The 288,358-nt window shown below is 38.8% G+C and overlaps 6 protein-coding genes across 10 annotated transcripts; 3 read left to right on the top strand and 3 right to left on the bottom strand.

Annotated features, from left to right (window-relative positions):
• The first annotated feature begins 54,636 nt into the window (after nt 1-54,636).
• On the top strand, nt 54,637-61,429 carry skor2 (SKI family transcriptional corepressor 2). The gene is made up of 7 exons (XM_053645497.1): nt 54,637-56,496; nt 57,048-57,111; nt 57,679-57,756; nt 59,537-59,602; nt 60,565-60,663; nt 60,844-60,911; nt 61,370-61,429. Exons 1-7 carry the CDS (start codon nt 54,685-54,687, stop codon nt 61,427-61,429), a joined length of 2,247 nt encoding a protein of 748 aa, XP_053501472.1. The 5' UTR covers nt 54,637-54,684.
• A 4,998-nt stretch (nt 61,430-66,427) lies between these two features.
• Nucleotides 66,428-69,858, top strand: ier3ip1 (immediate early response 3 interacting protein 1). The gene is made up of 3 exons (XM_053645990.1): nt 66,428-66,875; nt 68,973-69,074; nt 69,177-69,858. The coding sequence occupies exons 1-3, from the start codon at nt 66,785-66,787 to the stop codon at nt 69,230-69,232; spliced, it is 249 nt and encodes an 82-aa protein (XP_053501965.1). The 5' UTR covers nt 66,428-66,784; the 3' UTR covers nt 69,233-69,858.
• Nucleotides 69,859-70,170: 312 nt separating this feature from the next.
• Nucleotides 70,171-78,504, bottom strand: hdhd2 (haloacid dehalogenase-like hydrolase domain containing 2). Its single transcript, XM_053645988.1, has 7 exons — nt 77,558-78,504; nt 75,197-75,300; nt 72,581-72,789; nt 72,367-72,451; nt 71,851-72,067; nt 71,700-71,763; nt 70,171-71,593 (listed from the first exon to the last, which is right to left on the bottom strand). The coding sequence occupies exons 2-7, from the start codon at nt 75,295-75,297 to the stop codon at nt 71,481-71,483; spliced, it is 789 nt and encodes a 262-aa protein (XP_053501963.1). The 5' UTR covers nt 75,298-75,300; nt 77,558-78,504; the 3' UTR covers nt 70,171-71,480.
• galt (galactose-1-phosphate uridylyltransferase) lies at nt 75,962-208,901 on the top strand. Of its 2 annotated transcripts, none has more exons than XM_053645987.1 (11): nt 75,962-76,086; nt 99,541-99,710; nt 102,090-102,165; nt 104,070-104,118; nt 109,219-109,348; nt 111,914-111,970; nt 134,924-135,046; nt 171,856-171,988; nt 176,164-176,247; nt 201,360-201,514; nt 204,817-208,901. In XM_053645987.1, exons 2-11 carry the CDS (start codon nt 99,603-99,605, stop codon nt 204,883-204,885), a joined length of 984 nt encoding a protein of 327 aa, XP_053501962.1. In that variant the 5' UTR covers nt 75,962-76,086; nt 99,541-99,602; the 3' UTR covers nt 204,886-208,901. The 2 variants fall into 2 exon arrangements, with proteins under 2 accessions (XP_053501962.1, XP_053501961.1); XM_053645986.1 differs by lacking the exon at nt 75,962-76,086 and adding an exon at nt 96,602-96,895 and having other exon boundaries at nt 204,817-208,900.
• katnal2 (katanin p60 subunit A-like 2) lies at nt 78,964-91,154 on the bottom strand. 4 transcript variants are annotated; one of them, XM_053645984.1, is made up of 17 exons: nt 91,027-91,153; nt 90,518-90,588; nt 90,357-90,406; nt 90,240-90,282; nt 88,021-88,057; nt 87,803-87,917; nt 87,577-87,675; nt 86,540-86,638; nt 86,321-86,398; nt 84,867-84,965; nt 84,090-84,153; nt 83,895-84,013; nt 83,621-83,712; nt 82,091-82,201; nt 81,835-81,997; nt 79,838-79,940; nt 78,964-79,239 (listed from the first exon to the last, which is right to left on the bottom strand). In XM_053645984.1, the coding sequence occupies exons 3-17, from the start codon at nt 90,402-90,404 to the stop codon at nt 79,100-79,102; spliced, it is 1,410 nt and encodes a 469-aa protein (XP_053501959.1). In that variant the 5' UTR covers nt 90,405-90,406; nt 90,518-90,588; nt 91,027-91,153; the 3' UTR covers nt 78,964-79,099. The 4 variants fall into 4 exon arrangements, with proteins under 4 accessions (XP_053501959.1, XP_053501958.1, XP_053501957.1 ...); XM_053645983.1 differs by lacking the exon at nt 90,240-90,282 and having other exon boundaries at nt 91,027-91,154; XM_053645982.1 differs by having other exon boundaries at nt 90,240-90,406.
• Nucleotides 92,710-96,446, bottom strand: sigmar1 (sigma non-opioid intracellular receptor 1). Its single transcript, XM_053645989.1, has 4 exons — nt 96,032-96,446; nt 94,556-94,756; nt 93,740-93,832; nt 92,710-93,362 (listed from the first exon to the last, which is right to left on the bottom strand). Exons 1-4 carry the CDS (start codon nt 96,174-96,176, stop codon nt 93,133-93,135), a joined length of 669 nt encoding a protein of 222 aa, XP_053501964.1. The 5' UTR covers nt 96,177-96,446; the 3' UTR covers nt 92,710-93,132.
• Nucleotides 208,902-288,358: the final 79,457 nt, after the last annotated feature.

The raw sequence follows: 288,358 nt of genomic DNA, 5'->3' as shown, positions 1-288,358 counted from the left end.
CTGTTTCTTTTTAGTAACAATTACCTTTCCAGCATTTTGTTGCCCCGTCCCAACTTTTTTGAGTTGTGTTGCGGCCATCAAATTGAAAATTACCTGATTTTTTTTTCTTAAAATTGTACATTTACTCAGTTTAAACATTTGATACTTTGAAACTGTGTCTGTGTTCTATTGTGAATAACATATGGGTTTATGAGATTTGCAAATCACTGTATTCTGTGTTTATTTTACCTTTTACATTGCATCCCAACGTTTTTGGAATTGGGGTTGTATATTTCCCTGTATTTCCTATTACTTACAAAATTAAAATACAAGCACTTAACTTTTAATGATTTATTTTGTTATAATGATTAAGTTTTGTTTCAATGATTAATTTTGATTTAATATTACATTTTCTAAACATTTCTATTCACTTAAAATCAGCAGATATAATTCTGATGTCATTGATGCATCCATGTGGTAGAACTCAGAGCAGAAAACATCCGCTTAGATGTGATTTATCAGCTATGTGTCAAATGCATTAAAAACAAAAAGCACCCACGACTTCCTGTCTACACCAAGCCCGTGAGTGACATTAACAAAGGAGGCCATGTTGTGAACTTGGGCCTCAATTAGAAGACTGCAAGTTCCCCTAATGAGCCAAACAGCTTGGCAGATGGCCTACGACTTTACTCTCAGTGGGTAATCATCTTACCAAAATATATATCAACTGATTTTTTTTCCCTGGCTGGTGTCATGATGTCTCCTCTTAAACTTTTAAGCCAAAGTGGAAACACTCTGAAAAACTCAGGTTTTAACCCAGAAAATGAAGCTGAGCAAAAGCAAGTAGTTTATTTGCATAAGATGAATAACAAGACTTGTGCTATTATTTATGAATTAGACATCATGACTTGATCTGAGGGCGCATGGTGCCTTAGTGGTTAGCACGTTCGCCTCATACCTCCATGGGTGGGGGTTCAATTCCTGCTGCTGCCCTATGGGTCAAGTTTGCATGTTCTTCCCCATGCTGCGGGGGTTTCCTCCAGGTACTCTGGTTTCCTCCCCCAGTCCAAAGACATGCATGGTAGGCTGATTGGCATGTCCAAAGTGTGAATGGGTGTGAATTGTATGTGAGTGTGCCTTGCAATAGACTGACACTCTGTCCAGATGTGTACCCTGCCTTCTCTCTGATACTGCCTGGGATAGCCTCAGGTTCCCTGGATAAGTGGCACAGAAAATGGATGGATGGATGGACTTGATCTGACTTTTCCTGCCAAAAAAAGTTTTCATTTAAATAACTTTCATTAGTTAGATAGTTTTCATGCTCTTTTTAAACTTATAGAAGTGTGTCTTTTGTATTAGTATTTAAATTCACCACATAGACACATTTTCTGTCCCAGTCTGGCTTAAAGGACTATAGGAAAGCACTCTGTACTGAAATGGGCTTAAAAAGAATAATGGTTGTTTCTCCTTTCTTATTTTACTGACACGGTCATTAAGCTTAAAAAATATCCCAAGTCATTATTATAATTTCAGAACGCCTCATATTACACGAGGAATATTTGTTAAACATTTCCCTTTTTTCTGTAATTGGCTTCCTGTTTAGTCTGTCGAGCCAGAGTGAGAGTGGGGGAGAGGGTGGATATCGAGTCGTTTATATATTTCTGAAAATGTCAGTCTTTGACCTGCTTTTCCATCTGTCCACTTGTCTTATAACAGTATGTTAATAATAACCCTCTTCCTTGAGATCTACCTTCCTGCAGGGTTCATTTCCAACCAAAAACTAACAAGCCAAAGATCACTTTAGTGTTGTAAATGTGACAGGAGGCACCTACATATGATGAAAAAATGTGAAAGGATGCAATAAAGTATCTTTACACATGCAAAAGTTGTTAATATTTCTGTCTCTTTGGTGTAGATACAATGGTGCTTAAAAGTTTGTGAAGAGAATTTTCTGTATATTTGAATTAGAATTTTCTATATATTTGCATAAATATGACCTAAAACATCATCTGATTTTCCCACAAGTCCTAATATTAGATAAAGAGAACCCAATTAAAGAAATGAGACAAAAATATTAATACTTGGTCATTTATGTATTAATGAAAAAAGTATGTGAACCTCAAGGATTAGCAGTTAATTTGAAGGTGAAATTAGAATCAGGTGTTTTTCAATCAATGGGGTGACAATCAGGTGTAAATGTTTTACTTAAAGAACAGGGATCTACCAAACACATGCTTGTGGAAGTGTATCATGGCACGAACAAAGAGATTTCTGAGGATCTTAGAAAAAGAGTTGTTGATGCTCATCAGGCTGGAAAAGGTTACAAAACCATCTGTAAAGAGTTTGGACTCCACCAATCCACAGTCAGACAGATTGAGGAAATTCAAGACCATTGTTATCCTCCACAGGACTGGTGGACCAACAAAGATCACTCCAAGAGCAAGACGTGTAACAGTCCACAAGGTCACAAAGGAACCTAGAGTAACTTCTAAGCAACTAAAGGCCTCTCTCACATTGGCTAACGTTAATGATCATGAGTCCACCATCAGGAGAACACTGAACAATAATGGTGTGAATGGCAGGGTTGCAAGGAGAAAACCACTGCTCTCCAAAAAGAGCAATGCTGCATGTCTGCAGTTTGCTAAAGATCATGTGGATAAGCCAGGCTAAGGCTATTGGAAAAATGTTTTGTGGACTGATAGAACCAAAACAGAATTTTTGGTTTAAATGAGAACCCTTATGTTTGGAGAAAGGAAAACACTGCATTCCAGCATAAGAACCTTACCCCATCTGTGTCACACGGTGGTGGTAGTATCATGATTTGGGTCTGTTTTGCTGCATCTGGGCCAGGACTTGCCATCACTAATGGAACAATGAATTCTGAATTATACCAACAAATTCTAAAGGAAAATGACAGGACATCTGTCTGTGAACTGAATCTCAAGTGAAAGTGGGTCATGCAGCAAGACAACGACCCTAAGCACACAAGTCTTTCTACCAAAGAATGGTTAAAGAAGAATAAAGTTAATGTTTTGGAATGGCCAAGTCAAAGTCCTGACCTTAATCCAATAGAAATGTTGTGGAAGGACCTGAAGCAAGCAGTTCATGTGAGGAAACCCACCAACATCCCAGAGTTGAAGCTGTTCTGTACTGAGGAACGGGCTAAAATTCCTCCAAGCCGATGTGCAGGACTGATCAACACTTACCGGAAATGTTTAGTTGCAGTTATTGCTGCACAAGGGGATCACACCAGATACTGAAAGCAAAGATTCACATACTTTTGCCACTCACAGATATGTAATATTGGATCATTTTCATCAATAAATAAATGACCAAGTATAATATTTTTGTCTCATTTGTTTTAATGGGTTCTCCATATCTACTTTTAGAACTTGTGTGAAAATCTGATGATGTTTTAGGGCATATTTATGCAGAAATATAGAAAATTCTATAAGGTTCCCAAGTTTTCAAGCACCACTGTAATTGGTAGTGGTCAGTATGTACTGGGGTTTCTATGGGACAGTATGTATACTTTACCTGAGACAGAGTATTTTAGTATATTACAGAAAATCACAACATATTAATATATGTCAATATAGTATATACAGTTTATGTGGGATAGTAACTGTGAGTGACCTGTCTCTCTCTGTGTCTCTCTCAGTTTCCTCCTCGGGACTGTGACCTCTGCAAGAGCTTTATTAAGGCAAGCCTGTAGTATTATGCACCTCTGTTTGTCACTTTTGAATTACAACACCGGTGTTTGATCTTAAAAGGGTCTATTCGTTTATGCCATGGCGAGTGACAGCGCGGGCGATGGGCGCTGTGCAGGGACTGCAGGGAGCAGTGGAGGATGAGAGGGGTGTTTGAATGGATGATCGGTGAAAACAGTCGCCCCTGTACCCAGAGGGATCAACGCCAATGATAGGCTTTTTGCAGCTGCTTAGAAGATAATGCATGTGCTATTGGGGCAAAGTGGTAATATGCTTTTTTTTCCACCATGCCTTTGTCTGCAGGAGTGAAACCAATAAAAGAAGAGAAAACAAGATTTTCGACCCATTGCCTTTGATTAAGTGATTTAACATGCAGAGTTCCCAGGCCTGGTCTTGTCTCTAATGGGCTGGAAAGAGAACAGGTGGAGTGTATTAGGGTTGTGTGTGTGTGTGTGTGTGTGTGTGTGTGTGTGTGTTGGAGGGGGGGGGGGCACTTTGGTCAGCCGCATACAAAAACATTATCCATGACTGTATGTATGAGAAAGTGATTATAAACTTTAAAACAGGAATTTTTAGCTTTCTTCAAGGCAAGTTTAGTTTCTCTCAAGCCAGCTTTGGGTTCACACAAGTCTTTTAACACATGAAGAAGAGGAAACTAGGATATAATGTACATTTAAAAAAAAAAGAAGAAAAAAGACATGTATGTACGTATGTATTTATTTATAGAAATGAAATAATATAAATGTATTAATTTCTTTATTTATAATAATAATAATAATAATAATAATAATAATAATAATAAAAATATCTAGTGTGATTAGTACTGACGAACAATGCACAATATATAACAGAGAGCAGGGTTGTTTAGTGGTGAGCATGTTCTCCTCACAGTTCTGGGGTTGGGGGTTTGATTCCAGCCTCCACTGCTGTGTGTGCACGGAGTTTGCATGTTCTCCTCGTACCTCAGGGGTTTTCTCCAGGTACTCCGGTTTCCTCCGTCACTCTAAGGACATGCATTGTAGGCTGATTGGCATTTCCAAATTGTCTGTAGTGGGTGAATGTGTGTGAGATTGTGCCCTGTGATGGGTTGGCACCCCTTCAAGCCGGGGGCTTTGTGCCCCGAGCCTCGTGGGATATGAACAAGGCTCCCCCATGACCCTGTGTAGGATAAGCAGTATGAAAAATGAATGGTTGTCTGTAACAATAAAAGAAAAAACAACAAGGAAACATCTACTGACCTTAATCTCTCTTGACTTGACATAAAACTCACCTATTAAACGTGTCAAAGTTTAAATCTTAAAATTCTGCATATATTTACACATGTATTTATATAGAGAATACATTTTATCTTTGATCCAACAAGACTTACAAGTGTGCTATGATCCAATCCAAGAGTATAGTTGTTAAAGGAGCCCACTGTGATGTAAGGGCCAGAATAATTCATCCACCAACTGGAGTTACTTCAACCAAATCTGAACCATCAAATGTGATAATAACTATAAGGTTGAGACTTACGTTACACTTCTCAAAGTGGGGTTCAAAACTCATGGGTCTGTAAGGTATAACCTGGAGGTCTGCATTTTTAAAAAAGCGGAACCCGTCACCAGTCACTGTTATCAAAGCTCTTATATTTATTATTGAGGCAGTCCATGGAATTAATTTTGCGGTTAAAGTGGTCCCTGGCTACAAAAAGTTTGAACCCCTGACATAAAGCACAAAATGAAATTCCGTTTATCCCAGAAAAACATAGAACCTTCCCTAAATAACCTTTCTCTCTATCATTTTCTGCTGTTGCTACCACAAACTGAATAATCATCCATCCATCCAGCCATCTTCTATACCTTCCTTCAGGGTCACGGGGAAACCTAACCCAGGGAGCATCGGGCACAAGGCGGGGTACACCCTGGACAGGGTGCCAATCCATCGCAGGGCACACTCACATACACATTCACACACTACGGACACTTTGGACATGCCAATCAGCCTACCATGCATGTCTTTGGATTTGGGGAGGAAACCCCCGCAGCACGGGGAGAACATGCAAACTCCGCACACACAGGGCCACGGTGGAAATCGAACCCCCAACCTTGTGAGGCGAATGTGCTAACCACTAAGCCAATCATTTCCCACCATAACTATCCTTCCACATCATGGTAACCTTTATGGTGGGATTTTTAGTCCTCTGTAAACAATAAACACCTCGTACCTGTTGTACTACAGCTGAAACCGAGGCTTAAATGAAGCTGAAAAATCTCAAATCGAGATTTTCAATAGGTTAAGTGCAAAATTCCAGGCACAACATCCCCCCCCCTCCCCACCCCCCCAAAAAAAAACAACCGCTCTCTACAGGCAATTATCACGAGTGTGTCTTGAAAAGAACATTACCGGTAATTATGGCAGGCAATAACTATAATGACCAGAGTGGGAGTATTATAAACCCGAGCAGCAATTAGAAGTTAATCAACTAAAAGGTGGTGAATAATTATAATAGCAATCGACAGGGGCCTCCTGGACAATCTGCGCCTCACTGTTTCCAAAACGGAGCACCGGTGTTGTACCTGCTTGAGCCAAACTGCTCCTGCAACCCATTTGGAGCTCAGTTTTAATTTTGAAGCTGTTTTACGTACTGCTTCTCGGCATAATATAATATAATCTTAGAGCACCGAGCATTCAGGGACTCGCATTTAGAGTTTGTATTTAAAGCAAAATGGAGTTGCGTGGGGTGCCGTATTTTATCTGTAGTAGAACTAAATGTGTGCCTGCTGGCAGTGCGCACACACACACACACACACACACACGCACGCACACACACACAGCTAATGGTCTGGCTGACAGAGGTAATAACTTGTTGTGTTTAATTGCACATTGTGTATGAGGTAAAGAATTGACTAATTAAGACGGAGCAATCACTGCAGCAGCATCAAGAAAAACTCATCTATAATTAAAGCAGGATGTTTGTCAGTGTTTGGTAAAATTAATACATCTACCGCTGTGCATGTGCCTATGCATGTGTGTGTGTGTGTGTGTGTGTGTGTGTGTGTGTGTATGACAGATATAAAGAAATTGTGGGGATGTAAACAAAAGATAAGAAACTAATGAGGCCAGCATCCAGCAGTGATAACTGTGTGTGTGTGTGTGTGTGTGTGTGTGTGTGTGCGCACAAATGCTTTTATATGTTGGTGGGGACCAAATTTTTTGTGTGTGTGTTGGGGTTTTGGGGCGGGAGGGTGGGGGTGGGGGGGTTGGGGGTGTTTCTGAAACTGTACACTACTCCAGTAGGACGTCCTAATATCTAGCTGTCCTGTCAACCTGAAAAAAACTCAAGTGACAATTAGCATTGATCAGTCACTGGAAAACACACACGCAGTGACACGGGATCACACTCTTTCCTAGCCACTGATCAATGCTAATTGTCACTTGAGCTTTTTTCCCCCCTTTTCCTAGCCGTCGTCCCCGACATCATCCAGCTCCAATTTGTACCGTCCTGTTAGAAATAGTTTATGGGGCCGTTTGGCTGGTGGAGCTGCAGGGCAGCAGCTTAATGAATCTGTCACGGCTCTATTGACTGACATGGCAGGGTAAGTGATACATGCGAGAGGGATTGAGTCCCTAATTACTACAGCCGTGATGTCTGGAAGGACATGAGGGCCAGAGGTTAATAGTGCTGGACGGTTCTCTCTCTCTCCCTGTCCTTATGTCTCTCTCTCTCTCTCTCTCTCTCTCTCTCTCTCTCTCAGTATAAAGCTGATTGATCAGTTGTCTCACATCCTCCTGTGTTTGGCTTTACATTTACGTACACATCAAGCTCGTCAGCATTTCAATGTTTGTCAGCTTTGTCCACGGAGCCCATTTATTTTGTCTTCTTAAACCATAAATCGTCCTTAAATGTGCAAATGACCTTGAATGGGTTTCTGTTTCAACTCTTCCAGATGGAATTTCCCGTTGGGATCATACATTAAAGTTTACCCTAAGGTTAAATCACACACAGGTACAGTAGGCAATATATTTTAGGCAAAGTGAAGTTTGGGGTTATAGTACGTAAAGCGTACTAGCTTATTAAATGTCAACTTAAAAACAATGCTCATTTATTCCTTATTTATTCGCTATAATTCACTTTTATGTGGTTGATGGTGATTTATTGAGTAGGTAATAAAGAATTCTATCAACCTGATCATGATCAAGGTTGTACGGTAGATGCTCATTTCTGTGCTTAGTTACTCTTATTGGAGTCTAATTTTGTCCAGTTTGGTGTGCAGTTACTTTTCATACCACAGCATGGTTTAAATTTTGAAACGTGTGGATTAATTTTCTATAACATCAGCTCTGACAGCTGCAAAAGCAAATCACAGGTTTATATTAATGCACTTGTTCGTGCTGTTTAATATGCAGTAGTATGACCGTTGATATTGTGAAAGTTCCTGTGAGCAGGCATTAACATGTATTTAACATTTCAGGAAGGTGTCTCCAGTGCCAGCACTGGAGCTAAGTAACAGCAGCTAGGTTTTCCGGACAGAGTAGTTTGTGCATTCCGGTTTCTCTGTAACATGAGTTTTTTTTTGTCTAATTAACTTCAAGAGAAAGAAAAAAGAGACGCTGTTGAGAGAATGAGCGTTTATAGCTCCTATAACGCACATGATAACAGGAAGTAACTTCTTTCAACAACATTAAATGTAACTAAAAACTGATGAAAAAGTATATAGAAAATCGTTTTATAGCAAAATGCAGTTGTCTAAGGGGAATAAAGACTTTTTCACACACTGTTATTGAAAAACGATCAGTTTCAGGTTGGTAAAATTAATTCTGCTTTTTGTGGCAACATCACACCATGCCATCATCAATTATTTTCCTGTAACATATTTTATTCCATACTTCCATATTTACTGAATTATCAGTCTAATGATGCAACGCTGTACATAAGTAGAATATGCTGAAGAGCATGAATTTCGAACTACACATTGGTGACAACCTCCAGGGTCGGGGGTTCGAGTCCCGTCGGGGCCATGTGTGTGCGGAGTTTGCATGTTCTCCCCGTGCTGCGGGGGTTTCCTCCAGGTACTCCGGTTTCCTCCCCCAGTCCAAATAGTAGGCTGATTGGCATGTCTAAAGTGTCCATAGTGTATGAATGGGTGTGTGAGTGTGTGTGATTGTGTGCCCTGCGAAGGACTGGCACCCTGTCCAGGGTGTACCCCGCCTTGTGCCCGATGCTCCCTGGGATAGGCTCCAGGTTCCCCGTGACCCTGAAAAGGAGTAAGCGGTAGAAGATGGATGGATGGACATTGGTGACAAATTAAAGGAAAAACCTGAATAAATAAGAGGACAAACATAACGAGTGTAAAAGCTTCCAGACAGGTGCACTGCATGATACAATGAAGCAATTACAATCCTACCTTGCTCTGTGGTGTGTATAAAAATGCTGAGCAGGATGAGTTGACAGTGATTTTGGATCAAGATTGGATCAAGATTTGGTTCAAAAACTTTATGCACACAAACTGCTCAACTCAATCTGTGTTTCAGTATGGAACAAGTGACACCATTTAGATTTATGGGAACGATGGTAAATAGGGTTGGACTTAAACTTGTGGTTGAAAACGTACTTTCAGTGACCATTATAGGCCCTGATGGATCTTTTGCGACTCTGATGTAGGCCATATCAACAAGCAGGAAGCCTGGGAGTTGAGGGAAGTCACTTGTGAATACTAGAAAGGAAGACAAATAATTAAGCAATTTTGTCAACGAACATTACAGTTTTCAATAGCCTGGGGCAGAGAAATGCGATTAGCAAAAAGCGGGTTAGGACCCTAAAAGATCAGAAGAATGCCAACATTATAATTGAACAAACATGGATGGCCCAGATAGTAAAAATATGAGCTAGGCATAGTCATCAGGGAGAGTTAATGGAGGAAACAAGACACAAATCTGCCACTAAACACTCACACTAGATATGAAAGAGATCTCAGAAGTCTATAATGATATAGACTCAGTTGAGCAGCCTGTCAATTCACTTTGTTAAATTATTCTGTGAGAACTTCAGTCATCCCATGCAGTATGTACTAGATAACGTGCCACACTCTATACATTTCAGCCGTCAGTGATCATCATAAAACTGATTTATAACTTTAATTAATGCTGTATGTTTGCAAGACCCTATGATCACTAGGTAATAATTGGACTTAAATAATGTGTGTACTGTATCTCAGACATGATTGAAAAGATTTTACAGTCACTATTTGAAAACTTACTGAGTGTTTCTATTCTAGCCATTGAGAAAAACCCAAGAACTGAAGAAGATGAGTGCAAAGTTTTAATTACTTCCTCATAGTATGTGCTGTAATAATGGCATGAATCATTAGTAGCATTAGTGAGTATATAGACTCAGCGTTTTCCCTGTGTTGCCTGATACTTGGATTCTGACTAAGAGAGAGAGAGAGAGAGAGAGAGAGAGAGAGTTCCTGCTTATTTGAGCTACTGATTTATTAGATATTGCAGGTTGCCAGATCCATGACCCCTGATCAGGATGGTGTTCGTGGTCCCCTGGCTTCCCCTCCCTACTTCTAACTCCCAGCCTCCCATCACTTGCAGGGACATGAGTTGGTGTGCGAGTGGGGGCCCTTGTCCTTGGGTTTATAGGCTGGGAGTTGTCAAAAGGCCCCGGCTATACTGAGCGTCCAAAATCAATTTCAATCAGCATGGAGCGCAATATTATCAAATGTCAAGCACGACTGGGTCTGTGCTTTGAAAATTATCCTTGACAGCCTCTTGGTGACTTAATTAACTACGAAAAAAAGAGAAAGGAAGGGTTGGTGGTGGTGGGGGGGGGGAGTGTTGGAGGGGAGAAAAAAAAATCAAAATATCTCAATCGCCTGGTCTTTTTTTTGTGTGTGCTCGACTGCTTGTATTGACATCTTGTAGAATGATTGCCTCTGTAGGGAATGGACAGAAACGGAGAGAAGAAAGGGAAGGATGAGGGGAAAAAGAGGTGGGTAGTTTATTGATGGGGTCTCTAGCGGCCGCGACTTTTCTCTGATATTGAAATGATTCCCGAGCAAATAAATCACATTTCGATTTGTTTGTAATTGCAGCGAATCAATAGCAGTCTTAGGATAGTCACTTGAGGAACCTCGCTTCTCAGATACATGGAATTAAAAACAGAAACTGAATTTTTTTCAATAATTATGCTCAGACATTCAGACATCACTGATAAAGACCAGCAAAGAGTTTCCCAAATCCTTAAAGATAATCATTATCTGGTAAAGAAGGTGATCACTTCAAACACTGTATGATTGTTCTGTCGATCACAATACAGCAGTGGGTTTGGGAAAACTGGGCGTGGTTTATGAAGAGAGACAGGAAGGAGAGCGGAGTTGGTGAGGCAGTCAGGTCACCTGAGTTAGAAACACATAAGCATGACTGCACCAATGACAGGCCCCTGGTGCCATGAAGAACTGCCACATGTGGTAATTGACTCGTTGGCTGTCATGAAGCATCATTTGTATAAACTTGAATGTCAAGAATTTCAGATTCAGATGGTGGTCGAAAGGTTAAATGAGTGACAGCGAGGTTGTGTTGGGAAACAAATGCCACATGGATGATTGACCAGAAGATAAAATGAAGGCATTTTTTCCCTCAAATGAGTTTCACTGTCCTTTAAAAGCACCTCCTATAGTACAGTAGAGTCTTCATTATTATTATTATTATTATTATTATTATTATATATTTTGTAAGATCATGTTAATTATAATACAAATACAATCTTCAGAATAGTTACATTTAGAACTGTTAATTGTTCTTTACATTGACTCTTAAAAGGTTTATGCAGAAACAGGAGGTTTATCATGAATAGGCGGTTCTTTAGAACCCCTGCCATCCAAAGAACCTTCAAAGAAAATCCTTTTTTTTTCTCCAGAATTCAACTAAGATTTACTTTAAAATGAATTTCAGCAGTTAGCGTTTGATGCTTAAAGTCCCGTTGAAGTGACTTGAAACGTGCAGCGTTATTTGATGTGTTGATGTAATTTCCACTGAAACAGGAAGTCAGGGCGGGACATATCAAGTAGCGCTTCCTCCTTTTAAAGCCAATAGCGGTTAGTTTACCTAAGCCGTACTTGACAGCTAGTACCATGGATTTATATCATGTAGGGGGCGGGACACTTCTGATTCCAGAGAGCATTTGATTGGACGGAAAATCTGATGAGAAGCTGAAGTGCAGAATGATGTCATCAAAATTGTTGTTCCGTATTGGTGGTAGAGAAAGACTGTATGAATATAATGATTCAAATAAATGAATAATTTTGGACTGTTTTGGAGCACACTAGCTTATCCTGAAGATAACCTTTAGGCTAACATATTCCTAATAAAATCCACAAACCTCCATTTTGGTTTCATGGGGACTTTAAGTATTATTGATTACATTATGGCCATGAATAAGTCAATTCAAAGTTGTTATATTTTACTTCATCATGGGCTTGCCATTTCACATGATCACATTTGACTAGAGCCAGATGCAAAAGACTCGGAACAGATGCAATGTCTATTTTGAATTTGGCACTGGGGATACTTCTTTGTCCATTCATTTTTAAACTTTCTGTTTTCATTGTTGATGGGGGAAAAAAAGCCATGACAGTTCACTAATCAGACCAGAGAGTGTAAATAAAATGGAAAATCTTTTAAAGTCTGTGAAAATTCTCCCCTTTCTGATGTAATGTCTCTAGCACTGTAGCTAGCTTCTGTTCTGATGAGCTTCCTTCAGCTAAAATTTTTTATAAATACTTGGTTAAATGTCAACACAGGATCTTCTACACAAGCTGCCATGGTTAAAATCATTAAAGTTGTTAAACTATCGCCAGGTTTTTTTTTGTTGTTCTTGTTTTTTTTTGCTTGTTTTTTTTTTTTTTAGATTTATCTTCTCTGATACAATATTTTTTTAAGTGCTCAGTCTAGTGAAGTTCACATCTGGACTGCTGTTCTCCAGTTGAGGACCCCTGGTGCATTGCAGGTACTGCAGAGTTTATTTAATACAGGCCTCCATGGGAAGCTGCTCAGGTAAAGCTGTCAATACCAACTGACCGATATTGGCGTGAAGAAGGAGAGTTTATATGGATTATCCAGTATGCTGAGGAATTGACCGTTCTCATTTTACTACAGAAGCTGGTGCTTATGAATATGATCATAGATTTCTGGGCAGTAAAATAACTATAAACTGTAATATATTCACATTTCATAGTGGAGCCATGTGACAGGTTTGGGATCCTTTTTCATTTTCAGGCTTAAATGAAAAGCTAATTATAGAGTGCATACAAGCAAGGCCCTGATGTTACACTATTATTAGTGTGCTATGTATATTGTTAAATCGTGAGTGGTAAATTTCAAAGAATCTAATTATGATGAGAAAATGGTGTCAGTGATTCATACTTGTTCGTGAACTATATTTCACTCTCGGGTGTAGATGTAACATGGAACTGGAATTCATCAGGCAAATTTTGTCCAATGGCATCTGTCTGCTTTTGTGGACCAAAAAAAAAAAAAAAGTGTGGTGCCTGTACAGTGTATTTATTGTGCGAAATGAAAGTTGTGAGACATGAAACAGGGCTTTCACTGTTGCTTGGTTCTGCAGACTTTTATTTTTGGCCGCAGAAAGAATTGTCAATGAAGATTTCAGCATGTAGTCTTGCTTTTAATGGTCATAACTCATATCTCCAAGCTTAGGGTGAAACAGTGATAGTATTACGTATGTATATGTGCAAATCTCTCTCTCTCTCTCTCTCTCTCTCTCTCTCTGTATGTATGTGTGTCAGTGAGAATATCTAGCATCATATGTGTACGGCCTTTGTGAAATAGTTGTGTCTGCAGGTACCTACACATTTTGTATTCTTGAGAGAAGTGTGTGTGTGTGTGTGTGTGTGTGTGTGTGTGAGTGTTACTCCTCACCCAGAGGTGCTCTGTGTAAATAAGCATGCTCCTTTTCCCAGAGGCGAGCCAAAACATATATCTATCACCCACTGCTTTAGGTCATCTCCAGAGACAGAGTTTACAGTTGCCCCCGTTTGCCCACAGCCATCATTTACTGAGTCGTGTTCCATGTGTGTTTCGGATGTGTAGCACTTGCCAGGGCTATTGTAGACACACACACACACACACACACACACACACACGCACACATATACACACAAACTGTGTAAAGATAAACTCATAGCCAGGAGTGCGATGTGTGCAGATAGCTGTGGACAGTCATATTTCTCACACATAGTTGTATTGCATTTAGGTGAGAGAATGCATCGGTGTCAGCAGGTGTGGAGCTGCTCGTCCAAGCTGCTGTAGTGTGTTGATGTTGCCCATTACTCTTTCTCGCCAAGCCTCATCAGGGAGTTTTGCTCTTATAGTCTTCTGCTCACATCGACTGAGGAGAACACTGTAGAGGGAGATTACATGTGTGTGCTTAAAACTGGATAATAAGAGATATTTTTAGTTTCAGTTTCATTTGTGTCCATTTGGATATTAGCTCTGTAGGTATAAATTTAGCACTGTGAGGATTTTTGTGTGTACTCGAGCCTCGTTCTATGTTCATTCATTCATTCATCTTCAGTAACCTCTTTGTCCTAGTCAGGGTCATGGTGGATCCAGAGCCTGTCCCAAGAACATGAGAGGACAAGAGGTGGGAATACACACTGGAAGGGATGGCAATCGATTGTGGAGCACCATGCAGATTTACACCTAGGGGCAATTCAGCATAATCACCAACTGGCATATTTTTTGGAGGTTTAAGAAAACTGGGATAGCTGTAGGCAAGACTCATCAAGTTCAACCGAGATCAAATGTTAGGGCAGTCGAGGTCAAGTCAGGAGTCCAAATAAAAACAAGATTAAAAACTATTAAATCCTTTTTGAAGATTTATTTTTTTAAATTTTATTATTTATTTAACGAAATTTTCCAGCTGAGACCAATGCCCAAGACCAAGAAATGTCCAAGCCAATATAGAAAATGACTTGAGATCTGACTCAAGTTCTAGAGCTTTAGAAACAAGAGAACCTGGAGAAACCCACACAAACATGTGGAGAACATGTGAAATTCCACATGGACGGTTACCCGAGCTCAGGATCCATTGTTCTAGATTTGTATGATTTCAGTATGGGGGCTTAGTAGTTAGTACATTTGTATCGCACCCCTGGGGTTGGGGATGGGAGTTTGAATCCCACCTTTACCCTTTGAGCGCAGAGTTTGCATGGTCTCCCCATGTTCTCCGGTTTCCTCCCCCAGTCCAACGACATAGTGTGTGTGAATGGGTGTGGGATTGTGCCCTGTGATGGGTTAGCACCCCATCCATGGCGTCCTTCGCCTTGTGCCCCGAGTTCCCAGGAATAGGCTCCAGGCTCCCTGTGACCCTGTGACCCTGCATAGGATAAGCGGTACAGAAAATGGATCGATGGATAGATTTCAATACGGCTGCCTTGTCATGGAATAAGAACCACATCACTAATTATGAAGAGTAATAACATGCTGTTGAGGCTAAAAGGTTTTACTGCATATTAGCCTACTGAGAGACTATATAATGGATATAGACACCTTAGGCATTGGGGCTAAAATGTTTTCTAGCTAGTTCTTAAGATGTTACAACATAATGTACAACATTTCTGAGAATCAATAGCAGGAAGTAGCAACTCACGTTTTAAAATAAAATAACTTAGTGGTATGCCTGCATTTTTATGTTCTTTTTAAAGTAACCATGCTATATATTTCTGTGCATGTGTATCATATTTAGTTTGCTGTCATACAGTATTATACCACAATGCTGTTCAATTCTCCAGTCTGATTGGTCAGAAGAGGTTCATTCATTTTCAGTAGATCTATCAGTAATTCAAACGATGCAAAGTTAATCTTAATGCACGTGTTCTAATATGTTATAGTTTCTATACTGACGACATATACAGGGACTCGTATGGCAGAACATCCACATAAACAGGTTTTTAAATATCGGGGGAACTTCGGATATGATGAAATTGTCTGCAAAGAGACATTTTCTGTTCAAAAGCCATTCTCTCAGCATTTTGTTCAAATGCCATCTCTTGTTATATATATATAAAAAAAATTGTAACATGCAAAAATAAATCTTTCATTTGTATCAATATGGATATAAACTCTATGCCACACATTTAATCATAATAATAAGAATGAGTGTAATGCTTATCTCAGATCAGCATGGAAGGGCAGTTTCTCTCAGCAACTACAACATATTGATGTGCATAAAAAGATCAAATGCATCCTCTACTGTATGATCCGAGACCCACCCTGCTCGCCTGAACAGCTTTTTAAATCTGCTTACTGTCCAAACTGCTAAATTCCACTTTCAATGTGGGACTGTTTATTCCATTTCCCATCTGTATTTAAAGGGATTAAAGAGCAGGGCTAGGGACGCAAGTGTTGTGATATTATCATTATCATCATCTTTAGCAATTGTAAAAGTGTGTGAAAAGCAAGCGTTGGTCATATCTCAGTCCAGCAGATTAATTATACCGAGGTTGATATTTCCTGTTTGTTCCACTTAAGAGAGAGGCTTTCACTTCATTTTGAGAGGGTGCCTTTATTTCTAGCCTACCTTTCAGTAGCTCATGTATCTGCTTCCAACACACACACACACACACACACACACACACACACACACACACACTTAGCTCTAATGGATTAGTACTGCATTATCCCTCTCGTCTGTGCTTAAAAATTCATCAGGCCATTAGTCAGGTCACGGTGCTGCCCGCAGTTGTCCAAAGGGTTAATTACCCGTCGTATCTGCTATGTTCAAAGATTTAGTCTCTGAAAGACTTAAGTACTCGTTTTGATGAAAAACATGTTATGTTGGAAATGAATTGTCAAATTGTGGCGTATAGTACTTTATGAATCCTGTAGTGACCCCATTAAAACCTACAGCTTACAAAAATAAGTGATGGATTAAAAGCAGGATGTAGTGTAGTCAGGCTTACTTCCACGGACACCCTCACAGCCATTACTGAGAATTAAAAAATGTTATTTCTTCAGTACGCTATTTTAGATGAAGACGTGCTAGGATCTGACTTGGCCTTAGTTACGTTAATTCAACTTTTGACCTCTAAAAAGACAAACTCTAATGTCAGAGTTCATCATTATTCAGGTCGGGTTAGCGTCTTATATGTGTTATTATAACGTATCGCTTTATTTCTTGCCTAATATCTTACACCATGTCTTACTTATATCCAAAAATCTTAACTGTGCTGTCAATATTACATTCACATCAGTGGAAGCCAGGCTACATGTTCGTAAGGTCACCTCAGTCCTCAGTCCTGGTGCATCTCTTGAAGAGCCTCTTAGGTGCAATTTTACCTCTGTGCTGATGGAAGACAAAGCATGCGGGCATCTGTTAGGGTGGAGAGGTTAAAATAGAGCTCGCTTTAGTGCACTGTTTGAAGGAACAAAAGGTTCAAACTGAGTGACATGTGACCCGCATGGACGAAGTGGAGACATATAACTGACCACCAAATAAAAGACAGAAGAAAACTACTTAATGTACAGAAATGAGTGAGCATCTATGATTTCAGATCTGCATACCGTATATATTTTGAGAGAATAATCACAAATGAAATGAATGAAAAATATAAATATACCCTATATGATTAAATATTCTCAGGAGAAATTATGCTATTTGAGTATATCTATTACAATTGTTAGGTTCATTTCATGTTTGAGTTCTACATTTTTTTGTTTGTTTGTTTAATGCATAACGAAAAACTGAACTAAACCAGTAAGTTTAGATTTATTTATTTATTTTTAAATGATTCATTAATAAAAAAAAATAACAACCATTAGAAATTTGAGTCTAATTACAGAGTGAATGATCTGTGTAAATTGTTATTATTTTGTTGAAAGATTTTTTATTTACTTTTAGTACTGTCCTTCAGACGCTAAATAAGATGGTTACATGTCTCCCAGAAGACAAAATACTAACAATTTACACCGATCATCCTGTTCAAAAGTTTACCCCCCCCTGGCTCTTAATGTATCGTGTTGCCTTCTTGAACATTAGTGAATGTTTGAACCTTTTGTAATAGTCGTGTACGAGTCCCGTAGTTGTCCTCAGTGTGAAAAGATAGATCTCAACATCATATAGTGACTGTTAGAAAGGGGTCAAATATGCAGAATATGATGGAAAAGCAAAGAATTTGCCGAACCTGGAGGATTCTTCTGAAGAACAGTGGGTAGTTTAACTGCTCAGGACAAACAAGGGACTCATGAACAACTATCACAAAACATAAAAACAGTCATGGATCATCCAGGTAACGACACATAGTATTAATTAATCAAGGGTATGTAAACTTTTGAATGGGGTAATTCTTATAAATTCAGCTATTATCATGGCTTGTGGACTATATGTAAACATCAGTTATGTGAAATAGCTTATTCAGGACAGTACTCAATAAAAAACAACATGGGATTTTTTTATGGTCCCTCTTATTTTGTTAACAGTATTAAGATTTAGCAGATTCTGCAAGGGGTATGCAAACTTTTTTAAGCACAACTCTTCATATTCTCTTCATTCATTCTTAGTAACCACTTTATCGTTATTACCCTGTATTTATAAATAGTTATCATATATGTGGGCAGTTTCAGTTTCAAAAAAACTACTTCAGCCCAATGTTGCACAGCATTATATCCCACAATTTAAAGCACATATCTGCACTTTATCTATGTAAATTCTATTTCATGTCATAGACACTGGTTAGAAGCATTTCACTAAACATCATATTGTGTATGGTTGTGTGTGTGACAAATAAAATTAGAATTTGGATTTTAATTACAGGAGTGGATGACTCAGCTGGATGTGTTGTGGTCAGTGGGCAGTCAGGTGTATTTGTTTGCTTATTTATTTATTTATTTATTTATATTTTAAACCAATGAGAAAGAGTTTCAATCTAGAGGTGCGCAATGGGACCCAGTTATGGGAGAAAGCAATTTTTACTTTCATAAGGATGGAATCAGGTGATCAGATATGAAGCTCACAGGACAAAGTAACGCCATGTTCAATAATATGGAGCGTATTTCGTGCTTGTGTGGCGCTGAACTACACTTTTTTTTTTTTTACTCATTTTCAGTTACTGCTCTGTACTTCTCTGGGTCACAGTGGTTTATATTGATAATGTGTTTATAATTTGGGAAATATAATAAACTAAATTCGACAGAAAATATTGCGTGGAGGCACAGGATTGGTCAGAACTCTTTAAGGAGCAGGCTGAATTCCTTCGTGAGTAGGTGGGATTGATCAGAATTCCTTCGGGAGTAAGTAATATTGTTCCGAAGTTCTTCAGGGGTACGGTAGATTTGTCAGAAATCTTTCAGGAGCTTGAAGGATCGACCAGAGTTCTTTTGGGAGAGGGCAGGATTGACCCGAATTCCTTCAGGAGCAGACGGGATTGGGCAGAATTCCACTGGGAGCAGGCAATGGATTTTGATTTAGTCAAAATCTTTTCAGAAGAGGGTGAGATTGGTCAGAATTCCTTCAGGAGTGTGCTCTTCCATTTCAATCTTTGTTTTTTTTTTTTTTTTAGTTCATTTTGACTCTTTTGGATTTAAACACCATAACTTGTTTATTGAACGGTGAGATTTTTGCTGTCTACTGTTCATGTTATGAAGGGGAAAATGCTTAAAAATAGTTTCATGTATAAAATGAAAATGTCAAACACAGAATATGCTGCCATTTTGTCATAATTGCTTCGGTCTTAAATAAAGAAAAACATTTCAACAAAAACATCATTAACAGGTATATTCACTTCCATCCTTCCATCCATTTGCTGTACCACTTATCCTACACGGGGTCGATGGGGAGCCTGGAGCTTATCCCAGGGCACTCAGGGCACAAGGCAAGGGACACCCTGGATGGGGTGCCAACCCATCACAGGGCTAAATCACACACACACACACACACACACACACACACACACACACACACACACACACTCACACTATGGACAATTTTGGAAATGCCAGTCAGCCTACAACACATGTCTTTGGACTGGGGGAGGCAACCGGAGTAATCATGGAGGTACAAGGCAAACGTTCTAACCACTAAGCCACCGTGCCAGTATATTCACTTATAAAATGTAAATAACAAATCTTACTATAGGTACTATTTAAATCATTAATTAATCAATTGAAACATCTCTAAAGTAAACAAAATCCTCAGTATCTGATTTGCTTCCTTACACTGAAATAGTCACCAGGCCCTCTTTTTTTTTAAGCGTGATCTTTGTTTCGGCTTTTAATTGCAGGAGTCGATAACTCAGCTGGATGTGTTGCGGTCAGTGAGCAGTCAGGTTTATTTACACCACTTAGAGCCTGAGGCTTTCAGGAAGACAGTGTGCATTGCCTCTCTTTTTTTTCCCATTCTCTCCTTTAATGCCATAAACACTCTGATTGTTTTTATCGTGTTTAAAATCCATCATGAATGTCCAGGGGATGCTCTCCCCGTTGAGTTGTGGTCAGCTTGGCCACACGAGTCTATCTGCCTTTTATGTTCTTAAATATTCATAAGTAGCTTTGCAACATTAATATCTTAGAAGGCTTACAAGAACACTTAAATAATATCCAGTACTCCTTCCCCCCCTGGGGTGTTTTTTTCCCTCTCTCTTTCTCTTTCTGGTTTTTTTTTTCTTTTCTTTTTTTTTTTCTTTTTCATTTGCGTAATGCACTGGGTTGTTTTAGAAATGGTTGTCCTCTTAAGGGAAAGGCTTCCTGAGTTTCGTCATAGAAAGAGAAATAATTATAAAAGGTACAGAGTCTTCTCAAGACCATGTGTCACAGTCAGTAAAGGATAAAAAGGGGCTGAAGGTTAAGACAAATGCCAGACTGGGAACTTACCATGTCCTGTTTTAGGGTCATGGTCTTAATGGTCTGCTCATACAGTAAATGCCTCTCTCTGTGTACTCAATGTACAATATGAACTCATATGCAATATTGTGGGCTGTAAATAAATAACCGCATGCCTTCCACTCTGATTCAAATACGACATTTCAACTGGCTAATAAATGTCTAATAAATGAATGCTGACAATATTTCTGTTTTGTTTAAATATTTAGGACACATGTTTCAAATATTTTTTAAAAAATCCAGTCACCCTAAAAGTGCAACCTTTTTAAACAAGATCTTTGGGATTCTCTCATTAAACCATTTTGACCCCTGATCAGTCAGTGTTTCTAAAGCGATCCAGATTTCTTCTGTTCATTAATAATAATTAATCACAGACGTTCAGGTCTCAGGTCAGTGTTTAGTGTCAGTTCTGCCTGTATGTGCCAAGCCGCCTCTCGTGGGTCCAATGCTAAACGGTCAAGCCGTGAGCTCTGAATGCTTCCAGGTCACCTGCTGTGCACTGATCTGTGGGAAATTTACAAGCTAATTAAGTAACAAGCTCAGTTTATATTCACTGCTGTGATGTTGGTCTGTGTGTTGATTGGCAGCAGGGTTTTTATGGATTCCTCCACTTGGATGAGTAAAGAAAATAAAGCTGGACTGCTTACAAATGTTAACATTTGTAAATACTTACAAATGAGTGCTGGCATTGTCACTGACAATATGGCTGTTTGTTTTGAAGGAGGGTAAATGAATAATTGGATGGATAAGGAACAATTAGTAATAAATAAGGAATAAAACATTTGAGGATGTGCTGTTATTGGAAAATAATCAGTGATGCAGTGGTGTGATGTGGCCAAACTTGATGTGGAGTTACCATTACCATTTAAAATATTTAAATCCAATGCACATTTCAAATTCCATTGACAATACATTTTAAGAACACCTTTGGTAAGACATTTGTTTGCATGTCTGTGTCATCATATATTGTCAGTGTTGTAGTGTTATACACTCATTTGTGCTTTTAAATGCAAAAATGTCTTACCAAACTTGTTCTTATGGAGTATATCCAGTTTTCCCCTGCAGTAAAATGTCATTGTGGTTGATTTTGCAGACACACAAATTACTCCCTCTGAAAAAGTAGTCCCATCTCTGAAAGGATCAATTGTAGAAAGCATTCTACAAAAACATGTAAACATTCATTAATAAAATTCAAGAACTGCTTAGTAGTTAGCACGTTTATGTTTGAATCCCAATCTCCTGTGTGTGTGGAGTTTGCACGTTCTCCCCGTGCTTTTGGGGTTTCTTCCAGGTACTCCGGTTTCCTCCCCCACTCCAAAGACATGCATTGTAGGCTGACTGGCATCTCTAAACAGTCCATAGTGTGTGAATGGGTGTGCGATTGTGCCCTGTGATGGGTTGGTACCCTGTCCAAGGTGTCCTCCGAGTTCCCTGGGATAGGCTTCAGGCTCCATCGCGACCCTGTATAGGATAAACAGTACGGAAAATGGATGGATGGAAAACTGCCTCTAGATTATTTTAAAAGTGAGTTGCATGTTAACATATTTTTTGTTCTTTTCTCGAAACATGGAAACATGTCATTCTTGCCTATCAGCACAGAGGTAAAAATTGCACCTAAGAGGCTCTTCAAGAGATGCACCAGGACTGAGGACTGAGGTGGCCTTTCAAACATGTAGCCTGGCTTCCACTTGTGTTAATCGCACATGCTGTATACTACAGATGCAGTAGACAGAGATTAGATTAGACAAACATTGGTGTATCCTGTTCGGGTGTTAAGTAGAACCTTTAAATAGTGTATTCAGTCCTGAAACAGCAGCAGCAGCACTGCTAATCCACTCTTCTCCATTTACTTTGCTTGTGACCTCTCGTGACATATTCCTTGCCAAACTCTTTGCTGACAAAGCACTTGTTTGACGTGGACCATAATGGAATGATCTGAAGCCTTTCACTGCCTCAACTGGCATAAGAGCTACAGGCTTCGCAGGGTCAGTGGCTGTTTAGACGGACTCACATTGAAGAAGACTCTTACTGATCCTAAGCTTATCCCTGCTGGAAATCGGTCCAACTTAATCATTTCGTCACAGCCCCACTGAGCTACAAAGGCCAGCCTAATCCAATCCACACGACCAGACAATTCCCTAAGACTGATCTGCACGCTCAGACTGAGCTCTAACACATTTACATTATTTACATTGATTTTGTTCTGGTTAAATATTCTGTGTAATCAGATGCTCAGTAAGGCGTCCAGCAGCAGGCGTTATGTGCTGCTGAGCCGGAGGATGCGCTGTGTGATCATGCAGCAGCTCTGGCAGAGTGAGGGTTGAGCGAGTGAACTCTGAGGAGCCCCAGTCTGTCTGTTCATTAGCCGTTGTTGTCAGCAGGAAGCAGAGCGCAGCTTCACTTCAATAAGACAAATTTGCAGCGCGTTGTCCACGCGGCAGCCAGGGAAGCCAGACGGAAAAGAATGATAGGGCCGAGAGTGGCGAGGTTCATCAAAGTCACCCGGCTCTCCTCCACTCATTTTTCAGCTGCTGAGGGGGCACATACCTGCAGCCCACCTGTGAGCTATATCGGACAAATTGAACGACAACATGTCTCTTTCATATTTCACACACCAGCAGTTTTATTTGGAAGGGGGGGGGGGGGGGGGCGGGGGGGGGGGGGGGCAGAAAAGAAGGGTATTGTATGGGGTAGTTGTATAAAGGGTCCACACATTTCAAGCCATTGTATATACTTTTAAAATGGTTTGCCCTTAGCAATAACCACCTTACTGGCCAAACCGCCCCCAGTGCTGACCCCAAAACGAATCTCTATAAATATTGTATTAAGTTCTCCGGGGTAGACAAAGTTGTCAATAAAGGTTTTCTTTCTCTTGATTGATACAAACATTGTAATTGTCATGGGCTTTGACTTGAGCAACTGTAGCACCTTGTAAAAAATTCATATAGTTCTCTAAAACTGTAGGTTACAAATGTTTCAAGTATAATAGCTGGAGATCACCTTAACAACACCATACATAAATACATCATTATCTAGCCAAGCTTAAAAATTTGTGCAGATGTCTACATTCCAATAATATTCTTTCTGATGGTTCTTAGATTAAGTCTAAGTTCATGTCTGGTTTTTTTGTTTTATTTATTTATTTATTTATTTATTTATTTATTTATTTATTTATTTCTGAGCAGTCAATACTTCCTCTACACATTTGGTACTCACAAACAACAAAACTGGCAAACACAAAAAAAGTTATCCAACATCTGTACATCAATCAAAGTCATAGTATTTAACCCATGTGGACAGGCCTGATTCAATCTCCCTCAGCATTGGGAAAGTTTGGGTCCAAATATCTGCTATTACTTCTGAGGCAGAGTGCAGGATCTCCTGAAGGTAGCCAGGTTATCATCAAGCTGTGATGATTCTCAGCAGTGTCAGAGGACTTTTGATTGTACTCTCTACCTCTGAGCTGCCCCGGGCCTTTCCAGCCATCAGAGGGGGAGAACGATGCTGAGACGATGAAACACACACACACACACACACGCACACACACACAGACACACACACACAAACGCGCAAACACAAACACACAGTCAAACGGCAGCCATCACTCGCAGGCTGTCAGCACGCCACATGCCGGATATGCTCCGTGACACAAAGATATCAGTTACACGTTTCCCCCAGCTTGGGTTTAAATCCACACAGGCCGTGTGGTGAGGCTAAGCTCAGATGTGCATTACACTGGGAATGTCACTAATCCATCAAAAGGCGAGGGCTCACATCTACTCCCCACGTTCTCTTAGGATGTTTGTGTAGTGTTCGAAGTTGTGCATCAGCGGCATGATCTATATAAAGGGAAAGTTTCTTTGAACTATTTCACTGGGCCGAGAAAAGTACTTTTAGTTCTTGAGATTCACACATCAATTTAGTCTTAAGGTTTAATTGGGGGGGGGGGGGGGGCGGGGGGGGGTAGGGTGTTAGGTTTTTCAAATTTGACATCACCTCACACACATTACTTTGATTTTACTGACATTACTTTGTGATTTTTAAAAAACTAAGAAGCTTCAAGCATAAACGTAACTATATAAATTTCCTAAAGCGTTTACTGTAAGCAATGAATAAGTAATACATGAGTAATGAATTGGATTCTGATAAAAGGTCTAGAGTTTGATAAAAGTTCAAGTGTGGCATTTGCATTTGGAATCTGGCGCATTTGGAATATGGTGCATTTGGAATCTGGTTCTCAATATGACGTCCGAAGAGCTGTCACTGCCAGTAAAGGGAGCCATCATTACGCTGAAAATCACAACAAAACTATCAGAGAGATAGCAAAAACAAAACATTAGGTATCTATTTGGTGCATTATTAAAATGTAAAAGGAAAGAGCACAATGTTGAGCTCAGGAACACCAAATGGTCTGGAAGAACCGATTGGAGTTTGTCATCTAAACAGCTCATACAGGTCTGGAACAACCTCCTATTGACAGATGAGACAAAGATCAACTTGTACCAGAATGATGGGAAGAGAAGAGTATGGAGAACTGCTCATGATCGGAAACATTCCACCTCATCTTATGGCATGGTCATGAATGGCTGCTAAGGGAACTGGTTCCTTTGTATTTATTGATGATGTGATGGCTGACAAAATGGTGCTGGTGCTTCAGAATACAGCTAGACAATAACCTGAAGCATACTCTGAAAGCAAAAGGCAAAGAAGTAGAATGTTCTGCAATGGCCAAGTCAATCACCTGACCTGAATCCAATTGAACATGCATTTCACTTGCTGAAAGCAAGCAGGTTGCTGAACCAGCAGGACCTGAAACCAGCTGTAGTAAAGACCTAGGGCATCATCAGCGAAGAAACCTAGCTTCTGGTGATGTTTATGGGTTCCAGACTTCAGACGGTCATTAACTGCAAAGGATTTGCAACCAAGTATTAAAACTGACTTTTTAATTTATGATTGTTAGCTTGTCCAATTACTTTGAGTCCTTTAAAAAAAGGTGTGATGGGGTGGAGGGACATAAAAAGTACTGTCATTCATACACTATTTTACCCAAATTGGGTTTAAATACCTTTAAATTAAAACTGAACGTCTGTACTTTGAAATCATGCTCGTTATTTCATTTCAACTCCAATACGCTGTTGTAGACAGCTAAAAGACAAATAGCTTCGTCAATGTCCAAATATTTATGGGCCTGACTGTACATGTACATTTTTATTGACTGCCCCCAACACCTGCCCTTAGAAATATGTTGTAAGTGATTATTTTCCTTTCAGTATGAGGAAACATTTCAAAATGGTTTGTCCATGGTAATCACATATATGCTACAGATGCCGTAAATGAATATTAGGGTGAAAAGAACTGTATTCATTTAAATGGCACGTTTAAACCAGATTTGCCTATAATGCTGTAATGTGACCTTGACTAAATCGGGAAATTCTTCTAAAGGAGTATACGTGAATGGATAGAGCTGTATGCCTATAATCTGTATAATCTATAAATTGCATATTTGCATTTGTAGTGCTGTCTAGCTCTACAAACACACATTATCAACCCCCCCCCCCCCACACACACACACACCCCTCGCTTTTCCCTGTTCCCACCATCATCGACTGATTCTCCCCAGTGCTTGAAGGAGACAAAGCCCAGCGATCCATTTATCGCCAGAGTGAGAGTCATGTTTATGCCTCCGTTTAACCATCAGCCTCTATTGGACTCCCATTAGCAGATCGATATCTCAGCAATTGAGGAGGAGGTGCTGACATTTGAGGTTAATGACTCTATGGCCCAAAATCAATTAGGATCATCTCGTTAGCACTCCAGCAATGTACCTGTTTCAATTGATAGCAGTGGCAGCGTGAATGAGGAGTTATGATTACCTCATGCCAAATGGATGGCTTTTTTTTTTTTTGTCAATACGAGTATGGATCTGTCCTGGAGTGTTAGAATTTTAATAATGCAATTACTTTTGCTATATGCCACCCTGTACGTCTGGGTTTTTTTTTTTTTTTTTGATGTAATAAATGGCTGAATGTTGCCCTTTTTACTTCTTCATAATCAAGAAAAACAGCTTGGGATGTTCACACACACACATACACACCCACCCACCCACACACACACACACACACACACACACACACACACACACAAACCATAGATGATAACTGCAGAAAAACAAAATCCATTATTGTCTGCCAATGCCACCTCAAGCCATATGTGACATGTACAAACTGTTGCTGGAGGGTGATGACGGTCGCTTTGATTTTTTTCCCCCTGTTGTTGTTGTTGTTTTTTTCCTCAGCATGAAGGTTGACTTGAGTCATTTTGCACCCAATTACACCGCAGTAAATTTGTCGGATGGTTCTTGTCGTGCTGTATTGATCCGCCGTGTCACCTTGAACTTGTTTATTGACACATCGAAAGCGCCCCTCTCAATTTACTGCAGCTCAATTATGGTATTCATATGATGTCAGAGCCACGGCGGTCTGTCACTGTAGATTACGCCCGTTTACTCCCTCCCCCTGTCTCTCCTCAACCCCCTTCTCGCTCTCCATCACCTGCCATGCGCCTGCCATCGTCCCCTGACCTTTCCTTTAGACAGATGGCACTATGGAAAGCATGCTATTAGCACACATGTCATATTACTCCTGACCAGATCCCCGCTCTTTTTTTTTCTCTCTTTTTCTTTTTTTTTTCGTACATGAGAGGTACTTGTTCAACAAATGGATTTTCAATTTGCTTGCTGTGGACACTTTTTTTCCCCCCTTTTCATTGGCAGTGAGAAAAATCACCCTGAGTAAAGAGGGGACAGAGAGGCTGCTGAGTTTTTCTTCTCTTGTGTCCTTTATCTTCTCTCCAGAATCAAAATTTCTATCCAAGGACTCAGTTTAGAAGATTTTGGAAGGCCACGTCTTTCTCAGGCAAAAGTGGTTATCACACTATGTCACAAATGTGCGCAAAGAAATATACAAAAAAAAAAAAGTTCATTCGAGAAAAAGATCATCATAACAATTTTCCCGAATTGTCAACCTATATAGAAAAGTCACACAGACTTTATACGAATCATCACGTGTTTCACAAATGGTTTTTAAACACTTTTTTTAATAAAATGTTTTGTTTCACATGTTCTTCCACGTTAGAGTTATTTTCACATACGATTTTTTGCATATAGTGCATATGTTTTTATTTTTCAGCATGCAATAACATGTACATTTTTCACATGTAGGGTGTACAGTTTTATTTATTTATTTATTTGTATTTACATGTGATTCACACAGGATTCCTTTGTTTTCCTATGTTACTTTTTCATATTTGGGGTATGTGTTTTTATTTGTATGTGATTTTCTTGTTATTTTACTTTTTCATGTGTGGTTTATTTATTTATTTTACATGTAGGGCATCTGGTTTTATTTTTCAATGGTTTTATAAAATATTATTCACATAAGGTCACATGTTTACTTCAGTAAACAAGGCCTGTTTTTGACATGTGAGATGTGAGGCGCGTTTCGCCATGTTACGCATGTGATTTTTCCATAAGGAAAGTGGGAATGCAGAGATAAAAGATCCTGTTGGATTTTCACCCATAATCAACATCTCTAACAGTATGCCAAAACCAAAGTTGTGATCTGAATTGATTTAAACCCCGACCTCCCCCACATTTCTCAAAAAAAAAAAAAAAACATTAAAAAAACACCCCCTGAGATGGGCTGAACCTTGTTTCATAATGAGGCCTTTGGCAGGACCCTGGCTAAGTGTTTCCATAAGCCCAGCACTCAGGAGTGGCCACAAAGGGCACGCTCTGGGCCCGTTTACTGCCACTGCACAGATGCTGGGGTCCATTTTCTATGGCTGGGGTCAGAGATCACCTGTGAATCTTTGATTTCACTCCATCCATCAGCTTTATGGACACGGTGCATCAGGACGCAGGCACATGCAGGGGATCACGGGGGGACATGGTTCATCTGACTGTCTGACTGGCCCTCTTCACTCTCCTGCTGATCGGGGGGTCAGAGGATCACTCTGCTTTTACATCACTTTAAGACTAATTACCAAGAGGACAGAGATGTGGTGAATGATGAGGGGAAAAGTGACTGGATGAGTGAATGACGAGATGAGCAGTGAGAAATATGATTTCGAGACTGAAGCTAGGACAAAAACAGAAATGTCTGTGTGTATATGTGGCAAATTTCAGAGTCCAAACTTGCATCAGCAGATTAATGAGGCTTATGTGATATTTGCATATTGAACCTGTAAAATAACTTCATGACTTTCTTTATATACCAATCAGAAATAGTGAAGAGTGAAAGAAAAAATGTGCACAAACCGTCTTTTGGGTCATTTTGGGTATCGTCCTGGTGTATGATGTCCCACTCCTGGTGAAAAAAGAAAGAAAAGTCAAATGAACACATACCAAACTTCTATTTCCTGTTTACACTCACATTCTCATTTGTCCTGGGATCAGGCTGGAGGTTGGAGCTGCTGTGTTATTCCACTTGTCACGACTAGGCTTGGTAGAAATGTGGAAGACGAATGCTCCAACACATCATTAATACATGGATTAAAGATTACACCGGTAATTGTTTAGCTACACTGTAAAGCCGGATAATTCATTTAACTCAAAAAATTTGAGGAAACTAATTACCTCAAAATTTTTAAGTTGATGAATCAATTTCTTTAAGCCAAATACACTTAAATGTAAGAAAAAAATTTCTCAAAACGTGCGAATTAGTTAAATGAACTTATCAGGTTTTACAGTGTATTATAATGTGTTTTACTAGAAACCTGAGACATACTGTACAGTACATCTATTTACTATGGTGCAAGGTGGAAGGAAATACTTCTTGTCATGTGACCATTTACATGTACAATCCACATTAAATTGTTTATATAAGCACTGTAAAACCAGATAAGTTCATTTAACTAAAAAAAAATCTAAGGAAACTTTGGCACCCTGTCCAGGGCTGTCCACCCTGTCCTCCACCTTGTGCCCGATGGTAGCTGGGATAGGCTCCAGGTTCCCAGTGAACCTAAAAAGGAGAAAGCGGTATAGAAGATGGATGGATGGATGGAATCTGAGGAAACTAATTACCTCAAAATTTTGAAGTTGATAAATCAATTCCTTTAAGCCAAATACACTTAAATATAACTAAAATTTAAGTCAACTAACTCTATTTAAGTGAATTTTGCTTAAAGGAATTGATTTATCAACTTCAAAATTTTGAGGTAATTAGTTTCCTCAAATATTTTGAGTTAAATGAACTTATCTGGTTTTACAATGAGGAAAAAAACACCTGGAGTGTGTGCTGTTATAGGCAAATAATCAGTGGTGGGGTGGGGTGATGTGGCCTGATATGAAAGTTGATTATTTTCCTATAACAGATGTTTTTATTCCTCTTCCACCACAGCAATTTGAAAATGATTAATTTTTTTTTTTTTACTTTTAATGTTGTTGAACATCCACAAAACAAGTTACACCATCGTCGCTTACCATTTTCTCTTTTACTCTCTCTTATGGAGTTTTTAAAAAAACAGCTTGTAATGTGACAGAGAAACCGGATCACACAAAGTCCTCTGTCCTGAACACCTTCCCATTGTGGAAAACTTACTGACTGTTACAAAGCACTGACCCTGGATACGCCTTTGATAAATATTAGAAAATGCCTGCTTACAGAAAGCTTCACCATATCGATGATTACAATTTGTCTTGGTTTAAATAATTACATATTTTATCTTGTTTATTATTATTACCATAGATTCTATGTGAATTATTATTTTTTAAAGATAATGTCGTTTTTAGCACGTTTGCTTCGCACTTCTGGGGTTGGGGTTTCGATTCACGCCTCCACGCCCTGTGCGTCCGGGGTTTCCTCTGGGTACTCCGGTTTCCTCCCCCAGTCCAACGACATGCATTGTAGGCTGATTGGTATTTCCAAATTGTCCATAGTGTGTGAATGTGTGTGCGATTATGCCCTGTGATGTGTTTTGTCCCAAGCCATGGGCCCCGAGTTCCCTGGGATAGGCTCCAGGCTCCCCCGGACTCTGTGTAGGATAAGCGGTATGGAAAATAGATGGATGGATGAAAATGATAATGTATTAGAAGTGCATTATTATAAACCTGCTGTCAGACATAGGAGATTAATCAACACCATCTGACAAATCAGAGGGGAGAATTCAGCAGAACACTGGTATAAATTACATTCAATTACGACAACATATCATTTAATCAATCATTTTTGGAGCATTACAAATCCAAAACAAAATATTAGATTTGTGACCATTAGATGAAATACATTAGATTGCGCATCATTTTGAAGATAATTCATATACATACCGAATGTGTTTATTTAGTGAAATTCAATAAGTGTGTTATTACACTGATTACTTCACACTGCGCAGGGGTTTTACTCTGAGCCTTTACCCATGTTGGCTCTCCATGTATTCCTTGCTGTAACTACAGGAGGCCCCAAGGGACAAAAGCCACTTCTGCCTCCTGTCACTTTCTTTTCCTGTCACCCACTTAAATAATGACAATTTAATTTCCTGTCTAATTGGACCTGTAAGTTATTTAAATAAAGCACTCTGTGTGTGTAAAGGAGGAGGGAGAGGGGAGAGTAATGACAGCTCATCGTACACTCATCGTGCACTCATTTCCTACTGAGAGGGGTGAAAGTGATGAGGCATGACTCAAGAACCTATCGCGATACTTATTTTGTTTAAGCGAAAGACAGAGGGTATGATCGAGGTGCACCTTAATCTTCCACTGCCCCTCCTGTAAATAACATTTACTCATTTGATCCTTTTTTCATGTACGCGATGGCTCTGCGCTGCAGTTTATTTAAAACCCTTCACTCACACTGCACTTATTCACAAACTCGCTCTGATTAAACACTCATTCTGATTTTCAACGAAATTCACTAAGAGCGTCAAGTCTGTTGTAATAATGAGTGATGGTAAGTAAAACAACCCTAAAATCCTGAGATTAAATATAGCTTTTCGAAAGAACCTATCTGGATTGGATGCTGTTTTATAGTGCACTGAGCTTTAGGGAACAGAAGACATTACTCTAAATGATGATCCAAGTACATTTTGGATATTAAACATAGACGTTGGCCTGAGAAAACCTAGAGGTTGGGGTTTAAGGAATCAAATTTTCATGATGAAACAGCAATTCGGAAAAGAGAAGGTGCTGAGATATATAAACGGGATGTCCATTTTCCATGAATTTATGCATTTATTGAATTAATTTCTGTTTAAATGAGAAATATATTGATCTTGAAGTAGATCTGTCTGAGTGAGGATGGAAAACACAGATTCCCAGTTAACAATTTTAGGTTAATTGAAAATTATGATTGTTGTTGTTGTTGTTGGTTCACCCAATTTCTCCCAGTTTGGTCCCACCCACCAGCCAGCTCTCCCCTATTTATGACAGCTATCAACTGGGGAGTTCCTCCAAGACACGTGAAGCCAGCCAACCACATCTGTTCAAACTGCTGCTCTTGCTCCATCACAGGGCAGCGTAACACCCTCAGAGGAAAGTGCTGTCCTCCCTCTTCCACATACGGTACGTGAGTTCAAAGATGCACACGATTGGCTAGGTTGCTGTGATTGACAGGGTATAACATCCCGCCCACCCAGACAGAATGGTCAATTTTGCTCCCTTGACTCCTGGCCACAGATGGCTGTGGCATCATCAGGATTCGAACTCGAGGATCTTCTGTAGAGTGTAGAGGGCGAACACATTTCTGCTGTGACACTACAACTCAACTATTGCTTCCAACACCAATCAATCGGTCAGGCTTTCGGGAGGTTCTGAGAAAATGTTTTAGCCTTGTCATTACATTCCCATTGGAGGAACGTTAACACTTACCTTTCCATAGTGTTCGCTTGTGCCTGGGAATGTTGTATGAGCAACGTTCTGATAGCATTGTCCAATAATAAAATAATAAAGTAGAAATAGTGTTTTTATGCACATAACATCCTAATCTTCTTAGAAATGATCAACTCCTTTAGTGAACTTTCTGATAACATTGATTCAAGCTGGTTTTGCACTTTATTACTTGACTCCAGAGCTGGAGTAAACGTTGGTCCAGCAGTCCAGTCCAGAGAGTGGAGATTTGACCCAGTCTGACCTGAAACAACACAGTTGTACTTCAGCATCATGACCGGAGGCATGAGGACAGAGGACAGTACAGGGGGAGACAGGGAGGACAAATTAATTTGGATTCCTTTTTCAATCTCAGTCTTGCTCAAATCTGGTCAAGCCAGGGATTAAAATTATATAATATATAATATATTTATAATTTTTAAAATATTATATATATATATATATATATATAAAATGTATTAATATTTTATGCATATATACATATATACTATTTTTATTTATACTGTACAATAATATGTAATACAATAGAATATATTATAATAAATGTAATGTGTTTTTTTGGCGGGGGGGGGGGGGGGGTCTTAATGATCTCCTTTGTACAATTATGGGTTTCTATTGCAGTAATTTAGTTTTAGGTGAATACAGCCACTGGAGTAAACCTGTAATCAGACAGTTTCCAGTTTAATGATATGAAATAATAGATTTTTAATTATAACAAACTATTTTTGAATGCAAACACCTCATTATCTCACAGGTAATGAAAATCATATTACCATCTTGCCGAGCGATGGCCAATAAAATCATTCCTACGTGCAGTGTGTGGACTTCTGGAGCCGGTCCACTGTGACGGACAGGTAGATAGATACGAGCACACACACACACACACACACACACACACACACACGCACACACACGCACACACACACACACACACACACACACACACACTGTCTGATGTGATGTTAGTCTGAACAGCTTGACCCATGTTTGCTGATTTACAAAAGAACAGCTCTGTAATTGAGCTGGGGAATTCGGTTTTACTTATGTCCAATTACGCTCTAAATCTGCTGTCTCCTAAATGCGATTATTGCAGTACAGTAAGTCTCTCCCATTGGGTTCCATTAACTTTGATTACTGCAAATTATTTACTTACAGCTTTGCTTCATGTTATTGCACCAGCACGCGCTGGAGAAGTCATTCATTTTGCAGCAAGAGTGCACCCTGGTGCTTCAGGTGCACAAACAATACACAAACACACACACACACACACACACACGCACGAACATCTGCAGCTGTATGTGTAGACTAGACGTGTGTATGCATAGTTAATGGAAACTGGACATACATTTCATTTGTGGTCATAAATGTTTCATATGTGAGTAACATTTCATCATATTGCATGTGAAAAGCACGTGATGATGCATTTCACTATGTTATTGCACATGTGAACAAAAAAAACATCAAATAAATGAATCGTGTGAGAGGTCACGTGACAAACCAAAAACACATGCACTATGTGTGAAAAAGGTACAAAACATAATGCGAATTTTTCCTTGTCTCCTCCCGTGTGTTGCCCTGAGCACATCACTATCACGCTGTGAGCTGTGTATCAGGCTGGAGCTCTCACACACTCTAGTACGCTCACAGAAACAAGTCTTCATGCTTGTTTCCCTTCATTTTTCTCCCCTGTTTGGTCACCTGTTAACTCCCACTCACCTACAAGCTCTCCCCTATCATACTACAGCTACCAACCAGGGAGGGTGAAGACTAACACATGTTTCCTCCGAGACACGTGAAGCCAACCTTCCCCATCTTTTCAAACTGCTGCACGTGCAGCGTCACAAGGCAGCATATCACACTCAGAGGTAAGCGTTTACAATCAATAACACTTTACAATAACACTACATGAATAATCATGCACTAATACCTGAATTAATACTTACATAAATGTAAGCTAATGATGAGTTAAGGCATGTACTAATCAGGAGATAATCAAGATCTAACCTTAACTACGATGTGAATCTTATGAATTCATGTGTGAATAACGACCAGCTTAAGTACACGTTAGTAAATGTTTGTTAGTTAATGTATTAATTAACATCAAACACTGTCTATAAGAAAGAATATGAATTAAACATGTGTAATTTCAAATTGTTTATATAATTTGCCATATTCAGATGTGTACACAAACATCATTGGATGGCGCTGGATTACTTTCCTCCTGGATTTACATCGATCCTCCTTATCGAACGTAGAAATACGCACTAATAATAAACACCAATCATTTCAACTCAGCACCATCCAGTGATGTTTGTGAACCCAGGGCAAATTATATAAACAATTTGAAATGATGTACATTTAATTCATATTCTTTCTTATAGAGCGTGTTTGATTTAGTTTACCCCCTACGTGTTAATTAATACTATAACTAACAAACATTTCCTATCATGTACTTAAGCTGGTCGTTATTCACGCATGAATTCATAAGACTCACGTCATGGTTAAGGTTAGATCTTCATTAGCTTGTGATTAGTACATGCCTTAACTCATCATTAGCTTATATTTAAAGTGCACCTATTATGTTTTTTTCAAATATTCCCTTTCATGTAGTGTGTTATACACGTAGCTGTTTGTGAATGTAAAAATGTTTGCAAAGTTTAAAAAATCAAAGTGCACGACAAACGTTGTTATTGACTCCCAAAAGAAGGAACCGATTCTGAACAGCTGAAATGAGTCGTTAGTGATTCCAGACTTACTTCCTGTACTAACCTACGTAGGTTTGTAACAAAACGCCCCGCCTCTGGTCTTCATCGGCTGCTCGCGAACAGACAGAGCTGATACTCGTTATGGTAGTGGGCGTTTACTTTTAGAAACACGCCACAGCGGTAGACCAATCACAACAGACTGGGACATCTGACCAATCAGAGCAGAGTATGCTCTCTGAAAGGAGGAGTTTAGAATGAATCCTTTAGAACGGATCATTTAACGAGTCGTTTGTGACTCTGGGGGGGAAAAGGCAATGCTGCAATTTAAATTATGAGCACGTTAAAGTGTTTTTTGACCTTGGATGCATGTAAATCTATTGTATGAGACCTCTAAAACAAAATTAGACACGTTTCAAAACCATAATAGGTGTGCTTTAAGTACATATTAATTCAGGTATTAGTGCATGATTATTCATGTAGTGTTATTGTAGTTTCATGTAGTGTTATTGAAGTCAGTTTCCGGAAATGTCTGAAGAGCACATGCTGATCATTACAAGCTGCAAAACCCATCACGCATGCTTTTGTGTAGCGTTTCTATTGGGGTTAAACTCATGGCCTGCATTCGAAGAGAAATAGTGATAGTAAGTCTAGCTGATAGTGAATCCAGATGGTGTAAGCAAACTGCGAACTTTGATGGCTCATGCGTATAGGAGGTGAGGGAAAAGCTCTAAGGCGTCATTTCACCAACATTGTCCCTCACCTAATTGTGAAATTCCATCTGTCTTTTTTTGTGTGAAGGGAGGGCTTTCTGGCTTTCCGTCTCTGCCAGCGTCCTGATGCTCGCAGCTAAAAGAGCGAGTCTAATTTCATTTCGGTTTGTCTTAGGACAACCCTTTAGATGTTTAATTCAATCCCATTTTCGTGTAATCAGGCAAAAGGCTTCCCTTGAGGTACAGCAAAGCTATGAGGACCTGCAGCTCACAATTTGCAAATGTAATTGGTCCACCTTTCTCTCTCTCTCTCTCTCTCTCTCTCTCTCTCTCTCTCTCTCTCTCTCCCTCTCTCTCCTCCCCTTGTGTTCCACCACAGGCATTATTAACTAATATCATATTTTAATGTTTTTTTCATTCTTTTTTCTCTCTTCCACCACCCCCCCTTCTCAAATGACACCTCTGTTCACATATCCAAACTCATCTCCCAGCCTAACAGAGGAAAAGAGAAAGAGAGAGAGAGAGAGGACAAGAAACATCATCCCACGTTTTCCTCAAGGCAAGCCTGTTGTTATTGTAAAATTCATATTTCTCTGGATTTACAGCCGCTGGATATTGAGTACAAAATCCATTATCATTTGTATATTTTAATTATGCAAATGAGGCTGCTCAGCTGGCTGGTCGATCCTGCAGGGAAGCCTAACTTCATTTCGGGTGATTACAATTTATCCAGTCGAGTCACTTTAATTGTAACAAGCTAATTACCTTGTTTCATTTAGTTTTAACAATGCCAAAAGAAAAGCATGCGGTGATAGCATGCTCACTCACCGAGGGCCCTGGAAAGCCAAGCACAATAACAAGTAGGAGAGAGATCAGAAGAGCGAGAGAGAAAGAGAGAGAGAGAGAGAGAGAGAGAGAGAGAGAGAGAGATGTTCTTGATGGGGTCTCTGTGTACATATATGGCAAAGATTCAGAAATCTCTGTTTTTCGTGAAGAAATCAAAACACCATTATCGGGTCATCATCTTTCCTCATGCACATGATTGACAGGTGAGATGTGTCTGCACGTGTGTGTGTTGTGTGTGTGTGTGTGTGTGTGTGTGTGTGCGTGTGTGTGTGTGTGTGTGTGTGTTATTATTGAGTGTTATAGCTGTACAGGGCCCACTGTGGCAGATTTCCAGTGGAGATCAAATGAGATGAAGGATTTGGGGGGCATCCCGGCTCCCTCTGCTTCTCCTGCAGTCATCAGACAATTAACAAGGACGAATGCAGTGTGTGTTGATGGTGTGTGTGTATCTGTGCATAATTGTACTCTAGAGAGTAAGGCTAAAGACAAAAGCTAAGTAAACAACTTGGCTCATATTCCGATAGTGGCTAACTAAAAAAGAAAATGAAGCATATTTGCTGGATCTACACAGGGTTTAAGAGTAAACTTTCTGAGTCTGTTGATTGCTATAGATGAAAGTTCCATCCATCCATTTTCCATACCGCTTATCTTACACAGGGTCATGCTGGAGAACTCGGGGCACAAGACAGGGGACACCATGGACAGGGTGTCAACCCATAGCAGGGAACAATCACACACGCATTCACACACTACGGACAATTTGGACATGCCAATCAGCCTACAACGCATGTCTTTGGACTGGGGAAGGAAACCGGAGTACCCGAAGCACAGGGAGAACATGCAATCTCTGCTCAAACAGGGCGGAGATGGGATTCAAACCCCCAACCCTGGAGGTGCGAGGTCAATGTGCCAACCACTAAGCCAAACACTGAGTCATCTAACCACTGTGTGTGTATATAGTAAGTAGTGAGTACAGCAGATATCAGTGACGACTTGTACTAGTGATATACCACAGTGCTGCTGAATTCTCAAATCTGATTGGCCGGAAGGTGGAGATTCATTTTCCATGACAACAGATGAGAGAGTAGTGCCAGGTGCAAGGTAAAGCACTGGTTTATTATTATATTAATGTGCTTGTTCTAATACATTATTGTTTCTATTGTAACAGTTTACTTGAATGGTGGCTGCTCCATCTAAGCTTCGTCTAATAATAAATACATTTAAATATGTGCTTTTATTGACATGGTGATGTTTTCTGTATGGAGATTTATGTTTATTTAGAGATTTATGTAAAGTTTATTTAACATTTATGGAAGGAGTCTCCAGTGTTAGCACTTTATAACAGTCAGTAGGGTTTCCGCTATGGGCAAGAGGACTTTGCTGTTGTTTTCTAGTTTCTGTCTAATGATAAGCTTCGATTTTGTTTTTGTTTTTTTGTACTTGAAAAATAAATGAATAAATGAATAAACAAACAAACAAACAAACAAATAATAATAATAATAATAATAATAATAATAATAATAATAATAATAATAATAATAATAATAATAATAATAATAATAATAATAATAATAATAATAATAATAATAGGGCGCACGGTGGCTTAGTGGTTAACACATTCGCTCCACACCTCCAGGGTCGGGGGTTCGATTCCCGCCGTGGCCCTGTGTGTGGAGTTTGCATGTTCTCCTTGTGCTGCGGGGGTTTCCTCCTGGTATTCCGGTTTCCTCCCCCAGTCCAAAGACATGCATGGTAGGCTGATTGGCATGTCCATAGTATGTGAATGTGTATGTGATTGTGCCCTGGGCTGGATTGGCATCCTGTCCAGGGTGTACCCCGCCTTGTGCCCCATGCTCCCTGAGATGGGCTCCAAGTTCCCCGTAACCCTGTAGGATAAGCGGTATAGAGGATGGATGGATGGAAAAAATAATAAACAGTGGGACTGCTATAACATAAGTGATAACAAGATCTAAGTGCGTTGCCCCTAATTTGCCCCTAAGTGCAAATTAGTGTTTGAATGGACTAGCGTCTCATCCAGGATATATTCAGGATATATCTTTCGTCAAGTCCAGTGTTCCCGGGATAAGCTCTGTTTCCATCACAACCCTGACCAGGATAAAGTGTACAGTTTGCTGTGTAAGACATTTGGAAGTGCACTTATGATTATATTTTGGGAATTTAATGCCAGAAGACACACAACTGCAGGAAATGAAAACCTGTTTGTGTGTCGATGGTGATGAAAGTTGTTGCAGCTCCATTTCAATGATTTCTCTTTAGAAATAATATCTGATATTTAGTCATTCATCTGACATTTAACAATTTGAAGCATGATTCTAACTTATATCTTTATTTTCATTTTTTTGTCAATATTTCAACATTCAACTCATTCATTCTCATTCATTATCTTATACTCAAGGAATTGTTTATATATTAAGACCAGACATTTAAAATATTTTCATAAGTAATATGCATGTATTTAAAAAGAGTTTATGTTTAAATTGCAAAGAGTCTCTAATCATCTGCATTTTATCCTGACCTCCTTTTCACCTCCGAGCAAAGAGGGAAAAAGAGCTTCCCAGCCAATCAGGGAGCCTCACTTTAAATTATCATGACAACATCTGGAGCCCTACTAATATACTGGATAGGTTTACTTCTGAAATCATGTAAATATGTTTTACATGTTTTCCTTTTAGCAAGGAAGATTAAACATGTTTTTAGAAAAGATTTGTATATAATCCGCAATCCACTTGCTGCTACAGATTTGATTATTAAAAAACACATCCACAGTCATTTATGGAATGAAGAACAAACCATCTGTCCATTCACTAAAGTTTTCTTATTAAGTGAGTATCCTGAGCTCGATTAGGTTTTTTTTTGCACCTAAATGATTGTTGTTCCTGATAAATCGTTTGGACACCTGCTCATAGAAGGTCTTTTTTTGTACTATTTTCTGCTATAAATAGGTATTTTCTGCAATTTTCTCCGGTGTCCTCCCCCAGTCCAAAGACATGCGTTGTAGGCTGATTGACATTTCCAAAATATCCAAAGCGTGTGAACGTGTGTGCGATTGTGCTCTGAGACCAGTTGGCACCCTGTCCAAGGCGTCCCCCACCTGTGTAGGATAAGCGGTATGGAAAATGGATGCATAATAATAATAATAATAAGAAGAAGAAGAAGAAGAAGAAGAAGAAGAAGAAGAAGAAGAAGAAGAAGAGGAGGAAGAAGAAGAAGAGGAGGAAGAAGAAGAAGAAGAGGAAGAAGAAGAAGAAGAAGAAGAAGAGGAAGAAGAAGAACAAGAAGAAGAAGAAGAAGAAGAAGAAACACATTAACAAAATGAAGTAAAGCAACTTTCTTCTTTCTCCTCACTGCTTCCAAGTTTTACATGAAAATTGCTTGGTACTTAAAATTAATTCTAAGTACCAAATTTAAAAATGACCAAAAATACCTAAAAATACATTTAATTCAGAAATAAATTTCATTTGAATTAAATTAATTAATTAAAAAAAACGTAGTAGGTACTTAATTAAAATGCATGTACATTTAACACAGAAAGAAAATGCATTTAATTTAATTTAAATCTAATTTAAAATAGAATAAAAACTAAAATAAAAAATTACATTAATACATGAGCAATAAATTTACTATTTATTTACTATGTTTTTCTTATATATATATATATATATATATATATATATATATATATATATATATATATATATATATATATATATACATTGATCTTTTGTTCAAAACATTCACAAAAATATTCTGCTCTCATGGGTATCAATCAATTGCAAACAAAACATAGGTTTATCTAAATATCTTTGTTAAATATAGGTGTGTATAGGTGTGTGAACAATTTTATAAGGCATTTTGCTGTGTTCATTTCCCTTACGTATGAAAACTTTTGGGACGCCCTATAAAGTCACCTTAAAACATGTCCTCATGGCCTGCTTGCTTGTTTGTCGGAAAGAAAGAAAAAAACAGATAAATAAAACCACCTTTATTGACAGGATCTCATCCTGGTGGGTCTCTGGCATCACCACTGTGTCTTATATCATCCTTAACTTCCACGATAAAGAGACTTTTTAAAAATTAAATCCTTAAGAAATCATTACAGCACTGAAAATGTTATACAGACAGCTAACACACAACAACACATGGCTGCTTCTGTTGTTTCCTATATATTCCTTGTTCTTGCATCATTCTCCAATAGTCTCCGATAATAATACACTATAATACACTACTTAATCTTCTCAGTGAACAAAAATAAACATGATCTGTCATGTAGTCATGTGATTAGAGGTTGTTTTTTTTTTTGGTTTGTTTTTTTTTTTCTGAATATTAATAACATCCACCATTAAAATGCTTAAAATTGCTCTTGTGTCAGTGAGACGTTTAATCCCAGTGCATTAATAACGGCTTGTTTTCTGTAGCAAACCATCTCGGATACTGTGATACGTGTGCGTTGTGAGTTAATCCTCGTTCAGTCCAGTATGTGGTGCATATGTGCGATTCTGTTTTCCCTGGTCATGTGATCACTGAGCTGTTGAAATATGTTTTTCATCGTCAGTGCTGTTTATGTGAGAGAGCTAATGAGAATTGTTATTTAAAAACAGGAAGAGATTTGTACGCTGTTGCCTCAAAAATAATTATGTGTGTTAATTGGCTTTGCTTGTGTGCGTTTGCCCACTGGTGCCTCCCAGGTAGAACATTTGACTGAAGTATGTGTGTGTGTGTGTGTGTGTGTGTGTGTGTGTGTGTGTGTATTTAATGATGTCAGTTTGGTGAAAATGTCTCACAAAAGGCTCACATACAGCATGTGTTACTCAGCCGTCATTATAGCAGCGTCTGAGTTTTATTGCTTCAGCAGTGTTTTGTTTTAGCCATGAAACTATACATGGCATCATTTACATTCAAGATACATTAGCGTGTGTACGAAAAATGTTCGATATTCTTTACACTACTTTGCACTTATACATACACTCACTGGCCACTTTATTAGGAAAATAATTACATTTATGTAATTATACAATCGGCCGATCATGTAGCAACTGTGCAATGCTTAAAATCATGCAGATACATATATGGTGGGGGGGTCTGGGGGGAATAGTTGATATCAGTGACTTTGACTGTGACATGGTTGTTGGTGCCATATGGGCTGGTTGGATTATTTCAGAAACTGCTGATCTCCTGGGATTTTCATGCACAACAGTCTGTAGAATTTACATAGAAAGGTGCGAAAAACAAATAACATCCAGTAAGGGGAATTTCTACAGGCCCAAAATAATCACCCTACAACCTTGGTGAACAGAAAAGCATCTCACAAGGCACTGAACCTTGAGGTGCATGCACTACAAAAGCAAAAGACCACTTCATGTTCCAAGAACAGGAATCTGAGGCTCACTGAAACAGAACAGTTGAAGATTGGGGGAAAAAAAAAACATCAGCTGGTCTTTTTTTTTTCTCAATCTTCAGCTGTCCAGTGTGTGTAAGAAGTCTTCTCTGTTTTGGCGATGACATGATAGTGCAGGAGCATCGCAGACAAAAAACAGCCTGATTACAATTATGTCCATTTCATTATTATGTAACTATCAATCACTTGATCAAATCTGGAGAAAATCACACTATAGATAGCAAGGTTTTAGACGTCTGTAGGCAGAGCGAATGTATTTACTGCTGCAACAAGGATAGAAAGTAGACTAAATAAAAATGTTTCCATGACCAAATATATTTTGGTCGAAACCCGTTTGTCATTTTTGGCTGTTCTCCACAATACAGCTGTGGCAGCTTCCGATTTGATTTTCTGGACTGCCTCGCGTACTGTATACACACATTGCAAATACTGTACGTATTTACTGTATTTCCCTCTCACAATCATACAGGAGATCATCATCAAGCGACTGTCTTTTTCTTTTTTTAAATCTCACAGAGATCCGATTGTAAAAACAGAATATTGATGTCGTAAAATCCAGCTAATCAGCTTGACAAGCAAAACAAACATGACGCCAAAAACATTCATTATTTGTTTGTGGATACCAAGAACAGTAAACACTTTAATCTTTATTCTGCCATATTTTCCACTGCTTCCGGGGATTATAGCACAGATTAGAAGATTGCCCATTTAATACTGGCAGGGACACCATATGTAACACTTAGGTCATGTGAGACTTAAGTTTACACAGATAGATTATGAACTGAAAGGCTTAGATTGTGACACTTTGTTTTGTTAGACTCGTTAATACTGTTCGACATTATTAACACTGACATGACTGAATCATTCTAATCATTCTAATATACTGTCTATTGCAATGCAGAAAGATGCTATATTCATGAACTCTGGAAACCCATTTATCAAATTGCCCTGGAATGTTTTCTTCGTTTAGAGCACTGTGTAAATGAATGAAATAGTAAAATTATAGGGATCATAAATGGTTAATGGACTTCCTGTCTCCAGAAGAGGAGCACCGCTGGCCCACTCCACACAAACAATGGTGATTAAGCAGTGGATTAAACCTCCTCATGAATAATGAAGAGCTATGTTTTCCCTGCTTCCTGTCCTTTTCCTCTAATAGCCACATTAAAAGCTGTTTACAAGTCGGTGGTGAGAGGAACTGAGCCCTTAATGAGCCAGAGAGAGAGAGAGAGAGAGAGAGAGAGAGAGGGAGAGAGAGAGAGGTGATCTTGTCTAAATGAGTTCTCTATGTATCCAAACATGGCAAAGAGTCAGATTCCTGTCACCTTCCTGCTACTTATTGATATTGAACCTGAGATCCAAGACGTATGGCAGGAATGAGCGATGCCAGCAGATCAGTGGACCTGTACCTGTGAGAAAGGGTCTAATTATAAATCCTACAATACACAAACCTGGCTCTGGACCTGTGTAGTCATTAAGAAAGTGTAAAGTTAGAAGAGTTTGTTTAACTGTGATCCCCGTTGACCTGGAGCAACGTGACTGACCCAGGCATTCTTTATACAGAAAGCTTCTCATGTTACAGAAAACCTTCACTACATTTAGATCAATATTTTTCCTAATACACTTGTCTGTGAATGCATTTGTAAATGGAGCAGTGATCTGACGGAATTACTCAGTAAACATTAAAAACACTAACGAAGTGAATTCCCTGCTCACACAGCGTTCCGTTTCCAACTTCACATGTTAACAGGCCCACTTCAATGAATGTGCCTGGAAAAAAAAATGTCAATTTTGATCCACACTGATGCCTTACAGGCAATTCCCTGTCCTGTTTAAATGGTCCAAAGTGGCTTGTTTCAAATAAAAATCAAATCTGGACTAAATCATTCACTAACTCACTAAACTTGCAAAAACCGAATGACTCCGTGAATTCCCACACCAATTAACATCAAAACTATTTAACAAGTTGTTGTTTTTAATTGACAATGTCCTTGATCTATTGGAACATTTAAGGGGTTTTATCACATACATTTAAAAAGTTTTGGTCTTAAAAAATTTGATTAATAGTATTCAATTAGTTTATTGATTCATCCTTAGTAACCACTTTATCCTGGTCAGTCTGAAGGTGAATCCTTTCTAAACTGGAGTCACCAGGAGTGAGACAGGAATGCACCATTCATGGTGCATGCTGCATCACAGGGCAGAGTAACACACTCGGAGGAACGTGCTATCGACCCCCTTCCACATACTTGAGCTCACAGGCTAGTGTTGCTGTGATTGGCAGGGAAGAGAAAGTATGTCATCCTTCAAACACAGAGATCATGGTTTATTTTGCGCCTTTAGCTGCCAGTCATGGATGGCAGTTGTATCGTTGGGATTCTTTTTCGGTTGTGCCACTTGGAGCCCCCGTGTCACGTAATCGAGACGAAAGTGGACGAAAGTGCAGATTTATTGAAAAACGTGCAAAGCAAACAACAGAACGGTGAAAACAATGATATGAACATAAACAACGGATTCTAGGCAAAGACACAAAGACTAAGAACTAAGAACTAGGTTGTGGTACACTTAACATGACAATACACAAGATATTAACAAAAGCTTAACTCTGAGGTGTAGAAATGCTACTACATATATAGGTGTGATAATGAGACTGACAAGAGACACGGGGGGGGGGGGCGGGGAGGGAATTGTGGCTTAGCGGTTAAGTCTCTGGGTTGCTGATCGGAAGGTCTGGAGTTCAAGCCCCAGTTACTAAAGACGAAAATGTCAAACATTTCAGGTTGTCATAGTTATTGGCGCTGGACAATAATGGACGATATTGAGTCTTTATTGGTCACAGCACAGTAAAATTCTTTTCTTTGAATATCCCAGCATGCCAGGAAGTTGGGGTCAGAGTGCAGGCATCAGTCATGATACGGCACCCCTTGAGCAGAGAGGGTTAAGGGCCTTGCTCAAGGGCCCAACAGTGGCAGCTTGGCAGTGCTGTGGCTTGACCCCCCGACCTCCCGATCAGTAACCCAGAGCCTTAACCGTCAAGCCACCACTGCCCACAGTTATTATTGCATATAATAATATGTTGTAACTATATCTATAGTAACATACACAGGCTGTACATAATCTATGACTGGTAATAAACATTTTCTAAAAAAAAAAAAAAAAGGGCAAATATATCACTGTTGATCTAGTGAAGTTTTCTTTGAGGAGATGTTTATTTAACATTAATGGTAGGAGACTCCAGTGTCAGCACTTTGTTGCCACCAGGGTCTTCAGCTGAGTGAATTTGGTGTTTTCTGGTTTCTCCATATCATGCCAAGCTGCATATTTTATCTTATTACCTTCAAGTGAGAGGAAAAAAAGACAGGTTGCTGATGGGACAATTTGAGGGTTTATTTGATGCTTGGACTGCATGCATTCATATTATTTCAAGTTTATGGAAACAAACAACGGACCATTTATAGATTGTAATTCCCATATATATGTGATGCAGTCCATTTATTGTTCATGAAGTGAAACATGACACTATGTGTGTGAAGAGATACGCTTAGAGCAGAGATGCAGAAAGGTTGCTGAACTAAAACCCTGATATCTTAGAGCATTGAACTTGGAGTCTGAGAAGGGAAATACAGTAGTGACCTTCTGTGATAGAGAGATCAGCTTCCGGTACAGTCATGCGATGCAGACGTGTGCTATCAGCTGTGTTTATGATCACTGTAAAAGACATTCTAATGTATGGAGTTTCCTACATAACTAATCCTCCTCGTGAATCATTTGTAAAGGATGTACATTTCAACCTCACTACAGAGATCAATGAGCAGCTCAGAACAGATATTTCATATTTCATGCATTGTCATGCAACTTTCTCACTTTTAATGATAATGTCGAATGACATCTGTCTTGTTTACATGTTTTTACCTTTTCAGTTGTTTTTAATGCCAAAATAGTTTATTCATGTATATGAGTGGCATTTTTTTTTAAAACAAGTGACAGCATTTTTCTTCTTTTTTTTTTAAACACAGTTTCACCATTTTTCCAAATAAATGTCATTAGACACAGGTTTGTAATCATCTCTGACTCTGATAATATTCTGGTTATATTTCAGCCCAAGTCTTCACAATCATCCCTGCAGACAGATTTGGCATCCTTACTGATTTATTTGTGAATGAATTCTTGACAGTTTACCAAAACATACAGTATGTGGTGCTTTAAATTGTGATTTCTAAAGTTTAATATTTGAATGTATATGAGAATCGCTTTATTGTAGGTAATGCAAGCAACAACCGATAGAAGAAACTTAACAGTTGGTCAAACTGTAGGGAAAGGGTTCGAAAATTGTCCATGATTTGCGTCTCATTCTGAATTTAGCTGATTAGTCAAGATATTTGCTGTCTGAAATGTACTTCTCTAGTGTTGTGGCTAATGCGATCAAGAAAGTGCAGGAAATCTGCCTCAACCAAAATGTTTTCCATAAATACAAGTCCAAATGGCACTGTAAAGGTACACAGTCCCTTTTTTTTTGGTTTTTATTCACAAATATATATATTTCACCCAATTAACATTCAGTTTTTCAATACAATCGGACACTTGCCTCCAAACCTTTAAAGGCAGGGACTGGTGGGCAGAATGATACAAAACTGCACTCAATAAAAATAAATAAATAAATAAATAAACTTGATGAATCACTTACTGAATCAATGAATAACTAGATACACTTTCAGACAGATATTTACAGATAAGATTTTGGGTGAGGTACATCAGACTTCAAGCATGTCTGGGCTCATCAAATACTTTTCTACTTTACTTTTCAGTAAACTATTCCAATGTTTTAAATCCTTTAAGGATATTGATGAGTGACAAATTAAAGGAAAAGGTGTCTGTTTGTCTGTCTGTCTGTCTTCCTATCTATTTGTCTCTCTATCTGTCTGTCTGTCTTTCTCTCTATCTCTCTCTCTTACCGTGTGGGACATTTATTTATTTTAATGCCATGTTTTAGTTCCACTTGTCCCCTTAGAGAGAAGCATCACTGTAAATCAATACAAACTTCTCCTGACTTCATCCTATGATCACTCATTTCTATCCGGGTGGCAGTGGTCCCTTCCAGGATGACTCCACCCCCATCCACATGGCACGAAAGGTTTGATGGGGATGAAAATTGTACTCATATGCTATGGCCTTCATCAGTGGAGCAGTGTATTTGCTAGAGCTCTCCAACATGATCGTCATCAAAACACCAACTTGTAGAATCTACACGGAGGCACACTGAAGCTGTTCTGGTTGCTTGTGGTCGCCCAACACCTTACACCTTAAAGCATGTTATGTTGGATTTTCCTTTAAGGTGTCACCTGTCTGTACAATATATGATATAATAATCCTGAAGCTTAAAGTTTTTAGATTTTGTTCCAAACTTGGGACATATAAAAAAAGGGGGTTTTACCTCTATGTGTAATATTTTGAAATACAAAAGCATCATCATTCTGTCCAAATCATTCTGCATCCAATCCATACACAAAAGCCTGTAGAACATTTTCCATACCTCATTCATTTGGCTTAAGTTCCAAAACTGTGACATAGTCTATTATTTTCATGTATTATTTAGGATGGTAGCATACCATTTTTATTTTCTTTTTTTTTTTAATGTAGGGATCTGCAGTGACTCAAGAAAACCTAAATGCACCAGTTCCAAACCTTTGTCCTGGAGAACCCATGCCTATTTTGTTTTTCCAGCGAAAACACTCTTGATACACATGATCCATGAAATAATTAGGTCAACATGAGTGTGTTAAAGGAGGAAAAATATTAAGTGTTCAAAGAAGGAGTACTTGAAAAGCTGGGCTGAAAGCTGCTATAGGCAGTGGTGCCAGTTTTGCAAGATTGAACTGGTCCCATTCACTCTCAGACACTTCTCCGTGTCACCTTTTACTTGGAAATGTGAACCTAGTGTACATAATTGTATCGTAAGGACCACTGGTGCAAAAAGTACTCCAAATGCACCTTCCCAGGTAAAAGATAGCAACATACTAAAGGTAAAACAGATGGTACCTTTATTTCCCAACGTGTATGTTAATAACATGGGAAATGCTGGAATAAATAGTATGGTCATTTTTATGCCCTGCAAACTTTTGTATGCTTTAATATTTATTTTCATATCTACATATACACTAAGGAAATTTTTATAAGGTCTTATTTATTGCATTTTACACGGTACCATTCTAAATTGAATTGGATGAGTCTATTGCATTTGGCAACCCATCAGTCACTCAATATGGAAAAAAAAAAGGCTCAGAAATATAAAACAGTGGTGCCAGATTGGGCGGTTTACCCTGGAGTGGGGTATTTTTAATCACACTGGGCTGGGAGATGTGAGTTGGCAAAGTTACAGTATGGGGATGGTTTAGCATGCACTGGGCGTGTTTTAAAACTGCGAATGTGTAGAAAGCAGTGCATGCAATCTGGCAACCCGGTTTGTAGCGCCAGTGTGTAAAAGAGAAGCGCAGAACAGCCAGGGAGACTGAGAGGAAGCGCAAAGGCGCGCGCATGCTGAAAGCAGGTAAGTGATGTTCTTTATCTAAAAAGGGGGGGAGGGAGGGTTTAAAAAGTTTGCACAAAAAAACCCTCCATGATGCATTAACACCTACAGTATATATCAGTCCAGCTGGACTCAAATGAACACTGAGAGAGTGTTAGGTGTTAATTCAGCTCGGTGTGTGTGTGTGCGCGCGCGCGTGTGAGTGTGTGCGCGTGTAACACACTGTGGGTATATAATTAGTTTACATGAGTGAGTAGAGGTGTTTCGTCTTGGTATGTTTTGTTCATAATTAGCGAAATGCATGTTTCTCTGTAATGTTTATGAAGCGAGTATAGGTGATATGAACGTGTTTCAAACAACTACAGGGTTGAAGTCATTCTTACAGTGTGCGTTTATTTCCAGTTTAATTCCATCTACAACACCGTAGATCTCAGTTTAGCAATAGAGGAATTTGGAGTGCACGAGGATTGTAAACATGTGCACGTGCGAAAGCTGTTTCTTAATTGTTTTTATGTTGTTTTTTTTTTTACATTAAAAGTTTATATGAAAGATAATTAAGTGCCTTCCTGGTACAACAGTTTACTGGAATTTATTATTTAGACTATATTGTTGTTGTTGTCGTTGTTTGTTTGTTTGTTTGTTTGTTTGTTTTTTTAAATAATAGAAAAAACTACTTCTTACTATTGTCAAGTTATCCAGCTTTTTACAAAATTCTTATTATATAGGAAATGTTGGGAGGGGGGCGGGGGGGGCATTTTATTTCCTATTTCCTACGCGTCATGAAAAGAAAAAAACAACTAAATAATCTTTTTCGCATTTATAACTCCTGATGTGAGATCATCTGTCGTGGTTTTTAACCATCCCTGACTCCTCAGTTTCTGCTAAAATCAGAAAATGTGCTTCCTAAATCTATAATTCTTCGTTGTAACTGACATCTTAAGCAAAAACGCACTTTTAAAACAGCACTAAACATATTGTTTGTCAGCATGACAATCACATTCCATATTCACTGAATCTGTTTAATACGATTGTTTTAGTTTTGTAATTCGACTGATACACATCTATAAATGTAAAATGTTGGTGTGTGTGTGTGTGTGTGTGTGTGTGGTGTCAGACTCCAGCTCATGCTGCACAGTGAGGTGGACTGCAGCACATCTTATAAAGCACTTGTGAATCTCTAAGCAGGTATGTAAATATATATATATATATATATATATATATATATATATATATATATATATATATATATGTGTGTGTGTCTTCACACGATTTTGAGGGGGGAAAAGGCTATTTGTTTTTAATGTTTTACAGATCAAAATGATTAACCAGCTTTTATTCAGGCTACATCATAACCTGAAATTGATATTGTATTCATCTTTCTCACACTTTCTGTGCACTGTGGTAGTTTTGTCATTTGTACCAGTTAACATAAAAAAATAATCCACTTGCTTTATTTCACACGACTTCCAGCTGTTTATTGTCTATTATATCAGAAACTCCATTAAAATCATTCAGTTAAGAACGATTACAAGTACTAATTTCATTCGTAAAAACATTTAATTATGATGAAGAAGAAGAAGAAGATGAAGAAGCTTTAGAGTTTGGAGGAGGAATTACCCTGTAAAGCATATCATGGCCTAGTTTTCTGGATGTGAACATAGATATAGAGAATGGCTGTCAAATCAGTGTAACACTTCTAAAACATTTAAAGGTTAAACGAAAAAGGGTGTTTTATGATTTATTTAGCTGAACTAATATAAAATGTGGTGTATATAAATCATGAACAAATTAGAATTTTTAATTAAAAAAAACCCCACAAAGATTAGCCTACTAAACTTGATATAATAACAAAAGAATTTAAATCTAGTTTAATATTTGTGCATGATTGAATACCTCATAAATTGTAAGGACTATTTGAGGTGTAAGGCTACAAGGTGAGACCAGTGACGTCAGAGAGAAAGATGCATTCAGTTTGCCAATGAGAATAAAGTCAAGACTCATGCTTAACAGGAAATAACCTTGCATATTATTATTTTTTTTAATAATTGAAGAAGATTATGAAATTGCTATGGAGAGTGTGTAAATTATATTTCTTGTCACGTGATGCATCATAAATTAGGGTTATAATTAGGGACAATGTATTTCGACACACTAAGCGATGACGCACGTTTCCGTTTCCATCTCCTCGTTTTTAGGTCACAAATAAAATAAAGATGTGGGTTTTTTTTCTTTTCTTGTGAAATTCATGCAGAGACATTAGTCTAAATGAAAGAAATGGCCTTGTGTGGAAATATGATATGTTTCATCTGTTTAAAAATGGAACTAATTTGCTTCGGGCGTGTTTGATTTGTTGACTGATTTGCTGTGTGATGTCTTAGTCTTGTAGCTATTAATTTCTTTAGTATCTTTCCCGGTGCATTGACCCCTATAGGTCACCGGAGCAATTCTTCTTTAAGCGCGTGATTAATTTCGCAGTAGGAGCTCCGCGCGCGTAGATGAAACTCATCATTTATTGATGCCGAAAATTTTTGAGGCGCTTCAGTGTTGGCCGTCATCAACACTAGTGTGTGTGTGTGTGTGTGTGTGTGTGTGTGTGTGTGTGTGTGTGTGTGTGTGTGTGTGTGTGTGTGTGTGTGTGTGTGTGTGTGTGTGTGTGAGAGACTACGAGTTCGGTAAGATTTGAGAGCTACTGAATCAATGGAACAACGCAAAGAAAAGGTGATTTATGGAGAGGGTTTGAGAGAAAGATTTATTTATTTATTTATGTATTTATGTATTTATTTATTTATTTACATCATGTTCACCTTAACCATCCTCTCCAGAATGCATATTATTATTATTATTATTATTATTATTATTATTATTATTATTATTATTATTATTGTCACCGGCAGTGCCGGTCCGGTACTTGGCGGCGCGCGCTCCTCCGTCATGCGCGCGGTGTGTGAGGAGACAAAAGGCAGCAGGAGGAGATGGGAATGAGCTTCAGAGCCCAGCAGATGGGACCTCGTCCCACGGGCCAATTACAGTCAATACAGCACACAATTTAACGTGCAAAACTGTATTAATCACAGCGAAATAGCTGTATAAATGAATGAATGAATGAATAAATAAATAAATAAATAAATAGTACCCCGGTTATTCGAGTTCTTCAAAGTTGCACAGCACGTACATGTTTTTGGCATTTTAAGAAATGCATTCACATCTCGGCTACACAGAGCCCTTCTTTATACCAACTTCGATGGCATTTTGGACCCGAGATCATTGTGAATAATTTGAATCGATACTTCAGAGTGGATTGTTGTGTCTTGATGCTATTGATAAGGGGAGAAATGTCATCTGTTACTTATCATCACTCAGACCCCCCCCCCCACACACACACACACCTCCCCCCATCCCCACCCCTTTTTGAAATTAATTATTTATTTTAATTTTGATTTTTTTTTTTTTGCTTTGGATTATAGTCGATTGTGCTTGACTTGTCCTGATAATGATGAAAACAAACGACAAGTCGACATTTTCCATTCCGGTGTCTTCCTCTTTGGTGCATTCACTCATTCATTAATACATATTTACAGGCCTCCATGACCTTTACATGCGCAGACTGGACAGAGTCCAACAGGCCACAGGTGGACCATTTAATAAGAGCGGATAAAAACAACTGACTATTTAAGGTTGCTGTTATTATTAATAAAGGAAAGTAATTAGGCTTCGACTAAAGTCCACTTATAGTTCCATAAATCGGGAGGTTAATTGTAATTAATGCAGGAGAATATCAGGAGAATTATTATATTTTTTTTTTCCAGAATGAGATGCAGAGAAAATGCATGTTCCTGATAAATATCTCACCTGCTGATAAATTTAGATTATAATGATCTCAACCAAAATAAGTTAGATTTCGGCAGTCTATTTATTTTATCACTATAAAGTATATTAACGCAAGGAGAAGCTTTGTAGTGTCTGATGTCTAAATGGCTTCCAGCATGGATTTACAGTCAGATAAATGAACACAGGCGTTTTCGAGGCTGCAGCACTGCTAGTTTTTGCTCCTAAGTTGTTTACAGTGCTGATAGACCAGTAAAACTCTGCATGAGCTCACGTCAACTCTGTTATTCAGAGTATTTGTTTTAATTGAGGTGTGTGTGTGTGTGTGTGTGTGTGTGTGTGTGTGCGTGTGTGTGTGAAATAGTTTATACATATTTTTAAAAAATCAACCGTTTTGTTGTATTTTGTTAAACAAACTGAACACATATGGCCGGAGTCAATTAGTGTTTCTCTCATTCAGATTTCCGGTGAGCGCGTGGTAGCCCCAGGGCGCGGCTCTCTCTCTCTCTCTCTCTCTCTCTCTCTCTCTCTCTCCCTCTCTTTAGCGCTGAGTGGCAGTTAGTGAAACGTCATTGGCTCCTCGGGCCGCGCTCGCTGAGGCTCGAGGACAGGAGCGCTGCGCCAATCAACGCGCGTCCGCCAAGGTCTGTTATAATGGAAACAAGCCCGCGTGCGCTGCGCAGTTATTGTTGTTCGCACGCGCGTAAGTGTTAACGCAGTCCGGTGGGGGGGGAAAAAGAGGCTCCGCATCACGTTGGACTTTTGTTTGCGTTTTATTGCGTTCCGCCTCGTGAAAAGACGCAGCCGGTGTTTGTGAAAGGAGCGCGCGGACATGCTCGGGTAGACAGAGTATCTGCGACAGGTAAAACTTTATCTCTGCTAAAGAGAACAGCTCTCTCTCTCTCTCTCTCTCTCTCTCTCTCTCTCTCTGTGTGTGTGTGTGTGTGTGTGTGTGTGTGTGTGTGTGCTCCATTAATGCACTGTGATGACATATTTCTGTGAACTATTTTTGTAAAAGTTGTAGTGGTAGTAGTAGTAGTAGTAGTAGTAGTAATAATAATAATAATAATAATAATAATAATAATAACAATAACAATAATAACATCAACAACAATAATAATCACTCTAGGTTATGTTGTGTCGTTTTTATGATACTTATATGGCAAATTATTACTATTATTATTATTATTATTATTATTAGTAGTAGTAGTAGTAGTAGTAGTAGTATTGTTGTTGTTGTTGTCGTTGTTATTATTATTATATTTTTGTTGTTGCTGCCGCTTGATAGTATAATACTGTCTTTTAAAAATATTCCTATTTTTGTGTCCTTTTTTTATGAATCGTGGTTACATGAATGTTGTTCGAACACGCTGAAAGTAAAATGTGTGTTAAAATCCGATCACACTCTCTGTGTTAAACTTGACACCGGTTTGTATTTTGTTTTATTCTGCTTTTTTTGTTGTTGTTGTTTTTTTGAAGCGACACAAAACGTGTGGTTGTTATTTTTTTTAACGCATCTGTTTTAAGAGTGTATTACATTTGGGAATGTTGTAAATAAGTGTTACATTCGGGTTACGTTTAATATGTGTGACTATTACACTGAAAATATGGGTTTCTTCAAAGGTAATTTTTAGAAATAGGCTCCGTATATTCCGCTCTTTTTTAATGCGTTTTAACAGCTCGGTTTTACCACGTTGCATGTACATGCTGTAAAAAAGAAAACAACAACAACAAAAAAAACCGTGTATGTTTTTCAGGCCGATTTTCTCATGTAGTTTGTAGCTGATGTAGTTTTATATATAGTGTTGGCTTTGCAACTCCTGTTAGAGAAAATAGTCCACTCTGTCAGGACATGAATAAAAAGAAATAATTGACCCTGTTTTATTTGTAGTAATAACTTTTTTAAGTGCTTTTTGCGTTTAAAAGCCTCCACATATTTTTTCTTTCTTTTACTATTTAAAAAAGCTTTGATTATGCGTATTTTAATCTCTTTAATCTTTGCTTTATCCAATTAGACTCAAAATAATTACATTGAATTATTCACTATTAAAATAATTTTTAAAAAGAATACAAATCAGAAAATAATATTCAACAAAATAACAGCAGCATTCCTTGCTTTTAATTTTTTCCTTCTTTAAATGAAATTCTTTTACTCTTTTTTTTTTTTTCTGTCACAGATACAACCAGTTTCCTATTTAAGGTTCCCATAGGATGGAAAAGAGTCTTCTGCCTGGACCCACTGATATAGTCATGGCAAGCCCTCCCAGTTCATTCCAGCAAGAAGCTCTCACTCCACCCAGATCCAACCACTCGTCTTCCCTTAAACCCAACCAGGTGGGTCAGGTCATCCTGTATGGAGTGCCCATTGTCTCGCTGGTCATCGACAACCAGGAGCGCCTCTGTCTGGCCCAAATCTCCAACACTTTGTTGAAGAACTACAGCTACAATGAGATCCACAACCGGCGAGTAGCCCTGGGCATCACATGTGTGCAGTGCACTCCTGTGCAGCTGGAGATCCTGAGGCGAGCCGGCGCTATGCCCATCTCATCACGTCGCTGTGGCATGATCACTAAACGCGAGGCTGAGCGACTCTGCAAGTCATTTCTGGGTGAGAACTCGCCTCCAAAGCTGCCTGATAACTTTGCGTTTGATGTGACACATGAGTGCGCATGGGGCTGCCGTGGCAACTTCATCCCTGCTCGTTACAACAGCTCAAGGGCCAAGTGCATCAAGTGCTCCTACTGCAACATGTACTTCTCCCCCAACAAATTCATCTTTCACTCACACCGCATGCCCGAGGCCAAGTACACCCAGCCCGACGCTGCCAACTTCAACTCCTGGCGTCGGCACCTCAAGCTGTCAGACAAGTCACCTCCAGATGATCTGGTGTTCGCCTGGGAGGATGTGAAAGCCATGTTCAATGGGGGCAGCCGCAAGCGAGCACTGCCATCCCATTGCACCCCCATGGACTCTGTGAAGGCTGTCAGCTCAGTGCTGCCCCACATGATATCTTCTGATCTGGGCCAGAAGAGGGGCAGGTACGATGAGGAGGAGGACCTGGATGCCAGCAGCCTCTCTCCTCACAAGAACCCACGTAGTTACCCAGTCATTCCTGTGCCCAGCAAAGGCTTTGGTATGTTGCAGAAATTTCCACCCACTTCGCTTTTCCCCAGCCCCTACACCTTCCCAGCATTCGGTTTGTGTCAGCAGAAGAAGGATGACAGTGAGGCTGTGAACGGGCAGAAAAATGGTGCTATCTCGGGTCTGCTTTGGCCAGGCCGCAAGGACACTTTTTATCCTCCTTTTTGCATGTTCTGGCCCCCAAGAGCCGCAGGGGGCATCCCAGTACCCACATACCTCCAGCCCCAGCCCAATGCTCTTTCCACTCTCGCAGAAACGCCCTCCCTTCGCCAGGCCTTCCTAGACCTGAGCGAGCAAGGTGACACCACCACAGGAGCTGGGACTGCTGCTGCCATAGGCACCAATCCCAGAGCAGGCCTGTTTGAAAGTGACTGCCCCCCAACCATGACCCCTGAACTGAGACCTGCCCCAGAAGGCTGGCTCAAACTTATAGATGCTCCATCTCTTCAAGCCCGCAAGGCCAGCTATCACTCCGCCTTCCGACCAGTGGTAAAGGACACTGAAAGCATTGCCAAGCTACACGGCAACCTGGAGGATTTCGGTGCAGAGAGGCATCTCTCACCTGGGACCAGCTGCAGCTACCAGAGTGAGAGCGCAGAGAGCGATGAAGAACAAGAAGTGGATGTGGAGACCAAGCTGGACGAAGAGCAGGAAGACTTCAGCAGCCATGCAGCTTCACAACAGCAGCCGTGCAGTCTTCATGTTTCACGACTCACTGAAGGCACCACAGGCGACCGAGATAAAGACGCACCTTCCTTCTCCACCATCTCCTCTGAAAGCTCTACAGAGGACAAACCAAGCTTGGCTGTCAGTCCACCCACCTCTCTCAAAGTCCCGAGCCCCATTCATGCCTCAGTGGAGGACACCGCTGCCTACAAAAATGTAAATATTCCCTGCAGGCACTTAAACTAATTATTATTTAAATGCAGGCCATAGGCTGGCGGGATCCGTATGCATAACAAGATTGATAGCTGGGCGCTCCCTGCAGAAATGAAATATTCAGAGTGCTTTGATCCTTCCTAATAAGCCCAGTCATGTTTTGTTTAATGGCGACATTACGTTCAGCTCTGCTTTTGTCACGCCTGCTTATTAGCCCTTTTAGTCTTTAACCTGCCGACACTACATTAACACAGGGAGCTGAAGGAGTGACTCTCAGCCACAGAGGGGGAAGAGAGGGGGCTGTTAGCGATGCTGTAGCGATTAGTTTGAGCACACACACACACACACACACACAGTCAGTTACACAAGCCTGCTAACACCTTAGACTGTTAATCAGGCTGACAAAGGCATTTAAACAAAATGCAGACGACAGCATTGTCATCCTCAAGGCCAGTTGATTCTGTGCTTTTGGCTGGCTGATATATGTGTTCAGTGGCCAGTCTTTGGCCTGCAGACATGAATCAGGTCTAATCGGTGGTGTTTTCTGTTTTCAGTCGCACAAGGGCAGAGATGATGGGCTTCCAGCGTATGCAGCAAAAGACAAAACAACACGAGCAGGTGGGGACCATTTATAAAATCAGGGCATACCATTAAAAAACTGAAAAAGAAAGAAAAGTTGTACTTTTAAAATAAGTTGCACACGACACATCTCAATGATGCAGAATTCTTCCAGAAGATGCATTTTGGTTGTGTGGGAAATCTTTCTGTTTTTGGTCCTACAACCATTTTATGTTTTTGCCACACACAAAAAAAAAAACCTGAACAAATATATCCCTTCTTAAATATTTATGTTACATGGTGGGAAATGATTGTACAGTAAGGTAGCTAAAAATGGCTAAAAACATAATTCCCTGAAAGGTTACAGAAATAATTCTATTCTATGGCTTTGATATAATAATGCATCTGGCGCATGTTTTTTTTTCATTGAATATTTTGAGTCATTATTATGAAGTATTTAATAGAAGTACACTATCATCAGGTATTAATCATAATACTGGTAAAGTATTATGATTTCAGAGCTTGATATAAACAAGCAAGAGAAAAAACAGAACAAAGGGTGCATATTTTTTTATAGAGTCATACTTCTAAGCTGAATGTCATTAACATCTCTCCATCCTCTTGCAGAAGAAAACAAAGAACAGAGTAATTTCTTTATCCCGGAGACAGAAACAGCTGCACCAGATTACTGGAGAGAGAGCACAGGTAATACCTTTATCGGTGTCATCACATTAAAGAAGAAAAAAAAGATTCAACAGTTACAGCTAGAGAGCTATAAAATCATTAGTGTAATACAGCTAGGCCATGCAATGACTGTGGGATTAGACTGAATATAAAAGATAAAGTGGAACATATACTGAACTGCAGCCACACTGTTAAAATGGAGCAGATTTCTTCACAATGTCATTGGGAAAATGTGATCTGTGGGGAGCCCTAACAGTTTAAGAAGACAATCAGCTCGACACGGGGAAGGTGACAATCACCATTTGAACAATATCAAATGGATATAATTGCCTTTTGCTTGGCAAAATCTTCCATTACAAAGATCATAGCGCATTGCCTTTTATCTGTCAGGGAGACATTAAAAAGTGTTTTATGACATCTGTGCCAACATTTATATTATAGAGCTGATAATGATCTGCTCACATAATGTATAATATGTTTGAAAAAAATTACATGAAACAAATTAAATGAAACCACCTTTGCCTGATTGCTAAATGTCTCCAAGGGGCTAGCGGGGGACGTGATTAGAAGTTCTGATTTCCGGGTCTAAAGGCAGTGTCTTAAAGAGAGCTATGTTTCTTGGGAGAGAGAGAGAGAGAGAGAGAGGGAGAGACAGAGAGAGACAGAGAGAGAGAGAGAGAGAGAGAGAGAGAGAGAGAGAGGAAAAAAAATAATCTAATTTTCCATTTATGTAATGCAAACTGCCTTGGCTTTGACTATTCACGGTTAATTGACTGTCAAACGAGGTTGTTATCCTCAGGCAGTGTCTGCAAATTTGCTTGTCAAATGAGACAGAGAGTGGAGGAGAAGGAGAACAAGGCTGCTTTCCAAATGAGGAAAGCGTTGCGAGGCTTAAGGAGGCAAGACGCGAAACAGAGAGAGAAACAGGGAGACTGAGAGAGAGAGAGAGAGTGGAAAGATGAGGGGGGGATTATATACACAAATGTGTTGGATTGCTTCATTTAAGGCATTTGATTTGCAACATATCACCCAGAAAGCAGACGTCCTCGCATTTCCAATATACACCCTAGGTGCAATATCCTTAATATGGCAACTCCCGAGGACATACAGGTTAGAATAATTCGATATTTCAGAGCAATAACAATAACAAAATCAATAACGTAAACCATCTTATTTTCAGAATAACATCGCCCCTTAAATTAAATGGCTTTTTTTATATTGTAGATAGGCAGACAAATACTAATGCATTTTATATAAACTGACGAGTATGAGTATTTGATATCAGTTATATGATAATATATTAACTGGGATTTTGAACAATCAAAGCAAAGTATGTTTTTTTTCTCAATAATCTGAAAAGGCAATCTGTGATCATGATGACAGTAACATGTTCAAATATAAAAATATTGATTCTAACGATAAAAAAATCATGTAAAGTAGGTTAATATCGTTAGAAAATGAATTAATAGCAATGTTCAGTAATTATACTTACAGTACAGCGTTTGTGGTTGTTACTTAGATCTACATTTGATATGCAGTGGTCTGATTACAATTCATTCAAAACAGTTAATTTACGGTTAGACTGACACCTACTGGACATTTGTTGAACTACATTTGTCATTTGAACGTACAATTCTTCTTCTGTTATACTTACTTACTGCTTACTCACTACTTCTGTTGGAATTGTTTTTAAAATCAAATTCCAAGATTACTTCACGCTGTAACATTACCATTTATTAGCTTTATAATAACACTGATCATTTTGAATGATTTTTTTTTTGTTTCTCCTTTTGAATTGCAGCAGAACCAAGTCAAGAATCGCACACGCCTGCAGCACTGAAGAAGGACGTCGAAAACATGGAGAAAGGTGAGCTTTAGAAACACAAATGAAGCTATAAAAATCATACAATATTATTTTAGAGCAGTTATATCAGATATACAGGGAGGTTCAATAATCTGAGACCACTGGTACGTTCTTTTCTAATTTAACAATGATTTAATTAATTTAGAAATGATATTATATTTGTCAGTAACTTGAGTGGAAACTGAAATATTAGAAATATTTGCATGAATTTCAGAATTTCTTATTCTTTGGCACGTCCACCTTTTACTTTAATGACAGTGTGGACTTTAGCCTGATGATCCATGTTAGGTCAGATCCATCTGAGAATATTCTGAACATGTACTTCACTGGAAGGGATGAGTCAACAAAAATCTGACATTTTCACCAAAGGAGTTAACATGGTGTGAAAATTACAGATGTGCGTAAATAATGCAGATATTGAACATTTCCTTTCTTTGTTTAGAATTTTTCAAAATTCTAGTTTATTTCCAATTTTAAATGAAATACCATTCCCAGGGCGCAGGCTTAGTAGTTAGCGCATTTGCCTCACGTCTCCGGGGTTGGGGGTTTGAATCCCGTCTCCGCCCTGTCTGTGTGGAGTTTGCATGTTCTTCCCGTGCTCCCCAAAGACATGCGTTGTAGGCTGGTTGCATTTCCAAATTGTCCGTAGTGTGTGACTGGGTGTGTGAATGTGTGTGTGATTGTGCCCTGTGATGGATTGGTACCCCATCCAGGGTGTTCCCCGCCTTGTACGCCGAGTTCCGTGGGATATGCCGCAGGCCCCCTGCGACCCTGTGTAGGATTAGCGCTATGGAAAATGGATGGATGGGTAGATACAATTCCCAGATTCCCAGATGATTTCGGATTTTTGGACCCTGCCGTACACTGTCATTTGTTTTAAACCAGAAGTGTTCAATCACAGCAGTATGCAGATCTAATTATAGCTTGTTAGATTTGGGTTTTAATTAGTGTTGCTCTTCTTCCAGAGGAGCTCCAAAAAGTTCTGCTCGAGCAGATCGACTTACGGAGAAGACTCGAGCAGGAGTTCCACGCCCTCAAAGGCAGCTCGCCATTTCCTGTTTTCCGTAAGTTTACGTTACACAACTTCTCATCATACAAAACTCAGAGTACATCTCTGCAAAATGATCCGTACTGAATAAATGAGAGCACTAACAACCTGCACAATGAGGATGTATTATCAGGAAGAGTGAGATTTTGATTTTATGGATAATGCCTCATTCTCACATCATCCTGTTCTCCTTCAGACAACTTCCAAGACCAAATGAAAAGGGAACTGGCGTACAGAGAGGAGATGGTACAGCAGCTACAGATGGTGAGGAATCTTTTCTTAATGACACCACTTACAATAACAGAACATAACATCTCACAGCTAAGCCGTTACCGCTCGTAAAAACGTATTCACTCAATTCAGTGGTGCCTTAATATAAGAAAATAAGCCATCATTAAATTCAGATACATCTTCATAATTTATACCTCTCAGCTATTGCAATAAAAAAAGCTCAGTTTCGAAAAAGACAAGCTAATATTTGTAGAGCATCTTTGTTTGCTCAGTCATCTGTAGCTCTTCACTCAAGTGGCTATCGTAACTGGATTTAATGGAGCGTTTATGGAATGTGAAACATCTCAAACAAAGTTTGAGGAACATAGTAAAATGAATTGCTCTTATTTCTATGTCTGCTAGTGTGGATTTCAACACCAACGCTATGATTGCACCTGTTATGATTTCTGATGATAAAATACATCTATATTTATATGTATATATCTTTTCAGATTCCCTATGCAAACATTATCAGAAAAGACAAAGTCGGCACACACCTGAACAAAAGCTAAAATGGTAAGTAACCTATTAGGAATCAGTTTTATACCACAAAAAATGTGATGATGTGGGCGTTTATACATGGATGTTTCTGTTATTGAGCATTATGTTTTCTTTCATAGTAATGGCATTGGGGTATTTAAATGCAGTGCACAATGCATGTGCAAACAGAAACGTCTGTCTATATCTAATTATGCATGATTAATCATATGTTGGGTTATATATAAGAATAGGGATGGGATGATCCCGTTTTATGATGATATAGCTTGATAAATAAAGCTGAAAGTAAAAAGCATTATTTCCAGGTGGTGCTTTGCTTATAAAATATTATTGGAGGTTCTGAGGGGTGTAGGCAGGTGGCTTAGTGGTTAGTACGTTTGCATCACATCTCTGGGGTTGGGGGTTGGAATTCTGCCTCCCCCCTGTGTGTGTGGAGTTTGCATGCTCTCCCGGTGCTTCGGAGGTTTCCTCCGGGTACTCCGGTTTCCTCCCTCAGTCCGAAGACATGCGTTGTAGGTTGATTGGCATTTCCAAATTGTCCGTAGGGTGTGAATGGGTGTGTGAACGTGTGTGCGATTGTGCCCCATCCAGGGTGTCCCTGCCTTGTGCCACGAGTTCCCTGGGATAGGCTCCAGGCTCCTCCGCAACCCTGTGTAGGATAAGCAATATCGAAAATGGATGGATTTTATAGATGGTATTATATACGTTGTATAGAACAAACATCCATCCATAGATTTTCTATACCGCTTAACCTACTGGGGAATCTGGAGCCTATCCCAGGGATCATCGGGCACTAGGTGGGGTACACCATGGACAGGGTGCCAATCTAACGCAAAGCACAATCACATACACATTCATACCCATTCATACACATGTCAATCAGCCTACCATGCATTGACTGGGGGAGGAAACCGGAGTACAGGAGGAAACCCCCAGATGGAACATGCAAACTCAGCACACACAGGGTCACAGCGTGAATCATATTCCCAACCCTGGTGGTGTGATTTGCCATTTTAACCACAGCGCTATTGAATTCTTGAATTTGACTGGTCAGAAGGTCCGATCGGTCAGCTCTGACAATAGTGCCGACTCCAAGGCGAATCACAGGGACTGGTTTGGTAGACGTGCCACATAAATAAATGTAATAATACACACATATAAGCAAAATGTTACTTAACAAAACAAAATGTATAATCGTAATGAGTTTTCTGTTTTTCTCTATTGAACTTTTATGGAAGGAGTCTCTAGTGTCAAACGAATTGTTAGATACAATATAAAGCTGTAAATTTACATTTTCCAACCCAGCAAAGTCTTTGGGTGAGAAGCCATCGTGCTTTCTGATTTCTCTGTAAATTTAAGCAAATAGAAAAAGAACGGCTGGTGAGGGAACGACTGTTTATACATAAAGTATAAACTGTTATACTTGTAAATAAAAATGTTATTTATGCTGTTATACATAAAGTAGTAAATAAAACGAGAAGGAGAACTAGTAGACATGCAGTCATTGGGAAATTGGTGTGGTATAAGAGGAATAAAACCTGGTATTTTTGGAAAATAATCATCTTCAGGGTGGTAACAGCATACTTTATCACGTGTTATTACTTGCTAAAGCTGTAAGCAGATAATGAATGCTATAATTTTGGGTTGTATGTTTAATATTGTGAATTTTTAATATTATTCCATGTATACCATTTTTGCCTATATCCTATGGGTATACAGTAACTGATAGATTGTCCTCTCTTTTCTTTCAGGTTTGGCCACTGCTATATTACATATGGACATTACAGGCTGCTCTCAAAACCCTTTGAAACACATTGTCTGGATTTTTCCTGACAAATCTGATAGTGCAAAAGCGAATCCTTGTTAAGGACAACTGCACTCATCATCTGCTCACAAACATTTCCTTGAACAAACCAATGACTAACTGAACAAAATTTACAACGCAAGTATCTCAGACTTCAGCACTAGTGCTACAGTACATCATTCCTCAGTCACTTTCTGTACAGTGATCTCATTTTGTGCATTCTTGTATTTATTTATTTATTTATTTATGTATTTATTCATTAATTTATTTGTAAAAACTGAACTGTGTATAAATATACTGGCTATAGAAAAACCATATGTCCAGAAGAATAACGCCTGGGGGTTAAACGCACAGCTTATTTGCTCTATAATGAAGAGTATATCCCAGAGCAATTGTGCAAGCAGGCAAACTTCTTTACATGTTTAAATACAACACTGTCAAACCTAAAAATGAAGAATGTTATTATTGCTAATGCAAATGTATTTAAATATGTTCTTGTAGTTTCTCTACTATTTATGTGGATAATAAAAGTATATAACATAAAATGTATATTTTAATACTTCTTTATTTTCAAAAACAAAAAAACAAAACAAACAAAAAAATTATCATGAACAGTTTTGCCCAAATTGGCCCATATGGGAAATATTCAAGTCTAAATAAATAGAATAACAACAACAGGTGATCTGTATAATATATTACATACCGCAACATTATTTAAATGATAGAAGTTGAATCAAAATGAAACCAACATGTCAGAATATCATGTTTACCTCCGATTGCTTATATTTTAAAAAAAAGAAATGAATGTGCATTCTCAAAATTTACACTCCTAACACACAGTATTGTTCTATAAGGACCTGATATTGACTCAGGTGATATTTCTAACCCAAGGATGTCCAGGAGCCCATTTTTGAAACCTGTGAAATATTATGAAAAAATAAATAAATCCTGGCCTTCTATTCAGGAGGTAAAAATATTTGACCTATTGGCGTGCTATCACTGTATTAAAATAAATGGCGTGTGTCCATTTCTGGTGTTTTTTTGAGAAATGCAGTCCCTTGTTTCTAGGTATGATTCTACAGCTGCATGTTGTGTTAAACAGTTGAGAAGTTCGTGAGATTCAAGTGATGCACTTCTGTAATAATATTAGTGAATCATGAATACAGAATACTGATTAAAAATGATATATTACAGCTTTTATAGGGTATATGCAATTCAGCTCCCAACCTTGACCTAAAAGAACCGACTCAAAGAACTGACTCGTTGGTGAACGACACATCACTAAAACATCACTGATACTTTTATTAATGGCATTATGTGTTTGTTTCATTTGCCAGGTATTCATTGCTGTAATGAAAAAATATAGCCAGTAAGTAAAATCTATAAAAAAAAAAAAATAAAAAAAACAACAACAACAACAAAAAAACATTTCTACAGTGATATTCAAGCATAAAGAGAAAATTCGCTTGCAGAAAAAAAGGCAATCATGGAGGCAATATAGCACTATTGTTTAATTCTTTATTGTTTACAGCAACACTCCATATTTATGTCCTTTTCAAGACTGTGTTGGAGTTATGATAAAAATTGGAAACATAATTGGAAGATAATTTAATATGGAATTACATCAAGTGTTGTCCTAACCTAAATATTCTTAATGTAAGACACTACAGGTGAAAATGACAATTATGGTAACATTTATAATAATAATAATAATAATAATAATAATAATAATAATAATCACACAACTTGCAGAATACTTTTATGGCAAGTTGTTGTTATTATTATTATTATTATTATTATTATCTATCCATCCATTTTCCATACTACTTATCCTACACAGGGTCATGCGGGAGCCTGGAGCCTATCCCAGGGAACTCTGGGCACAAGGCAGGGAACACTCTGGATGGGGTGCCAATCCATTGCAGGGCACAGTCACATTCACACACTAAGGACAATTTGGTAATGCCAATCAGCCTACATGTCTTTGGACTGGTGGAGGAAGCCCCCAAAGCACAGGGAGAACATGCAAAGGGTGGAGACAGGATTCAAACCTCCAACCCTGGAGGTGCGAGTCAAAAGTGCTAACCACTAAGCCACTGTCAACTTGCCTTGAGATCACAATCCCAAATGGAGTTGATCTATCTTTATGTGCACTGAAAATTATTGTCTTTTTTGCAAGGATGGTAGTTGTTTGTTGTTGTTTATTTTCATTTTTATTCTTTTATTTTTTTTTTCACTTTTAAATCAATTCCATCTATAACACATTCTCTTAAACTGCAGTTAGTCTGATAAAAGTTTCAAAACCCAACAGAAAAGTGTTTATTTCATAGTTGTTTGTTCACTCGCAACCATCACAATAACTAGCAACTTCGATGCCCCGCCCACTTATCACAATGACGCCATGTCTCAAAAAAACTGTTTCCTTATATGGTCATGTAAGTGTCATGATGTCCTGTACATGCCAATGTCCTTTATGAACTTTTCAAACCCCACTAACCAGAGTGGAATCACGTTAAACCACATTGTATTTTCTAAAACTATTTGTCTCAAAACATATTTCCCAAAATGTTTATTATTGCTAGAATTACGCTATTTTAGACTAAAATAACATGAAAATATTTATTACAGCGCACCCGTGATATTTTGATATTATTATGCACATTTAAATAGACGAAGTCTTATGAATAAATGTTTTTTTAAATAATAATAATACAAAATAAAATTGTAAGAATATCAATAAAGATCGATTTGTGATATGTTTTTTTAAAGGTCCTAGCCGAAAACTGAGGCGGCGTTTCAGTGCCACGTAAAAAAAAAAAAAAAAAAAAAAAATATTAAGATTACAAGAATAAAGTCGGAATATTTTGAGAATTAAGTCAAAATGACGAGAATAAACTCATATAACACGATAATAAAGTATTATGAGAATATTATGAGAATAAAGTCGTAATTTTGACATGAATGTATTTGAAGTGATGTAGTGTACAAGCAGGTAGGTCTGTGAACTTAGATTAGTTTAACAAATTATTGACAATGTATAACGAAAAACATTAATAATCCTGTTAAAAAAAAACACAGTGGCTGCACAGTATGCCACATGATTTCCTCTTGTATAAAGTATATAGTGCACTAGCTCAGTGGTTTTCAAAGTGGGGGCCGCCAGGGGGCGCCAGGGGGCCTCAACAATTTGGTGTGCCCATCCCTCCCACTAGTATGTTTTCTCTTTCTCACTCTCAAACCACACACACACACACACACACACAATCAATTCCTAATGTAATGTAATGTAAAGATGTAAGATGTAATTATTAATAAAAAAGGGGGGATATATTCAGAAGTCTGTATGTTTAATGTGTTTTAAAGACATATTGCAAAAGGGGGGCCTCAGTCAAATGTTAATGCCATTTGGGGGGCCTTGCCCTGGAAAAGTTTGGGAACCTCTGCACTAGCTGGCCTGTAGACTCCATTTACGGTGATTTGGTATTCACGCAGATTTCTTACGTGCCTACGTCACGGCGCGTACCGTGTGCGTGCAACGTCATTACGCCAGAAGAGAAGTGCCAACATGGCGTTTACCTTGTACTCCCTGATTCAAGCGGCGATTTTATTTACGAATGCCATTGCTGTGTTGCACGAAGAAAGGTTTCTTAGTAAAAGTAAGTCGGTATTTGTGTGCGTGCTATTTAATTTGGTGTTTATGTTCTTTCTTAGCGTTTATTTCTTGTTAAAATAGCTGCTGAGCAGTGATCAGCTGGTTAGTGAGTAATGATCTGATCATCTGCATTTGATCTCAGCTGTAAGACTGGGTTTTAAATACGTTTATATTTCTATCTATCATCTGGTCAGTTTGTGCCTAATGCTGTTGCTTAATGATTTAATGTAGGAGTTTTATGTATCTGTTTTAATAAGAGTAATGTGTGTGTGTGTGTATATGTGTATACAGATGGTCTCTATAATTAAACTTTAGTTCATTTAAGTGGCAGTACTTGATGATGATGATGATGATGATGATTCCCAGAGGTGTTTTCATATTCAGGAAATGACTGTCTTAATCACAGCCATCATTTTCTGCTGGAAATATTTTATATTTTGTGTTTTAATTTAGTGTTTTTTTTGGCCAACCATATTACTACTGCACATAAGCTGTTTAGGACAGCTTAACACTGAGAACATCAAGGTAATATAAAAATACTGAAATGGCTGGACTTAGGTGAAAAATAAAATCTTTGACCAACATTTAGTTACCTCCATCTTTCATTTTAACTGTTATCTTCACACATCTACCACCAGGAGGATGCCCTAGCAAGGAAAGGCTTTTAGTGTGTCTATTTCCATCAATGTTTTTATACTGGGATTGCAGTGGAATTAAGATATGGTGGGATTTTATTTATTTATTTATTTTCATTTACATTTCCCACTTATATATAGATACAAAGAGCTATATATTTTAAGACAAGGGGTCTTTTAAGCGTAACCAAGGAATCCTCATTTGTTTTTATGTTAACTACAGGAGTGGAACTCGTAACCCATCGTTATCAATGTTTTTATATTATTATTATTATTATTATTATTATTATTGACTGGTCCGTAGAGTCTAATGTATTTTAGTCGAACATTACTGATCTTTAAAAAGAAAGAAAAAAGGTCAACTTGGACCTATTGAGTTCTGCCGGTGAAATAGACCACTCTATGGCTCCAATAAATAGACACAATTTGACTGCACACATTTAAAATGTGTTTAAAGGGGTCCTTGGATATCGGTTCACAGTGTTACAGTTTGGAACAAGGTGGCTGGTGGAAAAACCACGTCTACAGGTGGTGATATTTTGGGATGGTTTAAAAAAAAATTGGTCATGACTGCAAATAATCAGAATTAAATATAAAGAAATTCCACAAACATATACAGTACTGTACAAAAGTCTTGGGCACCCATTTAAAAAAAACAAACAAACAAAAAAAAAAAACCAACAACCAAACAAACTTTCTTTGTTTTATGACTTCTACATTATCGAGTCAGTACAAAAACATTTTAGATTTCCAAACATTAGTTTTCCAGCACAAAATGATATATTACAGAAAAATGTTTGTATGCCAGTAACGAAAGCAGTATATTATGTAAGTGCCCACTTTTCACACCAAATATTGACTTTGTTTCATTTATTACTGTTTACTGATCTTTATAGTGTTTTGTTTTTTTGTTTTTTTTTAATGTAGAAACTTTTTCTTTCTTTTTTTTGTTTTTTTTTATAGGCATCTTTGCTCTGCAGTGTTTCTTTTCATGTACCTAAGACTTTTGTACAATACTGTATCCCTTTGGCAAAGAAATGGAATGTGCAAGTGCAGACAATGTATCTATGATTTACAGAACTGTTTTTGTTGTAAGATGTACTGTAGAGATTGGGAGTGTGAAAGGAGGGATTATGTGGTGGATAATGTCAAAATGAAAAATTCTTATGCACCACAGTGAACTTGTTCCAACATGTCTTCCTTTTCTGATGCCCAAATTTCCAGGGCTAGTATCAGATGGTTTTGCATGATTTTTTTTTTTTGAGATGCCATTGAAATTTAGCTGAGACCTGGCAACCCTGCCTGGAAACAACATTTTTGAGAACCCGTTTTCTAGTGTAGGCAAAATGTTAAGCCACGTCTTTAGACACTCTGCTGCCGATTGCTCACGGTTTGCACATCCTGTGGTTTTATTTATTTATTTATTTTTGAAGAATCTTACTGATGAGTGTATCTTTTATTTGCAGTCGGTTGGGGGGCGGATCAAGGCATCGGCGGCTTCGGAGACGAACCAGGAATAAAAGCTCAACTTCTAAACCTTATCCGATCTGTCCGGACAGTCATGAGAGGTAAGCGTTCTAACATTTTATGCCAAAAAAAAACCACTTAGATGAGACTGAATTGTTCTGTTGATGTTGAGTTTTAATACCTGTCTCTATTTCTGTCCACAGTGCCTTTGATAATAGTAAATGCAGTGTGCATTGTGTTGTTATTGCTGTTTGGATGAACACTGACTCGGTATGGATCGTGGACTAACCGGCGAAAGAAAATGGACTCTTTTTTTTTTTTTTTTTTTTTGTACATGCAATGTAATTGTCTCACTGTTGTATCCTGATCATACAGGATTCAAGCGGCTATTCCAAAGTTTTATATGTCTGGATCTCGATAAATCCCTCTGTTTTGTTTGTCTGTATAATGTTGCTCAGTAGAGCTTTCAAGAGAGAGCTCATGTCACTCTTAGTCCTGTTTACACGATTCGTTCTTAATATCGAAGCTCTCTTTAACTGGTGATGTCCCCGTCACTCCTGCAGCCATATCGTTAACGACAAACCTTTAGGGGCCCATCTGTGTAGAGCTTATTTATGTCATGTCAACATTTCAGACTTTTTAAAATCAGACACTCTTGACATTGAGAGTGAAAGAAACGGTTAAGGGAGCAAGTCGTGTTGCGTGTTCTGTAATTATAGTCTGATCTTGTCGAGGGAAAAAAAAAAAAAAAGGCTTCTGTGGTAACCTGCTCTCGGTCAGTTTCATACAAAATTCTGTGGACTGTTGTGGTTTGTTGCACCAGTAATCACCAACCTCTGTGAGCCAGTCAATGTTTTTAATAAAAGAGCGTCTTTTCATGTTTGATTTCTGTGTGATAAACCTGCATTGTGTTACAGTTCATCAGCAACAAAGATGCTTTAATTACCCAGCTGCATAAAAACTTACCATAGGCATTAGATATGTGTTTTATAATAAAACTGAGACATGGCATGACGAATAAAGGTGTGTTCACATATACAGCAGTTTTTATTTTTATTATCGCTGCAAATCGCCAGGCTCTGTACTATGAAGTCGCCAGTAGGTGTTCCTACTACTAATTGCCATAGTAGCGTTTATCAGTGCATGGTGCAATTAACATTCCACTTTCAACAACAAATCAGTTTTCTTGCTGCCATAATTAAACATCCTGGAGGGAGAGTGTTTGTATATAAAATTCACCAGCATATATATATATATATGCATCATATCCTACAAGATGAAGGAGAAGCAGTGTGTGCATCTATCTTTGGTGAAATGTTTGGGTCCACGAAACAACTCGGACTCTCGGGCAATACGGCAGATCACAGATCACGTGCGCTCTACAGTCTTCGCTCCCATTGGGAGTTGCTGCACCATGTCACTCCAAATTTGCATAAAGTTAAACTTCTCTCAATTTCACTTGACTCGCCAACGGTCGCTGTCACTCATGTTGCCAGAATTCGGCAGCTCTCTTTGAAAACGAATGGTCTGTCGGTTGAATGAACGGGTGTCACTGCGAGTAACTGTATGTGTGAATGCACCTTTAGAGTACAGCACCAGTCACAGTACTGTACTGGGGACATCCCCTACTTAATATTAATTAATGTGTGGCACTGGCTTAGGCAGAGGTTCCCAAAGTTTTTAAGCAAACGACCCCTGCTGTGACCCCAAGTGTTGCCTGCCAAAAGTACTGTACTTTCAAAAATGAGAAATATTAATATCTATGAACTATTAATAAATATCAAAGTAAATAAAATATATACATCCAAACTGAACCGTAAAGTCACACTCCAAATAACAAATAAAAATAGAGACAGCCAAAATGAATTTTAAAAAAAACAATTTCAAATAACACAAAATTAGTCAGTGATTTTATTTCGCCTCTCATACTGTATAATGACGGAGGACCCTTCTCAGCCGCTCCCTACACGGACGCAACCGGGAAAAACCATCTGTGTGGATTTTTGACGATAACCGATAGTTCCAGCGATCAGTTATTGGTGTTGATTATTTGGCAAAAGCGATTAATCGGTCGACCTGTACTGTCTACCTTCTCAAATTGAACATAAACCAGGACGACAACACATACTACACATACAGACCGACCAACAAAGTGGAAAATATACAGACAGAGTGGATATTTTAAATAAGTGTAGTTTTTATTTATAACATTGGCTCAGCTTGGAGTCTGGAGTGTAATGCAGTAACAGGAAAGGTTCAAGGCAGTTTTTTTTTTTTTTTGGAACAATGGTTGTGATGAGACTGGAATTACACGTCAGATGAATATCAGTTAAAAGTGAGTGAAACTTACAAATGCAGAAGGACAAGTGAGACCAACACAATAACTAAACCGTATTCTAGCCCATCACCATTTTAACCTGATGCTGCATAATTAATTACTATACCGTGTTTTGGGCACACATACTGCATATACATATTAAATGTACCTTTAAACAGCATCACAGAAATTATTTAGTGTCTAGCAGATGTTGAAGGATGTGATTAACAGCTTCAGGGAAACTCTCACACGTCAGGTGAGGAGGAGGATTTATTTTGCCTTCATCACCTGCTCTGTATTTACCTGAGGACAACAAAATATATATAGTTTATACAGTATGTCTCACAATGATATATAATATAAAAATATGGAATATCTGGAATGCAAAATAAAGCAAAACAAAACGTACCCGTTTTGACTAATATTCCCAGCATCCCTGTGTTCTGAGCTCCACCAACATCATCTCTAGCATCCTGTAGCAGCAAATGCCAGAACATTGGTTTATATCGATTTTAAAATCCACAGTGTATGTATTAATGACATTAACACATCACACTCACGTCTCCGATCATTACGGCCTCCTCAGGGCTACAGTTCAGATCCCGCAGAGCTTCCAGGAAAAAGGTTTTCTCTGGTTTGCCCACAACAGTGGCCTGTGTGTCAGTGGAATATTCCAGACCCGTCACAAACGGTCCAGGTCCCAGCGCCAGGCCATCTTTCCTCTTGTAGTAACGGGCTTTATGGATAGCAATGAGAGGGGCACCATCCAAAATTAGCCTAATGTAAAATAAGAGGTAATGATTATAAACATATAAACAGTTAAAACATTCATTCAAATTAATCATGAAGTTCACCCAGCACTACACTGAAATGTAACCACTCTATAATCACTGACTTTATTCTGCTGTATTCAGTGGGTGTGATTATAATCAGAGAAGGACCTAAAAGTGTTGCCATCCATATAAAGGAGCACTCTTTTTTAAAAAAAAAAAAAAAAAGTTTCTGCATTCCTGCTGCAAACTCTTAATCACCAATAATAGTACTACTAAAACATAACAAAACTACTGAATCCTCACCTGAAAGCTTTATTAAGCATTTCATAGTTGAAGTGGTCTGGCGCTAAGCCTATCACAACAGCGTTAGGATCTGTGGTTTCTATACCTGGGACAAAGTTTGAATTGTAAGTTTAATCACACATCCTTGCAGCTTTTCCACACACTAATAGTCATGCTCAGCAAATTATTAAGCCCTTTGTGAATTAAATCATGTGCTTCAGTGCTGCGAGCTCACCTGCAAAGTCCTCCCGTGCACTATCCTCCACCAGCAACAGGGGGCGCACATCCTTCAGCTCCAACAGGTTTCGAGCTGCAGTCAGTGAGGTAAAGATCTCTCGCTCTTCAATGTCGAAGCTGAGACACCGCAGTCTCTCAAGCAGCGTCCTCTTACATTCTTTGGTCGTGTTGGTTACGAATTTGACAGCCACTTTAGCACGACGCAGCCTTAATAAACAAACAAACAAAAAAAAAACCCATCAGTATTAGTACATTAAAAATGACCACAGTCTTGAAATTACACTGGATTTTCACTAGGCTTGACTAGGAACTGTGTGAGAACACTGCGTTTGTGCAACAAGGATTATTTTCTGAAGGGAAGTGACGTTTTGTTTATGTTTGCTAGGCCATAGTTTTAACGAATGGATAGTCTCATATTAGCTAGCTGGTTAGTGACAAGGCACAAGGTTAACTAGCTTGTTAGTGCCCACTTTGTAATTACATTCGATACCTAGACTGGCTACTAACACTAACGAATTATATTTATTACAGAATATCATACATCGGGTTATAGTTATGTTTAATGTTGTGGAACGTCCGTAAACTTAGTTCCTGTTAACATTTACATTATAGCAGTAATAAACAGTCATTCCCTCTCATTAAAAATAATGTGCAGTTTGTCATGTTACTGTGAAATTGCAAATCCCTCCATCCTGAAGACATTTTACTTCTGACTGCTAAAAAGCACTGACATTGGAGACTCCTTTTAAAACTGCAAAATTAATGTCTTCTTACAGAAAACCTCACCATATAATTTTTTAAATATTCCTTTATATGGACCATCCGCTATATACACCGATCAGGCATAACATTAAAAGCACTGACGGGTGATGTGAACGACACTGTAACGAGATAATCAGTGGCACCTGTGAAGGAGTGGGATATATTAGACAGCAAGTGAACAGTCAGTTCTCGAAGTTGATGTGCTGGAAGCAGGGAAAATGGGCAAGCGTAAGGATCTGAGAGACTTTGACAAGGGCCAAATTGTGATGACTAGACGACTGGGTCAGAGCATCTCCAAAACAGCAGATCTTGTGGGGTGTTTGTGCTATGCAGTGGTTAGTACCTAATAAAGAAGTAGTCCAACGAAGGACAACCAGTGAACCGGTGACAGGGTCATGGGTGCCCAAGGGTCATTAATGCGCGTGGGGAGGGAAGGCTAGCCCGTCTGGTCCGATACTACAGAAGAGCTACTGTAGCACAAACTGCTGAAAGAGTTCATGCTGGCTATGATAGAAAGGTGTCTGAACACACAGCACATCGCAGATTGCTGCATATGGGGCCGTGTAGCTGCAGACTGGTCAGAATGCCCATGCTGGCCTCTGTCCACTGCTGAAAGCTCCTACAATGGGCACGTGAGCATCAGAACTGGACCATGGAACAGTGGAAGAAGGTGTGATGCTCTGGGCAATGTTCTACTGGGAAGCCTTGGGTCCTGGCATTCACATGGATGTTACTTTGACACGTACCACCTACCTAAGCACTGTTACAGACCAAGTACACCCCTTCATGGCAACAGTATTCCCTAATGGGAGTGGCCTCTTTCAGCAGAATAATACACCATGCTACACTGTGAACAATGTTCAGGAATGGTTTGAAGAACATGACCAAGAGTTCAAGGTGTTGATTTGGCTTCCAAATTCCCCAGATCTCAATCTGATCGAGCGTCTATGGGATGTGCTGAACAAACAAGTCCGATCCATCGAGACCCCACCTTGCAACATACAGGACTTAAAGGATCTGCTGCTAACATTTTGGTGTTAGATACCACAGCACATCTTCAGAGGTCTTGTGGAGTCCATGCCTCGACGGGTCAGAGCTGTTTTGGTGGCACAAGTCGGACCTACACAGTATTATGCAGATGGTTTGAATGTTATGGCTGATCAGTATAGGCCTAAAGCTATGCAAGTTGTTACTATAGAAACTGTATCATATTAGAATAGGTGCATTAATATAAACCTGTGATTTGCCTGGCAGCCAGCACTACTATGTGGTCAAAGCTATTTTCACCCAGGTGCGAACAGACACCTCCTTTTATTATCACACATGTAAGACATTATATTATAACACATTATTATATATGATAGGTGTTCAATAATTAAATAGGATTAGATTAATAGGATGTTTTATGTGGTTCTTTAATATTTGACTTCTTCACGTATCAAGAAAGATTTCTTTGTGCATTATTCATTATAGCAGATCTAACAACCTTCTACTAACTTATAAAAAGCTCACGTTCCAAAGTCTCAAGGTCGTGTCCCAGTTTCACTCATGACAGCTATACTTTTTGTTAGTTATGGAAATGTGGGTGTTATAAAGGGAAGAAGGGGTACTGTGGGTAGCACAAATCCATCGATATGATGCAATGTCACTGCTTTTGTTGCACAGTACACAGAAGATTTCTTTAGGAAACATGACTTGTGTGCTTATTAACTCCTGATAAGTGACTTTTCACCCCTAATTTGTTACACCCTCAGTATTTGTTTCCAGGAGGCATGCATGGTCCTATAATGGTAGACGTAAGCTACGTTACTAGCTAAGCTCATCACTGACTATATCCTTCATGTTATCTAACCTTGTGAGTGCTTCCTGAGCTCCAGGTACAGCCGCGTCCTCAATGTGAAGAGTCCCGCTTAAATCAATGAGCACGGCTTTAAGTGCCCGGCGAGATGCCATCACCTGTCAATCAAATCAAAGATCAGAGGACGAACTAAAACCCGTAAAGGAAAAATCCACCCTGAACGACATACTTATTAATCTTTAGAATGAACATGTGATTTTCAGTGTGTCGAATATTTATGGTTTATGTAATGAAATACTTTAGTTGAGTTGACTTCTTTAGTCTCCATATATAAGGGACTTTGTTTGCCAGCACTATGTGGGGTTGTGCCTTCGTCAGTGGGTGTTTGTGGACGTCCGTTTCTCGGTCGGTCCTCAACACTTCCAGGCTTTTTGAATATGTTAATAAGTTTGGCGACAGTGTCATGTGTGATGTGCTTGTCATGTTTCCTGTTAAAGTCCAACGCAAACTTGCGACAGCTTCCCGATCCAGTCAGTCATGAGAATGATTTCAATATGTTCGTATTTTGTCAAAGGCGTTCTTAAAGGCTAGCTGAAGAAAGAAAAAAAAAAAATATATATATATATATATATATATATATATATATATATATATATATAATGTATGTATATATATAATATATATAACTGTACTGACACCCTGTACTTTCATTGACATATTGGTCTATTTTCACTTTAGTTAACGGCAGCTGTCTCAATCGCAAAATCCTTCTGGTGCACTGGAACATTCACTCCCTAAAAAAAATCTCACAATGCACTGCAAAAACCAGGAAGCATCGATGCTCACTATGTTCCTTTACTGGAAATGACATCATATTTTCTAAATCTCTCAGCTCGAGGGGAAAAAAATGGCAGACGAACTCTCAGCCTACTTCGTCTACAAATGTAAGTAGCTTGTTATCGATGTTGTAGCTCTTAAATGATCATTTACATTAGCGATTTTTAACTTTTATTCGACATTCTATATATGGTTCGAGTCTAACAACTTTTAAGCGCTTAATGATTTAAAAAAATCCACTAGCTAGCCTACGATCCTGCTTGAAGTTCCATGACAGAAATGCGTGTGATTAAGCAAACACATTTATATGGCATATTATGCCAGAAAGATATTGCATGCTGTTGATGAATGCCAGTGGTGACGTTTTACAGCGTGAGTACGTAGTCATGTCGCTGGAAATTGAGTCATCGGTGTTCCAATGTGTAGCGAGCCAGGGTCCTTACCAACCAGTGCCCCACCTTGTGTACACAATATACTACTAATTCACGACCCAGGGATCTGATTGAGACACACGGGAAACTCTGAGGTCAGGCAAGGAATCAAGTCATTTTAACACTTTTGGTTCCATTCTCCCAATGTCAGTGGGGTCTTTCATACGTCATGCCCCCCGTGACGTCAGAGCTGTACACAACTGCTAACTTATCACAGCAGTAGAGTGGTGCAGGGATGACGTCATTTCTGGTTCCATTGTTTGTTTGTTTTTTTTAAATGGGATTTTAGTTAAAAGCCTGAAATAAGGTCTGTGTTGAACACAAGCTCAAAATATTTTCACGTTTTATTCTGCGAGACAAAATACACCAGTAATACCCCACTCATGATTTTTAAAGCTTTTATGTGTACTGAAAAAGGCGATTGCTAACAAGTTGCTAAATGGGACTACAGACGGTGTCGGGGACATTAAACGTCATCACGTCGAACAGGGAAAAAAAAACTTTGTAGGTAAACTGGTTCAGGTATGCTGTGCACAAACAAATGTAAACTTTTGCTGATTACAGAGCGATAATTTTAGCAATAATCCAAAAGCCTATGGGAAAATCCTATTTGGGGATGGAACTAGTGTGATGCTAACTTCCGGGTTCCGGTACAAAATGACGTCATCTCTGCGGCACTCTATAACGCCAATACAGCACCAACCTATACACTAGCACAAGAATCACTAAACACATCACACTTAGTTCAATATAAACATATTCGGTGTGTGCCAGGGTGGAGTATCCCTTTAAGATTTTACACTGCTATTATTTTCTGCCTTACATGTACATGTACATACAGAACATAATCGGTGTCAGACACATCTGGATTTAAAGACTTATTTATTTTCTAAAAATTGCACCAATATCCAGGTATATATCATTTGCACAAGACGCCTCTCTCCCTCCCTCTCTCTTATTAAAGATCATGTGAACTTTATTATTTTTGCTAAACCCCTGATCATTCAGTCTAATCGAATTGTTAAATTAGCCACATCAATAAACATGCTGAAAAACACGCGGAAATAAACCTGACAATAATGAGAAACTGATCAAACACCAAAAATATAAAATAATATAATTTACAAGAATTTCGAAGGATCCTTACGTAAAACAACCGGTTTATTTGGTTCTTCTTCTTCTTGGCTTTTTGTATTTACTTGTTTTTGGCGTACTAGTGCTTGCTGCGTTACCGCCACCAGCTGGACTGGAGGAGAACAGCAACGCGAGAAAACTGAAGGAAAAAAAACAAAAACAATTTTTAAAAATCTTCGAGTATAAGAACATCCATTATCATTGTTAAGCACACCAACAATAAATCCAAGCAGCATACTTTAACAAGGAAAGAGAAAGAAGAAGAGAAAAGCAAAAAGAATAATACATACCTAAATACATACAAAGAAAAATACAGTAAAAAATAAATTGAGGCTAAGGCGGGTTAATCGAGGTATATTGCAAGTAATTCACAGAGTCTTAAGGCACTCCTCTTCAGTTGTTTTAAGGATTGAAAAAAAACATTCAAGTCATTTTGGAGCTCACTATATGCACAGGTGCATTGTCATGCTGGAACATGTTTGGGCTGCGAAGTTCCAGTGAAGGGAAACTGTAAAGCTACAGCATACAAAGACACCCTATACAATTGTGGGCTTCCAAATTTGTGGCAAAAAAAAAAAATTAAATAAAAATCTTGGGAAGAACCATGTAATGGATATCATGGTCGTGTTCAAAGTTTTGGCCGTACTGTATAGTGTATGTACTGCTAACTAAACTACCTGAATTAATCAATTCTCCAGCACTAATTTGGCAGTAACAATTTGGTACTAATATTTGAGATACCATGACGTTAACGCTGTGTTTCTTTCTGTGGGATGGGTTTGCATTATTAATATTGTGCAGATTGTACAGGACTGAGTTTTTTATGTTATGTACACAGGACAGCATTGTTTAGATTTTATGGCATGGGTTTGCATGAATGATTTGTTGATTTTAAACTTCTGTGGATATTTAAATTGTGTCACATAAAGGCATAAATGTAGTTACGGATCTTATAAGATATAGTCAAGACAGAAAATGTAAGACTTTTGTTAAATTTGAAAATGTTGTATTTTCAAAGTGAAGTATTTTGTATTGTGTTGTCTTCCAATAAATACAGAGTATTTGCGATGATGGCAAAATAAATCCAGGGTCCCCAGTTCAATCCTGAGCTCAGGTTACTATCTGTGTGGAGTTGCACATCCTCTCTGTGTCCGTATGGGTTTCCTCCAGGTTGTCAGGTTTCCTCCCATCTCCCAAAACGTGCTTGTCAGTGGATTGGTGACTCTAAATTGCCCCTTGATGTGAATGAGTGTGTGTGTGTGTGTGTGTGTGTGTGTGTGTGTGTGCATTGTTCCTTGAGATGGACTGGTGTCCCATCCAGCCTGACCAGGATAAAGCGGTTACTGAAGCTGAATGAATATTTATGGTCAGTTGTTGATGATTAAATGATAAAACAAATATAAATACATACAAAAAAAGGATTTTTAAAAAATTTATTTCCAGTATCTGTACATTTATCAGAATGTAATCTGACTCTGTATTGTATTATGTTGCTGTCCTGCTGTATGGTATGCAACCTGTGTTCAGTGTTGTTATCACAGTCCAGACTGTAAGCTCAGACAGACTCGTACTCTCTCTCCCAGGCAGAGAATCTCTCTGTCAGCTTCCTGGCTGATGGTTTGGTGTGAGCGATGACCTGCAGGAAATCTTCCGTGGTCACTGTTTCTAGCTTAATAAGCGGCATGTGGCTGTGACCTGTGTAGACATGGGACTGAGCTGGAGCAGTGCATTTTAACACATGTTCATATTGTGTTCTACTATCTATTAGTTCTACAGAAGCCCTAAAAGACCATGCATTATTATTATTTTTCTCTTTCTTGTTTTTTCATGATCACAACTTTTTTCTGTGTACTTGACATAACAACGTGTCGGAGGCAGCAAAAGCTTGGCGCAATCCTGCAGCATCATGGAGGAACAAATTCGTTTTTACTTTGATCAGGGACTCACTCAAAGCTGAAATAGCTCTAAAGTCTGTCAGTGATTGACGACACCCCTCCCTCTTAATGCGGAGATAAAAAGTCCATCTTTACAGCGGGCACTTATTAAATGTATGATGGCGAAGATGTCAACATGCACGCAGCACCAGGTGCATTCGCAAGGCACGAGATTTTCTCCTGATAACAATACGTCGTGAGAAAACAACTTTGTTATGTGGAGATCACGAAAAAATTAAGTCGAGATCACAAGAAAACAAGAAAGAAATCAATACTAATGCATGGCCTCTTAGGGCTTCCGTAGTTTACACATGAGAGAGAGAGGGGGAAAAAAAAAAAAAACTAAATCATAGCCTTACCCTCACTGTGATTTTCTAGGGTGTCGAAAATCTTCCTGACCGGCCTCATCGCCGCTTCCTTACAGACCAGCCTGATATCTGAGCCGGAGTAACCGTCTGTTTCCTTAAATATCAAAAAGGGCTGTTAGTAACACAGGCATCCTTAAAGGAATATTATTTATTAGAGATGCACCAATAATAAATTTCTCAGCTGATACCGATAACCGATTATTCAGAGTGATATCGGCCGATACAGATACAGATAGTTCTACCTTTTATACCTTCTTTTAAATTATTAATAATTAATTTAAAAGAATTCTGAAAGAAATGCAAATAAAAACTTTATTCTCTCCATTTCAGCAAGTTGTTTCACAGTACCTGGTCTCATAAACTGAAAACACATTACTCTAATTAACATGAATACATGAACTAAATTCTGAAGATTAAAGTAAGATTTCTTAACTTATTGAATGTTATTAATTCATATTAACGTTGACTGAATTCTAAAAAAAAAACCTCCTGTTAGTCTCACATTCACTCTCTACAAACACAAGCATTTCTACTTCATCACTGAACATCAAACTGCTAATATAAAATATCAACTTTTTATATATTAATATTCACTGGATATGAAATACTCTACAAATATATTTTTCTGTGCAATATATACTTTTTGTCAACTCATCTTCATTTAAATCTTTCATCAGTGTACTGGCCCTTTAATTCAGCGTGAGGGCGAGTGGGCAGCTTGGTGGGGGGGATTAGACTTGACACCGAAACTCCCGCTTCACTGCTGCAGCGTCCGGTGTAAAATTTTATCAGTGCAGAGATTACAGAGATTACAAACTGCAGTTTTGTCGTCATTCCACACATCATCTTTACACACAGCACGAATTCGAAGTGTTTTCCTGCCCTCTTTTGATTGACAGGATATAATGGGCCCTGATCATCGGATGTTTTTAAACTATCTGCCGATATCCGATTGCGGGAAAAACAGCCTTTATACATCGGTGCATCTCTATTATTTATATTTATAATATACTATTTATGTTGAAATATTTGTGATGTGTTTAGTGATTATAGTGCTAATTTGTTGGTTGGTTTAGTTTTTTTGTTATTGCAGTGAGCAGGAGATGGTTGTGTGTTCCGTCGATGTGGGGGGGGGGGGCTAGCGTAGGGGGTGTTTGGGCAGTGCTAGCACAGTTACAATCGTGAAACAATGTCAAGCATAAGTGATAATAGTCAGGTGTTGCTGTTATCTCCTAAAAGCCAAAGAGCAAGAGCTTCTTTTCTCACTTTCTATTTTCCAATGTCATATTAATGAGAAATCCAACACAGAAGTAGTGAAAACAGCTAATGCTGGACTCAAAGTTCTAATCTATGACGGTAATCTATGACGGGCACTGATGGCGGTATTAGTATGAAAGTTGATGCTTTGCAAGCTGATCTTTTTTTTATCAGAATGTGCAGATAAGGAAAGAAATGGACAGACTAAAGGACTAAAGCACTGCTGATATATATATATATATATATATATATATATATATATATATATATATATATATATATATATATATAAATTAATTTTTTTTTAAATGATCAATTTTGTGCATTTGCATGGAAATTTGTCTTTGGCTCACCCACAGGTGGAAAAAACGTATGCATACAGCTTATAAATATAAACACACAACATAAGCACACATAAATTCAACTTAAAAATTCAATGATTGTTCAAAAAACAACTGACAAAGGTATAAGTGATCTCTTAAAAATATTTTTGGTTGCTCTGGGTACCCTATAGCACATTCAAATTGGTTAAAACTGACACCCAATTTCACAGTGTGAAGCACCCTTCACAAATGTGAAGCATCATTTGATATCATTGATGCTTTCTTTGTCGCACGTGTTAAAAATCTCATGTATCTGTCTTTGTGAGTCTACATATGAGTCTACATATTTGCTTTATAATAATCTCTTTTGTTTTACAATGCTGATAGTCAGATGTTCATGTGACACACCTCTGCAAGTACATCGTAGGCTAGCTCAGTTCGAAGCTCCACCCCTCCTGTATTGCTGACTGGAGGAAGCCAGTGATTGATCATTGCCTTTCTGGCTGGACTGGAAGGCAGACCCACGAGGATCCTCTTCTCCAGTCTTCTCAGCATTGCATGGTCCAGCTCCCTGAGACCAAAACCGAGTAAGAGAGGTTTGAAAATGGACCTACAGTGTATTAATCTGCAGTGCGACAACAGCAGTGTATTTTCTCCTGCGCACCAGGGTAGATTTGAGGCAGCCAGAACAAAAACCAGGTCGTTAGAACGTGCCAGTCCATCCATCTGAACCAGGAGCTCTGTCTTCATCCTCCTGCCACCTTCATGCTCACCCCTTAAGGGAAGAAAGGTGATTTGTATGGTTATGTACTTGAGTATGCCAAGTATGTATTTAAATATGTTCAGTAAAACTTGGCAAACTAATAACCTCATCATTAACAAGAGTTTTATACACAATGCTATATGTCTCATGTATAAATATTGAGTTAGTACTGAACATTTGATCATCATGATCTGATATGCCAATGTGGAGGCATGGCATGTATGATTTGGGGGCGTTTCCAGTTTGCATATTCATAGAATCTTGGTTTCTTTATGGGGAAAACAGCTACTTGTCTGTTTTCTGTTTGTGGAACCAACATGAAAAGCAATTTATTGTTCGAGCAAGTCCTTGAAGCATTTTTTTTGTCTGTATGGGTAGCCAAAGAAGTAAACTCTAGAGGTTAAATATAAATAATTTTTTTGATGCCGTCCCAGATTTTTTGAGACGTGTTGCAGCCATCAAATTCACCTAAATTTTTTTTTTTTTTTTAAATGGTACATTTCCTCAGTTTCAACATTTGATATGTTTTCTATGTTCTATTGTGAATAACATGCTGTTTATGAGATTTGCAGATCCCTGCATTGTTTTTATTTACATTTTACACAGCATCCCAACTTTTTTGGAATTGGGCTTGTATGCTGTAGCATTAACATTACCTTCACTGGAAGTTAGGGGCTGCACCCAAACCCTGAAAATCAGCCCCAGACCATTATCCCTCCTGCGCCAAACTTTACTGTTGGCACTATGCCTTCCAGTAGGAGGCGTTCTCCTGGCATCCACCAAACCCAGATTTGTCCATCAGACTCCCAGACAGTGAAGCATGATTCATCACTCTAGAAAAGATGTTTCCACTGCTCCAGAGTCCAGTCGTGGCATGATTTACACCGCTCCAGACGACACATGGCATTGCGCAGACTGATCTTAGGCATGTTTGCAGCTGCTCTGCTATAAAAACCCATTTTATGAAGCTCCGGACACACAGTTCTTGTGATGTTGTTGCTTCCGGGGGCAGTTTGAAACTCTGTAGTGACTGATGCAACAGCGGACAGGCAATTTTTACATACTACATGCTTCAGTACTCAGCGTGTTCGTGGCTGAGTTGCTATTGCTCCTAAACACTTCCATTTGATACGAATAGCACTCACAGTTGACAGGGGAAGATCTAGAATATTCATGAACTAACTTGTGGCAAAAGTGGCATCCTATGACACTGGCACGTTTAAAGTCACTGAGCTCTTTAGGGCCATTCTACAGCCAGTGTTTGTCTATGGAGATTGCATGGGTGCGTGCTTGGTTTTATTCGTCTGTTAGCGCCCGGTGTGGTTGAAACACCCGAGTTAAATGATCAGAAGGCATGTCAACATACATTTGGCTATATAATGCATGATGACACTACAGCACTATAGACTACTGCAGGGGGAAACAACCTACCCTGGTCCAGCACCTCTCTGGCCCATCACTGACTCCAGCTCATCCAGAAAGATGGTGGATGGAGCATGATATCTCGCCAACTCAAATAAAACCTGCAACACACAAAAAACATAGGATTTATACATCTATACCACATTGCTGAGATCCTATGGAGTAACACAATGTCGTGCTTTAAAAAAAACAAACCCCAAAAAACCTTTCTTCCACTGACTTAAACTCCTGCGTAGAACAAAACCACGTACCATTTCTACACAGAGACACTCATGATACTGACCCGAACCAGCTTCTCAGAATCTCCTCTCCATTTGCTCACAATGCTGGATGCAGAGATGTTAAAGAATGTTGTGTTGCATTCTGTAGCTACTGCTTTTGCCAGCATAGTCTTTCCTGTGCCTGTGTGTTTTAAGAGAAATATTAACATAAGAACAAAATACAAGGATCACGCACAGTCACTCACACAAACACCAACCTGGAGGCCCGTAAAGCAGCAAACCTTTCCATGGTGAGAGAATTCCTGTGAACAGTTGAGGGTACTGCAGAGAACGAGAAAATATATAGGAGGACGTAAGTAAGGTATAAAACATTGCAGTCAGAGCTGCTGTTAAAGAAAATGAATCAACACCTTCTGACCAATCAGATTAGAGTATTCCACAGCACCATACTATAAATAACACTAATTTCTCTCATTACATCATTACATGATGACATAAAAACATTTGCCTGTTATTGATTGTCTTCAAACCCAGTTTCAGGCCTGATTAGTATTATTTACTGTTCTACTAAGGCTTAACTGAGACTCAGGGGAGGTTTTTAGTATTGATACTCACTGAGCTGCTTTAAAATGATCTATTAGCTATTAGCATGATCATAATAGTAAAAAAAAAACCCCTCAAAACTATTTAACATTATATAGGAATATACTGTATATGAATGTAAATTTAATAGGTACTCGTGACATTACTATTCTTTCGCAAATATTCAACACAATCTTTTATTAATAAAACAGACACAAATGGTCTTTACGCACGCTTTGTGTCATGACCCTGCCACAGATTTTTCATCGGCGTATAAAAAGAAAACGACTATGAAATGACATGGGGAAAGGCTGGGTGGTATTCAAGTATGGATTTAATGCCATCGAAAGCTATAACCACCCCGCTTTGCTTTCCTCTTAGCCTTTAGTGAGCTATTTAGAATCGAAGCGTGGTGGCAGTTTGAGAAATACCAGTGTTTAGCAGCCATGCACCTTAATGGGGTAGACGACAGCCTCTTTGACTAATCGCTTGGCAGCCTCCAGGCCTATAATGTCGTCCCAGTGCACGTTGGGGTTGTGTAAATAGATATCCTTTAGGGAAAGACAGGAGAAAGATGAAACACAGCAATTCATTAATATCTGTTCCAGTGTGTGTGTGTGTGTGTGTGTGTGTGTGTGTGTGTGTGTGTGTGTGCGCGCCGTCCTCTCACTCGCATACACAATGAGATTGTTACATGTGTAAAATAATCTGATAACTGTTTTAAAGTTTTTACATGAATATAAGCTGATAACAAACAGGTTTAACTTGAAATTTATTTCTAAACACATGACATGAACAACCACCAATAAACCTAGTAAAAAAAACAAAAGAATAATATGATGTAAAATTCTAACTTCCTCTTTTAAACGTACTTCACAGTACTTACAAATATTCATTTAGGAGTTTATTTATAAAAAAAAAAAAAAAAAAAAAAAAAAAAAAGAAGAGTTGCTTTGTCACCATTTCATGTCTGGATTCATGCCATATTGACAAGCTTGGGAATTTTATAATCATGTCTAAATCAGTCCATACAGGATTACGTGGAGGTTTTTTTTGTGATTGTTGAGGGCAAAAATGCTTGATTTTGCTGCGGCTTTTTTTTTCTCTCGAAATTTCCGATGCAACTTGCGTTTTTTTGAGGAAAATTACATCGATTGGCGAAAAGGCAATTGCATCACTCTTTCGCAGTGATGTTTGTTGGTAAATGACACCTTTTAGCTGTACGCTTGTTCGACCCACGTGAATCGAAGACGGCTTTGGCTGAATGCGCGTTGTGATGATGTCACATGACGCATCTTGGCCCGAATCGTCGGAGTATTGTGGGGAGTGAGTTTGTTTGATTTTGCGTTCATTTCTGCAATCGCAGAAGTCGCTAAATCCTGGAGGGACTGCTAAAAGCGTAGTGTAGAATATTTAGAGAGTGCTCCGGAAATCCAATAAAACACTGAAATGATGCATCTTAGACGCATCTTAACTCCAGGACCCCCATTATGTACTTTGGAGTTTGTAGAGATTAGGGAGCAGGTTGCCATTCTCCCGCTCAGAAGTAGTAAAGAATTAACATAAAGATTACTGGTATATGACTGAATAAGCTGATTATTGGGGAAAAACCAGATGTATACTTGATTTATGTTTCTCTGAATTCATTAATGGCTTTAATCCAATATTAAATGCTGCTTACATGATCACTAATAATCTGTTAACTATTAAAATCAGATAACCATCAGATTATTTATGTACATGTAAGTTTACACACTCAGGGTTTGGAAGAGATTGTCTAGCACAGACTCATTTTCAAAAGCGAACTTGTATGCAGATGGAATTGTTCTAGGATTTAGAACTGAGTCACGTCTATGTTCAATATCGTGTGCTGGATCGTTGTACGGTTTGTGTAAACTGCACTTACTCTGCTAATGACGGCTGCTAGCTCTCTCGTCTCGCTGTTCATCCCACAGAAGGCACTGATGGGTTTGAGCAGCCGCTCCTGAGTGTAGCCGAATGCCAGAGTAATTAGAAATAGTCATTTGTGGATTAGATGAACACAGTATAACACACACAACCAAAATGGTTACCCGCTCTAAAGGCTTCTGCATAAATATAACGGCTAAGAAGACTGTGAACTTACTGAGGGATCAGGGTGGCAGGACAAGCTGTTTGCCGCTGTTTCATTACACGTTCCTTTAATAGCATCCTGAATGAGACCCCTGTAGTCCACCAGTTGACCCTGCAGAGAGTTAAAAACGGAATGACTTCTGTTAATGAAGCACCTTTTGTGAATGTAATTGTAATTCGAAACATCTCTAGATTTAAGGCAAGAGAACATATCGATGTGGAATACTATACAGGTATAGGTTTGGAACAGTTACTGTCTCATAAGACGTATTATCATCAGCTCTGCCTGATCAGAACTAACTAACTAAATGTATATTGGTGATTTAGCTGAAACTCAAATTTCAAATGAGTACAGCGCCCCCATACGAGTAGACTCAAGCTCATGTGTTTTGCACTCTTTTCTGGCCACAAGCTTCAGAATCTTGAAGGTTGTAATCTTGCCACACTTCTGTTGTTACTGAAGTAAATCAAACACTGTGGCACAAAAACTAACAGAAGCGGGACATCGCTACTGTATTTAAAGTTGGCAGAAATCCACGTTATTCAGAGATGTTGTTTGAAACAGCCAGCAGTGGGTAAACAAGATGACCTTGTATGTTTGCTGATGTGCTCGGGTGACAGTTTGCGGTTGGTCAGTTTCAGTGCAAGTCAAATAGCCCCTGGGAGTGTAAGTAAGGTGGGTTTTGGACGTGTTTTGAGATGAAATGACGTCTAAAGCTAGAGATCTGGCTTGCAGGAATAGTGCAAGAGGTTTCTGATTATACAGGAAACAAAACTGATCTGTGGGTAGAGACGTGTCTATTTCCTGATTCCTGTTTACACAATCTGAGACGCCAGAGGAAAAAAGTTACATATAAAAAAAGGTTAAAAATAGCCGACTCCATGTTTAATGCTACACATAACCAATCACCCGGCCATTTTCTGTACTGCTTATCCTACACAGGGTCACAGGGAGCCTGGAGCCTATGGAGGACTATGCTAAATATCACAAGCTAATCTACTGTCTTTTCATTTGTTAAATGCGAAACTGAAAAGCAAAATAGGGGCTACCTTCTTCATCTGCGTCCCCTCGCCAGCTCCATTCCTAATGATGGGTGACACATTGAGGCCAAACTCGTTCCTCTCTGGGAGATATGATCCTCCGTTCTCCTGAAACAAAATCAGACAGCTGCGATGTCCATGGCCAACGATTGAGAAAAGCAATCTGGGTGAGATCTGGCATCAAAGCACTTTGCACATCCATCTTTAAACACTCGTGGGATAAAAAAAAACTCACAGTGCCAGACCAATCCTTCCCTGCTGCCTTAGACTCTTGCTTTTTAATCCCGTTCCCGGACTGTGGTTGCTGAACACATGCGATTCTGGGCAGCGTTTTTGTCACACTTGAGGTCCTTTCAGACAAACATTTTTATTATTTTTTTTAAAGAATGATGAAATGGATGGTGAATGCACTATAAATTAATATCAAGCATATATAATATCAAGCATACTGACCTCTTCTTACCGGAGTTTCTAACACGTCCATTCTCACCTAGGTGAGAAAGTGGAAGCATTAAAGTACACTACAGAGAGGCAAGCATTACCAGTATTTGTGCATATTTTAATATACAGAAATGTTAACTCGAGAAATATTGGATTGTTCAAAAGAACAGCAAAAAATGACTATATAAAGTAAACATTACACACTCTTTAAAATTTCCCTGCTTACAATTACTCTAACTCTTATAAGAAATTATTTAAATTTCTTTAAAAAAAAAAAAAAAGCATTGTTTCTCAAAAATGTGGAAAATTATTGGCACCCTTAGCCCATATAAATAATTTTTAAAATAGGTTTTATTCTCCAGAAACCCACTTTGACCATGGTATTCTGCAGTATAAAATATGAGGTTGAAATATTAAGAGGCTGCAAACATCCATCCATTTTCTGTACTGCTTATCCTGACTGGGTCATGGGGAGCCTGGAGCCTATCCTAGGGGGTATGGGGCACATGGTGGGGTACACCCTGAACGAGTTGCCAATCCATCGCAGGGCACAATCACACACACATTCAAACACCCATTCATACAGTACGGACACTTTTGGACATGCCAGTCGGCCAACAATGCATGTCTTTGGACTGGGGGAGGAAGCGGAGTACCCAGAGGAAACCCCTGAATCGAACCCTTAACCGTGGAGATGTGAGGCAAACGTGCTCACCACTAAGCCACCAGGTTGCACACATGTAAAATCTATTTGTTGTCCATCAACACTGGAAAACGAACACAACCAACACAAAAGAAACAGTTGTTCATGTCTGGTAATGGATATAAAAATCATTAAAAATATAATTATACACAATACAGATGGTAATAGTGCAATAAAACAGATTGAGAATTATAATGTTTAGATTATTTGGGTTGTTAAGTTTCAGGGTGAACTGTTAAATGCCACTTTCATTACAACAAGCTCTTTGGACAGGTTACACAAAGGTTAGAAGTGATTCCTGAGAGAGACTCATTGGAACTACAATCATTCTGGTCATACATACCATCAGCATGTTCAGCAACAGAATGGATTTTGTGAAGATTGAATTCACATCATGAATTCTGCTAAGTACAGGATGTTCCTGCCCAAACCCTGATTGCTTCTGATAGGGGGTTCAGACATGGCCATAGATGAATCTTTGATGAATTCATCTCATTCTACATCAAGACAGAAACTGCCGCAGGACACAAAGCCAATGTTTTGCAATGGCGCAAATATAGGACCACTAAGTTTACAATATTCTGCATAGAGAAGTGTTGCAAAGTTCTACAATAGTCGGAAATTTTGTTAGAAGAGTCTCAGTGCTGTTTTTCTTTCCAGGGAAGGCTTCACCAAATATTAATGGTGGGAGTGCATAAAAGGCACATTTTATGTTAAAGGTCTCATCAAGTGCCTTGAAACATGCTGGGTTGTTTGATGTTTTGACCTAATTCTAACTGAAACAAGGAAGTCAGGGCGGGACATATTGTGTGGCTCCTCCCCCTTTTAAATAGCCGGTTAGCTTACCTCACAGCCCAGGCTAAGCCATACTTGAGAAAAAAAAAAAACCTTTGAAACTGAAAAATCTGAAAGCGAATGAATTCACGCCACTTCCTTCTTAGCCAACTTAACGTTAGGCAACTGATTAAAATGCTCATGTTTACAACCCATGCCTGCTGATATGATTTATCTTGCTCAACAGTTCCTTGATATTTATAATGTTGGTGGCGTGACACTTCCAATTCTAAAGAACGTTTGATTGGACAGAAAATCTGATGAGAAGCCGAAGTGCAGAATGATGTCATCAACATTTTTGATCCGTATTGGTTGTAGAGAGAGAGACTGTACATTTTGAATGCGTTTACCTTCTAAATATGAATTTTGTCATTGTTTTCAAGCACACTAGCTTATGGATAACCTTACGGTTAAAATATTCATACTAAAAGGTACAAAGCTTCAATTTTGATTGCGTGGCGACTTTAAGAGAAATGTGTTCAAATAAAACTATACAGCATCACCCTCTGTTTAAGCTCAAAATACCACTTGCTGTACGTGTTATTCCTTTTACATGCTATTTTCATCATCATTTTCATGAGGGGTGCCAATAATTCTGAATTAAATTTATAAGCACAGATTAGTACTTCCAGTAGTTTTCTTTGTTTCAATAGCCATCCAGACAAAGCTTTGAGTATGTTATACTCACACCTACCTTGTTCTGGCAGTTTCTTTGTTAGCTTGGGATATTTCTGAAACTTAATGAAATAAAAGCTTTCATACTCCATGAGAACTGTATCCAAGTCAACATTATCGCACACTTCAAACCTACGCAAAGCAAAATGGGTCTCTTTTTCCAGTGCGCTCGCAGCATCCGCATACCTGTGAATTAAAATATAGAAATTCTTTTAAATAAAATTATTTAAAAAAAAAAACTTAATCATTTGTCTGAATCCCAGTGTGCTAGTTTATTACAGAAACTCAAAATCTCACCCTTCCTCCATTAAATGATGATAAATTAATATAAGCATATTCCTTCTTCTGGTCTCTGTTCTTAATTCGTCCTGAAAAAACAACATTTTGTTAAAATGACAGCACTTGTTGATAATTTTATGCTTTTATTTATTTTATAAATGGCAGAAACCAAACAGAATCACAAGATGGCGCCAAAATTTCCACCATTATGAATTAGAAGCCATCACGTGACACGTTGCCTTAGTAACACAATACTCGGCAGGCTGTTTGTTTGTCAGTTGCAAATTAGCAGTTTCTTTTAAACAAGATACAAATTTCCCGACACAGTGCGAGTTATTAATTAATTAACAAACAATCTCTTCATGTTTTCTTTTAATTAATTTCATTTATAACTAGTAGGCCAGTAGGAAAGCGGCTCACTGTTAAAGTTAATCTAATTAGGTAGATAGCAGAGAGCTAATATCCTGTCTAGGCTAGACGCTAAAATCAAAAACAATGCCATAAATGAATTATTACTGCTCACTTACTGTTTCTCTTGCCTGGTTTGCAGTTTTGATAGCTTGATAGGACAACTCCATTGTGTTTCTGCAGGACATATGCGCTCAGCAGCCAGTTGCACGCACATCCTCCATGACGTCACGTTTACGTTGTGCATAAGTTTGCATCCCCCCCCCCCCCAAATGTGTCTATATTTTACCATTTCTCTACAAAACATGTTTATAGATTGAGTTTTCTTATCAAAACCCCTTAATAATATAGCAATTTAAGTCACAGTCAGTTACCTGTATTAGGACTGTCGAGTGTTTCCTATTTATCTGAATGTTCCTTATGTACACTAAAAGTTTGTGGACACCTGACCACCCATATGTAAGAGTTCCCCAAACTGTTGGCACAATGTTTGAAGCACACAAATGTGTAGATTGTCTTTGTGTGCTGTAGCAGTGTAATTTTCCTTCACTGTTCCAGCATGACAGTGCTCCTTTGCACAAATCGAGCTTTGTGAAGACCTGCTTTGATAAAGTTGGAGTGGGAGTGGACTGCACAGAGCCCTGACTTCAACCCTACTGAACGCTTTTGGGATGAACTGGAATGCTGATTGTGCACCAGACCTACTCACCCGATATCAACGCCTGAAATCACTACTGCTCTTGGGGCTGAATGGATTAAACCCGCCAGACACGCTCCAAAATCTAGTGTAAAGTCTTCCCAGAAGAGTGGCGGTTATTATAACAGCAAAAGGGGATTAAATCTGGAATAGGATGTTCAACAAGCACATATGCAGGCAGACCTGTATGCGTGATACCCAAGAACCCCATTACTTGCCAATGATTAAAATGTTTTGTTTATTAATGACTCGAACATTTTACCGGTTTATAGTCACATTTAATGTTGTGGAAACAAGTCAGTTCCTATTCTGCCCCGTTTGAACTCTGACAAAGTCATTCCCTCACTAGCCTCACTCTTTGTTCTCTCACTCTCTCGCAGAAAAAAAAAACAAAAAACCCACAGCCTATCATTTTACTCTTATTTAGAGGTTAAACAGGCTCAGACTCTGAAACGGGCTGTTATGAGAAGTCATGTGTCCTGTGAACATCTCTCTTTTCACGGAGATGGAGAAGTTTTCACGAACAGTGAAAAGCATCAGAAATGGAAGAAGCACAGGCACAAAGACACAAAGTGTGGAAGAGAAATAACTAGAGAATTAAAAAAGAATCCATATATCTAGCATATACAGTATCCATCTACTGGCATGTGGGAGGAAACTGGAGAAGCCAGAAGAAACCCACACGGACACAGGAAGAACATGAAAATCTCCACAGACTCAAAGGATCGAACCAGGAATCCTCAAGGGTGCATAATACTTTGCCCATATTTTTTTTCCTTCTCGTTCTTATGCCATTGATGGGACCTTGTGATGTAACACATTGCTGCACCCTAATATATAAATAGCTCGACAATAAATGTATGTTAGATTTTAGCCCATGTCATGACTAGCCATCATTGTGTGCTACCTGTCTTTAAAAAACATGATACAATTTTCAAGGATCCGTTCCACCCTCTGGCGCTCTTCAGTGCTATTACAGGACCGATGTTACATTGCATATCTTTAATTGGATCCACTAGATACCTGAGAGAATAGCAGCTCTAGGAATGAAATGAAAGACAGTTCAGACAGTCAAGCAATTACCTGTGAGACGGTTTCAAACAAGTGTAAGTAAGAGCACAGAACAGTACAAAGTTTTATTGTGGAGAAAGGCTGGACAGAAATGATTGCAATAAACAATTCACACAACATTCTGGTGACAGGAATTCCTGCAGCAACATGAATGAGATCTTCACAGTCTAAGGTGCTCAGTGAGGTATTGGAAGTAATGAACAATTCCTTGTTCCTACGTCGGATGGATTTTAACATCTGCCAATGCACAATGACTTTTCCTCCCCTCACCATAGGATAATCAGATATTCTAGATGTCGTTTGTGTTATGAGAAACCATCTCAATTTTCTCTGCAGGCTTTCAGTATTTGCCTGAGAAAGTCCAGTCCATAAGCTCAGATTGTCTGTTCTCTTGCATGTTAGTCTGGTACAGGATGGCACTGAAGCAGTACTATGGCACAAGAGATCACTGTGGTCTTTAGAAGACACCAGCTTCAGACAGGAAAGTGTTGGCCTCCAGTAGCAGACACTTCATGTACACACGGAAGGTGTAGAAGAGTGTTAGAAAGTCCTGTGTGCTGAACACAGTATCTGCTAGCGCAAATCCCAGTGTGGATGGAATGAATCCTCTGCCGTATTCCACCATCCAGGTCCCCGAGGTCCACTGCACTGAGGTCGCCTCACCCACCGAGTGCACGATTGTGTCACCTGCCAAAGCCAAACCCAATCACACAACCATTTAAGATTGCATTTCCTCAAAGCTTGCATTATGAGAAGAATTACCACAAATTAAAAGGGATACTCATTATTTAAGGGATACACATTTTTTCTACCTTTTTACTGCTCTATGGTGTATGGAATGTCTGAACAATCTTAAGAATTAAAAGGTCACTGCTCTTCAGAAGGGTGTACTTGCATTATTATGCTATTAAATTATCATTATATCAGCAATGTATCGTCCAACAAAAGTAGTTATCGTGACAGGCCTAGTTGTGGTAAATAAAGATTAGGTTGAACATGCTGGAGTATTCCTTTAAATGATGATGTCAAATGGATACTTGGAATACTTCTAATTATTTTCATACCTGGGTAGTAAGTCTCGCTTTTAGTCGATCCTTCTTTCCATTGCCTGAACGTCCCGGAAATTACAGTGTCTGATATCTCAGCCCAATATCGACCTGAGGAAACAAAATGGATGATCTTTTAGTGTAGATCAGTACATCCTATAAGCTAAGGCTGTATACAGAGGATGAGCAGCATTATATTATATTATATTACATTATATTATGTATATCTCCTTTGAGTGATTTGTAATGAGTTATTAATCAACATTAATCTTTAAAAATATCAAATGATTTGAATGGCATCTTCAAGCTTATGAGATTTACAAGTGCCTACTGACTATTCTTAGTTATCTAATCAGAAGGTTTTTGGAAAGTTTCCGGCTCTGTATAACTGTTGCTGTAATGAGTATGTACGCAGAGTGACCTACGAACTCCTTGCTGAGTGTGAAGTTGACTTCTGCTGATGAAACTGCAAACTATTCTTCAGTAACATTTTCTTCAATTGATCGATCATATCTGGTCCCATCTGGGTCTTTAACTGTAAAATTCCCCTACAAGTCTCACTGAAGGTTTTGCAGTCCTATGGAGAAGGTGTTGTACAATGTGGATTTTATGCTTTGCCAATGCATTCAAAGGTTAACCAAACCCCGTCTTGACCTGACTTTTCAAAGTGCAATGAGATAGAAAGTGCGCAGGATGAGACGTAACATGAAGCAACTTGCTTTGTACTGAAGGAATTGAGGAGAAATAGGACAGAGATTAAGGATGATTGCCTGCTCTAGGTCTTGGGCGCAAACGACCTACCTTATGTCACTCTACTCAACTAAGCACACTTACCCGAGTGTCCGCTTGTGTCAACAGCGGTCCCGAAGAGCAGCACGTACTCTGTGAGGGACGCGTGGAGCAAACACATGGAGCCCATCCAACCCCCGGCATTTACAAACACCCACTGCAGGTCCTCGTCAGGCAGGATGTGGCCTGGGTAGCGTTTCCGCAACTCCACCACTACTTTAGAGAAGGCCTGCTCATGATCCTGACCTACACATCACACAGACAGAGCAAGAAAGATAGTAGTTAGATAGATCTGAGTTTTACTATACATTCTTGACATGTTTTCATAGAAGTCTAACCGGGTGACAGAAAGGAATTTATTAATAAATATAGCACCAGTTTTCAGTATATATTATTTAAAAATAACAAAACAAAAAAACCTTCCTTTTGGTCAGCTTTCAGTTCATCAATCCTAACCATCATTAAAGTACACTGTTAATTAAATATGCATTATTTTCATAGGAAGAAGCAAAATGACACAGTGAGTAGAATTCCTAGTGAACAAGGTCTAGAGTCCATAGTTCCATCCTGAGCTTGTGTAACTGTGTTTGGAGTTTTGTATCGTCTCTCGTGGTGGTTTAGCGTTCAGCACGTTTGCCTCACACCTCCGGGGTTGTGGTTCGAATCCTGCCCTGCTTCAGGGGGTTTCCTCACCCAATCCAAAGTGGGTTTCCACCGGGTACTCTGGTTCGCTCTCTCACAGTCCAAAGACATGCATTGTAGGCTGACTGGCTTTTCCAAATGGTCCGTAGCGTGTGAATGTGTATGCGATTGTACCAACTGGCACCCCATCCAGGGTGTCCCCTGCTTGTACCCAGAGTTCCTTGGGACAGGCTACAGGCTCCAGGCTCCAGGCTCCCCGCAACCCTGTGTAGGATAAGCGATATGGAAAATGGATGGATATTCTCTCAGTGTTTGTGTGGGTTTCCTCTGGGGTTTCTTGTTTCCTTCCACTTCCCCAAAACATTAGGTGGATTGGCAATGTTAAATTGTTCATATGTATGAACGTGTGTGTGCGCATGGTGTGCTGTGATGGACCAGGGTTCAAGGTCTATTCAAGGCGCATTCAAGGATAGGCTCCGGACCCATTGCTTCGGCTTATCGAATGATTTATATGCATAGGAATTACAGTACAGTTCTCTCTGAGATCTGATCTGAGGTCAGAGCTGGAATGGCCATGCCTGTGCATTCAATCTGATATCACATCAATCTGTCATACAAGTGGTGGTCAGAGCAGCCATGCTGTCAAATGACCTTTAATCTGAGGGAATTGGCAGGCTAGAGATCAAATGGCCATCTCTGATAACCAGAAATATAATTTTAGCTAAGACACTGAATGCCATGCTGAGTATAGAAACACATGGCACATAGCTAGATGCTTCTACCATGCTTCAGAGTTAATCAGCTGGCTGCAGCTGCATGCACTTCAGGATCACAACACAACATTTCACTTCTCATTCAATCATTTCCAGGTGAACTCACCTGAGTACTGTTTGGCCAGTTTGGCGACGTCCTCTTTTGTAAATACATACTGTTTACTGGCTAACCAGTACTGTAAGTACTGTATGACTAACACCAACACTCCGACAAGCACCACGAGTTTCAACAATTTTCTACTTACAAACATTATGTCGAAACCGATGACCTGCAATGCAACATTAAAAAAAAACGCCTACGCAGAAAAATAAACAAATAACAGCTAAACAAACAAACAAACAAACAAACAAACAAACAAACAAACAAACACCTGACACACTTTCATTCAAACTCCTTCAGAAAACTCTGCTAGCTAACAGACTAGCATGGCAAACCAGTGAACTCGGCTGCCATGACGTGCATGAGCTTATCAATTTCGACCAATCACGAGTCACGTTAAAGAGCTCTCATCCAATGTAATGTAAGATCTGTACTAGGAAGCGTGATGCAATGGTGCAATCCTGAACATCAACACGGCGCTTGATTGCGCATTTCAACATATATTTATATATATATATTTGAATTTATTCTGTGCAGCTTAAGTGATGAGTAAACATATAAAAAGTAGCGGTAACATATTTTAAATACATTTTAGACTTTTAAGTGCTTATTTGATAATATTTACTATAATGTTATTTAAGTAAAATCCAGTGGAAACTATTCTTGCGCAAACTCAACGCAAAAGCGCGCACGCATACCTAAAGAAAAGAAACATGCCTCCTACCTCCTGATTGAGTGATCACGGATAACACTAATACTAATGTTTCTGAGCATTGGGTTAATAACGCTGTGTTTTTAGCTCGTTTTATAGACTATAGGTTGCCATGGATACCACGGAGACTGCAAGCAAAATCCAGTTTGATCCCAGAGGTAACTATTGTATGTTTACATGCAAGACCCTTGTTTATTTTTTCCCTTATTTTCTTCACACTTGTGCAGTTTGCAGGGATAGTCATTATTCTCACTTTAACTGTCATTCTTTTCAGCAGCACACAAATATAACATTCTTAAAATAACACACACACACACTGTTGACATGTCATCTCGTGACAAGTCACCTGATTAAAGTTCTGCATTTGGACTAAATCTGGATTTTTAAAAATTTTTGTATGCTATAAATAATCCAAATAGCCTCTTTCCCCCCAAACAGACTAAATGAACCTTTTGCTTTGCTCGCCTTACTGTCTGATTCCAGTAAATAGCCTGTAATTCACCAAATCTACCATTTAAACAAGTTCATGTCTTGGGATCTTTTATACCATGACTGGAGTCCAAATATTCCAGGGTAGGGGTTTCCCCAAATTCAGCTGAGAATGCAACTTATAATGATTTCTCCAGTTTCAAAATTATTCAACCCCTTCATGACAAGTATCTTTAGTACTTAGTAGACACCCTTTTGCTGTTATGACCTGCTGCAAATGAGATGCAGAGCTTCTGGCAGTGTTCCCGAGGAATCATAGCCCACTCCTCATGAGCAATGGCCTCCAGTTCAGTAATATTCCTGGGTTTGCGTGCTGCAACCACCTTCTTCAAATCCCTCCAGAGATTTTCTATGGGGTTCAATTCAGGTGTCCGTGATGGCCCTGTAGATTCTTCCAGGACTTCTTCTGCAACCAGGACTTGGTGGAATTTGAGGTATGCTTGGTCCAATGACGTCCCAAGCTTCAGCTTCCTCACAGACGGCATGAGGTTTTCTCCTAGGATTTCCTGATACTTCAATGAATCCATCTTGTCTTACACATGCTGCAGGTTTCCAGTGCCAGAGGATGCAAAGCAGCCCCAGAGCATCACCGAGCCACCACCATGCTTGATTGTGGACAGAGTGTTCGTTCTTCATTCTTCTTCCTCCAGACATACCGCCGATCCATCGTGCCGAAAAGTTCCAGTTTTGTTTCATCGCTCCACAGAACAGAATCCCAAAACTTCTGTGGCTTATTTATATGATTTTGAGCGACTTTTCTTGTGCTTTTGGGTCAGTAGTGGTGTACATCTTGGAGATCTGGCATGGAAACATTCTGCATTTAGTACGCGCCTTACTGTACTCACTGAAACCTCAGTGCCTGTTGCCACCAAGTCTCGCTGCAGGTCTTTTGCAATCACTCTGCCCCCCCCACTGTGTGTAAGCCGTAATATACCATACATTTTTTTTCCTTTCTTCTTTTGTCATGGTCTTGAAATAACAAAAAGCTGTTTTCCCATGATGTAATTTTATCATGAGAAAATATTGTGCCTTGGAAACTGGACTGGTGTTGCATGCATTTTACTGTCTTTGCCATCATGCATTTAATAAGTGGCTGCTGTAGAGATGGACTTTATTGACACATTAAGAGGGAGGGGTGTCTCCTTCTCAAGTGTCAGACACTAATGTGGAAGTTATATATGGAGCTATTTCAGCTTGAGTGAGTCCCTGATCAAAGTAAAAACGATTTTGCTCATCCATGTTGCTGCGGGATTGCGTTAAGCTTTTGCTGCATCCATTGTTATTTTTGTGGCGTTGGTGGCTTGACGGTTAAGGCCATGGGTTACTGATCGGAAGGTCGGGGGTTCAAGCCCCAGCACTGTTGGGTCCTTGAGCAAGGCCTTTAAGGAGGAGGCCTTGAAGGAGGAGAGAGGGTTACCTGTGCACCCTGTGCTCTGACCCCAGTCTCTTAACATGCTGGGATATATGAAGAAAAAAAAAATTCACTCTGCTGTAATGTATATGTGACCAATAAATGCTCATTATATCGCGAGAAAATGACTTTTGTTATGTGGAGATCACGAGAAAACGAGAACGAAAAAAATCGTAATGCATGTCCTTTTACGGCTTCTGTTGAACACTTACACGGGGACATTAACAAATGTTTGAAGGTGGATTATTTTTGGATTTTTGTGTTACCAGGTACAACAGCGCCACCACTGGTCACAAAATAACACTCATAATGGTATAAAGAAGTAAACGAGGCTGGGGCTGATTCCTTTCTAACCCAGACTTTAGCTTCACTCAGCCAGTCAGTGACAGTCCTGTCAGGTTGATTACACAGAGTCAAACACCCCCTAGATTTGCTCTCCGTTCGGGTGTATATTTAACACGTCATCAGTAGTAATTGAGAAGGCGCCTGTGAAATGCAGTCGTATGTGTAACGAAGTTGAATGAAGTTGAATCTAGCATCCTTTTGTCCCTCAGAATGCCTCAGAAAGTAGATATACGAAGCACACATTCCCCAAAGAAGGTACAGATTACACAGAATGACAGATGACCGAATCTTAAGTTTAGTGATTTTTTGGTTTGAGCAAAAAGGTTCCAACTTTACTGATTACCGTGTTTGGTATTCAGATTAAACGTCATGAACCCAGCTGAGGATTATGCTCTTGATATGCTTTAAAAAATTAGACAACGTGAATAGCGCTGTCTATCTTCCTTAAAGTGTGCGTGTATATATAGTTTTTTAGATTTTTAGCCTATCATCATGACAAGCCGTCACTGGTTGCTAATCTATTCCGGTTCCATAAGCTTTTATGACTTGTTGTCTCAGAGCACCAGCATCTGAGGTACAACCCGCTGCGTGATTCCTGGGTTCTGGTCTCAGCCCATCGGATGAAACGGCCGTGGAAGGGGCAGGTGGAGAAAGTACCAGAAGACAACGTCCCTCGTCATGACCACAACAATCCCCTCTGTCCCAGGAGCACCAGAGCCAATGGCGAGGTGAGATTCTCGTAAACATCATTCATCATAAACAGCTACACTTCAGTGTGGCATGGAAATGCTGAAAGACGTGCCTGAAGGTGCCATTAACTTTATACTTATACCACAGCGCTGTTGAATTCTTTGATTCTGATTGTGTTCGTATTAAAGTGGCCAGTGAGTATAATTTGCAAAATTATTTACGAACAAAACAAAAAATGTAAAAGATGTAAGTGCGTAAGACCCCTGTGAGCTCATATTCATCCCCGCTGCTGTGAAACCCCTAAATTAGTTGACGTCAGAAGTCACATAATTATTTATATAATAATAATAATATAATAATTATAATAATTCCTTAGATTTATATAGAACTTTTCTAGGCACTCAAAGTGCTTTCCATTTTATGGGGGAAATCTTCTCAACCACCACCAGTGTGTAGCATCCACCTGGATGATGCGACGGCAGCCATAGTGCGTAGAGTGATGTAGCCAAGTCACAGATGGAGATTATTAGGGGGCCATGATAGATAAGGGCCAGTGTTGTAATTTCACCAGGACACCGTTGTTATACCCCTACTCTTTTACGAGAAGTGTCCTGGGATTTTTAACGACCACAAGGAGTCAGGACATCGGTTTAACGTCTCGTCCGAAAGACAGTGCTGTAGTTGAATGGAGTCCAGGTACTTCTTCCCTCAGGGGTGTAAATACTTATACAATCAACAGATATGTTTCTTTGTTTAATTAGCCTTTTGTCACAATGAAACCTAATTTTCACCGTCAAATGTTTAAACATAGGGTGTAAATTAAATGAAATAATTAAATAGAAAGGGAGTAAAAATGTATTTAAAGTATATTTTGAAATATTGAACAAAAGTACCACTTGTACACAATTTAAAATATTTTTTAGAAACAATCCCACTTAACGTCTGTTAGTATGCCACGGACCACAAGGGGGCAGCGGAGCCCTGGTTGAGAAACACTGGTTTACTCTCGCAAGTTCATTATATTCTGACATATTATTACAAGCAATATATTGCTATCTTGCTTGTCTACTTACTGTCTACAGCTGAAAACATGCACGCACACACACACACACACACACACACTAACGCATATCAAGGTTGCGTCTCGGCGGGTGTTATGTTGTTCTGTACTTGTCACATTCTCATGCACCGTAGCCTGTAAATAATCACATTATGTATAATGAAATTGATTAGTTAAACTGCAACAGTCCTAGTGAAGTGTAAATACAGATATGACCTAAACTGCTAATTATGCTTGTTATCATGGTTACGTCCCACCGTGGTTAAGTACAGTCCCTTACGAAACTATTGGAACAGCAAGGCCAATTAATTTGTTTTCGCTGTACATTGAAGACATTTGTGTTTGAGATCAAAAGATGAATATGAGAAGAGAGTTCAGAATTTCAGCTGTTATTTCCTGGTATTTATATGTAGATGTGTTACATGACATAGAACATAGCACAGTGTGACAGGTATTTCTTGCTACCCTGTTAGATTGATTGTTTCAACAATAAATAGCTCTGAACATCTACGCTTGGAAGGGCGCACAGTGACTTAGTGGGTTCAATTCCCGCCGCTGTGGAGTTTGCATGTTCTCCCCGTGCTGCGGGGGTTTCCTCCCCGTACTCCAGTTTCCTCCCCCAGTCCAAATACATACATGGTAGGTGGATTGGCATGTCCAAAGTGTCCGTAGTGTATGAATGTGTATGTGATTGTGCCCTGCGATGGATTGGCACCCTGTCCAGGGTGTACACTGCCTTCTCCCCGATGCTCCCTGGGATAGGCTTGTTCCCCGTGACACTGACGGATAAGCTGTATAGAAAATGCATGGATTGATGGATCTACGCTTGGTTTTAGCCTTCAGTTTCTTCTATATTTTAAAGTGCTTGAAATGCAGATTATTATATCCAGATTCAGCTTTTCCTCTTCATTGTCTCTGCATGTGTCGCTTTGTAAAGACTTTTGCTACTCGAGCGATTTTTAGTGTCTTATGAAAGTTTAGCCTTGAGCATTATGGGTACCTTTATTGAAGTGTTAAAAAAAAAAAATCCAGCTTGCTGTGGAAACTAATGTCTTTGCATTCATTACAAAATGTCCTCTAAGCAAGGAAATAATGATTTCTCTTTTCCTTTCTTTACTGTCTTCACCCGTCCTTGTACAACTATGAATCATTTCACCTTATTTATTTATTTATTAAAAAAAGTGTTCGATGTTCTTGCATCTCCCAGTAGTTTCCTGAAACATAGGGGTGAAATATTTTTGGTGATCACAAGCAAATTATTACATTAAACTTGGCGTTAAACTTGAAATTCAACCGCAGTCTACATAATCTTTACTGATCTTTTTTTTTTTTTTTTTCTCCCAATCATTCCATCTAGGTGAATCCTGATTACGACAGCACTTTCCTCTTTGATAATGATTTCCCTGCACTGCAACCAGATGCTCCAGATCCTGGTAAAGTGTTTGCTGCTTTAGATACATGATCAGGGTTATTACAGGTGAGCTGTAGGACATGACGGACAATCAACACGTACTGTACAGTTCCCTCCGAAACTATTGGAACAGCAAGGCCAATTCATTTCTTTGTGCTACACACCAAAGACATTTGGGTTTGAGCTCAAAAGATGGATACGAGACGAGAGTTTAGGATTTCAGCTTGTTTGATTATTTCCCGATTTTTACACCTAGATGTGTTGAACAACATAAAACATAGAAGCTTTTGTATCAGACCACCCATTTTTTTTTTTTTTAGGCGAGCAAAAATATAGGAACAGATAAGTCTTGAAGGAAATTAAAATGACAATTAAATCAAGTCTTCACAGGTGAAACTGTAGGATAAAACCAAGAGTAGACGTTCAGAGCTATTTATTGATTAGACAGTGAATCTAATAGGACACACCTGGGTAGCAAGAAACACCTGTCAGTCACATGTTCCAATATTTTTGCTCGCCTGCAAATTGGGTGGTCTGATACAAAATGTGCTATGTTGTTTGACACATCTGCATATAAATACCAAGAAATAACAGCTGAAATTCTAAACTCTCTTATCATATTCATATTTTGATCTCAAACCCAAATGTCTTCAGTCTACAGCACAAACAAATGAATTGGCCTTGCTGTTCTAGTAGTTTCAGAGGGGACTGTAATTAGGGCTGGGCGATAATGACAGTATAATATTGATATCGTGATCAGTGATCTTTTCTGCAGTATCGTATCGTGGAAACTAGACAACACTCGCAGACTCGTCTTCTCGGGTGAAAAAGTTTATTACAGAAGGATGAATACAGGATAGAAGAATGCAGGATAGAATAATGAAAGCACTCCGAGGTCTTGTGCTGAACATCTAATATATAATATGTATCTATGTTTGTGTATATATATAATATGAAGCGCAGGGCACGATACGTTTCTATGTACCAATAAGGAGCAGTTTGATGCAGTTCAAACAGGCTTTGTTTCAGGTTCGAACCCTTAACAGAAAAACATTTTGTGTCTCTGTAAACAGGTAAACATTCTGTACTAATCTAAACGACATGACATGACCTTCTTTGACGTTATCCTCTGATGAACATGAACAGAACAAGAACAAAACTATTACAAAGTAAAAATGAATAATTTCCCTCACAATTGTTGATAATTTTTGATATCTTTTTTTTGTCCCCTCCCCGAGTTGCTCACCTGCCAAGACATGTGAAGTTAGTCGATGGCATCTTTTTCCAAACAGCTGCTCATGCTGCATCACAGGGCAACGTAACACACTCGGAGGATAGCGCTATCCGCCCACTTCCGCATACATGATCTTACAGACCCGCAGCATGTCTTGAAGTGTTTTATTCCTCTTATACCACAGCAATTTTTTATTTATTAAAGAACAACACATTATATTTTTATCAATTTATGTAATGTTACATGTAATGTTGTTAAGTTTTGATCACTTGCACTGTCGCAGATATCAAAAATTGTTCCCTGACCAGACTCTCTTTTTTTTTTTTTCTCTCTATCAAGAAGTTAATAAGAGAAAGAAAAGAATGGATATCCGTTTACGTGGAGCATCTACAATAAGTCCCTGTGTTAGTTGTTACTATAGAATCAATGGTAATTGTTAACATGTAGCACGTTACCATGGTCTCAGGTGAAGTCCAGATGATGTCTTTAATAATTATGACAGGCAGTGTAGCATGTACTGTATTTTATTTCATTATATGGCCACTTTGACTGGATTTTAATGTCTTTACTCTGGCTTGTTCATATTGTGTATAGCTCATTCATAAATCATATAATCATATAAAAATAGAATTGAAAAGAAGTGAACATCATCTGTGTGTGTGTGTGTGTGTGTGTGTGTGTGTGTTATACAGGTTCAGATCATCATCCTTTGTTCCAGACCAAACCTGCAAGAGGTGTTTGGTAAGAAAGCTTCATCCTCTTTACATAACAACGATAAACCTTATATGTATAACCAAATAACTATATTGGTAAAATGCTACAGTCATGTGAAAAAATAAGTACACCCCATGGAAACTGTTGCCGCTTTTTTTTTTTAAGACATATTTGGTAAGCAAACATTTGATCATCTTTGAAACAGTGCCTATTAATGAAGAAGTTGATATTCTTGAACAAAACCACTAGGAAAATGAGCTTTTTTCAATCATTTATTAACAGAAATATCAATAGATGTGATATTCTTCTGTGGAAAAAGTAAGTACTCCATTGGCCTCAGAAGCTAGTACTGCCCCCTTTAGCAGAAATAACTTCTTGTAGGCGTTTTGCATAATTGTCCACCAGGCTTGCTGGAATTTTTGACCACTCTTCCATGCAAAATTCTTTCAGTTGGAAGATGTTTGAGGGTTTTCTCATGCACTGCTCATTTAAAAATCTCCCCACAACATTTCAGTGGGATTCAAATCTGGGCTTTAGCTAGGTCATTCCATAACCCTTCATCTCTTCTTTCTGAGCCATTCCTTGGTGGATTTGCTAGTGTGCTTAGGATCATTATCCTGTTGAAAGGTCCACTTTCGGTTCAACTTCAACTTTCGGACAGATGGCCTCACATTATCTTCAAACACTCTTTGATATGATGCAGAATTCATAGTTGAATCAGTGAATGCAAACTGTCCAGTCCCTGAGGCAGTGAAGCAACCCCAAACCATAACATTTCCACCACCGTGCTTCACAGTTGTATGAGGTGCTTCTCCTGAAAAGCTGTCTTTGGTCTGTGCCAAACATGTCTGCTGTTACTGTCGCCAAACACTCTATCTTTGATTCGTCTGTCCAGAGCACGTTATTCCAAAAGGCGTGGTCTTTGCCTATTGGCTCAACTGTAGTCTTGCAAAGGCTTTTTCCTGTCACGCCTCCCATGCAGGTCAAATTTGTGCAATCTCTTTCTGATTGTAGAAGCATGCACTTTGGCACCAACAGTTGGAAGACTTACTAGCAGATCCTGTGATTAAAATTTGGGGTTCTTAGAGACTTCATTTTGCATCAGAAGGTCTGCTCTTGTGCTGAATTTGCTCCAGTCCTGGACAAATTGGCAGTCCTTTGAAATCTGCGCCATTTGTAGATGATTTTCCTTACAGTGGAATGGTGTAGTTCAAACTATTTGGAGATCTTTTTAAATCCCTTGCCAGACTCATAGGCATCCACAACCTTTTTTCTGAAAGGCCTTACAGAACTCTTTAGATCTTGGCATGATGACACCACACACCTCAATAACAAAGGGAACACCAGACACTAGATATGAGAGGGTTATAAATAAGACAGATTCCATCTGTACTCTCTGAGCAGGTCCTAATCACTGGCACCCAGTCTTCAATACCTGATTCTAATTTTATGGATTTGAAGATGTGATAAATATAGGGGTGTATTTTCTTTTTTTTCATGTGACTGATCTGTTTTTTTTTTTTGTTGAGTCAAATGATTCAAAAGTAAACTAAGAAAGCTGTCATCTAGGTCGAAACACATTGAATGTGACATTTTGAAGTGTTCATGATTACTATATAGTGTACTGTACGGTGCAGCGTTGTGATTTATACAACAGCAGTGTTGAATTATCGATGCTGATTGGTCAGAAAGTGTTCATTTACTTTCTGTAGCAGCAGCTATGAGTTCCAGCTACAAGGAAAATCACAGGTATAATATTATGTGTTTGTTGTAGTAGGTTATCGTTTCTATAGTAAAGATTTGTATGGTGGATGCCCGCCAATAAACAGATTAAAGATCTAATCTTGAACCATATTTGACTGTTAGATATATTTGCTCCATCAGGTGTATTTTGTAACAGCCGCAGCGAGATGACCGTGTGCAGAACGAGGTCCGTTAGTGATGGAGGTGTGAATAAAACTTTCTCGCTCGGCTTGTTAATGCCCAGCTAACGGTGCTGAAGCACAAAATCCTCACTTGCTCTCTAGAGAGGACGCTAGCAAAAGGAAAAGGGCCAGGCTAAATGATTTTTGTGTTTTCTAATTTGCAACATCAGAGTGAAAATCAATACCGAGAGGTTATAGAGTCATGACTTATAACGGCAGCGGTGTACTTCCTTAATGAGGTGGAACGAGCCTGGTGTTGTTTGCTAGAACATCCACAAAATTATGCTTATAGTTTATTCACATTGGCTTGCTTTATGCGCTGTAGGCTGGTGTATAGCATGCCCTGTAGAGTCCATATACTGTATAATATGTGCTACATGTACAGATCAGCGACAAATTAAAGGAAAAAGTCCCCGCTGGCTCTGTTGTGCTACGGGAGATATTCTGCTAGTCATCTTGTCCCCTTTTATGAAGAAGAGTGACTTTATTATGTTTCTTAACTTAATAAAGTTGTTATTCTGACTTTTATTACTGGAGTAAGGATACAGAACAAATGGCTGTCTGTATTCATTTATAAAAGATTATAAAAGATCTGTATACGTATGTATGTGTGTGTATATGTGTATATATATATATATATATATATATATATATATATATATATATATATATCTGGGCTTACGGTTGGCTTAGCATGTTCGCCTCACACCTCGAGGGTCCAGGGTTCGATTCCCGCCGGGGCCATGTGTGTGCGGAGTTTGCAAGTTCTCCCCGTGCTGCGGGGGTTTCCTCCGGGTACTCCGGTTTCCTCCCCCAGTCCAAAGACATGCATGGTAGGCTGATTGGCGTGTCTAAAGTGTCCGTAGTGTATGAATGGGTGTATGAGTGTGTATGTGATTGTGCCCTGCGATGGATTGGCACCCTGTCCAGGGTGTACCCAGCCTTGTGCCCGATGCTCCCTGGGATTGGCTCCAGGTTCCCCTGTGACCCTGAAGAAGGAGTAAGCGGTAGAAGATGGATGGATGGATGTGTGTGTGTGTGTGTGTGTGTGTGTGTGTGTGTGTGTGTATATATATATATATATATATATATATATATATATATATATATATATATGTATATATATGTATATATATATATATATGTATATATATATGTATATATATATATATGTATATATATATATATATGTATATATATATATATATATGTGTGTATATATATATATATATATATATATAATTTATGTGTGCCTGTGTGTACGTATATATTGTATTTTGTCTTCTGGTCTACTTTTGTGCTGGAAAACACAGGAACCAAAACCTTCCAAGCCTTTTTATTTTATGTTTATTTTTCATTTTGTTATGACAAAAGCATCATATCATGATTCCCAAAGGTGTTTCTATGGTACGCAATACGTATCATGATATATACAGTGCCCTCCACTAATATTGGCACCCTTGGCAAATATGAGCAAAGAAGGCTATGAAAATTTGTTTCTATTGTTTAACCTTTTGATCTTTTGTTTAAAAAAAAATTCACAAAAATACTCTGCTCTCATGGATATCAAACAATTGCAAACACAACCCAGGTTTATAAAAAAATAAATCTTTGTTAAATATAGGTGTGCAACAATTATTGGCACTCTTTTAGTTATTACTTTGTGCTACTTCACTTTGCCAAGATTACAGCTCTGAGTCTTCTCCTGTAATGCCCGGTGAGGTTGGAGAATACATGGCAAGGGATCTGAGACCGTTCCTCCATTCAGAATCTCTGTATTTGATAGTGAATGAGACCTTTTATCTGTACTCATGTTCGACGTACGTGAATCAAACAAGGTTTTAGCCGAATGCGCGTTGTGATGATGTCACATGACGCGTCTTGGCTCAAATCTGCGGTAATTTTGAAAAATCGCAAGCTCACCTGAAATATTGGTAGAATTAAGATGTAATTTTTGACAGTGGATAAAGTGGATAAGTAAAACTTCGTGTTATGAGCAAAAACCACTAATATTTGTCTTAGAAGCAAAAAATTTCAACTAATAAATATATATATATATTATAAAATTAATGTATTTTTTGGTGGTAATGGCAATGAAATGTGACAGTTTGGACAAAAGTCCTTATTGAACATCAACTATGCTAAGTACTATAAGAATCAAGGACAGACTTTAGGTAAACAAATTTAAGTCAATTTAATAAACTTGTAATGTAACAGTAGAACAGTGGCATGACAAGTAGCCTTAGCTTTGGGATAACTGAGACCAATTGAACGTCCGTTATTTGTATACAGTCCTACATACCAATCTTTTGTGAAATCTAAGCTGTCGCTTTGTATTGCCACTAGGTGGTGCTGTGAGTCTGTTAAAGCCCCCCTGTCCACTCTTTTTACTTGTAAACGAACATCTCTTTTGCTAACTCAAAACCAAAGTAAAACTTTACCAGCGTTCGGTTTGAATAATATCGTCAGCTAAAATTACCCGCTGTGTGTTTCCCTACATCGGTTTGAACCGTTCAGTCTCCAGAGGCTCCTCCGAATCAAAGACGTGTGTGTTGGAAGCCAATTAGTACACCAGCCGAAGTGCGCTAGTGCAGCAAAGCCTCCTCTGACCTGACCTTCCCTGAATCTTCCACACAAAGCTCATGTTCTTTTGCCAACTTTTGCTTCTGATTACAGTTTTGGATGCAGTAAAATCATGTACAATTTGTGCATGTCAAGGCAGTCAGTATCTATATATGAACGCCATGCAAAATAGTGAGAATGGTGCTATAGTGGGCTTCATTTATCAGTCTTTTTGAACAAAATAACTCCTGCCAGATTTACAAATGTTTTCTGAATAAATGCCAATCAGCGGTAAAGATTTGTGTCTGAGGCAGCCATAAAATGTAAGGCGAAGCTCTCAGAGCTGTCAAAATGACGACTAAATACTGAAAGCATGTCTCCTAAATTTGGAATGCAGTAATGCAGCTCAGCCACGGCAGCGTGCGAGCTCTCACAGACACACACTATCTCACCCTCCTTTTATAGGGTGCCATTTCTTTTTGTTCTAATTGAAGAATTGTCTCAATGTATGGACTTGCTTTGTTTTGCTTTAATATTTTGAATATTAATATGAAACGACTCAATAAAAATGATAAAAGATAAAAATGAGCTTAAGTTTTAAGATATATTATTTATCTGCCTTTTTTTTTTGCACTCTAAGTAAGGTCATGTGCTTCCATCCGTGGTCGGACATCACTCTCCCCTTGATGCAGCCTGGAGAGATCCGCAAGGTGATTGACAAGTGGGCGGAGCTGATTCAGGAGCTAGGCCCCACCTATCCATGGGTGCAGGTAAGAAGCTAGTCTGAAACTGATGGTTAACGTTAGGGTTAGTTCTAGGGGTTAGAACTTTATGTAAGGAACAAAACAAGCTGAAGTGTGCAGTTATAGGAAAATAGTCAACTGGAGGATGGCGTGATGCTGTACAACATGAAGTGGAGTTACCGTTACCACCTTTAAGTTGATTACTTTCCAATAACAGCACATTTATTTCTTTTATAGCGCAACAATTTAGAGTCACTGAGAGTGAATTTTTATTTAAAAAATATTCAAAAAACATACCCTGCCTTGTGTCCCATGCTCCCTGGGATAGGCTCCAGACTCCCCCGCAACCCTGTAGGATAAGCGGTATAGAAAATGGATGGAAAATTGATCTCTCTCTTTTTTTTTTTTTTACTACAGTTTTTCATTAATTAATTACAGTTTTCATTCATTAATTCCTTCCACAGTTGAGGTCATAAGTTTACATGCACCTTGCAGAATCTGCAAAATGTTAATAATTAAAAAAAAAAAAAGAGAGAGAGAGAGAGATCATAAAAATTGCATTTTGTTCTTTTACAAACATTTTTCCAAAGCAGTTTTACAAACATCAAACATTCATTGATTCTCAAGATGGCAACATGATACATTAAGAGCCAGGGGTGTGTAAACTTTTGAACAGGAGGATTGGTGTATATTGTTATTATTTTGTCTTCTGGGAACCTTCTATCAATATCTTATGTCGCTTCTGAACGGCAGTACAAAACGGCTCTTAAAACAAAATAAGTTTACACCGATCATCTTGTTCAAAAGTTTACACCCCCCTGGATGTTAATATAGTGTATTGCCTTCTTGAGCATCAGTGAATGTTTGCACCTTTTGTAATCGTTCTGTATGGGTCCATCAAGTGTGAAAAGATGGATCTCAACATCATATAGCCATTGTTGGAAATGGGTCAATTATGCGGAAGATGCTGGAAAAACAGAATGTCCAGGCAGCTCAGGACAAACAAGGGACTCATGAACAACTATCACAAAACATAAAAACAGTCGCTGATCATCCAGGTAACAACACACAGTATTAATAATCAAGCATATGTAAACTTTCGAACTAATTAATTTGTGTAAATTCAGTCATTATTGTGTCTTGTGGACTATATGGAAACATCTGTTATGTGAAGTAGCTTATTCAGGGCAGCAATTTTTATGATCCTTCTTCTTAATTTTTTTTTTTTTTTTAAATGATGAACATTTTGCAGATTCTACAGGGTGTATGTCAACTTATGACCTCAATTGTATTTAGACAGCATCATCCTAAAAGCCAGGCTACTTTATGATTAAAGGCTTTGGGAGTCTCATAAACTCCACCATAACAAACAAAAATAATTCAAACACTATAAAGCTTTAACTAGTGTTGCTGGAGCATTCACTTTCCTTGTTATTAAACACACTGGGAGTTTTAGCATTACCCTGCAAACCCTGTTAACATTTGTACTAAAAGTCAGTTGCCCTCCAGGGTGCATCTTTGTCATTTCTGCAGCTTTTCTTCTCCTGTAACGATCTGTGTTTAAAACAGCCAGGCTGAGCGGGGGACGCCATTAGCCCCAGCTCCCTCCCGCAGCCTTCCTCATCTTTACTAATTGGATCAATTGGGAGCTGGCTTCTCAGCGAGGACTTTTCAGGCCTGATCGACGTTCAGCAGTGTGACGTGTTCCTCCAGGCTCCCTGAGCATATTAGAGCCTCTAAGGCAGAACGGCCACGCACTTTGAAGCTTGCCAAAGCTCGTAAAATTGCCAGGGTTAAGCTGATTTAGTGTGCGAGGATAAACTAGGAACTAAACATATAGTCACAGACTGGATGAGGTAGAACTGTGACTGAAATTAGTGTTGCTTGATACCAGCTTGTTTGGTTATTTATCTGTTTTTAGAGGTATAAAACAGTGAATTAAAAGTGTAGAACCTTGTAAAAGTGGTACAGAGATCACAAAAGCATCAGTCTCTGCTCTGGGTGTGGGTTTTGTGCGCTAAAGGCACTTGGATGCATAGCAAAAAATCCAGCACAACACCAAAGGCATGTATTCAGATTGAGCTCACCATTAAAGCCTTCACGAGCATGAGTTGTTAAAGAGCAACCTGTTTATACGTCAGACAAGTCACAAAGGCGCACTTGGAAAGCTTGCGAACAGTCCATGTGAGGTCTAGGACCACCGAAACCCTTCTTTCTCTTTCTCGAGAGCACCTCTGTTGTTGTTTGTGCTCTGCTCCTGCGTCCCGTCAGATAAGCCCGCCGGTTATCTCCTCTCTGCTAAAGGCATCAGAGCATGTGTTCCCTCTTGCGGCCTAGATTTACAGACTCGAGACAAGTCAATATTTATTAAGCCTGGGGAAGTATTAAAATTCTCTATGACAGGAGAGATATGATATATATATATATATATATATATATATATATATATATATATATATATATATATATATATATATATATATAATGTTTGTGTGTAAATGTGCAAACACACACACATGCAGCTCTACTCTTTAATTAAATGTCAGCTTCTTTTTACTTCCTCTCTTTCTTTCTCTCTGTCTTTCCTTTTAGATCTTCGAGAATAAAGGAGCCATGATGGGCTGCTCCAACCCTCATCCTCACTGTCAGGTATGATGCTACTTTTCAGTTCCGTACCAATTAGTCCTAACGCTCGCCGTGTCTCAGATGGAAAGATATGCAACGTTTATTTTACTCATGGATTAAAACGTGTCCAGTGCAGTCGCTGGCCTCCTTTTTAATAGGTTTTTACTGTCACTTCAGTGCAGTGTACCGAGTAAATGGGACTGAAGCAGCTTAACAACTGTGTGAGCGCCAATTAAAAAGCGACAATCATATTATACCTCTTCATTTCCCCTCTCCCTGTTTAAGCGTAAAACCACCACTTGTAAGTAGTATCTCTTCCCTCTTCTACCTTTCTTGTCTGTGCAAACCATGCATACGTCCTCCCCTCTCTAATATAACATGCTAAAGTGGTGAGGAGCAAAAATCCAAGCCCACTAGGGGGCACTAGAGGATCCTGTTTGTCATGATTTACCAGCGAAATCGTCCTCAGCAGCCACCTGTTCTTTTTTTTTTTTGTTCTTTCCATGGGAAAGCATGCCAAAGTAACATGTACGTTAATGTTCTCATGGCATTCCGTTGAGTCTCAGAGACTTATGTCTATTCAGCCCGAGAAATGAGCCTTTTCTTGACCCCAATTATCCTGCTTATTGAGATTCTCTGTGTAAAATGGCTTTCATGTTTATATAAGCCTTAAATGTGTCTAGACCATATAATACTACACACGTGCCTATACAGGATAGTACTGTGCATTACAGAAATAACCACTCCAGTGGCACTCTCCAGTAAGTGTCTCCCATAGACATCTATTGATTTTTGGAAGGTCTTTTTCTTTGCACATGTTAGAGAAGTAATAGCAGTGAACAGTGTCTGATTTATTGTAGTATGAAGCTGGTTTTAGACTGTATGATTTCAGTGGCCTTTTAAGTTTATTACTCGTTACACTATACAAGATGAACCCAATAAAGTCTTGGCTGAAATCTATAAAAGACAGTACGGTAATGTGTTCTCCATGTCAGATTATATGATGAATACTACGTCGTGCTATCGTCATCAAACAGAAACATTCTCAAATGAGCTTGATGTAATACTGGTATTTTTTTCTGTCCGTTATCTTGTTTCATTTAAATTGCAATTGATGCAGTATTACAGTATTGCTACAATGGCCTAGGATTACAATTGCTATGATAGCATTAGGACTTCATGTGAAAACTATAACGAATTTCCTGTTTAAACAATGGCACTTTTTGACCATGTAGTACATATATAGGTTATAGAAGAGGAAATTGATTATAATTGCACTATTCTTTGTCACCCAGATGAGGATGGGTTCCCTTTTGAGTCGGGTTCCTCTCAAGGTTTCTTCCTCATGGTTTGCTCATTAAGGATATAAATCTATAATCGTATATTTCTGTAAAGCTGCTTTGAGACCATGTCCATTGTTAAAAGCGCTATACGAATAAAACTTAATTGAATTGAATTTCAGCGTCGTCTCTATCATATTTGTAGCTGTCCCGTGAGTTTCGCATCATCCTATACCATCCTCCTGTTGGTGGCTTTTGTAGCAGCGGTCACACTCTGAGATTTTAGTAAAATATTTATGATTGTGTCAGAATGTCCTCGTGAACAGTCTTTGTTCATAAATCAGCTGCTGGTGAACGTCACATTACAGGTGCATCTAAAAAAAAAAAAAGAGAATATTGGGGAAAGTTCATTTTGTTTCTGTAATTTGATTCAAAAAGTAGAACTTTCATTACACATGAAATATTTCAAGCCTTTTTTTGTTTTAATCTGGATGATTACGGCTTACAGCTCATGGAAATCAAAAACCGCGTATCTCAAAATATTAGAATAAAGAATTTGTAATACAGAAAAGTCGACCTGAGAAGAGCTCTGATCAGCGAATTAACTCCGAACACTTGCAAAGGTTTCCTGAGCCTCTAATCTCTCAATCTGGTTCAGTACACACAACCACAATCATGGGGAAGGTGAAGGTAAATGTTACATTTCATTTGGAAATCAAGGTGCCAGAGTCCGGAGGAAGAGTGAAGAGGAACAGAATCCAAGTTGTTTGAAGTCCATTGTGAAGTTTCCAGTCAGTGGTGATTTGGGGGGCCAGGTCATCTGCTGGTGTTGGTCCACTGTGTTTTCTCAAGTCGAGAGTCAATGCAGCGTCTACCAGGAGATTTTAGAGCACTTCCTGCTTCCATTTGCTGACGAGCTTTATGGAGATGCTGATTTCCTTTTCTAGCAGGACTCGGCACCTGCCCACGGTGCCAAAACTAATAGTAACTGGTTTGCTGGCCGTGGTATTACTGTGCTTGATTGGCCAGACAACTCGCCTGACCTGAACCCCATAGAGAATCTATGAGACACGCCAGACCCGACAATACAGACAAGCTGAAGGCCGCTATCAAAGCGACCTGGGCTTCCAGAACACCTCAGCAGTGCCTCAGGCTGATTGCCTCCATGCCATGCCGCATTCGTGCAGTAATTCATACAAAAGGATCGAAGCCCAGACCGAGTATCGAGTGCATGAATTAACATACTTTTCAGAAGGTCGACATCTCTGTATTATAAATTCTTTATTTGAATATTTTGAGATACTGGAGTCTTGATTTCCATGAGCTGTAAGCTGTAATCATCAAGTTTAAATAAAAAAAGGCCTGAAATATTTCACTTATGTGTAATGAATCTAGATTATATGAAAGTTCCACTTTTTGAATAAAATTACAGGAAAAAAAAGAGAACTTTTCCACGATATTCACATTTTCTGAGATGTACCTGTATGTGTTCTAAGACTGCTGATCTCGACTCACAACCCAACAACACAAAGTAACTCTTCGATCAGGATGAAAATCATACCATGTAAACCAGGCTTAGGATTACAAAAAAAAAAAAAAGACTGAAAACATGCATCCTACTCTAGACTCTGATTCACTTTCCTTTCCTTTTATTTGATATATACATGAAAACCTTGAGAGCTTGTTACTTTATATCAAGCCAGTAGAGAAGGTATGTACCAGATACCTGTTCAGTAGATGGGTTTGTTTACAATAACCCTTTCTCGCAGTACTCTGGCATACCAATTCCCCAGCGGAATGGAAATCGACTTATCAGACATTTTCAATCGGTATAAACAAATGGATTATATATTAATGAGTCTTCATCACATATACATTACAGCACAGTGAAATTCTTTTATTCGCTTACCCCAGTATGTTCGGAGGTTGGGGTCAGCGCGCAGGGTCAGCCATGATACAGCCCCCTGGAGCAGAGAGGGGGTAAGGGCCTTGCTCAAGGGCCAACAGTGGCAGCTTGGCAGTGCTGGGGCTTGAACCCCCGACCTTCCGATCAGTAACCCAGAGCCTGGCAGTGCTGGGACTTGAACCCCTGACCTTCTGATCAGTAACCCAGAGCCTGGCAGTACTGGGGCTTGAACCCCCGACCTTCTGATCAGTAACCCAGAGCCTGGCAGTGCTGGGGTTTGAAATCCCGGCCTTCCGATCAGTAACCCAGAGCCTGGCAGTGCTGGGACTTGAACCCCCGACCTTCTGATCAGTAACCCAGAGCCTGGCAGTGCTGGGGCTTGAACCCCCGACCTTCTGATCAGTAACCCAGAGCCTGGCAGTGCTGGGGCTTGAACCCCTGACCTTCTGATCAGTAACCCAGAACCTGGCAGTGCTGGGGCTTGAACCCCGGACCTTCCGATCAGTAACCCAGAGCCTGGCAGTGCTGGGGCTTGAACCCCCGACCTTCTGATCAGTAACCCAGAGCCTGGCAGTGCTGGGGCTTGAACCCCCGACCTTCTGATCAGTAACCCAGAGCCTGGCAGTGCTGGGGCTTGAACCCCTGACCTTCTGATCAGTAACCCAGAACCTGGCAGTGCTGGGGCTTGAACCCCGGACCTTCCGATCAGTAACCCAGAGCCTGGCAGTGCTGGGACTTGAACCCCTGACCTTCTGATCAGTAACCCAGAGCCTGGCAGTACTGGGGCTTGAACCCCCGACCTTCTGATCAGTAACCCAGAGCCTGGCAGTGCTGGGGTTTGAAATCCCGGCCTTCCGATCAGTAACCCAGAGCCTGGCAGTGCTGGGACTTGAACCCCTGACCTTCCGATCAGTAACCCAGAGCCTGGCAGTGCTGGGGCTTGAACCCCCGACCTTCTGATCAGTAACCCAGAGCCTGGCAGTGCTGGGGCTTGAACCCCCGACCTTCTGATCAGTAACCCAGAGCCTGGCAGTGCTGGGGCTTGAACCCCTGACCTTCTGATCAGTAACCCAGAACCTGGCAGTGCTGGGGCTTGAACCCCGGACCTTCCGAGCCTTAACCGTGTGTAGAGTAGCATGACTCTGCGTTTATCTGCTTGTGAGCAGGGCGATGGGAAATGAGAGGGGTGTGAGCCCCCTGCTAATCGAACAATTCACACCTCTCCACAATAACATTGGTACAGTTATAAAACAACGCAGCACAACTACTAAAGCTTTTTTGATAGTAAAACTCTGTATACAACTGCCACGATACAATTATAACAATAAAACCTAGTAGGCTAGGTAAATAAAAGAATGAAAAACTGCGAATTCTTAAAGCCCTGAGTTTCATATGAGCCATTAACCACTACTGTGGAGTGACATCAGCAGTAAATTCATTCCTGAACACAGGAACCCCCAAAACAGGCACAAATTCCATTTTTTGACCTCTGGTACAAAGAATGAAAGACTCAAGGATAGCAGAAATGGATATGTGGCTGGATATTTTATGGCCACTGTTTACTTCATCCAACACTCCTTCCTCCTGAATCCCAATAGTCTTCTCACCGTATCGTATTTTGTGATGCAGTTTCCCTGGCAACAGCTTATCTATACATCATGATCACTCAATGACTCGACCCAGCCATCCTACACATAGCTGCCTCCCAGACTGCCTGGCATCGAGTCTAGGCATCAGAGTCCAGATTGCATCGAACTCAACCTAAGCCTGACAGCCTTCTACTGCTGGCTCCTGCAACTCTTATCGTCGACCTGAGCTAAATATAGTTGACAAATCTTCTGGTGTGCGTGTGTGTGTGTGTGTGTGTGTGTGTGTGTGTGTGCTCCCTGGATGCAGGGATAGAAGCTCTGTGTATGTGCTGTAGACTTTCTGAGCATCAGTGGAGGTTGCTGACTTTGCTGCTGTGTGCCCTGCCAGGGCTTCAGTGACAGCGACTTCATTTCGGCAAGGCAACTGTGATGGCTTTTAGAAGGAGAAAGAGAGTCTGACAGAAAGAGAGTGTGAAGAAGAGACAGAGGCTGTGGAGGCAAGTGAGAAACAAAGCAAGAAGGAACCAGACAGGTGGGAAAAGCCAGAGGAATGGATGGAACAGGCTTACATCAGGATGTCTGTGCTGATACAGTGCCTACCTGCATTTCTACATTCCCCTTATCTTTTATAAGCATACCTTCACCTGTATATGTGTGTGTGTGTGTGTGTGTAGTCACAAACTTCAATCACAGAAGTCACCCGGAGGCACATGAGTCTTCTCATAGGGATTGTAATGGATGTATTAGGATGCACGGTGCACAACTTTTAAGCTGCTTTACAGGACTAACTGTGTGACTTTAGCTTTTCCCTGCTCTCATTTTGCCTTTTGCTGCATTCGTGCCGTACGGACAGAATCGTTAATACACTAGCACCTTATGAAGTTCACATCAACCTCTGAGCTGTAATACTCGATCAGAATCTTGGGAGCTTTCTTTGTTTCCCTTTACCCCCTCCCTCTCTCCTTGTCATTTCTTTCATTCTTTCTTTCTTTCTTTGTTTCCCTTAATCCCCTCCCTCTCTCCCTATCATTTCTTTCCTCTTTCTTTCTTTCTTTCTTTCTTTCATCCCTCCCTACATTTCTTTCTTTCCCTTTACCCCTCCTCTTTCCCTGTCATTTCTTTTCTTTTTCTTTCTTTCTTTCTTTTTCCATCCCTCCCTACCTTTTCTTTCTTTCTTTCTTTCTTTCTTTCTTTTTTCTTTCCCCTTACCCCTCCCTCTCCCCCTGTCATTTCTTTCTTTTTTTCTTTCTCTCTTTCTTTCTTTCTTTCATCCCTCCCTACCTTTCTTTCTTTCTTTCATCCCTCCCTACCTTTCTTTCTTTCTTTCATCCCTCCCTACCTTACTTTCTTTCTTTCATCCATCCCTACCTTTCTTTCTTTCTTTCCCTTTACCCCCTCCCTTTCTCCCTGTCATTTCTTTCCTTTGTCTTTTTCTTTCTTTCTTTCTTTCTTTCTTTGTCTTTCTTTCAGTAAATGCAGATCTGTCCAGAGTGAACCTTGTTCAGTGTTTTGTTTGTTAGTGATGTTTGTTAGTTATATAACTGTGTGCAACATTTGAGATATATATTGTATTCATGATTGTCACAATATTGAAAACAAAAACATCTTCCATACTTCAATGCTGACTATGTCTTTTGTTACTCATAGTAACATAGATCTAACTGTGTTCCTTGATTTTTTTTATTTTATTTGTTTCTAACTCTCATTTCTTTTCACACAGATTGTTTACGGATTTACTTATTTTTTATTGTCCCAACTTGTGCATATAAATATCGTTATGCAAACCTTTGTGGAAACATCATTTTGTGGTATTATTCCCAATACCTCTATCATCATCCACCTTTGCTTGGATTCTTGTGTTGGATTTGTGCACGGTGCTTTTCTCCTTTGCTGGTTTACAGCACTCAATCTAGCAGCATCAAGCGAAGTCTGTTTATTAGAATTGTTGTCAGACGCGTGGTATAAAACTGTCTCTCAAGGCTGAGGTAATAAATAGAACCAACTAAGTGACTTCGTTCTCTATAAAAATGAGCAGGAAGGAGAAAGATGATGCTGCTCCTCTACTTTGCATTGGTAAATTATTTTAATCTGATGTACACAGTTTTCACTGCTTTATTTGGAGTTGATCTTTGTCCTCCAAGGCTGCAGTTTGACTGTAGATACATTAATATGTAGTGTATGACTCTATGCCAGGAACCATACCATTTATACATTTAAAAAATGTGGTAGGTCAACGCTGTGTTGTGATTCCACACCCTCTTCCTCAAACACTTTTTAAAGATGAATTAATTCAGCGTGAGTATACAGACTCTATTCAAACTGTGTGTTTACATCTTTTCAGCAGTAATTAAGAATATATATTATATAAAATAGTTTGACCATAACATTAAAACCACCTGCCTAATAAGGTCCCCCATGTACAGTACCATCACACCAGCTCTGACCTGTTGAGGCATGGACTCCACAAGACCTCTGAAGATGTGCTGTGGTATCTAACACCAAGACGTTAGCAGCAGATCCTTTAAGTCCTGTAAGTTGTGAGGTGAGGCCTCCATGGACCGGACTTGTTTGTCCAGCACATCCTACAGACGCTCGATCAGATCTGGGGAATTTGGAGGCCAAAGCAACACCGTGAACTCTTTTTCATGTTCCTCAAACCATTCCTGAACAATTATCGCAGTGTAAAAGAAGCCACTGCTGTTTGGAATTCCGTTGCCTTGGAGGGGTGTACACGGTCTGCAAAAATGTTTAGGTCGGTGGTACGTGTCAAAGTAACATCCACTTGAATGCCAGGACCCAAGCTTTCCCAGCAAAACATTACCCAGAGTATCACACTGCCTCCACTGGCTTGCCTTCTTCCCATAGTGCATCCTGGTGCCATCTCTTCCCCAGGTTCCTGAAGTGAAGCACACACACACCCGTCCACATGATGTTAAAGAAAACGTAATTCATCAGACCAGGCCACCTTCATCCATTGCTCCATGGTCCAGTTCTGATGCTCACGTGCCTGTTGTAGGAGCTTTCAGTGGTGGACAGGGGTCAGCATGGGCATTCTGACCGGTCTGCAGTTACACAGTCCCGTATGCAGCAATCTGTGATGCACTGTTTTCTGACACCTTTCTATCATAGCCAGCGTGAGCATTTTCAGCAATTTCTGCTACAGAAGCTTTTCTGTGGAATTGGACCAGATGGTCTAGCCTTTGTTCCCGACTCACATCAGTGATCCTTTGGCATCCATGACCCTGTCGCGGGTTTAGAGGTTGTCCTTCCTTGGACCACTTTTGTTAAGTACTTACCACTGCATAGTGCAAACACCCCACAAGACCTGCTGTTTTGGAGGTGCTAGCCATTACAATTTGGTCCTTGTTAAAGTCATTCTGATCCGTAACACTTGCCCATTTTTCAAGTTTGAGATTTTATCATTGAAATACATTCATAGAACATCTGTCAATTGGACATAATTCCCTTCTTTCTTTCTTTGTTTCTTTCTTTCTGTAAATGCAAATCTACTTTCCTAAGTGAAAAGCAGAGCAGGAACAGAATGTTGGAAGTGACTGTCTCTAAAGGATCCAGATGTGAATGAGAAAAACAGGATTGTTTAAGAAAATAAATGAATGAAGTGGTCTATTCTGTATGCTAGTTTCCACATCTTTTGTCTCTTCATTCATACATAATGTCAATGTTTTATTGTTACAAAACTATGGGCTGGAAATGATGTTTTGCTCATTATGAAATGAACTCTGTGGATAGATAAAAGAAAAGTTGGGGGGGGGAGAACCTCTGCTGAAATCACTTAAAAATGCATTAGGCCTAACTCCAAAATGTCCATGTGCAGATATTTTCTGTGAAGAAGCATTATGCTTTTGAAGTGATATCCAGACAACATAGACTCCATGGAGGGCTGAGAGAAGAGCCTCATTTCCTCTGAGTTCAGAGAGCAAGAGAGGGCTTACACACCAAGTCCCGAGTCAGAACGCTAGTGAAAAACTGTTGAAACATGGATATCTTCTGCTTTCAGCCCAAGTAGAAAATAAATAACCATCCTGTCGCACCCAATTTCACTTTCAGGCTTTTCGCATGGAAGTGTGAAGGCAGCGGATGTCTGTTTTAATGTGAACTTCCTGAAAATAACATTGTGTAGTAATTACACAGTCGTTATTCTGATAGTAGTATCATAGCAACCTCATACGATCTGCAAAGTAAAGACACGATTGATCTCACATCCGAGGCTCACGGTCTTGCCATTTGCATTTTGTCTTCGTTATGGTACCGTTTACAGTATTGGATGTTTTTATTTTTTATTTTTTTACAAAAGCTTCAAGTGCAGTTAATTATTTGTCATGCTGTACGTGCAAATAGACGACTGCGGCTTGAAGCCGTGGGCTGCGTCCCAAACCGCGTACTTACCTACTATATAGTAGCTGAGATACATGTATTTCGCCTACTATGTAGCAGGTAAGTACGTGGTTTTGGATGCAGCCGTACTCTCTTGTTTGCTGTAAAACGGTTGAGCACTGCCGTGTGTGTACGAGTCCTGTCGCAAAATGCGCTGAAAACTCTCACACGACGTTAATAGTGTGATTAAGGTGTGTACGTGTCTGTAATATACGTCGATAATGCGATTAAAACAGGAATACTCCACACGTCTTAATTCGTTTTGTGTTTACTTCGAGTACGACTTTAATCGGATTAAGGTCATAAAAAATTGCTGTTTACATGGTTGTTTCTTAATCAGAGTATTGTCTTAATCGGGTTAATATTGGATTATTGTTGTCCATGTAAACGTACTGTCTGCCTCAAAGCGGCTTTCCAGAAATCCGAATGCGGAAGCAGAGCATCATGATGAATCGCGCAGTTCAGTGTAATTCTATTTTGTGACTCGGCAGTGTTTTGACAGTGTGAATTACAACTGGATTTTTAGATTGCTTCTTATTTAACGCAATTAATCTCACTTTTTGAACATTCTCGCCACTTCCTATTCTTCTTTCCAATATGCGAGTCTCTTCGAGTAACGTTTGTGTTAATAGTTTGATTTTTAATACTTTTAAACGTGCAGCCTGTAACTCAGCCAGGGACACAGGAAGGTGTTGTACGTTGGGGTGTGTTGAAATTTTAAGCAGCATACACGTGACTTTAAGTGCTGTGTCTTCAGTCATTTTGGTTGAAGAACTCTGATATCGTCTTTAGCAACACTGTGGTTGTAATTCGCTTAAGAGGTTAGTTGGTACTGTACCTAGTCAGTCCGTACAGGACTTTGCAGATTTTTATGTGATTGTTGTGGTCAAAAATGCTTGATTTTGCTGCGTTTAAAAAAAAATGTATTTAAGTTTTTTTGTGTGTGTTTTGTGGAAAACTACTTGAATTGGCGAGATTACAATCGCATGAAATAGATTTGCGTGGTCTTTCGTAATGAGACCTTTTAGCTGTACTCGTGTTCGATGCACGTGAATCGAAGACGGCTTTGGAAGAATGCGCGTCGCGATGACGTCACGGGACGCGTCTCGGCCCAGATCTGCGGAAAGTCTGCGTTAATCTTACTTGATTTTGGGGTAATTTCTACGATTGCAAAATTGTGAAAACTGAAGGGACCGCTTAGTTATTTGAATATCACATGGATTGGCACCTTGTCCAGGGTGTACCCCGCCTTGTGCCCGATGCTCCCTGGAATAGGCTCCAGGTTTCCCCGTGACCCTGAAAAGGATAAGTGGTAGAAGATGGATGGAATACTGGTTCGACAAAAATATAAATAAACTATTTAAAAAAAATAAAAAAAACAACCTATCCACGACACGATTCAACTGAAAAACTCCAATTCAAACCCTCAGCGCCCGCACTTTCTGCGTCCTTTTTGTTTCCCAGGTAATAAATCTCGGCAGGAAAATCACATTAATTCGCATGAGTCAGCTTGTTTAGTCTAATGCTGTCAGATCTATATCCTATTAGAATTTGATTTCATTCAGTACCACATATGAAAGTCTTGCTCTTCAAAGTCATGAAAGAGACCGATCTGTATCACATATGAAGATAAAAGATTTAATAAAAAGATTGGACTTGAGCATTTTTCTTCTATCAAAGTGTTCGAATATGTACACTGCCTCCTACGCTCAGACTGTCTGTGTATTCTGAAAGGTTGCCGTCTCTTCCTGTCTGACGTAACACCCAATTTATCACAGGTAGTGAAGATATTTTTTGTCTTGCATCACCATTTCGGCGGTGTACAAATGTATGAGCCTGTGTATCAACATGTAATTTTGTGTGTCCACTTAGAAAGAAGGAGAGCGCTCGAAAGCAGCAACGTGTGTGATTGACATTCACCCGGCAAAACTTCAGTTGATAGCTTTCTAGATGGAAAGTCAATCTGCAGTACATAGCGAGCTCTGAAGCGGGCAGGAGGTAAATAGAACGGCACGAGCGGCAAAGAAAAATGTCAGTCATCCGAGCTCTCTGTCAGCAGAAAAAAAAACAAAAAAAAAACGATATTCATACTTGAACCAGGCAGTATTCCAAACTTTGCCTGAGGGCAAAAAGAAGAAATAAATATGACTAAGAATAAAATAAATAAATAAATAAAACCGCCACCGTTAACCCGTCTCTTTTGACGTTAATGTTAGGTTCTTTTTAAACAGCTGGTGAGATGGAGTCCCTTTCATTCGTTTTCCTGTACTTTTTTATTCCTATAAAAAAAGATGGAGAGAGTATGATGGACTGATGTCTGGCAGGGCCACAATGCAGGTTTAAAATCTGACATGGTCTCCAGGGCTTTGAGGCGAGTGGAGGAAGAGTCTGCGATTAGTTCCCCCTCCTTTCTTTCCCCTCATCCTCAGCCCAGAAGCCTCCTTTATCACTGCTGACATTCAAATCAGTGGCTGGAATACTGAGAAGCCGGCCATGGCACCAGTGCGTCGTCCTACCTCTCAATCTCATGCAGCCAGCCTTCCTCTGCGAGGCCGAGATTAGCTTTAAAAAAAATAGACCCTGATAGCAGAGATTGTAGCTGCAAAGTTGTTGTCACAAAAGGACTGTCTTTTAATTCATTTTCACATTCATTGAATCCTCAGGCAAATAGAGAGGGCATTGCTATTTTATTATTATCCCCCCCCCCCTTTATTTCTTTTTGTACAGACACATAATGTTTAATGCATTAACGTGCGACACTGCCCTTTTTAAGCGCTTACCTCTGTGCACTTTGCTCACCTCACAGGAAGTCGCGCCATCGACAGCTGCGTATAATTAAACCACTTCACGTGTGCGCTTTTGAAAGACAGCAACAGGATCGTGGCGCCTCTTTTTAACATGCAGTCACCTCATACAAATCCAGGATGACCCCTTCACCTCCTCTCATCTCAGACACACTCCTATACATAACGCCAGCGTTTCAGTTCCAGCGTTGGCTCGCTATAGGTGCTCTTCCAAAAACTCTCAAAGCAATAGGTCTAAAAATATACATATACATATTTTTCAATCTGTCCAACCGTGAATCATGTTCTGGAACAGCTCGGTCTCCAACTGGGGTTATCCGTCTGAAGTTCATCTGCTTTTAATGTATTCATTGGCCGCTGCTGAGCCAGCCTGTAAAAATCAAGCGCAGAGAAATAAAAAAAAACAACAACAAAAAAAAATAAAAACGAGGCGATTTGAGACGTGACCTACTCGTAATGAGTCGTTTTCTTTCTTCATAATCCGTCATTTTAAGGAATCCTTGAGAGCTCAGACGTGTTGGCGGACAGCCTCAAACAGCAGAACAAACACGGACAAACAAAGAGCTGCGCAATTCCAGATGTTTTTTTTTTGTTGTTGTTTTTTTTTAAAACGAACAAGACTCTTTGCTCAGGGAAAGGAGAAGATGATTTTGCGTGAGTGTTATTTAATTATTATTGGTGCATATGAATGTTTGAAGTGGAAATTAATCACACTAAATTAATCAGCACTGCTTGATGTTTTTCTAAAAAAAAAATAAAATAATAAAAAGTGTGTTTTCACCACTGCTGGCCCTTTTTCATCATTCTGTCACTGATGACAGGATTTCCGGCTCGTTTTGCTGCTGCTGTTTTGACGGGTGACGTAGCATGAATAACAGCAGCCTGAAAATTGCCTCTTCTTTTCCGTTTGTTTGTACTCTGTGGCTTGGCCATGCAATACTTGATCTGAGAAAGTAGTTGATGAAACGTTAAGGGGATTTTCGTCCACTTTGGTCTCGACTATCATTTGTAATTTTGATGTCATTCTGATGTCTTGTGCTATCAAAGAGAACGTTCCACATGGACATGTCAGAATCAGGCAACATGCATGGCTTTGTCGTGACGTCGAGGCGGCCGGCGCAGTCAAACACCATTTGACATGGAGGCTTCGACATCGTGTATGTATAGAAGCTCAGACATGAGTGGTTTTCACTGTAATTGGAACCTACAAATCTCTCAGGCATGGTGATTAGAGTCTACAGAATTTGAGAAAGAGAGAGAGAGAGGAAAAAAAAAACTACAGAAAGGCTGTTGCTCTGAATTAGAAGCTTTAGAGAAGTGACCTGCCTGTTCTCATTAAAAGTTCAGTCAGTAGTTAGGATTGTTTTTCACTTGCATCAGTTCATTTTGTTTTAAAGCAGCTCATTACCTTGGATTGGGCAATGGTCTTGTAATGAGTGCAACTATTTTTATCCACTTCCTGGTATGGTGCTCATGCAGTACCAAATGAAAAAATAAGATCTTTATATAAAATAATAATATACACGACCATCCTGTTCAAAAGTTTACATTTACACCATTTGGTGGACGCCCTTATCCAGAGCGACTGACATTTATCTCATTTATACAACTGAGCAGTTGAGGGTTAACCCTCTTACCCCGTATGGCCGAAAAACCGGCTTGCCCGTCTTTGATCTATTCCCGTAAGGACGAAATACCGGCTTGGTCGTCTATGCCAAATACCCGTAAGACCGATATAGCGGCTTTACAGTGTAAACGTTATCCCTGTAAGGCCGGTGTACCGGCATTACTCTACTATGATTCCTTACTTATTTAATTATTATTTTTTAACCCGGAAGGTTGATGACGTCATGACATCACGACGCGATCATGACATTACGCTGTCATTATGATGAAGATCCAAGCTTGAATATTGCTGTAATAGTAGAAGTGAACTAAAAATGCCAAAGCGAAAAGCTAATCGTGTTCCAGCTAAAGTTACACCTACAGTGAACACAGGTACATCTAAAACAGTGAAAAAAAAGAAAACATACACAGTTACACAGGCGAGAGTGAGGATTCTAGATAGTGACAGCAGTGAAAGTTCAGGCGACGTTGAAACCGAAACTGATAGTGACGCAATCTCTCCTGATTCAGACCCTGATCCGTCTTCATCTTCAGCATCAACCAGTGCGACTGACTCTGCAGGGGTTTGGAGTCATAACGGGACCATTTCTGTGCATTCCTGAAAACACTACCTGCTGGTCTGATTATCACCAGAAACTTGACTTTTGGCACTAAAATGCATTTATTTATTTATTTATTTATTTATTTATTATTTATTTACTTGAATTTATTCAAAGGCATTGACCACGCTGATGCTTGTATGGTACTTCTAAATGAGTATAAGGATTTTAGCGAGCATTTTTCGTCATTTCTCTAGTTAAGAATTGTGCTCTAAGTGGAGTAAAAACACTGAACTGCTTCATGTTCAAAGTAATATTACACAAATACATTATTATAAGTTGTTTCAAGGCCTAAAAATGTTAAAATTAAAATGTTGATTTTGGGGCCAATTTTGGTCTGGGAACTCAGGGTTGGCGTGCTATTTCTATGGGGAATATAGGGTTGTGGGACATAATACTGTGGGAACTAAGGGGTAAGAGGGTTAAGGGCCTTGCTCAAGGGCCCAACAGTGACAGTTTGGAAGTACTGGGATTTAAGCTCATGACCTTCTGATCAGTAGTCCAACATCTTAACCACTGAGCTACAAAAGCCCTCCCTCTGGCTCTTAATGTATCGTGTTGCCTTCTTGAGCATCAGTGAATATTTGCATCTTTTGGAATATTCGTGTACGAGTCCCTCAGTTGTCCTCAGTGTGAAAAGATGGATCTCAAAATCATAGTCACTGTTGGAAAGGGGTCAAATATGCAGAAGATACTGGAAAAGCAAAGAATGTGCCGGACCTGGAGGATTTTTCTGAAGAACAGTGGGCAGTTAAACTGCTCAGGACAAACAAGGGACTCATGAACAACTCTCACGAAACATAAACACAGTCGCTGATCACGCAGGATTAAGAATCAAGCATGTGTAAACTTTTGAACTAGTTAATTTGTGTAAATTCAGCTATCATTGTGCCTTGTGGGCTATATGTAAACATCAGTTATGTGAAATAGCGTATTCAGGGCAGTACACAATATAAAACAAAATGCAGTACTATTGATCCGTCTTAATAATTCTTTTAATTATTACCATTTTGCAGATTCTAAAAGGTGTATGTCGACTTATGACCTCAGCTGTAAAGCCTCATGTTTATTATGAAGGCGTTCATCGTTTTATAATTATAGCTATAGCCTTTATAGAAAGTGTCACCAGCACTGTGGTCTATAAACCAATATAATTCGTAAAGCATGATCATCATTGTAAAAAGTGACATTCTTTCTTAAATAGCAGTTGTTGTTTTTTTCTCTATTTTTATTTGTCCTTTATATGTTGTAATCATTTGGATGTTCTGGAAAACAGATGGCGAGTTTATTGTGGTGCTTAAATTCTAATGAATAAATCCCCACAGCAGACAGCCTTATTTTAGCTGTAATGGACAGCTTGGAAGTGTTGCCTCATTTTAGCTGGGGAAAAAAAAAAGAGTGAGAGAGCGATTAAACAGCAATGTTTGCAAGCATTCTCCACACCAAATGTAGTGGTTACGTAAACTGGGCAGCCTTTCTGAAAGTCTGTAAAGTTAGTCCAATACAATCAAGTGCAATTACATTTTTTATTAGGATTCAAACTTAATATCCTGTGAGAGTCCCAAATGGCAGAACATGGCAGGTGCATTGGAAACAGCTTTGGAAAAGATGTCGGAGTGTTACATATTAGTCTTATAGTACACTGTGGCCCATTTCTGCCACTTCATCTTGGAAAAATATGCCCATTTTCTCTCTAATTGATATCCACTAGCTAGTTCTTCTTGATCACACAGCCAGTATGGGATGTGCCTGATGTCCTTCTTTTGAGTCCTGTGAAGGCAAACAGCAGCTCATACGATACGTGGCGAACAAACAGGCTCATAGGAGACCTTACCTGACTACTAACAGACGTAACATGGCTTGTGGATGTGACGCAACACTGCTGTGATCTGCGCTGATACTGTGCGTAAGAGGCATTAAGTAAGAAAACATCACAGAACGTTATAAGGAATTAATCATGTTTCGAAAGCGGATATATTCCTCTCATATCACAACAATTTGCCAATGATTACATCCATTCATCCATTTTCCATACTGCTTATCCTACACAGGGCCGTGGTGAGCCTGGAGCCTATCCCAGGGCACTAGGCAGGGGACACCCTGGACAGGGTACCAACCCGTTGCAGGGCACAAACACACACACTTTCACACACTACGGAAAATTTAGAAATGCTAATCAGCCTACAATGCACGTCTTTGGACTGGAGGAGGAACCCCCCGAAGCAGGTGGTCTTTGCACACACAGGGCGGGGGTGGGATGCAAACATGCTAACCAGTAATCCACCATGTCCCCCGACGTTTACATATTCTATTAATTAAAGAACGACCCAGTATACGTTTTGGAACGTCCACAAAACAAGCTCTTGCTTGTTCTTGCTTATGTTGTAACGACTATAAACAGTCGTTCCCCTCACCAGCCTGTCTTTTTACAAGTAAGACAGAAAACACAGCTAGTCATTTTACTGAGAAACCATAAAATTGCAGAATTCTCTGTCCTGAAGAGTTAGAATCGTGAAAGGAACAGCTTCACCACTGACTGTTCTAATGCACTGAGCCTGGAGACTCCTTCCGAAAATGCTACGTGCACCTTTTCTTACAGAAAACTTCACCATAGCAACAATTAGACCAGTTAGATTAGTGCATTCAATAGTGCTGTCTCAGAAAGCAAAATAAATATTTTGTGAACATGTAAATGTGTTGTGCGAGGGCAGTCACATACAGTACGTTTCTGTCCAAAATACCAAAAAATAAATAATTAAAAATTCGCCAATTGTTGCACAGTTTGTGTACGGGCTCCACGTTTTAACAACAGAAAGCAAAAATACACCAAAAGAGCCGTCTTCTTTTTCTCCTCATACACACAGGACATGAGCCGATTGACAAATGAATTTAAAAACGAATGACAGTTGCGCAGGTGTTTTGAGCTCTCTGTTTAAAAAGACGTGCTGGTGAAGCGCACTCACTTTCTGTCACAGAAAATAGTTCGTTACTGTGATAGTTTTTTGTTTACATTAATGAACAAAACAAAACAAACCAAAAGAATAAACCGATGCGTGTCCAAAAAGTTTGGGCTGAAAATTTTGACTAGGAAAAAAAAAAGTTGGAAGTGGATCTCCTTTGGTTAAATGTTTGAAGAAGTCTGCATTAGAGGGCAGAAAAAAAAATGAATGGAGAAGAAGAAGCAGATACGCCGATCAGCCATAACATTAAAATCACCGGCCTAATATTGTGTAGGTCCGACGTGTGCCACCAAAACAGCTCTGACCCGCCGAGGCATGGACTCCACAAGACCTCTGAAGGTGTGCTGTGGTATCTAACACCAAGACGTTAGCAGCAGATCCTTTAAGTCCGGTAAGCTGCGACGTGGGGTCTTCACGGATCGGACTTGTTTGTTCAGCACACCCCACAGATGCTCGATCAGATTGAGATCTGTGGAATTTGGAGGTCAAGTCAACACCTTTATCATGTTCCTCAAACCATTCCTGAACAATTAGGGACTAACTGCCGTTAGGGAATACCGTTGCCATGAAGGGGTGCAACAACGTTTAGATGGTTGGTACACGTCAAAGTAATTTTTGCTACTGTAGCTCTTCCTCTTCTGTGGGATCAGAGCAGATGTTCTGGATGATCGGTGTATGAGGTATTAAAGCTGACCAGTTCACATCCAACAATCCCCGACCAATCGGTGTTTACCTGAAAACAGTTTGATGAACAGCGTTGTAGACACACTGTTCAAATTTTGCCCCACTTACCCCTCTGCATCTCAGCTTAAACACTTCTAGTTAGAAGTATAAACCAGTCCATTTGCTATAAACACTCTTGAGCTAGGTAATCGTATTAAAAGATGGACAATATTTTTTTTAAGTAAAGTTTGCCTGCATAGATAAATACAAGAGGGAAGCAATAAGGTATTTGAAGTGACACAGAGTCACTGAAAGGCTTCGGTTTCAGCAATTAAGACACCAAAAATATTACTTCCTGACGCATATTTGAAAACATCTGAGTAGCTCCCGGTTTTCATTCCTGTGATGTGGGTTACTTAACGAGCCTCCGTTATTTATTTTTAAATGAGTGAAATACGCTTGAAAGCATGCTTCTCTCTGACTCTCTGTAGCTCTTTGTGTATGTCTCTCTCTTTTTGGGCACTCGCTCGTTCTTTTTTTTTTTCCGTCTCGTGTTAACATAATTATACAGTTATTTATATGTCCACATCCTGTGAACGTATTGCAAGCTCTAGCAGATAAGCTAAGATCACATTCTGTGTTCTTTAGGTGTTACTGTGTTAATTGTGTTCCAGGCCGGAGAGAGTGCAGGTCCGAATGAGTGCACATGCAGCTCCAGAGCTTTCTTACTTATTTACTGAGGTTAATATTCATCCTCCTGTTAGTTTTGTGATTATGGATTGAATAAAAGGTTTGAGGAAACTATAACATATAATAAACATACCTTAAACAGATCACTTACCCTTTTTTCTGTCACCTCTAGTTCATCTCTAGTTGTTTAATCGTCTATTTGTGAATTACACACGAGCTTCTGCTGACAAGGTGGACAAATCAGTAGCTTAGGTGTTTAAGACAAGGACATTTTGTGCTTGAGCAAGTAGGTTTAACAATCATCCATCCATTTTCTGTACCGCATATCCTGCACGGGGTTGCGGGCAGCCTAGAGCCTATCCTAGGGGACTCGGGGGACAAGGCGGGGGTGCCAACCAATCACAGGGCACAGTTGCCTACTATGGATAATTTAGAGATGCCAGTATGAGTACGACGCATGTCTATGGACTCGGGGAGGAAACCCGTTAAGTGCAGGAAGAACATGCAAACTCAATACACATAGGGCAGAGGCGGGAATCGAATCCCCAAACATGTTAATCAGTAAGCCACCCTGCCCTCTGGTTTAAGAACCGGAGAAAGAAAACAAACTACTCCTTATTGTCTTTAGCAAAGTGAATGATTTTTCACTTGGTAACTATAGGACAGATTACACGCTCCAAATCCCACCACCCGCTGCACTACACACAGCTGAGATGCAATCTATTCTGATTTTTTTTAACAACTATCCCATGAAACATCTTTGCTTGTAGCTCTCTCTCAGCAAAAAGTAAAGCCAAGTTGCACTTTTTACATCCAAATTTTAAACGTAATAAAACAAGTTTTGTGCACACAATATGACCGATCAGTCCCACAATCCAACCCTTCATGACATTGATTCTCAAGCACTAAATGCTTTGGTAGCTCTGATTGACAGCTTAGAAATGGAAGCCATCCTTCCCACCCTGTGAATGATCGTGCCGTAAAGTCCTCCTGGGAAGTTCGTATTTACGAGTTGGGAAGTCGGGTGGGAATTACGACATCAGGTGTATTCAGGTCACATTGGTTGCAGCAAGATGGTGGTGTACCTTCGCTTAATTAACTACCAAAAAATACAGCAAGGTTTCTAACTATACTTCTAGAAATTGAAGAACAAAGAATGCACGTCAGGTGTGTTTTGCTTTTTTAAAAAAAATGTTTTAAATCCATTTATGAAGCCACTGTAAACTTTATCGTTACATATTATATCGAATTGTACCGTGCTGTCGTATTTTGCATAGCTTTCAACAAATTTACCGTCAACTACAGACGTCGCATCCACTGATTCCACCGTGTTTTCTTACTGACATGCCCACAGCTCTGAAACTCTGGGCTCAAAGGCAATCCTGAGTTTCCCCCTCTAATAATTACGATTTTGTGGTGACGTTCGTGTGCGTTCAACTCCTAAATACGATCTTTCCGACATGACTTGGTCTCCCAGTTCTTCAGGATTAAAACTCACAAATCTCTCATAAAAATAAAGTAAAGTCTTAGACTTCTGCGTGACGGAGAAACAGTATTTCACTGGGTTGATTTATAACTCCGAAGGTAATGACCATTGCCTTAAATGACTCCTTGTCACTACAAATGAATCCCGGAACTGCCGTTGCTTCAGCTCGAGTCGTTTTGCTTTGTTATAATGTGCTTTTTCGAGACTTTCCCCTCATTTAAATTCTATTGAGCCTGTGGCAGTCTGCACCGTTTTATTCTTTGCTCTCTCTTTTTTTTGCTCTTTGAAGCTATAGAACATGAAGTAATAATATCTCAGCTTTAGTACTTTAATTTTTAAAAAATTTTTTGTATTTGCAATACAGCAGCAGTTTTCATTTGAAAACAGTTTCCATTTGAAACTCTTTGTCTTGCTTGTTGTAATCTCTCTGCACCGTTTTTGTGCTCGTTTCTGTTGACATCTTGATGTCCTTGTCACCTCATTGCAGCTTTATTCTACCTCACTCTGAAACCACTTAAAGGCTGAAGAAAGTGCTTAGTCATAAACCAGAAAATTATTTTAACTCCACTTGAGGAAGTGCATGCTATAAGTCTATAAAAACGGTACTGATTAGTGATGTGTGGAACCGATTTGGATTGCAAAAAAACAAAACAAAAAAAGCAGACACCCGCTGTTGCCGAGGAACGCTTTGCTGCGTTCAAAATCCTTAGCGTTGGGGTTTGAAGTGGTGATTATCTAACGGAAAGCTCTGGAGACAGTTATGGGAGATTTATCTCCTTCACAACGCAGATGTATTTGCTCTAGAATAATGTGCATGCTTCTAACATGCCATGTCCACACACTTTTTGTAGTTAGCCTTGTGCTAGGCTAGCCTAAAGACCTAGATTTGGCATTTATTTGTCTGACGAAACAAACTGATCTGCCAATCAAATGAGAAAAATTTAAGCTTGAAATTAGTATAAATGTTTATACTATTAATACTATAGAAATTTGACTGTATTCAAGATATTTTAACTTGGTATCCCCAAGGTTCCTGGATGGTGTACTATTTCCGGTAGATTTTCCAGTATAAGTGAGGATCCATGGACGCTTTTTCAGCTCATGTTGCCCATAACTTAAGGGAGCGCAAGGGAGGAGGAGTTTTGGGACGGTTTGATTCACCGAATTGACCCTGCAAACATGGTGGACGAGTGTAACGTCGGTGACAGGAAAATTGCGACTGACATTGGAACATTTGACTGACAGGTGTTTCTTGTTACCCAGGTGTGTCCTGTTAGATTGATTTGTTTAAGCAATAAATATCTTTGAACATCTACTCTTGGTTTTAACCTTCAGTTTCACCTGAGAAGACTGCATTTGTTGTTAAAAAGGATAAACCAACATGAAGATCAGAGAGCTGTCTACGGGAGAAAAGCAAGCCATTTTGAAGCTGAGAAAAGAGGGAAAATCAATCTGAGGCATTGCATAAGCATTGGGCATAGCTAATATAACAATTTGGAATGGCCTGAAAAATGTCCTCTTTTCCTACACACTCAAAAGTATGTACTTTTTTTCTTCACAAAAAGAGTACATACTTTTAGTGCATCGTTTATGTAGGCGAATTGGGCACAAGTTCATAGTCACATTCACAGTCACCATTACTGATTGCGCACACCTGGACTCAATCACCTCTATACACAGTAAAAGCACCCTCACTACACCAGCACTTCGCAAAGTATTTGTTCAGCTCTGACTTTTCATCTGACATATCAAGCCTTTGAGCCTTTGCTATTTCTGGTTTCAACCCTGCTGTGTTTCATAATTTCTTGATTTTTTGACCTGTTCTTGGAAACTGTTTGCACATCACATGACCTATTGCCTGTTCTGTATTTTTGGATATTTGCCTCGTGTTTTGGATTTGTTTGCTATTGCCAGTTACTTTTAATAAAAGCACTCTCTGCAATTGTCGAAGTCTCTGCCACCTGACATTCGAGTTGTCTGTGTATACCGTGTATCCGTTCTTGCATCCGACCGGGAGTCTCATTATCTCAAGAGTGAGTGGTGGAATATTTGTTGGATTTATTTGGCATTATCATTGTAACCAGCCGATGAACTGATTTTAGATTTTAGAATTGATCCAAACAGGGTCAAGGTCACAGCAAGGTCAAATGTTTGACCTTTCTACTTGAATCTATTTAAATGGTATGTGGTGCATATAAATTGGTAACAAGAAGACTAGATTAGACTTGTTGGTAGAAAAATTGACACCATTGCTGCTGAGTTCTACTTGTTTTGATATATTATTTTTTTTTTTAAATTATGAAAAAAATTGAAGAATGATTAAAGATATATTTTTGTCCTTATTTGAGTGGCAAAAAATGTTGAATTATTGTGTGTAATGTTTATGTTGTATGACCATTTTGCTCATTTTTATGAATAACAATAATCACTGATGTTAATTTAATTAATGACGTAATGACATTTGTTTTTCTCTGCAACGATGTATTTATTTAATTTTTTTTGGAAATCTAAAATGTGCTCTTCTTGGCTGACACGTGTAGGCGGATGATTTAAAACCTAAGCTAATGTTAGACATAATAATATGACAAAAATCTATGCAAGGACTCTATGCCTAGTACTCTATAGATGAAAGTGTATCGAACGTGAGACGTGTCAGACACAAACAAGTAGAAAAATGCATTGCGTAAGAAGTGTCTTAGTCTGAATTGGCCCTGAGTCAAAATCCATTTTTTATTTAAAGCTCCACTGAAGGACGAAAAGCATTTATGAAGCCTGGCGGACTTTCAGAATAGTTTGTTTTCTCTTCAGCGAGTCTTTTATGTGAATGCTGTTATTTTTATGACCGGGAATGAGCGTTATTCAAATCATTATTTGTTATTGTGGGTACATTTTACCTCTTGTGCCGTGTTTGGTAAATGTTACAGATCTGTGAAGCTAGCCGCAGTGCTTCGATGTGATATTCCTGCTGACTTTCCGCAGGTTTGGGCCAGCAGCTTCCTGCCTAATGAACCTGCTCTGGCTGAACGCTGTCAGAGGGAATATAAACAGAAGCACGGAGAGCCCATGCTGCTGCAGTACGCTCGCATGGAGGCCCAGGCACAGGTAACACAACAGATAGACATGGAAATTAATACAGTAATATGATCACACATTTGGTCTCAGTCGCTCGATTCTAGACAAATCCTAGAGGAATATGAAGAGGATGTGATGTACAGGGCTGCAAAAATATGTAGCGAAATGATGGATAATAGTGTTCAGTTGCATACTGCTATAATGAAATCTGCATAATGCATTCATTGTTTGTAATAGATATAGTTCAGAAAAGAAAAGGAAAAAAAACCTAAACATTGCTTGTATTAACAAAACATTTTAGTTTCACTGTTTCAGCTTTCTGTATAAAGCAATCTGGTCCTAAATATATTATATTCCACTCATAAACAATAAACACTGCTATATTAACAAACAACATTTATGTGTTATAGTATACTCATCCAGATCACTCTAGCATCTCTTATTAGCTTGTATTAATTGGCTCCTATGGCTTCAATCATATGTCTTTATTCTTCATCTTGGGGGTATAATGGAAATGTAACATTGTGGAAAAAACTCACCACATTGCCATAATGGCATATCGGATAAGAGTGTGCAGCCATTTCTACCCGGACAAAATAATGAAATCTGAGTAATGCGCTGCTATGTTCCCTTTTAGTATTTCTCAGAGATTTCTTTGAGCAGAAAACATTGTACTTTAGAGCTTTTGTTTGTGCATCAGCTCTTCAGATAATGATCATAGACCACTTTGATCTTCAGTATCATGATAGGGAGGAAAATACTACCATAAGTAAGGAGAATAACTCTTTAGGGCATGCGGTTATAGGAAAACAATCAGTGATGGAGTGGTGTGAGGGTTGTTACCACCCTGAAGTTGATCATGTTGATTGCAATTTTTTATTTGTTACAGAATGACATAATCCATTTATAGTTACGTTTAATGTTGTGGTACATCCCTGAAGTTAGTTCCTGTTATCACTTATATTAGAGTAGCGTTCCCTCATGTTCTCTTGAAGTTATTAAGACAAAAATTTGCAGCTTATTACCGAGAATGAACGACGGCGATCGTTAGCGACTAGATGTGGGCGTGTCCAGCGACCTGACCAAGTTGAAAAAGGTTTAACTTTATGCAAATTTGGAGCGACTTGGTGCAGCGACTACCAACGAGCGTGAAAACATTCAGAGCGCACGTAATCCGTGGTATGCCGTGTTGCGTGCGAGTCCGAATTGTTTCATGGACTCGGGCAGTCCACTGCTTCTCCTTCCTCTAGAATGTTTCATTTTAGTGGCAAGAAAACTGGTTAGTTAACAAAAGTGGAATGCTAGTTTTGCTACCCACTGATAAATATTACTATTGCAACCAGTAGTGGGAACGCCTACTGGCGACTTGCAGCGATATAATCGCTGTGTGTGTGAACGTACCTTTACTCGCACTGGAGACTCCTTCCATAAATTTAAAATACACAACTGCTTACAATAAACTTCACCGGCTGTGGCTCAGGTGGTAGAGCGGGTTGTCCACTAATTGGTGGCACACATGACTCCACATGCCGAAGTGCCCTTGGGCAAGACACTGAACCCCAAGTTGCTCGCGATGGCAAGCTAGCGCCTTGCATGGCAGCTCTGCTACCATTGGTGTGTGTGTGTGCTAAGGTTTAAAAAAATAAGTGCAGACCATATTAATAACTGCTGTTTTTCTTAAATCCTTTCATTATTAGACTTAGATTATATGGACTAGCTGTTACTATAGAAACGATAATGTTTTACAAGGCGAGTGTTAATAACAACCCATGATTTGCATTGTGATCTAATACTGAACAAGCAACACATCTTGTGACGCAGTGTCCGATATATTCTGATCACTCAAGCACATCCTTATACGAGCTGTTGAGTTTATCCGAGACGACTTATTAATGCCGACTCCGATTTATACCCTTAGCCATCATCTGTCATTTTTCTTAACTTCCCCTCTTAACACGTTCTCCGCAGCAGTCTGCAGGGGATCAGGAGGCATTAGCATGTATAGCTGAGCTGCTGATGTGCGGGTAATGCCTCTGATACTCTCATCTGGTGCTTGATCATAGTAATGCACTTGTGTTTGTGCTGAGTGGTTGCAGGAGCAGCGGAAAGAAGCTTGATTCTGCCTTTCTCGCTGCTTTGCGCAATATGTTGCTCAAGCATGGGAATTTTAAAAAAGAACAAACCGTGATTTGCATAATGGTGGAGAAATTACTCACAGCTAAGTTAAATTGCTCGGAAAAGTTGGGGGAGGGGGTACGGGGCAGACGTACTTCATCGGGATGCAAAAAGGCAGGTTGGATTATGAAGTGTGTCGCTACATAATGTCAGTAGAAAGACATGCAAATTAGAGGTTTGTGTGGTGTTTGTGAAATGAGAATATTACAGCCTCAACACAACAGCAGGACATGTTGTGGCTAGAGATGGGTCTATGTGCGTAAGTTTTCCCCAGAGTGCAGTTTTTCACATGGGTGAAATTACGGGTGTGTTCTTATTAGTGCAGAGTAAGGAATAACACATTATTATTTGCATATTTAATATGGTCTGAAGTGCGTTTTTTTCCTGCTTATAGCACAATTTGCCAAACGATTACAACTTTTAATTTATTAACGAATGACACAGCACTTTTGAACATGTTAATGTTATTAAAACAGGTTAGTTCGTGTTATGACTTACGTAATAACATTATTATAACATTATAATGTAATTTATTCGGCAGCCTAACTTTTTTTCTCTCTCTTGAAATGAATAAGCAAGCAAACAAACAAGCAAACAACAACAACAAAAAAAGCAGTTTGTCATGTGACTGAGAAACCGGAAAAACAAAAATCCCCCTGTCCTGAAGACTCTCCCGTGTCGGGGAAACTTACCGGTTGTAACAAAGCACTGACATTAGAGACTCCTTCCGTAAATGTTAATTAAATGTCCATTAATAGAAACAGCACTATATTAACAATTATATGTTGTTGTTTTTTTCAACAAAAACACTTTATAAATTTGTATATAATGAGCCATAGATTAAGAGAGCATCCACCATTCAAGTTTGTGTGTTACTATAGAAACAATACTAGTGCATTAATATTAACATGTCATTTATGTTAAAGACAGACCTATTATCAGAGCTGCTGTTATAGAAAATGAATGAACAAACGTTCTGATTTGAGAATGCTCTGGAATAAGCAGTTATATTATTTCCTAGTTCCATGACGGTTATGAAACTTTTGAAAAAACTAGCCTTTGTTTAAAACTGGCTTCAGAAATAACATGGTTATTTGTGGACAAGGTCCAAATAACAACTGTGAAAGATTTTAATAACTTACTTTAAAACCATTGACAGGCGACGTGAATAACGTTGATTATCTCATTACAATGGCACCTGTTCAAAGTTGATGTGCTGAAAGCAGGACAAATGGGCAAGTGTAAGGATCTGAGTGACTTTGATAAGGGTCAAATTGTGATGGCTAGACGACTGGGTCAAAACAGCAGGTCTTGTTGGGTGTTCCTGGTAAGCAGTGGTTAGTACCTACCAAAAGTGGTCCAAGGAAGGACAACCACTGAACTGGCGACAAGGTCATGGGCGGCCAAGGCTCGTTGATGCGTGTGGAGAGCGAAAGCTAACCTGTCTGGTCCGATCCCACAGTAGAGCTGCTGTTGCACAAATTCTGAAAAAGTTAATGCTGGCTGTGATAGAAAGGTGTCAGAATTGAGAATTCAATAGCACTGTGATTGAAATGAAATAGTTAGACAGCCTGTCTGATGGGAAAAAAAAGAAAAAATCTATAAGCAGTCCCTAATTCCATGTCAAATGGCATACTCATGAAGTACATATGAGATCGCTCACAAAAAACCATTATGGAACGTTCCGTCACGTATTAGAAGACCGAGCGCGTTATATCACGCTGTTCTATAATATCATGTTGATGAAGCCAATACTGTGCAAATAATTAACCAAGAACATGTCTGCTTGTCTAATCTAATTTGTGTTGCTCTAGATCACCCTAGTCTGTAATTAGAGCTTTCCTTGAACATGAATATTGAGCTTTCCTTGCCACTTTTATGCTTCATTGATCATTTTACGCCGTTTACATTTCAATTCCAAATTTTGTTTCTAGAGGATGTCATTTCTTATTTAAAACCTCAAATGTTCAAGTCGTAGTAAAAGTACTAAGCAATCTGCAATCCAATATTATACTTCTATACTTTGAACAACTGTATGTGGTATAAAGTAAAATTACTGGTCTCATTCCATTGTACTATTATCATAAAATATTGACTCTGCTCTGAGAAGTACTTTATATCTTAATAATAAGCTGTCCAGAACAGGACGGATGTGTTTAATTTGACTTTTATGTTTGGCTTTGTTTTTGGACGAGAGGTATGATTTGGTACCGGAGGGATTGAGAACAATGGAGGTAACTCATCTTGCGCGCTCCTCAATGGCTTCCCCCGATCCAGGAGTTCCCATTATCACTGAGCCGCTATGGCCGACTGGGGCTCCATTTAATCTCTCATGTGTGGGCAGCAGGGGGTCAGGAAAAATCTGCTGACCAGATGGAAGTGCCACACTACCCCTCTGTCGATTCTTCTATGCCTTACCTAGAAACACTTCTCCTTTTATTTCCGTGTCTGTAATAATGGGCTAGATTTGATATATGTGACTAATCAAGTACTTGTTATTAAAATTGTACTTGTAATTTAGAAAATTTATTTCATTTGGCCTGCTGGAAAGTAAAAAAAAAAAAAAGGCCTATAGTTTTTTGTTTTTTTTTAATTAAAATGTGAATCCATGAAATGTGGCTGTTGATGCTCTAGCCCAGGGGTGTCCAATCTTATCCGCAAAGGGCCGGTGTGAGTGCAGGTTTTCATTCCAACTAAGCAATAGCCACACCTGATTCCACCTGTTTAATTAGTTGAATTTGGCTTTCAATAGACTCAGGTGTGGATTCTGCTTGGTTGGAATGAAAACCTGCACCCACACCGGCACTTACCGGATAAGACTTTACACCACCTGATCTAGCCCATACTGATAGCTCTTTTCCTGTGGCTTAATTGCAAATGCTGTTCTTTTGGGCACTATCTAAGTTCTACAACAGAATTGTCATATCATATATATGATTCACATAACAGATGTTGATATATAGTCCACAAGACACTATAATAACTGAATACTTGGTCATAACGATATTTGGACTGTCCAACTAGACTTTCGTGCATTTTGGATAAATGTTTTGGCGATATTGCCGGTGGTTATAAAGTTTTTGCAGCCCTCCATTGTGGAAGTCAGACCACTATATTGTACATTTATTTCCCAGATATCGGGCTAAGATTAAACAGGAGAATCCAGTTGTTAGGCAGATACACCTGTGGGCTGAACAAAGCAAAGAACAACTGAGAGATTGCTTTGACCAAATGGACTGGCAATTGTTTTTAAATGTATGTGACATGTATGTTCATGATATTACAGACACTATTTAAATTTTGATGAGAGCAATTGTGTTCAAACCAAAACAGTACGTACATACCGAAATAATAAGAAGTGGCTAACTAAAGATCTTAAAATATGCCTTAACGGGAAAAGCGTGGGGGAGGGGGTTAAAAGTGCTAAACTTGACTATAAGAATAAATTTGAAAGTAAATTTTTTTAAAGGTAATGCATAGCAGGCATGGGAGGGTCTGAATGTTATGATGGGAAGACAGGGGAAGAAAACTGACCCCCCTCTTTCACATAATGCATCTTTTGCAGATGATTTAAATGTATTTTTTAGTAGGTTTGATACTAGTGAAGGTATATCTGAATCTAATAGGGTTTGCTCTGAAATTCCTTTAAATGAGAATATTACCCTGGAAAATATGAGATTGCATGTTGTTTGTTTCGTACTAAGCCTAATAAGACACCTGGACCTGATGGGCTGAATTGGCGTGTACTGAAAGACTGTATTTACAAATTGACTGGGGTTTTTACCCATCTACTCCAGCTTTTTTTTTTTTAATGCATTTTTTATCACCGCTACTTTTTTTCTTTGTATATTAATGAGTTTACAATTATAAACAAGGTGTTTAGACTTTTTAAATGTGCGGATGATAGGGCTCTGGTGGGGCTTTTGCAAGCAGGAGAAACAGGTAGGACTCACACATAAAAGCCCTTTTTGAGTCGTGTCAGCTGCGTGCATTGTGATAAATGTAGATAAAACAAAAGAATTGGTAATTACTATAGATAAGCGGAATAATTTGGAGTTGGAACCTGTAATACTTGGTGGGAATCCAATTGAATTTGTTTGTTATTTTAAGTATTTGGGGACACACGTAGATGTTCAACTTTGTTTTATGGAGAATACTGACAGCATTTACAAAAAGCTCAACAAAGGCTGTATTTGATCACGAGGTTCAATCACTTTGGTGTGAATAAGAACATAAGTGAAATAGTCTATAAAAATGTTGTTGAAAGTATTTAAACTTTTAACATGACCTCGTGGTATGGAACTTTGAGCGTTAAAAACAGGGTCAAGCTGTCCAAGATTGTAAATGAAGCCAGTAAGATAATCTGCATGACACAGAGACATCTGAATAATCTATACACATGTAAAGTCAAGCAAAAGGCTTTAGTGATAGTAGATAGATGTGTCTCACCCTCTTCATGGTGAGTTTCACCTGTTGCCATCAGGGAGGCCTTATAGGCAACCACGTGCAATGAAGAATGTTTAACAGTTATCTTTTGTGCCTAATGCTGTTCAGATTTTAAATGCAAGTGATTGGTGACTTCTGTCTTGTCTTGTATGTTTTTATGCATATTTATGTATTGTTTGTGATGTATTGTACAGTGAAGCCAGAGACAATTTTCCACAACGTGGATAATAAAGTAAACTAACTAATTTACACAAATGAACCAGTTCAAACGTTTGACATACACTTGATTCTTATTACTGTGTGTCGTTACCTGGATGATCCACGACTGTTTTTATGTTTTGTGATAGTTGTTCATGAGCCCCTTGTTTGTCCTGAGCAGTTTAACCCTCCTATTATGTTATGGGTCAATTTGACCAACATTTGAGATTGCTGAAATACTGCTTAATCTCTCTCTTTCTCTTTGAAATTCTTTGACTTTTCCTCATTTAGGTTCACGAACTTGTCTGCAACAAGCCTTAGTAAAGGTTTACTGTTTTAAGCTGTTCTTGGCAGTTTTTTGTGTGCATTTAAACAGTGGAAGTCGTTTTGACCCATAATATTACGGATGTAACAAAACAAGTTCCAGTTCTCGCGTACATTCCTATCTCCTGAATCCTTCCATAAATGTTAAATAAATGTTGCACCACAGAAAACATCACCACATTAACAGTGACACGTTCTTAAAATCTGTTTATTGTGGAACGTTCACTATATTAGACTGTGTGCAGTAATATAAACCTGTGATTTGCCTTGCAGCCAGAACTACTGTCAGTGTTGCTGTTTATATTTATGATTCCTAAGATCTAATTAGAGATTTCATTAGATGGAACATATCAGATGTGTTAATTACACATTTATATTGTAATTTTAACATGCTAGCTGTTTGAATCATCAAAATAATGTATTTTACTATCCAGGATCACTCAAATACATGATGCATTCCTGAAAAACAATCTTTTGGGCGGTTTTCACGGCGTCCCTTCTGCTAATCTCACCATGTGATGGATGCCGTCCATTTTCTCGTGGTGAGTGTGGCTCATTTCCCCGCTTCCTCACTAGTGCCTCTTTCACACTCTCGCTTAGTGATGGCCTTTTGCCCAGGCCACAATCTGGCCTATTTTGGCCCAAGCATGCGCTTTTACACGCCGAGATGATTGGCCCGTCATCCCTTACCATCTGCGCACCTGCAGAGAAATTTTGGATCGCCTCTACCCCTGACCTCTGGAAGAATTTTCCTCTTGTCCAAGTTACAAATCAGATTTTTCAAATTTAGATACTAATTAAATCAACGATGGATTTTGGATGAACTTCATGAATTTTGTGTACTTTTGTAAATTCGTGTTCGTAACTTGATTCTGCTTGATCTCACCCGGAAAAAAACAAGTTAATTCTTTCAGACAGGAGAAACACAGTAATGCTAGCAATATTTGGCTATCTGACAGCTCTGGAATGAGGAGAAGAATACTCTCTCCCTCTCCTCCCCTGTCCTCCCCCCACTCAGGCAAGCCTTGGTTGTGTTTGTTTTCTTTGCCACATCTCTGTTGTGAATGGACGGTCAGATCCCAAACCATTTTTGACAGGGCATGGGGAGTGGTGAAGGCTGAAAGGCACGGTCATGCTGTGCCTCACCACAGCCCATTGTGCCTCCTTCACTCTGGGAAACACAGCGATCTGTCATTCCTCTCGAAAAAAAAAAAAAGCGGACGAAAAACACCGGATGGCTCCAGTTTCGCTCCTTCTTCACCCTCTCTCTCTCTTTTTTTTTTTTTTTTTTTATTATTTTTTTATACCCCTTAGCATTTTTCCGTTTCTGATAATAAACTCAGTGAAATGGCTCCTTAGGCTTTTGCGAATGTTCCAGGTTAAATGTCCACAAATGCACAAATAATTACCAGATGTCTCAATTGAAGGGGAAAAAGCACCCCACCACCCACCCCCCATGCCATTAAAACCTCAGCTGTCTCTCTTTCCTTGTAATGCTTGTCCATCATCGTAGATCAGGTCAGTTAAGCATGCACTGTAGCATCAAGACCGATTTCATCAAGACCGTCCATCTATATACATGAAATGACAGCTTAAAACGGGAGTGCATTAATCTACCACGTGTTATGAGACATCTATTACGTCTGTCATCTGGTATAGTGTATTAAGGATGATTGTTGTGTATTAAGGAGGTAGGATGATTTGTGTAGTGTGTGACAGTCGGTGGAGCAGGTTGTGTTTAAGTTCCGCAGCAGCAGTACGGGTGTAGAGATGGCGAGGTTGGAGACTGTGGCCTTCAGGATTGAAGCCAGTTTTCTTCAATGAGCGAAGCTGAAGTATGCACAACACACCGTTAAGCAATATTTCAGCATTATTCAGACTAAACATTTTCTATTTTACCTGTAACACACGTGTGATTATGACCGACACTAATTTCGTCGTATTTCCCTGTACTAAGAAAAGAAACCGTGTTTACTGGAAAATCACGTATAAGGCCAGTCTAGTGGCAACTTTGCCAGTCAAAATGTTGATGTGAGACCCTCAAAATGAATTGTAATTTTGTTCCTCGACGTGATGAATGTTTGAGTATAACGGCATGTTTGGACGGGCGAGAGTTTGGTTTTATACATTTGGATTTGATTATGAAAAATGGCCGTACCAAAACAAACATGGCGGTACAAGCCTGCAGTTGATTGTACAGCACCAGTCGCCTCCCATGAGTAGCGAAATATTACCGCCTCATGCCTAGTATTTCTGGGATTGAAAAAAAAATTGAAATAAAATTGGTTTAATGGATTAGCTGACCTTGCACTGGTTACAGCTCGTACAGCAGTATCCTCCAGACTTTATTCAAATTCAAATGCTAATTACAAAATGTTTATCATTGTGCCCTGCAATTGCATTTCCTCTGTGTGTGTGTGTGTGTGTGTGTGTGTGTGCACATGCTTAATTTAAACTGCAAAACATACATTTACAATTGCAGTTTCACAAACAGCAACGTAGAATGGCTGGCATTAAATTAAAATGCAAATGCAAAGTCCATTTGTCATTTCATTTTCAATGTCTAAGCCGGTCTGATTTTGGCCTATTAAAAAAAGCAAGGGAAGCAATCCTTACATTTGCAATTGCGCTTTCTCATCCTCACGCTCCAGCTCAGCCAAAAATAAAACACACATGCAACCCTGTCTGCATTTTCACTGCCAACGAGGTACATCTGTCAATCAAACCCGGTTTTAAACCATCTGCAATTTTGCAATCATGGATGTCAATCAAATTTTTTAAAAAAATAAAAGGAAATATGTCTTTTAACTACAATATGTTGTAATTACAGTATTGTGTGATCTAAGTATTGTCTTGTAAACGTTTCCAGAACAATATATAGTAGGAAACATCCAAATTCCACCATGCTGAAGGGATTTTTCCAGGCTGTCACACATAAAGCAGTACCTATATCCAAGTGGACTTTCCAGCTGTCTCTACTTGTACAGTTTCACATATAGGCTTCTATTAAAAAAAAAAAAAAAAAAGAAGTCTGAAATTGAACTTCTCACCTCTTGACAGTCCACTCGTTGAGTGACCGTGGTCCAATTTAATGTGCTGTGTTGACATGATTCCCAGCAGAAGCTGTCCTTTGGCTATAAAAAGCACCTTACTGAAAGACAAGAGTATGTGGAAAAGATTGGTAAAAGTATCTAGGGTTGGATTCTTGGTTTGCGTGTTGGGAGTAAAGTATTGACTTGTGAATATCCCAGCAGTGTGTGTGTGTGTGTGTGGAGTAAAGTCGTGGCTGGTTGGTTGAGGGTGAATCACGGAAAGGACGGCTGTAATGACTGCTGCAGGGGTGACTCTGTGGGTTAATGAGCATTTTAATGCCACTGATAGAAGACATAACCCTCTGCTTTAATCTGAGGAGATGAGGCAGTTCTGCCTCTCATTATCCTCCATGACGGAAGCTTTGAAGGAATCTGTAGAGGTTCACCTTTAGTGTTCTGTGTAGAAGTGTACCACATGTTTGTGCTTGTGGTTCGTGACAAAACTCAGAAAAGTCTTTTATTGCTTGACTAAGTAATGGAAACAATCCCATTAATTTAGGGAATATCCTTGTAGGATCTTTATTGTGCATATTTTGTCACACACTTGTCTTTATTGTGTTTGGAGTACGACCGCAAGTGACAGCTTAATGTGAAGTAGCTCCATCTGTGCGAGTTAAAGGCTGAGTGGGACGAGGAAGGAAGAAACAGTCTTTCACTGAGCGACTGAGATGCATATTAAAGCAGAGTTCAAGGTCAAAAGCACTGTATTTGTACAGGCTTTGACAATCTGTGCTTTGGCAGTGAGCCTTAGGGGTGAGTTGATAACAGAATCGTCTTATTCATTAACCACATAAAAAAAATGGTTAACCGAGGGGTGTGATGGGTTGGGGGATTGGCATGAGGGTTGGTGGGGCTTGTTTTATTTCACTTTGCATGTTTTTATTTCTTCAAAGTGTGTATATCCATCCATCCATTCATCCATCCATCATGAGCATCGGGCACAAGGCGGGGTACACCCTGGACAGGGTGCCAATCCATCGCAGGGCAAAATCACATACACATTCACACACCCATTCATACACTACGGACACTTTGGACATGCCGATCGGAAACCGGAGTACCCGGAGGAAACCCCTGCAGCACGGGGAGAACATGCAAACTCCGCACACACAGAGCAGCGGTGGGAATCGATCCCCCGACCCTGGAGGTGTGAGGCGATCGTGCTAACCTCTAAGCCTGTGTACACATAGCAATAATAATAAGAAGAAATTATTATAAGTGAAAAACTTGCATTTTCATTGTAACTTACACTATTTGGCCAAATGTATGTGGACACTTGTTTATTGAATATCCCATTCCCTAACCATTGAATTTAATATTGAGTTGTTCCACCTTTGCTGCCATAATGACCTCCACTCTTCTGGGAAGGCTTTCCACAAGTTTTTGGAGCATGGCTATGGGGATTTGCCCTTTCACCCTTAAGAGGGCAAAAGGTCAGGCCTGCTGCACAGCTGTCATTCCAATTCATCCCAAAGGTGTTCAGTGGGGTTTAGGTCCGGGCTCTGAACAGGCCACTCGAGTTCTTCCACGCCAACATTGGTGTAAACCATGTCTTCATGGATTTCACTTTGTGCACAGGAGCATTGTCATGCTTGAACATTTGGGCTCCTTAGTTCCAATGAAGGGAAATCTTAATGCTACTGCATACAGCTGTGAGAGTCAAGTCAACTTTTGGCCATATAGTGTATTTTACACAAATTGACAGAAAAAATGGTCACAAATTGTCATAATACTAATAAAATAAGCATTGCAAAGTAATTTTATTTTATTTTAGGCCATGGCTGTTTTATATGAATTCACTTGAGCGAGGAGTATCTCACTTCTCAGTGCTCGCTGAACTGAATTGCTTTGCATTCATTTTTAGGTCATTTTGTTGGCGAATTAGTTATTGTAGTGTTTATATATATATATATATATATATAATGTATATATAATGTATATATAATGTATATATGTATGGGGTTAGTTGTTTCATAATTCAAAATGAATAGATTACGATCCACAAATAAAAGTTATGAGATTCACACAAATTCAACAAATTCACAAATGCATTGAATGAGATCCACAAATTTATGTTAATAGTTTCAGAAAAATAAATTAAATTGACGAATGAATCAAATGAGTTTTGCAAATATATTTTTTTTAACAAATATGTTTTTATGTCACAAACACAACTCTGCCCTGCATTGATTTGTGGGTCGTGTCCTGTGCATTTGTGGATCACTGCACCAATTTGTGGATTTTGAAACATTTCTAGCGTCAATAGTGCACAAAAATCCACAAATAGTCAGACTCCGCCCACCGTCTACTCAAGCCAATCGGATAACCGCCACATTGCACCGACCAATCACATTTTGTTTTACAATCAGGACAGGAACAGAGTCATACTGCACCGAACTCGCATATAATGAAGGCGTTCCAACGTGGTCGATCAGGAGGAATGACGACAGGAGAGTGGTTTTAACCATCTAACAGCATCACTGTGACAACATCTAAAAGAAAACAAACAATGTTATGGGTTATAAATTTATTTTAAGGGAATATATGTGTTTCCACCAGTGTTTCCTGCAACACTACCGAATCCACGAAACCCGAGTTGTGATTTTGCAGTAAATCGAGTGTGGTGAGATTAAAAGACTGTGTATCGGGAAAAGATGGCATTGGCAAGAAAATGTCCTCACAGGCAGCCTGCCAAAACACAGCGTGACCAGCGTCATGCAATTCACGGGCTCATCATTACATTCTCTAAACGAACCGTGCTAAAAGACTCAGGAACATTAGGAGTTTTCGGTTTGAAATGAATCCTTACTGAATCCGTGAATCAATCCATCAGACCGCTCATCTATAATAACTGTGCATTTATGACCCATAACGTTGCTGGTTTTCTTTTAGATGTTGCTACAATTATGCTGTTAGATGATGTATGCGAGTTCGGTGCAGTATGACTCTGTTCCCGTCCTGATTGTAAAACAAAATGTGATTGGTTGAAGCGAGAACGTGCTACGATTGGTTGGTGCAATGTGGCGGTTATCCGATTGGCTTGAGTGGATGGTGGGCGGAGTCTGACTATTTGTGGGTTTGTGTGCACTCTTGATGCTAGAAATGTTTCAGAATCCACAAATGCGTGCAGCGATCCACAAATGCACAGGGCGCGATCCTCAAACGCATGCAGGACAGATTTGTGTTTGTGACATAAAAACATATTTGTAAAAAAAAATATATATTTGCAAATTTTATTAGTTTGTGAATTGAATTCATTTTTGTGAAACTACTAACATATTTGTGGATCTCATTCTATTTCTTGATTAATTTGTTCAATTATTGTGAATCTCTCATATTTATAACATATTTGTGACTCGTAATCTATTTATCTGGAATTATGAAACAACTCTAACCCCACACATACGAGATCAGCCCTCCGTTTGCAGGTATTCAAAAACTCCATTGGTGATACTGCTCTGTGTGATCAGATGGTTAGCACTTGCCCTTGCTCTTGTTCTCTCTATTAAAGATACTGTTTAAGCGCCATAGTGTGTGCTTTGGGCGTTGACAAATATGTACCTGATTAAAAATAGCCTTGTTTCTATAATAATCTCATCTATGTTTGATAGAATTAATGTGGCATTAATATTGAATATCAATCACTCAGCATGTTCTGTTATGTTCACGTGTGAGTCTACTAGTGTCTTGCTGTGACTTGGATGAAATTGACATTTACATTTCACTCATTTGGCTGACTCTTTTATCTAAAACGACTTACAACTGAGCCGTTGAGGGTTAAGGGCTTTGCTCCAGGGCTCACCAGTGGCAGCTTGTTTGTGCTGGGATTTGAACTCATGACCTTCTGATGCCCCCCTGCCCCCCAACCACTGAAATAAATCAATTAATAAACTGGTAGTAAATGAATTTTCACTGTCACCAGTTCCCGCAGTAACTCAGTTAACCATCACCGAGCACAGGTCTAGCCGGTAAGATCACCCTTTCCATATTGCAGTGTGTGTGTGTGCATCCGCAATACGCCAGTAACACCAGTGCATTTGATCGAATCTGGCATGGGGGCTTCACTGCAAGGAAGAAGCCGTTTAATATGGAATAGATGAGCTGTGCTGCCACATAATGGTTAATGATCTATTTTAAGGTGTGCAATCAATTTGTGAAGGACTTTAAAGTCATTAAAGGGAATTTAAACATAATTTAAATTAACGCCTTTCTCCCTCAGTGGCCTACATTTTTAGTGCGTCTCTTACGGAGTCTTCTAGATGCCATCTGAAAGTATTCATTACATACCGTCTCACTTTCTAATGAATCATTTATTACCAGCTGCTTCTATCTTTCATGTGCTAAAGAATGGAGCAAAATGATGTAAAAAGATTCGGCTGTATTTATTCTAGTTACTGTGCGCACTTATGATATTACACAGCTTTATACTGATGTGCCAGAGCACTCTATGAGAACTGAGCCGAAGTCGGATAACACTTTTACGGCCTAATCTGATCGGTTATAATCCGTTAGTGAGATGGCGTCGAGTCCGTCGCGTGTTTTCTAAAGATGTCTGTAGAATATTAAGTCAGAGAGGTAATGGATCACGGCAGGAGTTTGCCACCACAAGCTTGTTAACATAGCTATTTTATTTTCCTCTTTGTAAGAGATCCCCCCCCCGCACCCCGGAGCCATACACAAGGTGTTGTGATAATTATAACGCAGTGTTTTATGGCGATTGCGACATGGCGTTCATGTGGTGAGGAACAGGTGCATGAAATAACAGCCTTGTACAATGATCACGAGTGAGTATTAAACAAGACAATCCTGCCTGAGACTTATTGGAATTCAGACCCAGGCTTTTATTTAGAACGGATGCTTGACACAAGTGTTGATAAAGTATCAGGGCCTCTCCCACTCACAATAATTTCACAGAAATTTCACTTTCATAATATGACCTTCAGTAGGAAATATATGTAGCCTTGATCTGGACGTTATGATTGCTGATACCACTTGAACTGTCTGGGTGGGATATCAGCACAGCTTGCAGTCTGAAATGTTCATCTAAATATTAATGTACCCGATCTAGACTTCCTTAAGGTCACATTAAACTTAGAATTATTGGCACCCTTCATAAAAATGAAGAAAACCATGTAAAATGAGTTATATAAAACATTTTTTAAATGATCATAACAGTTACTATTACTAATTAAAATATTACTATTAGGTTCAACCTTCTCAAACTCTGAGTGTCTTTCTGGAATGTCTAACAAGCTTGGAGAACTTGTAGAGGGATCCTGGACCACTCCTTAAACCTGTAGAGGGATCTTGGACAACTCCTAAAGGCAGAATATCTCAAGCTGCTTAGGTTTGTTTACATAGATACTCTCTTGGTGGAAGACAAAAGCATTTGTTGTCCTGAAACCATTTCTGTGTTGATTTAGATGGATGTTTGTGGTTGTTATCTGGCCAAAAGATCCATCTATGGCTGAGTCGAAACCAGGTTTTGGGCTGAAATATCCCTGCAGGATTCATGATACCATCAATCTTAATGATACTCCCTGGACCACCGTCTGCAAATCATCAAAATTTGGCTGCCATATTTGCTTTCCATTGTACGTGGACACAATTTTTTTCACAGAACATGACAATGGTATTCGATTTTAGTCTCATCTGACCATAAAATGCATTTTTAATAATTTTGCCATATCTTTTGAGAGTAAATCTTTTATCAAAGAAATTCCTATGTGAAGTTTTTTGTTCATTTGTTTAAGTGGAAAATTTGTATTTTTATACAATAATGTCTACCCATTCTTTTGAAGGGTGCCAATAATTCTGACTTTGACTTTATGTCTATTCGGCCTGGTCAATTTGCAGGAACTTGGAGCATTTGCACTGATGAGCCATAACATTAAATCCACTGACAGATTACCACTGAGAGACTAACATGAATAGCATTGATTATCTCATTACAGTGGCACCTGTTAAGGGCTGGGATATATTAGGTAGCAAGTGAACAGTCAGTTCTCGAAGTTGATGTGTTGGAAGCAGGAAAAATGGGCAAGCATAAGTGAGCGACTTTAAAAGTGGCCTGTTCTGATGAATCACGTTTTCTTTTAAATCATGTGTATGGCCGGGTGCGTGTGCATCACTTACCTGTCGAAGAGACGGCACCAGGATGCACTATGGGAAGCCGGCAGCAGCAGAGTGATGCTCTGGACAATGTTCTACTGGGAAATCTTGGGTCCTGGCGTTCATGTGGATGTTACTTTGACATGTACCACCTATCTAAACACTGTTGCAGACCAAGTACACCCCTTCATGGCAACAGTAAGGACATCCCTAATCTCTAATAGCAGTGACCTCTGTCAGCAGGATAAAGCGCCCTGTCACACTGGAAAACATTGTTCAGGAGTGGAACATGATAAGGGTAGTGGTGGATTGGCGGTTAAGGCTCTGGGTTACTGATCGGAAGGTCGGGGGTTCAAGCCCCAGCACTGCCATGCTGCCACTATTGGGCCATTGAGCAAGGCCCTTAACTCTCTCTGCTCCAGGGGTGGGGTGTCCTATCATGGCTAACCCTGCACTCTGACCCCAACTTCCTGATATACTGGGGTATGCGAAGGGAAGAATTTCACTGTGCTGTAATATATCTGTGATCAATAAAGACTCATTATCATTTTAAAGAGTTCAAGGTGTTGACTTGGCCTCCAAATTCTCCAGATCTCAGTCCGATTGAGCGTCTGTAGGACATGCTGGACAAACAAGTCTGATCCATGGAGGCCCCACCTCACAACTTACAGGACTTAAAGGATCTGCTGCTAACGTCTTGGTGCCAGATACCACATCACACTTTCAGAGGTCTTGTGGAATCCATGCCTCACGAGTCAGAGCTGTTTTGGCAGAACAAGGGAGACCTACACAATATTAGGCAGGTGGTTTTAATGTTATGGCTGATCGGTGTAGTTTCCTGTCGGTTCTTTTCACTATACTATGCATGAATTCACAGTGAATTAAAGTGCATTGTTAAACGACTACATGTAAACGTTAATGTAGAGGTAAATCCGCATTCGTGGTCACAGTGAAAATCCTATTAAAAAACAAACAAACACTCTTAAACACAGTGCTCCGCAACGTTATTACCCAAGTCGTGGTAAGACGTTTGGAATGTTAATTTAAAAGTGTACACATGACTCAAAACACTTTTTAAAGCATTTCATTATGTGAGTGATGACATGTCTTTGATTAGGGCCTTGTTCTCATTTCATCACTAATGTACCACATTAAGAGGCCGTAGCACTGTTGCGGAACACTTCAACTTTAAATGCTCTCAGTGCTCTACAAAAAACAACAAAACAAACCTTTAAATACCCATCCTGTCAAAAAAAAAAAAAAAAAGCAGTCATCCAATGTGCTGAAAAATTTATCTCTACCATTTTTGTAAATGAGACCTAATGGTTAGGGTAAAAATCCTGTGAGAAGTTACATCCAGCATCTGCGCCTGGCATGGGAATAAATTGGCTCTTTTTTATAGCAGCGTGATGAGTTAATCATATGCTCTCACATGTCCACTCCAGCGCTCCTCGTGGCTCTGTCTGAAAAGGGCACCTGGGACGTGTCTTTTGATGCTAATGACGGCATCGCCTCATCTTTCTGTTATTTATTTTTGCTTCTTCGTTTTTTTCCTTCCATGCCAGTTTATTGGGGTTGGAAGAATAAGGACGGGATGAAGCTGTATAATTTCTCATCGGAGGTGGAAGTTAGATTCGAGTGGGCTGAGTCGCTCTCACTGACCTTTAATGTGAAGAAGAGGCCTCTGCTGCATCCTTGGCAGCTGGAGTAATTGGAGATGACTGTTTCTCAGAGTTATGAGGACGACGGCTTGGAGAAGCCGGACATTGAAGAGATGAGGCGTCTGGGCCGATTTGCTCTTCCACCCGCACCGTGTTCACACTGTGACTGTAAAGGGGGCTCTGATTGCACAAAATCCCAGGGAACATTGAGGTGTGTGAAGGGAAGGAGTGCAGCAGTGCAGTAGTTGATTTTAAGGTGTAAAATAACCAAATCCCATCTCAAGGCAATTCTCCTTTGGCATCTTTTTAGCTGTCACAATACATTATTTGCTTTATTCTGTGAAATGAGCAAAGGCTATGGATGGATTTTGTTGCCATTTAGATACAACTATTGATTTTTCTAGATATTACACAAATTAATTAATGTTTTTCTTATACGTTAACCCTAGATCAATAAGTGGATTTTGGGTTTCAATAGTAGCAATGTGGCTAGAACTTTTCTATTTGTATTTGTGTTCTTACAAGGAACTATGTAAGATTAGTATTGATGACTGTCCACTGAGATGGACACTCCATCCATCCATCCATCCGTTTTCCATACCGCTTATCCTACACAGTGTCACAGGGGAGCCTGGAGCCTATCCCAGGGAACTTGGGGCACAAGGCAGGGGAGCACCCTGCATGGTGAAAGCACCCTTATCCACTGAAAGCACAATGTGTTCATTTAAACCCTACATTTTATTTGGATGTCATCAAATGTGTCAAGAATCCTGTTAACCAATCAGTGAGCTTTCTCTTAATTTTTGCATTTTAATGAAGAAATGATAAATAATGTACATTACAATGGATGCAGATTTGATGGGTTTAAATGCCTGTCAGGTATATTTTTTGCCACATAAAATGTCTCTGGATGGATTATATTTTCTCTGCCTTATCTTGAAAAAAGCACAGAGGCCACATTTTCTTCCATTCAAATGCATTTTTGAAAGAGCTATCCAAATGTATTACATACACCTACTGAGAATGGGAGATGATTTCGTTCAGACATTTTACCAGGGAAAAAGTTAATTCCTGCATGAGCCTGTTTCACTTCTAAAAACAGTTTTTTGTTGTTTTTGTTTTTGTCTTATATGTCAAAAACAATTTTTTTTGTTGTTGTTTTTACTGTGTTGTCCTTGGCTCTTTTGTGAGTTGCTGGATGAGTTCTTGCTGTGCTCTTGGAGGAATTTTGGAAGGTCGGCCACTTCTGGGAAGGTTCACTACTGTGACGAGATTTTCCATTTGGAGATAATGGCTCTCACTGTTATGTGTTTACTCAGAGTTGGGTTACACACCTGCTTAAGTCAAATTTCTGGATGTGTCTAAACATGGTTTTTCAGCAGCATCCAGACAGCATCCAGATCGGCTTGTATTTAAGCCCCAAAAAAATAGTTATTTTTGCATACGTTTCTGAATAGCATTTAAGTCCGTAGTCCGTAATCTGTAGGTCTGAATACCGATGTGTGCTGAGCCTCCAAACTTTGGAGACACCATGCGTATTTATGAGATGTTCCAAGTAATGCTTGATTTTCAACAAACCAAAACACCTCGAAGCTGTGCGAGAGATATTTGGGAAGGAAGAAGGCAGTGCTGTCAGTAATGGAATGACCTCTCCAGTCACCTGACCTCAACCTAATCGAGTTATTCTGGAGATCGAAAGGTTGAAGAAACATAAACTTCCAGCTATCTCTCGGAAGTCCTGCATTCTGTGCTGAGCCGACTGTTCATATTAAAAACTGTGTTCAGAAATGATAGTTGCTAGGGAATGTAAAGTTTGATTGCTTTTAGACAGTCACACACTGCCCCCAATACTGTCCATGTGAGTGAAAAGCTGGCAAATTCATTCTCTCATTGTTCCACAGTTATTGGATGGCCATCTGCCAGTTTCTGACTTAGAGGCACAAACAAAATCACACTGTTCTCTATATTTGTTTATTTCTTCTGGTTTTAATCAGCAGAGCCCATGTGTTCATTAGTGGGAAATGTGTGTCGATGTGTATGCGTGTGAGTGTACTGCAATACTGTCATTGGTTTTGGGGCAAACCTCAACATCAACACCAAGAAGCGATTGAAACCCACGAGGCTGTTTACTGGGGAATATTTGCCAAGTTTGGGTAAATACCCCTTTCATGTTAAACAGGTGTTTCTCTCTTTCACATGCAAATCAGATCCTAAAGGATTTCACACACCAGGCTTGAGTACACCTCTGGAAGCTTCAGAATAGAAGTGTGCATCAGAACCGGGATCCTGCGGGACCCAACAAAAAGTCACCGGAGCGGGACATTTTTATTCTCACGTGGGTGGTCAGATATGGGACTTACAGGAGTCTTCTTTTTAATGACAGTAAATACCTACTTGTTTAAACTAAAAAAGCTCATTATAATGCCAATTCCTGGCAACAGCAAGGCATTGATCAGCATGAGTCCAACGTATGTGCAAAAAGCAACACGGGTTGGTATTCTACAGTAAAAAATATGAAAATTGTACATTTGTCTGTGGTTGTTGATGTAGATATCAAGGAGGTAACCTATCTAAGATACAGCAAATGTGTAAAAAAACAAACAAAAGTGAAACTAAAGTTGACAAATTAGGTACATCAGGTTTGGTTCAGTAACTGCTTTACCCTGGTCATGGTTGCTCTGGTGAAAATTATATGGTTATATTTTGTGAAATAGAACCAACTAAGTTTGTTAGAAAATTAGGTACAAACTAAAATCATTTCTGGGAGGACTGGTTATACGTCCAGTGGAACCGACCAGAATTGGTCAAACTTTCTGTGGGAGAGGTTGAGATTGGTCAGAATTTCTGTGGCTGTTGGTGGGATTGATCAGACTTTCTGTGGGAGAGGTGGGATTGGTTAGAATTTTCGTGAGATGGGTAGGACTGATCAGACTTTCTGTAGGAGTGACTAGAATTGGTCAGACTTTCTGTGGGAGATGGTGAGATTGGTTATACTTCCAATGGGAATGGTGGGATTGGTCAGGCTTTCTGTGGGAGAGGGTGAGATTGGTTATACTTCTAATGGGAATGGTGGGATTGGTCAGACTCTCTGTGGGAGAGGGTGAGATTGGTTATACTTCCAATGGGAATGGTGGGATTGGTCAGACTTTCTGTGGGAGAGGGTGAGATTGGTTATACTTCCAATGGGAATGGTGGGATTGGTCAGGCTTTCTGTGTGAGAGGGTGAGATTGGTTATACTTCTAATGGGAATGGTGGGATTGGTCAGACTCTCTGTGGGAGAGGGTGAGATTGGTTATACTTCCAATGGGAATGGTGGGATTGGTCAGACTCTCTGTGGGAGAGGGTGAGATTGGTTATACTTCCGATGGGAATGGTGGGATTGGTCAGACACTCTGTGGAAGAGGGTGAGATTGGTTATACTTCCAATGGGAATGGTGGGATTGGTCAGACTCTCTGTGGGAGAGGGTGAGATTGGTTAGTTGTCCAATGGGGAAAGGGGTTGGTCAGACTTCCTGTGGCTGTTGGCAGGATTGGTCAGACTTTCTGCGAGAGGAGTGGGATTGATCAGGCATTCTGTAAGAGTGGCCAGAATTGGTCAGACTTTCTGTGGGAGAGGGTGAGAATGGTCAGACTTCCAATGGGGATTGGTCAGACTTTCTATGGCTGTTGGCATGATTGGTCAGACTTTCTGTGGAAGAGGGTGAGATTGGTCAGGCTTCTGTGGGAGGGGTGGGATTGGTCAGGCTTTCTGGGGCTGTTGGCGGGATTTGTCAGACTTTCTGTGAGAGGACTGGGATTGATCAGACTTTTTATTGGAGAGGGTGGAATTTGTCAGACTTTCTTTAAGAGAGTTTGGGATTGGTCAGACTTTCAGTGGAAGTGAGCAGGACTTCCAAACTTCCAGTGGGGGTGAGGATTGTTCACACATTCAGTCAGAGTGAGTCTGATTGGCCAGATGTCCAGTGGGAGTGAGCAGAATTGGTCAAACTTCCAGTGGAAGTGAGTATAAGTGGTCAGACCTCAAAGGGGAGCAAGCAGGATTAGTTTGACTTCCAGTGGAAGCGAGTGGGATTGGTCAGACTTGCATTGGGAGCATCTGGGGTTGGTCAGACCTCCAGTGGAAGTTAGCAGGATTGGTCAGACTTTCTGTGAAAGTAGTCAGATGCAGCGTTCAACTTGATTCGGAAATGGGAAGTCAGAGCTCGGAATTGCCTTGCTTTCGTGTGTTTAGGCTACTTAGTGGGGAAAAAAAAACATGGACCCCTACATGAAAGCCTGTCATGACTTACATTTACATACAATTAACGTTCATGATGTATTTATTGTCTCTCACCTGATATGGTGTTATATGCTGAACTCGGGGTTGAAGACCACAACAACTTTCTGAGTTGTAATACCTTGCTTACCCCTCTATGCCATGCTTTCCACAAGGCACATTAAACTGTCTGTCAATGATTTAAAATATTTCTGATATGGGGCCTGTAACATATGAAGCAGTAGTTTTCTAGAGTGAGTGTATTGTGTGAAAGTTTTCAGCCATGTACTTTACCATAATTTAATTCCTATTGATCAGGTCTTTTAGTCATATCGCTCATTTCAGTTCCATTTGTTGCGAGGCATATTGTTTACCAAGTGAAATTGTATTGTGTTCTCTTATTCCCCAAGACTAGGCTCTCCTCTGAGACCACTCGTCCACTCAGAGCACCTGTTGAGGAAAATGTCTGTTGCGAATGTCTTATATCTCCATTTTGCTAGAAAATCGATGAAGTTGCTAACCAGCCATTTTCCTGCCATCTCTTGTCAGACAGAAAGAAAATGCTTGCTGTCTCTCTCAGTGGGGTAGAATTAAGACCTTTACTTTCTTGACCTCCAGTGCTCTCGCTGAGAGAACAGAAAGTGTTTTAAACTGCCATTCTTTCTTCTTTTGTGACCGTTTAGAAGCTGTAATCTTCTGCAAAGCATTATGCATGATAGGTAATGACACTATAAAAAGTACTTTCTCTTTTTGTTGACAGCTGCAGGAGGCTATTTTGCATTTTAGTGTTCTTTATTCGGTCACTCAGCATAATTATTTTTTACAGTTTGATGTCGTCCCCCCAATAGCCCCCCCCCCCCCCGCCTTTATTTTACTCAACTAATGGAGTTTTCCAGCAAGAGTTAAAGTGAAATCCACATTTTCAGGACTGTAACTGTAGTACGCTTCATGGATGTTTCATGGACTCTGAGCACAGCGAGATGAATTTTACGGGGGGGAGTCTGAGAGATCGGGTAAAGAGACATCAAGATGGAAAGGGGGTTGCTGTGAAACAAATGCCCATGGCATTGCACATCACAGCTGGTCCTTGATGTGCGTGATGTGTCATGTATTATGTAACTCAACCAGCAAGCTATGGATTGTTGTGCCCTGAGAACTCAGAATTCAAATGGTAGTGTTCAAGGGGGTGCAGATCAGGAGCTGGGACATTTGGTCAAATGTCATGGCTTGGTAAAGTGAATATTGGAACAGTTTGCATTTAAATGCTGGTGATGTTATATCTGTGCAGAAGCATTCATAATCTACACTGATTTGTTCATTTTTGAACAAAATTGTCAGCAAAGCACCTTATGATGCTAGATTTATTTCTCTCACGCACAGTATATATCCTATAGTTTTATAGTTATACTTTCTTAACCTCTAATATTTTCTTTAAGTAAACAGAGCGTTTTTATATAGGAAAATAATCCATGACCGACGCGAAGCAGAGTTACTGTTCCCACCCCCGAAGTTGTCTATTTTCCAACAACAGCATGTCTGAAATGTTTCATTCCTCTTATACCACAGCAATTTGCCAACACTAACATTTTTTATTTGTTAAAGAACATGTTTATCTGTTTATAGATAACGTTAATGTTGTGGAATGTGCTTGAAACAAGTTGGTTCCTGTTATCACTTAGATTATAGCAGCTATAAACAGTTGTTCACTCATGAACCTCTCTGTTTTTCTCTCTTGAAGATAATAAGACAAAAAAAAAAAGTAATGTAGCTTGTCATGTTACTAACAAAATGATAAGTACAAAGGCCTATGTCTTGAAGATTTTCCCACGGCGGAAAACGACGTAAAGTTATAGCTTTACCAGTGTTGACACCGGAGACTCCTTACATTAATTCTAACTAAACATCCTCTCCATATCCTCTCCACAATTACACACATTAAAAAGAAAAAAAAAAGTGTTTATGTGGAGCATTTGCCATATAAAGGAAGTCCCTGTGAATTAGCTGACACTATGGAAATGATAACATTAATGCAATCCTTCCAGCTGGCACTACTCTCGGACCTGCTCGGTGCGGCTGTGGCTCAGGTGGTAGAGCGGGTTGTCCACTGATCGTAGGGTTGGCGGTTCGATTCCCGGCCCACATGACTCCACATGCCGAAGTTTCCTTGGGCAAGACACTGAACCCCAAGTTGCTCCCGATGGCAAGTTAGCGCTGTGCATGGCAGCTCTGCTTCCATTGATGTGTGTGTGAATGGGTGAATGAGACACAGTGTAAAGCGCTTTGGATAAAGCGCTATATAAGTGCAGACCATTTACCATTTACCTGCTGTTACAAAAAATGAATCAATGCCTTCTGATCAATCAGATTAAAGAATTCAACAGTGCTGTGCTATAAAAACTACATCTCACCTGCTTCCATATCATCAATTACATAAGCCAATAAAGGAATGATAGATCATGTTCCCAAACAGTAGGTCATCTGTTTTTGGAACATGATCATTTTGTCAGCTAGCCGTAGTGTACTCACATGAATAAGGAGGACACATTTCCTTTGCCTTTGTTCTTTATGCAAATAACTGTTCAGACTGATTTGCTGCTTTTTGAGGCTGCCTCTCTGGAGAATTCTCCTCCCTGATGTTAGACTCTCCCACTTATTTTTGTCATTGTCTGCAGTTTATTAAAATATTAATGTCCGTGCATGTTATGGAAATTACATGGAACAAAAGTGTGATATGACAGGGAGCCATAATCATCATGTTAACACCCAGTCTAAAGTAATCAGCAACATCTCAGTGCGTATCGTCATAGCATTTTTGTTCAATGCAAATTGAACATACTGTTTAATTTGAAAATCCCCCCCCTGGACTCTAATTTGCATCCCTAGCCAAACTCATCAAGTCTCATTCCACTTCCCACATCCCTCCTCTCACCCGTAGGAGAAAACCGTGCAGCTTTGTTTATAAAATGCTAAATAAACAGCGCTTTTTACAGAGATTCCAAGCCCAGACACGCATTTATCCCCAAGGGAAAAAGAATGACAGATATTGAAGTGCCAGCCAAAGGCAAATGCCTGCGAGCCCGAGCTGTCTGCTTGTGCATATCGCCTTGGGTTGTTTGAACTGGTTGTGATCAAAGCCGATGTCGATTTCTTAAGGATTTCTCCAGCGTTTCCATCGCAGCCTTCTTCAACTCTCTGCGTGTGCGCCCAGTGAGGCCAGATTTACTCTAAGAGAACAGTGGCTGGGAAAAACAGTGTGTGGTTGCAGGAAAGCATATGAGGGAAGGGAGGAAGATCTGGAGATTAGAAATGCGCAGCCCCCACAGAGATCAACGAATCCGTTCTGCTCAGTTGATGGAGGATTGTGCTTTCCTTGTGTGTTGGCGTTTGGTGCCTGGCCCAAAACTAAAGCCAGGAATTTCACAAACCAGCACACACCACACAAGCTGTTGTTGAAGTAGAGACCTGTCACTGCTACTCATATTCGGCTTTCCAAACATTTTGGCTGGAGCTTGATTGGGTTGATGTATTGTTTATAGCAAAGGTCTCTTAGACTCCACGCTCTCATAGCATGACCTGTTTGACAGTGTTTGACTGCATTCTTAGATCTGTTTATGCTCAAGCTGTCATAACTCTGCAATGTTGTGTATGTTATATTTGGTAAATTTAATACGTTGCTGCAATATTTGTGTTTTTGCTCCGCTTTACTGGCGGTTTTGTTATTTTTCCAGCTTTTATCCTTTATGTATGTGCATTTTTTTTTTTCTAATTATGAAATTAGCTCAATTTATTAAAAAAAAGCATGTGTGGTATGGTGTGTAGCAGGTAGTATTTGGATTACTGGCTGTGCATGTTGTCCCTGCGCTTGTGTGGGTTTCTACTGGGTACTCTGGTTTTCTTCTACCTTCCATAAACCTGCAGGTGGGGGAATGGCTATGCTAAATCGGCCATAGATGTGAATGAGTGGGTGAATGTGTGCATGCATGATGCCTTGTGATGGCCTGGTGTCCCTTCCAGGGTGAATCCTCGCACCTTGCACCCAGTGTTCCCAGAATAGGCTCCCGAGCCCAGACCATGATAAAGCGCATACTGAATATGAATGAATGAATGAATGAATGGCAACAGTGGGGAAGAACCAGATATGGGTGCGATGGTCAGATGTCCACAAACGTTTGGCCATATAGCGTATCTGAAAATTTCACCTCTTGAGGATGTAAATACTTTAAATTAAGTCGTTTAAATGGAATATTTCTGTAAATTGTAAAACTCATTGTGAGAGTACTCAGGAATAGTGGCAGCTTCATCTAGCAGTGGTTGGTGCAGGCTACACTTTGTGGGTTCCTCAAGGTTCTTTGGATGGGCAACAGTTCTAGCTTTCTAAAGGAAACTTTCTTTCTTCAAGAACTTTTAAGTATTGCTCTCCAGCGACAAGGGTCTTTTTGTTTTCTCCCAACTTTTTGACAGATGATTTCAATTTAGACCGCTTTAGAAATGAACCATGTAGGAACCCATGTCCACATGTCGTCAAACACCCCTCCCCCCTTCCCCCGGGTTCTCTGATTTAAAAACATGCCTATAGGTGGACTGGCTACATGGTCTGAATGTGTGTGCATGTTGCCCTGCATTGGACTGCTGTTCCTGTCCAAGCTGTGTTCCCACCTTGCAACCAGTGTTTGCAGGATACAGTACGCTCTGGGTCCTTCGTAACCCTAACCAGGATAAAGCTGATGAAGATGGAAAGGATGATGAGGATCAGTTCTGCAAAATGCAGCAGCACTTTTTCTTTAATGTATTGATCATGATTGTGTTCTAATGTTTAGTTTATTTTTTTACCTCACAGAACCTCTAGTTCAATTTGCTTGTTGAAGATCATAACGACAAACATTCTTCGCAGCAATGTTCTATTTATTCTCCTTGAGACGTACAGTATGTCAGCTGTGAATTGAACCTGTCATCAAACGTGTCGCCGGAAAAGTCGTAGTGTGAAGAGACATTTTTAAAAGGTTGTAGAAAAGCTATTTTGCACATCCTTTAGTGTGAAGATGGGCTGCGATGATTAATAAAGTGCTGCTGTCTGTGATGAAACTTCCTCTCACTTTTTCCTTTTTTTTTTTTTTTTAAACATATATCTCCATTTGGATCTCTGAATCTTTATGACTTTAGAAGTAGACCTTGTGTGTTGCTCCTAGTTGCTCAGGGCTCGATGATCCAGCCCAGTACTGTGGACCTCATGAAAGAGAGTAAAAGATGAGAACAGTGTTCAGTTACAGAATTGCTGATGTGTCTTACTGTATTTTTCCTTCAGGCTTGCAAGGTCAGAAACTACATTACCACCATGAGATCATTATAGAAGTCTCTTCTCTGTTTTGCAGAAAGTACCAATTTTATTTTACATTGGTACATGCTGAGATTTGGGGAGATAATGAATATCTAAACCACTGTAGTTGTTCCTTACTGGCTAGCTGTCATTTCAGAATAGTTCTCTCAATTTTTTCGAAGGGGGTTGGTATTTTGAATACCACTATCTGTAGCTGTATCTCTTTAGTATTCAAAATATTTGTATTTGAATCTGTATTTGGATGTAAACCTGAAGTTGGTGTTACCTAAACCAGAAGTAGAAATGGGCTGCATCCAAATATCCCTACTACCTTACTATACAGTAGGCGAAAAGCAGTATGCCAAAGGAGTTGTATGTCCGAATTCTCAGTATTTGTAAAACAGCAGGCAAGAAATACCCAGAAGACCTACTGCTTCTGCCGAGATTCTACAGTATGAAGTCAATGGACACTGTGCTATCCCATAAAGCAACGGGACTGGTGTGGAAGAGCTGTCAGAATAAAAAAATGGCGGAAGGCAGCGCATCAGTGCCAACATGGCGGATGTAGTATGTTCGGGTTGTATTCATGCTACACACTTATACTGATCAGTGTATATATACTGAATCGAATGCAGTAGGTACTGTCACTGTATGTGATTTTGAACGCAGCCATGGTGTTGGAATTCTGGCTTTGACAGTTCCTCAACCTCAGTTAGATGTCTCAAGATGTCCATGGTAGGGATGCACCGAAATGAAAATTCTTGTCCGAAGCCGAATATAATGAAAAACTTGGCCGAATATCAAACACGTTTTTTTTTCGCGTTTTTTCCATTTATTTTGCCATTTTTTTCACCATTACATAAATTAAATAGTCAAAATGTGCTATTTACTATTTTGTCTTGCTTTTCAAAGAAAAAATCAATTACAAAAACTACAATTTCGAAATATTTATTTAACACTCAACATTTTTTTTTGATTCCAGCAGGCATAGGCTACCAACAAGGCACAATATAACTTTAAATAAATCTATGAGTAAAATAAAAATATTTTGATGTGGTCATCTTTGAATAGCCTTGAATAGCCTATGTTAGGCCTATAACTGACTGCTGAAAGAATGTAACACTCTGTAGCCTACGACAAAAAAGTGCATTGACGAGTGCAAAAAAGGGATGGACCCACAACAAATGAATAATTGTCCTAGACATATGCCTACTTCTTTAACGGCCATTCTTACATCTTTCTCTGACACTTTAAAATGCTTCCACACTGCCGACATGTTTGCTGCAATTAAAGCTTCACGCATCTGTCTCTGGTTGCTGGGCTATTTGGTTGCGTCATCACTTGTTTATGCACTTATGCTTGCGCAACCTTTTTTTTTTTTTTTTTTTTTTTACTGGCAAAATTTATTTTAATTAAATAATAATAATACTAATAAAAAAATGAATATGTGCCTCCTATTTGTATCTGTATTTCTATCCATTTAGAACATTTTATCTGTTCAAACCAAACAATGTATTTGGATTCAGTTCGGGCTTCAGTTTGTATTCGTATCTGTAATACAGAGTAACAGATGGTGTTCCTTTGACAAATGCAGTCCCAAGTTGTTGAAATAAGCTTGTAATGAAAGCTGTCTGGAACGGAGAGCTGTGGGTGAGAATACAGCGCATGCCTTCACAGCAAAGGTTAATCAAGGTCAGTGTAAGCACGTTTGAATAGACATGTCTCATTTACAGTGGAATGCCTCTTATCGCATCCCTCATCAGCATCTCTCCATTCTTGAAAGCATCTCTCTTTGCACAATAATTTAGTTTCAACACCTTTCCACGTCTCCCATCAACCTCGCTCTGTTTTCGAAACGCCAAGACAACGATCCAAGACAACAGTGTCTTCGTGTGTGTTTTTTTCCCCCTCACATTTCTGCAAAACCCCAAGTGCTTCTTGTACGCTGTAATCTTTCCAGAAGTTATCTTCCAGATGAACGCAGTACAGTTTAGAAAAGCATCTGCTCTGTTTACAACCTCTCTCAAACGTGCAGTATTTCTGATTGGTATCGCAGCACCATCGAGCATGCCTGTAATCATTTCAAACCATCTCACTTGACCAAGAACCTGCCACGTCCTGGGTTTGAAGGTTCCTTGGGTAATGCATCTGAAATCCTTAATAACTCCAACCTTAATCAGTTATTCATCAAACCTCTCATCTAGACTAGAGCTGGGAATGAAGAGTAAAGCCAGGAATGATGGAAGTGTGTTTTGAGGCAGAATAATGACTCTTCCTAGTGGCACATTAAGGCTAGCGTTTGGAAGGACAAGGGAAACATAAAACAGAGCTGTGTAATTGCGAGCCGTAAGTGCCTGCAAGTCGCAGCAGACTCCCCCCTTCGAAAAAGTTCCGTCTCCTTGGCAACTGCTATTGTGCCTACTCCAGAAATTGTTAAATAATGCACTTGTAAACGGTGCTTAATTGCAGATTTAATAACCCGCGGTTGTGTAGTCGTGTCATGTAACGAAGCTGCGCCTTTTAAAACTTTAATCACTTTCCACATGTGATTCTCACTGATGTGTGCTCGCTGTGTGATGCTTCTTCCCCGTCAGCAGGCCCACATGCTCTCACCACGACATCGTTGTGGAAAGAGACAGCGCTTTATTCCAGAACATTCTCAGACCTTGAGCGAATCTGAATGTAATTTATTTAGAGCAGGGGTTCTCTTTTTGAGAACTTTTTGCTTCCAGCGGCCCTTTTAACTGCAAAATAATCTCCATAGACCCCCCTTTCAGTACAGATTTATTCATGAACATAATCCAACTATTCAAATAGGCTAATTACTAAAATGTGTTCAACAGTATATTGGTTTTTTTTTTTTTTTTTTTTAGAGCCATGAAGAGCTTTTTATTCCTGAAATTTCCACTGACATTGTTTTTCAGTTGTTGAGGGTTGAACTAAAAATGCAGCAATAGGGTTTCAGACTTAGTGTGAGGAAAAGGACATGTTTTTTTGCTACTTGGTACTGCTACTGAAATGAGTAACCTACTTAATAGGTTATAGTCATAATCTTAATAGGTTAGAGTCGTTATTCTGCCTCAAAACACACTTCCATAATTCCTGGATTTACTCTTCATTCTCAGCTAAGTACCTACTTAATAGGGGCAGCTGTGGCTCAGGTGGTAGAGCGGGTTGTCCAGTAATCGTAGGGTTGGCAGTTCAATTCCCGGCCCACATGACTCTACATGCCGAAGTGTCCTTGGGTGAGACACTGAACCCCAAGTTGCTCCTGATGGCAAGTTAGCACCTTGCATGGCAGCTCTGCTACCATTGGTGTGTGTGTGTGAATGGGTGAATGAGACACAGTGTAAAGCGCTTTGGATAAAAGCGCTATATAAGTGCAGACCATTTAATATTAAGCAACCCGAGACATGATTTATCTCTGTTTATGTTGGTTGCTGTCATGTGCTGCTAACGATTAATTTCTCATGCTGAGTTTTCTGATTCATATGCTATGGGTTTAAGCAATGTCTTTAGTAGAGAGAACGAGGACAGCTGATTTGAGTGTGCAGAGCAGTGAATTTCACTTAGACACAAGCTATAGTATATACTCTGGTAAGCATGCAAGTCTTAGTGCTCAGTGCTTGCTGAACTGATATTCTCACAGCTGCTCGACTTGCAAATACCTTTGTGTGTGCGCAATTCATGGCACTCGTTTGTGCACTCAACTTGGCCATTCTCACACTCTCGGTCTATTAAAGATATGCTTAAATGCCATAATGATGTTTTATCAGGTTACTTGTATTGTACAGTCCCCACAGGAATCGCTGAGTTTTTTTTGTTTTTTTTTTTGTGATTGTGTTGCGGCCAAAAAGCTACGGCCTTTTTTTTCTCTAACTTTGCGATGCAATTTGCAGAGTTTCTTGCGTTTTTGGGAAAACTACTTGAATTAATGAAACTGCAATTGCACAGTGTTGTTTGGTATAGTCTATCTCAGTGATGTTTGTTGGTAAATGAGACCTTTTAGCTGTACTCATGTTCGACGCATTTGAATCAAAGAGGGCTTTGGCCGAACGCACGTCGTGATGACGTCACATGGCGCATTGTGATGACATCACGTGACGCGTCTTGGCCCAAATCTGCAGAAAATCTGTGGCAATTTTTTTAAAAAATTGCACGCTTCTCAGAATATTGCAGAGTTTCCTTAACTTTGCGTTCATTTCTGCGATCGCAAAATCACAAATCCTGGACTGAGAAGATGCTGTAGTTCTTCCTCCTGATAGTTTCACAGAGCAAAGTGAAATATGTCCAGATTGCTGTCTATTGTGTCATTTGCCTGGTGGCTTACATCATGTAGTATCAAATGGTATCAGATGTTTGGTATAAGAGCATGTTTTTTCTCACAAGTATGAGGAAATGAATAACGTATTGGACCTATACCTGACACCAATTTTGATATCGATACCTTTTTTTTTTTTTTTTGCACTAAACCCATCCAGTTCAATTGAGAAGTTAAATGTAATAACTCTGAAAATAGTGGGTTGTGAAGTCCACGAATGTACTGGACCCCTGGAGGTTCTTGGACCCTACTTTGGGAACCAGTGATTTACAGTATCGGATATACAACACTTCAGCAAGGATGTGTCCGTCGTCATCTTCTTGGAGAAACTTGTGCTGTTGCTTAATCTACGATGAAATTGACGAAAGTTTATGTGATGTTATCACTGGCAGTGAACGCATAAACAATAAAGCTGGATATAAACAAATAACACCATATCGGTAGATTGCTTTCAGATTGTTGCCTTGGTGCAGTATTTAAAGTAAAATAAGTTCCCTCAAATATGTACACAGTGAACCCAAAGTTCGAACCACAAAGGCACATTGCACCATAGAAAATGGGGTGTTAAGAGGTACACTTACACTGTTTAGAGATTCATTACATCGTCTAAACAAATATAGATTGTGTTGAACGTTGTTCAGTGTTCTTTTGAACAGCACATGGTGCAAGAGTCCTGGCTTAGTATCAGGTTCTACTTCTGTTCAGTCAAAACTGAGCTCAGAAACTTTCCAGCAATATTGCATCATGTATTTTGCAGAGAGGACAATTTAAAGTAAAGTATCAATTCTAGCTGAAATATGTGCCTACAGCTAAAAAAGTGCTCAAAGCAAACATCTAAAACTAAACAGCACATTCTTGAAAACACACTCCACCACTGACTTTCTGTCATCCAAGCTAAACTAACTTTTGTCCTCTTCTTTGTCTCTAGCTTGAGTGTTTCTCTCTCTCTCTCTCTCTCTCTCTCTCTCTCTCTCTCTTCAGTCAGAGTGTGTAAAGATCATTGTTAGCTGAGGTTCTAATCATTTCCCATCACTCACTAACGCACAGAGCTGTGTTTTGTTAAACCCCTCCTCGTCAGAAGCTGGCTCACTGTAGCAGCCACCCGTCAACTTCAGCTATCGTGTAATCCATCATCAGCTGTCATGTTCCAAACCTGCGTCCACAATCCTGTCCTTGGGAGACACATGTTGCGTCAAGTCGTTCGCACCACGTCGGCTCTTTTAATGGGGGTTAAATTTGAGTGGCCTCATGCTTCATGAAACTCGGGTTGGAAATACCTGATTTATTTATTTATTTATTAGTTAATCCTTGTGGAATTATATACATATGAAAAGAGCATCAGAGACATTCAGAGTGACCTGGGGGACTGAACTTTCAGACATGTTTATCACAGTGACCTTTGAGAGAAATGGATTTTTATTATGTAATCAAAACTTGACTAATAAAAAAATGAGTACAAAAAAAAAAATAAATGAAATGGAAGTTGTGTACCCTAAGGATGTCCACTACCAGATACCAAAATACATGCCAAAAACAGTGAAAATGTGAACAAAATGTACTTTCTTCCCTCAATAATATTTAAAAAATGTGAGTGCTTCTACTTTTACCCTTTGGACTCGAAAGTATTTTTGAATGTTTGGCCATAGATTTTGTTTTGCAGGTATATACCACCTTTAAAAAACATTTTTCTCTCAAGTGTTTTTTTTTTTCAGCACAGCCTTGCACATTCATGGTGTGCACTTTCAACTTTCCTAAGTTCTCCCACACCACCCCACTGCTATGCTCACTCCACTGGCTTCCTGTAGCTTCCCGCATCTGTTTTAAAACACTGATGCTTGCCTACAAAGCCAGAAATGGACCAGCACCCACCTACTTTAAAGCTCTTATCACACCCGCACTGTACTGTACCACGCTTCCTCCAATTCTCTAGAACTGTTTGACTGGTCCTACCATCTCTCAGGGTACAAGGAAGGCATGCATCGCGACTCTTCTCTCTTCCAAGGTGGTGGAATGATCTTCCCTTAGATGTCCGAACAGCTGAGTCACTGTTGGTCTTCAAATGATGTCTAAAGACCTACCTCTTCCTGACGTAGTGTTGTTGGTGTGCTTTTCTTACTATATTACCTCCCCAGAGGAGTTTTTAGACTGATAGTATTCTTAGTCCGTGAACTACTGAACCAGTATGTGGATGTATTTATTGATAGAGACTTCAAAGCACTTCTGTAAGACGCTCTAGATAAGGACATCGCCGTAGATTGAAGAGAAGAAGAAAGAAAACATAAATATATTTCACCAAGATGACAAAGATCATTCTCTGTTACCCTGAAGGATAAGCGGTATAGCAGATATATGGATGGATGGACGTAGATCATGTTAGATAAGGAGCCAGTAGGGTATAACCCCGTTGTCCTGGTAAAATGTCCCCATTGGCCCTTTTCTATCATGGCCCCCTTAATAATCCCCATCTCTGAATTGACTACTTCAATCTCTCCTCTCCACTAATAGCTGGTGTGTGCTGGGCGTTCTGGTGCACTATGGCTGCCTTCGCCTCATCCAGATGGATGCTACACACTAGTGGTGGTTCAGGAGGTCCCTCCGCCACCCCCCCACGTACTATGTAAAGTGCTTTGAAGTGTACAGAAAAGTGCTATATAAATGTAACTGTAAGTAAGTAAGTAAATAAACACAGCAGTAAATGCATTCAGTCTACCTAAAAATGTCTAAAACGTAGCTGGCTAAGTTTGCTTTCTCACATAATTACTTCCCATAGTGAAATAGACATAAGTGTCAAAATGTCCACAGTGCTCTGAGAGCAAACAAGCATTAGCAATGTGAGCTCTTCTTCCTGCTTCTTTTGTTTTGTGGGTTGCTTACATCCAGTTCATCGTATTAGCACTCACAAAGTTTGTGGACACCTGACTCATCACACCCAACTGTTGCCACAAAATTGTAAGCACACAATTGTACAGAATGTATTTGTATGATATAGCATTACAATTTCCCTTCATTGGAACTAAGGGGCCCAAACATGTTCCGGCATGACAATGCCTCCATGCTCCTCCAAGACATAGTTCGTCAATGTTGGTGAGAAAGAACTTGAATGGCCTGGACAGAGCCCTGACCTCAACCCCACTGAACACTTTTGGGATGTGAACTGGAACGCTGACTGCGCCCCAGGCCTTCTCAACTGACCTCAGTGCCTGACCTCGTTAATGCTCTTGTGGTTGAATGGGCAAATTTCCAAAAAGCCGTCACAGAAGAGTGCAACAAGGACATATGGGTGTGATGGTCAGGTGTCTACAGACCTTTGGTCATATATGTTGTATAACAAGTTTTATTCTGCTGTGAATTTAGAGGTTAAACACTTTGTACAGATGAATGTTTAAATGACGGTATGAAATGACATGAATAGCAAGAAAATTACTTAACAGAAGTAATCCGTGATGATTTCTCCACTGATGTTAGCATGAACAAAGATCAGTGGAGTGAAGAGATGACCATGAGACTCGTGTTTAAACACCGGGATTGACTTTTACCTCAGGTGATGAAACAGAGAATGATGTAGACGATGCTGATAATCAAAGTGAAACTTCCAGTACTGTGAAAAAGTATTTGCCCCATCCTTATTTCCTCTGTTTTTGTGTATATCTCAATCTAAATAGTTTTAGATCTTCAAACAAAATGCAACATAAAACAAAGGCAACCTGAATAAACGCATAGTACAGTTTTATTTTATTTATTTTTTTACATTTTTTATTGAAGCAAAAAAAAAAATCATCCATGTGAAAAACTAATTGCCCCCTTAAACATAAAATCTGGTTGTGCCACCAATAACTGCAACCAAACACTTCCGATAACTAGAGATCTTACTCCTATGCTTTGGATCATTGTCTTGCTCATAATCCAGTTGCGCTAGAGTTTTAACTTACGGACTGAAGACTGGACATTCTCCTTTAGGATTTTCTGGTAGACAGCAGAATTCATGTTTCCTTCAATTACTGAAAGCTGCCCAGGCCCTGAAGCAGCAAAGCATCCCCACAGCATCACACTTCCACCACCATGCTTGACTGTAGTTATGATGTTCTTTTTGTGGAATTCTGTGTTTGGTTTATGCCAGATGTAACAGGACCCTTGTCTTCCACTTTCAACTCATCAATCCACGGAACATTTGAGGATTATCAAGGTGTGTTTTGTCAAAATTCAGATGAGCCTTAATGATGTTCTGGGTTAGCTTTGGGTTTCACCCTTCCATGGATGCCATTTTTGCCCAGTGTCTTTCTGATAGTGGAGTCATAAACAGTGACCTTTATTGATGCAAGAGAGGCCTGTAGCTCCTCTGATGTTATCCTTTGTGACTTGCTGGATGAGTATTTAGCACGTTTGCCTCACACCTTCGGGGTTGGTGGTTCGAAACCATCCTCCACCCTGGATGAATGTATAGGTGGGCGGGGCGGATATGAGTGGCATTGGAAATAAATATTTAAAAGCGATTTTCTTTTAAGTTTTAGCTTTTATAATGCTAGAGCTTTACTTCACATTGAGATTCATGAAAATAGAATGTCACCCTGCCCTTTTGTGAGGCTTTAGTTTGATGTCAGGGTAAAACTGTTGTCTGCACGTCCTTGCAGTTTTAATGAACACAGAATGATTTAAGAAACCATTCCATCGTGTTCGGTCATTATTTTTTAGGGGCTTGCTGGCTCACAAGACAAGGACATAAAAACACTTAGCTGCGCTGTTCTAATAAATGACACGGAAAAAATCAATTACCGATGTCTGCAAAGATTATGTATGCTTCTGTATGTGCGAGATTAACGATGTCACTTCTATACGAATGCTTTAAATGAAATGTTACTGAAGCATGGGCGGGCCATTCCTTATGAATAAGCTATCATTTGTCCCTCTAATGAACTGCCTGTTGTGTCTGTATGTGTTGTGCAGGAGCGTGTAGTGGTGCAGAATGAGCATTGGATCGTTGTGGTGCCGTATTGGGCCACATGGCCTTTCCAGACTCTGCTGTTGCCACGCCGACATGTTCTGCGTCTTCCTGATCTCACGTCTGAGGAGAGAGACAGTGAGTTCCCTCTGTCATTCGTGCATGTTTTTCATTTAAAAAAAACCCCATCTGTTAATCCAAGTTTAATCACAGCACTAATTGCTTTATTTACAGTGGGGTCCAAAAGTCTGAGACCACATCGAAAATGTGTTTTTTTTGTTTTTGTTTTGTTTTTTTTTTAATTAAAAATTGGAAATGCACCAAAGGGTTTAGAATTTAGAAATATTTAAAACGAAGAAAGTAAATGTTCAAAATCTGTAATATTTAATAACCAAGATTTCTCAGTCCCTATTTTAATGTAAGCAAAATGGTGATATTGACCATGTTAACTGCTTTGTACTAAATTAATCATCATCTAATCATCTAATCTCTACTGTTGAGGCACGTGTTCAGATGACACTTTGATCTTAAATGGAACACAAGGTTTCGCACCACCTTGTGGAGTCCATGCCAGCTCGAGTGCACACTGTCATTAAAGCAAAACACCAAATATTGTGTAATATGTCATATATATACCAAAAACGTAAACATTTCCAAATTCTCCTTTTCACTCGTTATCGTCAATACTATAATTTGTAATGAAAATGTAATCGTCATAAGAAATTTGAAAAGAATGCAAAATAAAAACATGTATTTATCTCTTATTGCTAATTTAGAAATGAGAAAACGATGAGTATATGAACAAAACTGTTGCTTGAAAGCATTAAAAAAAAGTACTGAATGAAAAGTTCACTTTCATCCTAATGAACTCACTGACCTTTCCTTCCTCCAAACACTTTCATCTAAACCCCATAAAGGCTTTGTGCACGAGTGCTTGCGCACGTCTGTCTCTTTTCTTAGCGTTCCACTTGTGCATATCTGTCTTCTCCCTGTCTGCGCGTCGCTCGGTGCTATTTGCCACCGTCATCCTTCACACGCACTCGCTTTTCCTCAGGTGTCATTAACACAAGCCTGTCAGCACACGAACGGCACATGGGAGACGTGAGAAGAGGCTGCACTAACAGATAGCTGCTCCGTTCCTGGATTAGGTGCTCCCCCCCACACCCCCCATCATCTCGATGGAGTGCTCTAGGTGTGACGAGTTTAATCCTCAGTGTAAATAAATGCCAGGCAAATTAGCGTGCCGGGTCAGCTGCTACCGGGGATCACAACCCGCCTCTGCACTGAGCAATTAGCGAGATGGCTGTACAGCCAGTTTAGCACAGAGGCTCATTTGCTTATTCGCTGTTGCCTTGTTAACATTAAATGGGGGTTGGTGGATGCGGCGGGGCTTTCTGGACCACTTACTGATCTGCAGGCACTAACCTTATTATTGCTCCAGACAGAGGTTGACTAAATTATGAAAAAAAAAAAAAAAAATTGTCATGTAATTTAACTTACAATATTTGCTGCTTTTTTTTTTTAAAGATATGCATATATGCAAATAAAAACCTAATGAACGTTATCACACTTTATACCACATTGCTGCTGAATTCTCAAATCTGATTGGTCAGAAGGTGTGGATTATTATTAGTATTTTTTATAACGGCAGCTTTGACCGTCTGCAAGAAAAATCGCAGGTTCATATTGTATTAATATCCTTGTTCTAATATTTCATCGTTTCTAGACATGTCCCAAGACACGTCATCGCAACGCGCATTCGGTTCAAGCCCTCTTTGATTCGCGTGCGTCGAACATGAGTTCGGCGAAAAGGTCTCATTCACCGGCAAACATCACTGTGAAAGACCGTGCAAAACAATTTTGTGCAATTGCAATTTCGCCAATTCAAGTAGTTTTCCGCAAAATAGCACAAAAACACGTGCAAATTGCATCGCCGCAGCAACACACGTAATATTTGATATGGTGATATTGTGATGCTTTCTGCAAGGAGATGTTTATTTAACATTTGTGGAAGGAGTCTCCAGTGTCAGTGCTTTATAAACAATCACCCACCCACAAGCTGCGATTCTTTTTTTGGTCCAGAGAGAGTAAACAAAGAGGCTAGCAAGTGAATGAATGAGTTTATAACTGTTAGAAGTGTTAACGGGAACGAACTTGCATTGCGGATGTGCTACAACACAATTAAGTGTAACTATAACACGTTGTTATAAGAATTAATCGACTTCAAGGTGGTAACTAGCACATGGTTGATTGATTATTTTCACAACTCTCTTAACTCTCTTAATTCTCTTAATTTTGCATGTTCTCCAGGTGCTTCGTGGGTTTCCTCTGGGTACTCCGGTTTCCTCACCCGGTCCAAAGACATGCATTATAGGCTGATTGGTATTTCCAAATTCCCCATAATGTGTGAATGTGTGAATGATTGTTGCCTACGATGGGTTGGCACCCTGTCCAGGGTGTCCCCCGCCTTGTGCCCCAAGTCCCCTGGAATAGGCTCCAGGCTCCCCATGACAGAAAATGGATGAATGGATGAACGGACTACTCTCCGTCATGTTTTATTCCTTCCTTGGTGCTTACGAGATATGTTTTGCTTTGTTATAACTTTTTTTTTTAATCAGAATGATCAAAAATATTGTACTACTTCATGTCACATTTCACAGTATGTCTCCTGAAAACACATTTATCCTTGCACTTCTGTCTGTTTGTGAAATCTTATTCCAACTGCTAGTTCTGATGCATATTTCCTCAATTAGTATGCATAATGTGAATAAAAATTCACTGTAGCCATCTGTCGTAGAGACTTAATATGAAATGCTTTCTGCACAATCAATTGTTTTCGCCTGAGAGGCTGCTTATGAATCGGTGGCCTCTGACCCAGTCACAAATCCACTTTATTGCAGGGAAAACCGACAAGTTTATCTAATGATTAAAAAAACAACAACAACCATCCTTTCTATATCTATATATAATAGTTTCATTAATTTCGAAAGAATCTAATTAACTGTTAGTTTATAGAGTTTATTAAATACTTTCTAAAGAAATGATGTATAAAAATCTAGTACATAGTTCCATGTGTAGCTGGATGTTGAACTCAATTGGAAAAGTTTCAAAGAGTTGATGAGTTTTTATTTCTATCAAGTTTTAGTCAGTTAATTCATATTACATTCTTTAAGGAGTAAAATCTTACAGGCATGATGCTTTAGGGAAAAAATATGTGATGATGTGGCCGAGTTATCGTTATTATCCTTGAAGTTGATTATTTTCCTATAACAGCGCTTCCCGAAGTGTATTATTCCTCTTATATCACAACAATTTGTTAATTACAATTTTAAATTTACTAATGAACATGTCGTGCTTATCATCCTAATCATTTATTGTTACATTTAATGTCCTGGAACATTTGCACAAATAAACTTGGCTCCTGTTATCACTTTCACAGCGGGGGAAATAAGTATTGGACGCGTCAACATTTTTTTCAGTAAATATATTTCTGATGAAGTGATTCACATGAAATTTTCATCAGACATCAGTATTAACTCAAGAAATCTGGAACTATAAAGAATTCAAACATTAAAGAACATAAATAAAGTTATGTGTAATAATATTACACTGTATTATACAGTTATAAAGATTCATTCGCTCTGCAGCTTGTCTGTTCTTCTCTCTGTTGAAGTTAATAAGACACAAAAAAAGTAGGTGATCATTTTACTGAAAAACCGCAAAGCTTCCCATCGTGAAGATTTTCCCACGGCTGGAAACGCAATTTTTATATTCGACTGTTACAAAGCACCGACACTGGAGACTCCTTCTAAAATTGTTGAATATACAATATTTCCTTCTAAAATAAATGGGTGCACTGTTAAAATAGAAACGATAACATATTAGAACGAACGCATTAATACAACCTGTGTTTCGCCTTGCACCCAGAACCGCTGTCAGAGCCGTTTTTATAGAAAATTAATCAAAACCTTTTGACCAATCAGGTTTGAGAATTCTACAGTGCTGTGGTCTGAATGTATTTTTTTGCGCTTAAAACTAGATCTAAACGAAGCTCTCGTGAATGAGACCGACGTGGCACGTGATGCATTTTTCTTCTGATCAAAACATGTTGAATATTTTTCCATTTAAAATATTTGGAAAAAGATCATTTAATCAATTTTTTTTTTTCAGATTTTACTCGTGTTTTAAATCACCATAATACTGGAGGTCATTTGCAGTCAAGACTGGATAGTTTGAGTGTTTTATCTCTCTCTCTCTCTCTCTCTCTCATTCTCGCTCTCTCTGTTTCTCTCTCTCTCTATCTCTCACCACAGGTCTTGCATGCATAATGAAAATGCTTCTGACAAAATATGACAACCTCTTTGAGGTCTCCTTCCCCTACTCAATGGGCTGGCATGGTAAGAGATGTGTTCAGTATGTCACTTATGAGATAGGAGGATAAAAGGACAGCGCTGTGTCTGCTAGTTACTATTTAGACTGTTCTGTATAGAGCGCCGTGATGGAGACACAGGACTGGACCACTAGAAACACATGATCATAACGTAAACAATCCAAACAGTACATATTACCTATTGAACCTGAAAGCACAGACATATGGAAATATTATTAAAATTGATTTTCTCTATGGAATACAGGACATGTTTCTGCTGGCTTTAGTGGTTGTTATCAACCATAACATTAAAACCACCTGCCAAATATTGTGTAGGTCCGACTTGTGCCACCAAAACAGCTCTGACCAGTCGAGGCATGGATTTTACAAGACCTCTGAAGGTGTGCTGTGGTATCGGACACCAAGACGTTAGCAGCAGATCCTTTAAGTCCTGTAAGTTGTGAGGTGGGGCCTCCATGGATCAGACTTGTTTGTCCGGCACATCTCACAGATGCTCGATCGGATTGAGATCTGGGGGAGTGGGAAGCCAAGTCAACACCTTGACCTCTTTGTCATGTTCCTCAAACCATTATTGAACAGTTTATCAGTGTGGCAGGATGCAATATCCTGCTGAAAGACGTCACTGCCGTTAGGGAATATTGTTCCCATGAAGGGGTGTACTTGGTCCACAGCAGTGTTTAGGTGGTGTCAAAGTAACATCCACATGAATGCCAGGACCCAAGATTTCCTAGCAGAACATTGCCCAGAGCATCACACAGCATCCACCTGCTTGTCTTCTTCCCATAGTACAGCCTGGAGCCATCTCTACCCCAGGTAAGTGGCGTGCACATGTATTGGTTCACCGGTTGTCCTTCCTTGGACGACTTTTGGTAGTCATCCCACAAGACCTACCATTTTGGAGATGCTCTGACCCAGTTGTCTAGGCATCACAATTTAGCCCTTGTCAAAGTCGCTCAGATCCTTATGCTTGCCCATTTTCCCTGCTTCCAACACATCAGCTTCGAGAACTGACTGTTCACTTGCTGCCTAATATATCCCAGCCCTTGACAGCTGCCGTTGTAACGAGATGTTCAAGTTGTTCACGTACACTGAATTTACAGTTTACTATGGGTAATAATATAGTGCGCTATATAGGGAGAATTTAGACAAGATAACAAAATGGCTGCACTCTACATATATACTCCATTCATTCATTCATTCATTCATATTCAGTAACTCTTTTAACCTGCTAAGGGCAGCTGTGGATCCTGATCCCTCTGGAACATTGTGGATGAGTTGGGAATACATCCTGGGTAGGACCCCAGTACGTCACAGGGCACCATACACACACTCATTCACATGTGGAGTGAAATTTTGAGTTGCCAGTCAGCTTAGTGGAATGTGGTGTTGGAGATGGCAGGAAGACTTTCAAACCTGAAGGAGAACATCGGAAACTCCACACAAACAGTCTCCTGAGCTCAGAAGACTCTAGAGCTGTGAGGCAGCAATGCTTATCCACTTCACCACCCCTAAATAGTGCACTATATGGGAAATAATATGTCTGTCGGAATGCCACGAGTAGGTGACTTGTTTCAGAAGAGAATGTAAGATGGATGAAGGATAAATGCGTTCCTCCTTCCAGTTTGTGACGTTCAGTGGCATGTTGAGTGTCTTTTCAATAGCAGGGTGGGATATATATGGCTGCTTCTGTACCACATTTAAGACGACACTCCTGTAGGTAAAAAACATTCTGTCAATAATTTGCAGGCACAGATTAAGAGCTGTGAAGTGTCCTCAGTCGGGAATATTTTTGTCCCGATGATGCAGAACGATGTGCTTAGGTCCTGCATTATTCATGAACCATATTGCTAATATATGGGTGTGTGTGTCTGTGTGTGAGAGAGAGAGATACATGCGTATTGTCTGTTTTTCTTCATTGTGCAAGTCATTGCATTGGAGATCTCTCCATGGCATCCTCTTTGGAATAGATAGCAGCAGACTGTTGAGAATTCTGCAGCTTAGCATGACATGATACACATACAGCCAGAAGTCATTCATATTTATATGAACAAGTGTTGAGAAATGAGACCATATGGCTGTGAAGAAGTACGGCATATGTATGCGTGTGGTTAGACCTGCCATGATTCTGAAATTTTAGCCAGCAATTAACAAACCGTCAGCCATCTTTATTGTTGATTTAATACACTAAATAAATCGACTTTATATAAATACATACACTTTATTAATGAAATGCACAAATAGGTTACTGAACCACAAAATATACTTTAAAAAAATAGTGTTCTGTTGTAATGTAATAAATATTCAACAGTGTGTTAATACGTTAATAAGTAATCTATAATATGTATTTGAACTTATTTTGTCTTATTGAACATGCACTTAGGTTTGAAATTTTTAGACCACTCTAATACTTACAAGTTTGCATTTGTCCATTGTCTTTTAGTTTAATTTATATTGAAACTCACCTATTTATTAAAATTCATCTAACTACGTTGTAAATATACTAGCAAATTTGTGTAATTACTTAAAAAGCAGAAATATGTTAATCTCAAAGATGAAATTCTATAAAATTGTATTAAAGTATACTTTAAAAAAAAATAGGTTACTGTAAAATATCATTTTAGTTCACTGTAATTTAATGTAATAAAATACACTGGTTGGATACTTGTTTTCAAGTACATTTCTTGTAAGAACTGTGGTGCTTGAAAGTTTGTGAACCTTTTAGAATGTTCGATATTTCTGCATAAATATGACCTAAAACGTCATCCGATTTTCACACGAGCCGTAAAAGTAGACAACAAGAACCCAGTTAAACAAATGAGACAAAAATATTATACTTGGTCATTTATTACATATCTGTGAGTGGTAATAGAAGAATAAAGGTAATGTTTTGGAATGGCCAAGTCCTGACCTTAATCCAAAAGAAAATGTTGAAGGACCTGAAGCAAGCAGTTCATGTGAGGAAACCCACCAATATCCCAGAGTTGAAGCGGTCCTGTACTGAGGAACGGGCTAAAATTCCTCCAAGCCGATGTGCAGGACTGATCGACACTTACTAGAGATGTTTAGTTGCAGTTATTGCTGCACAAGGGGAGTCACACCAGATACCAAAAGCAATGGTTCACATACTTCTCCACTCACAGATATGTAATATTGGATCATTTTCCTCAATAAATAAATGACCAAGTATAATATTTTGAAAAATCTGATGATGTTTTAGGCCATATTCATGCAGAAATATAGAAAATTCTAAAGGGTTCCCAAACTTCACAAGCACCACTATATGCTTAAATTACAATACGTATAATAAAACAGTTAATAATCTGATCATATTCATAAGCATAAAAAACTAACTTGGTAAGGACAAAAAGTATTCAAACACTATATTTAATATATACTGTTTGTGAAATGTTACAAATAAAATAATATATATAACTTTTAGATATAAACAGTGCATAAAAAATTGTTCTTGGGCAACTTGCACCTGGTGTTATATATATTGTTGCATATATTCATGCAGCAAGAAGCAATCATTGTGAAGGTGAAGGTGCTTCCTAAACTTCTCATTAGTACCAGTATTAAGCAGAAAATTGCAATTGGGATAAGATTAATATTGTATGTTGATAAAACTGGGTTTGAGGCTTGAAGTCAGGACAGTACTGTTGTTGTTCTGCATCTGGGTGGATAAAGATATAAGCACAATTTTGGCTCAAAGTGAGTTTAAAAATCTCTTTAAGCCCAGTGGCTACTAACTGCTAAGAACAATACTCAACAATATCCTATAACTGTGTCTGTTTATGGACACAGGGTGGCAACTTTTAGTAGGGTGGCAACTAAAAAGATCTTGTATGGTAGCACTACTTGTATTGATCTCCACTTGATATATCGCTTTGCTTGTATATCCTCATTTGTAAGTCGCTTTGGATAAAAGCGTCTGCTAAATGAATAAATGTAACTAGCTGATAAAAGGATAATACAGTTTGAACCATGGTCTGTCTGAATACTCGATTCTGATTGGCTGGACGGTGTACGTTCAAACAACGTAATGCGCAGGTAGTTCCAGTCAGTTTAATCACCGTTTTAAATTAACGTGCTGTGAACATAGTAACATACAGTTACAGTTGCATATGGTAGTTAAACTCAGCATCTTTAGACACTGTATTCTGAAGTGACCTTAAAAACGATATTCTCCTTGAGAACAATACAGATATCCATGTTCAGGATAAAGTTTTCTGTGCAGGCATTTCTGATTCTCCATCTGACGCGCCTGTTGTGAACATCACTCTTTGCCAGCAGACAGGATAAATGATAGCAGTCTGTGATTGACACTTTGCACCGGAGCCACGCTTTCAGGAAGCCTGTCGTAGCAGGGCTGCCACAGCGGGGTGAGGAGAGAAGGGCGATTTAATCTGCTATCTTGTTACCTCCTCACTTGGCTGGCCAGAGCACAATCAGTCTTTCTACTCGGAGCGTGAATGGCAGCTTAAACGTCAAGCTGGAGATCTGACAGCTGTCACCTGCTAAGCCTGAGATTTTCACTCAAGAAGGAAAGGTGAGGGGCAACATTTTGCTCCTGAAATTCCTCTCTTCCACTGTAACCCAATACCATATCAGACGCTCCTTATCAACACGCGTCCAGTTTATATTTGGGATTTGAACCCATTCTTTTATTCTCTCTCTCCAGCACTTCGACAATATTCCGACTTGCCACTGTTTCTTGCCTGTTATGCCACACCGTTTGTGATGTTCATTAGTCTTTGTTGGTGTAATCGGCAGCACATCTTCTAGATTGATTGGATCACTGACATGCCTGGCTGTTGCTTTACGCAGGATGAGCCGGGGCTCACAGCATCCATCATGCTAATGATTCATGCTGCTTTATTTGGTGTGTGTGTGTGTGTGTGTACAAGATGGCGAGCCTGATTCACATACGCATCACCTCACTCGTATAATTAGCCACGTGTGACTTAAAAGTTTTTTTTTTAACAATGCAGGTAAAAAGAAGAAGCCATCTTCTGAAAAATCCCACAGTGTATTAGGTTGTCTGGCTCGGAAAAGGATCAAGTCACATTAGTGCACATGTACAGAAGAGTCCTTGAGAATGACCATTGGTTTAACAAGGCAGAAAAGTGCCTCTGTGGAGAAATGCGGAACATATCATTTTATAAGAAGGCACGGATCATTTTAAAGCCCTTTTATACTTAATTAAATGAACCATATAAGGGCTGTATAAAATTGTTCCATGCATGGTAAAATTATCATAAAAATACCGAATATTATACTGCCTCTGACTTGTCTCAATTGACCACATGAAAAGTGAGAATGTTTTAAGTTAGTACCAAATTCTGTAAGACCTTAATAGGCTTGTATAAAACGCTGTTGTAGAATTATAATTGCTATTATAGCATAGAACTGCTCAGAACTGCTTTGATCGACCACACAACAAGAATTTCGCTTCCATCCTGTGCCAGAGGACATGTGTGGATCAGGTTAGCGTCAAAACACTAAGAAACCGAATCTTGTAGCAGGTCTGGGGATTTTTTTGCATTCTAGTTTTCATCGATCAATAAATCAGCTGATTAGTAAACATGTGTTGTGCTACAACAGAGTTCTGATTTGTCTAAATGCTTTTCGACATGCATCTCCGTGCTGTGGAGTTTTATGCGCGGCGTAGGAACAAAGAACTTCTTGTTGTCACGTCGTCGCAGGCCAGCGACTCCATTTCCCAGAATGCACCACCAACTACAAACATGGCTGAAAATGACTACACTCCAAACCCCCACCCCCCCGTCCCCAATACACACACACACACACACACACACACACACACATGTTCACCTTCCCTGGAGTTCTACTTAGAGACACCTGTTCTCAATCACATGCACACCTACACACTCCATTTAAGAGACTCTCTCTCACACACAGCAGATTGCGAGGTAAACGCTCAGTTGCCGCGTCTCTGTCGTTATCCAAGCCTTGTATCGTGTTTGTTTATTCTGGTTCTGAGTTTGTTTGTATCCTCGACTTTGTGTATCTGGCTTGGCTGTTTTGGACTGTTTTCCTGATCCATTGACTGATTTCTGCCTGCTCCTTTGGATTGTTGTATTCTATTAAACCACCATACCTGCACTTGCTTCCATCTATGCGTCCATTACGTGACAATTATTCTCTGTGTAACTGTTGTTCCTGCTGCTTTCAGGTCATCCTGAAACTCTTTTTGAGTGACTGCTGGTTTCTGCTAACATCTAAAATCTATACTCAACAGTGGCCTGCTAACATCTAAAAACTATACTCAACAGTGGCCTGCTAACATCTAAAAACTATACTCAACAATGGCCTGCTAACATCTAAAAACTATACTCAACAATGGCCTGCTAACATATAAAACTATACTCAACAATGGCCTGCTAACATATAAAAACTATACTCAACAATGGCCTGCTAACATCTAAAAACTATACTCAACAGTGGCCTGCTAACATCTAAAAACTATACTCAACAATGGCCTGCTAACATCTAAAAACTATACTCAACAGTGGCCTGCTAACATCTAAAAACTATACTCAACAATGGCCTGCTAAAATCTAAAAACTATACTCAACAATGGCCTGCTAACATCTAAAAACTATACTCAACAATGGCCTGCTAACATATAAAACTATACTCAACAATGGCCTGCTAACATCTAAAAACTATACTCAACAATGGCCTGCTAACATCTAAAAACTATACTCAACAATGGCCTGCTAACATCTAAAAACTATACTCAACAGTAGCCTGCTAACACATAAAACTATACTCAACAATGGCCTGCTAACATATAAAAGTATACTCAACAGTAACCTGCTAACATCTAAAAACTATACTCAACAATGGACATTATCCCAAAGCAGCTTCACAGAAATATATAAACTCGGGATATAGAGTTTAAATGTATGAATTTATCCCTAATGAGCAAGCCAGAGGCGACGGTAGCGAGGAAAAACTCTTTGAGACGATATGCGGAAGAAACCTTGAGAGGAACCGGACTCGAAAGGGAACCCGTCCTCATCTGGGTGACACCGGATCATGCGATTATAAATAAATCCATTCTGGAACTGTGTATTACATTGTCAAATAGTGCAATTGCATAACCAGGAAATGAATTACAGTTAGATGTGTCGTTGGTGATTAACGTTAAAAGGTAATAAAGTTAATAGGGCCGTGGGAAAAAGAGTCCTGATTACATAAAACCTTTAAAAGGAACGTAGGATCCTGGATACATAGGAATGAGCCCCTGCTTAATGCTAAAGGCAGAACTCCTCTAATAGCTTGCTAACGGATCAAAACACTGTGGATCTCACACGCTAATTCAGTTATTGGTTTATAACGGACATAGTGAATCAGCGAAGGAAAAAAAAATCAAGTGAAACACTGTGAAATTTAGTTTATATTTTAAACCAGGTGTGTTTTAATGCTGTGGTAAGAAAGAACAGCAGAAAAACAAAGTGTTTCTGTGGAGAACCGAAAAGAAGATATTTTATGAAAAGGCGCGGATAATTTTAAAGGCCTCTTAAATGTAATTAAATGAGCCGTATGAGGGCGTTATAAACCGGTTTCATGCTAACACAGAGCCGCCCACCTTAGCACATAAAGTCTCAGCTGGAACAGTAATGGAGGGAAACTGGATTGAAAACTTGTAATAGCCTACTGTATCTCTGAATCCCTGTTTTACCTCCGTGAACAAATGCATTTTTGAGTAAAATGTAATCTCCAATATTAGATTTGTCCTTGCTCGTACAGATTACACAGAAATGTCATCATTTCCTCTTATCGTGACTATGGAGAATAATGAACATCTCAAATTCAGAGCGATGCAAGGGAGCGATAATTCCGAGAGCTGCTTTGGTGCCCAGCAGGGGGAGGAATTATTGAATAACGCTACCTGCTATTTTTGCTTACAGAGTTCATAACAAGGGTTTAATTTATGCTCACGTCAGGCCTAAGTGCCACAGACGGTCTTTACCGCAGCAGGAGCTGCACTGCTTCCAGGGCAAAACTCTTGGATTTGTGATTCATTTATGATGGAAGACAATAACAGGGATGCCCTTAAAAAAAGACTTAAGGGCTGTACGGACAGCGCTAGTTTTATACGGGGAGGTGGGGTAATGTAATAATTACCAGAGCTTCATTGTGATTTTAAATCCGGTGCGAACTGGTCATGCCAGTTATTTTTCTGGACTTTTCCCAGATTGCGTGTTCCCGTGCCGGTGAATATTACAGCGTCTTTTACCATCTATACCTTCTTTACCTTCTATCCTGTGCAAAGTGACCTCTGGGTAAATATTATGTCAACTCCTGTGGGAAATATCTTTTCAAGTATGGAGGCACTCGAGGATGTGCGTTTCTTTCTTTTTAAACCCAATCCATGGTGTGGTACCTTATTTTTTTTAGGTAGTCGATTCGTTTTTTTGACATTTAGTCCAGGCACCAAACGGCACTTTTATCACCAAACTTCCAGAAAAATCTCCTCCCAAACAGAATGCTTATGTACCATTTGTTCAAACAGTTCTCATCATTCTCACTAAACATAAAGTGTCAGCTCTCGTCCAGTTGCGGCATCGTGTTACATATGATGCACAGGGCCGCTGTGATGGGCCGTCAGCACGTAAACGACAGAGACACGCCCATCTCGGCAATTTCTACAGAAATCGCTTATCCCGTGCGAACTGAAGATAAATATCACAGATGTCCATAGTAACAAGTAGTTACTTTACAGCCATATGTCCTGAAAACTAATCCCACCGAATAGGGCTATAGTTTGGCCACTCGAACCATCCTCTTCACAGTGTGTTGACACAATATAGACACACTTCCCCTTGAGGTTAAATGTTTGCACATGGTTTCACATAAAGTTCGTTCGTTCATTCATTCATTCATGCTATTTTTGTGCCAAAGCAAAAACCAGTGACATTTCTTGACCCAGACCTAGAAGTCAATGAAGCGTTTCCACCTTAAAACCCTCTCACAGTTCAGGCAGCAGTCCGATTTTGTATGACTTCTCAGATCACCCACTAAATCAAACGGGAAGCCCATTTCAACCCGTGTTTTATGGTTTTACTAAACAGCCTCTCTCAGGCTGTCAGAGCGAATTGTTTTTACTCTGCTCTCACAGATATTAGTATGTGTTCTGTGTGGGAAGCGATTTATCAAAATGACACATTTGGTGACACTCCTTGCTCGCAGACGATCTGCTCAGTAGGTCACGTTTCTTCACGACTATTTTGTTCAATAGACAGGGTAAAGAATGTGCTTCGGGCTACTCTGTTATTTTGTGCGGACGTTAAGGAAGCTAGCACCTTGTTCAAAGACTCGACCACATTCATCATTTACACCTAATGGGGCTATAAAACGGCTCCTACCAAGCGGGACCTTTAGTGTGATCCAGTGACCAGAAGAATATTAAAGGCCCCTCAATGTGTGCTCATGCTTGATGTGACTATTAGCGCTTTGGAAATATGGCCCAAAGTTCTCTTGTTTCAAACTCTGCAATGCAATTTCTAAAAATTTTTTTTTACGTTCTTCATATCGTGAAGGTTGACGATCATGTATTTAATGGGTGCCAACAAATCTAAACCTAGCACACAAATTACCCATGCTTGTTTTGTTTTTTTTTACCTCAGTGTATTTAGCTGTTTTTGTGTTTTATGTGAAGCCAGCAAATAACACACTTCACCCCTCACTAAAGTGTGTTTTTTTTTTTGTCACCTCTATAAACTTTCCTCCATGTTGGAAAGATCACTTGATCAACTCAAATGCTCGTGTTTGATATTTTAATTCCTTCTCCTTTCCAGCCATCTGTTTTCATAATAGGACAGGGCGAGACTTGACAGGAGCATGAGAGAATGTTTGAGGGAGGAAATTGAAGCACAAATATGGCTTCGCTTAAATGGGAGCTGAACTTTCTGAGCTCGGCGTGCCACTCCGCTGGCCACTGTTCCTTCCTCCTGAAGAAAATAGCACTGATATTGCCTCACTTTTCAATGCTACTCAACGGTAGACAAATCAGAAATCCATTAACTGTTCTATTGCATAAGTGAAAGCACCAGCGTGCTGCCCAGTTTCATGTTATGGTTGCCTGGAAGCCTAAATCACTAGGCTTAAAAATGGTAGGTAACCATTTATTTTTTTTAATTTAGTCTGGTGAGCTAATTCACTAGATAAGAGCTTTAATACAGATCAAAAAAATCCTTTCCTGAGAACGTGTGGAAGGCAGCACATTGTGTTTGCACCCTTGACTAAAAGGAAGAAAGTCACTTGGCTATAAGCTATGGTCTTTTCTCTTCATGTCGCACATAAAATATTTTATTCACGTCAGCTAGCAACTTTATTTTCTCTCAATATGTTAACAGTAGAGCAGAGGAGTTTACCTTGCTCTTTGTTTCGCACGGTTTAGTTTGTGTTTTGACATGCACACCTATTCGTGATTCTATAAAAGGGGTATGTTGCCTGTTTACGCAAATGAATCAGACTCGTAAAAGCCGACGTGGTTACAGTGCAGCAGGAGGCATGAATGAGGATGATTAGTGAGGTGTGTCGCACCACTCTGAGGCACATTTTGCTTAAATAAAAAATAAATTTCTTTGGAAAATCAGTAACAATTAGGGTTTCTTTGATTCAATGAAATTCAATTCAACTTTATTGTCAATATACATATAGTGTAAACATATAACAGTGCAAAATAACATGAGACATAGGACATTACAGTTGAGGTCAAAAGTTTATATACACCTTGCAGAATCTGCAAAACATTAATAATTAAAAAAAAAAAAAAAGGAATCATAAAAATTTCATTTTTGTTTTTTATTTAGTCCTGAATACACTATTTCACACAACAGATGTTTACATATAGTCCACAAGACACAATAATAACCGAATTTACACAAGTGATCCACTTCAAAAGTTTACATACGCTTGATTCTTAATCCTGTGTGTCGTTACCTGGATGATCAGCGACTGTTTTTATGTTTTGTGATAGTTGTTCACGGTCCCTTGTTTGTCCTGACCTAACAGTTAAACTACCCACTGTTCTTCAGAAAAATCCTCCAGGTCCGGCACATTCTTTGCTTTTCCAGAATCTTCTGCATATTTGACCCCTTTCCAACAGTGACTATGATTTGAGATCCATCTTTTCACACTGAGGACAACTGAGGGACTCGTACACGACTATTACAAAAGGTGCAAACATTCACTGATGCTCAAGAAGGCAACACCATGCATTACGATTCGGGGGGTGTAAACTTTTGAACAGGATGATCGGTGTACATTGTTATTATTTTGTCTTCTGGGAAACATGTAAATATCTTATGCAGCTTCTGAAGGGCAGTACTAAATGGAAAAAAAAAAAAAAAGATCTTTAACCAAAATAATAACAATTTAGTAAGTCATATAAAGAATATAAACAATGTATATATATATATATATATATATATATATATATATATATATATATATATATATATATATATATATAAAAACAGCATTTGATGTCTTCCAGCTCGACCACACTTATTAATGGTGGATATTAAGCTTTGTGTAGAATGAGGTATCCTCATTTTTTTTTTTTTTGGTGATATCAAATGTCCACAAAGTTCAACACAGGGACCAAGAATATAATCTCAGGGAACACTTGTCTCTCTCTCCCCAACCTTCAGACCTGAAATGAATGAAGGACTTTCTTTCAGTAAAATGCTTCCATGCTTTTCACATCTCTCATATCCTCTTCAATTGTTCTCTTCAATGTCAAGTATTCTCTTGTTTCCCTCTATCTGTCTCTCTCATACTCGAATGGTTATTAAAGTTTATTTGGGGTGATTGTTCCTGAGAGATCAGCCATCTAGCTCCTATTGCCTTTATTCACCCATCGAATAATTACATGGAGCAGTCATTTGTCAAATACTACTCATGGTCTTTCACAAAAGAGTGGCTTTCTGTGTAGCTTTTCAATTAATGTAATGGCTGCAATCGAGTCCTTGATATGAGCAGAGTCAATCCATTAAATATCTCGAAAGAAAGTCAATAAAAGTGTTCAAAATGTGGATTTTTACAGTGTCCATCTCGGCAACTGTGTTGATTTAACATGAAGGTCAGGGAGATTTAGAGGCATGTAGTACAAGCAGTTCCAATCAGGTCCAACACTCTTTACGGTGGGTTATGAGCAGGGCTGAATACTTTACGGTAAAAATCTAATGATGATATTTCTGACCAATACTGCGATGCAAATCTATCTCGCATAATTAAAAATTATTTAAAAATCTTTGATCTGCATGAAACGAATCAAATGGAATCATACAGTTGCTAGTACCACTGGTTTGTATCATATTCCTAGGCTGATATGAGTAACCCTGAAAATAGCGTGATAGTAATTCGGTTTCCCACTGTGTCAGGAAAGTTGTACTCATACACACCCACGTCGATGCATCAGACCACAGCATGCCCCAACTTTAAGCATAAAAGAAGTCAAACTACACTGTGACAGGCAAGAGCTGGCAACCAATCAGGAGAGAGTACGTGTAAGTGAGAATGTAAGCAAGCAAAAGTGAGAGAGTGAAAGAGTCTGCTGTTATAATATTAAAGAGAAAACGGATTCAGGACTGATGGAGAGGTTTTTTCTCTCTTTTTCTTTCTGAACAGAGCAGGCTTTTATTAGATCTCTAATCTGGAAGTTGATGGTCATAAAAAAAATGTATAAGAACTTCACAATTTTTTTTTTGATAAAGCTGTGTTTTGTTTGCAATTGTTTGATATCCATGAGAACAGAGTAATTTTTTTTTTATTATTTTAACAAAAGATCAAAAGGTTAAACAAGAAAGATAAATTTTCTTTAAAAAGGTGCCCTCTCTCTTTCACTCTCTCTCTCTGTAAATATATATGTATTATATATATATATATATATATATATATATATATATATATATATATATATATATATATAATGCAATAATTCACTCCATATTCAAAACACAGACTCATATAAACAATTCAAAGAACATATGACCACATGTGACACAAACATCTGGGGTCCTGTGTAATGTTGTTCGTCCAGATAAAACTTTTTATCTGGACAAAAGAGTTTTGTCTCAGAAGAGATGTGTAAACATGTTATTATGGATATCGCAATGTGAAATCGGCACTGTTTGCTTGTGTTAGCTGTAGCAGCCTATGACTGATTGATCTCATCTGCAAGCAGTTGTTGTACTTCTCATTGGTTTATTGAATACCTCATATGCCCTCTTTACACTTGTTCAGCTGGCATTGTTAATAATGAAACCTATGATCAAAATGGCAGCTCGTTTTTAACTTTTTTCAAATCTTGATTATATAAATCCTCTTTGGGTTTAGTATTGTGCTGTCATGAACAGTATGTTTACCGCAAAAACATAATGTAAATGAGTGAAAATACATCACACTCCAGAGAGGGAGTTCCACACCCTCTTCAGCTTTCTGTAAATCAGTACATGATCAAAATCTCCTCTCTATTCCAATTTCATAAACCCGTTATTACAAAATCAGTATTAAAATTCAAATGGATTCCAGGTGCTCTACTAGCGCTGTTTATACAAAGCAGTATAATCGACTGGTTTAAGTCATGCCAGTTAGCTTTTTAAAAATATGTTTATATATTCGAGCACATTGCATGTAAATTATGTAACGGTATCTCAGTTGAATCATGGAAGTCATTTCCCATAACCCATTTTCAATTTGAGCAAACAAACCCGTTGTACAGTGTACAGCCTTTGATACACACTGCCCTCTCCTCTGTTCTGCCATTTCCTCACAGCACTTTCTAAAAAATGCTCAAATAATAACCCTTGCAAAGTCTTTCAAAATCTCTCATGAATTACATCCGCCTCCATCTGCCCTCTCAGTCCAAGGTCAACTGGTGCCCTTCTTTCTACTACCACTATCATATTCGCCATTCGTTTCTTTTCTTTACACACACAAAACAAATCTTGCATCCAGTTGCATCCCGAGATGCATCTAACATTTCAGTTATTTAACTTGAGGAAACAAATTGAGAGTGAGCCCTATATTAGAATCTTGTGGCGTTATAAAAAAAGAAAAGAAACAGGCCCTTATTTTCACGATAACAATACTAAATAAGGAATAAAACATGACAGGCCATGCTGTTATAGGTAAATAATCAACAACAGTGGTGTGATGGATGCCAGTCAATGTTAAACATGTTGAATTACTGTTATATCCCAAAGATTATTTTCCAAAGTCAGCAAATTGTTTCGTTCAATTTTGCCAATGATTACAATTCTTAATTGATGAAAAAATATCTTTGTCTTGAAGTTAACAAGATGAAACGTACAGCTTGCCATGTTACAGAGAAACCACCAAGCCCTGAGGACTTTCCCATGGTGGAAAACTGTTAGCACTGACACTGGAGACTCATTCCATAAATGGTACAGTCTCTCCTAACAGCACGCTTCTGTTAAAACATGTTTGAATCCATTTGTTGTTTGGTTTAGATTTTCTCAAGCATCTACCTTAGAATTCCCTGTAAATTAGCTGCTACTATGGAAATGAATATTAATATAAACCCGTATAAATATAAATTACAGCTGGAACTACTGTCAGAGCTACTTTTATAGTGGTATGACACTAAATAAGACACACGACAGTAGCATTGCTTAGTGTGATTAGTGGGGGGGACTTTAAGTGTCTTTTCTTATGAATTATTATTCTTAGGAGAACCTCTTATGAAACTAAAAACCCTCAGTTACTCAATCATTGTAGAAGTTTTGATGTTCTGTGCGTTTTGATGCATCAGCTGATTCCCAACCTAGTGGTTCTTTCTGAGTTGAATTTATTGGTTGAGTGATGTAGTCTATTAATATTGAAGTGCGGTGAAATATAAATGTTGTACATCTGCCAAATCAGATTATAAGAAACAGGTTATGAATTTTTTAATGAAAATACACTTTGATGTGCAGCTCCACCCACATGAGCACAGACACATGCATTTCTATCCAAGAAAATAGCAGGGGGAAAAACTGTGAGAAAACAGGGGGGGGAAAAAAAACTGCGTGTATAAATTAGCCAAAAACACATATATACGTCTATGAAAACAGAGCCCATAGTGACACAAAAGACATAAATGAACTCGAGCCACTCTGTTGAAGATGATTTAGAAACAGCTGGATGATGATGGAGGCTTTAACAGAGTTAATGATGCTCCTTAACTATAATTATAATTAACTTACCATAAAGATGGCATGTGCAATAAAAATGTAGTTAAAACGTGCTGTATATAGTTTGGGTGGCATGGTGGTGTAGCAGGTACCATTGTCGTCTCACAGCTCAAGGTTTCCTGGCTCGATCCTGACCTCGAGTTATTATCCGTGTTGAGTTTCACATGTTTTCACAGTGTCCACAAGGGATTCCTCAGAGTTCTCCAGCTTCCTTCCACAAACATGCCAATTTAGTGGATTGGCTATTTGGCTGGCGTTGTAATGGTTAGTTGGATGAGTCAGGACACAATGTTCGTTAAACGAGTAGGCAAAAGTAAACTTGGATAATTCATAATCAAAGTCAAAAACTGCTATAAAGTTGAAAAACTGGACACTGAGTCCAGGGAGTGAATTTCAAGGGGGGACAGAGTTCCAGTTTACAGTGGTTACATTTTTTGAGGGAAAAAAAGGAAAGCCTACAAAAGCGATGGAGTTTTGTTTTTTATTTTTAATAAATTTGCAAAGATTTCAAACAAACTTCTTTCACGTTGTCATTAAGTTGAATTTTGAGGAAAATAATGAATTTAATCCATTTTGGAATAAGGCTGTAACATAACAAAATGTGGAAAAAGTGAAGCGCTGTGAATACTTTCCAGATGCACTGTATATGTTTACACTCCGATCATCTGAATCTGCCACCAAACTAGCCACCTAGAGAACCCCCAGTGTATCTCTTGGGTGCAATGGGTACCAGACCAAAACCAAATCAAAGTTGTACAAAAGAATGAATGACTCAGGATGGGTTTTGGATCCACTTGACCAGGGTAAAGCGATTAGAGGTGTAATGAATGAATATTTATAGATCAGCCATCAGCCAGGAATTATTTTGACACGGTTTTAAAAAAGTTTAACACCAAAACCGTAATGATAACCATTATGTCATTATCTGCAAGTATATGTTCAATTCAACAAGTTTGCCCTTCTGTTTTTTTTTTTTTTGTTTTTTTTTTGCTTTTTGTTACAAACCACAAAAATTGACATGTTAACTGTAATGGATAAAGGATGACATTATCCATAGATACCAGTATCACACTAATAGGTAAAACAATGCGAAACAGAGTGTTCTCAAATGTGTTCAGCTCTCTAAAGTGACAGATTTGGGAGGAAGAAAAACCCAGTGCTCAGAATTGACAGATAACAGGCGGGTCTGTGCCACCAGATAACCTTCAATGTAATGGAGAGAGATGGAGAAGACCTTTATTTTGTGTGCATTCCCACAGTAACCTCACTGATAGTTTTGCTTCACTTACTGCCACGTTATCCACCGAAGAAAACATTCCACCATAGAGCCACTGCCACAACACACTTTCTTTCCGCCCATGTGGACAACACAAAAGGTCACAGATACTTTCAGGATATGAGACTATTTGTTCGAACCATACAGCCGAATATAGCTGCCAAAGAGATCTTTGGATCAAATTTTTTTCAATCTCTCCCTGTTAGCTGTAGACGTTCCTTTTGGTGTCAGATTGCTGCAATCAGTGGTGTGGTTTCTTTTAACAGCAGACTTTAAATTGTATGGCAGCCCAGTATCTCCAATATAATGATTTTAAATGATGATTTTTTTGTTTTAAAAAAAGTGATTTGATTGTCAAATTCAATTAGTTATTCTTCTATATCTGCACAAAAATGTTCTTAGCAAAGATTTCGATAGAAATACTATATATAAATTCTGAGTGTAGATTTCATGGATGAATACAAACATTGTAACAGAGGTTAAATTGCTATGATGTACTGAAATTGGGCCACACTCTGCATGAAAAAATGTGAATGTTGTATAAGAATCTGGTGTACAGCAAGCCTAAGCATGCAATGTATTTGCCGTGCAAGAATCAACACACAAAGTGCACTTCTTCACAACGAGATTGTATAAACAGTGGTTAGTTGAATGGAAATTAGGAAGTGTGGAGGATTCTATTACATCCCATTCGATAAACTAACGTTTGGGCAGTTAGCATCCACCAGTTAGTGCTATGCATGTTGCTTGGAGCAGCTTAGACCAGTGTTGCGAAAGCCATTGGGGTAATTTTTTTAATTTTTATTTTCATTCAAATGGAGAATCTCATGTGGCTTTTAAACCACAATTTGTTCCTCATGCCGAGCACACTTAGGAAGTGATCCCAGGTGCAGTTACACATATGTATATCTGGCCCTTAACATCATGATCCACTAGTATTGAGGCTACATATGAAAAGGTGACAGGTGACACGCCACGGGTGACAAATTAGAGGACAGATCTATTGACCGTTGGTTAATAAAGGTGTTGCATCACCACAAGCTGCGAGAACAGCTTGAGATCAATTCAAGGAATTGACACCATTATTCCAAATGATGTTCCCTCAGTTTGGTGTATTGATGATGGTAATAAAGAGCACTGTCTAACATGACACTCCAAAATCCCCCACTGGTTTTCAATTGGACTGAGATCTGTGATTGTGAAAGGCATAGCATATTGATCATTTTCATCCCCATCAAACCATTCAGTGAGTACTCCTGCCTTGTGGATTGGGGCGGAGTCATTCTGGATGAGACCTCTCCCATTAGGATAGAAATGTTCAGTATATAACAAAGATGATCAGTCATAAACACTTGTTCGTGGTGACTCTTTGCTCCAGGGGAACGAGTGAAGCCCTCTATAGCATAACAGAGCCACTCGTTTTCCAATTTGTAAGCAATGCTGTTCTTGCTTGCATGTAAAGGGGCTTGAGTTAAAAAATGGACATTGATACAAAATGGAGATCAATACAATTGTAGATAGTTGAAGAAGCTGTGGTATGGTTGATCTGTAGGTTGATACAGTGGATATCAAAGTACTTTTTTTCAAAATGTATCCTTTTTTTGCACAGCAGTTTTAAACAGCCATTGTAAGTGTAATCTCAGTCCATTATTTGCACTTGATTAGACTTGAGCACCGCAATCATGCGCAGCGATTTTCTCATACCAGCATCTGTCCATACGAGTCTCCTTTTCCGATGGAGGGTCACATCTTTTACCCACCATAACCCTCAGTCATTTAGATCCACAGGCCATTTCATCTCTGGCAGATGAATTATCCCAGTAAATGTGATGCTGACATCTATAATGGGCCTTAGTCAGGCTTATTTAAATAGGCGGTCAGGCATACGAAATTAGCCTTACACAGCTATTAAGCTGATTCCAGCTCAGATCCATTTAAGGCTCCGTTACAGGCAGGTTGCTCTGTTTGGGGCCTATTACTGGGGCCTTTAATTTTTAAAAACCTCAGGTATGCTTAGGCATACCTCAAGTGCAGAGTGGTGGAGAATTTCAGCCCTGACCAAACACTCCCTCATGTCTCACTTTCTGCTTTGTACTTTGCCGCGCAGGCGAGCCAAGAAACGGGGGGTGGGGGGGGGAGGTGGGGGGAATCTCCGCCACTTCTCTCAGCTGCTTGCTTGGAACTGTTGAAATTTCATGACAATTTCCATGACTAAAGGAAGAAGGTTGCCACTCCTCAAAGTCCTTCATCTTGGAATGCAGCCGTTTGCTCCACAATTATGCCACATCGTTTGTGGAAACCAGCCAAATGTTGTCTGCGCATGAAGTACGCTGAGGCCTTAAGTGTACAATAACCAGCCTAGGGAGCATCCAAATCATTAACTTTATACTGATTATTTCCAGGGGGAATGTAGCTTATGTAGCATCCAACTTCATCCTCTTTGCTAGCATCATGTTTTTCAATTTTGAAGAGGCCCTTCCAAGTTTTATTTCCTCATTATTTTTTTGGCAGAAGTGTATGAACATCTTCTGGCGTTGGGCACTTACCAAATGGTTTTGCCACGTTTGCATTTTGAGGACTGTGATGGAGCAGAGTAAAGAAACCTTGAGAAATTTCAAAAATCAATGCTCATAGTAGCAGCATGTAAAAACAATCAAGGAGTCCATTTTGTTGTTGTTTTTTGCCAGCATATAATACACTGGCATTGATGATGTTAAATTAATTTCCATCATGTTCTGCATAAATTAGCATATATTTGTGATATTAAGACTAAATAATGCACCACAGGCATTATTCGCAATGCGTTAGATGTGTAAATTATATTATGAGCAGTGCATGCTAGTTCTACGTTCTACCCAACCAGACTTTGGTGCAAAATGAGTGTTAGTAATTCCATTCATTGCAGTCCATTACTTAAAATCCAAATTAAGCCATTATAAATAATATTAATAAATGTGCTACAACCTTTTATGAGGATGTGATATGTTACACTATACCTTCCAAATAACCACAGTTTCCATAATAAGCATTGTTCTTTGTCATAAGAAAGCATACTATACTTCATTTATTCAGTATGTTTAGTGCAGAGCTAAGTACTTATCATATAAATGTACATATCACCTGAAACAAATAGTGTCTTAATATTGCTTCGGGATTATCCTAGTGCCATTAGGAACATCATTACATTTTTCTGAATCGATCGTTCCTGTTATTAGCCTTGTGATTTTGTTAAAAAAAAAACAAAAAAAAACCCCCACACCATCTGTTTGCCTAATTGTAATTCAGAGGAAATAGTGCAATAAGCCCGTGTTATGCATGGTAAAGATTCTGAGTGAAACCAGGCTATCCTGTAAGAGCTGTTATAGCTTGTTCCAGCCATGGGTGTTTTTTACCAGCCTTGGGAAAGACACAGGGGGTTTAGAGCCTTGGATCAAGATGGGCATGAATTATTTTCATTAGGCCTGTGTTTACAAAGCCGGGCCGCGGTCAGGAAAGTTAAAACAGAAGTTATTTTCGCAACGCGTCCGGGTAATTGACCTCCAGTGGAAGACTAATAAGGAGAAGCCGGGATTGCTGCTTGCCTTAAAGGCATGAGAAGCAGTCAATTTATTTGTCTTATTTGCTTTCACTTATACATCTGCAGATGGGCAGTGCGGTGGTGAGCGCTGCTTTTCAACAGCCTCACTCGCTCACTCACTTACTCACTCACTCACTCACTCACTCTATAACTCTGTTGTTCTCAGCCGTGACATTCTGTCCAGGTGTGTTTGGTCTCATTTCTTGCTTGGCTTCCTTCGGCTAGCTTCAGTCGTTCCTCCATCTTGAAAACACCATATATCTGGTTTTCAATCCTGCACAAGTCCAGTCAGTTGGAGTTCGGCATGCGGTTAAAACACTTTGCAGTGTGTATTCATGTCCAGATCGGCATTGAGAAGGGAAGAAACAAAGATATAGTCATTCTTTAGAAAGTTTCCTGTAGTCAGTGAGAACACCCAAGAAGTGCTTCTTATCACAAAAAATTTGAGAGCTACATTTACAAAAGGCTTCCCTTCCTTTCTCTGACACCATTGTTCTCCAGGCTTCAGGTTTCTTTATGTCATATACGTCAATTCCTTTCCTCTGGCCTTTCAAGACTTGTTCTTCACACTAGACACTATGCCCTTTGTCCTCACAGCCTCTTCATATTGCTCTCTTTTTTTGTGACGCCCAACAATAACCTTCCATTTCCCAGCGTGCTAATTGGTCTGTAGAAAGATAGTTTCATTCAGGGACCGAGGCCCGTGGGAGTCGCAATTAATAATGGATGTCATTACATCCAAAAAACCTTGTTTTTCTATTTCAATAGAGCTCATTAATTTGAGCAAAAAAGAAAAAAAGTTGCTTTGTTTCTTTTTTAGTCTTCAGTAGAGCAAAGGCAGTCTGATGTACTACGGAGGGAAGGAACTAATTAGCTCCCATCACTGTTGTGCAAGTTACGCGTTTGTGGCTAATGAACAACTTCAACCGATGTCACCTTCCTGTAAATCGTACATATGACGACTTCTTCTCAGGAGTGACAGCCAGACCTGCGTGAGTATAGGTGTGAATTTCTGCCTGCTATCAAAATTGTGTTAACCTTCTGGAGATTTGCCATTCATCCCAGTAAGGCCTTTGTCTAAGGCCTTTGCATTACAAATTAAAACATGAACGTGAAAAAATGTTGAAGAAGAAGAAGAAAATGTGTGTGAGCAGACTTTGTTGAGTCGATTCTGGATGCTGCAGCATCTTGCCCACGTTTTCACATTCTCTAGCCCTAAGCTGTTTAGACTCACTTGCAGGACTAATATAAATCACACAATCCGCGGTTCAAATCGTCTCTGAGAAAATATAACAAACCCCAGCTCCACTCTTTCCTCAAGTAATGAAATGTATTTCATTTTGAATAATGCAGCACCGAGGCCAATTTTGTGAATTCATCTGCTTAGTCAGGAAACAGAATGAACAGTAAAAAATGCTCCAGGCAGACCAACTCTTAACAAATGATCAAAACTTCCCACCACATATTAGTGATAGGTAATGAGGAACTTATTGAGGCCTGGTAATTTTAGGGGTGAGAATATTGAGACGTAAAGCATCTCAGTGGTCTAGTCCAGTCTGAAGTAAGCCTCTTCATAAACGAAAGTGAGTATACAAGTGTATACAAGTATACAAGTGTGTTCATTCCAAAAAACAAAAAAAAACAACCTCCTGTTAATTGTCAACACGTGACACTTGCCACTTTCGTCAAATTCTACTCACTTTCTTCAAATTCCACTGTTAATACGTAGTAGTATTGCTTTAAGAAATGAACCCAGCCTACTCTGACATCACTTTCATGAATAGACAGCATATGTTTTGGATATTTCTACTCACTAAGCTGGTCCCACTCATCCATCCATCTATCCATTTTCCATACCACTTATCCTACATATCATCACAGCCTGGGGCTTATCCCAGGGAACTCGGGGCACGCTGAACAGGGTGCCAACCCATTGCAGGGCACAATCACACACACATACACGCTACGAACAATTTGGAAATGCCAATCAGCCTACAGTGCATGTCTTTGGATTCGGGGAAGAAACCCCAAGGGTTCCAACACAGCTCAGAGGCTGCATTCGAACCTCCAACCCCAGAGGTGCGAGGCAAAACCATTAAGCCACAAAATCAATTAAATCAAATCATTTTTAAACCTGAGATATTGCTATTTAAAAATTTTGTCAACCATTGTAATACTACAGTAACTAATTTTGCTGTTACCAGGACAAATCTTGCCTCTATATTTGCCCCTGTAACATTCCTCCCTGCCTGTGCTTCCTATCTGAGTGGAATATTTACATCCAACTCAGTTAAATTTTATTTGTATATAAAAGTACATACGTGGTTCTTCCCCAAACTATTGCCATAAGGTTTGAAGCACACAGTTGTCTAGAATGTCTTTGTATGCTGCAGCATTAAGATTTCCCTTCATTGCAACTAAGGGGTCCAAGCGTGTTCCAGCATGACAATGGCCCTGTACACAAAACAATGTCCATAAAGACATGATTTGCCAAGTTTTGGTGTGGAAGAACTCACATGGACTGCATGTACATTGAGCCCTGACCTCAATCCCTTATACCTTTTGAAATCAATTTGGACGCCAACTGTGAACTGAATGTGCACAAATCACAACAGCCATGTTCTGAAACCTAGTGGAAAGGCTTCCCAGAAGAGTGAAGGTTAACAACAAAGAGGGGACCAATTCCATATGAATGCTTATAGTTATGTAACAAGCACATATGGGTGTGATGGTCAGGTGTCTACATATTTTTGGCCATATAGTATAGGTCCACAAGGCAACACGCACTAGAAATGACCTGTGTATGGCGTACACCAGTGCCCTCTTGGGTTAACCATGCAGTTTTATGAGTTTTTATGGTTAGAGAATGGTGTATGTTTACACACGGGGATTCCAGGCTGCAATGATAATAGTGTATAATACTCATACTAGTATTACTAATAATACACGATAATTTCAATAATAATAATAATATGGTTAACCAAAGAATCCATCATACAGGTCCGGGAGATCTGTCACAGTCCACTGGGGAAACTGGAGCGGGTTAAACCCTAGCAGCGTTTTCAAGGTTTTCTCCTCCGCTTTCCTGCTGCATCCATGTTGTAGGCAAAGTATTCTCTCATGTAATCAGGGTGGAGACGGATGCAGAATTAAAAGCTTTAAAGAGAGGCAGGCAGGCAGGCAGATCCAAATCGTGAGGCAATATCAATATCCAGAAACAGGTGAGGGTCAGGCGCTCTACAAACAGCATAAACTAGGCTAGGCAAGGAGCAGGATCAGAAACCCAGGAGACGAGAAATCTCTGACAATTACACAGTTGCAGATGCACAGACTACAAACATAAATGAACACACCCTTTCACACATCTACCAATATGAATGTACCGGCAAAAAAAAAGAAAACTCTCCCTGAAAATGTAGAGTTTTGTGTGGAAGTATGAGGTTAATTACCCTTTAACCTGCATGCACTATCTTGCTCCATTCAAAGAACACCACTTAGCTGTTTTAGCAGCTAAGTGGTGTAGCATTTTAAAAATTAGTTTAACAGTTAACTGAGTAAAGACATGCTTTTATGTCTTCTCTATTCCACAGAAGACATTTAAGCATATGAAATTTCACTTCACATTATTACATTTACATTTATGGCATTTGGCTTACATTTATCTCATTGATACAGCTGAGCAGTTGAGGGTTAAGGGCGGTTTTTTGAACGTACGACCTTCTGACCTTACGACCTTCTGATCAGTAGGCCAACATCTTAACTACTGAGCTAACACTTCCCTGCTTTTTTAAATAACTAGTTAACTTATAAATTATGATTTTGAATTATGAGTTACATTTTATAAACATTTTTAATTGCCCTTGCGAGTCTTGAGCTCAACGCATTGAGTTACAAGCATGATTCTTCATCAACACTGTATTGTGTTAATTATAGTGCATAAGAGACAGGGGTTATTTTGTGGTCCACGACCTCTCTGTATGACTAAATTAACACCATGTTCTTAATTATATTAGCAGTGATGTCATCGCTACCATGTGTACGTAGTGTGCAGCATGTCCCCATGCTTGAATCACTTGCTACGCTGGGCTGTCGTGCCAAATGTTATTACAGCTCCAGGCGTTATTTACTGTAGGCACCGCTGTGGAGCTAAGCTCTGAATTATTTTCTCTGGCATGAATTAAAATGGCCATCATCCAGCAATCGCCTCATAACTTCGCACAGCACAGAAGTCACACCGAATCAAATACAAAGCGGGAAAAGTCAACACAAGAGATAGGAAACTTAAGATGTTCGTCGTCTTAGCCAACAAGTGAGAGCGTGAGTGTGAATATGTGTTTCTGTGAGGAAAATCGTCTGCCCTAGATGCAATAACACTTCTGTAAGCGAGCTAATATGATCAGAGTGCGACAAAGAGAATGAGAAGGAAGATCAGTGAAGGATGTTAACAAGCATTTTATTGAAACAGACAGGATGAAGTATATTTAACTTGCATGATACACTTTTCATTTGGTATTACAGGGATAGGCATGCTGGGACTCTTGCCAAACCTCTAGTTCTCATGGCCAGTTTATACCTTAATATGCACCATGAAGCCTTGCAAGAGATTCCTTGCATGCCAGTGGCATGCAGACAGTGGCTCGAGTTGCTGTGTTGTTAATTAGGGCTCTAACTAGACCCCAGTGGACTGAATTGCTCAGTGAAGCTCTCAAAGTGGCAGCTTTTATCTGTCCCTGTACATTTTATCTAGACTATTAGCATTTGATTCGTGATAGAGATGCCAAAGAAAACAAATATCCGGCTAATTCAGTCTTACTACATTTCCCAGTAGACTGCAATGATAGATTCAGCATGTTAGCTATCATGATTGTCAGTCGTCTACGAAGCTGCCAGTATTGTTCAGCATGTCCAAGTGCTGTCAGATTTCATCTGCTAACAATCCTTAACTGTTTGGGTTCAGGGATCTTTGTGTTAGACCTGTAGCTTTGTGTTTAGCCTAAACATTGTAATGTATCTTTTGCTGTGTGCTTTAGGAGCGCCAACAGGAAGTAATCTGGAAGAAGACATGAGCCACTGGCAGCTTCACGCACACTACTACCCTCCCCTACTCCGCTCGGCCACTGTCCGCAAGTTCATGGTGGGTTATGAAATGCTGGCTCAAGAGCAGCGCGACCTTACACCCGAACAGGTCAGTATGGTCAAATATTGTAGCTTCGGGTTTTAGTGGTCTAGCGAATGATTCCCGAGTAACGGAACATGCCAAATAGAACAAACTTACTTTCTTACTGTATCATATTCAGCTTTGCAGTGTTTCTATTTAGAGAATTGGCCTCCACTACCATTACTCCACCACTGAAGTGGAGAATACTTCAGAAACTGCACATGCTTGCTTTCAAGTGACCTTGAGAAGGTGCGATTTAGATTTATTATATGTGTATTTGAAAACCATAAGGCAAAAGTGGACTCGTTCAGAGTGTTATGGATTTTGTTTTCAATATCGCTTGAATGGTAAATAATCTGCACTTATATAGCGCTTTTTTAACCTTAGCGGTTCTGCAAAACGCTTTACGCTGGTTTCGTCCATTCACACACACACTCGCACATCAATGGTAGCACAGCTCCCATGCAAAGGCGCTAGCTTGCCATCGGGAGCAACCTGGGGTTCAGCGTCTTGCCCAAGGACACTTCAGCATGTGTAGTCATGTGGGCCGGGAATCGAACCGCCAGCCCTACGATTAGTGGACAACCCGCTCTACCACCTGAGTCACAATCTGGCACGTCCTCACTACCTGTCAGCTACTGTCAGACACATGCCGTAGTGTATGACCCTGTCATATGCGAAAAAGAAAAAGAGGTTGAATCGGAGCCCTCCATCTCTCATCCTCGCTTCTTGTCATCCAGTGTTCCAGTTGACATGTTTACAGCAGGCCAGAAGGCATAATGTCCAGCTCTAGACTGATCTCCATCTGGACGTGTTGATTGATATCTTGATCAAATTAGCCAGTGCAATCAGAGCAAATCAGAGTGGGTCACATAAATTACCTGAACCAATCCCATCAACTCTGCACCAAACACTCACCCGTCTCATCTGGACCAGCTCATAACCTTTACACCAAGAACCTAATCCAGTATGCCACGTCTATAGCAATCACCCATCCCAACACCTCCTTCCTAACTACCTGAACCAGTGTAACCTCTACATCATTCAAACCAAACCAAACCCTTGATACCAGCCACAGCCAATTACTTCTACGCCAAGCACTCAGTCCTCTACAGCAGAGGTTCTCAACCTTTTGTAACTAAAGCCAACCCCCCCCCCCCTCCCCCACCCCCCAAGCCTCCCCTATCATGTGGCATGCCCCTCCCCCTTATTGGAGGAGACCAGGTGTAATGATTATCCATTGTATATAAAATCTATCTATATATAATCTAATCTATAATCAATTTTGATAGATAGATAGATAGATAGATTTTTTGTACATTTTTAAATTACTTTTGATAACTTTTATAATTTATAATAAAAAAAACTATGTAACGGACAGGTATGGGACATGAATGATCAAAAATGTTTCTGAACACTATAACTACTTGGAACAAGAGAACTAGGATATTATAACGTGGACTATTTTACATGCAAAACATGATGCATTACATTCGTCTCGCGTTCTAAAAACATTCGCATACGTATGATGTAAATTGGGACGAAGGGCGTGTCTCATTATCCATGACATTGTTAAATCTCCGGCTCTCAGCCCCTCACCGAACAGAGCAGACGCAGAGAGAGGTGTGAGTGCAGCGGGAAAACAAGACCTCGCGCTTGCAGAAAAGTACTGGCAACATTTGGAACGTCGCTAAGGTTTTGTCCAAAAAGTCACTAGATTTGTCGTTAGGTGCTATTTTTTTTTTTTGCAATAAAAAGTCACCAAAGGGGTCTGAAAAGTCTCTAAGTTGGCAACACTGGTCTGGTCTGACAGCTAGATAAAAGGCAGGCTAAGCTCCGCCTCTCCCCAGCAAAAAAATAAAAAATGCAGAGCGAGAAGGAGCGCGGGGTTTTTCATTTATGCACATTCTATTTGAAAAGCGATAAAATACACCGAGTACCCAAATGATGCCCTGTCTGTGTTTTTTTTTCTTGAAAACTATTTGCACCCCCCTTCCGATCTCTTGCACCCCCCGTGTTAAGAGCCACCACTCTACAGAAATAACCAAAACACCAAAATTTACCGTAACCAGTTGAACCAGCATATCCACCACACCAATCAGCCAACCTAATACCACCACACTCTTCACACCAGACCTATCCACCCACACCAACTCCACCCAATCCAACATGCCACCTCCACAGCAATCACCCATCAATCACCAAACCCAATACTATCACACCGGTCATCCAATTGAACATGTCCACGCCAGTCACCTGAAACAGCATAACCATCACACCAATAACCCAAGGCACTACCCCAACACTATTCATCCAAGCCAACACTTCCAACCCTATCAGCGAACCCAACACCTCTACACCATTTTCCCATATAGTACTTACACTCCAATCATCCAACCCAAAACTTTCACAGCAGTGACTCACCCAACCAAGTAACTCTCCACTAGTCACTCAACTCAACACTTTCACCCCAGTGTCAACCTTCACACCCCTCAACAAGTGGAGTCTTTTTTTTATACTCACCACTCCTAGCATTTGCATCATACCGTACAGATCTGAGAGAGAAGTCTGTGGTAAGTTAATGTGTATCTATGTGTGACTTTTTCATCAGGGCATTATGGGCGTAATAAAAGTGCTAAATGTAATACAGGGGTTCCTTTTTATCTTTTAGTGCTGCAATTTCCTGATTGAATAATTTGGGTTCTCAATGTAGAGGTGCACCTCTAGGGTGATTTAATGTGCTATAACATTTATTATGGCTTAGTGAATTCTCCAGGCCTGTGGAGAGCCCAGCTGCAGATTTGCTGCCGCTTATGAGACTGACCTCTGTTAGCCACTGCACTAGCCTCTATCAACTTGTGCCAGAGCAGCGGGTGGCATAGGAATTAAGCGGTGTGACGCTGTGAAGAAATTGGATCAGGAAATGACAGGGGCACTAGCCTGTTTAATCACTCTTCCTGAGAGCCTAAGAGGAGACTGTAGCTCTCCTCCTTCTCAGACATCAAAGCTCTCCGCTGCTTGTTTTGCGTATGCGCCAGGCGTGAATACCAGTCACATCCTTGGGCTCTGTGTATTTCTGTATGTGTGTTATGTGGCGGCGTTGCTATGTCTGCTGATTTTATTGGGACGAGTTTGCCTCTCCTGTCTCGATTCGCCTGTAGCCTCGGGGAAAATGCAAAAGAGGAACTTGGATGTTTTCTTCACTTTACAGCAGTTGTTTTTCTACCGGATATTCCTGCAGAGATGTGGTTAGCCCTTGGTTTTTCAAGTGTTGATTCAAAGCAGCCCAGAACAGCCAATTTGCTAACTGTCTGTGTGTGTGTCCACAGGCGGCCGAGAGATTACGAGCGCTCTCTGAGGAGCACTATAAGACCAGAGTGAAGGGCCAGCAGATTTAAAAGTCTAGGTAAAGTGAATGCTAAAATATGGAAGACACCCTCTGGAAGATCTGCTGAAAAGCATAAAATTATGATTATGTCAAAGAATGTTCATACACATTCGAATGTACCGTGATTTGTTGTGAAGGGAAACATGGGACCTAGATACCTGCTCAGGTAGAGATGCTCATATCAAACTTGAATGAACTCCTCAGGTGGATGTTTTTATTGTGTCTGAAACAAAATGAATGATTGAGTCAAATAAAAAAAAAAAACAGTCTCCAAGATAGCTTAATCGATTAAAGGAAAATATCAATTTGTGGGTAATATTTAGGTTAAATGTTCATAAATTACCATTCCCTGTTTCTGTCCTAAATGATGACTAATCTTATGAAATATGTATTAATTGCTCATCAACTTTAAAAATGGCTTATCAATAAATAATTACCAAGAAATAACATTTACAGCCTGAATATATATATAACACTTTGCTTCATTTTAAGACTTTTTTTTGAGACTTTCAAACATTGTTTGAAGTGCTATAAATCACATTGAGTACTCCAGGACTTCCTTGTTTAAAGGAACATGTCAAGGAGGTTGCCCTTTTTCCCCTCCAGTTTAAGCAGGACTTGCCACACTGGAGCTTTTCTTCAACCTTCAACCAAGTCTTAGTCCACTGACTTTCGGAAACGAGACATTTTTCCCCAATTAATCTAATTAACAGAGGCAAAACAGAAGGTCTTGTGCAGATATCAGCAGTTCTGAATGTGCTGCAGTATGTGTTGTCCTAGTCTGCCTCTGTCCCAACCATCTGCTCCAGTTTCAGGTGATATTTGAGACGCCGGGCCGATGACACGCATACTGAGAAGCTCTTCAGCATATTGTAGTGATTAAGAATTATAATTCATAAAACAATGTTTATTCAGGCACCATTTGATTGGATTTGATTGTAGTTTGGTTTAGTTTTACATGTTTATATGGATATAGCCCACTGCCTTAACCACTGAGCCACCACTACTACTTTTTCCATTTTCCATGGAAGCTGGTGCTCGTCTTGGACCTGGTGGTGTTCATGGAACCAGGTATATTTTTAGGGACCTTTTCACATTTCCATCAGAATCAGAATGGTGCTTTATTGACCAAGTACACTCGAGTATACAAGGAGCTTAGGGAATCAGTTTGAGATATCGAGTACAAGTCCTCGTCAAATCGATCTTTCTGATTTCTACGAGAGCTTCTCTGTTGCCAAAACATAATTTTAGGAGACATACTTTTCTGTTATCAGAGGTGGGAGTTTACTACTGAAAATATTAACCAATGGAAAGTTGGTTAATATTTGAGTCTGGTTCCATGAAAATATTTAAGTCTGGTTTCATGAAAAAGTTAAGGGTCTTGGTGCAGCACAGATCCATCATCATATACCACATATACCACAACGATGCACTAGATGAGAGATTAGTGTTACTGCTTTTATCAGTGATCAAATGCTCAAAGTTTTAACATTAGCTTTAAGACTATTGCTCCTACCACTTTAAATATATGAGCAAGTGTGAGAAAGAAGCTAAGACTCCCCACATTCATTTCTAGAACAATGAAGATCCATAATACTGACTTTCTTCCATCCAAATTAGACGCAGGGTTCAAAAAATGGGAAGAGAATGGTCTAATTATGTTAGATCAGTTATTTGAATGAGGAGTCCTATTGTCATTTGAACAGCTCCAACATAAATATAATTTGCCAGATTTTTTTTAGATACCTGCAGCTAATGCATTACTTACAGAGACACAAAGAATGGCATAAACTATGCACTTCGCCATCCAATATAGAATGATTTTTTATGTTAATAATCAAAAGAACCATTAAAAAGAAGATCATATCACACATATATAAGATCTTACAAGAAGAACTAAAGGATGACAGTTTGGACATTAAGGAAAAATGGGAATTGGAGATGAATACCATCGTTCCAGATGAAAAATGGGCACTATCTTGCGGAGAGGGACACAAAATAACAAACAGCCCCATTTGGATGGAATTTGAATGGAAAGTCAAGATGAGATTTTTCAGAACTCCCCTTATTACCTCAAAATTTGGAGACAGATCAGATCAGTGTTGGAGGGGCCTGGTGGGAGACCATACACACACATTCTGGGACTGTCCAAAATTAACAGAATATTGGCAAAGCATACAAAATGAAATTAAAAAATGTTTACATATAGAACTGTCTTTAGAACCATCTTGTTATTTATTGGGATTACTTCCGGAGGAGGTGGAGAACAATAATATAATAAACAATAATAAGTAAACTTACTCTTAATAGCTAAGAAGATGATTACGGTCTCTTGGCTGAAGCCGCAGCCCCCCACGATATCACAATGGAGGGAAAGGGTGAAGGATGTCTATTACATGGAATATATAACTGCAAAATTACAAGTAAAAACAGAACTATTTTCAATGAAATGGTCCCCGATTATCTCATATCTTTTATCTCATGTGATTTGTTGTAGGAGTCGGAGTAGATTCTCTTTGTTATCTAAATCTGAATGCCATCTTGATGTTATTCACGCATTACTATCATTTATTCATTATTACTGTGCTTCTATTTTTGTCGTTTTTGATTGATTGATTTATTTTTATCTATTTACTGTATTGGTGGTTGTAACCCCTTACTTACCATTTTGTCCCATAAGGGGGAAATATGTGTGGACACTGAGAGGATATTGGAAACCATGGACTGCCCTGTAAGACATTTATAACTGTGCTATATCGCTGAATTACTCATTGTACTGTACGGCTGCACTTGATCAAATGGAATAAAAAGAAGTTCAAAAAAAAAAAAAGAATATTGCTCCTATTCACTTTCTTGCAGTTGCCAGTAAAACAGCAGCCATAAATAACTTAAGATGTGACAAAATGATTACAGCTCCAAGCCCCTGACATCAATTATTTAGACCCCGGAAACAACACCAGCACTATATCTGTGAAGAAGTGCTATTTGTGTCGAGGAGCATTTCCAGAACATGGCATTACTGAAGTATATATCTTGTGTTTTTTTGCCGTGCAGTCTGGGGGGGAAAAAAAAATGAATAATAAGATCAATTCATGTCACAGTAGTAGAGTAACTGCGATTTGATTCTGAGTCATCAAAGTCAGATCATTTCCTTCCACTGAACATCTTGAGATTTTTCTATCCAAAAATCGCCGACTCATGCTTTGTACTCACATGTCTGATAGTGAAATATCATAATGTAATGTCTGCAACATCTCAAATAAATAAAGGAACTTCCTTACATATCTTGCTGGATTGTGTCGTTCATGTACAAGGATTTTTTTGTATTTTTTATTTTTTTTTGCTGCTGTCCCTTATGAGCAAGCTCAAGTGTCGAGTATATGCACAAAGGACACTGGGCGATAACGTTATCTTTGGGCGAAGGTGGTCATTTGTCTTCCACCATATATTGGGTCCTTGTCCTGTCATCTACTGCCTGAACATTTTCCCCAGGGAGCTTTGCCGTTCCTTCACGCTGTCCTCTCTGCCCATCCTTCATTCCAAACTTCTCAGAACTCTGCACTTTTCTCATTAAAAGTGGCATGTTACGGATGGCTCTTTGCTTCGAGGTGGAGTATCAATTCTGATCGATCATTCTGATTTCCATGAGAGCTTCACTGTTGCCAGCACAACACGTCCTGAAGCCTTAGAGCACCTCATCCATCTTCAGCACAATTCATAGGTCATGAGTCCCATTATCATCCAGACCTCTGTGCAATCCATAAGGAGATATGTGTTTATTAAAAAGTTTGTCCTGGGATCAATCGGGAGGGGTGTCCTCTTGGCAGCGAGGCATGCTAATAATGACGGAATCTGTTTTGTTTTTAGGACTTGTAACAATTTATAATGTTGTAGGACGAGATTGGGCATCATGACTCCTCCACACGTCTCTGGGACCCATTTTATTACTTCTATAGGCGATTGGCTATAAAACACTGCCTTCTCGTACTGTAGATTCACAGAGAATATGATTTTGCTTTGCCTAAAACTTTGTTATTTTTATTTCAGAATAAAGTTCTTAGACATATATTTCTACTGAGAACTGCACTCAGCACTTTATTATGCATACATCTTAAAATATATATATATAAATAAATAAATAAATAAATAACATGGCCAAGTTTATTTACTGCCATTCATTTGTACACTATTTTGAATGAGTGTGTTTGAATCATATCTGGAAGATAGTCCAGCTTTTAAACTCAGAAAGACCATGACACGAATATTAATCAGCATTGTGCAGACATTTCAAGGTCATGTAGCCCTTGTGTCATCATGAGAGTCTCTGTACGTCACATGATTTGTTCTGGAGATAGAATGGTGGAAAAGTTCATGTTGAGCTTATCGAGGTGCCTGCTTATGACTGCATTTTAAAAGATTTTTGAATAACATGATGTTGCATTGACAAAACAAGTATTAAGTCTAACAGTTAGGCCAAAAATAAAGATAAGAAAAAACTAATAATGTTGTTTAATTTGCACCTAGAATCGCATAATAATAGTCAATATATAAGTATTTATGGCTCTGTCTCAATTCTTACCCTATACCCTAAGGTCTTTTTTGCCATGTCCACTTTTGTAATGTTCCATAAGGGCAGATGAGATGGGCATAAACATTCAAGGGGTCAGAGGCTGAAATATATTTGATTCCAAATATTCTGTTAATGAATTTCTGAGACATGCAACATGATGCTGATCATATATCTATACAGTTCTGAGGTTTAAACCTTAACATTACACAATAAACATTTGTGAATTTTGCTTAAACATATTTTTTTTTATATAATGACATTGTGTTTATGAAGGACTTACTGCTTCGTAGATGTTGTTAATAACATTAAAACATCATAAAGCAAAAGTAGACTACAGCCTATTGCTGCCTGGCTTATAAAAGTGAACATAACATAACCAGGTCAAGCTCAATTGCCTTTTCCTGACCCTACTGTCTTGACATACACCGACCATTTTTAATCAAGAGTATCAAACAAAGAGATAAAAAAAAAGATTTCTCTTACACAGAGGGTTTTTTATGTCCGTTTTCCTGTTATCGGCTCATGTTTGACACACCACGGGATTGCACTGGAACGTCGGGTAATAGCCTTCACAAAACTATGCTCTGATGTGGACAGTGCCTATGTGTCTGCATTACCAAAATATCTTATCTTACTACTATCAGGGGTGGAAAAAAGACCACAGAGAATCTGTCCGTATATAAAAGTCTGAGTAATGGATCAAATTTTCACTCATTTATAAGTAGAAGCATGGAGGCAAATATCAAAAGGTATCTACATTTAAACTTAGTCATGTATTCAAGATAATATAAAAAAAAAAGTCAGTGTTTTTGACCACGAGTTCATCATCATTTGCCTGATGCATGAATAGCTCTAAGCAGTCAGTTATATGGAAAATAATTTACTTAGATAAACCTAGACTTTGGCTTGGTGGTTAGCTTTTCTTTTTGTGCTATGGCATATTAGTAAAGAAAATAAAACAAATCTTAACTATCAAAAATGAAATGTTTACACTTGAAAGAAGTCAACTATATAATACTCAGTTTTCTCTTTCAACTACAATTGATGTCAACTTTTAGAAATATAGAATAGTAAATTCTTATGACATTCAGAATCATATATATATATATATATATATATATATATATATATATATATATATATATATATATATATATATATATATATATGGGTGTGTGTGTGTGTATATATATATATAATTAAAACTACTGACATCTCATTACAGTGGCACCTGTGAAGGGTTGGAATATATAAGGGAGCAAGTGAACAATTAGTTCTCGAAGTTGATGTGTTGAAAATCAGGGAAAATGAGCAGGCGTAAGGATCTGAGTGACTTCGACAAGGGCCAAATTGACATCTGGGTCAGAGCATTATTAATATTCTGCACTATTTCTAGGTCCCTATTTAAATGTCAGCAAAAAAAAAAAACCTACAATAAAAATGCATACTATACAATACAGTAAGTGGAAAACCAACGAATAATTAGTAATAAACATGTCATGATGTATGAATTCCTGTAATTATTGCGGGAATTGAAAAATGATGAAAATCAACAATGATAAAAACATATGCTAGGGTTCGTAGGGTTAAACAGCTTTCCTCATTATGAAACTGTATCCTAGATCACAGGTTGCCAGAATACCCTGGTCCTGGAGAACCCCCCTGTATTGCACATTTCCTGCTCTAACACAGCCACTTTACAAGAAGGGCTGTTAATTAGCTGATTAGTTGAATCAGGTTTGTTGGGAGGTGGAGAAACACTAAAATGTGCAAGACATGGTGTGATACTGTGCCCGATATATGATGCGGAGGGCTATAAATGTATATAAATGATCTATCCCCAGATTTCTGTATCACAGCATACACCATACCATTACACCCCCTAATGTGAGGTTCTCATTAGACCCCATCCTGCTGTCACTGTCATGCAGGAAAAGATTTCTTTTCTTTTTTTGATTGAAAAAAGGATGTTAACATTTACATGTGACAAATCCTAAGTGCTCGAGTTACAGTGAGGGAGATACAAAATCAGTAGAGAAATTGACAATTGACAATAGAGAAAAGATTTGACAGAACAAGACTAATAAAGAAAAAAACAAAATAAAGAAAGGAGAGAAATAAGTATTTTTTTTATTATGATTGTAGGTGTTAATGTGTACTTTATGTATTTAATAAATGGGCACGGACAGTAGCTAATGGTTCAGGGTGTATGTATCTATGCATGTGTGCACGCATACAAGATCATGTATGTATGGGCAATCATAGGGTAACTGTGTGAAAAGGAAGAAGAGGAAAAAAATAAATACATAAAAAAAACCCCAACAAAAATCATTTCTATTGGACTGACCCACACCGCACGGCCCCAGGAGGAGTAGGTCACTAAAAGATGCTGCCAGACCCAGGGCATGCCCATCATCCCCGCCCCCACCGGTTGCCCCCATCCCAGGCAGGCCACCATCTACACGTCACACTTACCCTATTTTTTAAAAATGTTTTCCCTTCCTTTTTTTCACTCTTGCCTTTATTTTTTCCCCCTTTCGAGTTCTTATGTCAGTACTCTACTAGTGTAATACTTTAAAATAAGCGAGTTGTGCAATATGGAATTGGTCCAACCATGGCAGAAGATCAAGGGGAGGCATGGTGTGAGTATCTAGGGCCCTCTCCACAGCATCTCACAAAGAGGTCACCCATCCCCAATACCCCGGGGGGGCCCATCTTACCACGGCCCATCAGAGATACAAGGCCAGGCCAGAAGATTTGCTTAATGTGCCTTAATCAACGTACATATAAAAAATAATAATAATAATTAAAAAGAGAGAGAGAGACAGGGAAATATATATATATATATATATATATATATATATATCCCTGTCTCTCTCTCTCTTTTTAATTATTATTATTTTTGAACTGGTGAACACGCCCAAATTGCATGTAAGTAATTATCTGTATCACCCATGGTACATTGTGAGCTCGACTAATCCCATTTGATATTTTTTATATTGAGTGATATGTATTCTGTGAAGGATTTTGTATTGGATAAGCTGTAAATTAATGCTTGTTGTCATTTTGAATATATTTTTACAGATGTCTGTCCAGAAATCGAATGTGAGAGAGGTTGAAAGATCTTGGTTCCATTTGTGTTTGGGGACATATATGGAGCTATCTCTATTGACTAGTAGTTTGTATCATTTAGAAATTCTTTTTTTCTGGTCTTTAAATTGGTTTATGTCATCTAGTATCTTGTGGGGATTAAGTGTATTATCTGTTATGTCAATTTTACTTCTAATAATTGGTTTCATTTGTATATATTGAAAACAAAACTGCTGGCACCCAATTTTTTATTTCTGGACCAAATCTTTGAATGACAGGAAGTGCTTATTGGGGAAGAGATGATGAAGAGGGCAGTGGTAGCTCAGTGGTTAAGACATCGGACTACTGATCAGAAGGTCATAAGTTCTGGATAAGCCAAGCTTCCACTGCTGGGCCCTTGAGCAAGGACCTTAACCCCCAACTGCTCAGTTGTGTGAATGAGATCAATGTAAGGACGTCTGCCAAATGCCATAAATGTAAGATGTATAAACCCTTTCTCTTCCCATGTGCGGTAGTAAAGAAGAGTCTTGTGAAGGTGAAAGTCTGGATTGTGCCAGATGAGGGTATATTTACATGGTGTTAGAGTAGAATTGGTGATTCTCACAGCTTTCCACCAGGCTGTCGGAGTAGTATAGATTGTATTGATACTGTATTTTTAAAGCAAGTGTTGTTCTTAAGCGAAGTGTTGAGAAATGGCAAATCTGCAAGTGTACGGTTTTTTACAGTATGTTTGTTCCAGCTGTATCCATGAGATGTTATTATTATTTTGATGAATCCATTTCACTAAATATTGCAGTTCATTTGCCAGATAATTATTTAAAAAAAAATAAAGAAAATTGGTGCTTCTAAACCTCCTTGAGATTTACTTTTTTTGTGACGTAGAATATTTCATTTTTCCTTTTTTTATTCCTCCAGTAATTTTAATTCCTCCCGTAACCACTTTTCTGAAAGCATGACAGGACGTACTAAGAAGAGATTCTCTGAGGGAGAATTTTCATTTTGATAGTTGCTATTCGTCTTATTTATGAAGGACAAAGATTCGTCCAGCGTCTAAGGTCATCATCTATTGTTTTAAGCCTTGGAGTATAGTTAAGCGAGAACAACTCCGACAGCCTGGACGAGATTCTTGATGCCTAAGTACTTAATATTTCCAACACAGATTGGAAGACGTGAAAATATTTCTATTACAGTATGTCAAATTGCATCAGACACGCATGCACACACACTCCCACTCCCATGGTTTCAGGTGTGAACTTCTTCTGCCCTTCGCTCTGCACAAGCGTCTGGCTCTGTCTCATTGTGGAATAAGTCTATCTGACCACAATCACCTGTTCTAAGAACGTCTTCAGGAGGAGGAGGGAAATCTGGCAAGCAATTTTACTTCTCATTCCAAGTTTCCACAACAAGGACGGCTTGTGCTTGTGCATATGTTTATGTATGTGTGAGAGTGTGAGCGTGTGATGCAATTTGACATGTAGTAATAGAAATACTTTCCGGCGAAGGCAGAAACGATTCTGGATCCAAGATCAAATTTACTAACATGAACGTGTGGCACTCTTTAATAACTGCTTGGTCTGTGTCCCGGTGGTTTAAATAACTAGTAGTTTATGTTTTGGGGAGTAGAACCAATCTGCATTGTTACTCCCAGCACAATAACTGCTATGTCTATATATGGTATGAGCTAATCTGCTAAATATTATATCATAGTGTGTTATCTTTAGACTCACAGCATTTTCATTATATTGTTATTCTTTATGCACTACCTGTTATAATCAGACTCTTCCACAGTAGAACTGTGTCTTGGTCGGCGCTACAATGTCTCTTACTGTTCTGATTGTCCTATTTTAGTAGCTATTTTACTGCCTTGTGCTGCTTGCACATGTTTGCACGTGCACTTTATGTTGAAACTTGTAGGTCTTACTGGGTTCTGTGTCGTCTCATGTAGTTCTGTGTTGTTTTATGTAGCAGCGTGGTCCTGGAGGATCGTTGTTTCGTTTCACTGTGTACTGTACCAGCTGTGTATGGTTGAAATGACAATAAACACACTTGACTTGGACTTTGTTTGTTAGGAAATATCTCAGACAGGTACAAACAAAAATAATAACTGAGCAGGTGAGATTTACAAAAAACCTGCACAGATCTTTGTTGATAGCGGTTATGAAGTATCCTGATTATGCTAGCATGTCTACGTCTAAGAATTTTTCCAGCATTTTTTCGGTGTTTCTGGGGTCATACTGGAAGGGGCTCATCTTTAAACCTTCTGGTTTAGGCCATGCCCACTTTGAGTTTAAATCCAGATACAAATATTTGGAGCACAAATCAAATACATATACAGGTTGTAGAATTGTGTTACCCCTCTGTATGAGATGTACCAGAGCTCCATCATGAGTGCATATGGAGAACACCAATAAACGATTTTAGGGGGAAATTACATGCCCAATTTGGATCATCAGAACATTTAAACAGTTTGTGTGTGTGTGTTTAAATGAGAACGCACAGGCGGAAATCTGAGTAGGACCAGAAGGCCCTGTGAAGTGGTTCTTATTTGCTATGCCCTGTCGTCCTTGAAAATGCACAGTGCTAACTGTACTTTGGCGAGCAGATGCTTGCACACAGAGCAACCCCCACTGTGTGTGTATATGATGCGTGTACATGGACACCTGTACGTACCCACTGCAAATGAGCCGAGAAATGGAAAGCTGTCCTGCAGAACCTTCTCCACACCCCCTTTCAACCTTCCCACTCGTCTTCCTCCTGTCTCTTGTACCACCAGGTCCTACAGTTGTACATAGCAATGAGTTGAAACTTTTTTTTCTTTTTTTTTTCAGACCGAGTATGAGTACAAACTTTTTGGTATGCATCGATTAGGTGTGTAACAATAGCATTGGCACGCTCTACAGGGTGTCTGAAAGGTCAGGAAGCAGTGGGAATATGTTGAGTAAATGTGTTGATCCGAATTTGTTGAAAAGAATCTTCGAAAAAGCACGATAGAGTGACTGAGAGAATGTGAAGAGTGTAAGGGTGAACGTCTATAGCATATGTTGTAAATAATAAAGACAAAATTAAGTATATGTAGGTTTACTCTCATTGGTTCCTGACCTTTTGGGTACCCTGTATATATGTTTAGTGCTCCAACTATTAATATTATTAGAATCTGTATCTTTACCTGGATTTAAACTCAAAGTGGGCATTGGCTAAATCATCTTAACTGAAATGTTTGTTTGGGGTGAGTTTTTTTTTTTATTTTATTAAATTAGTTAATAAATTATTTTTTTTTAAATTAAATTAAACATGAACCCTACACAATGGAAATACTTGGAAAAACAAAACAAAAACAATGCTAGAAATATGTCATGATAGGAAGACTGAAGTGGATGCAAATGGAGTTTACAGGAAACAGGAAACAGGCAGTAGTCAGGTGATTAACTACAATAATAGAACAAATTCTGAATCCAAAAACCATGTAGCAAAACAAGAGCAAAACTGAATGAACAGCTTGGTAAGATCCAGTAAAGTCACACTGAGCGTTACTTCACATCGAGTGAATGTTTGTGAGTCCTATTTATGGTGCTGAGTGTGAGTGCATACAGATTTGCATGATTAGAAGTCCGGTGACTGTGAACGTGACAAAAGGGCCGTCCCAAATCACATACTTATGCACTATTCTGCGCCAATTTGTAGTATAAATAGGGCGAGTAGTATCTCCACACTGAAAATTTCAACAAGACGAAGTGTACCCAGATGATGCACTTATTCAATCAAACAAAACAAAGTTTGGAATGTTAAACATTTCATGCACTCAAGGGTCGCAGCTTTGCTTGCATAGCAGAAGAGGGGAGGAGCTAAGAGGCGCTGAATCTGGCTCAGATTTGCTCAGAATATATATAAAAAAAAGGGCGTGTGAAAATGTCAGTAAATTAATTTCTTCATTTGACTGTTTATGTTACCTTGATACGGTGAAATACTTTCACTGTCGTTGACTGTGGGTATTCAGCTAAAGCTAGCTGCACCACATTAGGCGCATTTGACGTCATTTGTCATCGACTGGGAAACAGCTTCCGGCTAGTAAAAAAACCATTAGCGTTCCGTTTGAGACGATGCTACCCTTCTAAAATTCATACACTAGATGGTAGGGTACATAGTACATAGTGTAAGTGCATAGTGTATAGTACATTATTTGGGACATAGTTAAAGTTCCTGTGTTTTGGGAAGTGTAATCCTGGCCGGCCATGTTTGTAGGCCGCAGTGCGTTCTGAAAAAACTGAGTTTGTTGATGATACCGGAGTTGACCTGACAAAATGTCAGCATGGTCAGGCTCTGATAGTTCCTCAACCTCATATTACTTGAGAGATGTGTGCGGAGCTGTTTATAATCCTGCGCACAGGGTTATTTTTGTTTATACCTGCCCACAACATTGCCTAATGAATTTAATTGGTTCTGATTCCCAAAATGTAAACAAACCAGTAGCCTAATTTAAGCCACTGTGACCCTGACCAGGCATTTAGTGAGTTTCGTATCTGAGAACTCACTAACCTCCTGCTTGTGTCACTGCTTTTTGTTTGGTCCAGATCTAATCTCTAGTCTCAGCCAGATTCCCTCTGACAAACTTTCAGAGGAATTAAACAACAGCAACAACAACAATAGTGCACCTAGTATTTGTGTTTGTATTTGTATCTGTTTAGATTGTGTTTTTATGTTTGGTTACATCACTATTATCTATATTGATAAAGTAGTAAGCTACTTAGTTTTAATCAATCCGGGATGTAACGGAACATTATTTTTAGTTGTGTGTCTGTTTTCTCAGTTTACACAGTGGCCATGAACAGCACACATGTCCATGTGTCCTCACATAGAGTATACATTACTAGGCTTGTTATCTATAGCGTTAGCTAGTTGATTTTAATTGAAGTATATTAGCTAACTACCGTAGTTACATTGCATTGTATAGGCTTGTAATGGAGAAGAATTTTGCTTCGCTTTAGAAAAGTGCAACTGTACAGCTGAAAATAAAGTTTCATTGACTTTAATGCGTCGGAATTCCACGTTCTCCAAGACCGAGAATGACTGATCATCGGGAACAACATACTAGGTAAGTGCTGTTATTTTCACTCGCCTTACATTGTCTGTAGACTTGTTTTTTGCTTAGTGTTTGCTACAGTATTGATTGCTGGTGTGTGCTGCTAGCACTAAACTCCTCGCGCTGAGTTGTACAATATGTTTAAGATGTTTTATTGGATTACTTGAAGAAAGATGCTGGAGTTTCTCCTCTTGATATTTTTACAGTGCAGCTTGTAGTCCGCTTTGTTTTGATTGACATTGTTCATTGAGAAATGCGTCCAGATCGCTGTCATTATGTATCGTCTGATTATTAATGCAGCAATGTACACTACACACACAAATACGTCAAAAATTGCCAGCTGGATGGAAATTTATCGGATTTTGATATCAGAGAGTATAAGTACAATTAAATGAGTACGGTATCAGACCGATATCCGATACCAGTATGAGTATCGATCCATCTGTAGTTGTACATAAAAAAATAAACAAACAGGGTCCTAAAAATCCATCAAGATTGCAACCCATGGTGGTCAAATTTAGAAATTTAACACTCCAAAGTCTAAAGAGTAAATCAGGTCAAACAACAAACAAGTCCAATTGAGGATTCACCTGTTTCTAAAGCAACCCTGATTAGCTGATTAGACACCTGCTAAGTCGCATGCTATGTCTGTCGTGAAACCTCAACCATATCATGAGAGCACATGATGCTTTGATTAATGCTGAGACCTTGCACTGGATCAATGCTCCACATATTGAGAGGTTCTTTTTATAGTGTCATCCGAAGCCAATTTCTCCATCTGTCGGCTGTTCTTTGCTTCTCGTTGCAGCTGTTTGTTTAGAGAAAGCGCAACCTGACTGTCACACAAGCCTACATGCTGTTTTACTGGCTCTTGCTTTTGCAAGCTGAGAGGCTTCAAGCAGCAGACAGCCATCATTAATTTAGGCTATCTGAGGGCGAATCGGGCCAGAGGTTCTGCCTCAACTATCCTCGACCCCAGCTTATCTTTCTGCGAGCTGATGTTCTATCTGTCATTACTCGACAAGGTTTAACTCCTAGAGATGCCATGAACAGAAGAACAACTGGCTGACCTGAAAACGCAACGTTTAGCCGAAAGCAAGTCATTTCTATTTTCTTATGTGGTCAGTAGATTAGCTCTGTTTGCCAAAGGCCACAACCTTGATTTGATATGGATGAAGTTTCTGTCTTTTTAATATACACTGACTAAGCAACAAAGCTGTGTCCTTCATCAAATAAATTCTTAACATAAAGGTTTAGATTATTGCAGATGGCTGCACTTTTACTCCGATCATTACCGTATTTGCCTCCAGAGTAATTAAACGTGGATTTTTTTTGTCTTTGGAGTTGCAATGCCAACTCTTGGGAGTTCTCTATGGAGCACTCTCTACGAGAAGGTAGTGTACTGTGATCAGCATTAGCCCTCACCTTCATCCTCACCCTCGTCATCTTATTCTGTTCACTATTACTGTAGCATTCTGCTTGCACAGAGATCCGTCTGCTCTTCTGAGTATTTGTTTGCGTTCTGTTGAACAAGGACCTATTTATACCTGAATGAACTGCAGTATTAGCTTTCAGGATGAGGAGTGAAGTATGACGCATGTTTTCGGCAACGTTACACATGTTATCCTTACTGGATTCGGAGGAAGTGTGTGTTTACGTGAGCACTGAAAGACTTGTGTAAAAGAAACATGCTTGGAATTGTCTGATTACATTTCGAGATTTTTGCGTCATTTTTGCGTTGAATTTCAATTGCAATTCTTTAAAACTGTTTAGCATAAACTTGCACGTTGTTCAAAAATCTCTTCTTACATGCATGTTACATGTAATCTAGGGATTCACCGGAATGAAAATTCTCGGCCCAAGCCAAAACCGAATATAATGAAACACTTGGCCGAAGGCCAAATACCGAACGTGGTTTTTCACATTTTGTCCCCCCCCCATTTATTTTGCCAATTTTTTCACCACTGCATAACTTAAATAGTAGGAATGTGCTTTTTACTATTTTGTCTTGCTTTTCAAAGAAAAAAATCAATTACAAAACTACAATTTAAAAATATTTAACACTGAACATTTTTTAACATTCCAGCAGACAAAAAATATTTTTATTTGGCCATATTTGATCCCCCTTTCTTGAATAGCAAATATTAGGCCTATAACTGACTACTGGAAAGGATGTAATATACTCTGTACGCCTACAATAAAAAAGTGCATTAAAAAGTGCATTGAGAAGAGTTCAGAAAAGTGGATGAACCCACAACAAATGAATAATCATCCTAGACATAAGCCTGCTTAAGTCAGCCACAGATGGAGTGGGTGTTCTGGGACTGGGAGGAGGAACTTTCCTTTATGCTGCTCCTGCTACCGCCGTGTCTTTCTCGTACTCTGCATGCTGTTCGGGTTGTCTCGATTTTAAATGATAAATTAAATTTGTAGTGCTGTAAGTTTTTGCAGATGCACCCTCTCTAGACAATTCAGCAGAACAGTGTCTGCAAACGGCCATTTTTGCGTCTTTCTCGGACACTATAAATGCTTCCACACTGCCGACATGTTTGCTGCATTTATAAAGCATGCGCGCTTCTCACTCTACGCTGGTTGCTATTAGATTGTGTCATCAAAAACATAATTGTTGGGTAAAATTTATTCTGTCTTTTCACTTATTCGGCCGAATAATTTCGGTTGCCGAACATCCGGTGCATCCCGAAAGCAGCTTCTCAAGGCACTTTACACAATAGGAAAATACCAAGAAAATACATTTTAAAAATACACAGATAAAAACTGAAAACATACAAAAACAAACAACAGACTTGAATACCAAATGGTTAAAACCATTAAGAAAAAACTAACCTAAAAAAAAAAAAGAGTTTTTAGGTTAGATTTTAAAATGCTCAAATTCTGTGCATCTCTAATAAGAGCAAGGAGTGCATTCCAGAGTCTAGGAGCATAGGACGAGAAAGCCCGGTCCTCTACAGATCACAACTGTGTCTGTGGGACAGCCAATAAACCAGCTTGAGAGGAAAAAATGACACTTTGGAGTAGATAAAATTAAAAGCGCAGACAGATACTGAGGGGCCAGACCATGCAGTGCCTTATATGTGAGCTAAAGCGTTTTAAAACCAAGGTGAAACCTGACCGGGAGCCAGTGCAAGGACTTCAGTATTGGAATGATGTGTTCATTTCTCCTGACACTAGTCAGGATCCTAGCAGCAGAATTTTGCACACATGCAATTTATTTAGTGTGGCTTTAGGAACCCCAGAAAGAAGTGCATTGCAGTACTGTTAATGTTACTATAAATAAGGAGAAACTGGTAAGTCCTGTCAGAGGGAGCAAGAAGCTAGAATATGTTCAAAATGTTTATTGTGTTTTTAATAAAGTCATAAACTCATACTCATATCCTGAGTGTGTAATGAGCTGATGTTTTTATGCTTCATTGTTCATTTAGTTGCATGCTACTATGTTTATTGCTACTACTATTACTAATTCTTACTACTCCTACTACTACTATTACTGCTACTACTATTACTTTTATTACTACTACTAAAACTACTACTGCTGCTACTGCAGCTAGTATTACTATTATTACTGCTGCTGCTACTACTATTTTATTACTATTACTACTATTACTACTACCGCTATTACATCTTTTATTACTATTGCTACTACTACCACTACTACTACTACTACTTATACTAATTCTTACTACTACTACTATTACTGCTACTACTATTACTTTTATTACTATTACTACTACTCCTGCTACTACTACGACTGCTAGTATCACTTTTATTACCATTATTGCTACTACTACTACTGCCGCTACTATTTTTATTACTATTACTACTACAACTAATACTACGACATTTATTACTATTACTGCTACTACTAAAACTATTACCATTACTACTACTACTACTAATGCTACAATTTTTATTACTAATACTACTATTACTACTACTTGTATTTCTTACTACTGCTACTACTAAAACTATTGCTATTATTACTACTAATACTACTGCTACTACTATTTTTATTACTATTACTACTACAACTAATACTACTACTACTTCTACGACTACATTTATTACTATTACTACTATGACTACTTGTATTAATACTACTGCTACTACTAATGCTACTACTTTTATTATTATTTCTACTGCTACTATTACTACTACTACTACTACTGCTACTACTACTACTTTTACTACTACTACTACTACTACTACTACTCTTATTGTTACTAACATTGCTATTATTACTACTACTACAACACTAGTTCATTTACTATTACTACACTTAATTGTTATTATTACTAATACCGCTATTCTTATTACTTTTATTACTACTCTGACTAATACGCTTACTACCTTTTACTATTCTCTCACTATTATTACCCCTACTACTATTATTGTTCTGTTATTACTACTACTACAACACTGACTACTATTACTACTACTATTACTATTACTATTATTAATATTCCTACTTCTTCTATTATTCTTATTATTACTGATCGGACTGATATTCATACCACCACTTCTACTATTATTGCTCTTTATTATTACTATCACCACTAATATTATTCTTATACTAATTACTACTACTACTACTACTACTAGTAGTTTATTATTGTTATTATCAATAGTACTACTAATGGCTTTGGGTCCAGAGGACAAGGAAATTTGGTTTTGCCGATTTTTTTTTTTTTTTTTTTTGCCGGCTTATTCATCTGACAGACATTTATGAAGTGACTTAAAAGTGAAAAGAATTATGACTCTCCAGAGTACTGGGAATTAGCACACTGTTAATCTACCAATATACTTTAAATGTGTACTTTTCCATTCAAATGTATGCTTTGAATTACGCTCACAGGCTTAAACACACTGCTCCTAAATCTTCAGCTTGGGAGCTTGCTTACTTATGTGTGAGAACCTGTTGCTAACCCCTGGGAAACATATGTGACCATGGACAAGCATTTTCCCAGGGGAAAGAGGATTAAACTCAGCCAGTCATACCCCGGGTGCAATCATGAGGTGAGGTAGAGCTACTAATTAAAAGGAGGGAGGATGTCTGTCAGCTAAAGCCCTGCTAAAATCGATGTCTGTCAGGAAGATGAAGCTTTGACAGAAACCTGCCGGATGGCTGTGTGTGTGTGTGTGTGTGTGTGTGTGTGTGTGTGTGTCCTGCTCTGGTTGATCTGGGTGGGGGGCCATGATGAGTGTGGATCGGTGCGATCAGTGTGTAGCCACAGCAGCTCTGATGGCTTCCACAGTGAGAGGAAGCCCGGTGGTCTGTGTTTAATGTGGCAGCGTTAATGTTGTCGCACCGCTGGCCACACACACCATAGGAGCATGTGTTGGGGGAATTTTTTGTGTCAAAATGTTGCCATATGTTAATTGTAGTCAAATGTCTATTAACTTGTTGTCTAGTTGGAACAAAGAAATGAAAAAGCACCGGTAAATTGTAATTTATTGTAATAAATTGAGACCTAAATGTCATTTCATCATGGGTTGATTTGCTCAGAAATGGAGTTTAAAGTCGATTTAAACGTTTTGATGTTGATTTGGAATGAGAGCTGATGGCTGGGGTCTGATTTTCAGGAGTGTCAGTGTTAGAAAAAGCTTAAAAAGTTACCTTAAACAAAGTCAGAAATGGGTGCGTTATTCATAATTTTGTATGTATAACAAAAGAAACAGTTTTATTACATAGTTATATTATATACAAACAGTTTTATTATTATATTAATATATATTATATATAAACAGTTTTATTACATATTTATATTATATATACTGTTTTATTATATAGTAATATATAAATAGTTTTATTATTATATTATTATATATTATTATAGCTTATATATAAACAGTTTTATTATTATATTGTTATATATTATAAATAAACAGTTTTATTATTGTATTTTGTGGCTTAATCCTCACAATATATGATCAATGTTTTGAGAGATTTTTGTAAAGCTCACAATTGTACAGTGCCACAAACCCATTAAGGAGAGTAAAGAATATCGATTGATGAAGTGTAAAAAAGTTAACATGAACAAAAAACCTGTAATACAAAAGAAAAACATGTCTAAGCAGCTTAATGAAAAGAAAAATCCATCCGGAACGACTTGCGTATTAATCTTTATAACTAATGTGAGCTTTACGGAAGCTCTAAGTGGAGCCTTTTTTTTTTTCTCTTACTTGTTTTCTCCTGATCTCGATTCATTTTCTCGTGATCTTAACATAACAAGAAGCTGTTTTCTCATGACATCGTTTTATCATGAGAAAATCTTGTGCCTTGTGAATGGGACTGGTGTTGCGTACGCGCTGGCATCTTCGCCATCACCGTCATAAATGGAATAATCGCCTGCTGTAGAGATGCAGAGAGACGGATTAATGTGGAAGTCGGACATTAATGTGGACATCGTCAATCACTGACAGACTTTAGAGCTATTTCAGCTCGAGTGAGTCCCTGATCAAAGTAAAAACCAGTGTGTTCAACCATGATGCTGCAGGATTGTGCTAAGCTTTTGCTGCCTCCAGAACAATAAACACAACATGTAGTTATCTCGAATACACGGAAAAAAATTGTGATCAACTTTATGTCAACATCATGGGAAAACAATGATTTTATTATGTCGAGATCATGAGAAAACAAGAAAGAAAGAAAGAAATAATAATGCATATGGTCTCTTATAGGTCCTCTGTAGATCTTCAGTGCTGTCCAATATTTTTTTTGTTCTAATGAATTTCTCCTTTTAAATTTCATTCATCAACATGTTTTACTATTTTCCACTTGGGTTAATGTTTTCCTACATTACACACAAAACCACTGTACTACCTGTTCATACTGATGCCGGTGGGATTCAGCTCTTACATCATCTCTATTTAAAGAAATGCAATGCAGCAGCGCTTTAGTCCTTTAGTCTGTCCAACTCTCTCATCTCCTCATCTAACAGATCAGCTTCCAAAGCTTCAACTTTCATGCTAATACCTCCGTCAACACCGTTTCTGCTGAATCACTGCTGTTAACTCGCTCGAATGTGTCATATACTGTAGCTGCATTGCATTCTGGGACTCTGAGTCCATCTTTTGCTGTCTTCACTAATTGTCCATTGGATTTCTCAATGAACAAAAGTACGTCTTTTGTTTTTAGGGGCTAACAACCAGACCTGAACGTTATCTCTTATTTTTGACATGGCTGTTTTTTCTCTTTTCTCCACCCATGAAACACCAATGCAATGTCATCGGAGCATCAGACAACTGCTAACTTGACACACAAAAAAACGAAAATACAGCAGCACGTTAGCACCAGAATCACTAAACACATCACAAATAGTCAATGTTTCATGGTGGACTTTTACTTTTACAGTGTAAATATTCATTATTTATTTGCTGCTGATGATAAAGGATTTTCTGCCACTCAGATTGAAACAAAAGTCCAACACATTTGCTGTTCACTGTCACGACTGCTGACACACAGTTTGTGTTTGCTTGATTGAATGCATTAAAAGCTCACTAGTCTGGACTCCTGGTCCGTACTGCAGATGGCTGAATCCTGAGCCAGCGCTAGTCAACGGAGCCTTTCGGCTAATTAAAAACGGAGCAGAAGGTATGCACAGGAAGTGTGTGTGTGTGTGTGTGTGTGTGTGTGTGTGTGTGTGTGTGTGTATACGGTTAGATTATCAACACCATGCCCTCCAGTTACAGAATAAATCTTTGCTAAGATAACAACTAGAATAACAGTGTGAATTTACTGAAGAAGATGTGAAAATTAAAAATTAGGGTGATATTTCCATGTGTTATATTACAAGATATTTTGGGAGAAGAAATATTCGACAAAAATGTCCTTTGCTTCACAAACACATCTTTTTTTGTTAGATGTTCAACAAAACATATTGCTGTATTACAGATCCAGTGCATTTTATAATGTTAAACATTAAAATGTTAATAGTAGAATTGTTATATATATATGCACACACATATATAATATATTTATATAATCTGTGTGTGTGTGTGTGTGTGTGTGTGTGTGTGTGTATATATATATATATATATATATATATATATATATATATATATATATATACATACATATATATATATATACACATACATATATATGTATGTATATGTATATATACTAAGGATGTCACGAGAACCGATACTTTGGTACCAAGTCGGTACCAACATTCTTAAAACATGATGGTACTTGTTTTTCTGCAGTAAAAACCGTTTCTAATGAATGTACCGAAGTTGCGATTCTTCCGGATCTGATGGGGGCAGCAAATACGCGCAAGTGTTTTAGTCGGTCCACAAGTGGTGAGGAAGAAGAAGAACGCCTACAAGCACACTGGAAAAACTACAGAAGATTAGCTTAGTTTAACAAGTTTAGCGGTTGCCGGTGTGCAACCGATGCTATCGTTCATTTCAAACAAAGCGAGGAAACACCTGGAATTTGGTGAAGCACCTGAAAGACGGTCCTATATTATATTTGTTTGAGGCAGCTGCGTTGTGGCTGTGAAACCAGCTCACGTTTTGCTCCATGTAATGTTAGAGATAGCCAGTTATTTGTTAACGACGCTAACGTATTGCGATGTTATAAACTACCTCCGAATGGGTCACCATGCATCGCCATTCAGCCCGTGTCCTGTTGGCTAAATGTAGCCTAATGTCACTAATAATTATTCAAATGTTCATGCTTTTAATAAATCTTTTTGGTCTGCCACCATATCAGTGAATTTAAACTAATGCTTGCATTCAGAGTATAAGGGGTGTGTGTGTGTTTATGTGTGTGTGTACGGTTAGATTATCAACACCATGCCCTCCAGTTACAGAATAAATCTTTTTAGGAGTGCACCTTAGCACTTGTTATTAGTCATTGTCAGACAGTGTTTGATAACTAAAATATCCCCCCGCTCCCTCTCTCTCTCTCTCTCTCTTTGCCAGTATCAGCCAGAGGAGGATGTCCTCCAGGACTTTTTAATTTTATTTAAAAAAAAAACACACACGGTGTGGTTTTTTTTTAAACCACACCGTGGTATCGACTTTGGTATCAAGTATCGTGTACTTTTGGTGGTATCGGTACCGACTACTAGATTTTTGGTATCATGACAGCCCTAATATATATATTTATATATATTATATAGGGATATATATATATATATATATATATATATATATATATATATATATATATATATATATATATATATATATATTAGGGATGTCACGATACCAATATATATATATATATATATATATATATATATATATATATATATTGGTATCGTGACATCCCTAATATATATATATATATGTGTGTGTGTGTGTGTGTGTGTGTGTGTGTGTGTGTGTTTGTTTTTTTATGAGGGGGCACAGTGGCTTAGTGGTTAGCATGTTTTCCGGGGTTGGGGGTTTGAATCCCGCCTCAGCCCTGTGTGCATGTAGTTTGTATGTCCTCCTTGTGCTTCAGGGGTTCCCTCTGGGTACTCCAGTTTCCTCCCCCAGTCTAAAGGCGTGTTGTAGGTTGATTGGAATTTCCAAATTGTCCATAATGTGTGAATGTGTGCGATTGTGTGTTGTGATCGGTTGGCACCCCATCCAGGGTGTCCCTCACCTTGTGCTCCGAGTTCCCTGAGATAGGTTCCAGGATCCCCCATGATCCTGTGTAGGGTGGTATGAAAAATTAATGGATGTCTCTTTAGCACACTCATGGACTATGCTGTATTTCCTCATTTCCTCATTTGTAAGTCGCTTTGGATATAAGCATCTGCTAAATGAATAAATGTAAATGTAAATGTTTTTCCCCCGCCCACACCACTAAATGGATGATTGATTGAAATGAGTAGATTCAACCCAGTTATTGTTTCGAGCTCATTTTTTCTAATCAAAAACTAATAGAAATCACATTTTGACTTTGCTCAAGCTGTCTTATGTTAGTGTGTTAGTGTTACTCACACACTTTCAATCGTTTCAGCACATAATCATTTTTTCTTTCATAAACTTACAGCACTCTCGGATCAAACAGAATTTGCAGTTTGTTAGTGCACCAAAAAAGATTGATGAGGTTTGATTATGGTGCTTTTGAAGTCGAAAAGAGTCCAGGCCTTACAGCTTCAGGGGATTATGCCGGCCATCCACCTCTCATTCTAATATTTGAGGTCCTTTTTGTCTTTTTTTCCCCTCCTTTTCTTTTTCTGAGAACAGTGCTGCGTTCTGGGATGGAGTTCGGAAAGTGAAATATGATAATGGTCTGATGGGGAGCATACCAGGCCAGTTCTGGATGAGATTCCTTCAGGGCTGCTCTAGTATTCTGCCAGTTTGGATATTTATTAAAAACACTGACACTGTCAGGGTATAAGCATGACGGCTCATTTTACCACACTGTGCATGTTGTAGTCTTGTTTCTGAACTTTCTGCTCGGGGCATGAAAATATAGATAATAGTCTGCCGGCTGTGGATTTTTCATTTTCAATGATATGTTCAATGTCAATTTCATTACAGTAAAATGGTGTTTTCTTGCCTATGTTTTTGAGCAGTGCTGAAATGATGATATGCTACATGGGTGTCACGTTTCTATATAATGAATCCTGGACACATATGTAATGAATCTTAGAGTAGTTTTGATGCCAAACTGTTTGGCAGAGCTGCAATGTCCAGAGGTGAAATATTTGCTTTAGCGGACAGCGATACTTCTTCTAGAATTGCTGAGAATGATTTCCTCGTGCTTTTCTGTTTCTCACAATGAACCCAGGAGCTCTGAAACCATCAACATGGATTTATTTATTTACTTCTTTCTGTCATTTTGATCGACTCGTTATAATTTTGCTTTGTGATGTCATCCATGCTTTAAAACTCTTCTTCCAATGGTCCATGTCCAGATGTACATCTTTTATAGCTTTTAAATGGAAATTTACATTGGAAATCTAACCCCAATATCACCCCCGTTTTTAATGATTAAGGGCACGGCTGTTGGGGAAATAAGAGGAATGGGATGGCAGATTACCTGATCTTTTTGATAGGGTTGATTTCAAGGTTACGTTGGCTAAATGGATCTCGGTATTCACAGTGCTTAGTGGTTCATGATCGATGTGATGCATTAGAGTGGGAGATAGGCTGGTTAAGGATCTGACGTAAAGGTGAAGCACAGAACTGCACGGAGGAACAGTGGTAGTGGTATATCAGGCTATTAAACCAATGTCACTGCAGCAACACGGACTGTATTTCTAAATGCCATGTATGCGCTGTTCAGTGTATTTTCTTTCACAGACTGCCCCTGCCATTGTGTAATGAATTAAACATGACTGGATATACTATTATATAGGGTGTCTCAAAAGACTTCATACATAGAGGAAATGATCACTTTTTCAGCAAAATGTATCTTTATTTACAAAATATCCTTTATATGATTGCCCCTTTGTAAACTCACACGGAGTCGTGATGTTATGCATGTAATTGCATGTCCATCGCAACCTTTCGACAGCTTCCCAATCCTGTCATAAGAATAATTTCAATGCATTCTTCCTTTTAGGACACCCTGTAGAAAATAATCAATGACATGGTCGTGTGAAGTGTGTGTTACACATGAATATTTTATAAGTGTTTTATTGCTCTTATACCATAGCCATTTGCCAATGATTACGTTTGTATTTATTTATTATTGAACATAACATATACTTAAAAAGAAAATTCCATTTATAGACATGTTACAATATTGTGAAACATCCATGCAACAACTCCCTATGATCACTTACTTTATAACAGCTATAGACAGTTGATTTCTCGCTTTCTCTTGAAATTAATAAGGAAAAAAATGCAGCTTGTTACCAAGAAACCGAAAAAAAAAAAATGCAACACACTCTGTCCTTGTAGCTTTCCTGTGGTGGAAAAATGAAAGTTACAGCTTTACCTCTACAACGTTACCATATCAACGATTATATGGTTTTTTCCCTATACTTTTATGTGGTTACTATTAGAATTTGTTTACATATAGAAAAGATAACAAATTTAAACGAATGCATTCATATAAACCTGTGATTTGCATTATGACTGAAAATACATTGAATGGTGCTGTTATCGAAAATGAATCAACACCATCTAACCAATCAGATCAGAGAGTTCAACAGCACTGGGACAGAAATTGACATTAGGACATTAGGCCATGTTTACATTTTTTAGGACGTGCACAATCTATGTGCACACTCAATGAGCACAGGATATACAGCATCCATTTTGCGTATATATGTACATATACTTAAAAGTAAGCATAACCCTAGGACTTTACTCAGATAAAGTAAAGTCACTGTTATTATATAATACACATTATATGGTCATAAATATGTGTAAATCTGAAAAATTATGTATGCCCATTACTAATGAGGTATTGATTGGCTGTTTGATAAAACAGCCCACTCAAGTTTGGCTCTTTTCCCCACATTGCTAGCTCCAGAGGTGTAGTAACTGAAAGATAACTGTTTCAGCTCAAACAGCTTCAGCTTCACAATCCATCTTTTTATTGAAATTCCATTGGCTATGGATTTTAAAACAGGTAGAAAGACACCCCTCCTTTCTTCCCCCTCCAGCACTACTTGGCAGAGAAAAGGCAAGGAAGACGGCAGTAGCTCCTCTAATCACTCAAGTGTAGGACGTGGTGTGGTGGACCGTTTGATGAATGCCACCTGAGATCTGTAGTGAGAGGGACGGGACGGGCGCTGCGTGCTCGGGAATATAATACCAGCCTGACGTTTTGCCAGGTTGCAAAGTCACCACTTTGTATAAGGTGTGAACGCACAGGAACTGTAATGATATCCTAGTGCATTCAGCTTACTGTGTTTCATCTGTCATCATGCTAAAAAACCCCTTTAAGGTTCTTTCTTTGTTCTAAATGGGAGTGTGGGAAGATGCTATTAACGTAACACAACTCAATACCTTCCCCCTGAGGCTCTTCGCAACTTCAGAGGAACAGCTTTTCCTCTCGCTCAGCCCGAGGGTTCAGAAGGGTTATTTTGCAAGTTATTAAATGGATGAATGAACCTCATTTAGGTTAAGCAAATGCACTGATCAAGCCCTATTCTCCTACGAAATTAGTGAACTTTAGAAGCAGGGCTGCACGCATTGATGCAAACTTTCCTTGTGTTCCTCTTTAATGGCATGTCGCATTGTTTATTCTCCGAAAAGCCACCTGTGCGCTCAAGTATAACTCAACCCAGACGAAAGAACACACAGAAAAACACGTTCATAGCTTTGCTGGAGCTCCGTTCCCGGTCTCACGCTGCACTTTGCTTTCATTTCGTTTCAATCCCTCGGCTAAAGTTTCACTGCTCTATAACATGCTACTTTTTGGAGAGTTTGGTAGTCAAAATTCCAAGGTCACGCTAATTGAAACCAGACACGAAAATGAGTCCGGTCTTCATAAATTATGTTAAATTGACTCACCAAAAGAGTTTCATGGCTGTCTCGTTCTGTATTTAGCACCACCTAATTAGGCCAAGAGAGGTTCCACGATGGTTGATTAAACCGTTTAAAGTGGTGTAATGTAGCAAAGCCAATTCCACTGCCAATATCACCATACAATCCTCGTGTGTGTATATATCAATTCAACCCGTCGCATGGGAAAGTAGTCTCCCCTGATCGCTGGCATGTGGTCAGGACCTATAAACATTTAAGCGATTTTCCTGTGATTTGGACCAGATCCATGAGGGACCTCGCTGTGAAATATTTGCCAGTCTGAACCCTGTTATATACTTGTTCTCTCTGCGATTCAAGAATTAAAAGTAACAAACATTAGCACAAGGGCACAGCAGTGGCATTCCTTCACCAGCCTCCATCTCAGCTCATCTAGTGGGAAGCAGGTTGTGCCATCCTGAGTGCTTTACAGACTTTCAGGCCAAAATGGGAAGCCTGAGGTGTAGCAAGCACTCTATAGGAGTTAACATCCTGCTTTAATCACCAGATGGCTCACCTTTTTTGACCCGGTGTCCTTGCCCTACTAGTCTTATCAAAGGCAAAGCACTAGCTTGATTGAGTGCTGAGAGCACATCAAAGAGAGCAGTTTTTTAAGTACACACCTCACCAGCATGGTGCTAAGACTTGCGACTCACACATTCTGCCACATTCACTCTTCACATAGGTGCCATATTGGATAGCAGCATAGCAGGAGATGAAACGGAGAAAGACAATATGTTGTGTTCCTTCTCTTAGACGATTGTGTGCTTTTTTAAAAATACTATTTTTTGACCTCATCGACTTGAATAGAAGAACATTCCAGCAAAAATGAGGCCAAAAAAAGGCTTCTTGTGAATTGGAATAGGCATGCCCTAGCGTCTAATGTCTGGCCTTCGTTTGACTTTTAAATCTCCCGCATGAATGAAAATTCAAAATAATAACAAACATTTTTTTTCCATTCAAATATTGGAGCTTTCTAATACTGTGGTTATTACATTTTTGGCCATTTAATCTACACAATAAGCTCTCTGTCTTTTTTCATCCTAAACTTATCTAGACATAGTGTCACAATTCATATTGGACTTTTGGAAATGTTGCACAACACATCGAAATGTTGGTTCACTCAAGAAACCAAGCCATCTGATCGTTTCTGTCCATGTAGGCTTGTTTACAAATCCACCATTCTTGCACATTACACTGAGCACAACTGTTTTAGCAGCTATGGTGTATGCCATTAAAGTTTTTAAGTTTGATCTCAAAGAATATAAATCCACTTCTGTTATCTTACACAATTTTTACACAACTACACAACAATTACACAACCTTTTTTCACTCAATCAACTCCCAGTATGATTCCTAATATGACTCCCAGTATGATTCCTAATATGACACCCCAAAGAGATTCCTAATATGACACCCCAAAGAGATTCCTAGTATGATTTGCAGTATGATTCCTAATATGACTCCCAGCATGATTCCTAATATGAATCCCAGTATGATTCCTAATATGACACCCCAAAGAGATTCCTAGTATGACTCGCAGTATGATTCCTAATATGACTCCCAGCATGATTCCTAATATGAATCACAGCATGATTCCTAATATGACTCCCAATATGATTCCTAAAATGACATCCTGAAGAGATTCCTAATAGGACTCCCAATATGATTCCTAATATGACACCCCGAAGAGCAATCCTGACAATCCTGAGCTTGGGTTATTATTTGGGAGTTTCTAATTATCACATCGGCCCAGGACTTTACATATCCCTGCCAGCAGGGGTACTGCTGAGTACCTGAGTACTGATCTACTTCTCAAGCACTTCCTGTGTACACAGTATATAACGTGAATTGGAGTGACACAATACAGCAAGTTCCAGGGTTCCCCGGTTTAATCCTGAGCTCAGGTTACTGTCAGTGTGGCGTTTTGTATATTTTCCCAATGTCCTCATGGGTTTCCTTGGAGTTTCTTTGATTTCCTCCCACCTCCCAAGATGATGGTGGATTGTTTACTCTAAATTGCCCCTAGGTGTGAATGAGTGTGTGAATTTCTGTATACATTGCACTGCAATGGACTGCTGTACCATTCAGGGTGTGCAACTTGCGCCTAATGTCCTGCAATAGACTCCAGATCCACCACAACCCTGACCAGGATAAAGCCGTTATTAAAAATGAAAGAAAGACTGAATAAAGCAAACTCTATCTAACAATCATTGTGAAGTATTGCCAATGCTTCAGAGTCTTCAGAGCCTTGTATCTAGTGATTGCTTTTCATGTGATTTGTATTATCATTTTATAAACCTCCAGCACATGCATTCTCAAACCACTCTTGTGTGTTACACTCATGTTCTCTCTCTGTCAGTGTGGGTTTCCTCCACGTAGTCCATTTTCATCCCACCTCCCTAAAATATGCCAGGAGGTGCCTTTGTTATGTTAAATTGCTCCTCGGTGTGAATGTATCTACATGGTGTTTGCCATGCATAGTGTATTCACGCCTCGTGTCCAGGATTCCTGGGATAGGCCTCAGATCTTCTATGACTCTGACCAGGATAAAGCCTTGACTGAAGAGGAAAAAAATGAAAGATTGATGTTCATGACATTTGAAGATGAACTGGACTTATAAGAAAACTCCATTTTTCACTAATGTGTTTATGCTCATACTAGAATTTCCTTTACGACAACTGTCCTGAAAAAAAAAAAAAAAAAAGAGTAATCGGTCTTATAGTACCTTAAGTTTCCTACTCTGTAAATTATTTATAAACAGACGATTTGGTCAGGCTGTAATGAGTCCTGCTTTTCCCTTTTCTACCTTCTTGTGGAGACCATTTCAAACCTATTGTGCCCTGTATAATCAGGTTTGGAACAGTGTGTGTGCATATATCCTAAGTGATACTGACCACATTACCTAACACTGTGATTTCTTTCCCTCATGAATTAACAAGATGCTTCTTCACACACGATGGTTTCAGTTTGACCTCATAGGTAGGCCACATTAATCATAGGAAAGTACTGGACAAGCAATCTACTGCAGCTTTTCCAGAGAGAACCTCTAAGACGTCAAGGGTCAGCAGCATACAATGGAGATTTATCAGGCTTCATAAATTCTGTTTAATAAAAAGAAATAAAAAAAAAAAATTGGGAGAGCCAGAGACATATTTGTGAGAGGTGAGCGTCTGTACATTTCTCCGGTTATTTTATGAACATTTTTACATCTTTTTTTGGGAACTGGGTCATGGTAACAGTAAGAAAACATTTTTTTCCCCTGCTACAGTAATAACTGTTCTATTCAAACGCTTAACGCATTTAGTGCATGTAGCAAATCTTACGCAGATAAAATGCTGGGAATCTTGAAGAAAAGCCTGTAGAAAATGAAAATACGTAACTCATGTCCTGTCAGAATGACAACAGATGTACATTATCTAGTAGACTTAAGAGCTTTAAATCGTCCAACTGGTGTCTCACACACTATTGGATATCTGGCATTTCTTCAGCATCTTATTGTTTCATGGTGCATGCCGTATATTAGAGTGATGAAAGTATGGATGAAAATATGGAGAAAAGCAGATTTTTCATTTGAGGCCAGCTGACAGGTATATTTTCCCCTCTGTCCTCACTGATGCCATCATCCTGACTTCATCTGCTGCTGATCTCTGCAGAGCTGTTCTGCGCCTTCAGGGTGCAGCTGTACATATAACTGAAAAGATGTCCAGGCCATATTTCATTTTTTTAAAAGCGGAGTGCTTAAGGGTGACAACATAACTCCTTTTGAAAAGATGATTAAGTCAGAGTGAATCCCGGTTATGGGCTGTTAGTAGCGTGTGGACTCTTAAAGCCCTCTGTTGGACGACTTTAGCAGCTTTTACTGCTGATTTCAGCATGTGACATTGGCCTGAGATTAACACTTGTATTTTATATCCTCACACATGTGACTTCTCATTCCTGGTTTTTTAATCGGAGGATGTAAAACACCCACACACAACCTGTCACACCTGTCACATCCTATCTGAGTTCCCCTGCCTAAACTCACGTCTCAGAATTAGTTTTGGACAATTAGGCTTTAGCGTGAAATTCCTTCTTCGCTTCATTGGCCATAAAAGGAAAGCAAAGATGCCAAAATATATGGTTTAGTCATAGTATGGTGCATTCGGGTGACACCTGAAAACTATGCTTTTCTGCTTTCTCAGCTAAAGCAGCCATCAGAACAAATGTGAATAAAATGTGGCCAGTTCACTGAAGGGGAAAGGGCATGGGATGTGAAAGATAGTTGCTTTCAATTTGCTCTGACTTTATATAGGACTGTGAATTCATGAGTTACAAGCTTGTGAGCCAGTACAAAACAAGTGGTCAGGGGTTTGGGGCTCTTGTCAGTAAAAATACAAGGTAGAACATGCTGTTCATCATTTATGCTGTTAGCATAAGGCTGTCTTGCCCACTGATTCAGCTTATCCTACTGAGGGCAGTGTTGACTCCGGGTTACTAATCAGAAGGTAAGCCCCAGCACTGCCAAGCTGCCACTGCTGGGCCCTTGAGCAAGGCCCTTAACCATCTGTGTTCCAGAGGTGCTGTATCATGGCTGACCATGTGCTCTGACCCCAGCTTCTTAACAATCTGGGATATGCGAAGAAATGAATTTCACTCTGCTGTAATGTATATGTGACAAATAAAGGGTTCTCCTTCAGGGTCACATTGGATCCGGAATCTAAGGACCACTGGGTGCTAGGCCGGGAAAATAGGCCCTAGATTTAGGACACCAATCGCACACATTTACACCTAGCCAGTCCACAAACCAAAATTTGTTGGGAGGTATGAAGAAACCCGAGAACCTGGAGGAAATTCCATATAGTAACCCAAACTTAGGATCAGACTGGGTTCCCTAGAACCCTACTCCAAGGTTTTTGTGGTAAAATTCTGTTTTTTTTTTTTTTTTTGTTTCAACCTACCTGTTAGGATTTTCCTGCTAGCAATGTTGGCACCTTGGGGATGAGAACAAATCACACTGAGCTTCAGCGCTTCGTAAAACCTTCCTATTAATGCTTTCTAACATTTGGACAAACGTGATGCTTCCAAGAAATGAGAGAGAAAATGAACTTTTAGAAAAATGAATGTTGGACTGTATATCAAAAGGCCACAGTGATTATTCCAGGACAGGCATGAAGCATTGGCTTTCGATTGGGTGTGTAGCTCTGTTCTGCTCTCCTCACATTCGCAGTCGACTCTGAAAGAATGATGTCATTGTTATGGCAGACGGACCTTAGAGAATGCGCTGGATGCTGGTTGCTTTTGGCCTGAAATTAGCGACGATGAGAGAGCATTTTTATCACACTGTTAAAATGTGTGTGACAGCTTATGTGTTTTTGTTGACTCAGTGCAAGGAAGGAACACTTGTATCCAATTAGCATATGCTATTCATTCAGAGCATGATATTTACAGTAGATTGTGGAGAACGCTGCTTCTTTCTATAGACCTAAAACTCCAGGTTTCTTGCCAGATATATGATTGAAGTCCAGGATTTTAAAGATCTACAGCTGAATCTGCACACGGTTATTTAAGGGGTGGAATGGAAAACGAGTGGGTTTTTTTTGTGTGTGCGTATAATAGTTGTCATGACTGTAACATGAAGCATAAAGTTCCAGGATTCAACAGACTGAAGAATTGATTCCACATTCAGGTGATTAATGGAAAAAAGGTTGAACATCAGGAGCGGTTCCTTACACACAGGATCTATGCTGAATATCTTCACACTTAGAAGCCCTGCATAAGATTATATATTATATAAACAAACAAAAGGGAACCATAAGAACATTTCCAGAAATTACTTTATTGAAACAATGGTTATGACCTGGTTACTGGATGTAATTTAGGTTAGCATAATGAGAAAGCAGGTTATATTCCTCTCTTGGGTTCCTCAATCTTTCCTCATCTGCGTCTGGGAGTCGCTAAGCAGCTCAGTTGCTAATATCTGTAATTAGCAACCCTGGAAGCAAGCATTTGTATATAGGCCTTGGTATTTGAGCTGTGGAAAATGTACGCGTTTGCTTTTCTAGCCGTCTTAGCGCAAGCTCGGGAGAATTGGTCTGAAATATCGCTCCCAGTATATTACATCGGCATATTGTTCATCATTCATACTGATCAGAGCTAATGAAGTACGGCTAAACCAGAGCCAGGGAGCGATATATTGCAGGGTGGGTGCCAGATATTGATGTTTTTTGGGCAAAGTGCGAGAATAGGCTTCATATATGATAGAGTTCAGCGCTGAGCTGGTCTTTAGATGGCCTTTTTTAAAATAAAGAACTTTTACCACTCTTCAGCTGATTTCTGCTTTGGGTTCTAAAGAGACTTTGGCTGCTATGGTATATGTTCATATTGATCTTTCTAGATGTAGTCTTTTTTAAGGAGACCTCTGGACTGTAGTTGCTGTGTTTATATCTTTAGCTTGATCTTTATTCCTAAAACTGTTTAGACATGTTCATGCTTGTAAAATGCATATTATAACAAGTACAGTTTCAGTTAAAGTATATAAGTACAAGGTGGAGATGGTGCAACGGCACTTTTTCTTTTTTGATACCAATACTGAAACCTTGAATATCAGCCTATATTGATACCCGTTTGGCAGTCCCTCCAAAATCCGTGATTTTGCGATCATGGAAATGAACGCAAAATCAAGCAAACTGCACAGTAGTCGGAGGAGCTTGCAATTTTTCAGAATTACTAGAGATTTTACGCAGATTTGGGTCACGACGCATCATGCGAGTTGTGATGTCATCACAACATGCATTCGGTCAAAGCCCTCTTCGATTCACGTGTGTCGAACAGGAGTACAGCTAAAAGGTCTCATTTACCAACCAACATCCCTGTGAAAGGGATGTTTCATGCAATTTCAACAATTCTTTCACAAAAAAAGCATCACAAAAATAAAAACCCACAGCAAAATCAATCATTTTTGGTTGCGACAATCACACACACACACACACACAAAAAAAAAAACTCTGCGGAATCATGTATGGACTGTTTTGGTATTTTTTCTTTAAAGACAACTAAAGTATAAAGTATTTAAATAATAAAATCAGTTCTAACAAAAAAATACACTCAAGTCTCTTTATATGTTAACATTTCCAGTTTCAGAAAACAGGTCCTTCAGTGTGAGATATTTCCACACAGCTGACATGATAGCCACAGCTCACTGGTTGTTGTTAACGTTTGTGCCACGTGGCTTCTGTTGTTATCACGTGACCTAATTGAACCTGTTTGTTTTGCACTATTGCACTACCAGCAACTCTCTGATATATGAGGCTAGATCTGTTATAGGATTGGATTGGATTAGTTTTTTTTTTATCTAATCCGCCATTTTTGCTGGTCTACAAATCAGTGCCATGTTGAGTACAAACTCTCATATTTACTTAACGTATTTGAGTAAAATCACAAGAGAGCATCACAGATGAGACAGAAGTCTATACCTCGAGTCACATATTGATTTGGTTATTGATGGTAGCTGCTCTCCAGCAAGGAAAAACGTGAACGTGAACGTTAGCAAACAACTAAAACCAGCTAACAACAGCTAATCATTATGATGCATGCTAATAGCTAGCTGTCACTAAATGAATAAGCTAGAATACAAAATGTTGTTAATAAGAGATACTCATTTGTGGCAATAGATATTAGGGCTTGTTTTTTATTGTTGTTTTTTGGGTTGTTATTTTTTTTAGATTCATATTTATATTATAGTTTCTTTTATAACCTAGTGTAATACCATTCAAATTGTTATCATTGTGTTTTTAAATTTTTTGTTATTTTTGTCATTGTTATGCCTGGTATCAGAGCAGGGCTACAGTTCCCAGCAGCCGCTGCATCACTGTCACATGACCACGTGCACCTGATTCACGCTGCGGTACAGGCGCACTACCATTTAAGCCATGTTTTGCACAGCACTGGTTGTCTAGCTTTTGTCTTTTGTCACTGTTCATTGCTCTTGCTATGTTCTTTAGTCCATGTACTTTTCTGTCTTGATCTCATAGTTCATGTCTTTGTGTTTCCAAGCTTAGTATTTTGTATTGTTTATTGTGTCATTAAACTACTTATGGCATTTGCATCCGTCTGCAGTCGCGTTACACAACAATTTACTGTATATTCATATATATATATATATATATATATATATATATATATATATATATATATATATATATATATATATATATATATATATAAATTTTGCATAATGTTGCATAATGTTGCATAATGTTATTGAAAGGGAAAATTCCTGAATGAAAAGAGCATTTTCTTTAACCCTTTTTCTTTTTGTGGAAAATACTGTTTCGTAATTGCATTCAAGTTCAGATACTTAAAAATCGTACTTTTAGTTATAGCAATGATGTCATTGTATTTTGTGACTCTATATATAGCAGCCCTCAAAATATATCTAAAAATCGAATCCAGCACACAGGGGTGTCACAGCAGGGGGGAGCAATGAAACCGACTACCCACGAGCCCTAGATGCACAGGTACCTCAAGGGCCATACACTGAAAAGTTAGCACTGTCAGGAGTTGGAAGGTAAATATTCACGGATTTTCATGGAACATCAAAACTTTTTTCCATTCTGTACTTATTTGTAGCTCTCTCCAGGAGCACTGAGCATTATTAGAACTGTATCTGTAACGATTAGCAGCAGGGGGTAGCATCATGTGCTAAAACAAGAAACAAGTCAACTTCTCTGGAATACATTATGTGCACTTATTTTTCAATCAATTCCAACCCAAAGAATAAGAACCTCTTAAGCGTTGTGGTGTAGCTCCTGTTTATTAGAATCGGTTTCAAAGATTAAACGTTGAAATAAGCACATATGAGACTGAAATGTGAATTCTGTTTTGCAAAACTTTTGGTTGTTGCTTTTCTCCCGTTGTGATAATACAGTTCATTTCTCTGACACTTCAGCTCCTGCTGGTACAAAACGTGTACATCTGTTTGGCGCTTCAGTATTAAAGTATGCCATGATGGTACACAGATCTGGTTCTATAAATAGTGACTTCTTCTTTGCTTTCATTCATTCTCCTTATGGTGTGTCGATGGGTGTTCGTGGATATACATTATAAACAGTTCTGAGACTTTAAACGACTGCAAAATACAGCTCTGAAACACATACACCGTGTTAATATTGAAATATTTGGGATGTGTTTAGTGATTCTGGTGTTCATTTGTTGGTTGGTGATGTATTCTTGTTATTCCTGTATGAAGTTCACGACACAAGGGAGAGATTTTTGTAGCTAGCACAGTTATGATGAGGTTTATCATGGATAAAATCTTTGGTAATTGACATTAATTGGTAAATGGTCTCCACTTATATAGCTCTTTTTTTTAACCTTAGCGGTTCTACAAAGCGCTTTACACTGTTTCTCGTTCACCCATTTGACACACCCCAATACCACACCCCAATGGTAGCAGAGCTGCCATGCAAGCCGCCATCGGAAGCAACTTGGGGGTTCAGTGTCTTGCCCAAGGACACTTCAGCATGTTGAGTCATGTGGGCCAGGAATCTAACTGCCAAACCTACGATTAATGGACAACCCGCTCTACCACCTGAGCCACAACCAGCAATGTTCAATGATTAATGAGAAATCCAATGTAGAACTAGTGGAAACAGCAAACTCTTGATTCAAAGATCCAGCTTGTAATGCAGCTACAGTATATAACCACCGATACTAGGCCAGTTAGCGAGCCACGAGATGGCACTGACGGCAGTATTAGCAGGCAAGTTGAAGCTTAGGAAACTGATCTGTTTGAGCAGAGTGTACAGATGAGGAGCTGAGAGAGCTGGGCTGACTAAAGGACTAAAGCGCCGCTGCATCACTCTCTTTAGGTATAAGGTGATGCATGAGTAGGAACGTGAAAATAGACCAACATATCACTTATTACAAAAAGTCAACTCAGAATTTCATTATTGGACGCCGCTGAAGATGAAATTTTAATATTAAAGATTAATACGCAAGTCATGCAAGTCATGGTGAATGTTTTTCCCCTTTACCATGACTTTTATTTGATTAATTATGCAAAGGTCTAAAAAAATACATCCAGAAACAAGACAAGAACTTGATTTAACAGCTTAAATGCCTCGGATTACTTAAGACAAACATTCCTCGGTGCTCATTTCTCAAGTCTCTCATAAGTACGGTATTGTGAGTGCAAGGCGGCGGCGGTGTATCCGGCACATCCCAGCAATTCAGAGAATTCCCAGTGGGAGCACGATTTATAGCTGGTCCCTGGAAATTATGGGGATTCAAGCATGCGTTCAATCTGGTTTAGTTTTTTGTTTTTTATGAGCTTCAGGTTGTTTCAAAGAGGTCTAACAAAACTGCAATCAGAGACCAGGTCCCTCATGGTGCACGGCTTTTATTTAGAAGCCGTGTGACTCCACGGAACTTTTCCAGCTCAGAAACCAAACGGGAAACAATGTCAGCTACGGCCAGTCCACTGAGTCTCTGCACAGATGGTTGGCGTTAACAAAGCTTCCTCCCTGTCAACCTCCTTGAACATATTCTCCTCTATGTTGAGAAAGAAGCAAATTCCCTTCTGATATTTATTGGTGGAAGGGTCTTTTTTCTCTGCGGTTTTAGCACTGACTGGAAAATGTCTGTCAGTGTTTATGGCATATATCACCAACTCTATTTATTACACGAGAAATTTTTACTACAGTGACCCGCTGTCTCTACCTCCCTAAGCTATGAGATGAGTTTCATCCTTGGGAAGAAGCCGGAAACGATCTACGAACAGAGTAATCTACAGTAATCTTTGCTGGCGGTGATGTCAGTCTGTCCTCAGGAGTCTATTTACTCAATTTGTTACCAGCCATCCATAAACATGCTCTCATCGTCAAGCCACAGTCTGAGGAACAGCCCAGAAAACTTTGTGTACTGCTTGATTTACAAGGACATGTACTAAAAACTCAAACTGGAGCAGGATTCACTTAAAGAGAGAGAGAGAAAAGAAAAGTTTCACGAGTGATTCATTTACTCCGTGTAGTATTTTTAAAGGCCTAACCTGCGGTGAATCATGTACAATTTCACAGAGAGCAAACTCATGCCATTTCATCACTCCCTCCGTTTAAAAAAAAAAAAGAAAAAAAAAGAAAAAAAAAATATATAGAACCTTATTTTTCAGCACGATTATTTTTTCAGGTGAGAAGTGAAAAGATTTTATGACCCAGTAAATGTGGCATTTTATAAAGCAACCGCTCCACTCCCCAGTCAGATCTTTAGCAACAGCTTATCTCTTGAATTACAAGGTAAATGGAAATGATTTCTCCCTTTTCTTTTATTTACACCCCCCCCCACCCCCCATTTAATTCATCTCCTAATAATCTTGCTAGGCTTGAACCAGAAATTCTGAACCATAAAGCAGCAAATTCTAATACAGCAGCAAACTTTTGATTTCACACTTCAGCCATCTTTGTTTATGAACAGTTGAACTGTTTCAAGTTCTGTTCGAATTGAAATACTCGCATTGACTTCAAAAAGGTTATTAGAAACGAAACGGATTAATGATTATTAATGTTAGAGGAGAGATTTTTTGCAAACATTGATTATGGAAGCAGAATACATTAGCCACCCGTTATCTTTCGAATGTATTTATGACGACGTTTCATGCATTTTTAATACGAATATAGATTTAGAAAGGTTACTTTTAATAGCATTACTACTCATATACTACTTTTATGCTTTTCTGCCTGTATGAATTATGCTGCTCATATACTTGCTTTCTCACATAATTGTTTTTTTTTTTGTCTCAGTGGAGCAATGAAGAGACAGTGGAGACTTTTTGAAAAGGAAGTGTAATATTATAATGGAGCACTGCTTGAAGTACAACATATCCAAAATGTAATAATATTTTACAGTATTTTATCATCTTTTATGATCATCTGAGGCACTAGTGTGCCAACCACTAGGACCCAGATGAGTGTGATTATTTTATATGGAAAGTGAGCTCTCTTCTATGGTGGGCATACTTTTTACAAGTTGAATCACTGAATATATATATATATATATATATATATATATATATATATATATATATATATATATATATATATATATTTCCAGGGAAATAAAACCGTATTTCAGAAACTCTGGTAAAATATATTTTTTGTATTTATTCATTCATGACATGAATTCTCAAATCAGTAGGTGATGGTTCATTTTCAATAACAGCAGTTTTTCCAGTTAATGCACTCATTTTACTATGTTATCGTTTCTATAGTAACAGCTCAAACACAAGGACCATGTCTGGCCGTTGCCACATAATCTACAGTAAATAATAATAAATTATGCTATTTAACATGTTATTTACCAAAGAAACACATATAATCATTGATGTGGTGAAGATTATTATTATTAGGAGATGTTTATATATTATTTATGGAAGGAGTCTCCAGTGTCAGCACTGTCAGTAACAGTCAGTAAGTTTCCTGAAATGGGAGAGTCTTCTGGACGTTGTCACATGACAAGCTGTGTTTTTGTCTCATTCATTTTAAGAGAAAGAAAATAAAGAGAGGCTGGTGCGTGAACAGCAGTACATAGCTGCTATATTGTAAGTGATAACAGTAACTAACTTGTCTCGCATACATTCCACAACATTAAACCATTAAGTATGAGTGTTGTTCTATAATCAATAAAAATTGTGTTGGCAAATCTCTGTTATCTGAAAAGAATCGTTGTGTGTCAGGGCATGTCAGCCATATCCATATAATAGTGTGGGTTGTCATGTATTATTTCTTACTGGTGCTGTGTATGTACACTATATGGCCAAAACGATGTGGTTCTTCCACAAACTGTTCCCACAAAGTTGGAAGAACACAACTGTGTAGAATGTCTTTGTATGCTGTAGTATTACAGTTTCCCTTCACTGGAACTGAGGAGCCCGAACATGTCCCAGCATGACAATGCCTCTGCGCACAAAGCAAGGTCCATGAAGACATGATTTGCCAAGGTTGATGAAGGTTTAAGAGCTTGAGTATCCTGCACAGATCCCTGACCTCAACCCCACTAAACATCTTTTGGATGAACTGGAAATGTTGACTGCACCCCAAGCCTCCTCAGCTAACATCAGTGCCCAACTTCACTAATGCTCTTATGGCTGAATGATCACAAATCCCCACAGCCACGCTCCAACATCTAGTGGAAAGTCTTTGCAGAAGAGTAGAAGTTATTAGAACAGCAAAGGGGGACTAAATCTGGAATGGGATGTTCAACAAGCACATTCAGTTGTGATGGTCAGTTGTGCACATACCTTTGGCGATATCATGTATATGTGTAGACAAATATAAAAGTCATTATTGTATGTGTGGTGACTTGGGAAAACCCTTCACATGGTGGATGTCTTACTTCGTATACTCTTCTATATACAGTTGTGAAATCTGTACACTTTCTTGAACTGAAATATATCTCTCTTTTAAATGTGTCTCAATGTAAATTTCCAGGAGAATTTTAAAGTCTGGTTAGCCTCAGAAGTAAAAAAGGAGATTCTAAAACAGGAGAATCATGGATATTCTGACGGCTGGTATCCAAAATGATTTTTTTTTTTTAGACATATGTGCATATTGCTACAGCCCATACGTATCCAACAATTTGGTCAAAGCCTGAAATTCACACTTGGCTTGCGAGGTTTCCAGCATGTTAATACAGACTGCCTGCATTTGCTAATCTGGCTCCTTACCCAACATGATCCTTGCACAAAGATAGCCTAGTCAAGATTAGAAAGTAAATACAAGCATTTTGGTGAAATATATGTATTGTTTCCTAAAGCTGAGGTGTCAGAAGTACTTATGGCAGAGTGTATATTCTTTTCTGCCAGAAATTCTACTGACCACAGTGACATCCGGCTGGTTTCCTAGACTGTCACACATATTTATTCAGATGGAACAGAACATTTTGAACTGCCAGTTTGCTGACAGTTTCCCCTTAGTGCATTCAGTGACAGTTTGAATTAAAATACCATCAGACATCAAATCCAGGCATCATGTTCAATGAAACCGGGATCCTGCGAAATTCCACCGCGAAATGGAATGGAGTGGGACCTGATTGAACACGAGAAAAAAAAAAAGAAGTCCTGATTCCTCAGTCTGACAAGATTGGGATAACGCCCGTCTGACAGGGTTATATATCAGCGTGTGCCCCATGTATTTTGAGTCATGCTTGGACTGCTATATGATTTGTTAGTAGGAAATAGCTCACCTTCACTCAGACGTGACCTGCCTACGTTGCTGAAAAGTGAAGCTTTTGCATTCAGCAAAAAAATAAATAAAAAATGCAGTGTTTTTGCATGCAGTGTGAAATCCATGCGTCATGGATCTTAGATGGAAAATATAAAATAGTTATTATGTATTATGTGAATCAGTGACTGTTCTTTGCTAAGTTTTTTTTTTTTTTTTTAAACTACACAGCATCATGAGATTATTTATCAAATTTCTATATATGCAGTGGTGTAAAGCGTACACAACACACTCACGATTAAAAGTACTGTGACTGTAGCTAGCTAGTTAGTCTTGCTCATTCAGCTAGCTAATGGTTTACCTGTACATGTTTCTGCAGGTTGGATGTTGAGCTGTGACATGCTGATATCTACTCTGGTTTGGGGTCTCAGAATTTGCAGATCATTATCCCGCTGCTTCCTTTGAAACTGAAGATACCTGATGAATTGCGGTAGGAATGCTCATCTTTTTCCACTGTTTCAGACCTGACGTACAGAGTTTTGGCAGGGACCTGATTTATTTTGATTGGGTCGTTAAATTGAATTACTTGAAATGTTGCACATACTGCACATCTTTTAAGATGTCTGGGGTTAAATGCATTATAATTTTTTTGTAACGCTATAATGGTGATCAGATGTCATCTAACAGTGTAAAAACCTAAGAGTGTCTCATAATCATTCATATATTCCAATTTTACAACAGTGTTACACTCAGAGATCGACACTGTCCATCAAGGCTCTTTCTATGTGATGGTGAACATCCTAAATGATTCATTAGACCCCAGGCTCTCAGTCAAAAGGGCTTCATTCCTGAGTTAAACATCTCTGCTTCACACTCGATTACCCCCTACCTTTGTCTTCCCTCCGAAACCTTACTTTAACTGTCCATAAGTGAGAAATCACAGAAGTTGGACTTTTCATCCACAATAAAATGTATCATTACCTCCTGAGGCAGCAAGTCACAGACAGTAAAAAAAAAAAAAAAAAGGAAAAGAAATTGAACCAGATTGGAGGTGCAATTGTTGCTCCTGTGCAATCTCGTAATTGGCTTCAATTTGTCACTAGGAGCAGAAAATGAATATGGCTGTATATATATATATATATATATATATATATATATATATATATATATATATATATATATATATATATATATATATATCACTGTAACTAACATGAATATGCTGCAGTGACTGGAGGTTTGTTTGTTTTTTGTTTATTTTTTTTGAAATACTTCCAATTCATGAGCCATAAACTTTACTTAACATCAGAGCAAAGATATGTGGGAGAGAGAAAGATAAAGAGAAGAATGAGAGGAAAGGAGGAAAAGGGGATGAGAAAGATTCCGATAATTATTAATGAGCTCTGCCGAAGTCTGTATTACATCAGAGCAAATAATGAGAGACACTGGGAGGAATTTAAGTGAAAGCATATGCCCTTCTTGCCTTGAACCGCATAACTTTTGTGCCTCAGCCCACATAAATGTAATAATTTGCAGACCATTAACAAATTATCCAATAATCTTTCCCTCAGAAACAGCAGTTCAACAACAATAGCAATTCATTTCTACAAATATTGTGACCCCTGCTATAAATATGTATTTGGTAAAGTAGTTGTGTGGATAAACAATGTTGGAAAAATGGTTATATGTGTATATAGGATAAAAACTATACACACACACACACACACACACACACACACACACACACACACAAACACACATATATATATATATATATATGCCATAGTAAAAACAAGAAACTTGTTCTTGTAGCTTATTTGCATAGCAAGGTAAGCCAAACAAAAAGCTAATAGGTCTATAAAATAAGCTGTTAATATAGTTCATTTATTATAATTTATAAAGAAGGGATGTTATTGGGGTAGCTAAGGATAAAAAGCTCGTTGGTTTAATAATTAGTTACTGTTATAACTATATAAAAACATAAAGACATAAATGTGTAAATAAAAAAAATACTTACTTATTTCAACAGAACAGTGTTCGCCCTATCTTCCAGAGATCACAAGTTTGAATGTTGACAATTTCACAACCATCTGCGGCCTGGGAAGTTGGCCATTCGCTCTGGGTGGGAGGGATGGCATACTCTCTTTCCCAGTCATCCACGGCGACACTCGCCAAGTGTGGTCGTCTGTGAGCCCATGCATGCGGACGAGGATGCATTACGCTGCCCTATGACACAGCATGAGCCGCAGTTAGAAAAGATGCGCTAGACTGGCTTCATATGTCTTGGAAGAAACCACGTTAGCCTTCGTCCTCCCCAGTTGGTAGCTGTCGTATGGCAGAGGAGAGCTGACTGGTGGGTGGGAATTGGTCAAGACTATATTAAAGAGAAAATAGGGGAAAATAAATAAATAAACACTACTTTATTTTGAAAGGCATCACTGTAGTAGCCAGACATTATCTATAGTAAAGAAAGATATTGACATTGTTCCTGTACACAATTTTTTTCTGACATTTGATCACAAATAAGTGGCCATTAAATTTATATTATGAACATTGCCATCACGTAGTGCTTCATGATATATCTGTGTATAAGTATATGTTAATATTTGTACAAATATATTAGCATTTTATATTTAATTAGTTCTCTCTCACTCTATTTTTTTTTTTTTTCAATCAATTAGCACTTGTTGCAGTTGACCCAAAAAATAACTCTATGGAGTTAAATGGGGCAGTGAGCACTCTGCCCCATGGTTGTGCAATATTTATAAAGATGAGCAAATTAATGAAATGCTGGGTTATATCTGTCAAATAAAAACAAAACCGTTACATACTCAATTTGTATTTTAATGGAAGGTCAATCATGGCTTTATGAAGAATAACATTTGATAAAAAGTTGATGTATATGGTGGACTTTACCCCACCTGCCCTATGGATGAGCCACTGAATCTGATCATTTTCAAAATATTGCCCAAAGAACATCGTAAGCCACTTGTAAGAGACATTGATCTAAATGACATTGTGATGTAAGTTAAAGCAATTTAGGGAAAGTGAGTCCAGACACACTCTGTTTGCTAAAGAGACCATTACATACCAATTTCAGGACCCTCATTTTAAAGGTTAGTGTAGTGAATCTGTGGACTTTGTTGTTGTCTTTTTTTTTTCTTAGTGCCTTACACAAGGTGATGAAATCCTCTCAATGGGATTCAATGCGATCATTGAAAATGCAATCATGGCTTCTCCAGATAAGGCTTTCTTGGTGTAAATAGTTCTTATACCCATAAAGCTGTGTACCATACTTATGTACTTTATTTTAAGGGTTCAGTAAGAAGGTTGGGGGCTTAAACTGAGTACAGCAGGCTTGATCCATTTTTAGATCCTGATAGAGTAGCAGTTTCATGTTTGAGGGCTAGTGATGCCTTAGTCAGTATTGTTTCCCCAGCTCTTCCTTTCTCATCCATCGCTCTGAGGAACATATTAAATATACCACTAAGGCTACCCTTAATTTGATGTCTTGTATACGTTTAGTTAAAGAACACTAAGGCTGTAGTGAAGCTGTAAAACCTGTTGTCTTCATTTTTAGATCTACTTTGTTTGGAGCTTCACGTAGGCTCTCATTTTGACTGATTTGTGACTTGACCTGGACTCTAGGCTAAAGAGTGATGCAATTTCTAATTAACAGCATGAGTGGTTCTAAATTAGAGCCACAAACCTTATTGCAGTGCTTTTTTAATGCAACACTCAGCAATATTGCGTCTAGTCTTTTATTGGAACCAGTTACAAAACATGACAGTAAATGGTTATAGCTATACGAAGTACAATAGGAAGTAAAAAAAAAAACAAAACATGACAGGGAGTGGTCTTCTAGTAAAATAATCAATGGCAGGCGAGATCAATCAGGAAGGTGATTATTTTCCAATAACAGCTGATCCCAAAGTGTTTTATTCCTTCTGTACCACAGCAAGGCTAACAATTTTATTTATTAAAGAGTAACATCATTTTTTTTTTCTTCATTTATAGTTAATGCTGTGGAATGTCAATCAACAGCCTCAAAACCCAAAAGTAACCTAAATTACAGCTTTACCTTCTGACTGTTACAAAACACTGAAACTGGACATTCCTTCCAAAATGCTCAAATAAACACCTCCTCACAGAAAACTTCACCATATAGACAATTACACACATTTTTTTTTTTTTTAACAATTTATGTGGCGCATCCACCATACAAGTCCCTGAGTGAGTTACTATAGATTAATATAATATAAAACTGTGATTTGCCTTGCAGCTGGAACTACTGTCAGAGCAGCTGTTACAAAAAATGAATCAACAACTTCTGATCAATCGTAATCGAGAATTCTGACAAGGGGAATTGTTGCGTAGAGAAGGACAAATTCCACTAGGCAAAATTTATTGCATTCCTCTAACTGAATGTGCTAGCTCTGTTGCCTCTGAGCTCAGATATTTGTAAATGAGGCTTATTTTCCTGGTTTTTATCCACCCTGCCATCTTTATGGAGAATTATGCATTTGAAAGGTGCCATTCCTCAGAGAGAAGTGTGAACCAGGGGAGGAAACTGTAATGAAGAATGTATGAGGTTTACTCATGAAGGAACTACAAATGCGAAAAATAAGTTAATGAAAAAAATAAATCTATATTTTAGGGCAAATGGCCCAGTGTTTTGCATTTGTCAAACTGGTAAAGTCATAAGGCAGCGTCTTCTTTGTAAGCGGACGTCTCTTATCCCCACAGCTTCCCCCTTGGCTAATGCGTTCACCTTGTCCAAATAGTTTAGCATGCCGTTGACGTGAAATCCAATGCGGGGTATGCAGGCATACTTTTGCAGAGTGGAAAAACTGGCAGGAGTGGGATGAGAGTGTCAGTTCTAAATTATGTGAACGGGCTTTCTTTTTTCTAGAAAAGGGGCCTGATCCTCCCTTGTGATGGCCCCCCGTGGACACGGACATCCTCCCCTCCCTGAGCTGCTTCCTCTACACTTCTTGCTCCTCCATAGACGTGGAGGTCATGATAGATGCGATGTCACCACCTGCCAGCAGTTTAAGAGGTATATTACTCTCAAGCAGCCTCGGGATTTCCTCTGAACCCCTCAACATACCCTCCACCTTGTCATGTTTGGCTCAGATCAAAGTGTGTCAACCCCTTGGCTGATGTCGTGCTGTTCCTCTTCCTCGGTCTTGTTCTTCAGGGACGCTTGAATTTGCTGGTTTTATGAGAGAAAAGAAGAAGAAAGCCCCAATTCCTGTGTGAAATATCCGGTTTAAGGATGCTCTCTGTCTCATTGTACTCTCCAAATCTAAGAGGCCGTTACTGTCCAGTGTGTGAGGCTGGGAGTGTAAAGCATTTTGTGGCTCCATTATAAAACAGTACAGGGTTTACTTGCAATAACAAGACCTCATAAAGACATCTGTATGTCATGGATGAACATGAAGCCATGGTGTGTGCGTGTGTGTGTGTGTGTGTGTGTGTGTGTGTGTGTGTGTGTGTGTGAGAAACCAACAATCATATGGAAAACGCATTGCATCATGAGGAAATTACTCTCCATGCAATTTCCCACAAGCCCTCCTGAAATATAAGACTAATCAAAATGACAGCTCTCTCAGGCTTAGAGTTGTTAGACCAGACAGAAAGAAAACTTGCCAGGCAAAAAAAACTAAAACATGCAAAAAAATAAATAATAATAAAAAAGAAGGTATTTTGTGATTCCTTTCACTACATAAACTTTGCTAGCTGTGGTCTCCACATAAACAAAATGGAAGAACTACTAATTGTTACAGCTTTTCAAATCCGATGACACATTTCTCCAAACTAAAGTCAGTCTTTTCAAAGCAATTAACAAAACCATCAAAACTCTTAATTGTTCACTGCAACATGAAACAACGCTTTCTTCTCATATACCATTTTCAGAAAATAACACAAAACAAATTACAGGCCTGTCATTTTTGGAGATAAAGTTCATTCTCAAAAATAATCCTTTTCCAGCAGGACTCGGCACCTGCCCACAGTGCCAAACACTAATAGTAACTGGTTTGCTGACCGTGGTATTACTGTGCTTGATTGGCCAGCCAACATAGAGAATCTACGAGAGACACCAGACCCGACAATACAGACGAGCTGAAGGCCGCTATCAAAGCAACCAGGGCTTCCAGAACACCTCAGCAGTGCCACAGGCTGATTGCCTCCATGCCACGCCGCATTCATACGGTAATTCGTACAAAAGGATTAAAGCCCTGACCGAATATCGAGTACATAAATTAACGTATTTTTCACAAGGTTGACAATTCTGTATGATAAATTCTTTATTCTAAAATTTTGAGATACTGGAGTTTTGATTTCCATGAGCTGTAAACCATAATCATCAATATTAAATAAAAAAAAAAGCTTAAAATATTTCACTTTATGTGTTAAGAATATATAAAAGTTCCACTTTTTGAAAATGAACTTTTCCACGATATTCTAATTCTAACAAATATATATGTCTCTTACGTAGTATGCTGCTGTCATTAATAACATAATGTAGAAGTCATAAAAGCAGAAATTCATTTTCAGTGCTCTGAATTGTATCATATTGACTGAGAGGAACTGCACTGTGCATTTAGGTTTGAGTATTTCTGACCCCAGAGAATTTCATTCATCACCCAATAAACGTTTTCCAGTAATGCACCTATAGGGGATAAAAGCAGTGAGTGTTGAATCCATGTCTGACCTGACTGTAGAAGTCTTACACTATCATATAGGTTGCTTTTATCTGGAAGAAAAGAACTCTTCATTCAGAAAGAGAATACGATGGAGGAGCACTATCTGTAAACGTGGATCAGTTTCTATACACTTTCTTGCCAGTGCTGAATGGTGGAATTGGACTTTTGTTTTAAATGAAGCCAACACACACTGCTGTAATTCCTCGCTTTGTTCTAGATCTATCACTAACCCGACCACGATACAATGCTTAATGTGTCATAAGGTCTGTCCTGTGCTCATCCCAGTACTCTATGTTCATACTGAATATAGTATACTCTACCCTGAAGAGAAAGGGTTCCCTTTTGTGTTTGGTTCCTCTCAAGGTTTTTTGTCTCATAAAGTTTTTCTTGCCACTGTCAGCTCCGGATTTCTCTAAAGCTGCTTTGTGACCATGTCTGTTGTTACTCTACAAAAGAATTGAATTGAATTAAACTGAGCAAAACAGTACGTAGCACTCACACATGACTTCTTTGTAATGTTGCTTGATTCTCACTGTTGCATCAAGAAAAATGCTTGTGTTGCATCCACTATGCTTTGTCCATATCATGACCAACAAACAATTAGGGGTGAAATTCTTTACATACTAATACTATTATAATATTATACTCTACTTACATTGGCAGGTAACAATATTTTTCCAAGACAAGGATGACACAGTGGCTTAGTGGTTAGCACGTTTGCCTCGCACCTCCAGAGTTGGGGGTTCGATTCCTGTCTCCGCCCTGTGTGAGGGGAGTTTGCATGTTCTCCCCGTGCTTCAGGGGTTTACTCCGGGTACCCTGGTTTCCTCCCCGAGTCCAAAAACATGCGTTGTCTCCTGATTTCCAAATCATCCTTAGTGTGTGATTGTGCCCTGTGATGGGTTGTCACCTTGTGCAGGGAATAGGCTCCAGGCTCCCCCATGACCCTGTGTAGGATAAGCGGTACAGAAAATTGATGGTTTAATTGAGGCTTCTGAATGTAGGTCTTACGAATGCCTCTATAAACTCTAACAAAGCACTGCTGATCTTAGCTTATTTATTTATTTATTTATTTATGTTACCTCTGTCTTTATAGATGTTTGGAAATATGGGGGAAATGTGAAACAGATATACAAATACACATGCCTGTATGTTTATATATATAACAAATACATGGAGAAACTGAATACCTAGAACAAGAAAAGCTTAGCCTGCGTCGTTAACATGGTTGTATGTCATTCTTCTCATGCAATCCGATTCAAATTAAGGTTCAGGGGTGAAATTAGCATCCATGTCCTGATCAAAATGTATATAAATTCAATCACACGCAATCACGTTTAAAATCATACCCATTTTTAAGTTAGTTTAAGTTAGTTCAAAACAAAACAAAACAAAACCTATAGCTATGAGCATTATATTTTCTATAATTTTCCTGATTATTCAATCCTGTCATAGATATTTCATGTTTTTTAATGTAGTTGATTTTAAATATGTGAAGTTGTGAATGGGAACAGTGCATAAACATATAGTCGTATCATAGCAGCTTTACTTTTCTTAATAAATGAGCTTTCATCACGTACTGACTTGAATTTAGAATAAAAAAAGAAAGGATCCAAGAGACAGAAAGATGCACACACACACACACACACACACACACACACACACACACACACACACACACAGAGCTCAGGAAAAGTGGCACCTTTCAGCTGCATTCTTTTTATAGATGATGCCAAATATGTGACATTAAGAAAGGGTGAAATAACTTTTTGTTACAGAAATGAAAAGTCATGGCTGTCCATTGCTCTCAAAGCGCCCAAATAAACACATTGGACTTCAAAGAGCAGGAAAAGAGACGGTTAAAAGGCAACACTGAAATGCTGAAATGAAAACCTTAGAAATGCTTTCCCTTAGAAAAGCATACTGGCGTTGAAATAGTAACAGCCAAGTGGACACTGCAGCTCTGATGCTTTGACTGGTCGTTGAAGATGTGGATGTCTGCTGTGTCATCAACACACTGATGAAGAAGACCCATGCTGGAATAATATAACTGGAACTTATAACAGCAATGTTTTTCAATTCAGAGAATGATCATCATATGTTTTGATCTGTTTATAGTTGCAGTTTACATTTGGAGCAAGTTGCTCTTCTCACCTATATAGCAGCTATTAAGAGTCTTTCCCTCACTTTCTCTTGAAGTTAATAAGAAACAAATGCTACTTGTTTCAGAGAAAGCACAAAGCTGTCCATCCTAATGCCTTTCCCGTTTTGCAAAACTTAGCCAGAGCTTCACCGCTGACGCTGGAGACTCATCAGACTCTATTCAAGTTCCTGTGAATGAGTTACGAATCAGGAATTCAACGACACTGTGGTATAAGTAAGGAATAAAACATGAGGGAAGGGACATTCTGTTCTAGGAACAAAATTGCATTTACATTCACAATTGCATTTAATGTTGTGCAAGTTATTTCCTGATTTTACTTTTCAATTCAATTCAATTTGATTTGTATAGCGCTTTTTACAATGGACATTGTCTCAAAGTAGCTTTACAGAAACATATAAACACGGGATACAGATTTTAAGTGTGTGGATTAATCCCAATTGAGCAAGCCGGTGAGGACGGTGGCGAGGAAAAACTCCCTAAGATCTTAAGAGGAAGAAACCTTGAGAGGAACCAGACTCAGAAGGGAACCGGTGATCATCAGGGTAACAACGGATAGTGTAAAAGTAAAGGAAAGTTCATTCTGCTTTTATATGAAGTCTGTTTGTTGAACTAGTCCACTGTTCAAAGGAGACCCGAGTGCAAAACTGCATGTTGTAATTGCAGTCCCAGGGCCTTAGAAGCGACCGTAGTCCCACAGCGAGAATGTCCATCTGGAATTGGAGTTGATGAGAGCTCCATCCAGAGGTAGGGCATCCGAATGGATCAGGCAGGTCAGAAGAACAGAAAGGATCAGGATCACTAGCATCTCCATTAAATCTTGTGTGGCCTGACAGAAGGAGAGAGGCAGAGATTGTTAAGTAATACTGTGCTTTGCGTAAAAAAAAAAAAAAAAAAAAAAAAAAAAATGTATATATATATATATATAAACATATACTTATGTTATAGCAGCTATAAAAAGGTCCTTCAACAGATTCTCTTTTTTTTCTTCTTTCTCTTGAAGTTAATATGATGAAAAATTCAGACAGTTGTGTTAAAGAGAAACCCGGAAAGTGCAAAGTGTCAGGTGAACTCTGTATGTGAACTCCCCAGAATACACAGCGGCCTACAGACTTGGCCGCCTCAGACTACGCTACAAAGAACACACCACTAGTGACACGTTTGCAATCACTGGACTGCTGATCACACTCACCTGTTCCCAATCACTCTCACACACACTCTCTCTCACTCACACACACACACACACTTTAATAGAGAGACTTTCACAAGAATTTGCGAAGTAAATGCTCAGTTTGTGCATCCGCATCGGACATTTACCAAGACTTGCGCTTCTGTGTTTGTTATCCCGGTTTGGACTTTGCTAGATTCTCGGTTCTTCAAGTTTTGTCTTTACCTTCATTACGCTGATAGTACCTCGCATGACCCACGTCTGTTTATTGACCTTGATATCACCTTTGGATTTGGATTTGTCTGCCTGCCTGTTTCAATAAATATACGCTCTACTGCATTTGCATCAATTTCACCTCTAATTATTGTGACACAGAGGATTTGAAGACTTTCCTATGGCGGAAAACTCAGTACTTTGACTGTTACAAAGTACCGAAAGTGGAGACTCCTTTCAGAAATATTCAATAAACGTCCCGTTACAGAAAGTTTCACCATGTAAATGATATCAGAGATCGTGTATTATAACATTATTACAGCAGAACATGAAATGAATCCATCACAGTCAACAGTGCTGTGGTATTAAGTACTTTTACATAGCCAAACTTTATGAAATGCAGAAATTCTTTTCTTTCATTTATTTAAATGGATACACAATGAAATCCCCTCATCATGTTGTGTTCAGAGGATCTTTATGGTTAAATGGTTTGCTTTGTGTCAAAATCCCAGAAATAATGCAACTTATTCAACTTAAAAAGAAGAAAAAAAAAGAAGTTAACAAAGTGAATTCTCAGTTCTAGTGTCGAGCCTAATTAAAAGCAGTGCCTCTGTGGGGAGGTCGGGAAGTCTTTCTAACTCTATGTGCATCGCCTCCTTTGGAGCAATTAGCCTGCGCATTCTGAGGTCCTTCTACCGAGAGGTTCGAAAACCACTATGAGGTTTCTGTGAAGATTCCAGGGTGGCCGTTTCTATCAGGGGAGGCTAATCAGGGGTACTGTGGTTAACTTTAGTTAAGTGCCACACACACACACACACACACACACACACACACACACACACACACACACACACACACTCGCACACGCTCACTGCAACAGGCTCTTACTACCCAGCTGTTCATACTCAGGCTTAACACAAAGGATAATAATATGGGAGTTAAAGTGTATAAGGAGCAGGAATTTATGGCTTTATAAAAATGACACCAGGCTTTGCTGTCTATAATGAGGAGTGTGATCATGACTCGTGATCGCTGAAAAGGTACATGTGTTTTAAATGACATTTATTATTTGGAACAAATAGTACAAAATGCAACCACATCGCACTTGCTTGTTCAGGTTCATTAATTAACAGTTATATCACATCACATTGCTGTTTTCTACAGTAGCAGTTCTGACAGTTGTGCCAGGTTTATAGTAATGTGCTTGTTCTAATGCAATATCATTGCTATAGTAAGAACTTATACAACCTCTATGGTGAATGCTTAAAAAAAGATTTAAGCTTGTGTATAATTGTTGATATGGTAAAGTTTACCTGTGAGGATTTCTGCCATGGGAAAGTCTGTAAGTTTTTTGTCTTATTAACCTGAAGAGAGAGGAAAGAAGAGTCTGTTTTTAGTCGTTATAATACGAGCGACAATAGAAATTAATTGCATTTATTTGCTAAGGTATAAGAGGACTAAAATACTTTGGGACATGCTGTTATAAGAAAACAGCACGTCCAGCGGTTCACACTATGCCGTCTTTGATTATTTTCCAATAACAACACGCCTTATCATAGTTTATTTCTCACTTAGTAAATACTTTTGGCAGTCTATATACATACCCTCTTTTACTTTATACGGACATACTGTACTTAAAGTCAAATAATTTTTGAGGACTCTCACTGGCCAGTTTCCCCTGTTATTATTTAAAACTAGCACCTGATAATGATGAAATAAATCTAGCTTAGAACAGGAAGTACTTTAGCTTTATTGTTGTATCAGGGTACATTTTATTTATTTAAATGTCTACATTTCAGTGTCCTTTCACATCGCCTACACCCCCCCCCCCCCCCCAAAACACACACAGACACACACACACATTTTTTTTTTTTTTTTTTAATAAAGAACCTTCACCTTGAGTTCTTCATTTTAAACATTATCTTACGGCATCATTTCGTATTTTATTATAATTATACTGTTATATCCCCTGCAATTAGCAGGCCAAGAAACATTACTTCAAACAAATTGCACATTTCATAAAGAATTTGCCCAAAACAGGTTAGATTTCTCCTCCTTGGGGGCCATTAGAAGTCAATGACGGCCACAATAGAGACAGGCTCATTCCCTTCACACTCAACAAATTACCGTTAATTTCTCTCCTGTGGCTAATTTACCCAAGTTTTGATGTACCTTTTTTATGGGCAACATATTAAAGGCTGTGGCACACAGTAATGAGGAACTCCTTCCGTTTAATGTCAGCTGGCGCATTTTTAGAAGAGCACCATCTCTCCATTTTTCAAAACGGAAAATCCATCGCTAAAAATTAGGCTTTATGATTACGTCCTCAGACACTCAGAAATTGCCAATACTGGCTGTCATTCTCATGTATTTATAATACGATCGGTTCTGATTTTTCTCTCCGTCAATATGAATATCATGAAATGTCCCCATTTCTAATCGTCGAGCCAAATATTGGGAGCGATGGAACCCAATCAGCTCTGTGGAACCCCAGTGGCCAGTTTGTGTTTAATACACTTGGAATAATATATATTTCACTCTGGGCTGTCATATCATTTCCATATGACCCACCTGATCCCAGCTGTATTGTGAATGAGGTTTTAATCTTTAATATGCTTACTGTCTGGAAAGTGGTTTTATGCAAACGCCTGTGATTTTCATTCCAAGCCATAAGAATGAATTATGGTTCGAATGAAATGGGGACCGAGGGATAATAGGAACAGGAAAGAGAGAGGAGTGTATGATAAAGTTTCTTGAATTGCATGTAATACAGCATTGATTTTGTTGATAGACAGGGTAGAGGAGGGGCTGGCAAATTGTTCAGAGCAATAACGCAGCCAATAAGTGTATGTATGTATAAAGCAGTATGTATAAAGCAGAGTGTCTCTAGTAATTTCCACAAATCACTCATATTTACAGTAAGTCTAATACACTTGAGGACCTGATTTCGCATATGAACAGGGCCTGTGGAGGATTGTATCTTTCATGAGCAAAAAAATCATGTGTTTATTTGACTCAACTTGCATTTCTACCTTAAGGTGCAACCTGCAATGCAAATTTTTTGCACCTGCAATGCAATGCAATTTACTGCAGCCTTAAAGTCACTTTGGGAACAGAGGCTATGTGCACACATTGCTACATTTGTGAAATCTTGTTTCTGTCAGTTGAAGCTAAAATGAGATAATAAGGGTATTTATCTAACGTATGCCTCAGTCTTTCAGAACAATCAGGACGCTTCTCAAAAATGATGTAAAGTTTCAAAAATTGGCTTTGTATTTACAATTTGCTGCTTGAACTTCGAAAAGCTTTTCATTCACATTTAATGCGCACTCATCTAGACCACACGAGTCAAACTCAAGGCCCGCTGCATTGCCCGTTTCACTCGGTCTGTGCCAACATGCAAAACATTATACTGAAACAGCATGTAGTACGCTACTACTCAACTTTTTCACACTATCTAGACTTCACAGGGACCACTCGTGTTCTGCATGAGCCTCTGTACAGCATGTACAAGCTTAGATCTTAGATCACAGGGCTGAAACTCTGCTTAAACCCAACACCTCTTTTCTGTGTTTCATGCAAGTCAGACATGCAGTCTAAAAAAGATCCAGATATGTGTCAGGTGTTGGTCTTTAGTGTAATTCAATGACCTACTCCAAATCCTGAAATGTATCAGACATAAATATGTTGAAAAAAAAGAAAAGTTGATGGAGCTTGAAAACGAGAGAGAGAGAGAGAGAGAGAGAGAGAGAGAGAGACTAAGGACATGTATATTCTTAGTGTACAAGCATGTATGAGATTGAGATCTTTTTTTTTTTGACATAGATTTTTTTATTGGAAAATCGCATTTTACATATTATAACACCCTATAAACCAACCCCCACCATACCCGGCCCCAACAAAATAATCACAGCCAAAACCAAAAGAAAGGGAGAACAAACAAAATACAAAAACAAAACAAACAAACAAACAAGCAAGCAAACAAAAAAACACCTAAAGTAAGATGATTAGTATCTACCATATACCTTCCCTCAATCCACCTCCAAGGTGCGTACATCACTGAAGTAGGTAATAAATTGTTGCAATTTTCCCAAAAATGATTCACCCCTGCCTCTGATGTTATACTTGATTTTTTTCAAGTTTTAAAATCTTTAATCCAGACTGATATAAAGGGGGGTTGCGGAGAGGTCCAAGACAGCAATATTCGGCACCAAGCAAGCAACGATGCAAAAGCCACAACACTAGCTTTTTTATGGTTCGAAGGCTGACGCTGAGATGGACCACCAACGATGGCACTTAAAGGACTAACATCTAATTTGATTTTAAGAACGTCAGAGAAACTCAGTTTTGAAGAAAGAGTTCCACAAATTTTTCTGCAGTTTGGGACAGAGCGCATGAGTTTGAGATCTTAACTTTCTTACCATAATGTAGTCAATATTTGCAAAACAGATATACACTGTAAAAAATGCTTTACATTTGCAGCATTTTAAATTTTTTTTCAGTAAAATAACATTTATTATTTTACAGGATTATAATATAAATGATTAGGGCAGTGCACTGGTTTACAGTAAAATTTCAGAAAACAATGCATAGTGAGACATCTAATGTTCTCAGCAAGGGTGACAACGATAAAAATTCTCCGTGTGTCAACACTGAGTTTAACTTTATATACTAATTAAAACTTCAGTAATTTATTAATTCAGTCGTTGAGGTGGTTGAATTAGTGCAAGCAAGTTGCGCTAGATGCGGTGGCTCAGTAAATATTTAATCAGTATAATAAATGATAATAATACTGCATGAATAGTTCCTGTTCACCCTTCTATTTCTATTTCCTAGAATCATCCTATTCTGCTTTCAGGGACTAGGTTATTGGTGTTAATGGAATAGATAATTATATGTTAAAAATTAATAGCCTTAATTTATGACCCTTCAAAGGCTCACAAAGATGCTAACGTGACCCGGGCAGAATTTAGGTTTAGACACTATTTCATTTCGCATTCATATCATATTTTGAGCAGATTTTCAACATCTTACAGTGTCTTCAATCACTATTATACCAGAGTGTAAATACATTTTCACACTCAGGATCCACACGCAAGACCAAATCTGGGTTTGTTTGTGGGCGGGGCTCATAATTGCAGGTTTGCGCTCACATAGAAGAATTCCTTCTGCACCGTGGATCGATTGCGCTATTCCATATGTACACCACTTTTGTGCACACACTATGTTCATTCATGTGCTGTTTTTTATGATTTTTATGAGTTTAACTGCTCAGGGCAAACCAGGGACTCATGAACAATTATCACAAAACATAAAAACATTGTCGTTGCTCATCCAAGTAACAACACACAGTATTAAGAATCAACTTTTGAACTGGTTCATTTGTGTAAATTAATTTGTGTTATTATTGTGTCTTGTTTTTTTTTTTTTTAATTATTGTGTGTGCATGATTGCCACCCATTTGCAAAAAAACAAAAAAAAAACCACCTTGTTTATCCACTCAGCTGTCTCCCACACATCCCAGTCTCAGAAGAAATTGCACATCCTTTGCAGAGCAACATGAATGCAACGGCTTTCTGAAACGTTACTTAAAACTGCCCAGAGCATTGTGCTGCCATATTCAAGTGGAAATCAGTGGGAGCTTAGTGAAAGCAACATATTGCGGGGGGAAACTGCTGATGCCAGAACTTTCCCTTACACTCAAAGGCTAATAGAGAGCACTTTAGCTAAAGTGCTTAATTATGACAAGGCTTAATCAAATATTAGGATTCATCCAAATGCACACATGAGAAATCAGGGGGTTTGTATTCATATTTCAGCTTAATTGCTTAAAAAACCCCTTCTTTATTAATATTAAGACAACTCATTACAGAACATTCATTACATAATGCTCAGAGTTTCAAAGTCATATATTAAGACTTAATTTATACCAGAGCTCTCTTTTTTCATGCCTGCATATATTACAGTCATACTTTTTAAATCAGAAATGTTCAATCTGGAACATTTGATCTCATTCATTGATTCATTTCATGAAATGAGTTATACATGGGGATGGGGATCCATCTAAGACCCAAGCCTGATTCTTAATAGAAACTTAGTGCTCATATTTGAAAATTCATACAGAAGAATTAAGCATAAGGACATGTATACATTATTTGGGATGGTCAAGGCATGATCTCTGTTTGGGGAATAGGATATCTTTATCTGAACATATTACTAGGCTTCTTAAATTGCAAGTGCATTTACATTTATACGCCATATTCCGGTTTCAGGAGCATGCTGATTTAATGGTTAGCACATTTGCCTTGCACCTCCAGGGTTGGGGGTTCAAATCCTGCCTCTGCCCTGTGTGCAGCCTCCTCTGAGTTTACATGTTCTCCCCGTGCTTTGGGGGTCTCCTCCGGGTACTCAGGTTTCCTCCCCCAGTCCAAACACATGCATTGTAGGCTGATTAACATTTCCAAATTTTTTCCATAGTGTGTGAATGTGTGTGCGATTGTGCCCTGCGATGGGTTGGCACCTTGTCCAGGGTGTCCCCCGCCTTGTGCCCCAAGTTCCCTGAGATAGGCTCCAGGCTCCCCGTGATCCTGTGTAGGATAAGCGGTACAGAAAGTGGACGGATGGATGTTCCTGTTCCGGTCATTCTAGGCTACATATATAAAAAATCATTTGATATGTAAACGGAATGAGAATTTTACAATGACTTAAGCAGTACCCTTTTGTGAAAACTCTTTAAGGTTCTGTCTAGAACCATACAAGAGAGAGTCTGAATCTACCATCGCTCCAGGAGCCTGCATATTACATCAGTTACTCTTACATGATTACTGACTACACTCATTTCCTGTTTCAGTCCCATTTCCTCAGTGAATTTAAACGGTTCACTCATTTCACTTCTTGCTGTGGTTTTGCCACTTTCCTCTGTGTTTTTTCCTGTTTTTAAACTTATGCTTTAAATCCTGATCGCTTAACGCATGCCTGCTTACTGTTAATGGTTTATCAGAATATTTGCTAATAAATAGCCATTACAGCCACCCACTCCCACTTCATGACAATGTCTCCATGTTAGAATGGAGAACCCTTTTCTATACCAAAGAGCCCTTGAGGAACCCTGGTTCTTTTTTTTTTTTTTTTAAGACTGTTTGCTTTGGGCTCATTGCTCTGTTTGAAGCATTTGTTAACAGGTTAAAGTGAGCTGCTCAGTGTGGGTGGTACAACCCCAATTCCAAAAAAGTGGGGACGCTGTGTAAAATGTAAATAAAAACAGAATGCAATGATCTCATAAACCCATATGTTATTCACAATAGAACACAGAACACATATCAAATGTTTAAACTGAGGAAATGTACCGTTTTAAGGAAAACAATAAGGTAATTTTGAATTCGATGGCCAAAACACGTGTCAAAAAAGTTGGGACGGGGGCAACAAAAGACTGGAAAAGCAACTGGTTAAAAGTATGATGCGTCATTCTTTAATGAATTTTAAATTGTAATCACTGACAAAATTGCTGTAGTGTAAGAGGAATAAAACACAATGGAATGTGCTGTTATTGGAAAATAATTAATTAACTCAGCTTTCCTTTGCGTCTGGCTGGATCGCATCACACCAACGTTGACTAATTTTCCATAACAGCATGTCCGGTCTTGGTTTGTTGGTGGGATTCTCACTAATGAAGACACAATAGTGTCTCTTTGAATGTTCTAAAGGAAAACTGCATTTATACAAATGATATTGGACTTTTTATTCCTTTAAAATCAATGCCGAAATATTTAATCCTACTGCATTCACACACCCTCTCTTCCTCTAATTTGCTAGTAATGAGTGCATTATTAGCTTGTAGGATTATGTTCTGTAAATACTAGACTGGCTGTTTTATTTTTTTATATACAGTGTTACTCGCATATTCTGTTTTCCGTGCACAGTCCAAATTGATCGCAGCTGGCTGTCGCAGATGTGTGTGGGTGCATGTGTTCAGCAGTGTTTTTCGTATTCTAAAATCCTCACACGTTTCCACTTCTTGTTTATTTATATTTCTCATCTTGTCCATTTCATGATCTGTATTACATTTGTCAAAGTAGGCGTCCGCTAAAACGAGTATCTCGTATCCAAATACATCATCCCGAGATTTCTCCAGATTCTCTGAAACTTTTGATGATATGATGTACTGTAGATGATGATTTTTACATCGAGGAGCATTCTTCTGAAATTGTTCCACAATTTGTAGACATTTTTTTGTTTTTGCAGATTGGTGAACCTTTGCCCATCTTTGCTTCTGAAAGTCTCTGGGTATAAAAAAAGAGTATCTTAGAGAGGCAATCATGTTACTGACATGTTGCCAATTAACCTAATTAGTTGCAAAATGTTCCTCCAGCTGTTTCTATTTAGTAACACTTACTTTTCCTTTTGTTCTCCAGTCCCAAATTTTTTGAGACGTGTTGTCGCCATCAAATTCAAAATTACCTTATTTTCCCCGTAAAATGGTACATTTCCTCAGTTTAAACATTTGATATATTTTCTATGTTCTACTGTGAATAACATATGGGTTTATAAGATTTGCAAATCATAGAGTTATTGGAGTTACTGTTAACAGCTTGTCCTGGAGTGTTTTATTATTGTTTTACTTTTTGATCAGTTTATAGTTACCTTTCATTTTATGGAACAGCAACAAGGCAAGTTATTTCCTGTTCTCACTATAATTGTAGTAGCTATAAATGATTATTCAATCACCAGCCTGTCTTGAAGTTAAGATGAAAACACAGCTGGTTACCAAGAAACCGGACCATTCTCTGTTCTGTTTCCTGTTACAAAGCCTACAAAGTCTTCCCCTGTGTAAGTTACTATAGAAATGATAACATGTTAGAAGGAATGCATTAATGTAAACCTTGCAGCTGGCACTATTGCCAAAACTGCTTTTCTAGAAAATTAATCAACAGCTCAGAATCCAATATTGCTGTGTTTATTCACTTATGATTCCCATACTATTTCTGTTTCAGATCATCTTCCACCTCCTTTTTCACAGGAACTCGCAAAGCAATACGAATGTAATTGCTTTCTTTCTTGTAACTTCCAAGAAGTATAATTAAGTTTAAATGGTTCACATGCATGGCATTGGCCCATAGTTACAGAGCTGGTGTTGTTTTCTCACTCGAGTTTGTTGACTTTAAGCTGTCTATTGCAACAGAGGAAAAATTTGCATTTGAGAAAGAGTATGGGAAACACTTGCACGCACACACACACACACACACACACACACACACACACACACACACACACACACACACACAGTGAGAAATATGGTGATGTTTTTAAGCCCAGCTACTAGCCTTTATTTAGAAAAGTCATCTACATCACAAATAAGATTGGAGACAGCTTACTCTGCGCACTCAAAACTGTCAGGGTATGTTTTACTGTGGTGACTCTTACGGCATGCACACAGCGTTCAGAGTAAAAGAGAAGCTGTCTCACTCCTCCAGAGCACCATTAATCATAAGAATACAGCAGGTCATTGCAGTATCCGAGAGAGAGGAGGAGCGATATGGGAGATTAGCCGTCTGCTCCTCTTAAAGTCCAGATGTGTGATAAAATTTACCTTCATTGCAGCTCTACAGCTCAAACCCAAAAGACCTTGCTCACATAAAGAAAGATCAGTTATCATCAAACCTAAAAGAAAGAGCTCTGTTATTATTGATTCCCTTTTTCAAATAGATAGATAGATCAATATTTAAATAAATAAGTACACCTATAGCAGTTATAATGGTGTATGATGACTTTTCTATGATTTATTCACCATTCTCCTGTCCAGTCAGAAAATTTGTATTTTTATCCTAAAGATAAACGATTACATCTCTCTCCTAATGAATGTGAAATCCTTGATTTGGAAATCATATGGAAATAATCAAAGTAAACAAATTCTTTACTGATGTAAATCACAACTATCCTTTGAAAACGTATTGTTATAATCATTGAAATAGTAAAAAAAAAACAACAAAAGTACAATCCCCTTACATAAAAGTTACACAGATTTTACACATGCATGACACGTTATTGTTATTATTATTTTTTAAATTAGTAATAGTTTTATTTTTGATGTTTCACATGATTAAAAAAACAAAACAATTTTCGCATATATGGCAGTGTGATTTTATTATAAGTGCATTTGGTTTTATTTTTCGGATGTGATCGCTCATATTTCACATGATGTCAGAACAATTTATTTCAGTTGATATTTGCAAATTCAGCATCCATCCCAGAACTTTTATAGTCACATGCACAAGCTTGCTTCTACAGAAAAAAAATAAAAAAAATCGCTTGCACGTTCACAAAGTAATTTTTCAAAAATGTGCCAGATGTAGTGCAGCTGGGAAGAAGATCGGAAAATGGCCATTACAATATGGCAGAAAAATATAAAATATAAAAACGATTTAACATGGTGAAAAAAAACAAAACAAAACGGTAAAGGTACTCAATGTGAAATTACAGGTCATGTTTACATGAGGTATTGTGCAACTGATGTGAAGTACTGCAGTACTGAAGTACTGATGTGAACATGGTATGCTGCATCTGTACCTTAAATCATACATTAATTGTACTGTACTTACTGAAAGTATTTACGTGGCTTTTCAGGAAACATTCAATAAAAGCTATCTAATCAGCTATGACCCTAATCTCTCATATGTTAGCTAATGTGATAATGATCTGCTTATACAAATTAACTCAAAACATCACCAAAAACAATACCTAATGCCTAACTGCCAAGCATGCTAGGGAGCATTCAAATGAGTAAATCTCATTTTCTCATTTTTTTAAAACTTTTTTTTAAATCATTATTTTAGGTTTTTGTTATTGGTTTTGCATTAATTTTTTTTTTTTTAAATCAAAAAATACTTTACTTGCACGAACATCCACAGCCATTCAAACATGAAATGCAGAAATTAAATACATAAAGAGATTATTCACACTCTGTCCTTGTTGTCACATCCAATGGTTTTTAAACTTTCAAGGAATTTTAATTCAACTAAAGCAAAAAAAAAAAAACAACAACAAAAAAAAAAACCATTTAAATAATGCAGTAGCCTTGTGAAATCCAATATGGTCAGTTTTGTAGTTGGTGTGCTTTGAAATGTGTAGAAAGAATATTTTTTTTTCATACAGCAAGATTAAGTCAAAAGTCTTAAGTTAAAAACGACCCCAAAAAAACTGTGTTTAAATGAAGAATTCCTTGTTTGACTGTATAGTTGAACTATGTTTACTGATGAATATTTAATGCTTAGTTCATTGTTTACATAGCAGTAGTAATCTGTACGAGTTCAGGTGTAGATGCAGAGTTTCTTTATTTACAATTAACCATGAATCGCAGTCAGAATTCACAGTGCTTGGGGTCACGGCTCTGACAGACATCACCGACAAATCTGAAAATGACTAGTGCTAGCAGACAACATAATATACACTCATAGAAAAAAAGGTTAAACCTAGAAGACTAAAGGGTTTTCCAGCTTGTTTCTCTGGGGGAAAGTTATATATACAGTCATGGCCAAAAGTTTGCGATCACTTTACATATATAATGTATAGTATAGTGATCGCAAACTTTTGGCCATGACTGTAGAGCTCTACAACAGAGTGTTTAAATTTCACGAAAGATTTCAAGTAGAACCTGTTTAGAAAGCTGGGCTTGTTAACTGTCGAAAAAAACCCCCAAAAAAACAGTGCAAACCCTTTTTTGGGGGGCCAGTGGTGGCTCATTGGTTAAGGCTGGGGGTTACTGCTCGGAAGGTCGGAGATTCAAACACCATCGCTGCCAAGCTGTCACTGTTGGGCTCTTGAGCAAGGCCCTTAACCCTTTCTGCTCCAGAGGTCCTGTACTGTATCATGGCTGGACATGCAGTCTGATCCCAACTTCCTAACAAGCTGGATATGTGAAGTTATTGTTTTGAATGTTTGTGCTGGTGAAACTTTTGTCATTTTCCATTCAAATAAATTCAGTCATTAGTCTTTTCACCAAAACAGATATTTTATCACACTGACAAGTATGAACAGTTTACTGTGGCAAGGGTCATCAACTGGCAGACCATGTTCTGGATGTAGACCTAGTCCAAGACCAGGACTACTCAAGATCAAGTCAAGACCATATCTTAAAGGGGTCGAGGCCAAGTCAAAATTGAGTCGAAATGAAAGCAAGACTGAGTCAAAATCAAGACTGAAAACCACCAAATACCACCAGAAATGTTTGAGGCCAAGCCTTTACTTCAACTAGTTGGCTTCATTTGTACATTGAACTAATGATTATGCTGCTTTCTAGAAGAAGGAATTACTTTTTTGTCAAAGTTTATGAATACGAAAAGATAAAAGAGTCCAAGATCCTATATAGCAGGACCAATACCCAAGACTAAGAAAAACTCTTGCAGAAATGGCAGTCCAAGTCCAAGTCAATACAGAAAACTTGTAGAGACTGGATTGGTTACTTTAAATGTGTGTAAGTGTGTCATGAAATGTGATGGACTGGTGTACCATCAAGCGTATATACTATCATTTTGCACCCGCTATTCCTGGAATAAACTCCAGATCCACCATGACCCAGGGCTTCCTCTGAGTTGTATGATTTCATCCCACCTCACAAAAAACTGCCAGTAGGTGTCCTGGCTACACTAAATGACTCTAGGTGTGAATGAATGAACGTGTGTAACTCACATCCCATTCAGAGTGTATTCCAGCCTCATGCCCGGTGTTCCCGGGATAGGTTCCAGAGTTCTGTGATAATGTGCTTACTGAAGATGAATGCATGAATGACACATTATGATATCTTTAAATATCTTTCTATTAATGAATGTTTTTACATGCTGGTCTTAACAAACCCCTCGTGTTTTACTATCCGATATTGCAAAGGGGTATTTTGTAAGAAATCACTATTGAGCCTGCATCAATATGGGCTTCAGCAAAGGGCACATTAAGTGCTCACAGAGTACCCTTTTGGATCTAATAATAAGAAATGGGATACCATGTACCAAACTGGGACCACAGGTGTGCCACTAGATATAGAACTAGGAACCAGCTCATAAAATAACACTAGCAAGGGAGTAGTGAATAAGAGTGAAGAAATAGATGAGTTATGTGACAGTTTAGCATTTTGAGAAGGCACTTGTGATGCACACCTGGGTTCAAGTCATAGAACCTTTATCTGCTTTAAGTAGCTCCGCTAATCAGGGCTTTTCTCTGGAAATGACAAGAAGTGGTAAGATCCTGAGGATTGTAGCGGTTATTGTCATTGACTGAAACACTCTACTGTATATAATACTGTATAATACACGTCTATAATGGGAAAAGCACACTAATGTGAAATACTTAATGTGAGCTGTACATAAGGAGTTATTTTGGCAGAACTAATGTCTAATTATGTTCTTTCAGCCCAACTGCTGCTTTCACATTACTCAAGAATTGACTCCCTATGATTTCACACTTATTTTTTATAAGGTAAATTATGCCTGACGTGTACAGTGTCTAAGCATGTACCACATGCGACAGAGAGATATATGTCCCCATAGAGAGTGCTTTAGCAATCTTTGAAAAGCACATTTAAAATTTAATTGCTAAATAGAAGCAATACTGCGGAACCATATATCACCGTCTTCATGATTTTATCCCCCCCAAAAGTCTTGCTTTGGAGCTTTAGGGAGGCTTGATGTTATTTTCAAGATGTGCTTGAATGAAAAAGGGCTTCTGTGACATCTCAGTTACATAACAGGTTGGGCTGATTTATCTCTGCCCTGTGCTTCACTATACTGCTTCTACCATAATTCCCTACGTCAGTTCTTGTTGGAATCCATTCTCTGAAGACCTGAACAGTCCCCTTAGCTGTTTTCTCTCCTTTCACAGAGAAAACACAGATTTGCAGCTCAATTGCCAGTCTAAACTCCTGTAGCTCTGCTCAGATATTCTGTTTAAAGCTTCTTTGCCTGTAGGCACCGTGGGACTGATTCCACAACCGAACTCCGAGTGGCAGTGGCACATCTGGGTCGTCCAAGAGTGTCTCAGTGTCCCACAGCTTTTTTCTACCAAGCTAATTATACATAACCCCAGGGATGAGCCGACTGTGGTCTGACATGCGAGTCAGACACGCATTTAAACTGGCGGGTCTTCGTTTAGGAAATCCCCATGTGCCCTCATCTCTCCTGCATGGCCACCAACTTAAGCTCCCAATTACATATTGTAGAAATGCTGCTATCCCAGTAGGGGAGTAATTGGAAAGCAAGAGTGGTGCCATGTGAGAGGGAGTGCGTTGTGTTCTCATGGACCACTCTATGTATGGATGAGGGGAGGGTCAGTGAGTCATGAAATTGACTTGGGAGATGGCACTCAACCACACTGGGTCCCAACCCACTGCACAATCAAGGTGAGTTAAACTTGAATGCAGTGCATTTTTGCTCTCGACTTATGGCTGCTCAACCTTCTGGCCATAAAACCCTCTAGTCACTGAATTCACTGAAAATAAAACTGACAGACTTTTATGAAATCTGTAAAAACAATCTGAAACACATGGCTCCAGAGTCATGCCATGACTCAGTACTGTTTTATACGCTAATGCTTCCTTGAAAAAAACTCCCTGCCATGAAATTGATAAGTCTACTCGACTTTCACAGGTAAGAAGTGCTTGTTTACAGGCTGACTCTTGAAGCTAAAGTAATGAGCCAACACCCCCATGTACGACTATGAATAGGGCTACTGCAGGGACCCACTTCGAAATTGAGAATTTTGAGTTTTCGTGAATTGTTCAGCTCTGTATTTCCCTGCTGCCCACAACTAGGTTCTACATTTAATTATAAAAGACCCCTTGAATACTACCAGCGCAATTTCATATTTATTAGCTGGGGATGCGTTACAGAGCTGCTCCGACGGTGCGTTCAGAGAAGATGTGTTGCGGATGAGGTTTTCTGAATCACAAAGTATTAAAAAAAAATATTTCACCTAATGATAATGTCAGTTAATTATCAAATAAAGCAGCATTAATGGGATTTGGTTAGAAAACTCTCCTATTCATTGTTGTACCTGAGCCACTCTTATGCTCTCATTATCACTTGCAGCAGCTGCTGGTGTTTCAGGCCAGTTGTTTTTGTTAATCAGACTTCTAATCTCATTGTACATGATCATTTTTTTTATACAGTGTGCTCCCTTTGTTATTCAGTGGTCTGAATACAAATTGACTTTTATAGTTAGCATTTGTAATCAATGGTTTGAAGGCTGAAATGAACTCCACGGGTTGAGTAAATTGGAAATGGCTAAATCAGTTGGTCAGTGTCACCTATACCATTTGCATGAGTGGTTTAAAATATGTACTACTTTGTACTAATGTGAGGCTAGTGTGGAACAAGCACAGAGATTGCCGATCATGTTAACGTCACATGTGTGGTTTGTTTTAGTCAGAATTATTGACTACTCTAAAATTTGCCATGGGCTTGTTCTGATGAGATGAAACTCATGAATATTTTCCACAAAGAATCTGGAGTATGAGATGAAAACTCATGCACAAATCAGCCTCATTTCCTTCATGACTACTAAAATGTACCGTGTATAGAATCCTTGATGGGGATGGTGTGATCACTTGATTATTTCATGCATTCATTTGCTCTCATGCCCTTCTGAAACCCAAGGTTCACGCTCAATAGAAAAGTTCATACAGAAGCGTTATGCATTACATGATGTGTTGTCTGAGACGTGTGTGTTGGATGTATCGTGTTGCGACCAAACACCTTTAAAAAATTTGTTAAATATGGTTAAAGATCAGGCAATGTTTCTCTAATCTTCAGCTGTCCTGTTTCGGCGAGTATGTAACCTTAGATTCCTGTTCTTGTGTCGTTGTAGGACATCTACCTCAAGGTTTAGTTTGTTGTGCATTCTGAGATGTTTTTCTGCTTGTCCCAATTGTAAAGAGTGGTTATTTGAGTTACTATAGCCTTCTTGTTCCATAAGCTTCCTGTAAAATCTCTTCTTCAAACTAAACACCATACCAACAACATTTTCTGACTAGACCTTTAAAACCTATTATTTGTGCCCTTTTTTACCTTGTACCACCAAACACTTAAAATGTAATTAAAATTACAGTCTCACATGTTACATTTTCTTTTTCAGTTCACTCTGTGAGAAAATATGGCATGTTGAGAGAATTTTAACATCAGTAGGTTTATAAAAACAAAAAGGTCAAAACTAGAACCTTGTAATGCTCTAAGTTTTGTCCCTTTGGGGAACGTTTAAAGGTTATATCATCAGGATAAAATCATCTGAAAATTAAACAGAAATGTCTTTGGGTTGTTGTTATTTTTTTGTTTGTTTGTTTGTTTGCTTGTTTTGTTTCTAATAGCTCACTGTACTTACAGTTTGCAAATATAACTTGATTATCATATCATATGTTAATCACTAATTTACACTCATGAAAAAAGTATATGCAGTCAGTTCAAAAATCAGGGCAGGTCTCACTGGGTCTATAACTCATTTCTCTGGTTTCTCTGGTACTGGTGATATAATGTTATGAACACCATGAACACCAAGTATAATTCAAAAATAATTATAACAATGTGTAAAATGACACATATTGATATATTATAACATGTTATGAATCTATTCATAGTTCATTACATATATGGCCTTCATAGAAAGTTTGTTTCTACTGAGTGTATTTTGCATCTTCTGAAATGTTTTTTTAATTTTTTTATTTCTTTCTTTGGCTTGTCTGAGAAAGTTTGTGTGTTTGTAGTTTCTGTAGTATGAGAAGTTTCTGTATGAGACATATAAGATCATAAGATGTTTCATTTACTTTGATGGCTTCATTTACTGCTTATTGCAGAAGTTATTTAATAACGAGTCTGCCTTGTATTATTATTATTATTATTATTATTATTATTATTATTATTATTGTTGTTGTTGTTGTTGATGTTATTATTATTATTATTATTATTATTATTATTATTATTGCTCTGGGCAGATATGACCTTTAAAAAATGAAAAAAAACTATTATTATTATTATTTTTTTAATCAAAAGGACACACTGATTTACTGTGAACTCTTCATGGTAATTGAACTGCTTTGAACATGAAGAATAAACAAAACTGTATATTATTTAGTTTAGTTAATATGATGGGTTTTAGTTGAATTTGCCACAGTGAAGATTCAATAATTACTCAAATTTGAGCTTTGACGTGAAACTGTAATGGCTTCCGGTTGACCATATTGTATAGAGCACTTGGTGTAAAAGTCATTATTCCATATCTTATGTAGTGCATCCATAGAGTTATTAGGGAACTGTGTAGCAGATGGTGAACTGCTGGACATATAATGCACTACATTCTGTGTAGAGGAAATTATTACATGCTCTATGTGTTGCGCTTATATATATATATATATATATATATATATATATATATATATATATATATATATATATATATATATAAAAGGTTGGTCTGGATCATTGCAGTGAAAAGTGAGAAACTGTTTTCTTTCTATTATAAAAATAAAAATAGAGATATGCTGACAAGAAAAAGGGATGCATTTTCATGCATTTTTTTTTTACTGAGCAGGTATTGCTTTGTTTCAACGTGAAGCCACTATAATGATGATATATAAAAAGGTGAATTTCTATTAGGAAACTGACCAGACTGAAATATTGTATCACATTCTAAGGATTAATTACTTCATTCAAACCAACATAACACTAGGATTCGAGTATTTCAGACAGAATCACCTGGTCTGTCTGACATAATATCAGAAGAATATGAATCAGAAACCACTTGACCAGTGTACAAAGATGCTGTCTGATCAAAGTTCCTGTTAAATTTTTTTGCTGTGATTGGTGTCATTGGAAAAAAAGAAAAAAATGGCACCAACGTTGGAGACAAAACAACAAGAGTAGGCACTCCATGATGGTGGGATGGATTGTACTTGGGGTTTTGGTTTGACCATATTTAGCAAATGTTTGCAAATTGTCAATGAAATATTGCTCAATGAACAAGACTTGGGCATAGAACATCTGAAAAAGACTAAATTAGGAATAAAAAATGCATTCTGTTGTGCTTTTTAAAACCAAGCATGCTTAAATGTAAGTGCAGACCATTTAAATACTGCCTTTAAACATTCCAGTTGAACAAACCCATAACTAACTGTTCCAATATAATATATGGTACTATATATCATACTTGAGCATAGTGTGTGACTCACATTAATGATTTTTCCTACAGAACAAAAAACATACAGTACAGATTCAGATTTGTATTTTTTTTTAAATTTTGACCATTGCCAAACTATTTATTTTATTTTATTTTATTTTTAGATTTGAACGCCTGTGAGGTTCTTATGGATAAGTTTTAAAGGCAACTAATAACATATTTGCATGTCTACTTTGTGATAAACTGTTCAGACAGTAAAGGAACACAGGACATTTTTTTTTTTTTACCAGCTTTCATCTGGAAATTTTCCGTCAAACATCACAATGTTGGGTTATGCAAATTTACAGATGACCTTGTGATTAAGCTGCAATAGCCAATTTAATTAGTCTGGAGAATAACCCACTTTTTTTAAATTTTTTTTTTTATAACTTTATCGCTTCTTCACTCGCAGTGAAGACAGTATTGGAGTGTTGTGACCTATAACCTCTGCATATTTAAGTGACTCAAAGCATATTATTTTGTGATTGGCTGAAGGATGCTACTTAAACAGTGGAGATAAGTGCACAAAGTATGCAGAAACAGGCTACTTGCTACTAAAGGTTCATTAAATGATGCAAAATAAGCATTTTTCCCCCCTCTGTTAGCGGTAATGGCAGCAACGTACATGAACATAAATGATCAGAAAGTAGTGCTCTGGGAAGATGCAAGTGCACAGTGCTACAATATTTACATACATATTACTCTGCAACATAATTTTTTGTGAGAATCTAGACACATTTAATACATTTAACTCTCTACTGCATGAATTATTACACGTACGTCAAAAAACGTTTTATTATTTGAATTAGTTCAAGTAATACAAAATTGCTAAAAAAATAAATAAATAGGAATTTGTATTTTTAATTATTTTTTGCAGGTTTTTTGCCACCTGGTAAGCATGGAAACGGAATTAAAGTTATGAAACGTATGTGGATGGATTTTCTCACTCAAAAACATATAGAAATGACATCCAAACATGTTTTGGGCAAAGTATCTTTTTAATTATTTCTCTTGAATTCTTTTGCTTGAAAAATGACATTTAGAAAATAAGGTGCAATTACAAACTATCTGAAATTACAACAATTTTTCTTACTTTGAATGTGAAAACAATGTACATATACTATTAGAGAAGCCTTGTGTGTTTTTTGCTATGTAGGCCTGTTTCAATTCATAAACGCACATAACACACTTCCATTATCGCATGTTGTTGCCATATGGCAACAATTACATTTCACCAATACTCAAAATATATAAACTTTTTTAAAATGACAAAAAACATAAATGCTAACTTATCTCAGATACTGTTTATATTTTTTCCTTTAAGTAATTGTGTCTAAATATTGAAAAATTAATATAATGTTGAGAGCCTTCCAATGATGACCTTTATCATGCCATGAGACTGCAGAAAAGGAAGAGCAAACAGCACTTCCTGGTCATGTGACATGGTCCATTTTCCAGTTACATAGGAAAATAGTAGTTTTGTATTATTGCCTATGAAAAAATTTGAGAAAATTTTATTTTTGCCATATGGTAACACCATGCAGTAAAGGGTTAACAGGTAATTTCCCAAAGCTTAAGCTGATATTATATGGGCATTCTGATATTATGTTCGTTTTAAGAATGTATATATTTATTGAAGCTTCTATAGCATGCTTACAATGTTCATAAAAAATAATAATCTGGGCATAATGTTATCCTATTTTGTTGACAACAGCATGCAATACCCCAGTAGCATTCATCAATGAGATGTCTCATTGCAGTCTATACTAGGAATCCCACATTCCTCACATCTCAGTGATTAAACATGGAGCCTTAACTGTTCTACAGGACTGGCTAAACTGTGTATGCAGAGGTAGAAAAACTTCTTTCCCTTCTTTACTGTTCCCTTGATGGCTGTGGAGTGCCAGGAAGCAGAGGTAATGACAGCATGCCTCCAGGCAGCCATGTGGCAGCATGTGCTATGGTCATCCACATGGCCAAAGGCTAGCTCGCCCTTGTTAATGAGGTCAGAAGTCAACACTTATAAAACCTGACCAGGGTCTCCAAATACACTGTTGAAGGAAATGTAAGATGGCTGCTTACATGGTGGCTCTGCTACTTCTGTCATCACTCACCTTCCTTGCTGGTGAAAAGGCTGGAGATTGCAGGCACTCAGAGAACATGGACATCCTGGAGAGATTATAGCCACTTTAGATAAAGAGCAAAGAAACAGTAGCTAAATAGAGGACAGATAAAAACACCTGCTGCACATTCCATGTAGAGGGATTAGAATATACACAATATATACACTACATTGTCAAAAGTTTGTGGACACCTGACATTCACACCAATAGGTGGGTCTTCCCTAAACTAGTGCCATAAAATTGGAAGAACTCAAATGTATAAAATGTGTTTATATGCTGTAGCATTACCATATCCCGTCACAGGCCTAGTCCTGTTCCAGCATGACAATGCCTCTGTCCACAAAGTGAGCTCCATGGAGACATGGTTTGCAGAGGTTGGTGTAGAATAACTCAAGTGGCCTGCACAGACCCGTGATCTGAACTTCACTGAACACCTTTGTTTTGGATAAACTGTAATGCCTACTGTGTGCCAGGACTCCTCGCCTGACATCAGTGCCCGAATTCACTTGTGCTTTTGTGGCTGAATGGGAAAATTCCCACAGCCATGCTCCAAAATCAAGTGGAAAGCATTCCCAAAAGAGTGGAGGTTATTATAACAGCAAAGGGCAAAGGAAAGGGATGTTCAAAAAGCACATATCGTTGTGATGGTCAGGTGTCCACAAACGTTTGGCCATGTAGCGTACATATATAAGTTAATGTCAATTATTAAATAGTTAATGTAGTTTTATGTCAGATCTCATGAAGGACTTATGTAGGTGTAATGTAACTCTATGAACACTAAACAGTTAATGTAGGTTTATGTCAGTTGTCATAAAGGACTTATGTAGGTGTAATGTAACTCTATGAACACTAAACAGTTTATGTAGGTTTATGTCAGTTGTCATAAAGGACTTATATAGGTGTAATGTAACTCTATGAACACTAAACAGTTTATGTAGGTTTATGTCAGTTGTCATGAAGGACTTATGTCGGTGTAATGTAACTCTATGAACAATAAACAGTTTATGTAGATCTGCGTCTGTTGTCATGGAAGACATATGTAGGTATCATATAACTCTATGAACACTAAACAGTTTATGTAGGTTTATGTCAGTTGTCATAAAGGACTTATATAGGTGTAATGTAACTCTATGAACACTAAACAGTTTATGTAGGTTTATGTCAGTTGTCATGAAGGACTTATGTAGGTGTAATGTAACTCTATGAACACTAAACAGTTTATGTAGGTTTATGTCAGTTGTCATAAAGGACTTATATAGGTGTAATGTAACTCTATGAACACTAAACAGTTTATGTAGGTTTATGTCAGTTGTCATGAAGGACTTATGTAGGTGTAATGTAACTCTATGAACATTTAATCGGTTTATGTGGGTTTATGTCTGCCCAACTACCAAGTGCTTATAATAAACAAGCATTGTTAGGCCTATACTTTGAGTTTTGAAGTGTAACTAATGAATATGACAGAATGGAATGTCCTCAGGAGGAAATTCATATTCCTGGATGCTGACCATATATCCATTCGCTGGTGCTGTATTCACTACAAGTGCTGGTAAGTGTGTAAAATCACACTTCTCAGTTCCGCGCTGATTACTGGCTGATGAAAATCTGAGCTAAAAACACTGCTGGACATGCAATACATTGTTTCTTTAGCTGTCCCTGTGGTGTCAACATGAGAGTGAGAAATCAACTGTAACAAGTTGTTCCCTTTTCTTCAGAAGAGTCTCTACATTAGTGTAGTGATTGAAGTGGTTTTTGATACAACAGCGCTTACATTGATGAAATCTGAAACACTGTGTGCTGGACTGACTACTCACCACTGTTTTGAAACTTCGTTGCTTTGTCAGATGAAGCAATTTAGCAAGCAGTATGCCATGTTGATAAGCAAAACATTTGCTGTTTTTATTAAGTCAAGCAGAATTTAAAAGCAGTATGCCATGTTGATAAGCAAAACATTTGCTCTTTTTATTAAATCAAGCAGAATTAAAAAAAAAACAAAAAAAAAACCTTTTGACTTGCCAGGCTAACATAAAGAAGTATTTTGGCTCAAAATATTCTAGATGTAAATGAATTGTTTATTATGCCAGCAATGCACTTAGTCTTTGGAGCGTTTCAGGACAAAATCGCCTCTCTGCGTTAGCTTCTCAAAGCTGTTGCGCAGAGGTGCTGAAGGAAACCTATTAGGTAAGAAGCAGATGTTATTGGCACTGACAGGATTGGCATTATACCACCTGCCAAAAGCATGGCAGAGGCTAGTGAACTGGCAGTGTTCAGTGGGTTGTCATTGCCTGAGAGGTCATTGTCCTTTCCCATTTTGTGTTGTTACAGGTGGCAAATCTCTCTCTCTCTCTCTCTCTCTCTCTCTTTCTCTCTCTCTCTCTCTCTCTCCCTCTCTCTCTCTCTCTCTCTCTCACTTCCCCTCTCTCTCTTTCTTTCCATCGCTTTCTCTTCATCTCAGTCTGACAGACTGGCTAACTACTCAGCAGGGAGATTGCTAGAGCAGCACAGCTGGTAACCAACTGGCTTGATTTAAGGCTCCACAAAAGCTCCTGCAGATGTCCTGCGTAACGTGTCTGGCAGCTCCTGTAGTGCTAGCCCGCCAAGCCTGCCACTGCTAATGTGGGAGCTAGCGCCGATACCTAATCAGCAGCATGAATATATACAGGCTGTCACCCCGAGCCATGAATGGCCTTCTAAACTGAGACGAGTCAAATCTTAATACAAAGGTAATCAGAGACAATCAGGGTGCAATCACTCAAAAAGGGAGTTTAGGGTGAATTACAGTGCAATATATCACGTGTTGTGTTAACCGCTAGCACTAGCAGGTATGGTTAAATTTAGATATAACTATGATGAATTGCTCACCAAAAAAGAGGCCTAGTTTGATAAAGTTGTGATGGAATATTATAAGGCAGGACAAGGCAAATGATTTTACTCCATAACTTCTAGCATTAGCGTTTTTATGTGCTCTTTAAAAAAAAAAGCGTAACCAGCAACACATTGCCCATAAAACCCTTCTTCCACTTTGGCCCTTGGCCTTGTCTTAGCCAAGCAACTTCTAGTAAAAATCAACCAATCCACACGCTGGTGGGAAACATGTGAACTTTAGCCTCAGACTAGGTCAGAGACAGGACACTGGTGACCTTTTGTTTTAATGAAAACATGAAAAGTAATGAAAAGTGAATGTGGTGTTCCATTCTTACACAAAGTAAAAAAAAAACATTTTACTGCATTTAGTCTGGCAATGGCTAGCAAAGATAAAGTGTAAAATATCTGAAAGATATTTTAGAAATAGTGCCTTGTGCTGTAAAACGGAGATGCCCGTTCTGCTGTGGCTGCCCTCTATCTGTGCCCTTCTTAAACACGTCTTAAGTCTCCGCTTCGCCTCGTAGCCACATTACCACCTCGGGTGTACATAAATTTTTCTAATATTCCAACGGCCCATTCTCAATTATTCCTTACATATTTCTGGAAAATCTTATTTTTCTGTCATTTGGTTTGCTGTTAGATCTGAGTGCTGTGGTGGACAATAGCCTAACTTTTTTGTTATTTCAGTTAACATGGCGAAGTAATATGGAACTGTAATGCGGTCAAGACCTGACTGGAACTACTCTTGCTGTGCATTTAGAACCTCAGAATGTCTGTCAGCCAATCAGAATTGAGAGTTCAACAGCGCTGTGGTGTAAATGATATTAACCTTTATGGTATGAAATGATTATTCAAGACAATGTGAATCTCGCAAAAAGTTGGTTCATCCATCAAAAAACTCTCAGAAAACAAACAAACAAACATACAAAACAAAGTTTCTATGGCATCACTTTCAGTCACATTTTCTGCAACATCTGTTTCTGCTTTTAAGAATGTACACTTGTTTTCATTGGTTTCTGGAGTGGGTTTTTTATGATTAGGAGTTCTTAGCTTCCTAAAGGTGTTCTACTTTTTTGTGAAATGGAAATCCTCTGTTGTGTGTTCTACATGGAACTATTAAGAGTTGCACCAAAGGTATCAACACACTATAGGATGCTAAACTAACCTTTTCCCTATTAGTGCATGGACCTACCTGTATATTGGTTTGCTAAGGAAATAGGATCATACCACAGTCTTGTTGAATTCTCATATCTGATTCATCAGAAGGTAGTGATTAATTGTCTACACAAGCAGCTCTGACACTAGTTTCTGGCTGCAAGGCAAATCACAGGTTTATAAATCCTTTAACATGCGGCTCAATCACATGGTTACACATATTTATCATTGTAATTCCAATATATAGTGTTTGTAAATATGTCTCCAATTGTTCCCTTTATCTTGAGGGATTACAATGGGTGTTTTGACATAATACATCCACAGTGGGGTGCTTCCAAAATTTTGAAATACAGTTTTGAAATCGGCATGAAAACTGGACGTGGACATCACCAGGACTACTACTCATTCTTCCAGTTACTGAGATAAAGTGAATTATAAAAATTAATTGAAAAAAGATAACACATGCGTTGTTTTGGTTTTGTACTATTGACATGATGTAGGTCGAAATTCAATTCAATTCAGTTAAATTCACACAACCAATTCCAAGGTTGTATAGTATAAAGAAATATTATCAGGCTACTTCTCTGGTGCAAGACAACAGACAAAGACAGTAGCGCATGCCCCTGTAATTGTATTTGAGTTGTGTTAAACATGTGTTACTATATGGCTGCTTAGTCACTAAACTGAAGCGACTTAGCATGCGTTCACTGCCTGCTGTCAATCAGCTGTGAGCTAGATTTCAGAGCAATTTCATAAGCATAATGTTTTGTCTTGATAAATAATAAATGAGCTTTACAATGATTATCAAAAAGATGATACATCAAAAGTATATCAATAATTGTGAAACCTCAGTGTTTAAGTATGGTGCGTCATTCTTTAATGAATTATAATTATTGTAATCATTGACGAAACTTGCTGTAGTGTAAGAGGAATAAAACACAATGGGATGTGCTGTTATTGGAAAATAATTAATTAACTCAGCTTTCCTTTGCGTCTGGCTGCATCGCATCACACCATCGTTGACTAATTTTCCATAACAGCATGCCCGGTCTTGGTTTATTGGTGGGATTCTCACTAATGAAGACACAGTAGTGTCTCTTTGAATGTTCTAAATAAAAGCTGCGTTTATACAAATGATATTGGACTTTTTATTCCTTTAAAATCAATGCCGAAATATTTAATCCTACTGCATTCACACACCCTCTCTTCCTCTAATTTGCTAGTAATGAGTGCATTATTAGCTTGTAGGATTATGTTCTGTAAATACTAGACTGACTGTTTTATTTTCCGTACACATTGTATACAGTGTTACTTGCATATTCTGTTTTCCGTGCACAGTCCAAATTGATCGCAGCTGGCTGTCTCAGATGTGTGTGGGTGCATGTGTTCAGCAGTGTTTTTCGTATTCTAAAATCCTCACACGTTTCCACTTCTTGTTTATTTATATTTCTCATCTTGTCCATTTCATGATCTGTATTACATTTGTCAAAGTAGGCGTCCGCTAAAACGAGTATCTCGTATCCAAATACATCATCCCGAGTGCTACAGAAACCCCCTCAGTCTTCCCTCTTCTTCCCCACAAACTAAACAAAGATTTGCGCCCCGGGGCACTCACACACACACACACACACACACACACACACACACACACACACACACACACACACTATCACTTTCATAACATCATAAGAAGAAAACCTCAGATCAGTCAGTCTTTGGAGATACAAGCTCAGGTGACCACAGCAGGAGGTGGTGTCTCAGAGAGACATTCCCGAAGCTTGGATGTGTAATTTTAAACGAGGTGCTACAGTATCCAGTTCCATAATCTCTCTGGATTGTTTCTCTGCTCCCAGGCATCCTTTGGATCAGAGTATTTCCTCATGTTTTTCCAAAGAATGACTGTAGTGAAACCAGCTGAAGAAAACAGACTTTAGATGATATCGTGGCATTTAAATGTAAACAGGTGCAAGAGCATCACCTGCGCCGACTGTGATTTCATCAGCTCAGCACATTGTAGTGGTGTGTTGGTATGAGAGATCGTATCCCTGCTGTCTTCTCTGTCTTTTTTAAAGTATGTCAATAAGACACACCCATGAGAACAGAGTCAGGAAACCTTTTTTATACTGTATGTACAGCATTGGTGTTTTTATTATTATTCAGTTTTTTATGGATAGGCATGGGAGTAGAAGTCTGTGTTTAGTTCCGCATGCTATGGGAGAGAACTAGAGAACTGAAGAAGCAGTGCTCATCCACAGGGATAAAGCTGTCCTTCAGAAGAGACCGTGACTAACCAGCAGATGAGCAGCAAAGACAGAATCAGCAACAAGACCGATAGTGATTTCGTCTTGAGGTTATCCCATAGGACTCGTACTTTTATACAATATATACTGTATGCGTGGCGGTGGATAAATAAGAAGGAAAAATAAATAAATAAATTATATATATATATATATATATATATATATATATATATATATATATATATATATATATATATATATATATATTTGTGTTCAGCAGTTTGCAGAGGTGAGATTAGAGTTAGCTGAACCATATCCATAGATGCGGCACAGACAAGGCCAGAGGCAGTATGTGCTCAATATGTTTATTTCTGCATCTGCATAACACAATCATCTTACGGGTCAAAATTCCAAACACCAGCACACAGAACAGGCGAAACATAGACAAATTCATAATTGTAGACATTGGAAACAGGCAGATAAGGTCAAAGATATGGTAACACAGGAATTTTGGGTAAACACAGGAACAGGAAATGAGGCTCAGAAACGCTACATACACAAGCAGAGCTTCAGAAAGACATGAAGGAAAACTGGAAGCATATATACAGACCATGATTACAAGGTTAACAAGACACAGGCGGAAGTGATAATGAGCAGGCGGTGCTTGGGTGGAGCAGAAGCAAGAATGAACCAATCAGATGGGGTTCATAAGTATTTGGACAGTGACACGATTTTGACACAGTGGAATAGAAATGAAGTAATCAAGATAAGATGTGATGGCAGTGTAGACTTTCAGATACGAAATATTACATTGACCATTTAGTAATTAGAGCCATTTTTATAGAGTCCCACCATCTTCACAAGCTCAAAAGTAATTGGACAATTGACTGATAAGCAGTTTCATGGTCAGGTGTGACCTGTTTCTTCATTATTTCATGACAAATTAAGGAGATAAAATATATGCAGTTGATTCCAAGTGTTGATTTTGCATTTGGTAGCTGCTTATAGGAACTCTCAATATACAATCCACAGAGGCATATATGCATGTTTTGGAGGCAATTATTAGGCTGTATAAAACAAATCAGACCGTTGCTTCATTTAAAATCCACTGTGGTGGTGTACAGAGGCAAAATTATAAAAAATTGTGTCACTGTCCAAATACTTATGGACCAGACTGTATCTGTAGATATTTCTTAATTCTGACATCTGAATTAATAATTATGTCTAAGATTTATACATTAATCAAAATAATGCTTGAGAACAGCATATTCTGGGAAGACATTCGGGAAGATTTGAGTGCAAAAGTTTGTTTTTGATGGAAAAAATAGAAAATATGTGTCTAAATTTTTAATTGATCCACAAAAAAAAAAAAAAATAGAACTCCGAGATGTTAAAAATGAAATATGGGTGTAACCTGCAACAAAATGACAAGCCTTGTCAAGTAAAAACAACAGGAAAATAGGAAAAAAACCCTGACCTTCTCAATTTCCCGACCTGATCTGAAGAAGGTAGTGCCTGACAGCTCACAGAGATTTAACAGAGATGTCAAGAAATGTTCAAACAGAAATACCAGGAATAAATAAGTAGTCTGGGGTCAACAGAGAGAGGATCTAAAAGCTGTTCAGAGGATATTAAAGAGGTTGGAGGAGAAGTTATAAGGGCAAAAAGCTGGACATACGAGTTTTTAGAGAGGTAAACGTTGAAGGCTAATGCCACGTTTGAATATCATTTAAGTGTATCCACTATTAATATCCTAACACCTTGTTCCTATAAATGTAATGTTGTCTTTCGTTTTGTCCTAAGGGTATACAAACTTGCACTTGCACTCGGCTCCAGTCTTGCTGCTTTAGTAATATGAGTAGAACATGCACTCAGCTCTGATGTGGTATCTTTTTTTATTCCATGTATAAACAAAAAATAATAAATCTTAAGTGCTACCACACAGTATACGATTCATGCACTCCTTGCTGAGAAATTAAATTCAGCATTATTTTTTTTTTTTGCTGCAATAGCTAACAAGTATATTAGCATTTAAGGTTTTAACTCGTTTCTGATTTGTGTAGGTAATGCAGATAAACTGTCCCTACTGTCCATCCTAATGGCAACTCTTCAAACTGAAATTGTCTAAAACTTTACATTTCATGATGGATCTCAAACAGGCCAAACACCACCTTTTACAGGAAAAGCTTCAGTCCTCTGACTGAGTCTCTAAAGCCATTTCCTTTCATTTACTGTCCATGTGCTGTGTGTTCTGGAGGCTGTTACAGGGGCCCCCGGTCATGCCCATTTTGGTACAAACATCTGCTCCAGGCCATAATGACACCATTAATGTGTGAGGACTTGTTGTATTGCTGAGAGTGACTCAGGCAAGAGAATCCTCTAATCATTCAACAGAGAGGATTTGAAGTATATACAGAATTAATCAATAAGATCAACGATTAACTCATTTTTGTCTTTAATATATTGTTAAACTAGAATGGATACATGAGTGGTATTTGTCAGAAAGAACAAATTAAGCCAATTTGGCATGGTCAGTAATTTGTGCAAGGATTCCATTACATCTAATATAACCAGGTCTGATGCAAATGTAAAATATGAATAAATATGCAAATGTAAAATATGAATAAACTGAAATCTATAGTTCTAAGAGCTTGATATTAAAATATAGTGTATATACTGTATATACAGACATCATTAAGACAAATCTGGGGATAGCTGCAGGATTAAAAAGGAAGAAACTTATTTTTTTTCAGATCTTTAAAATTAGATTCATTGATGCTTGTCTAATTGTTTTTTTGTATTATTTTCTTTTTGTGAAGGCATCATGACAAACAATGATTTTAATTATATGAGAAATTGCAGGCTATATTCAAGCTCTACAGGTAAAAGGAGGAGGTTTTGGAAGACATTTGGATGACAGTTGTTGTTGTTGTTTTTTTTTTTGGACATTGAAAAATACATATCTAAAACTATGAATGAATACCTTCTGAGATCCTTGTTCTTATGACATACAGCAGTATAGTGTCAACCATCTTTCCTTGAATTAGTGTGTGGGAAAAATACAGTCCTTGGATAACTAAATGTATAATATCACTTGGTTTCAATGCATGTGTTTGTAATGAGTTTTTCCACCATGCTAAAGTCTTCAGGAGGTCCCTTTTTGCCTTATTAACTTTAAGAGACAGAAAAAAATGCTTGATGTTGATGAGGGAATGAGTGTTTATAGCTCGTATAACATAAGTAAAAATGTCTCTTAGATGTTTTACAACAATAAATGAATCTATTAATGAATAAAAAGTATGTTACTCATTAATTGATTCAAATTGTAACCATTGGTAGATTTCAGGACATGCTGTTGTTGGCATTGTCATGCTTCACTAAAATTTATTTGACCTATAAAAGCATATAAAAGCAAACCTCTGAGTTTCATTCTTTCCTTAAATAGCCCAGAAAATAGATATGGAATGTAATTTATATCTGTAATCAGTATACTTTGATCAAGGAGACAGGTTGGTAATAGTCAGCAATTCATGACAAGGCCTCAGAATGGCATAGGATCCACAGGTTAAGGTAAAGAGTAACTATGTACCAAAGGCCAGTCGATTAGTTCTCTGTGCAGCATGAAAGATGACTTGTATAGTGCAGAATGGTCAGCCAAAACAGACAGGACCCCCTAATGCTTGTGGTGTTTAAATGAGTTCTACTCTGACCAAATTCACTATGTTTCGTGTCTTGTTTATGTCAAATATCCTGCATTTTCATTCACAGCTGTGTCTTCTGAAACATTAAAGCATGAAACATCACTGGCATTGCAGATGCTTATCAAACACTATCAATCAACTCAAGGCCACACTTCACATGGAAACTGATGACTGTCAGATCTCTTGCTATGTGCGACCACTTAAGTTGGCAGTCTGCTTGCCTTGGAGTTTCAGAATTAGTTAATTTCAGAGTAAATATTTGCTCATTAAAACCACTTTGAGCTTTTCTCGCTCTCAAGCCATGTTTATAAAAGGGCCATGCCTCCTTCCATGTGTCATACATGCAGCTGACGTTGTTTACTAGCGAGCCGGGGAAGTAAGAACATATGTTGAGGAGATGGCCAAGGCATTTACAGGCTAACCAGAAGCCAACAGGAACTTTTTAATCTTACACAAGGAAATGTTTAACCCCTGAGATTTATCTGGGTTACACCTTTATGAAAAAGCTCGAGGAGGTTTGGAGTTATTTTGGAGTTTAGATTTGAAGCACATGGCCACATGGCTGCTCTGACTTCAGCTGGTGACAATGTGACAATTTGATGTTTTAAAGTGTAAAGTGTCAAAGTGTAATTACACCTTCAGACCTTCGGAAGCATGCATGATATTACTTTCATTTGAAAACAACTGGTCCATATTTGAAATGGACATCATTTTCTCCACAAATGGGAATGTTGATTTTATAGTTGCTTAAATATCAAGGGATCCCAGTGCAGACTTCATTATAGATATTGCTCTATTTTTAATGTTAAGGGCGATGTTTGAAAAGCCAACAGAGAAAGGAAATGATAATAAAGTTCAAAAATAAATAATCTGAATACAGGTTGCATTTACACTGAAGAACAACATTACAAAGGTAGATGGACAGAGAATATTTGTTCACTACGCTAATGCAGTGTGTCGGAATAGTGAAAAAGACTAAAATATCATGTACCCTGTTAAATTAAACGTAGCTTGTCTGGATGTTTCTCCCAGTAACATTTTAAAAAGGTAATACACAAAATCCGTCTTTGATATTTCTAAAATTAATTTGTTAAATAAATGAATGAAACATAGAGGAGATTGTGAGTTTATCTCGTGACCTGATTTGTAAGTCTAGAAACCTAAAGTGTCGTTGGAACCCCTAATCTGGAACCACTTCATTACGTTGATAAGGAAACAGTTTTTTTTTTTTTTTAATTAGCTGTAAGAACAGCTATAAGCTACAAGTGTAAGTGGCTATAAAGAAATACATTGTTCTGATGGTTATATTTGTTAGTTTAATATTCCCTGCATTAAACTAAATGCAAATTAAATCAATAAATAGCATTTGTAATGAATTGGTGTCTTTCAGTGGAGCCAAAATGAAATCGCTAAATGAAGGGTTTTCCCAAGCCACCACCACGCATACACTTTAACATTCTCTTTATTCAGGATCACAATGTCTCTCTATTCAAAAGCTTTTCAGCAGTCCACAGAAACTTCAGCTCACAGCAGTCACAGACAGCTCATTAGTCAGATCCACAACAGACAGGCAAGACTGAAACCCATTTAAAATACTAAGGATGAAGAGAACAACAGCTTAGGATCACTGTTCATATAAGCAAAAGGTTTCGATAGACGGGGGGGACCCAGACACAATAAGGCACAGATGAGACAAAATAATCAGAAGGAAAAAGAAGACAAAAAGGTCCCATATTTTACAGCTTATTAAATTAGACTAGAGCAGAAATTTCAACTAGTTTAAATCTCTGTATTATTATTATTATTATTATTATTATTATTATTATTATTATCCATCCATCCATCCATCTTCTATACCGCTTATCCTTCACGGGGAACCTGGAGCCTATCCAAGGTAGCATCGGGCACAAGGCGGGGTACACCCTGGACAGGGTGCCAATCCATCGCAGGGCACAATCACATACACACTCACACACCCATTCATACACTACGGACACTTTGGACATGCCGATCAGCCTACCATGCATGTCTTTGGACTGGGGGAGGAAACCGGAGTACCCGGAGGAAACCCCCGCAGCACGGGGAGAACATGCAAACTCCGCACACACAGGGCCACGGCAGGAATTGAACACCCGACCCTGGAGGTGTGAGGCGAACGTGCTATCCACTAAGCCACCGCACACCCTATTATTATTATTATTACTATTATTATTATTATTATTATTATTATTGTAACTGCTAATGTGTTTCTTGTTCAGATTGCTTTGCTATTGTTGCTTTTGTTTGATTGTTGTTATTTTATTTTGTGATTAAGCTAGCTAGCTGTTATGATAGTTATGACAGTCGGAATAATATTACCAGAAAAATATTACCAGTAATTAGTAATCCTGTATCACAGAGTAGTGCCAACACTCCCAACACACAGCAAAATAACTAAAGACCAAAACAGCATTTTGAAGTAATATGGGGGTGTGAAGGTTACTTGCATATTATTTAGTTTTCCAAAGTGTTTCGCTCTACATCAGTGCCAGTGTGTTGGTTTTCTGTAGCAGTAGTCCTGCAGTGGCACAGAGCAGTCATATCTCACTG

Source organism: Ictalurus furcatus, chromosome 16 (assembly GCF_023375685.1).
Source record: "Ictalurus furcatus strain D&B chromosome 16, Billie_1.0, whole genome shotgun sequence".
NCBI classification, from domain to species: domain Eukaryota; kingdom Metazoa; phylum Chordata; class Actinopteri; order Siluriformes; family Ictaluridae; genus Ictalurus; species Ictalurus furcatus.
This window is presented reverse-complemented; position numbering and strand designations above follow the sequence as displayed.

What these genes read in the sequence shown, in the direction of transcription:
- ier3ip1 (XM_053645990.1), top strand. Translation starts at nt 66,785, where the DNA reads ATGGCGTTTACCTTGTACTCCCTGATTCAAGCGGCGATTTTATTTACG. An exon ending in AGAAAGGTTTCTTAGTAAAA is followed by an intron (nt 66,876 to 68,972) that starts GTAAGTCGGTAT and finishes TTTTATTTGCAG; the next exon opens with TCGGTTGGGGGGCGGATCAA. An exon ending in TGTCCGGACAGTCATGAGAG is followed by an intron (nt 69,075 to 69,176) that starts GTAAGCGTTCTA and finishes TTCTGTCCACAG; the next exon opens with TGCCTTTGATAATAGTAAAT.
- skor2 (XM_053645497.1), top strand. Translation starts at nt 54,685, where the DNA reads ATGGAAAAGAGTCTTCTGCCTGGACCCACTGATATAGTCATGGCAAGC. An exon ending in ACACCGCTGCCTACAAAAAT is followed by an intron (nt 56,497 to 57,047) that starts GTAAATATTCCC and finishes TTCTGTTTTCAG; the next exon opens with TCGCACAAGGGCAGAGATGA. An exon ending in TTACTGGAGAGAGAGCACAG is followed by an intron (nt 57,757 to 59,536) that starts GTAATACCTTTA and finishes TTTGAATTGCAG; the next exon opens with CAGAACCAAGTCAAGAATCG.
- katnal2 (XM_053645982.1), bottom strand. Translation starts at nt 91,095, where the DNA reads ATGTCCTGCAGAAACACAATGGAGTTGTCCTATCAAGCTATCAAAACT. An exon ending in GGAAGGATTGGTCTGGCACT is followed by an intron (nt 87,676 to 87,802) that starts GTGAGTTTTTTT and finishes ATTTTGTTTCAG; the next exon opens with GAGAACGGAGGATCATATCT. An exon ending in ATTCTGAGAAGCTGGTTCGG is followed by an intron (nt 83,713 to 83,894) that starts GTCAGTATCATG and finishes TGTGTGTTGCAG; the next exon opens with GTTTTATTTGAGTTGGCGAG.
- galt (XM_053645986.1), top strand. Translation starts at nt 96,850, where the DNA reads ATGGATACCACGGAGACTGCAAGCAAAATCCAGTTTGATCCCAGAG. An exon ending in AAACCTGCAAGAGGTGTTTG is followed by an intron (nt 104,119 to 109,218) that starts GTAAGAAAGCTT and finishes TTGCACTCTAAG; the next exon opens with TAAGGTCATGTGCTTCCATC. An exon ending in GCATGGAGGCCCAGGCACAG is followed by an intron (nt 135,047 to 171,855) that starts GTAACACAACAG and finishes TGTGTTGTGCAG; the next exon opens with GAGCGTGTAGTGGTGCAGAA.
- hdhd2 (XM_053645988.1), bottom strand. Translation starts at nt 75,297, where the DNA reads ATGGCATCTCGCCGGGCACTTAAAGCCGTGCTCATTGATTTAAGCGGG. An exon ending in ATGCTTAATAAAGCTTTCAG is followed by an intron (nt 72,068 to 72,366) that starts GTGAGGATTCAG and finishes ATTTTACATTAG; the next exon opens with GCTAATTTTGGATGGTGCCC. An exon ending in AGGCCGTAATGATCGGAGAC is followed by an intron (nt 71,764 to 71,850) that starts GTGAGTGTGATG and finishes TTGCTGCTACAG; the next exon opens with GATGCTAGAGATGATGTTGG.
- sigmar1 (XM_053645989.1), bottom strand. Translation starts at nt 96,176, where the DNA reads ATGTTTGTAAGTAGAAAATTGTTGAAACTCGTGGTGCTTGTCGGAGTG. An exon ending in TGACACAAGCGGACACTCGG is followed by an intron (nt 93,833 to 94,555) that starts GTAAGTGTGCTT and finishes TTGTTTCCTCAG; the next exon opens with GTCGATATTGGGCTGAGATA. An exon ending in AAGCGAGACTTACTACCCAG is followed by an intron (nt 93,363 to 93,739) that starts GTATGAAAATAA and finishes TGGCTTTGGCAG; the next exon opens with GTGACACAATCGTGCACTCG.